The 288,358-nt window shown below is 46.3% G+C and overlaps 1 protein-coding gene across 2 annotated transcripts; it reads right to left on the bottom strand.

The window, feature by feature from the left end:
* Positions 1-59,590: 59,590 nt before the first annotated feature.
* On the bottom strand, positions 59,591-178,759 carry LOC144791543 (tumor necrosis factor receptor superfamily member 10B-like). 2 transcript variants are annotated; one of them, XM_078666259.1, is made up of 11 exons: positions 178,222-178,759; positions 126,010-126,133; positions 96,902-97,033; positions 94,533-94,647; positions 91,102-91,199; positions 89,507-89,596; positions 86,215-86,246; positions 81,224-81,367; positions 68,669-68,711; positions 61,985-64,887; positions 59,591-59,915 (listed from the first exon to the last, which is right to left on the bottom strand). In XM_078666259.1, exons 1-10 carry the CDS (start codon positions 178,264-178,266, stop codon positions 64,592-64,594), a joined length of 1,119 nt encoding a protein of 372 aa, XP_078522385.1. In that variant the 5' UTR covers positions 178,267-178,759; the 3' UTR covers positions 59,591-59,915; positions 61,985-64,591. The 2 variants fall into 2 exon arrangements, with proteins under 2 accessions (XP_078522385.1, XP_078522386.1); XM_078666260.1 differs by lacking the exon at positions 81,224-81,367 and having other exon boundaries at positions 178,222-178,757.
* Between the last annotated feature and the right edge of the window lie 109,599 nt (positions 178,760-288,358).

Raw genomic sequence — 288,358 nt, 5'->3', positions numbered from 1 at the left:
AAATCTTTCAGTGTCGTCCTTCTTCGATTCAGCCAGTTGAGCATAGAAATATCGGATGGAGCACCCCCCACTTTGCTCTATTGCCTCCATAATGTTATTTGTCTTAAATCCGCTTGCCCCTCCTTTCTTCTTTGAAAAAAAACTCCTAATCTGCAGATACTTAAAGAAACTATATCTTGCTAAATTAAATTTAGCCAACAAATCAGAAAATAAAAGTATATTTCCGTCTGGATCTAGCATATCTCCTATTTTCCTAATGCCTTTTCTGTCCCAATCTGCCATAATTGCATCAGAAAAAATTACAGGGGGTAGGGACTTATTCCTATACAATCTGGTATACCTATTAAATCTCCCTAAACCACAGTTTTTTGCAACAGCAGACCATACATTATACGCTGCGGCAACTGTCTTGAAACGTGTACGTTTATAGTATGATGAATCTGTACATTTAAAAAAAGCATTTACTGTATCTTCGCCCAAAACAATTGAATAAATCATAGTTGAAACAGCATTAACCTTCAAATCCCCTTCATTTGCACCAATTAAGCCTTGAATATATTGCAACACCGATGCCCAATAGTAGAACCTAAAATCAGGAACCCCCCAGCCTCCCCTATCCCTTGGCAAAGTCATAAACTTGTATGCCCGTCTTGTCTTCCCATACGACCAAATACATTTGTTAAGAATCGACTCCAACTTATTAAACCAAATTGACTCGAACAAAAGAGGGATTGTACGAAAAAAAAAAGAAATTTAGGAAGTATAAGCATTTTAATAATGTTAGTGCGTCCCACTAACGTCAGCCTAAGATTATTAATCCTCATTAAGTCCGAGCTAACTTTCCTCAATAAGGGCGAGATGTTACGTTCGACTACTGTACCTAAATTAGAAGAAATTTCAACCCCAAGGTATACCGCTGACGATGTCACCCGTGGATCGTTACATTGAGCTGCTATATTTTTAATAATCTGTGTTTTGGCACTGTTAAGTTTATAGCCAGAAATATTCCCAAAATTTAGGGCCTCTTGTTCTATCAGACCTATTGCCATTTCAGGATCAGGAGTAATTATTGCGACGTCGTCTGCGTATGCCAGCACTTTGACTGCCGTCTCATTTATACATATGGGGGGAATACTGGGATTGAGAACGAGATTGCGTAAGTACGGATCCATGTACAGTGCAAATAAAAGAGGAGAACTAGGACAGCCCTTTCTTGTTCCTCTTCTAATCTGCACTGCCGCTGTTAGCTCCCGATTGATTTTAATTCTAGCCGTTGGATCCCTATAAAGAACCTGGATTGCTTTGATAAAGTTAACGCCAAACCCAAAAGTTCTCATTAACTCCCACAGAAATTCCCAAGCGACCCTGTCGAAAGCCTTCTCGGCGTCTAAAAATAAAGCCGCGACAGGGCCGCCAGAAACCTCCATGGCATCGAAACAGGTGAACACTGTCCTAACATGTTCTGTAGTCCCTTTCCCCGGGATGAAACCATGTTGAACTGGGGTAAATAGTTTCCCTATGACGGAGGACAACCTTGTGGCCAAAATTTTCGAATAGAGCTTCACGTCAGCATTCATCAAAGCAATAGGTCTATATGACCCAGGAATCGTTGCGGGTTTTCCTTTTTTCAAGATAACTATAATTTCAGTCTCGCCCCAAGATTTTGGGACTGAAATTTCTCTCTGGGCTTGTATGAGCGTATCCAGAAGCTCTACTCTAAGAACTGATATAAAAGTCTTGTAAAATTCGATCGGTAACAGATCAGGACCTGCAGCCTTTGAAGATGGGAGATCTGAAAGAGCTAATGACAGTTCTTCTGATGTTATAGGGGCATCGAGGATGGTTTTCTCCTCTAATTCTAGTTTTTTAAGTTGAGTGTTTCCTAAATAGTCCCTAATTTTATCCATATCTACCTCAGACTCCCTATCATATAATCCAGAGTAGTACTTCCGGAATTCATTCCTTATTCCTGCAGAATCGGAAATCAAGTTGCCCGAGTCATCAGCAATGTTTTTAATATCCCCTGCATTAACTTTTTGCCTGGTCCTAACAGCAAGAATATGGCCGACCCGCTCACTAAATTTACAAGCCTGCTCCCTTTTTGTTAAATAACTAACTGCTGTCTTATTAGTGATTCTTCCCGCTATTTCTGCCTTTAGGACCATAATCTCCAATAGTTGTTGATCCACTGAAAGACCCCCCTAATTAACCTACTTAACTCAGCCTCAGCGTTTAGAAGGGAATTAACTTGTTGATCAAACATTTCTCTTTCTTTTTTCCGGCTGTATGTTGAAAAGCTAATTGACTCTCCTCTGACTCCTGCTTTGAAGGCATCCCAGACATAGCCACTACTTGTGCTCCCCACGTTATTAAGCAAAAACTCACTGATCCATTTTTCCATGTGCTTACAGTAACCCTCGTCTAGAAGCAAAGCACGCTCAAATGTCCATCTATATATTTTCCTGCCTATCCCATTTAAACTAAGTGACAGTAACAGAGGATTGTGGTCGGAAACTAGACGAGGTAGCTTCTTAATCTGCGTGTTAGAAATCAATACATTAGATACTAAAAAATAGTCCAACCTTACTGTAATATTGTGTGGAGCGGAAAAAAATGTGTCACCGTCTAACTGCGGGTGCAGATTGGCCCAAACATCTGAAAGCGCATTATGCGAGGCCATATCAACTATCGCCCTGTGCACTCTTTTCTTCCTCCCTGTATAGGAATGGCTTAGTTGCAGCTCAATATTTGCTGGTCGACTGATATTAAAATCCCCACAACAAACAATTGGCTCCACCCAGGTTGAAAGTTCATGATCCAGAAATTGGAATATATCAGGGTCGTCGCACGTTGAGCCATAGACTGAGACCAGAGTGAACCTAGTACCTCTGAAGTCTATTTCTATAATCGCCCACCTACCCCAAGTATCTTCTTTGCTCCTAAGTACTGTACAGTCTGCTCCTCTCCCCAGAATCGCTACCCCACGAGTTTTGGAGGCTTGTTTAGTGTATGCTAAGACTTTAAAGCCAAGCTGTTCTAGCAAGAAACCCTTTCCTCCCTCCACATGAGTTTCCTGTAAGCAAATCAGATCAGGAAACGTTGATTTACAAAATGCCGAGACACGCAGTCTTTTTTGGAGTTCATTAAGGCCACAGACATTAAATGACAGAATTCGACAAGACATCAGAAAACATCAAAGATCAACACCAGCTCACAAATCCTACTCTTAACCAATCCCAACACTTCCTTTTTCCCCCATTTAAGCAAAACTTGCCTCTGACTCAGCCTACGTTTCATTGTGCATGATGTGTGCCATTTTCTCCCCCCCTCTGCCCTCCCACCTCCCTGAACCCCCCCCCGCAGTGCCCCACCCCCCTCCCCCCCCTACAGGCAAATAGGTCACGGATGACCTATATGTGAACGCCAGGGAAGCAGCAGCCGCCACTCCTCCCCACTGCCAACCAGCATACCAAACATATCAAACTTAAATCCATTATTGGTTCTCCTTATAACCCAGAACTTCCACCATATAATCCTTCGCCTTAATCTCTGAAAGAAAAAATTTAAACTGGCCCTTGGTCACAATTTTCAATTTTGCAGGATATAGCAAGTAAGCTTCAGAGCCCAGAGCTTGAATCTGTGGTATCAGTTGCCTCAGCCTCCATCTGCGTTCAACAGTAGCATGGCAAAAGTCCGGTCTCGCAAAAAACGTGACATTATTATGGGTACGTCTTGCCTCAGGCTTCGCTTTGTCCAATATCAGCTGCCTAAGGAGGAAATTACCTACAAAAATTAGCAGGGCCCTTGGGCGCCCGCTCTGTGCTCCGGCCTGAGGCTGACCCCTTTTAATAAACAACGGGAAGCGGTGGGCTCTTTGAATTTCGATTTCCCACTGCCAGCTAGATAACTCCGGAAACGCCCCCTTTAACAAGTTCACCACAAACAACCTGGGGTCCTCCCCTTCAAGACCTTCCTCCACACCTAGCAGTCTGATGTTATTACGACGCTGCCTGTTTTCAAAATCTTCTAACTTCCAATTGACGTCCACTGCCACCTTCTGATGCTCCTCCTTATATGATCTCAGGTCCCGCAGGTCGTCCTCCACTTTACTGGTCCTTTCCTCCACTTGCACAAATCTCTCAACCATCTCGTCTTGCCTTTTGCTTATATTTCTAAGCTTATTCTGAATCTTCCTTGATTCCTGTCTCGCCCTCCTGCTCTCTCCTCTAGCCTCAGTTTGCATTAATTTCAGGGTGTTAAAGAGAAGATCGAGCGTGACTGGAGGCTGAGAGGGTTGAGCAGAGCCATATTCCCCAATCAATGTTGCTGGACTGTCTTGCTCCAGAAACGAAAAAGTAGTGGTGGAATAGTCCCAAGCTAACTTTTTGGTAGGATCAGTAGTACTACTTGCAGTGGAAGGTTTCCTTTTAGATAGGCGTTTTCTCTGTGAAGTTTTCCTAGCTGGGGAGCTACTGACCGAGTCAATACCCGTGGATTCATCAGAGCTTAGACCCACTGATGACTGTGACTGTGTATCTTCGTCGACAGAGTAAAATCTCTCCACAGAAGCTGAGCCATTAGTGATGCCGATTTCCACTGAGGTAGAGGATTCACCTCCTGATTTGATCCCCCCGTCTGTGGCTAAATCCATGGTTTCTGCCCAAGTTAGGGGGTTAACCAGCAAGGTTCCCGCGTCAGCAGTAGCAGCGGCCTCAATTTCTGCATCCAACTTCTGCCCGGGTAACTCAGCCCTCAACCCCACCTGCCTTGGTACCAGCTCAGAGGGGCTTTGATTTCCAGCTGGTGATTCATCTGGAAGCTGAGTATTCATTGCCCGATTGTCAATTGTGACTAAGAGTTCTTTATCTACTCCTTTACTTATGCTTGTGCTTGTTTTTACCGTTTTTACCATTTTTACTGTTTGCCCCGCTGCCTGCGCCTCTGCTTCCCGCATCATCCCGGCCCCGGCGTGTCTGCTTGACTCACCCTCGACAGCCATCGTTTCCGCGTCACTGATCCTTCCCAGGGTGACTGCAGGCACTGCAGCTGCCGGCTTTCCTGCTATCACAGCCGGTCTTACTGGTTGCCTAGCAACCCCAGCGCCGGCCACGAGACATGGATCTACACCGAAGACGCCAAATCCTCCAGCGCTGGCTGCAGCCTCTGCCTCCGCTCCTGCTCCTGGCCCCCCGCCTGCGCTAAGATCTGCAGAGATACCAGGTTTGGTCACGGGGGGTCTGTTACTTGCTGGAATATTGGCTGGGGTATTTGCGAAGCTTTCCGACACCGTGGGCTGCCGAAGCGCATTTTCCTTGGTTTTGGGCTTGGTACCGAGTCCTGCATCTCTAGCGGATGGGGTACTGTCTGCTCCATTTCTCTTCGTTACCGCTTTCTTTAAACTCAAGGCGGCTTTCTGTGCAATAGGTATGACGGGGCCAGATCCAGCAGCTTTCAGCTCCGCTTTATTTTTCTCCTTTTCTTTAGCCGTCTGACCCTTGATGGTATCCGCGTCTGCCGGTTTCTTGCCATCTTTGGCCTCGAGGCCGCGCTGCGGGCGAGGAGGCATCCTGAGCCAGAATTTTAGTACCAAGCTGGCAGCCTCTGAGATTCTCCTTTTTAAACGCAGGACTGTGCGTACTACAACCTTTCCTCGTTGCTCCCAGGGGGGGAATACCGCAGAACTACACGACAAAGGCATAAAGCGACCTCAGGCCATGTAAGTTAATTATCCTATTTTCTCCATTTGAGACAGCGCTTGGCAGTGGAGAAGAGGGGAGTGCGACTCACTCACTGCAACCCTCGGCGGCCATCTTGCCCCCTGTTCCAAGTCTCTCCCTAATTCTGTTCTGGTGATACTGGAGCATCTGAAGCATTTGTGACGGAGTATTTGCTTGCCAGGTACTTTCGACTTTCAGTACTCGATTTTTAACTTGCGGTAAAGAATTCTCAACTAGTTTGGTAACAAAAAGATGTGGATACGATTCACTACTTGTTTTCAGACCACTATTAATAATGAAACATTTCTCAAATCTAGAATAAAAATCACTAGTGTCTTCGTCCTGTTTCTGTTTACAGGCTGAGATGGCATCCCAGTCTTCCTTTTTCGTGGCTAGTAATCTTGGCAAGACTTGTATTAACAACTCGGGCAATGCTTTAGCTTTATCCCCAAGACCGGTACCTGGAACTGGTGTGTTATCTTCAGTCTCTAATGCGGTCCAATCTATCTTTTTCTCTCCCACCTCCCATTCTTTTTCTTTAAGTTTTTCATATATGCCCGCAGGCAACAGGACCTTTAACATTTTGATGATATCAGGATACGTGTATTCTCCCATACGGAGCATGTTCTTTAATTCACGGTGGAACCCTGCTGGATCTTTATCGTGACAGGGTATAAACTTTTTCATTTCTAGAAGTTCTATTTTCGTGATAGGGGTGTAAACAAATACTCGTTCGAGATTTCCTCCCTCTCCCTTAACTGGATGTACTTCTCGCAACGGATTCTGTCTGTCTATGTAGAATGATTTCCTTACTGGGGGTGGAACAGGAACAAAATGTGGATTCAGGAACGTTCTGTATTTGTGGCGCTGTTCTAGAATGACACTAATTAGATCGGTACCTAGACCTTTCCATCTGTTTAGGAGTAACTCGTTCAGTACATCATGTAAAGGACCTGGATCAGAATGCTGATCCTCATACAGTGTAATGAGGTGCTGGATCATATACATACCCACCAGTCGCTGCTCGGCTGGGGGCAGTTTCAGAAACATTTGGGCCACTACTTCGTCTGGAAAAGTGGCAGAATCGCTAACCCATCGGACTGCTGATCGGGCTAGTTCTTGTTCATACATGGTACTAAGCTCACTATAACCTATTCGTAGTTTCAGAATTGTATCGGTGGCCTGGAATACTTGTTCAAGAGAACACTGTTCTGGTACGGGAGGAGGAAAAACTTTCTTGTAATCTAGGCGTGAATGTCTGTCGGAAAATCTAGTTCTACCTACATACGCTATTCTAGCGGGATTCTCGCTGTCTACCTCTTCACTTGAAGAGTCATTTTCTTTCTCGGTTGCTCTTTTTGCTTCCTCCTTCTGGTGTATACTTATAATTTCCTTACGAATTTTCCTGTACATACTTTCTATACTACCTTGTGACTTGTGTTTTCCCTCGGCTATATTGTCACTCCACCTAGTCAGGGCTTTCATCTCGTCTTTGTCTTTATCAGGATAATCTTTTTCTCTTATTAAACAGTTAATCAAGAACTGAAAAATCATATTTTGAATCTCGGCTTTCCTGTGTGCCATAGCTTCATGAATACTTCCTGGATTTTCTCCTGTACGGACAAAATGATATATTCTGTCTAGATGTTCTTTCATGTCGGGCAGGGTGGCCAAAAAGTTGGCAACTCGCCTTAAACGTACTGAATATAATATCATGTGATCTTCGCCTGGAACTGGATCATATATGCAGTCAGTAAGATGTCGCTTGAGGTCTGCGTATGTAGCCACTTTTGGCGTACGCTGTAACGCTGCTTCTCGCGGCGTCAGTCGTCTTACTTGAGGCGGGGTGATAGGAGCACCTCCCCCCGCTCCTCCTGAACTGGAATCGTTAACTAATACTGAATGTGCTGGTAAAGTGACTGGCAAAACGGGCACACTTAATGTGGGCTGGTCCGGGGGTACTGGCACATTAACGTGGTCCCCGGGACCAGTGACTGAAGGAACAGGAATTATATTATTAACAGGGTGCTGCGGGTGAGCAGGCGGAATAGAATTTGCATATTCTGGGACTGTATCGTCCAAGTAGGACGAAAGAAAAATTTCAGCTGCAGTCGGTTTATGACGTAGCTTAATCGGGACCAATGGTGGCGGTAAATTACAGGGTGCTTCCGGGGTTGCCTTCGGCAAGCCCTCGGCAAGAAGAGGATACATACCTTTAATAAGGGCATTTCTCTGTCTGTCTGACTGTTCTGCTCTAACTCGTTCACCTTCTTCGATTAATTCCCTTTCTTGGGCTTTTTCTGAGGATTCTCTACTTAACTCTGCTTTTCTGAATTCTTTTACGGTTCTTCTATGAGATTCTTTGCGCCATAACTCGATGGCATCTTTCTGAGACTGTCTGGCTTTCTTTTTCCATAATGCCTCTTCTACTCGCATGATGCACTCGGCATCCCATGTACCTGATACAGGCCATCTATATTTCTCTTCAAGATTCTTTGTATAATCCACCCATAAGTCTAGATATAATATGGCATCTAAGCCATGCTTGTGATACATAAAATGTCCAGGACTGTCCCTAGGAGGGACAGGAACTGCTTCTTCGAGTAACCCTTTTCTGGTTTTTATCTGACATAACTTTGAAAACAGAGGCATATCTGAATCGTACTTGAATTAAACACAATACACAATAATCACAGTAATGAAATGGCAAACAAATCACTCATACCACGACATAAAAAAAAATACATTAATAACAGTTCGAACAGAATACTACCTGCTACATTGAAAACATAACACTTGGATTTCTCGAGAACGGATTTACTAGAATTACTGGATGCACTGCTAAAACAGTACAGAACATACCGGTCTCATAAAGAGACACGTCATACCGTGTCCACCTAGATGGACACGTCGGACTGGATCTGTGTACCCAAACCCATCGGACCGGAGACAAACTAATGACCCCGTCTAGATACTCCCCCAGCAACGGTACTCACCGGGAAGCAGAAACTGAAGGCCTCGGACTGGACTGGACTGCTACAACGTCTGGTTACTACGCATGCGCTTCGGACTTCGGGCTTCGGTTACAGGTGGGCCTCCGGATACCTCGGACCTTGCTCTCTCGGCTTGGGCTCTGGTCGGGACGAACCGCATTCCTCACCGCCTCGTCTGGATGCCGGACCGCAGTCTCCGTCTCCTCCGTGGGCCTGAGGGAGACTTGATGAAGCAGAAATATCTGCACGTGCACGGTAGAGTTCCGTCACGGCTGTAGAAGGGTCAGGGGGCCTGCGTTACATCGCCGGCGCGTGGGGAAGGGGCTCGTCCCTATTCGGGCGCCATTATGTGGTAAATAAATAATTAATTACCGGTACTATTTTTGAATACATTAATGAAAACAGATAGCTCAATAAATAAGAGGCAGGATCCGGGGTATCTGAGTCTAACAGGCTTTAATCAGGCACAAGGGAAGGGACTGGATCGGAACAGCCTGAAATAGAATGGCATGGACTGGCAGCTGCAACGTCTCATTAACAGTACATGGTATATATAGTAAAACATTATAATTGCATTACATACAGTAAGCGTAACAAGTGACAAACGTAAGATAAGAACACATGGGCGTGAAAAGAAGGCGTGCACAGGGCGTGCACGTAGACATGTGATGAGAACGTCACAGAAGTGTCATAAATGGGTGGATACATGGAGGGGGCTACCTGGGCAGCTGGAACCTTTAACCTAGTGGTGCGCGCAAACGGGCCATGACGTGTAACTAGGGAGAACTGGGGGCTATGACTTCTGCACTAGAAGAGGAGACTAAAGTCTGCGATGTCAGGACGACATGTACCTATATCATATCTGGTATCTGGTGTTTGGAGTACATGTTGATAGAATCTAAAAGTCATCAGGGCAAAGGCTACTTGACACTAAGACTGGTGCATGCATATATTCTCCGTATATTGCGTGTGCTATGAATCTTCTATGGATATTAATTCAGTAATTCTCTTGCATGGAGACAGAAAGACTAGACTATAGCTGGAGATGTTTATGCGGTTCGTTAGCTTAGGAATGTGAAGACGGAGAGCTGAACTGATAACTAGAGGCATAACATATTCTTGGCAGACAGGCAGGCAGAGCCAGGCCGGGCACCGCGCTGCGCGGCAGAAAGTAAGCGAAGGGTCAGGGATGCGGGAGGGGCTGCATCGCTCCTCGGAGTGGTTTCAGGAGACTGGAGCTTGAATCTGGTGTTCGGGCCCTTGAGGCCTAGTAACGGGGACAATTTGATGAATTAACGTACATAATGTAAAACGTGGGCAACATAGGCCTAATACTCGTTGCTTTCACGAGAACTGGAAACTGGCATGCTAAAGTTGGACACAACTATAATTGCGTCTTTAATCGATCATAGGGGGATATATGCATATCGATCATGCACATATAACATAGGATGGGGAACACGTAGGCACACATGACAAGGCAAAATTCAATTTTCCTCAGCATGCCCCCGTGTGCCCGGCTCGTCGTCCTGGCACGCTATGACAGCAGCCATGACCCCCGCTGAGGCCGCGCGCGTGCCCCTCGTGGCCCCCACCCACGCTTGCTCCAACACACCTGGCTGAAGTAAATTCTCGCGACCAGCCCGTGTCAGCAGCAAAAAGGCCGCCTGGACCTCCTCGGACGTCACGCCCGACATCGTGCCAAATCTCACGCTTCCGGCGCGTAAGGGAAACGGCTGCCGTGTGAAGCAGCACCCGACGAGGAAGTATAGTCCTCAAAAATCCACTAACACCGCCAGACTAGGTTTATGGAAGCCCTACACTGAAATCCCTTTCTTTCTACCCTCCCGATGGTGCCAGGCGCAGGAAGAGGAAGTTCCCTTCCTCCCCTGCGCCTATATGCCCACCCCCTAACTCCTCCCCTTCCCCTGCCTGTCCTATCCTGCGCCAAAGACCCCGGGGGAAGACTAATCTGCGACTGTGCTTCCCCCGGGGCCCGGCATTCTTCAATTCTATTTCCTAGATATTTGTTTTTAGGAATACAAAGTCAGATAAGACTTACACTTTGCCTACTACCTATGCCAGCTATGAAAACGGAGCCACCAAACCAGTCATATGTACAATGGCGCTCAAGACACTTTTGGCACGGCCACAATGGTAGCGCTGGCTTGCATGTCTAAGATTGCTGACACTGGTTCGAACAAGCGGCGAGGCTCACCCGCTGAATCTAAGAATAAGACAGCCCGAATATTCAACGGTGCTCCTGTTTCTGCCTTAAAGGATATGTACTCCAGTATACTTTTCAACATCTTGCCTTGAATGCACCTTTCATGATTTACCATTTTACAACGTCCCCACCAACCCCTGAAGGGTGTTTCTTTCCAGCCATCTTCATTACTATTTCAGAGACAACAGACACCGACAAATGACTGCCTTGTGACGTAATTCATGAACACTGAAAACATACCTTGTTATTTAAGAACATTACCTCTAGCAGCCGCCAGGATGACTATCCGTGGCCAGAATGGAGCCCACTGAAGGGAGGGGAATTCCAGACAGTGATTGGGTGATTTTCAGAATAGTATCTGGGCCACTTCTACATGGCAGAATGCCTTTAATTCTAGCAACGTGAAACTGGAAGAAAATGTTTAGTACCTTCAGCCCCTCTGTGCTTAAAACTTGACTTACATGCTGGTAATGAGTGACCTGCCAATCAATGAGGGCGTATTGCGTACAGGCCCACAAGGTGTTAACTACAACAACAGGGAAAGGAGAGGCAAACATATATGTACATGATATACCCTCCCAAGGTACAGTCATTCCCAGCTGATATCTGATAAACGACTGGAAAAGAATATATTACCAAGATAGCACAGGCATATCTTTTTATGTGTGGGGCTCTCCGCCTGACTGAGGAGTCTCTGCAGTCGTAAACTTACTACTAACTTGTAGTTTGTGAACAACAAAAAAAACAGTAACTACACAAAAGTCTAAGTTTACCTGTGTGAATCAGGCTCAGCGTGTGTAGGTTTCATAATTACGATATTAAAAGGCATTCTATTGTCATTGGAACCTGCGGATCATGGTTCTAATCTTGATTTTAGAACGTGACCAAAAAGTGTAGCCAAGTTTCTAAATCTCCATCTACCTTAAATTGTAAATATCTGCAATGCGAAACCATGTGCTATGTGAAAACGTACTGCACAGCAACACCATGTTGATATCCGCCTCTTCCTTGTTACATTACGTAAATTAAAATCTATTTTGATCCCAACTCGGACTTGGCACACGAAGAATACTGCAATGTGTGAAGCATCTTAAGTTGCTTCTCTTTGTAAAATGATCCTCAGCTCATGCCCCCGGACATGAGCTTGGCTTTATAAATTATATTTACATTACATTACACTAAATCAAATACCTACTTTTTAGAAAAGAGTGACCTTGAAGTTACAATGCTAATGTGTGCAGCAGGTGCAGTGGTCCACAAAGGGTTTTTGCAAATATTGGACCCTGTCACTTGGAGGTTACACAAAGATCATGGCAGCAGACTCTCAACCTTCTAATCTACTCCAATGGGAGCGCAGCCTCTACCATGCAGGTGACAGATTCCACTGCAGGCCCTTAAGACAGTAATCAATTGACTTTTTTCCTGAATTTCTTATACACATTACACATACACACCTTTGCATTTAGATGTAATTGAAAGATGTCAGAATGATGATATCTTTAAAAAAATGTTGCGCTGTCTCCTACTGCATCAGCTATCCCCCAACCCTTTAATACATACTGTGAGAGAGTGCCATTTTCTTGCATTGGTATGCCCCCACTTTTTGCTGAACTGCTGATGTGCTTTGACTGAGTGTGCCCTGGGCTCCTGCCAACCAGGTGTCCAGGGCCTGTGTCCCTTCCCTAAAGCTGTGTTGAAACAAAGCCCAATTGGCATCTCTGGCCACCTATCAGCCCCTAGAAAATAGTACCCTAGGTACCCAGGGCATGGTGACCAGAGAAGACCCCTAAGGTCTGCAGCACTCATTGTGCCACCCTTAGGGTGTGACACCCACACTCTGCCTTTGCAGGCTGAGTGTCCAAGTACAGAACTAAACAGAGAGTCGACATGGCACACATCCCTGTGTGCCATGCCCACAACCCCACTGCCCTGGCATACATCAGTCACCCCTCTAGCTGGGTGCCCTATGCCTGTGGTGTGGGCACAGGTGCATGGGCCCTGTGCCCCCACAGTACCCATGGCAATTCCTGGGCACTGTAAGTGCAGTGCTGCCATTTAAGAGTATATGGTGCTGGGAGGTCGTCATTACGAACTCCACAGCACCATGATGGCTTCACTGAAGACTGAGAAGTTTGGTATCAAACTGCTCAGCACATTAAACCCGCACTGATGCCAGTGTGAGGTTTAATGTAAAATGCACAAGAGGGCATCTTAGAGATGCCCCATGAAACCTAACCTACAATTCATGTCTGGACTGAGAAGCTGCCTAGGCTGCCACACAGCAGATATGTTGCTGGACCCCTGGGTGGAGAACCCCCTGCTCTCCTTGGCCTGCAACAATGCACATCCTGGGCGAGGTGCTAGGTCTCCTCCCCCAGGATGGGCAGGGAGAAGCGTCAAAGGCATGCCGTCTCTGTGAGCTTCTCCAGACCATTTGCTGTACCCAGCGACTGGCCCCCACCAGTTCTGACCTCCACTCTGGCGGAAAGACTGGCGGGAAAACCTATGTCAGGAAGGGGGGTGTGCCAGCCTGTGCCAACCCCACCCCTCAGGTGGGAGAGGCGAGGTGAAGCATGACCCCGGGCTCCGGCCATCTTGATGATGGGGCGCCCTGGCCAATCCCAGCTAGGTTCCTACCCCCCTCCCACAGGAGAGGAGCAGGCTAGGGGGTGAACCCACCCCAGGACAGGAACCTACAGGTCCCTGCCCTTGCCCTACCTGTAACGCCCCTAAATTCAGTTTTTAGGGGCTCCCTAAACCTTCCTTCCTCAGATCCTGTTTTGAAAAACAAGAAGGACGACTGTCGTGCAGCTAACAAAAGGACGACGACAACTGACTTGGCCCCAGCCCTACTGGCCTGTTGATCCTTGAACCTGCTCCTGCTTAACCCTGGCGTCTCCTGCGGGCAGCAACCTCGAGAACCCCAGAGGACCTGCATGCATTGACCCTCTTAGAGACTGGGACTCCCATGAGCAGAGGCTCTGTTCCAACAGTAACACCCCTTGTGCCAGTCAGGAACAGCGAATTCAGCCCACTATGCACCCGCCCAGCCCAGCCCGTGCCCGAGTGAACCCCAGCGACTGGGACCCGAAGTCCAGTGCCCAAAGACCCTACTCGATAAACCAGACGACGCCTGCAGCCTCAGAACCAGAGACCCCCCCAACCGCAACCAGCTGAGGGTAAGATTCCTGACACCAAAAGACCCCCCTGCACCCGGCACCCTGCAGCCCCTCTGCCTTACTTTGGGGGACCTACCTCTTCTCCAAGATCCCAACTTACCTCTCAAAGTGGTGGTCTCACCTGAAGAATCACCGTCCCCAAGTCTGCAGCCTTTTTTCCTTTTTCCCTTTTCTATTGAATAACATTGGGCGCCCGAAGGCTCAAAAGCACCCTGCACCCAGCTGCCCGAGTGCCGCTGGAAGTGCAACTACTATCCTACTCTACTTCCCCACTTGCCCTGAGTAAGTGACCAGGACCTCAGCTCCCACAGCTGCATGACCTGCTTGCTTGCTGCCATCAACTGAAGCCCCCCTCCCCTACATTGGATAACATTGGGCCTAACTACCTCTGCACCCGGCTGCCCCTGTGCCGCTGAGGGTGTACTAACTGTACCTACCTGACCCTGGGGGACCCCTGAGTCTATGCCCAGAACCTTAACTTCATCAGTCGAGTACTCACCTGGAAACCGATAACTCACTTTCCTGCCATAGGATAACATTGACTGGTTTAACTCGAAAAATCTTTTAAGTATGAAGTTTTGAAACTTTTAAATATTCCTAAAAAATCAGCCAAATACCGAATTCCGAAGTACTCACCTGTGATCAGGAGAGAAGCCAGAACTCTACCTTGTGGCCCAGTACTGAACCGCAAAAGTATTCCTAACCGGGTTTTCTAGTAACCTGTATTTTCTCCATAGAAATTTATTGTCTGCTTTTCTATGAAATTTCTTCTAAGTGTCTACTTTTGAAAACCTGAAAGATTCCTTAAAAAATGGTACCTACTACTGAAACTTAATTACTTACCTGTCTTACGTAGAGACCCCAGTGCCGAACCTAGGAGCCCAGTACTAGATTACAAAAGTAATGAGAACGTACTTTACCTGTAACCTGAATTTTCTCACATTGGATAACATTGTCAGATTTTCACTGAAAAGTTTCCAAGTGTGAACTTTTAAAATACCTTTATATTCCTTAAAAATCATTGCAATAACCAAAACGTGTTTACTGAACTGTTTTCAGCTTAGACCCCAGGACTGAATCTAGGATCCAGTCCTGGAATTACAAAAGTAACATTGAGCTCAATGTTAGATTGTGTTTAGAATTGTGTTGCCTACTGCAACCCCTGTACCTGTTGTGTTTACAAAGTTATTTCCTTTCTGCAAAGTAATTACTTGAGATCATTCATAATTGAGAAAAGTATATTTTTGATACCTGTTGGTTCTAAAAATAAATCAACTATATCTTTTGATATAAAAGCAATTGGCCTGGAGTTCAGTTCTTGAGTGGGTGAAACCTTTTGATGACTGAGTGTGTACAACAAATGCTTTACACTGTCCTCTGGTACTGCCTTACTGCTCGACCAAGCTACCACTTTTGAGAGTAAGGTCAGCCCTGACTTTAAACTCTGTTATACCTCTCGGGTGGGTAGTCTCTATACACACTGTAACTTACTTTGGTCCAGTATATATAGAGCCACTTTCTCACACATACTCTCTACCCCAAATCTAATGCCCAGCCCTGCCTCTGTACCAGCCTCTCGGGCCCCCACCCGTACCCTCTCCCCCCTCGGGGCTATGGCATTTCAATGGAGGAGTGTTCTGCAGAGGTAAACAGTGTAATCCCAACACCCAATCAATGGAGGAATGATGTCAGCAAATAAGCGGTGCCCACTGCAAACACACAGTCAAAGGAGGACTGTTGTGAATAGGGAAGCCGCCTAAACTTCAAACACCAAATCAATGGAGTAGCGTTTTGTAAAGTTTAACACTGTGAGCTACAATTACCCAATCAACTGAGGAGTGATGTGTACAGGTCGACTAGGAGTCTACTGCTGCCTCAGTCAATAAGTAAGCGTGCTGGAAAGAAATGGAAGGGTGGCCTGTAATAGTTACTTTATATTTCGTTTTGAAGAAAAACAAGTTGCATTATTCCGAATCCAACACTAGATGGCAGCAGAGTTTATAGCATATGGTCTACAACTTTCATCAACTCTTCAGTGCCTCTCCGAGGAACTGCTCAGGGCTCGAGTATACTTTCGTTAAAGCGGATAGGAATAAGGTGTGGACAACTTAGGCTGAAAGCAAGTCCTGAAGGATAATAAGGGGTCAGTAAGAAAGAGAAAAGACAAGGAAATAAAACAAAAACTCCGAAGTTCAAACAATAAAATATATTTGTTTTTTTAATCTTCAGCACTTCTAGATCGTCATAAATTACATATAAAAATGAAACAAATTCCAAACATTGTTTAAGGTTGGCATGTACAAAAAAGCAGAGCGTTGACCCCGGTCCTGCAGGGCTCAATTCACATCACTGGATAATTGAGAGACAGGCCCGCGCCTCTGACTGGCTGCCCCGGGACACCAAAGGTGGCCACCTCCGAGAGCGGCCACCCTTAGTGCCAGAGGATGGCACAGACCCATGAGCGGTCTAGTGTTGAGGGGACCAGATGGTCCCCCTGTGATGTCACTTCCTTCTTCCAGGGGGAGGGGCAAGATAGGCTATATGTTCCGGGGGAGAGGGTCAAGCGCCCTCTTTGTTCCTGGATACGGTGGCGAGCTGACCCTCCCCCCTTCCCTCGTGGAGTTCGGGCGGTCGCTGCCCGTGCGCTTTTTGAGGTATGGAGGCTCCTTGGTTGGGGTAGAGGGGTCGCTGCTGGTGAGGTTATTGTGCCTTGTGCTGGCGGGCGGGCGGAGTGCGGGGGGGTCCGTTCCGGGGGGGGGGGGTGCTCGTGACATGGTGTGTCCCTTGTTTTCGCCCTGCGTTGCTGCCTTTCTCTCTTGGTGCGGGGGGGAGGGCAGGGGTGAGGGAGGTGGGGGGTTCCTCTGTGCTGGGGCGCGCGTCCGCTGCCCTGGGCGCTCTGGTCTTCCCGGTATGCTGGCTTGGGTTGAGGAGTGGCAGGGTGGGGGTGCACGGGCAGAGGGGGGCCCGGCGGTCCATGTGCGATTGTCTGGGTTTGCGGGCGGGAGGGTGGCTCGGTGCCGGTGTTGCCCCTGGTTCGCTGTCTCTGTTGTTTGGTCGGGGATTGCTTTTGGGTGGGGGCGGGATGCTGCCGGAAGGCGGCGCAAGCCGGTAGGGGGGCTTACCTTGCTCCTGCGCGCTGTCGGCGCTGATCCAGGTCCGCCGGATGTTCAGGGATTTGCATGTTGGGTGGGGTGGGACGCCGGGGGGGCATGTGTTGGTGTCTCTGCCTCCTCTCTCGGCTTGCGGGCCGGCCGGGGGGCAGTGGCGGTCTTCCTTGGGCCTCACCGGAGCAGCATGCACCTCTTCCTGAGCCTGGCGCTCGCTGGTGGGGGCCGCCCTTCTGCTGTGCATGTCCTTGTGGTCTCGGGCCCACGCAGGACAGGATTTTGGCTCAATTTTGTTTTGTTGCGTGGGGGTGATCCATCTTTTGGGCTGTCCTTGTGAGGCCAGTCGAGGATCGGGCACTTTGCTCTTGCCCCGCTGTCGGTCCTCGTGGTCGGGGCCCACGTAGGAATTTGTATTGGGCGCGAAATGGCCGCCGTCTCCATCGCGGACTATGCGCATGCGCAGTCCTCGAGCCCGTGACCAAACCCCCCCCCCCCTCCCACCCCCCCAGCTCCCCCCGGGAATCGTCGGCAGCGCTAGTTGCTGCGGCAGGGAGGGGCTCCTCCTTGCCCTATCGCGGTGCAGGGGGTGGGCTTGTCTATGTATTTTGGGAATTTGGTCATTCTTTGCATTTTGTTGCCCTTCGCACGCTTAGGTTTTAGCTATAATTAGGAGGACATCAGTGTCACTTGTTGGGTACTAGGATCCCTCGTCGTGATAATGCAGGAAGCGCTTATTATGTTTTAACGATGTTGCGAGGGGGGGTTGCGGGCTTGGGGAATATTACGTCTTACTGCAGGACAGCAGCAAAGAGAAGGTAGCCAAACATGAAGTGAACGGGGCAGTGGTGGGTGGTGGGGGGGGGGGCGGGCATAAGGAATTGATTGCTTTCATGTTTTATCACTGCAGGACTTCAGCAAGAGGAGTTAGTAGGATCACACATCGTGGCGGAAATCGCATGGGTGAATTGGTTTGTCCCACTCTGGTCAGTGGGCCAGCAATAATGGAAACAGTTGCTGCATGATTGTTCGCCAGGAAGTTCTTTTGTCATTGTAAATTTTGTCATATTTATTCTTACTTTTGCTTGTACAGTCTGTGCTTGCTGTGCCTGAGATTGTGTAACTTCTGCCTGAGTTGCTTCGACTCTATGGCTTGCTAATTTTGTTTGTGCTATTCCTGTAACAGTTCTCTCATGTAACGTTACTGGTTATATTTGTACAGTGCCCTGACACTTATGAGTAAAATCCGTGATTTATAAAAGTACACTAAACGATAACAATAAATAAATTAAAATATTGGCAATATTATTGGTACAACTGCAAGTAGTAGTACATATTTAGTGTCAATTTGATGGATAGCTAATGCGGTACACCCACTGTATAGGTCAGGTAGCCTAGGTGTGCTACCCAGGGATGAGGTAGTTGATGGGTGAGTTGAACATACTTATTTTTCCTACTGCGACGTGGCTCTACAGGGATCAGGGAGTCGAGTAGGTCAGGAGTAAATTAGGGAGCATATCAAATAGGTTGAGTTGAAGTAAACATCTATGCTCCTGTTGAGTTTGTAATTTACATAACATATTTACGCATGGAGAGCTATTTTCATACAGTGGACAGTGCAGCCTATTATACTCAACAACTTTAATCTCCCTTTTGCTTCCCCAGTCTTCCTTTGTGTTTTTTCACCCAAACCAAGGTCAACACATACCCAGGGAGCTCTCAATCTAACTGTTGGTATGTGAGCAAGTGTAACATTTAGTTCAGTTATCAACCAGACCACGTTTGTTGGCGGACAATGTACAATTTTGAAAAACATTCCTTAATGGTGACATAGGAGAGAGGAAAAAATATTCCTTTCTACATGCGTCTGCCACAACACCTGTAGGACGTCAGGAGCCTCTAATTGTAGTGTTATTACATTTACATAGCGCTTCTGCCACTAGGTAGAGCTCTTTACATCGGACAACACACCTGTGCTGCACCCAATGTTAATTTTATTCCAGTGGTTATTGTTGCTCATTGTGATTAGTATTGCACTCTTAAGGAAACCATTAAATGCTTTTACTCTATTTCTAGTTGGTGTAGTGTATATTAAATAAATAGGCATTAGGCATGCCTTAAGAATCAATGCATGTGGGGAGATGTCATGTGGCAATTATACGGTTACAATGCCAAAGGTAAGACAACACCATGGGGTTTTATCCTATGCAATTTTCTCGAGCCCGTCCAGCCTCCCCCAGGGCCTTTTTGTTGAGGGGGAGGAGCAGGGTCGGGGCTTGGTTGACGTTTTGCTTTATATCCATGCAGGCAATCGGTCAGTGAGGACGTCGTGGCTCTCTTCATGGCAGGTCACCGAAGTGACCCGTGTTGTGGTATGGGATGCGTCCTAAGTGGTAAATCGATGGTGGTGCATGAATTTGTTATTGCAATTAATTTAGCTTGAAGGTTCTTCATGGCATTTAAGGTCCACACGAACGCTGTGTAGGTGGTTTGCCTATGGCCTAACTTATGAATTAGTCCGTTAATAACTGATGGTTATTATCATCGGTGAACAGTTTAAAAGCGTATCACTAGTGTGTCGGAAATAGTGGCCAGCATCCTCTTTTCTGCCAGGAAGTGCTGGGACTATGGTAACCACGCTAGGTATGAATAAAAGTTTAACCGAAAAATGCGGGCCTACTAGGATGTATTTTGCTTTGCATGAGGATATTAATGCAAGAACTCATAACCACTTGAGGCCGAAACTCTTTGGGGATCAAGCATAGATTAAAACCAATCAGTAAAGCGATGAATGACTGAACTAACCTTTCAAGTTTAGAGGCCCGCAGTTGATTACACTGTTTAGTTTAATATGCAGAGGTGAAAGGAACCTTGTTTGCAGGTCTCTGCAGCTCTTTGCTCCAGGCTTTAGATAGCACAGACTTTACCCGATGGGGTCAGTGCGCTTCACAGGGGGGACAGAACTGATACACAATAGTACGTTAGGTGTTCTCATTACAAAAGCAAACGTTAAGTTACATGAAGCAAAGTGACAAACATGAGGTTGTACATGGGCATTACAGGAGGAGAATGGGGCATGTGGGCAAGTTACTAAAGCGTATATAGTACAAGTGAGGTAAATTAGTACAATCATGGCAGACAGTCATACATAAGAACAATCGTTATGTATGCATTGGTGCAACTCGTGCATGTACCGGAACCAAACAGAATGTAAGAGGTAGCAAACTGTGCGTTGCCAGTGATTGGTGAAGGGTGCATGCTACAAAAGAGGACCAAACTCAGTTAGAGGGCTAATACTGCAATAATGGGCAGACTTTCAATCCACTTGAACACATTGGGAAGACTCTTCCTGAGTCAAGGAGAATAGTATTTCTTTAATGAGAGGTCTTCCTTCAAGACAATAGAGAGGACCCCTATTAGTTTTCGAAGTGTGCAGGTAATGCGGGCAAATTACTTCTCGTAACTCATAACAGGCCTGGCATGAGTAGCTTGTGGGGCATTGATAGCCCTGTCATATTGCAGGGAATGCAGATTGGTAGATAGGGGGGAGAGCTTTTAATGAATGTTTTCTGTATCATATGCAGGAACCGTGCTGGAGAACCGCCCTACCCACATGGGGGGCCACCCGAATAATCAACAGGTATAAGGATCATAGCACACTGGGGCCAGTGTACTAGGGTCTGGGATTCCAATGTTCTCCCCAGTTGTCATTACTATCCGCGGTGTAGGCCGCACGGTGGTTTCCCTCATGAAAGTAATACATATGTAGTTAACTAGGAGCAGGGGCATATTAGGAGGCCCCTGTGCAGTATTTGGAGGTTCTCTCTTACTTTTGAGTCTGTACAATTTGTTGTTTTACGGTGCAATAATTGGGGCGTTCTCTCTGGATGCAGTGGCAGAGCAAGGGCAAATCATGCATTTCCAGCGATAATTAATTGGAAATGTGTTTTCATTTATACAACTGGTTGATTTGGGCATATCATGCATCCCTAGTGCAATAAGGAATTGTGTTCATTAGTCCAGCAAAGGGTGCGCAACTAAGGGGCGCTGATCCTGGCGATCGAGGAGCAATGACTTACTGGTTGTAGCTGGTACGGGTTTTTTTTCATGGATTTGTTCTTTCTTCCAGAAACGCACAGGTTTCACGCTAGAATGGTCAGACCACGCCTAGCGGGCTGGCATGCCAGGACTTGGAGCTGATACAGGGGAAGAATACACTGGGGCCAGTGTGTGGGGGCCTGGGTCAGAACGTCCAGGATTGGAGTCTAACAATTTTCAAATTCAGGACAATCGGATCAAATACACAGGCACCACCTTGAGAAGGACAACAATGGCCTGACTTCTGGTAGGGGAGAATAGAAGCAGTGTTAAGTGCAGAGGTTTGCGCAAATTACCAGGACATCCATACAAGTCAGCCCCAGTTGTGCTCAATTACCTTATGCAACTACTGGCCTCAGCGCATGGGGATCCTCAAGGGTAAACAGACAGAAGACTGATTTGGTAATCATTAGGGGGGGGGGCACAGGTCCTTGGGTAAGCGCGCCCGCCCAAAGTCTAGACAACGTCCTTCTGCCCAGGGCATCATTTTAGCCTTATGGGGGCCGGGTTAGCTTCTTCTGACACACTGCGAGTTATATTCGGATAGGTCATTTATGTTGGGTAATGATCTGGATTTAGAGAGCTCTTTAGGGTAAGACGGGCGCAGCAGGGACCTGGGATAACCAGATCAGGCTTGCTCCAGGGTTTGGCAAGGTCTGTATCGGTCAATGGGCGCTGCACCATGAGTAAAGGCATAGTACAGCATCTATTTCACTGGTTCAGTAGGGAACCATCATTAGCTGCAGCGCTGCGCACAGGGGTAATAGTGTGGTTCTGTTTAGTTCGCCCTGGGATAGGGCGGGCAAGGTCAGCAGGCTTGGCGGCCGGAAACAGAGTGGAAGAAATTCATAGCTACGTAGGTGCAATGCACACTCAGCAGTCAAGCATGCACATTTTCTGCAGAACCCTGGTTAATGGAATATATGCCGGTTATGGGCTAAACATAACATCTGCCTTCCTGGAAAAAGGGGTGTGACTTAGTTATTTTCAGGATTGGGCGAATTTGCCTTTAAGGGCAGAAATGGAGGGGACAGGGTTCCATTTCAGACAACCCCAGAATGCAGTTTGCAGGCATAGTTGAGAGGTTCAGGGACTTTACTCATAGGTTCACTCCTTTTTGCCTGATCGAAATGGATTGAATGTTACCTGTCGCTTCAGTTAGGCAAAGCATTACGATGAGAGGTCAGCTAACAGTAGGGTCGGCTTTGTAGGAGTGAGCCGGCCGGCTGGCCCTTTATAGGTGGGATATTAACCCCGGTATGTCTAGAGGCCAACACAATACGTCACTGATTGGAGGGTGAAATATGAACCCCCCTTCATTTGTTCATTGGCTCTGGCCAGGTCCCTTTTCTACTTCTCTTGTGCTGTTTTGCTTTTGTGTCCCTTTTTCTGTGCAAAGAGTGGGAAGCAGAGGACCAAATCATCACACACGGCTGAGAGCAATATGAAGCTGGAGAGCTTTCAACTCTGCATCTTCCACCAGCATCAAATCTCTGCTCTAAATTCTCCCAAGCAAGCAACAACAGCAATGACGGGAATCTTACACTATACTGCGATTACACAGGGCTAAAGCTTCAGAGAAAGATCCCAGGATCACAGGAGGAGACTAGCATAAATCAGCTTGGGCACAGAACCCATCATAGCAGCATGTAGGAATCATTCAAACGCCAAACTTAAATAACTGAGGCCTAAAGTAAATAACTTACATATAAATAGGTAAGAAAAGGAAAAGAAAAACAAACAACCCCTTCAACTGGGATACTGTTGTGAACATAACGATCCAAGAAGTAACATCGACCACATAACTGAAAAAGCAATGGCAGTCATCTGTCTACTAAGGGCCCAGAAATTTTCCTGAGGGGCCACTTATTTTTATTTTATTTTAAAAGTTTTATATAGCGCTAGCTTGACCCGTAGGTATCAGAGCGCTTTACATATACAATGTGAAAAAAAACCAGAAGGACATTACATTGCATAGTAGGCTGGCAATAAGGAAGCAAACCAAAGATACAGAATACCGCATGAAAAATAAATAAACAGTGCACAGAGGGGGAGAGAACAATAAAATGAAAAAGGTGATTAGCATAGTCTGGTCACCAACTATCCTCAAATGGGAGTCAACTCGGATATTGAAGTCTAGGTCATTTGACGTTGGACAGGAAAGTATTTGTTAAGGAGATGGAGTTTCAGGTCCCTTTTGAACCGTAGAAGGAGGTGTTGCACCTGAGGACTCCAGGGAGAATGTTCCATATCATGGGAGCGTTGCCAGAAAATGATTGGTATTGGGTGGTTTTCTTTTTCATTTTCGGAGGAATAAGAAGGAGTGAGTTGGAGCTCCTCAGTGTTCTGGATTGACCTGCTCTTACCAGTTTGTTGTTCAGGTAGTTGGGGGCTGGAGAGTGAAGGGTTTTGTGTGTGATGCAGGCCAGCTTATAAATACACCTCCCTTCCATGGGAAGCCAATTGAGGGAGTTGAGAGCTGGAGTGATGTGTTCAAGTTTTTTTACTCCAGATACAAGTCGAGCGGCCATGTTCAGCACTGCCCTTAAAGGGGCAAGGTGAGTTTTTGGAGTCCCTGTAAGGATGGCGTTCCCGTAGTCGATTGTAGAGAGAACTAGGGATTGGACTACTGTCTTGAGGTCATCATGGGGAAGAAAAGGTTTCAATTTCTTGAGGTTTTTTAGAGAGAAAAGAGCAGTTTTTGCTGAGTTTTTGATGTGGGCCGCCATTGATAAGTTCTTGTCAAGGGTGATGCCTGGAGACTTAACTGAGTCGGATAGGACGAGGAGGCAGTTTAGGGAAACCAGATTCTTGAGTCACTCTTGGATAGGACAATGGTTGCTTTTTGGAGAGAATAGATTAGTTCCCTTTTATCTGGGTTGAGCTTTAAGTGGTTAACGTTGAACCAAGTGTGGATCTCGGTTAGAGTGGTATTGAGGTGTTGGATGTCACTGCAAGACTTGATTTTGAAATAGATTTGGGTGTCATCCGCGTAAAGGTGGTAATTCACTCCAGCTTTTTTCAAGATGATTGTGAGGGGCTCCATGAAGAGATTGAAGAGGGACGGGGAGAGGATCGAGCCTTGTGGGACCCCAAGGGTGACTTTTGCTTTGAGAGACAGGAGTTGATTTATTTATTTTTTTAATATCTTTTTATTAACAAACAAAAAGAAACACATCAGGTGACATTAGACGCTTCATGATTACCATAATTACAATTCCATGTCTTCAAAATAGTAAGCACAATATATAGATAGTGAATCAAGGGGACTCATGCATTTCTGCTTCTTCCACACGGATCGGGGGAGTACAGATATTGCCACGGTATTGATTCCAGTCCCCCCAAACCTTCCCCCACTTCTCGGGACAGCCCCTCGCCACATACACTGACCTTTCCCTAAACATACACCAGTCTAGATCTTCCACCCATTTCTCGACCCAGGGCGGCTGGCAGGCTCCCCACAATTGAGCGATATTACGCTTCGCTAACATGCATGCCAACGTTGCCCATTGTCTCCTATACGTGTTCAAATCCGTGGACTCTCAGACGTTCAAAAGACAACTGCGGGCTTCCGGCCGTAACTCCACCCCCAAGACCTCTCGCATCGTGTCATGGGTTCCCACCCAGTACTCCTGCACCATCGCGCAATGCCACAGTATATGCATGAAAGTGTCCATCTCTCCGTACCCCCTCTAACACTCCGCTTTCCGCTCAACCCATACGTACTAGACGAGGCCCTGTGACATATGTCCTGTGAAGAACCTTTAGTTGTACCAATCTAAGCCTCATCTGTACCGCCACCACCCATGGAGAGGTGACCGCCTCTTGCCAATCCTCATCATCCATCTCAACCCCATCAGCATTCCACTAAGCCCTGACAAGCACAAGCGGGTCCTCCATGCAATTTATAAGCTTTTTATATATTAATGAGATAGTCTTCTCCGGGAGGTGGCCATCCAGCACTCGGTCCTCAAGCGGGGAAGCCTCGGGAAGCATCATGTCTCTGGGAACATGCATGAGTAGAGCATGCCTAACCTGAAGGTAACGATATTGCTCGTTGTCGTGAAGGCGAAACTGTTCCTTAAGAGAACTAAAATCGTATATTGTGCCCTTTCCCCAAATATCCTTGATGTGCGTGATCCCAATAAGGTCCCATTTGTCAAAGCCCTTGATCTTCCATCAACTCCCCAGGTTCTCCAAGTTCCACAATGGGGTGGCGAGGGTAAGCTTCCCCACCCACTTGAGATGTCTATTAGCCACATGCCACACCTGCACAGCATGTGCCGTTGGTCCCACAAGGGGAAACCAGTGGGGTCTGGCATAAAGTGCCCTGTTGAAGTCACCCCCCGGCACCTGCCAGCCATCCATTCATATCCAGGATCCCCAGGGGGCCCATACACTGCATGGTTCACTGCCGCTAGGCGGGAGGCCCAGTAGAATTTCCCTAGATCTGGTAACCCTATCCCCCATCATACCAGGGGAGGGTGAGTTTAGAAAATGCTATACTGGGTGTACCGTCCCAGAGAAGCTGTCTCTGGAGGGCTTCTATTTCTCTGAAATAAGAAGCCGGCACTGGGTCCATTGCGTTCTGCAAGGCGTAGAGAAATCTGGAAAGGGCCATCATTTTAAACAGTACTGCTCTACCCAGGAACGAGAGTGGGAGCGCCCTCCACCGCGCCTCATCTCCTTTAAACCGGGTCAAAGGGGGGCCTAGATTGTTGGCGTATCTTAACTTCGGGTCAAGCGTGACATAGATACCGAGGTATCTAAATCCTATCGGTACGATTTGTATCAGGCAGGTCTTCAGGATGATCGGTGGGTCTCCCCTGAGAACAAAAAGCACTGATTTCAACCAGTTTATGGCAAAACCGGAGTACCTCCCAAATATGGGAAGCACATCCAGGAAACAAACGTGGTGATGACTTTGTCTAACCTCGTCGCTAACAGCTCCGCCAACACTTTAGGCTCTGCATTCAGCAACGTGATGGGCCTATACGGTGAACAGAGAGTCCTGGGGTTCCCCTTTTTGTGGATGACCACTATATTGGCCACTCGCTGATCGTAGGGGAGCTGACCCTTCTCCCTACTCTCTTCAAACATGGACCGTACAAATGGAGCTAGTTTATTGGCACTTAGTTTATACAACTCAATGGGAAGTCCGTTTGGGCCCGCGGCCTTCTCGGAATGCACACCGCGGGCATCTGAATGTCCTTGATCATTGCACTATTTTCCACCCCAGTGTACACCCCGGCCGAGGTATACACCTCACCGTAATATTTCGAGAATTCGTCCGCTACAGCTTGTGGGTCTATGATGGTACTGGAGTTTTCACCCTGCAATTCCGGCACCAGCCTCGAGGCCCATTCTCCCTTCTCAAGCCACGCTATCAGTTTACCGGCTTTATCGCCATGCTCGTACACTCTACTTTGAGTCTCCTCATGCTGTGCTCTAGCCTTGTCCCTCGCTAGACCTTTATCTTCATCCTGCCTCAATTTTAACCAATGTACACCCTCAGGGGTTGTTGCTCTGGACACCTCCTCCTCCAACCTCATCACTTCTGCCTCTGCCCTTTCTATGTCTGCCTGTTTTTGCCTTTTTTTCCCCGCAACCAGGGATAAAACTTCCCCTCGGATAACAGTTTTTTATGCCTCCAATAGAGTCTGAGCCAAATCCACTGTACCCCTATTTTCCTGGAAGTATCTCTCCGTGATTTTGACAATCTCTTTCTTGGTGGCGGGATCTTTCAAATGCCATGCGCTAATAGGGGCTACACCTACATCCATCGTCCCGACCTCCAACCAAAGCCAAATCGGAGAGTGATCAGAGATTCCTCTTCCCAGGGGGCGCACCTCCCGAACTGTAGTGGCCTGCGCCGCTGGTACCAGTACTTAATCTATTCTAGAGAGGCTGTGGTGAGCGGCCTATACATGTGTGTAGTGCACTCCATACGGGTTACGTACCCTCCACCCGTCCACCAACCCTGTCATTTCTAAAAATTTGGGAAGCCAAGTGTACGCCGACCGCAAAGCTCGGGCCGGGTACCTGTCCCCCTCTCTGTCCACCACCGCATTACAGTCTCCTCCTATTACCAGGTCCCTGAATGTGTCGGATTGAAGACCAGGCGGGACATATACCAAGATGAAAGTGACCGTTCTCCCTTCCCACTGCCCCAACACCCTAATGTATCGGCCTCGCTGGTCAGACCAAGTAGCTTGAATATGCAGGAGAAAGAGATTTTTCATCAATACACCGACCCCATAGTGAACCCAGCGTGTGCAACCAATTTATAACCCCCTTTGTGGAGGGCCATGCAACGATTACCAAGGAGATGAGTCTCTTGTAGCAGCTCTACATCTGGAGAATGACGTCTAATCAATTGGCTAACTATTCCTCTCTTAATTTTATCGCCAAGGCCATTCAGATTCCAGCTAAACACATTTATCCCCGATCCCCATCTAACATTCAACATTATATTGGTATGGAATCCACATTGTCATAACATTGTCTCCTGATGCGAAAAAAGAAACAAAAAAGAAAACACATTGTGCCAACAATTCTGCGTACAGTGATACCCCAAAACTAGGAACCCCTGTCGGTTCCTTCCCCAACCCCCCTCCCTGCACCCCTGCATACGGCTGATGCCCAACCCCAACTAGCAGTGTGCCTGTCACCCAATACCTAACCTATGAAGTAACTAAAGGTAGTAACGGAGAGAAGAAACAATGCCCCACCCCCCCAACCCCAAAAACACAATCCCCGAACCTGGGGCAGTCCACAAACATCCCACAGTCAGCATAGTATATCCAAATAACTGGCAGCGGATCCGCCTCACAACCCGACAATCCAAAACAGGTTGAATGTTCCGGCGGCCTCCATCATTCCTGCTTCTGCTGCTCCTGCTGCTCCTCTCCTCCACCTCGATCGTGCCCCTCCTGCTCATTTGAGTGTCTACTGTCAACCCAGTCCGATCCCACCTCCGGGTTATCGAAAAACCAGGCCTTCCCGTCGATTTCCCCCCGTAGGCGAGCCGGGTACATCATGGCGTATTTGAGTCCCTTATCTCTAAGTTTCTTCTTCTCCACCTGAAGAAAGCTCTGCCTTTGTTTCTGCACCATCTGGGTGAAGTCTGGGAAAAAGGAAAGTGTGGCATTCTCGTAGCGCAGGGGGGCCCCCCGCAAGTCGCCTGCATGATCGCATCTCTGTCGCGAAAATTCAGTACTCTCGCAATCATCGGACGAGGGGGTGCCCCAGGCCTGGGCCTCCCCCCCCGGCACTCTATGGGCCCGCTGAATCGTGAAAAGGTTGCTCAGCCCCTTAGGCTTGAGAGAGTTGAAGATAATATCTTCCACGAACAGGTCAGGCACTGGGACCTCTGACCTCTCGGGCACCCCAAGGATGCGTATATTGTTCCGCCTGGCCCTACCTTCGTATTCGTCAAGCTTCCGGTCTGTTATGTCTCAGGAAGCCTTAAGGTCACGCACTTCTTGCTGCAACAAAGCCACATCGTCGCGTAAGCTAGCAGTCTTATTATCGAGCGATTTAACTTTTTCACTTGCTTTTGTAAGATCCGCTCGTATCAAATTAACCTCAATCGTAACGGTGTCAAGTTTATTGTCCAACGCTTCCATTTTTTAACCCAACGATGATTGGACTCCGTTTATGGCAGCCATGACGTAGGTGAGTGTGGGCTCCGCAGGGGAGCCTGAGGAATTTCCTCCCTCCGATTGGGTCCAACTCAAGTCTGTGGGAGAACCCCTGGGCATCGTGTAATGATCCAGTTTGTTGTACTGGATATGTTTCGGGACTCTAGAGGAGCGGGGCAGGGCCTTATCCAGGTCGGGCTTAGTGGCCATCAAGGCGCCAGACAATCGCCGTCCAAGCACTCAATTTACGAGAGTTCCACCGGGGTCCAGAGTTCTGGTGCCCACCATGCGCTCCCCAGCTGTTCGTGACTGACGACAATTACGCAACAAAACTGATACCTGATATCGGTGGAGGCTTTCACACCCCAGGGGGGGCGGCAGACACACCTCCGGTCACTCCGGTGACTCCAGTGGCAAAGTGGATCTAGCAATAGGGCAGCCACCACCCCACCACCACATAGCCCCTCAGTCCCAGCCTCACACCTGCTCCGCACCTCCAACATTCAGTGGTGCAAGGGGTCAAAGTAGGCAATCAGTCGACCAGGTCACACAGCCACCGCCCTGTTCTTGTATTGCGCCTGGGGCGCCCCACCGGCCAGCTCCATGGTGCAGCGCAAGGGGTTCAGCAGACAGTCCAGCCAGCACCTTCAGACCACCTGCATAAGTGCTGCACTCCGTTACTGCCTCCACTCACAGGGCCCCAATACCAGAGTGTAACAAGGTGCCATGTATACAGGTGTACAACGAGGAAACGGACTGGTGGATTTGTAATGACGAGGAATCCCTTCCTCCTTCCTCACAGGATGAACAAAGTTCTTGGCGATCACTTCCCGAAGGTAATCAGATCGGCCCCTTTAACTGGCAGTATGCCCAGGAGGAAGATCCCACCCACCGTGACGTTTCTTTCGCCGCATTGGATAAGATCCCGGATATCCAGGAGATGGCGTGTGACATCACCGGAGTTGGAGAGAACCGGACGGAGGAGTACGCGGAGGTGAAACGGCGAGAAAGCGGAGAGGTGAACGACAAGCCAGGACGAGAAGCAGACGCATACGGAGAAGTAGACGCACTACATACCGAAGAAGACGAGCCAGGAGGCCAACGGGACTGCGCTGCGCCGTGCCACACTCCCGAGGGAGGAGTGTGGCTCCGACAGGTACGGGACAAGTTTACAAGCTGGGTGGGACGCAGGGGTGTGTTCCCGCGCTAATACGTACCTCTTCTTCTTAGTTGTCCCGCATCTACCCAATCCCTTTAAATACCCGTCCTCACCACACCTCACGTATTGCCGGCCATAGCTTGTCACTAAAGGTGTCCCTCACTTCCCCGGTACCCTGTGAACTAAGTACGAGGACGGAAAGTAATTGGTCCTTTCTTTATTTTGTTTCTTCCTGACCTATCGAGAGCAGTCCCTCCTGAGAAGCCCCAACCCCGACCAAGACGGACTTTGGTAAAGCAGCCACACCAGCCGGCAACACGGATCCCGCCAAATTCGCCAAGGAAAGACTGACCCTAAGTAAAAAGAAACTGTACATAAAAATAAAACCCGCTTTATCCAAACAGCGTGTCCAGCCCATTACTGACTCCCCTTTACAAGTGGTGTCAGAAGTGGGATTACCTGACCCCCACCAGCAAACCCTGATGGAACAAGTAATCCAGCACTTAATAGAGGGACAAGATAAGTTGGAATGGGCCATAAAGAATCAAATCACTATAGCGGATGCAGACAGAGAGCTTTTTAAAAATGCTATCAGTGCACAGATAGACAGCCTCCAGAAAGTTACCCAAACACCTGGACTTAGCACAGACCGCAGAGTGGGGGTTCCCCATCCCTCGGGGGTATCCCTACAAAAATATGTCGCCGGCGAAGACCCGGATGCGTTCCTCTCTAATTTTGAGAGAGCAGCACAGGCCTGCGGCTGGCCCATAGAAAAATTGCCATTTTTTTTAGCGCCGTTATTGTCTGGAGAATCTCAGGCAGCCTACCAAGTAGCTAATCATGCAGGAAACACTCCATATGCCGAAATTAAAGAAGTTATACTTGATCACCTAGGGTTAGACCCTGAAGCTTATCGTGTTCGGTTCCGAAAGGAAAGAGGCGTAACGGGTGAAAACCCCAAAACCTTATATTTGAGACTGAAGATGGCTGCTGAAAAATGGTTAAAACCCAATCAAAGAAGCCAAGAGGAGGTTATGGACAGCATAGTCTTAGAACAATTCATGGAAGCATTACCCTACGGAACGCAAAGATGGCTCCGCCAACACTCCGGATTGACAGTGGCACAAGCTATAGAAATGGCCACGAATTACTCACGAGCACAACCCAGAACATTTGCATGGGACTCTGAGAAGAGCACCAAGCCACATGTAGCACAAAAAATGGACAAAAAGAAACCAGATCCGCTTCCTCCCGCGAAACCACGACAAATGAGGGTGGATAGCGTGCAGTTTAAGGGACCCCAGTGTTTCGACTGTGGGGACTGGGGACATATTGCACGGCCATTTTCCTTTGTGATAAAACACCGTAAGGGACGAGACAATGGTAATGCAGACTTTTTGTCTAGATCACCTGTTCTCCCCGAACGGGAGAAACTAGGGGGGGAGGAGTGTAACAAGGTGCCATGTATACAGGTGCACAACGAGGAAACGGACTGGTGGATTTGTAATGACGAGGAATCCCTTCCTCCTTCCTCACAGGATGAACAGAGTTGTTGGCGATCACTTCCCGAAGGTAATCAGATCGGCCCCTTTAACTGGCAGTATGCCCAGGAGGAAGATCCCACCCATCGTGACGTTTCTTTCGCCGCATTGGATAAGATCCCGGATATCCAGGAGATGGCGTGTGACATCACCGGAGTTGGAGAGAACCGGACGGAGGAGTACGCGGAGGTGAAACGGCGAGAAAGCGGAGAGGTGAACGACAAGCCAGGACGAGAAGCAGACGCATACGGAGAAGTAGACGCACTACATACCAAAGAAGACGAGCCAGGAGGCCAACGGGACTGCGCTGCGCCGTGCCACACTCCCGAGGGAGGAGTGTGGCTCCGACAGGTACGGGACAAGTTTACAAGCTGGGTGGGACGCAGGGGTGTGTTCCCGCGCTAATACGTACCTCTTCTTTTTAGTTGTCCCGCATCTACCCAATCCCTTTAAATACCCGTCCTCACCACACCTCACGTATTGCCGGCCATAGCTTGTCACTAAAGGTGTCCCTCACTTCCCCGGTACCCTGTGAACTAAGTACGAGGACGGAAAGTAATTGGTCCTTTCTTTATTTTGTTTCTTCCTGACCTATCGAGAGCGGTCCCTCCTGAGAAGCCCCAACCCCGACCAAGACGGACTTTGGTAAAGCAGCCACACCAGCCGGCAACACGGATCCCGCCGAATTCGCCAAGGAAAGACTGACCCTAAGGAAAAAGAAACTGTACATAAAAATAAAACCCGCTTTACCCAAACAGCGTGTCCAGCCCATTACTGACTCCCCTTTACACAGGGACAAGCACCTCCGGGCCAGAGTCTTCTCTGGGCCCCTTAACTCAAATGCAGCACAGGCCCTCCCCCACGATCGGGCACCCCAGCCACTGCCAGCCACCTTCCACGCAAATCCGTTAATTACTTTCAGGGACTCCAACGCTCCAGCGCCTGCAGGCCACAGTTGTTATGAGCATGGGCCCCTTTACTGACGAGGAACCACGTAGCTCATTGTCCTCTGCCCCAGATGTCTCCCGCAGTCGGCTGCTCCCACCTCAGGCTCACTGTAGACAAGTGATCGGGCCCAGGCGCGGCTGCAGCCCACAATCGTTATGAGCACGGGTCCCTCTACCAACATGGACCACGTAGCTCATAGTCCTCTGCCCCTGATGTCTCCCGCAGCCGACTGCTCCCACTTCAGGTCCCACGCTGGCAAGGGATCGGGCCCAGGCATGGCCCCCCTGATGCAGGGGCCCACTGGTGCGCCTTCCCAACGCAGTGCAGGGCCGCTCCTCCGTACCTCTGCCAATCTTCTCGGCTCCGGTCACTCTGCGCCTGCACCGCAATTCCGGGGTTGGACTGGCGACTCCCGGTTTACGGCCCCGGTGTTGATCAAATCGGGAGCGGCTGCAGCTCCCACTCCAGTCCCCGGTTCGGGGGTAAACTGGCCCCAGGCTACCGGACGGCGTAGCTCCGGTTCTAGATTTCGCAGGGGGCCCAGGACCACCGCCAACAGCGTCGCTGAAATTCGGTCGTCAGGTGGTGGGGACTGGCACCAGGATCACTCTCAGGATATTTCAGTAGGAGATAGGGGTCGGCAGAGTCGAGCCCTCACGCGGCCATCTTGGTCTCATGCGTGGCTCCTCCCCAGGAGTTGATTTTAATTAGTTGCGAGCGGTGTTGAAGGAAGGAGGTGAACCATTTTAGTACTGTACCATTAATGCTGGAGCGCTTCGACAGGGTCTCCAGAAGAGCTGAATGATTTACTGTGTCAAATGCCGCAGATAGGTCAATAAGGATGAGTAGGCAGGCATCACCTTCATCTAAGGCCTTGTGAATGTCGTCAGAGACATTGAATATAGCTGTTTCCCTGCTACAGCCTTTCCTGAATCCAGATTGAAAGGCGTCAAGGAGGTTGAACTCATCAATGTGTTTATTGAGTTGGTGAAGAACACATTTCTCCAATGTTTTTGCAGGGAATGGGAGGTTCAAGATAGGTCTGAGGTTGTTAAGATCATTAGGGTCGGCCCCAGGTTTCTTGAGAATGGGTGTGATTTGTCCCAGTTGAAGGGAGTCTGGGACACAGCCTGAGGTGAGAGAGGCGTTGAAGATTTTTTGAAGACCTCGTTTTCCAGCATTAGCTCAAAGTCGTACCAATGCGCATTGTTTTTTAGCTGGAGGCAGGTCTGGTTGTCCTTATTAAGAACTCTTTCTGAGTGGTCAAGGGTGGTTAAGAGGGAAGGAGGGTTAGCGGTTTGTATGAAGGATTGATCAATTTTAGAGACTTTGTTATGGAAGAAGGTGGCAATTTCTTCACATCGCTCATTGGTGGCTTCGATTTCTTGAGAGGGAGTGCAGTTTGTTTGGCTTTTGACAATGTTGAAGAGTTCTCTAGGTCTGTTTTTCGCCAGATCTAATTGGCTGCGGAAAAAACCCACATTTTCACTGAAAATTTGTTTTTTGTATGCCCCCAGAGCAGATCTAAGTTGCGTTAGGTGTAATGTCGAGGGGTTTCGTCTCCAAGACCTTTCCGTTTGTCTGAGTTGACGCCTTTCATCATTCAGCTCCACGTTAAACCAGGGTTTAGATTTGGTTCGCCTCAGTTGTTTGAGTTTGAGTGGAGCTACTTGGTCTAAAACCTCTGTAATTTTTTAGTTAAAATGTGTAGTTAGATCATCAGCCGTCCATGGTGAGGGATGAAGTTGAAGATGGGTATGAATCTTGGATTCAAGTTCCAATAAAGCAGGGGTACTCATAGTACGGCCCGCGGGCCGCCAGCGGCCCGGCAAGCCTTCCCTGGCGGCCCGCGGACCTTGCAGACATCCTACCAGTGTTATTAAGAGAAATGTAAGAGTGTCCTGTGTCCGCAAACACTGCCAGATGCAGCAGCGCTCTATGGGGCCGGGCGATTCCAGCGAAGGTCAGAGTGGAGCTGCAGGGGCTCTAAAAAGGGGCTAAAGAACAACAAAGCCTCATTAACAAGTAAGTGGTCTTTTAAAGACCTGTTAAGTACTCGGGTGCGGTGGGAAGCTGTCTCAGCCCCGGCTGACACACACGCACGCCAAGCGAGGTGGCAGAGGGAGGGAGAGGGGGGGGGAGAGGGAAGGGGGGTGAGAGAAGCAGACAGGTGGGAGGGAGACAGAGAGTGACAGAGTGCTTTTCTCCAGTATTTCTGTAAACTATCGTTTTTTTTTTCTAACTCGGGGCTCCACTTCTACGCATTTTAATTACTGATTGTGTCCAGAAGGCAGGGTTAGAATGGAGGAAGCAGCCTATTAAGTAACAGTGAAGTCTGTGTTTGTGCAACGTCCTGGAAGCGTGGCCACAAAACTGTCACACAGAAGCAGGAATTATAAGTAGCTCGTGAAGTGGGGTGTTTGAAAGGTGTCGGGAGCAGCTAAGGAAGACATACATCTAGATTTAAATAAACATGAAAAAGCAGCAGCAGTCTCCTCATGAGGCCCAAAATCATGTGAGGCACTTGAATGATAGAGAGCTCTTTCACTGGAGGAGCCCGAGACCCTCACATGATGGACTGCGCCGAGAACATATCAAGAGGGGGAGAGATCTGAGGTGAAGACAGCCACCCGAGGTGAGCCGGAGAGACCACCCCCGTGGAGGGAGCAGGGTTCTCGTCACAACCTTAATGGTGAATAAAAGTGGGGGGGAGAGGGGGCGGTCTGCTGAACCCCTCCCTAGAAAAGCTCCGGGGAGAAACTTTTCCTTGGAGGGGTGGTTTCATCTTCTGAAGACCCTCACAGGAAGGGCAACAGCGAGAAAGAACTAAGTCCTGGATGGGGAGGGATTCTCGACAGCAAGAGACATTTCGCGGGAGAGTGAAGGCATCTGAGGGTGGGGAGATGTGAAAAAGCATCCGGCTAACACCTCACCGTGCCGGGAAGGGGAGTGATGGAAGGGGAGTGAGGGAGGGAGTGAGGGAGTGAGGGAAGGGGAGTGAGGCAGGGAGTGAGGGAAGGGGAGTGATGGAAGGGGAGTTAGGGAAGGGGAGTGAGGGAAGGGGAGTTAGGGAAGGGGAGTGAGGGAAGGGGAGTGAGGGAGGGAGTGAGGGAAGGGGAGTGATGGAAGGGGAGTGAGGGAATGGGAGTGAGGGAAGGGGAGGCAGGGAGTGAGGGAAGGGGCGTGAGGGAGTGAGGGAAGGGGAGTGAGGGAGGGAGTGAGGGAAGGGGAGTGAGGAAGGGAGAGGGGGTGAGGGGGAAGGGGAGTGAGGGGGAAGGGGAGTGAGGGTGAGGGAGGGAAGGAGATGAAAGGAGAGGGAAGGGAGAGGGAGGGAGAAGGTAGGAGAGGGAGGGAGAGGGAAGGAGAGGGAAGGAGAGAGAAGGAGATAGGGAGAGGGAGTGAGACAGTCAGAGTGAGGGAGAGATAGGGAGAGAGAGGGAGAGGGAGGGAGTGAGAGGTAGTGAGACAGTCAGAGTGAGGGAGAGATAGGGAGAGAGAGGGAGTGAGAGACAGTGAGACAGTCAGAGTGAGACAGAGGGAGACAGGGAGGGAGAGAGGGAGAGAGAGGGAGATAGAGGGATGGAGTGAGGGAGGCAGAGAGAGAGAGAGAGAGAGAGAGAGAGAGAGATATGTGTATGCTGGGTCTGGTGGCTCAGTGGATGAAGGCGTCCGCTGCAGGGACCTGTGTTCAACCTAAAGGTCACAGTTTTTTTGTTGCTCTAGCCCCGCCCCCTCCCCCACTGACCCGCCCCCACCGGTGCGGCCCTCGGACACAAACCACACTGTAAATTTGGCCCCCGAGAGAAAGTTTGTGAGTACCCATGGGATAAAGGGTCTTTTTTGATGTTTCTGGTCAAGAGTTTAGGTTTGACCTAACAAATAGGTTGGTGGCTGACAAGTTTGTCAATCCTGAACAGAATGAGGTGGTGGTCGACTAGTCAATGTGAGAAATCGCTTTCAGAGAGACCAGTTTGTTGTTGGTAATGATCGCATCTAGTGATGCACCTTTGATGTGAATTGGTTTATTGCAGAGTTGTTTGAGGTTATATATTTCCAGTAGGTTGGATAGGTTCAGGACAGTGGAGTCTTCTGGGTCATTCCAGGGGATATTGAGGTCACCCAGGAACACGTCTTTAGTGTCTGTCAAGGAGAACAGTGTTATTAGGTCTGTTAGTTCTTCGGGGGAAAGGGTACGCTCTCCAGGAGGATGGTAGATGGTGTGGAATTTGATGGGTGGGGTGCCCTTGGCAGTGAGTTCGACACCCAGGTATTCAAACGATAGGATTCTGCAGGTTTGAGTTTGGTAATCTGTATTCCACTTTGTGAATGATGGCTAGCCCCCCCCCCCCCCCCCCCCCCCCAGTTTTGATTAGCCTGTCTTGTCTGATGATGTTGTACCCTGGAGGGGTGAGAATGTCAAGAATGGGGGTGGAGTGGACATTGAGCAGGGTTTCTGTGAGGAAATCAATGTCAATTTTTTCAGCGAGTAGAGCTTCAGCAATGTCTGTGGCGCGTTGTACTGCTGATCTGCAGTTTAGGAGCATGCAAGAGAGAGGACTGGGAGCCTCAATGATGGAGGAAGTTAGGTGGATAGAGAAGTATTTAGCAGGAGGTCTAGGCGAGTGGATAGTATTAGGGATTCTGTTAGCGCCGATAAGAACAGGGATGTGGAAAGGGGCTGGCTTCTTGCTCGGAGCGAGGTAAGAGTAATTGATCTCATCTGGTTTCGGTTCAGAAAAGGGTTGGCTATCCCAGTTGGGACTAAGTGCCTGACTCGCTGACGGACTGGAGGGTCGAGGGGTGCTCTGTGGGGCCATGGGAGAAGTATTGAGTGGGGTAGGGGCAAAACTACCCAGGGGGAGGGAGCACTGTGGCTTGGTCTTGTTGAGGGGATCTTGTTGTAGGAAAAGGAAATCAGCAGCAAGGGAGTTAATTTTCAGCTCCATTCTGTTCAGTTGCTGTGCTATTGTGCTGAAAAAGTTTAAGGTTTTAGGCAGGGGATAAGAATGACTTGGGTCTATGGAGGGAGATTGAACAAGGGTCAGGGATTGGATGGAGTCCCTGGGATTAGGAGAGGGGAGAGGTTGTACGCAGGTAGCCAGATTTGTAATGTTTCCATTCGAGGAGTTCAGAAGAGGAGAAGTGGTACTAGTGGATCTTATTGCATCCTTTCTGGCTGACAGATCCCAGGCAGTCACCTTGGGCCCATATCAATCAGTTGAAATGTCACTTCCGTGTGGGGTTCCACAAGGCTCATCCCTAAATCCGACACTATTTAATATATATGTGTCGGACCTTGCTAATGTCATCAAAGCATACGGGATGAGCATAACCTCATACGCCGATGACACTCAACTAGTTTTAGCCATCAAAGACAATGGACCTGAGGTGGCAGAGCGCTTCCAACGCGGAATGCTAGCAATTGGAGAATGGATGGCAGCGAACTGCCTTAAGCTGAACTCCGGAAAAACGAAGGTGCTTATTTTTGGACCTCTTTCTCCTGACTGGTCAGTAACCTGGTGGCCTGCAGCTTTGGGTGACCCCCCCAGGCCTGCCTCTAAGGTTAGGAATCTGGGCATAATCTTCGATGGTGACCTCAACTTTCTAGCACATGCAAATAAGGTAGCGGCAACAGCCCACCACAAGCTAAGGCTGATCAGAAAAATTCTTCCATTTCTGCCGGATTCTGCCGCCAAAACCCTGGTTACCACCCTAGTGCTATCGTCTTTAGACTACTGCAATGGATTGTTTTTAAATGCTCAGGTAAGGGTCACCACCAAGCTCCAGACTATCCAGAATGCAGCTGCACGTCTGCTCTCGGGGACACCCAAGTTCTCTTCCATAGCAAACACCATCAGGAAATATCATTGGCTGACTATCTGCAACCGAATTAAATTCAAATCTTTGTGCATCGTATATAAAACATTGAATGATTCAGGCCCTCAGTATTTTAAGGACCAGTTTAGACCTTATAAACCAGCCAGACAACTTCGATCGGCCAATCTAAACCTACTAGTCACTCCACGATCAAAAACAGTCTCTTGGGGGGACCGTCGCTTTTCGGTTGCCGCATCCAAGCTATGGAATTCTTTACCTCAGCACATTAGGACGTGCTCCTCCTTGCTACAATTCCGTAGGGGACTGAAGACGTGGCTTTTCGATCAATAACTAGTTAGCACTCGGCCGAGCCATCGGGAGGATTTAGGGAACATTCCAGCGCCGAGACGCCTATGGGTATTCGCTGCGCTTAATAAATGGCAAAAATAAATAAATAAATAAATAAATAGTGTCCAAGTGAGAAGATAGGGAAATTCTAGGAAGGACGTCAGAGTTCCGGGCATTGTCAGAGAGGCTAGCAGTGGAGGCAGGTTGTGTATGTGGAAGTGCGACAGCGGAAGGGGAGTGTACAGTGGTAGAAGGGGGAGAGAGACCACTGGATTGGAAATTATGTTAGACAAGGGTTGGGGTAACATGGTCTGTGTAGGTGGTAGGGGAAGATTGTGAGGGAGGGTTCAGATTATCAGGGGTAAAGAGGGGAGGGTCTTTGGGGTCCCTGGGATTAGGAGAGGAGAGAGGTTAGACGCAGGGAGCCAGATTTGTAATGTTCCCATTTGAGGAGTTCAGAGGAGGAGAAGTGGGACTAGTGTCCAGGTGAGGAGGGAGAGAAATTCTAGGCAGGGCGTCAGAGTTCTGGTCTATGTAGCTGGTAGGGGAAGATTATGAGGGAGGGTTCAGATTATCAGAGGTAGAGAGGGGAGTGCCTGTGGGGATTTCAGTCGCAGGACCGCTAAGGTTCGAGACCCAGCTGTCAAGATCGGCCTTGAGGGGATTGTTAGTTGTGAGTTTGTAGCTCCTGGTGTGATCAGTTCATGTGATAGTGGTGGGTGTTTGGCGACGGAGAGTAATGATAGGGTTAATGTGATTGTAGTGAGTGATGGTAGGTTGTCCATGAGTTGAAGAGGCAGGGAGATTGGATCAGTTCCACGTTATTAGTGAGAGTGGTGGGGGATAGGCGAGATAGGGTTTAATGGCTCAGTTGAGTTAACAAGGAAAGAAGTGTGGGGAAGTGGCGATCAAAAATAGTGACGTGCGGGTCGGTGGCCTGCATGAGAATGGTTCCAGTTCTGTCGATGGAAATGGTGAGTTCCCAAGGTCGGGGAAATGGAAGTGGAGATTTTCTCACCATAGGGAATGATTACTAACTTGGCGACTTGAAGGTGAAGAGAGAAGGTGTTTTTCTATTTAGCCGGGCGATTAGTGTAAAAAATGAAGTTAGTTTTCGTGCTTCCGTTGGACGCTGAGTGGCAAATATCTACAATGAGTGTTTCTGGGTGTTGTTTTAGAGTAGTGTGTTTGGATTTCTTTTTTGCATTACTGGTTATTTTGTTAGGGTAGTTAATGGACCAGGAGTTGGGTCTGTAACGCACGAGATTAGAGTTTCGGGTGGGGTTAGGCGGGCTCATGATTGAATGGTAGAAATGTCGAGATGTAGTCAGCAATCAAGCAGTAGGCTGGGGTGGTGGATTATCCTCAGTTGAGATGGAAGACAGTGATTGGTGAGATTGTTTTGACCATACTACTTTGTGTAACTAGTTGAGAATTATTTATCTGGCAGATGTATAAGAAGGAGGCCTGAAGGTTGCTTTCTTCCATTTAACTTTGTGTAACTTCTTTGAGAATTGTTATCTGGCAGATGTATAAAAAAGGGCCAGAAGATGGCGATGAAGCCTTATTTGTCTTCTAATCTGGTTTTCCTGTTCTAACAGTGCGCACTATTTTTGGAGCGAAGGGAGACAGAGTTTATTTGATTTTGAAATTAACAAATGAAATTGCCACAGATGACTCTCACAATTGGCTGACCAGTTGATTTAGAGATTGCTTGGTGTAATGATTTTCTTTGAAGGAGGCTAGAAAATCTGTGTTATACTGTGCCGCTTTCACGTAATGCATCCATTTGGATAGGGTGTGTCACTATTAACTTTTATAGAGTTGCCTCAACATGGTTCAGGATGAAGGCAGCTCTAGTAATTAAGGTTCAGGTGAGGGGGTGGTCAGACGCCCTCACTAATTTAATCTAAGATGGCGGGCTCCCGTAGAAGACTGAGTGAGTAGAGGGGCAAAAAATGCTGGTGGAACCGACTGCCCTGCTATCAGCCTCCAGGCTGCGGAGCACAGAGAGAGACCCTGATCTCGATCAAGGAGCAGGCAGCGGAGGGGGGACAACAACCTGGGAGCCCTCTGTCGCACTCATACCCCGGGGAGTGCTGCAGGGGAATCCAACTCACCCAGCTGCTGCGGGGTCAGGATTCAAGCTCCGGATTCAGAGAATGGCCCAGGGGAGCGATTTCACCAATGGCGGCCAACAGGGGTCAGTTGTTAGTGGCCCGGGTGCAATCAGTCTCGGGGAGCCTAGGCTGCATCAATGCACCCAGCGGACTCACAGGTATCCGAGGTCATCCCGATCCGTTACAGGGAAGGTGGCAGCACACACGTCCATAAGCTTCATCGCGACGATGTAACCATCCACTCCCTGGTCCTGGTCCGCATCAGTACAGGGGGAGCTTCGTTGTCGTGGTCAGCTACAGGGCAGAGTGCCAGAAAAAAACAAGCATTTACAATGCAATAGGTCTCGCAGCATTAAAGTTTGAGCTATTGGCATTGTATATTACAATGTGTTACATTAATTTGTTATCAAACTCTGAATTGTTGTATAAAGATGATTTGCAAACTGTCAAATGTTGCTGAATAGTAAGCAACGTTGTGAATAATATTGTTTGCTAGTCATCCTTGGGTACCAGAGTACTTCACTTGAGGCAGCTCACTACTCTGCACTCACTACTCTGCACTCACTACTCTGCACTCACTACTCTGCACTCACTACTTTGCACCCACTACTCTGCACTCACTACTCTGCACCCACTACTCTGCACTCACTACTCACTACTCTGCACTCGCTACTCTACACTCACTACTCTGCACTCACTACTCACTACTCGGCACTCACTACTCTGCACTCACTATTCACTACTCTGCACTCACTACTCTGCACTCACTACTCTGCACTCACTACTCACTACTCGGCACTCACTACTCACTACTCACTACTCACTACTCTGCACTCACTACTCTGCACTCACTATTCACTACTCTGCACTCACTACTCTGCACTCACTACTCACTACTCTGCACACACTACTCTGCACTCACTACTCTGCACTCACTACTCCGCACTCACTACTCCGCACTCACTACTCTGCACTCACTACTCTGCACTCACTACTCACTACTCTGCACTCACTACTCTGCACTAACTACTCACTACTCTGCACACTCACTCTGCACTAACTACTCACTACTCTGCACAAACACTCTGCACTCACTACTCACTACTCTGCACTCACTACTCTGCACTCACTACTCTGCACTCACTACTCACTACTCTGCACTCACCACTCACTACTCTGCACTCACTACTCTGCACTCACTACTCTGCACTCACTACTCACTACTCTGCACCTACTACTCTGCACTCACTACTCACTACTCTGCACTCACTACTCTGCACTCACTACTCTGCACTCACTACTCACTACTCGGCACTCACTACTCACTACTCTGCACTCACTACTCACTACTCTGCACTCACTACTCACTACTCTGCACACTCACTCTGCACTCACTACTCACCACTCTGCACACTCACTCTGCACTCACTACTCTGCACTCACTACTCGGCACTCACTACTCACTACTCTGCATTCACTACTCTGCACTCACTACTCTGTACTCACTACTTTAGACAGCTCTCTCTCTCGCCATTCTTCTCGTTCTCTTTCACTGAGTGTTTAATGACCTTCACCAGAAATCGCTCTCCACCCTTACTTACGCCTCTTAGCCGACCTACCCCATTCACCCACCTGCAATGGCTTCTCACTACACCTCCACTAGTCAGCTCAACACTCTGTCGTGGGCGTGTGACTTCCCCAACGCCCCGTGTGTTCAGTTTTGCGCCGGGCTTCTTGTCTCTCAAACCTTAGTTCTCTCACTCACCCCTGCCTTGGTACCTACGCCCGATCAACATATGGAAACACACTGAGGTAATATATGCCCCCCTTTCAAGTGCCTTGGAGATAAGGTGATTGTAGGAGGAGCGATGGGAAAGCACAGCGATTGTTTTGAAGAAAAAAAACTAGAGCCTCCTGTCGCAATCGGGTGTATTCTCGTGAAACGTTCGCTCTCTCGGAGTTTTAATCACTTCCTTTTCGGAGCTCCCTTTTCTGAACAGTGCCTTTTAACCACTGCGCTTCTTGCATCCCTATGCGTAATACACCAGATTTTCCCCTACGCTGGACCTATCTCACCTCCAATGTGTGTGTGTATGTGTGCGACGGCGGGGGTGTCTCTGTATGTGTGCGTGTATGTGCGTGTCTCTGTCTGCGACGGCGGGGGGAGGGGGGAGTGTCTCTGTCTGCGCTCGGGTGTGTGTGGCCGCATGCGTGCAGGGGGAGGTGTGCCTGGGTATGTTTGCGCTTCCCAGGAGACAGCCAGGCCGAGCGCGGCGCGTGCCAGTTTCAAATCGCCTCCAAGGCGATGCGCGCGGCCAGGATTGTCTCCTGGGAAGCACACATGCCGACAAAAGGTTCTCGGCGGAGACGCACTTCGCTCGGCTAGCCGAGACCTAAAAACGACTGCCACCAAAGTAAACTCTTACTTGTGGGGAAGTGAAGTCGGTCGTAAAAAAGTGTAGACAGTCCTCTTTACGGCTGTGTCGAGCATACGGGTGGGCGTGCGGGCATTAACAGGGATTTTCACAAAAAAGTGTTCCCTCGCCCATGAGCAACTTTGCAGAGCTCCAGCCCAGCGGCCATCTTGACTTAAACCATGCTGCAGGCAGAGAAAAAACAGCGCATAAAATAAATACACTTAAAAAAAGCTCTACATTTATATTTCTAAAAAGGTGGAGGTTTTCAAAGAAAGTATAAAATATTGAGGAAAGTGTGGGAGAAACTTCATACAGCAAAAGGGAAGAAATGGGAAATAAACTCTGTGCACATCAGAATTGCCACAAAACGTGTAAACCCACATGGTCTTTACAATTGGCCCAAGTATAAGACATTTAGAACTGTAACTATTTGGCAGAAACATCAACGACCCTCTTGAACCTATGTTCAGCCTTGGAAATAAATACCCCTCATCTGTTCAGCTCACATACACCCATAAACTGCACGGTTAGCACCAGCTGCAACCTCATTCCTTCAGTGGGTCCTCATTGAAAATGATGCCAATTGGTTGAGGCAGCCAGTTATCGCAGGTGGTGCTATTATCTGAAAGAAACAGTTAGTTATAGATTCCTTACTTAAAATTGCCCTCAGGCGTCAGCCTGGATCCGCAAAGTTTTTCATCAGCAGTACTCCTGTGCATCGAAAGGTGGTGTTGGTCGGCTCCACGTTCATTGTTGGCGTCGTTGTCGCCGGGATGACGTTGTGGTAGCCACTCAGACGCCACGTCAATTCTTTCTTTTTCCGCGCCAGCCAGCACAGATCCAGAGAGAGCGGTACTGTCACAATGTGCCTGTCCGGGACCGGGAGGAAGAGGAGAACGAGGATACTTTGCCTCCTTACGTGTCTCCTATATTTTTCTTGCAGTCTCCCCTGGGGCAGTTTGCGGCCCCTTTAATCGTCCTTACTTCCTGGAGCCGGGACATGGACCAATGGAAGCCCTTGATGACGAGGGGGAGGGCCTCATAACAGGACACCCGGGGAATGCAGAGAAAGAAGAGTGAAGCCGGAGGAGACAGCGGGACAAGGAATGTCGGAAGGGAACCAAGGACGAAAGGAGCTACAGCCTCACGGACAGCGACGTGGAGATCCTTGCTGGCGCAGGACTGAGGATGTTGTATCTCACAGGAGGAGTGCGGTGCCAAGAACCGCACTCGGAACTACGGACGAGCCAGCCACTCTCCTGGAGGAGCGTGGCTCCCGGAGGTATGCAAGCACATCCGGGGGTGGTTTAGGAAAGGGTCCCCAGCCACAGCGACACCCATAGCCAAGGCAGGGGAGGGTTAAAAAGGCTAGCCAACATCTCAGATGCCTAAAGGCTGCGTATGCGCCTTGGTGATACCGGCGACACATGGTGGTGGAACTGGGTTTTGGTAAGAATCCCTCACTCCCTTCCCATAAATCAGGCCATAAGTCAGGCCACTTACCTTACACATACCTCCTTTTTGTTTTGTTCCATGCCCCATTGAACTCGGATGGCTGGATGATGCCGAGCGCCCGTGAGCCATGCCTCCCCTGAAGGAAAGACGGAGGGAAGACTGAGCATAGAGACATCTCTGAATGAAGAGACTATCAATAAACCTTCTTTGTACACGTCATCCCTGCCTTAGTGTTCATTGCCCATTCACAGGTACTCTGTCAATTTTTGAGTGACTTTTTCTCGACTTTTGTCAACACCATTTTTGCTGAGTCTTCGACTCTTGGTGCACTAGAGATGCCCGGGTTCAAGGCCTGTGGTCCCTGTAGCCATCTGATGTCAGTGACGGATCCCCACTGACTTTTCCTGTTTTGCCTGGAGCGCAACGATCCCAAGCCCTGCTCCCACTGCCGGACCATGAATCCGAAGTCTTTGCGGGAGGGGTCCCGAAAGCTTCTCAAGTCCCGGCAGTAGGCTCCACGCCATTCGAGGTCCCAGTCGAGTGGGAGGTCGTGGCTCCTCAGGTATGTCGCAGCACAAGTAGAAGTCGAAGAAGCATTGTCGCTCTTCGACTTCTCTCCGTCAGTCAGCCGACATGAAGAGGGATGCGGGTGGTGCACAAAGGTTGACTCCGAGTTTGCCTCCCTTTCCTGAGACCCGGAGTGACCCCTGCCCAGCTTCGCCAATTTTATGAAGCGATGCATGCCATCTTTGGGCAGCCCAACTCCGCCTGTGCGCCTTCAGGGCCCACGGACTCGGCTGGGGGCCCTGGGCCTTTGATGCCGGCGGCATCGGCCCCGGCACCGCAGGGTCCCCTTGGATCCAGTCCTGGATCCGGATCGGCGCCGGTCGACCTGATTACACCTCCCTCAGCGCCGATTCCACCAGCACCACATCCGCAGCCGGCACCAGCTGTGTCCCCAGCTGACGTCAACCCCAGCCTACCCCTCGATGCAGACACGGAGCCGGACCGGTACATTTGTGCTCTTGATCTATCCTTGCCCTTTTAGACCAGATTGGTAGCCAGAGGAAGGTGAGGAGGACTGGGAGGGGTCTGGAGACCCTTTTACTGACCAGTTGGGCTATGAACCGGACTGGAGAGAAGAACTGGGGGAAGCCAGTGGTCTGGATACCTCACCAGACCGTGGCATGTTGTCGCTTCCTACCGTGGCTACGGAGGAGGGAGTGTCTTACACCATGGTGTTGCGTAGGGCGGCCGAGGCTCTCCACCTTGAGCTAACTACAGTGACAGTCAGGACTAACCTCCTGACAGGTGCTTCAACCAGCCGGCAGCGAGCTCTTTGGAGCACCTGCTACCGTTTAATGAAGCCCTCACTGACATCCTTTTGGGCACCTGGTCCAGGCCCAACAGAGGAGTTCCTGTGGATAGGATGATTGCCTGACGTCACGGCCCAGCCCTCGGTGACCCCACTTTCCTCTCTCAACACCCCACCCCTGAGAGCTTGGTGGTCCAAGCCTCCACCTCTAAAGGTACATTCCCTAATGCACCACCTGATAAGGAATACAAAATGCTGGACCATCTTGGGAAGATGATGTTTTCTTCCTCCAGCTTGGAACTACAATTGGTAAACACTGCACGTCTGTTGGGCCAATACACCCACTCCGTGAGGGATACTGTGATGCAAGTGCTGCTCCAGTGCCCGAGGGAGGCTTGGGCTGTACTCTCCCGTGCAGTTGCCGAAGGGAGAGACGCAGCAAAGTTTACCATCCGCTGTGGCCTGGATACCGCCGACTCACCAGGAAGGATGATTTACACGTCGGTAGCCCTTCGACGCTACGCCTGGTTGAGATGGACTGTTTTTTCAGTGGTTGTCAAATCCACTCATATGGACATGCTCTTTGATGGCTGTTGCTTATTTGGCGACAAGGCAGACAACGCACTGGAGTGCTTTAAGGACTCTCAGGCTACGGCCAAGTCCTTGCGCCCCTCTACTACCCGCCCTGCGCAGTCTACTTTTCGCCCCTTTTGTGGCTACGGAAGGGGTGCCCCACCACAATCTGCCCGGAGCCACAGGCCAGCGCAAGCTGTTCAGCCACTGTGTGGCCGGGGATGTGGGAACCACCACCCTGATTCTGGGGGCCAGCGGGCGGGCCAGTCCACCATAGCCCCCTCTGCCGCAGCCTCCAAACCCTCCTAGTCTGAACTTTCATGGCCACCAACCGCCAGTGGCCGGCAGGATTCACCATCACCTCCTACACTGGTGCACCATCACGACAGACAGGTCCATTTTGCAAATAGTCCTAAGGGTCTACTCCCTCCCCTTCGAGACTACCCCTCCATCCATGCCACCTCAGTACCATTGCATGTCAGAGGATAATCTGGCCCTGATCCAACCGGAAGTTTCGGCACTCTTGGCCAAGGGAGCCATCAAGCGAGTTCCTGTCCCAGACGTAGGTCGTGGTTGCTATTCCCACTACTTTCTAGTGTCCACGAAGGACAAAGACCTGCATCCTGTCTTGGATCTCAGGAACGTCAACTGCTTCCTACAGAAGAAGAAGTTCAAAATGTTGACGCTAGCTCAGGAACTGTCTGCCCTCGACCCTGGAGACTGGATGGTAGCGTTGGACTTGCAGGACGCTTATTTTCACATCCCCGTCCAGCCGCCCCACCAGCGTTACCTACGGTTCACGGTAGGCCCTGAGCACTTACAGTTTACCGTGCTCCCCTTTGGCCTTACCAGTGCCCCTCTGGTGTTCCAGTCTTCCCCTATCTCAACGACTGGCTGTTGAAGGCGGGCTCGCCCCAGGCTGTTGTCTCCTACCTCTGGACTACGGCCGGCCTCCTGCATTCGCTGGGGTTCTCCATCAACGTGCCGAAGTCACACCTGGCTCCCTCTCAGAAGCTCCTTTTCATCTGAGCGGTTCTGGACACGACGCAGTTTCAGGTCTATCCTCCCGAACAGCGATATTTGGGCTATGATTCCGATCTTTCAGCCTCTATCCCTGGTTTCGGTCAGGATGACCCTCTGGTTACTTGCCCTGATGGCCTCCTGCATCCTGCTGGTGGACCACGCCAGATGGCATATTCGGTCTCTGCACTGGGACCTTAAGTTCCAGTGGGCACAACATCAGGGGAACCTGTCCGATTGCGTCCAGATCTCAGAGAGGGCTGCACACCAATTGCAGTGGTGGCTAAAGAACCAGGATTGGGTAGACGGCAGATCCCTCTCCCTTCCCCAACTAGAGTTAACAGTGGTGACCGATACATCACTTCTGGGATAGGACGGCCACATGGGGGAGGCAGAGATCCGAGGCCTCTGGTCTCTTGCAGAGTCCAGGCTCCACATCAACCTTCTGGAGCTCCGGGCGATTCGTCTTGCACTCATAGCATTCCTTCCCCCTGTCGGGGGAAGAGTAGTGCAGGTGTTCACGGACAACACCATTGCTATGTGGTACTACAACAAACAAGGCGGGGTGGGATCATGGACCCAATGTCAAGAGGCCATCTTCCTCTGGACATGGCTGGAACATCTGGGCATTTCCCGGGTGGTTCAACACTTGGCAGGTTCACTGAACGCCAGGGCAGAAGAACTCAACCTCAGGTGCATGATGGATCACGAATGGCGCCTTCACTCGGAGGAGGTGCAAAGTCTCTTTCAACAGTGGGGGGAGCCTTGGTTAGATCTATTCGCCACCGAAGAAGATTGCGCAATGTCAGCAATTCTGCACATTGGAATTTCCAAGGTGGCACTCGCTAGGCGACGCTTTTCGTCGCATGTTGAGTTGTGGTCTTCTTTCCGCCTTTCCGCATATACTATCAAGATCAAGCGCGATGGGGCCCAAGTCATTCTTGTGGCTCCAGATTGGACATGAAGAGTCTGGTATCCCGAGCTGCTACTCATGGCCATCGATCCTCTGATCAGGACGCCTCTTCGGGAGGATCTTCTGTCGAAGCAGCAGGGGGCGGTCCTCCACCCCAACCTGTCCAGCCTCCACTTTCTTGCACAGAGATTTAGGGGCAGCAGTTGACATCGTTTCACCTGCCTCCCAAAGTCTGTGATCTTATCTTGGCAGCCAGGCGTCCCTCCAGTAAGACGATATACTCCTGTAGATGGAACAAATTTGTGGCATGGTGCGCAGCAAAGGCTGTGGATCCCCTTTCTGCCCGTCTTTCTGAGGTTCTGTTGTTCCTTCTTTCTTTGGCTTAGCAGGGCTCTGCTCTGGACACTCTTAAGGGCTACCTCTCTGCCATTTCAGCCTTTCTAAGGCTTCCTGATCAGCTTTCTCTTTTCAAGTCCCTTGTTGTAAATCGCTTTCTTAGGGCCATTACTCATCTTTTTCCTCCTGTTCCATTCGTAATACCTCAGTGGGACTTGAACTTGGTTCTTACTTACCTTATGTGTGCTCCCTTTGAGCAGCTATATAACTGTCCTCTCAGGCTTCTGACTTTGAAAACTGCCTTTCTGGGTGCCATCACCTTTGTACGCAGGGTGAGTGAGCTCCAAGCTCTTTCTTCTAAACCTCCTTTTCTGACTGTTCATCCGGACAAGGTTATCCTTAGAACTCTTCCTTCCTTCCTTCCTTCCTTCCCAAAGTGGTTACTCCTTTCCATATTGGCAGACAATCACTTTGCCTACCTTCTTTCTGCCTCTGCATCCTTCCAAAGAAGAAGAGAGGCTCCACCGTCTGGATCCAAACTGTGCGCTTTCATTTTACTTGGATTGCACAAAACAATTCCCGGTGGATGACCACCTCTTTGTTGGCTACGTGGGCGCCAAAAAAAGGTTGGGCCGTGCACAAACGGACCATTTCAAGATGGGTCGTTTTGTGCATCAAAGCCTGTTATTCCTTGGCAAAGGAGCAGCCGCCATTGAGGTTGCGCACCCATTCCACCAGGGCGATGGTAGCTACCATTGCTTTGGGATGTGGAGTCCCCCTCAAAGACATCTGTCAGTCAGCTGCGTGGGCATCGCTGCACACATTAACAAGACATTACTGCCTGAACAGCCAAGTCCAGAGAGACGACTTCTTTGGCCATTCTGTTCTCCAGGACTTTCTGGTGTGAACTTGGTTTGCAGACCCACCTCTGGGGTTGGTATTGCTGGGGTATCTATTCTAAGGTAAGGAATCCATAACTAACTGTTTCTTTCAGATGAACAAGTTATTTCCCTTCTGTAACAATATATCTGTGAGAAAAATAGGTCAGTTATAGATTACTTACCCCCCACCCATCCTCCCTGTTCTGCGAACTGACTTCTATGGTAAAGGATTTCCTTTCAGGGCCCTAGTTTTGTGATCATTGTCTTCCATGGCTCTGGGCTTCTGGCGTGGAAAGTCGTATACAGAACTGATGTCAGCATGCGTCTAAGTAGCTACTGCGACGTCATCCCGGCGACCACGACGCCAACAACGAACATGGAGCCGACCGACGCCACCTTTCGACGCACAGGGGTACTGCTGACAAGAAACTTTCTGGATCCAGTCTGACGCCTGGAGGTAATTCAAAGGTAAGGAATCTATAACTAACCTATATTTCTTACAGATATTTCGTTACTGAAAGTAACTTGTTCTTTGTAGGTGTACTTATATCTTTAAGACCAGAATGTTGGTAGGGATGTAGTTAATGTACCCTGGGTGAATGTGGAGACACAGGTTACGTCAGAGGGTGGAAGGGGACAGCTGTTTGCCTATTAATGAGGGGAAGTCAAGCTGCAATCAGACTTTCTATTATATAAATGGTCCAAGGAACACTCTGAGGAGAATCAAAAAAACAACAATTGAGTCAGCAAAGGTGGCAGGCTGCCTCGAATCCCACCAACTTGTTGCAAACCAATCAGTGGGTGGATACTAAGCTCTTCCCTTAGGGCACACGTCGGATTATTAAAGAAAGGGAGAGTATGCACTGAAAAATTGTTTATCCATCTATCTGGAGAGCAGGGTTGGTCGACCATCAGGCCACAACAATTACCAACTCGCTAGAACTCCTGCACTAGATGTTTCGGAGAATCACATAATTTGCAATGGGAAGATGGAACTGTGAGGTGATATCTTCAACCCAGAAAAATCCTAGGGGCATGCCTCTACTAATAATGTTGCTACTCTATCATTAGTAAGCACAGCATTAAGGTGTACAGAGATCTTCGCATTGCCCTCTTGCAGCTACTGCAGATATCCTGCAACTGCAAACTGGCACACAGGGGCATGGTAGTTACTGTTCCGTGGAGTGAGTTATAATTAGGGCCACTGAGAGGTAGCACTCACCTAACATAGGTTTTTATCCCTGGAAGGGCAATCCAATCATTAAAGTACAGTGTCGGATCACCCTTACCAGTTTTATGCTTTAATCCAGACCCCAAGTCACAAGCCACCTCACTTGCACTCATTAGACGGCAGCCTCGTAAAAGATCTCTGCCAAAGTGACCCTTCGGGGGACCCGTTGGGCATTGCAGCGCCGTCCCAACGAGGAGCACCGCCCTATGATGAAGCATGACATCCTCTAGTCAGTCCCGCAGACTCTCCTGTTCCACTATTCTGGCCTAGGCAATCTACACGTTCTGAGAGATTGTGTTTCTCCCCTCCTTTCTTTCCTCTCAGGAACTGTAGCCCTATTTAGAATTTCCTGATTCTTGATAGGAGCATGGGCTTCTGGACATTTTGAACTAGCTCCCTGTCCCCCCGTATACCTTTTCCCTCTCACAAAAGGTCTCTTGTTTGATTCGTTAACTCTACAATAGGGAAAGTAGAGGCAAAAATATATGTACAACAATATACCCTCCCAAGGCATAGCCATTCCCAATGATATCAGGTAAACAATTGGCAAAGAATACATTGCCAAGATAGCACAGGCCTATCTTTTTATGAGTGGGCATCCCCGCCCGAATGGGGAGTGTCTGCAGTCGTAAACTTACTATTAACTTGTAGTTTGTGAACAGCAAAAAAATAGTAACTATATAAAAGACTAAGTTTACCTTTGTGTGTCTGCAGTCGTAAACTTACTATTAACTTGTAGTTTGTGAACAGCAAATAAATAGTAACTACAAAAAAAGACTAAGTTTATCTTTGTGAATCAGGCCCAGCATGTATAGGTTTCATAATTACAATATTGAAATGCATTCTATTTTCCTTGGATCTTGGGGACCATGGTTCTAAACTTGATTTTAGAACGTGACTGAAAAGTGTAGCCATGTTGGTAAATCTCCATCTGCCCTAAATTGTATATATATATGCCATGCGAAAACATGTGCCAAGTGAAAACTTGCTGCACAGCAACACCATGTTGATATCCAGCTCATCCTCATTACTTTACGGAAATTAAAATCTATTTTGATCTCCACTCGGGCTTGGCACACTCAGAATACTGCAATGTGTGAAGCATCTTAAGTTGCTCCTCTTTGTAAAATGATCCTCTGCTTGTTAATGTTAGCTTCACACTACATCAAATACCTACTTTTAAAATAATAGTGACCTTGAAGTTACAACACAAATGTGTGCAGCAGGTGCAGTAGCCCACCAAAGGATTTTTGCAAATATTAGATCCTGTCACCTGGAAGTTACACAAAGATCATGCAGCAGACACACAACCTTCTAAGCTACTGCAATGGAAGCGGAGCCTCTAACATGCAGGTGAAAGTAATCAATTGCACTTTTTTCTTTAATTTCTTATACACCATACACACCTCTGCGTTTAGATGTATTTGAAAGGTATCAGAATGATGATATCTTTAAAAAAAATGTAGCCCCGCCTCCTACTGCATCCGCTATCCCTCAGCCCTTCAATACATACCCTCCACCCTAAATCTAACGCCCCACCCACCACTTGGATGTAAACTAGGAGTGCCCCTCCCCTGCTCAGTGTTGTCCCCTCTTCCTAGGACTTGCTGTTTGGGGAGAATACCTCTGGCTCCTACATGATAACGCCACGAGCAGAGTCCCTGCAGTAAATCATAGCAGCAACAAACGGACAAGCATTTGTAACGTAACTCCAACATGGTGGGGTACTCAGATGCTGGGTAGCCAGTCAGAAATGTGCCTTGCCCCGCCCTGTTGGGCCTTTCAATGGAGGAGTGTTGTGCAGAGGTAAACAGTGTGTAATCCAAACACCCAATCAATTGAGGAATTATGTGAGCAAGTAAGCGGTGCCCACTGCAAACACACAGTCAATGGAAGACTGTTGTTAATAGGGAAGCCGCCTGAACTGCAAACGCCCAGTCAATGGAGTAGTGTTTAGTAGAGTTGAACACTGTATGTTACAAACACCCAATCAACTTAGAAGTGATGTGTTCAGGTCGACTAGGAGGCTACTGCTGCTACAGTCAATAAGGAAGCGTGCTGGGAAGAAATTGAAGGGTGGCCTTTCTGTACTGGTTACTTTATATTTTGTTTTGAAGAAAAACAAGTTGCATTATTCCGAAGCCAACAGTAGATGGCAGCAGAGTTTATAGCATATGGTCTACAGGCGTCTCCAACCAGTAGTTCGGGAGCTACCCGGTAGCTCTCCAGCACCCTTAAAGTAGCTCTCAGAGGTGAAGCCAAACCAATCCGATCTCAGGGATTCTGTGTATGTTAAAGAAGGCAGCACTGCTTGTCTCCTTAGCCGTGAGAGTTACAAACAGCCAAACCAATGGCAGGACCTCTTGATAACACTCAAACACACACTTTGTTGGCCTATCAGTCAATCAATCAGGGATTTATAGAGTGCACTACTCACCTGTCAGGGTCTCAAAGCGCTGGGGGGCATTTGGGCAAATCCGGTCATTCGAAAAGCCAGGTCTTGAGGCTCTTCCTGAATGCTTTAATTGTGGGGCTTCATCTGAAGCTGAGGGGGAGTTTGTTCCAAGTATTGGCCAAGGATCTGTAGGAGAAGGATCTGCCTCCTGTTCTGGCTCTGTGGATGCGGGTGGTTTTGGCCAAGGCCTGGTCAGTAGAGCTGAGGTTACTCCCGGAGGTGTAGAAGGAGATTCTTTCGTTGAGGTATTGGGGTTCGGTGAGTGTAAGCAGCTTGAAGGTCACTCTTTTTTTTAAGGGGAGCCAGTGGAGGTCTTGTAGGTGCTGGGTGTTGTGGTCTTGTCGTGGGATGCTGAGGACGAGTCTGACTGTGGCATTCTGGACGGTCTGGAGTTTGTGGAGCAGAGATTTGTTGATTTCGGCATGGAGGGCATTCCGGTAGTCCAGCCTGCTAGTTATGAGTGCATGGGTGATGGTCTTCCTGAATTCGGGGTGGGGAGGACCATTTAAAGGTCTTGCGAAGTATGCGGAGAATGTTGAAGCATGTGGAGGCTACGGTGTTGGCCTATGGTTCTGCCACATGAACTATCTTTATCCACTTTAAATCTACCTAAGAAGCAGATTTGCCATGTTATATGCCCTGCTCTATCAGTCACACTGTGTGTGACATCAAAGAATAGTAGCAGCAGTAACCAGGACTGACCCACCAAAGTGTGTGACTGCAAGAACTAGAGTGAAAATGTTAGTTGGGAGCATGATCAACCAAAGAGTTGAGGGAAGAGAGTATGCATCCAGGGCAGAGAAAATTAGAAGCATCACATTCATTTTTGTGTGGGTGTGTGACATTGTGTCCTTCCCTAATAAGCAGTGATGTTAATGTAAATTTATAAAGTGCATTATCACCCAGAGGTCTCTAAGCGTGGTCAGCGGACGCCCGGCAACCAGGTGAGATGAAAGTGGCCTGCTCAGAGCGGCCCCATGCCTCTGAGAAAAGCAGTCTTCAGTTTCTTTCTGAATGAAAGGAGATTTGTTTTTTTGCGTAGATTTGCGGGAAGGCTGTTCCATGCCTGAGGAATTGTGGTTGAGAAAGCTCCTCCACCCATGGACGAGAGATTAAACCGGGAGCAAACCAAACGACATGCATCAGCTGACCGAAGCATCCTGCTCAGAGTGTAGTTGGTTAGTCGGTCCTTGATGTAACTGGGGGCTAAGCCATGAATGGCTTTATGTGCAATACAGAGGCTTTTAAATTTGGTTCTCTGTGTGCTCGGGAGCCAGTGTAGGTCCCGAAGTAAGGGCGTGGCATGTGCATGTCTGGGTTTTTTGGAAATTAATCTGGCCGCGTCATTCATGACAACCTGGAGCCTGGCCAATAGTTTTTATGGTAGGCCATAGTACAAAGAGTTGCCATAATCGAGACGCGACAGAATCAATGCTGAAACCGCAAGTCTAAGGGTAGCAAAGGACAACAGCGGGAACAGTTTTCGCAGCTGTCGCATTAGACCAACACTGGTTTCGACCACAGCCGACACCTGTTGTGTCAGAGATGGCAAGGCATCAATTTTGATGCCAAGACTTTTTACAGCCGCAACAGGTTCAGGAAAGGGCCCAAGTTCTGAAGGCCAGAACAGATCGTTCCAGGGGTTTGAGGCTGTGGTAACCGCCAAAACCTCCGTTTTGTCAGGATTTATTTTTAACAAATTAACCGACATCCAGTTGATGGTGAACTTGAGAATATCCTGCATTCTCAAGTGAGTCATAGGTGAATGGTCAATCTGGACCAGAATTTGAGTGTCGTCGGCATAGTTATAAACCCTGCACTCCATCTGGTTCAGTGCTGCAAATAAGCATTGAAAAGCAGAGGTGATATTGCTGAACCCTGAGGCACTCCACATGCCAGAGTGGCTGGATGCGACACCCTATCTGCTAGTTGGACTCGCTGGGAGCGGTCCCTAAGGAAGGAGATCAGCCAGTCCAGGGCCTGAATCCCTAGATCCACTATCCGCGAAAGTAATTGGCCATGATTGACAGTGTCAAATCCCGCGAATAGGTCCAGTAATACCAGAGCACACAGCACTTTTCTGTCTGCCCGAGTCTCAAATCATCTAGCACGGAGAGCATAACCAATTCCGTGCTGTGATGGGCTTTGAACCCAGCCTGATTAAACTCGAGAAGATGGTTAGATTCCAAATGGCGGGAAAGGGATTGTAATACGTGCTGTTCTAGTATTTTTGCTAAAAAAGGCAACCGCGAAATAGGCCTAAAGTTCTTTAAATTCTTATCGTCAGCGCCCGGTGTCTTTAAGAGCGGAATCACCCGGGCCTCCTTAAAATTGGAGGGAACAAGCCCGGTTTCCAAGGAGCGATTCAGGAGGGAGAGCACCTTGTCCTCAATAGCCGGCAATGCCATCTTAAAAATTTTGGGAGGACAGGGGTCAGCTGGAGAACCCGATTTCACTCGCCCAGCTAAGATGGTCAAAAGCTCCTTGGTGAGTAAAGGCAAGGTGGTCAGGAAATTACCCAACCTGAGAGAGGGGTGAGAGGCTCAATTGAGCAGGGAAGGATTAGGGTATGATGGATTTCTGTCTTCAAATCCTTTATCTTACCCAGAAAGAAGGATTGATGGTTCCTTAAAGCTACTCCTAGTGTCAAGGGCTGCCAAATATGTATTCTGGTTCCCATCATAAGAATATTATCTCTGACGCAATTGTGCCCATTCATGGTATAATTGTGCCATTGCCATAATATTTTCATCCTTGACTATTTTGGGCATACAAGTCTAGTAATTACATACTTGCTGCCATCACTGACATATTAAGAGCAGGACTGGCTTGCTTTTAGCCATTCCTGACAGAGTGGCAACCGCTTCTCCCATAATAATGTCCATGGCTGATATATCTTGGGCATCCATCTGTGGCACAGTGGTAGCCCCGGTTTAATGGTGGGCATTATTAGCATAGCAGATGCATTAATAGTGTTATGGTGAGCAAGCATGCCCTATGATTCCAATTCCTGGGTATTTGAAGCAGAATTTGTCCATCAGAAGCATTTTTACATGGCGGTACTCAATGAAAACGAAAAACCTGATGTTTAGGGACTGTGTTTTTTCTAAAAATGAAAACTGATTTGATTTTTAAAGAAAAAAATCGCTTTTTCTGAAAAGGTATTTTCTTTTGGAAAATTGAGTTTAATTGCTCAAAGTGGAAAGTGGTTGTGATAGAAAAATATGTGCATTTTTAAAAACTAATATGCTAATGAAGACAAAATATTACAATTCTAAAATACATTTAAAGTTGTTAGCTGAATGTTAATTCCTTTGAGTTGGGGAGACTTACTTCTGTGGTAGTACCCTTTGTGGCACACAGCAGGTGATGATTTGAATTTTACTTGATTACAAGCATTTAATATTGATAAATGTTTTCTTAGCATTCTGCTGATAACTTCATCTGGATTGTTTGGGTGGTTAGCAGTGATAAATCGTTCTTAGGGTGGTCATAGTGTAATGTTAATACATATCATCAGCATTTTACAGTGATAAAATATGCCAGTAGCTCGGCAGGACTTTTCTTGAGCAGAATTAGCTCTCACTACAGAAAAGGTTGGAGAGCCAACTTTCATCAACTCTTTAGTGCCTCTTCGAGGAACTGCTCAGGGTTTGAGTATACTTTCATTAAAGCGGATAGGAATAAGGTGTGGAGAACTTAGGCTGAAAGCAAGGCCTGAAGGATAATAAGGGGTCAGTAAGAAAGAGAAAAGACAAGGAAATAAAACACAACTCCAAAGTCCAAACAATCAAATATATTTGTTTGTTTAATCTTCAGCACTTCTCGATCGTCATAAATTACATATAAAAATGAAACAAATCTCAAACATTGTTTCAGGATGGCATGTACAAAAAAGCAGAGCGTTGACCCCGGTCCTGCAGGGTTCAATTCACATCACTGGATAATTAAGAGACAGGCCCGCGCCTCTGAAAGAGGCCAACACAATACGTCACTGATTGGAGGGTGAAATATGAGCCCCCCCCTTCATTTGTTCATTGGCTCTGGCCAGGTCCCTTTTCTACTTCTCTTGTGCTGTTTTGCTTTTGTGTCCCTTTTTCTGTGCAAAGAGTGGGAATCAGAGGACCAAATTATCACACACGGCTGAGAGCAATATCAAGCTGGAGAGCTTTCAACTCTGCATCTTCCACCAGCATCAAATCTCTGCTCTACATTCTCCCAAGCAAGCAACAACAGCAATGACGGGAATCTTACACTATACTGCGATCCCGCAGGGCTAAAGCTCCAGAGAAAGATCCCAGGATCACAGGAGGAGACTAGCACAAATCAGCTTGGGTAGAGAACCCATCATAGCAGCATGTAAGGAATCATTCAAACGCCAAACTTAAATAACTGAGGCCTAAAGTAAATAAGTTACATATAAATAGGTAAGAAAAGGAGAAGGAAAACAAACAACCCCTTCAACTGGGATACTGTTGTGAACATAACGATCCGAGAAGTAACATTGGCCACATAACTGAAAAAGAAAAGGCAGTCATCTGTCTACTAAGGGCCCAGAAATGTCCCTGAGGTGCCACGCTGCAGCCAAACAAAAAACAGCGCTTAAAACAAATATTCTTTAAAAAGCACTACATTTTATATTTCTTTTAATGTGTGGGTTTTCAAAGAAAGTATGAAATATGGAGGAAAGCGTGGGAGAAATTTCATCCAGGAAAAGGGAAGAAATGGTAAATGAACTCTGCACAACAGAATTGCCACAATACGTGTTAACCCCACATGGTCTTTGGAATTGGCTCAAGTATTAGCCATTTAAAACAATAACTACTTGGCAGAAACATCAACGACCCTCTTGCGCGTAGGTTCAGCCTTGGAAATATAGACCCCTTATCCGCTCAGCCCACATCCACCTGTAAACTGCATGGTTAGCACCAGCTGAGACCTCTTTCCTTCAGTGGGACCCCATTGAAAATGATGCCAATTGGTTGTGGAAGCCATGTATCGCAGGTGGCGCTATTTTTAAGACCACAATATTGGTGGTGATGCTATTAATGTGCCCTGGGTGACTGTGGAGACACAGGTTATGTCAGAGGGTGGAGGGTGGTTCTAGCTGTTTGCCTATTAATGAGGGGAAGTCAAGCTGCATTCAGACTTTCTATTATATAAATGGTCCAAGGAACACTCTGAGGAGAAGCAAACTGAAACAACAATTGAGCCAGCTAAGGTAGCAGGCATCCTTGACCCCACCAACTCAATGCAAACACCCAGACACTTTTAAAACAAAGAATAAGTAGCAACAGGCCCCAAACACTGATATCTCTATCTTTAAAGGATTCACATCCTTCAGCATTTTCCTAGTTGTCAAACTGGGACTATTAAGGTGTGCAGAGATCTCCGCATTGCCATCTTGCAGATACTGCAGATATCCTGAAACTGCAAACTGGCAGGCAGGGACATGCTAGTTACTGTTGCATTTGTTTTAATTAAGGCTACTAGTATTATGCAATTTTGCAGCTACTGCGTTTCCGCATAGTTATGAATTTGCTGCATTTGCCCTATAATCCATCATCTGCTGCACAATCTGTAGGGTGTACCAAATAAAGTTGTTTCTAGCTCAAACTTGAGACATTTTAAGGCATGGGCAAAATGGGCAATTTCCCTGGGGCCCCCCACCTTCCAAGGGCCCCCCTGGGAACATGAACATTCTATCTCACTTCTGTGTAATACTGTATCTCAACCTCCAACATATAGTTCCATATTGTAGGCATAATAGGGCTTGAATTAGCGGAAAGTGGGTAATAAACTTCAAAGTTGACCCAAACAAAGGCTCCCAAAATATTTCTTGCCGGAGCCCTCAAAATCTGACACTAGCCTCAAACAGATTAAAAGGTACTAAAAACGCAGCAATTTGTGTTACTGTGTAGTAGAAGGCCCTTCACAAAGATTCACTGGTAATCCTCTGGTTGCTTGTTGCTGTATTTAGGTGTCAGACTAGTTCTAATTAGGTTGAACCTTTTCCCAGATAGCTTTAACATGTGTAAAATGACAAAATAATGAGGTAATACTATCCCAAAATAAGCAACATTTTGCCATATAATTTTCCTTTTTGTGTCACATACTTTAATCCTGCCTCATAATTTGGTCCGCCTCTTGTACATAATTCCAGTGGCTCTGTTTATAATTCTGTTGAGCAGTAGGGTATTATGCCTTCAGGTAATAGTCTTATACATGCACCGCCCCATCTTGCAATGTTTTGTCTCATCACGGTCCGGCGCACTGTGTAAAAGATGAACAATCTTCATTTTATATAAATAACAACTAATGGTTTCTTCACATCCTGTGAATGCAACACCCTCTTGTTTAAAGTTGAAAGATTTGGGATAAACACAGGAAGTAGCACAGCCTGGCATGCCTAGCATTGGTGTACCCTGGAATAATGGAAAGCAAAGTGTCTCAGGGAACTTTAGAAATAAACATCAGATGTGGTTTGAAGAGAAAGAATGATGCTTGTTTGCCCTGCTACCTACAAGGATGTCTTCTACAGGAAATGTTTAATGTTAGACTCGTCCATTAAGTCAAAGGCCAATGACATTAGCCTTGAAACAACTATGCGCACTGTGGACGCCACGTCTGCACACGGGAGTGAGTAGAAGATATAGTCAGTTCTCACAGTTAGTTTTTGATCATTAGAACTGTGGACAGAAAGGGGCCTGAAATATCATTCCACTGGTATCCCGCTATTATATTGCCTAAGTTCTATCGCATTACAAAAATACTGCATCCACTACATCAACCTAACTACTACATCGAAAGGTAAGTCTAGGTACGCAGATGTAGAGGTAAGAGTAGTAATTACATACTTCCCGCCACGATGCAGTGGGTGTGCTTTTTCTGTAGATCAGTATTATCGACCTTGATATAGTGTCATACAACTGATCCAATATGATAGGTCATGCAGGGGTTGAAAACGTTAGTCCACCCATCATAGGCAAAATATTTGCCATTTTCTGCCACAAGGCCCAGGGTCAAGATGGCTCTGGTTCGTCACAGAACAATCATACAACGAGCTGAACGCCCAGATGTCCACATTATAAGAACTCTGGAGTCAGGTTACTAAGTTCAGAGATCCTTCGTTCTTGGACAACAGATGAGGGTGCAACTGCATCTTGATACATGGATGAAGCCATTGCCAGAAGAACCAGATATCAGAGCTGCCGGGCCCTTGTCACTACTAAGTCAAATGACCAACAGATGGGCGTCTGAACTTTCTGAGAACTTGATCTGGTTGGAGGACATATGTAGCTATAGCAACTGGACCAGAGACTCGAAACAATGCTCCCCCAGAGGCTTTTGTCCTAAAAGCAGGGAGAAGGAAAGGGAATGTGTCACTTTTCCTCATTGAAATGCATATCATTGGTTTCCCCCATTACTAGAAGATTGTTGAAGTTGAAGTGGAAGGTTGCTATTCGTCGCATCGCTTTGTAGAAAAGAGCACCATCCACAATTCTTTTTATTCCAAGAAGATGCAGGGCGGACAGACTGTGTTAAAAAGCACTTATCTATATTTGCTGAGATACTCTGGAAAGCAAGGGAGAGCTCATCCCTTTTGCTTCCAAATATGGAATGATGGAAAGAATAACTCCAGGCTAACACGACAGATTTACTGGAGGATGTTACTATGTCATTACAGGAATAGATTTCCATCTAGAGAAGAAATCCTGCATGCATCCCAGTAGTTACTTGGGGTTTTAGTCGAGTAAAAGGATAACACGTCTGGAAAGTATAAAAACTCTGCCACCATCTCAAATTCTGTGTGAAAGCAGAGGTCAACTGGGTCATGCCATCTCAAAAACCTTTCTCATGGATCAATCGGTTGGCTATAACTTTATGAAAAGGGTTGGCTCCTCAATCTGCAATTCAGTCTTAAGAGAGGACGGAAAGGCTTTAGACCAGTAACGCTACGGAATTCATTACTTAGCTGGTGTAGTACAGTAGAAGTGCTACAACATCTGTAGGATGGAAGGGTTTCTGTCTGCGATGGCTCGGTCAACCCCTGATCTGCATCAAGGTCTGCTCCCAAGACATGAAGCTGTTTGAAAGGTCTGAGGACTGACTTGGGGTGCTTTTACATCTGCCGAAAATGCGTGGTTGGCTTTCTACAATAAGAGGCTCAAAGCTGACTGCTCTCCAGGTAGGAATCTACATAACGTCTGTCCCTTATCCGTTGTGGTGTCACAAGAACTTGATATGTTAAGAAGACTTTTGGAACTGACTAAAAAGAGCATGATAATATTCAGAAATGTATTGACAGTCTTGTTGGCTGTCTGCATTCTTCGTTGAGGGAAGAAGCCACTCTGTTTGCTTCTAGGCAGAATGCCTTCCTCTTCAACCACATTGGTATCGTGACACCATTACCACAGATTTGGCAACTCCTACCACGAAGAATGCTGAAGTATTAATAATTTCTCATATCATTCAGATTTGTTCCAAAAATAACACAAATTTGAGTGCTTCTTCCTAGCTGCTGTTGCAATGATGAAGACTGGCCCACTATGGATAATAAGTCATAAAAATTCATCTGCAGCAGGGTTGTGCTCACAATCTGAATTATCCACTAAAGCAGCTCCAATCAAAGAGGCATTTAAAACATTAGTACCAGCTTCGCCGATCTATTTCAGTAAGGTAAGACCAAAGCATTTTCCTCTGGTTCTTTCATGCACCCATATAGGAAGCAAGCCTTTGTACCTTTTCCCTGATCATTCAAGAGATCTTGGTCACCCTTTTCCTAAGAGCATGACATTTTTTAAATCATCTGCTGATGGTGTGTGAAGAACAGAACCCTTTATAGTCGTGGGAAAGTCCTGTCCCCTCCTAATTGTTGTCATCTCTCTCGTCATTCGGGACATTCAAAGTCAATTGCCCCACCCTCCGCAAAGTCGTTATGAGGATTAAGCGATGTAGGAGACAGTACTGATCTATTAATGGAAGCATAAAGCCTTGGAGCTAGATGAAAAGACGCAGATGATGCTTGGAGGAAGACTGGTGATATCAGTGCCCGCCTTTGTGGCCAGCATGGATTTGGAAGACCCTGCTCAAACAACCCAAACGCTTCTTGGTCAAAAGAGGTTGGACCTCTTCTACCCTATGATGATCATGTCATTCATCCAGTGTTGCACCTGTGCATCTGCCTCGTCAAAAACACTGTCAATGATAGTTTATTGGAGGCCGCGCATATAAAAGGAAGGCATTTGCATACACTCTGTCTGTGTTTGGGGAGTTTGACTACAAGGTCTCAGGAATGGAAAGGCTACCTTGTCTTCTCTGAGGTGGTCAATGTTGAAAAAAGAGTCGCTATTAAAAACGCAAGTCCAGTCCAGTTGAGAATTGTGGCTCAATGCAGAAGTCTGGCCCGGGACCAGGGTTCAATTCCCGCCTCGGTAGGTCTTGGGCTTAATTTCCTCGGACCTGATAATTCTCGCCTCGGTGCCTATTCTAATCATGAGTCCCACTCTGCAACTCTGGGCAATAGCTTGCTTAATCTCCACAATGGCCCCAACAACACTAGGATGCCTGGCTTCACCTTGGGGGTGCCCAGGAGTGGGCATTTCACAGGGAAAGGCCAGGAAGGGTTCCTCAGCGGTATTCATACAAGCGCCGAGATGCCTCCGGGTAGTCGTGTGCTATACAAGTACCTCTACATTTACATTTACATTGAGGGGATTACAGTAGTTGAGGTCAATGTTGAGGCCAATGACAAGAGGGCCCAAAGTCTGGCGAGGCAGATTAGCAGCTCCTAAGGCACTCAGATTCCATCTGTACAGACCTAATAGACTTGCTTGGGGAAGGGGTGGGGTTCCAGAAAAACATAATAAGAGCTGGTTCTTTCACAGTTTTAATCCTTCTGAGGGCTTATGCACCATGATAGGGTTATATGAGTGGCTGATTGATGAGGGTGAATCCTAAACTAGAGAAAGGAGAAAACATACCTTGTGCTTTCACACCTGTAGAAACCTAGATCAACTATGTAGAAGAGCAAAAGTTTGCATTTCGTGGTTCTGGCTGTAAGCCTCTCATTAACTTGACAGGTATGTTCTACAAGAGCTACTTATAATAGGTAATAGACGAAAACCTGCATCACTTTAAATTGCTTTATAGCAAAGGATATAAAAGGTTCTCACAGGCTCGTTGGCAGAGGAACTTAGGATCAATCACCCACTGGCTGTGAGCAATGTGGTCCAAGTGGGGTGGGTGGGCTGCTAAAGTGACTGTTTTATGTACTACTTTGAAATTTATTTGCTGAAGATTTTCAGCCTCACGATGGGGAAAATTGCAAAACATTTCATTCTGAATCAATAAGCAACTCAATGCTACAAAACAAACCATTTCCTGGCTCTTGAGAAATATGCACTTCCTGTACACAGTGCTAACGCAAGGTAGTTTTGGCTTGCACCATTGAAAATCTTTAAATAAAATAGCATAAAAATAAATCCTTTATGGCCACCACTGCTAACATCCCACAACCTGGCAAGAGTGGCTGCCTCTGGTAACATATGTATCTTCCCTAAATCTACCCCAAGGGGATAGCTTAAAGCTGGGCTGCGGAGATGAAGATGCAACTGAAGTCTGAAAGCAAGTGCCCATGTAAACAGAGGAGTAAACAATGTCATTATTGTGGTGCGGAAAAAAGTAATGTGGAAAAACAAAATATAATGTACATTCTCCATTTTCATCCAGGTTCACAGTATACAAACACTTCACACAGTGTCTGGGCCCAAAGTCCAGCAAAGCAATAAACACATCACATGATGAGGCCAATTCAGGACTTTGCTTCCCGTCTGGTATGCAGGCCAAGAGTTGCAGTAAATCCCAAATCTTGCCATTTGTACCTGATGCCCTCTATTTGCTCCAGTTGTAACTGGTGCTTGAATGTGCATTCTAGCAGTATACACCCTTGGCTGGTCCAAGTCTAATGTTTGTGTCTAGGTCACAGTACCCACGGCACAGTCGCTGTCTCATCCAAAAGGGTACGCTGGATGCTGGCAAAGAACCTTGTGCTTGGCTTCTGTTACATGTGGGCAGCCATGTCCTTGTGCAAGGTTCCCACTCAACTCTCAGACTCCACCGTGTACATGCTTGTCTTCAGTAGTAGATCCTGGATACGGTCGGCCTCCTTCCTGAGCTTTCCAGTGCGCATTGCCTTCAGGAGGGTGTTTACAGTCACGGAGTCCCCCATTCTGCGATGCCACGTGAGCAACATCTGGTAGTTCTGCTCCCGGATGCCAATGTAGTCACACCTGGCAGTTAGGATCTCGTTCTCCAGTAAGCATATTGTCCGCATTAAATATTCCCAGTCTTTGATATGTACCTCGTCTACAAAGACATCAAATGTTTTCCGGAGCACTAAGGGACAACAAAAAGAGATTTAATGGGTACAAAGAACTAGGAAAAATGGACATAGTACCAGAGAAAAAGAGAATCATGTTTAAGGAACATCTAAGAATCAGGCATGAGGGGCATAGAGAACCAGAATACTGAGGCATGGAGAACCAGGAATAAGGAATTTAGAGAACAGAAAGGGAAGAAACCCTCCAAGGGGAAGCAAATGGAGCCAGGAAGAAATAGAACGAAAGTAAGTGGCATAGAGGACCACGTTTGAAGGAAAACGGAGCAAAGGAGAAACAAGAGTCATGGAGTGAGTTACTCAAGTATTAAGAAATGTAGAACACAAATAACCACCTGAGAAGGGCAGAGAGCACTAGGATGAACTTCACACATAAACAGGCAAAAGGGACAGAGGGCTTTAGGGGCAGAGAGAGAGAAGGCACGAGGGGCTTGGTGAACGGAGCCTGAGAAGTAGAGCGAACCAGAAGTCATGGGTGCGAAGAACCACCGCGGAGGGGAAAACAGAGCCAAGAGAGAAGGATACTGAGAAGCACATGAGATACTCAGACATACAAGCATGAGCCACTTAGACCATTGTATGAGGTGTTAGAGGCAGTGGGCACCAGCTGTGAATGGCAGGGGGAGACCCTGGTGTTGCCTACGAGAAGCAGATGTTAGAAGCCGTGGGAATTAGGAACAGGGTGCTACAGAAGCAAGAAGGGCATAGAGGAATCTGCACGTTAGTCATAGAAGAAGCAGTGGAGAATGTACAAATATCCACATAATATGTACAACACACACAAAGAAGCACAGCTACCTTCAGTCGTCCGCGTGTACTGAATGGGTGATGTGTTAGATGGAAGCCTGTGTTGCTGCTGTTGGTGCTACACTCATCCTGTGTTATGAAAGTGTCTCTAGCTCCTGCCTGTGCTCAGAGCTGGCCTTTGCTCACCTAGTGCCCTGGGCGAAACTTAATCTGGCACCCCTCCTCCCACTTGCCTAAGGAGCAATGGAAAGGAAGAGGAATGTGGATTGATAGGAGTACTAAGTGTTAGAAAACACAATATTGTCAGCGAGTGTGTGTGTTTTTGTCTGTGTAAATGTAAACATTTCTGCTGATATCTCACAATACCCGACTGAAAGCACTTGTACCCAACTACTTATCAGAAAATACGTTTATTAGGGGGAGGTGCAACACCCCAAATAACCCCCCTTGAGGCAAAGCCCCTATGCACAGCTGCTGCCTGAGCATCATCTTGCAAGGTCTAGTAGCAGAGCCTGCACTTCTGTTGCCTGTCCAATCCCCATGCATTGCGTGTCTGGAGGACACAACGGTTCTTAGAACTGCAGTTGATCTCCTTGAACTTGATGAATCGGTTTTATTTACTTTATCCACACATCAGTTAAAATCCATCCTGAAGTCAGCTTCTTGGGAACTAAGCTTCAGGTTGGACAGGGAATCACGTACTTTGAAAAAAGGTCCCCATCGGTCTATAGATTCTTGCCAAATGAGAATAGCCCAACCATATGTCACCTGGAATTTACACCATGGGGTACGGCGATTCTTTCTTTTATTGAGGCAAGATCTACTTCCGCTGAATTCTTTGATGTCCAGATGGTACAGCTCTTCAGCTTTATGTGATCTTTGTAATAAATCTAATCAGGATATTAATCATGTCCTTTTTGTGTGTCCGGCTTTACTTGCGTTTAGGCGCAAGTGGCTGAGACCTATTTGTCTTCAAGTAGGTATTTCTTCTGCTATTTCCTTTCTTGATGCCATTCATAATCCCCCTGATGAAATTTTTTGCTATAAAATGTTTAACTTCTTCAAAACTTTTTTAGTCTTATATTAAAAGATCGGAAATGTATATTGCTATTATGTATTGGATTAATGATTGTATGTAAATGTATTTGATTGATTGATTGATTGATTGATTGATGCTTTATTTCGATATGCACATATCATAAAAGCAGTACAAAAGATAAAAGCAGCATGTCGAAAAAAAGTATGACTGTACATTTAGTATAAGAATAAAACACGTTAGGTCAGCATAAATTAATTAAAAAAAGAATTAAATTGATATGGACAGTCTTCTAAGTCTAATCAACCAAGCCCATTTTAAAAACTTAGCAACAGCACAAACGATAGGAGGGGCTGTGTTGGTTAAAAGAATCCGGAGTGCAACGGAGTGCTGACGGGTACCCAGTTCTCTGCAGATAGGACCAAGCCAACGTGATCTGGGGCGACCATAGTCCGGGCATTCAAAAAGAAAGTGTGGCACCGTCTCTGGTTTATCACGACAAAGAGCACAGAAGCATGATGTGGGCTGGGATTTATTCCACCTGGAGCAAAAGTCGGCCAAGGGTAGGGTTCCTAACCGAAATTTGATGTACAAGGACCTATCCATGGCAACTGATATTATGTCCATGTACGGCTCGTAGATGGCAACGTCTTTTAACAGCAGAAAAGCTGCGGTGGTTTTGCAGTGCTGCTGGCTTCTCAAGCGCTTCACACAAACCCACTCCCAAAAAAGTTTTTTTAAGGTCTCCTTCGGAGGAGCGGAGTGGCTATGCCAGCAGGAGTCCAGGCCTAAGTCCCCCAGAAGATGTTTAATGTCCTTCAGCCATTTGATGCTATGCCAACCGTCGGAGTGCATCACCTCAGCTAGACCATTGGCATAAGATTTTAGCTCCGGGACCCTCCACAAACGTGCCCAAAGCAAGAGGGGTCGAAGCCGAGCCTGGTCCCTTATGGCTTTGCAGCCAGTATCCATGAGCACTGGGATGGTCGGGCTACTCGATGGAATGGCAAGGAGATCTTTGATGAATTTATTTTCGGCCTTGCTCAGTGAGTCCACTTTGCCCAAGCCCCACAGTTCGGCTCCATAAAGTGACGCAGGGACCGCACGTGCTTTGTATATATCTAGTAGAGGGGCAACACAATGTTTTGATGAGTTGTTAAACTCCTTGAGAAGGGCCCCCCCCACCCTTTTGTGGGCCATTGTCATTTTATTGATGTGGGCAGTCCAACTCATCGCGTCGTTAAGTCGAATTCCCAGGTAATCGAATTCCGCCACTCTTTCTAGGGGTATGGAGTTCAGAATGGGAGGGCGGCCAAGTTTGCGTGGTGGATGCATAACTAGGTACTTAGTCTTATCCACGTTGATGACAAGGCCCTTAATGGTACAAAAGTCCTGAAAGCGGTTCAGAAGTGTCTGGAGACCTTGGGGGGTTTTAAATGTATTTAACTGTTTTCAACTTTTATGTGGATCTCATTCGAGTTCCAAATCATAAAATAAATAAACTTGAAACTTGACACAACGGTTCTCTCACATAGGAAAGGCTTAGCAAAGGCAGTAAAACTAAACAAAATAAGGCTTTTCCCTCGCAGAGCCAGCACAAGCACAGCACAGACCCCAGCAGAGCAAGATTTAAAGACACAGAATGGGAACTGAAGTGGAGCAGTGGTACAGTAAGTTCTATCCACAGAAGAGATACAGCACAGTTAGCTAATGCACAAACTTTCCTTACACAAGTGACAGGTGCAGTACAGTCTTCAGCAGTGTAAGATGTTTTAAGTGAGACAGAAAAAAAGGAGTACAACACAAACAGCAACATTGCACATGCCTACTGTACCCCAAGAGCAGATCCTGCAAGGGCACCAGCAATACAAGCGTTTGTCTCAACCACACAGCATAAAATACACCCACACACAACAACACTCAAAACAGGTAAAGCACAAGAAGCAGCAAATCAAGCTTCCCCCACACAGCAAGCATGTAGAGTACACAAATCTTACCTTCTCGATCATTTTGATCCACTGGAATCAAAGTCGGAAAAATCTGCAAAAAAAAGAAGAAAAGATTAAACTATGCTCAGATGTGCATGGTCACACAACAACTTGAAGAATTAAGACCCTCTTGGGAATAAGTCCATATTGTGTGTTCTGGAAGTGCTCTGTCAAATCAGAAAATAAATGGAGAATCAGAATCTTAGCACGTCCTGAAAATAGGGGGTTCAGTGGATCATGGGGATCCGTTTGCACAGTGACTGTTAACTTAGAAATGAAAAAAGTTACTTTACCTGTAACAATAGTTTTGGAGCTAGATATCAGTTATAGATTCACGTGCTGTGAATCATCGTGCAATGAAGAGAAACTACTAGGTAAATAGCACGGAATAGCTGAGAATAAGACATTAAAAAGTGGAAGTATAGACATCTTTATAAGTGCCACCCGATCCATAATAGTGAATGGCAGTGGATCCCATCTAGTAAATAAGGATTGCACCTTATGTAGAAGTGGGTCAAAATTCAACTTAACTAAATCGGATACCAAGTTAGAAAACATAACCCCTAAATACCGTTTTGGTCTTGAACTAATACATCCAACTAAGTCCGCATGTAAATCCACCTACCCCCCACCACACACTAATATTTCAGTTTTTTGTTTTGTTAATTCGGTAACCTCCTAAGGCCTCGAATTCTTCGAAAAGCTGTAGAACAGCAGTCTGAGATTGGATATCCGTCTTGATTATCAACACGATATCATCGGCGTAGAGTTTAATTTTGGCCATAGATAAGATCGGTGGTGGAATATTTACAGATTCACGAATTGCTGTTTACGGTTCAATAAAAAAAGCAAAAAGAATAGGGGATAAGGGGCAGCCCTGCCTAGTGCCCCGTTGGACCGAAACTGTGCCTACCATAACAGAATTAATAACTATATTAGCTCTGGCACCCGTGTATAAGTTTTGAATTAAACTAATAATTTGTGAAGGGATACCCAAGTGTTTTAAAATAGAAAATAAAGTTGTCCACACCACCAAATCAAAAGCTTTCTCAGCATCTAATAATAAAATTAAGGCCGGGATTTTTTTAACCTGAAAATAATCTAACGCTTCCGTGAGAAAATGGGTGTTGGTAGCTAGCTGCCGGCCTGCCACAAAACCATTCTGATCTAAATGAATAAGATCCGCTGCAATCGAATTAAAACGTATTGCAAGTAGTTTAGTAAGGATTTTATAATCGGTATTAAGTAGTGTGATAGGCCTGTACGAGTTAGGGTCTTTTAAATTTTTACCTTTCTTTGGAAAACTAACAACAATACCCTCCCCAAAAGAATCCGGAGCTTGACCTCCCCATTAACATATAATTAAATAATTGTAATAATTAATCAGAAAAGGTACTGAAGAAAATTTTAAAAAATTCCACCGGAAGCCCATCCGGGCCGCATGCTTTACCGATTGGTAAATTCTTAACCACAAATTCTAATTCTGATTTAGAAAATGTACGCCTTATTGAATCACTATCTACCGAAGTTAACGAGGGCATATTATATCTAGATAAAAAATTTGAAAGCCTGGAGTGATCTATTATTTGCTGTTGACTATAAAGTTGTTTATAATGGGACAGCATGATAGTGCCAATAGCGTCCGTCTGTGATACTTCAGCCTGAGTAACAGGGCACTTTAAAGAGTGAATTAAATTTGCGGCAGCCTGCTCTTTTGCCTGCCATGCGAGAAGTTTACCAGAAAAATTACTCTCCTCGTAGATCCTCTGAGATTTTATTGAAAATTGCTGTTCACTCTGTGTGAAGATGAACGTATTAAGTTCACGTTTAGCCTCATTTAATCTTTTTTGTACATCACTAGAAGGATTAACTTGGCGCAATAGTGTAAGTGAATGAATTTTTTGGTAGAGTGTGGTTTTAGTTTGTTTAATAGTGCGCCATTCCTCTGCATCTTTACTAATTATGATACCGCGGACAAAAGCTTTTAATGAGTCCCACACAATATGAAGTGGAGCTGTATCTAAATTACGTGTTATGAACTCGACAATTTCGATTTTTAAAAAAGAGACCCAATTATTATCCTGCAGGTACGTTTTATTAAAAATCCATTTTTTAGAAGACTTCATTTCTTCGCCTACTTCAAATTCGATTAACAACATTGCATGGTCTGAAAACCCATTATGAAAAGATTTTTGATAAGTAAAATTTAATAACCTTGAGGCAAAAAAAAAAATCTAGTCGAGACGAAGATCTATGTCTCCCACACCAACAAGTGAATTCTTTTTTCTGTGGAAATTTGGTACGCCATGGGTCACCTAGATCTAATAATGATATATACTGCATTTAGATTGTTTCCTTGGCATAGCGGTAGAGTCTAATTTCACATCCATAAGGATATTAAAGTCCCCCCCCTATCACTATATCCCCCCTAACTAATAACAAAGATTGAAATAACTCATCATAGATTGAGGCACGATCTTCCACTGGGGCATAAAAACTGACGAAAGTAATTGGTCTTCATCTATTTTTTATTAAGCACGTGACCCAGCACCACCTCCCTGTCCCTCCATTTTCATACTGAATAATTTCTGCATCGAAATTTTAATTTAGAAAAATGGCGACCCCACTTTTAGATTCTTGAGCGCATGAAAACCCTCTATATGACGACCAAGTTTTAAACATAGAAAAAGAATCAATTTTGGCAGTTGAGATATGAGTTTCTTGAAGTAATACGACAGCTGGTCGCTCAGACTTAGTCCAGAGTTCAATCGCTCTCATTTTTTTCCGATTATTCAACCCATTAAAATTGAAAGAGATCACTCTAAGCCCAACCATAGACATCTAAATACATCATTGATACTAAGAGACACATCTTGCCAGCTTCTTTTCCCATTAACATCAAACAAGAACTTCAAATTTTTTTTCCCCCACCCCACTCCCCTTATCAGGTGCTCCCCTCCAGCACCTAGCCCTGTGGCCCTGCACTACACCTTCACCTCCTCCCCACGCTGGCCACCTGACACTCACCCCCCTCATGAAGGCGCCTTGTTGTTGCGCCTATAACCCTGTGCCCCCCCTGTTCCTCACTTACCCTCCCCCCCACAATCATATCTACAATGTCTATTTAAAGCTTAATTCTGCGGCAACAGGTTAAGCATCTCGCGTGCTTCATCTACATCAGTGAATAAATGGAATTTGCCTTTTATCAAAACGTTTAACTTTGCCTGTTGGGCCATTGAAGCTTGAACACCCTTATCCTTAAACAGTTGCAGAATCTTTACAAATTCTTTTCTCCGTTTAGCAGCAGCAGCCGACATATTGGAGAAAATCCGACATTTAGTAGTCGGATTAGCATTAAATTGTCTTTTCTTGAAGGCCTGCAATAGAATTGTCTCTTTGACACGTACATCAGCAAAGTTAACAATGATTGTCCGAGGAAATGGAGAATTAAGAAATGGACGTGCTGGGACTCGGTGTGCACGTGTAATTGTTAGGTCTCCCTTAAACTCAGGGATTACCTCTTGAGAAAAAAAGGAAGTAATCCATTGCATCATATCCGAGCCTTCAATATTCTCAGGCACGCCCACCACTCGAAGGTTTGACCTTCTATTATAATTTTCTAAATCATCCAGTTTGATTTCAAAGGCTTTTGAAGATTTGCCAATCGTAGACACCTCCTTCTGCATAGCAGTCATATTGTCCTCCAACCCTGAAATTCTAGTCTCCGATTCATGGAATCGAGTTGTAAAGGAAGCCATTGAGTCTTCTATTTTATCCAACCGATTACTAATTACAGCCAATTCAGATTTTTGAAATTGCTTAATTTCTCGTATTTCCCCTAATATCATGTGTAGCATGTCATTCACTGAGATTTGAAAGTCTCCAGTGGTCTTAGTATCCATCTCCAGAATCGGGCTCTGTACCATTGCATGAGCCATAGCATTGTCATTCAAATCTAATTTTGATTGTGGTAAGATAGAAGATATAACAGGAGGAACAGCCATGGACGGAGAAGTTGAGACTTCATTTTCACTTGAAGTTGAAGTTTTTGTATCTAAAGATAAAGAGTCTACTAAATTGACTACGTTACTAGTTAACATTGACGCCATTGAGTCTATAGAATTTGAGGGGGCTGAGGCCACTGTCTCACACCGGTCTAATCCCAGCTCACATTCCCTTGACGAAGTTGCTCGGGTCCCAACTGCATTAGTAGTAACATGAGCTGTGCCCTTCCGCTCGAATCACGGAAATTGTTTAGACACTTTAGAAGTGGAAATTAACAGGGCATCTTTGGGTACCTGTGGATCATGTACCCCTGTAGAATTTACACCTTGTACCATTCCTGATGATTTTTCCGCTAAACTTGACAAGGCCATATCCAATCCTGCCACAGGTGACTCTAGTGCCTCCTTCCCCTTGCTAGTGGGGTTACCAAAATCTTGTTGATGAGCCATTATTATGTTATCACTCGGGGGATTATTTTCTCCCTCTTCAGAGCTCTCCGAATTTTCAACAGAAGAGTTTTCCTTCTCAGTAACAGATCCTGCCTGTTTAGCTTTTTCTGATTGATCTTTCAGCTGTTGTCGTCTTTTTATCGCTCTGGTCCTCGCCGTCAATTGCTTGCCCATAATCAGAAAACGAGCTGAAGTATTCTCACCTCGAAGTCTCTGACCTGCAATCTTCAACTAAAGCAGAATCAACCAATTTGATCAAAGTCTTGACCACACAGCGACACAATTTCACCACCTTTTGTAAAACGAAAGCAGCAGGCAGAGCAGAGCAATCAATTTCAGATTAGGGCAGAGCTTTCCCCCAATCACTGGGATGCTGGAACTTGTAGTTTTTTTTTTTTTTTCCCCGTCGGCGCCTAAATGCCTTACAGCTCCATATTGAGATTATTCTGTATTCCAAACCAGCCTCCAAACAAAACTTTAAGCTGTAGCAGCGCTAGAAAACATCTCCTCCCAGAGAAACCGCAGTTCACAGGTCTCACTGAAAAATATCAAGCTCAAGCTCAGCGCTAACTAACAACAAGTTCAGCAATTCTCAACAGTTCTCATTCCAATGACATGAAAGGCCACTATTCTCAAGTTTTATATGGGCTAAAAAACGTCCTAGGATTGCAATGAAGACACTCTACGGGGATATTGAATGGGGAGGCTTATCTGTTCCCAACCTTAGAGATTATTACAGTGGATATTTCGCCCAATATTTAGAACGATTTAAATTAGGAATGCAAAGTCCAAAATTATTTATTAATTTCTTTTTTGACCAAATCAGTCAAGAGGCTCAAACCCCAGTTCCTCTGCACATCCCTAAATCGCCAAAACTCACACGGTATAAAATGATGTATTGGTTTTTCAAACGTCGCGATGTTTTTCTAAAAAGGTATTCCCTTCCGCAGTTTAATTCTAGAACTCCTTTAAGGAATGCTCTTATTTTTATGGGAATTAAAGTCGGAGCAGATATTGTTTCTCATTGGGAACGGGCTGGGTTTCGTACTTTGTCAGACTTCTTAAGAGAAGGGGCCTGGCTGTCACCTGGAGAGATGCAGCGATTAATCTCAGGAAACTTTATGTTATTAAATTCTTATGTTTCAACTTTTAAAACCCTGGGACAAGTCGAGCCAAGAATGATTGACTCTCCCTCTCAGTTGAGGGACGATTTATTTTTGATTCATCAGAGTAAGAAGCCAGGAGAATGGAAACGTTGTTTAGCTCAACATATTGAAACAGATCTCAGTATAAGAGTCATTAAAAAATGGTACGATCAAGAAAATCATGCTCTTACTTTGAATACCTGGAAATGTATCAATAAGATGAATTTTAGTGTTCTTCGAGGTTCTAATTGGAGGAGAATGTTTTTTTTTAGCAAATGGCCCCTCTATTGAACTCCTGCCGTCATCTCCAAAATGTTTGTAAATGTTAGTGCCACATGTTTTAGATGTTTGCAATATAGTCCTGCTAATTGGTCTCACACTATAGCTCACTGTGTTAAAATTATACAATTCTGGAATGAAATTTTTGAATATTTACAAAAGTATTGTGGGATTCAGATTGTCTATAACGTTAAATTAATACTTTATGGATATGATTCGGATCTTGGATTGCTAGAACAGATGGTAAAATTATTATTTATTATGATGGCAGTAGCGAGATCTCTGGTGCTCCAGAATTGGAAATTAACACAAGCTCCTTCGTTTAATACCTGGCTTCAGAAAATGGGGAACGTTCGAATCAGTGAATTTCGTTATGCACAGCGAATTGGGGGGATAAGGAAATTTGATAAAATTTGGAAATCGTATTTTGAGTAATATTGGAAGATGCTTTCTGTAAACTATGATTTTGTACCCTTTGGTTGTTAATATTGATATTTGTATTACCTTTTTTTTTTTTTATATGATACAGGAACTTCAATAATAAAAAGTTTTAAAAGAAAAAAAAATCGTGCAATGAAGAGGCTGGGTCGGGAACTAAAGGTTGTTTTGTCACTGGTGAACACAGTGTATTGATCTGTGGTTCTCGAATACACTCTTCTTTGGCATCAAATGGTAAAGCAAAATGCTACATATTATTCTGCTATCTTCTTCTTGTTTATGTTCAATACTTAAGAATCAAGGGGGGATAATTTACAAGGAGTTAACGTCACCAGAACGTCGCTTTTTGCGGCCTTCTGGTGGCGTTAAGTCCTTCGCCTTATTTACAAGGTGGAGTTAAGCCACTTAACGTGGCTTAACGCCGCCTTGTAAATAATGCCCCTATTCACGCAGCACTTAGCGTGAAAGGGGCTTGCAATGCGTGATGCAGTGGATGTTCTGCCGTAACAACTATTGTTTTTTGACACTACCCCATATTTACAAGGTATGGGTTAGCACCAAAAATAAGACCATGAAATACCTGGTCTTAAACAGGCGATACGAGGAGAAATGTTTCATTACTCTTCATATATGACTCTTTCCAAGTGTGCTGAATTCTGCAGCACACATGGATAGAGCAAATCGCCTGTTAAGATTGTTTATGTGCAGGAAGGTGTCCCTTCCTGCATGTAAACAATCACCCCTGCAATACAGGTTTCCTTGCAAAATGGCGCAAGGGCTTCTGTACTGACGCTAAGCAGCTTTTTTAACACCAGCGCTAGGGGATGTGCAGGGGTGCGCCGTATTTTAGGACATAAGGCACATCCCTGCATTGTAAACCTATCGGAGCATGGCGTTACCAATTTTGGAGTAACACCGCGCTCTGCCAGTTGATTGTAAATATGCCCCAAGGTCTTTCTGTGCACTGTGTACCTCTTGAAACGTCTGCAAACCCATAGGGAGGAAAACAAATACATCAATACAGATAGCCAGCCACAAAACTATTGTTGGAGATTAAGTAATCTGCGTTGAGCTTTCAATAAACTACAAATGCCATACTTCATTAGGGTCATTCATCACAAAAAAAAAAAACTTGTGAACACCATGCTCAGTTGCTTTTCTAACACATGAACATTATGCTGACTATAACTTTAATGAAGCACCCAGCAATACTGAGCAAGCACAAACGCTTGTTCATCTGTTGTGGACATTCTTCAACTTTGAGACAAATAAGTGGATATATTCAAAACAAGGATGGGGTGGATACTTGACTGGATGTGTTACATTAGCTTGGTTATCATATAGAGGCTGTACGTTACAAATAGATACACAACAACTGCTCACACCAAGGATTAAGGAAGATACAGCAAAAGTGAACTACAACTGCTGGTAAACCCTTTTAACAGGTCAACAGGTAACGAACTTGTGTTTGCAGCATAAATCTGTCATAAATTCACACAATGTGGATTGCCTGAAAAGTACCACATTTTCCAACAATAAATGAACATTTCAGGTTGGAGCCACCCTAAATAAATTACATAAACTGTAAACCACAGCTAAAAATAGCCTTCTGGTTTTCTTCCTCTCTGTATACTGCTAATGCTGCTATTGGCATTGTGAATCTGGTCTATGTCAGTGTCTTGTTAGGAAAATGTAACAAAAACAATAGTATCTCCTTACTCTCATGAGTAGTGGTGAGAACCCTCTTCATGAACACCATGTAACAAATTGTTTTAACTTGGGAGAGGAACATACGATTTGTGGCTAGTAGACTTGCTTCACTTATAACCCTCGGAACTCGTGGATTCTGTTGGAAGTTGTATGTGATGGAACAGGAACAATACTTACCATCAGTAACAATTTTTCAGGTAGGTGGCAATCCACCCGCAGATTCCTTCCCTCTTAAATCACGACCAAGACACCAAATGAGAACCAGAAAATTGCAATAGCTATCCTGTGCCCACAGGTGGCTCCAAGCTGACTCCGCCACCTCCTCAGATGTGACGTAACGGAGCCATACGTGGCACCACCTGGTTCTCTGAAGTAAGTTCTCATTCTTTTTTCTCCTTTGCCTTTAGAGGTGAAGACGATCCTGCCGAATTCGAAGGAATGCAGTGCACAAAACTAGCTTGGTGTCTACAGTCAAACGTAGCAACCACTCATTAAAGTGGGGAGTTGTGTGTTAATATGGAATCTGGAGGTTTACAGAGTGTCCACCAGAAAGATTGTTACCAAAAGTAAGTGACCTTTCCTTCTGATGAATACTTCTACCGGCATATTCCTCAACTTTTGAATCAATACCAAAGCAATGCCCCAGGTCTGAGGCTCTTTGGAGAGGAAGTGGCTAATGGCCTGCAAGAGCAATCAGCCTAGACCAACCAACGCAAAGCCCAACAAAACAGAAAGCACGTCCTGAAGGACACAAACAAGGCTTAAGAGTAAAGTTGGTAGCCTCCATACAGCAGCAGTATCACCAAAACAGAGTGGTAGCCTGACCGGAGAGCCACAGTTCATCACACTAAATAGGCCTATTCCAATATAATAAGCACTATAAGTGCCTCTCTCCTTATATGCACTGATACAACCAAGAATCATATATACTTGGTATATATATCTTACCTCAAAGGGTCGTAATTTGAATCGTTTGTGTTTCTGACTAACTGTGAACCATGCGTTGCTCTTGCCACCGATACATCAGTATATGGAAGTAACCATCATACTGGTTTCCAAATGCCTTTCATATTTGGTACCAGGTAATATGTGCAGTAGCCAGCACTGCTCTGATTACCCACATTTGATACAAAGCTTCCTCTTGCAAGGGAATAAGTGTCTCTTTGATGCTTCTGTTCTTTGGCCGTATATCTTTTACAGTGTTGTCAAATTATGTGCCATAGCCAATGGATAGTGTCCTTGGCGTCTATATGATTCTCCAATGTTGGTGAAAGAACCCCATTGTGCAACCTAGTAGAGTTCGATAGTTGGGGGCTCTATCCCTGTAGCCACTGTATGGTGGCTATGTACTTCTTCCAATATCATTGTTTACCCTACTCTTTTTGAGGCGTGAAGGGAATCTCTTTGAGGAGTCTTACACTGATGTTCTTGGCTAATGATTGAATTGTATTTTGTAAGTGGTATACATGAAAGAATTGTCTTTGCTTCTCGGTTGAGTAGCTTCCCTATGAAATGCCATTCATAATTACATGGCGCTCCTAAATGTGGCCTCAGAAGACTTATTTTAAACCTTCAGAGTGCCCGTTCTCCCAGCTTCCCAAATAATATTTGTCCGAGGAAGAGTGACGTGATGTTTAAGACTCCACTGAATAAACTGAGTTAGAGGCAGGGAATGATAGCCTACTGCGGGGAGTGATAGCCTACTGGTAAGAGCTGAAGGATGATGATCAGATGATGACACTGCATTTTGAGCTTTGCAAGTGGCCTTAACTTCTCTGTAACAAGTAGATGAAGCTCAGATCTGCAGACCTCCTCATCAAGAACACCAAGCAGTTCTCCCTAAACCTGTTAAAAGAGCTATAAAGAGCAGATCCTGTGGACTCTTATAGTGCAGTGATGCAACCCATTTAATTTCTCCAGAACACAGCAGAGTGGCCCAATGAAGCGCAAAACAGGGAGCAAGAGTAAGGCTGAAGCTGATTTCTTGAAGTCCAGACCTGAAACATGCAGAGGATGCATAAGGAAGACATTCGTGGAACACCCCAAATGGAGGATAAACAGGGAAAAGACTTTTGTACAGTCAACAAAAGTTCTCTACACTGCTTTTAATACCAGAACAGATGGCATTGAGATCAGTCAAGAGGGTGCAGAAGAAACTTTAAAGTTATTACACCAATAAATACCAAGAAAGAGAAAACTATTACCAAAACAGAAAAGAGAAAAGACCTTTACAAATGCTTCAATGAGACTGCTGAATCACCCTGACTACATAATTCCTGATATGTGGCTTTACATTAATAATAAAATTAGAGTTTGGAGTAGCATTGTTGGGGAAATTATGGGAAAGGAGGCGCATCTGCAAAAACCTGGGATGGCGATCTGAAGCAGGCCAAGGAAAAAATGCAAGATGACTTTAATGGAATGGAGCAATCGCGCCAAAGTCTAATAATGAAGGCATATGGACCACCAACAACAGGCACAAGGGCAAGTGCTACCAACAGAGGCAGTTGAACAACTATACCAGTGCTGCAAACATTGCAGCAGTCAGAGAACATTTTGATGGCCATTCACACAGAGGAGAGGTAATGGTCGATGGAGGCTGGTAGTACAAACATTTGTTGTGCCCAGATGTGCGCAATGAGACTCTGATGCGATGGAAGGCCTTGGTGATATTAAGAAAAGAGATGCTGGCCCTTAAACTATTCTATTACCCCTTTAAACGGAATGTGGTACAAAATGGATCGAAATGTTTTTATCTGTGCCTAGGATGTGGCTTCACATGCTTTTCTGCTGAGCATCCCCCAACAAATAGTGGAAGAGCTAGACGCAAAGAGACTTACTGCTGAGGCTGAAATTGTTTGAGTTGTTAGGGTGATACTGGGCCAGAGGCAGATGCAACTGGGTGAATTCTCTTAAAGGGGAGAAGAGAACAAGTAACAACATAGTGAGTGCAGGTGTACACCCACAAGATGTATGTATGCTTTAAAGTCTGCTCCTCTGTCCTACTTCATCCTGACTTCTAGATTTGAGGAAACAAAGGCATGGCTAGAGGCAACAAGTGAAACCATTCATTCTATGACAACTGATGGTTCATGCAAAGGATTTTACAAGTGTATAGAAGAGGATTGGAGGGTCTATTACTGCAATTTGATTTCATACTTTTGTATGGTGTCCCACGGGTGTTGATAATAATGAAAACGAACTAAATATATTCAACTAAATACTGATGAATTATACAAGGAAACAGTACAAAAGAAGCTAGAGGCCACTATTACTTGAAAAATAAGTTCAATATTTCCCTACTTTGAAAACGGTTGTATGCACTCTGTGGTGTCCGGTTACACATACTCATTGTATGTTACACTGAAATAACATCATCAGACTGTTATCTCACACCCCAGTGAAAGCACAGCTAATTATAATTTATAATTTAAATTCAGCTTCTGTAAAGCTTGGTGACCTTGTCAATCACAGCTGCAAAGGGGCAGCAGCTGTGACATTACAAGGCATTGTGTCTGAAAGATGCCCTGTCATGCGTTAACAGCTGAAAGTAACATGAAAGTTCAAAATACAGAGAGAGCCTTAGACGATGGGAGTGAACAACAAGCAGGCATGCACAATGAAGAGCATTTCCTGATACTCTGGACAATAAATGCTATTGGCACCTGGAACGTCCGGCTGAGTGCTGGACAGCCAATCAGAATGGATGGCTGAGTGCTTGACAGCCAATCAGAATGGACGGCTGAGTGCTGGACAGCCAATCAGAATGGACGGCTGAGTGCTTGACAGCCAATCAGAGTACTCCTTGGACTATAATTACCATTCTAGGCCTGCGCAAATCCCATTCTGTGGCTACAACCTCTCTGTCTCTAAAGTGTGTATTTAGGCTCAAGCTCGACTCGCCTTTACTCTTACTTTACCGAGGTGAAGAAAGGTCCATTAAAATTGGATTTTCTATTCAGCTGTGATCCTCTGGATGTCTTTCTCAGGTGCCAGAGCTAATCTAAAAGCTGCTCTCTAACCCAAGCTCCACCCCCGAGAAAACACGCCAGGTGAGCGATGCTGAATAGAAAAGCTGCTCTCTACTGTGTAATTAGAACTTTGGACTAATGAATACGTCACTAAAGACACTAGAGAGCCAGAGGGCCATTAATGGCTGATAGATGTCACATATTAACAGCAGAAGCTGTGTTAAGTGGGAGGCGGTGTCGAGAGGCACTTTTTTCTAAACCTCTGTGTCTCCCAGATAGCTCCCAGTTACTACATTTCAGCTTCCTTATGACTGCTCTTCGCCTTGAGTCAATAATGCTGGAGTGGGCTTTTAATTAATGGTGTTACCAGCTGCGGTGGGCTATAAGGCTATTTTAATTGCTCGTTCACATATGAATAGCCTAAATAAAAGTTGTGAGGATATTATGAGAGGGGCGGATCTAAAAGGTCACTTCTGTCTAGTTTCTTTCAAACATTTGCATGTGACCTTGTCAATTCAACAGTCCCTTTTTGGAATTCAACTTCTTGGTTGTGAATTGTGGACTCACCATGGTTGTGCTGCTTGGCCTGGTGAGGTTACTTTCTTCCTGGGGCAGGATGGGCTCGTCTGCTGAGTCAATTCTGCTGTTGCGTTTATTTTCTCTAACCTCCTGGGTGCTGGAGTGGAAGGAGCATTTCAAAACTTGTCTCACCTTTGACACAAAAGAAACGTATATTACACCTCTGGTCAACGCACAACATTCTAGCCCTGGTTAGCTCACTTGCCTGCTAGGAACCCTTATATAAAAATGTCATTGATTTGGTTAGTGGCTTTTAACCTTTTTATTTCAGCCACCCCTTTTTACGTCAGCTCAATACGTGAGACTTCGGAGACATGCTGCCCACGTAAATGTAAATTCAGCCCTTTTAGGATGAGGTGAGCTCAGGTCAGTCTATCTATATTCTGCATCCTCCCATTATTCTGTAAATACCCTGTATAGCATCGCTCCAGAAGAATAATGTAACTTGTGAACTGAGAGGTGGGTGAATACATGTAGATTTGTGGGGCTGAATTTAGGTTTTGAAGGTCATGACTAGAGTGACACAGGGCAATTGTATGGGTACTTGCCGTGGCAAATGCAAAGGGGTGTAACTTTTGGATTTCCTGAATCCTAAATCCTTTACTATGCCTTAAATCTACCCTTCCCCGAATCTAAAAACTCTTTCATCTTCTCTGCACCCAATGAACCCTTACAACCCTTTAACGTTACCTTTCCTATGATCCCTAAAAGCCTTTTACGCCATTGGTCCCCAAACACCAAAATCCCTGAAGCATCCCTTAATGCTACCCTTCCATAAACCTTAAAAACCCTTATTACACAAATGCCCTGTGTTACTGACACAGCTATCCTTCCAGCACCAACTACGCCCACAGATAAACCAACATGATCCCCTCTGGCTCCTCAGACCGAGCCAGAAGAAATGACTCTATTATTGTCCAAATACAGTACAAAATCCTGGAACTGGACCACAGAAGTCAAGGAAACAATATGGTAAGGAGGGTATGTTGATATTTTCCGCAGAAACACACGGATGAAAATAAAGATTAATATAAGGTGGGAAAAGTTAGATATCAAGCCAAAAAAAGATGGGCGGATAAGAATTTTCCAAACTGCATTCAAGGATTACACAGTTCAAGTCTATGTGCCAGTGTTGTCGCCCGGAAAGCACTCCAAACTAGGGGTAGATGTTTCTCTTGCTTAAATATGACGTCCGTACTTAGTCAAGATTACGCCACCTCTGAATGTTTAAAACATGTAGCTCAGTTCACGCAGACGAATTCAAGCAGGAAAGAGACGAAGTTACGGGATATGGCACTGCAAAAAGAGAGTGTAGACAGAGAGCATCCTTGCTTGCCTCAACCAGATCAGAGGACACAAAAGGATCAGGTAGAATATTTAATAGCATGTCCTGGGCGAAAGAGACGTCCTGCAAATTTGCAAGTGTGCTGCTACTGAACTTTTCATCACACACTGAGTTCAAATAACATGTAACCCTCTAGCATGTCCCTAAGGTGTGGGCTAGTGTGGGTACTGAATAGAGTTTGTGTTCCTGATCCAGTGTCAAATTTTTAACAGTGGCTCCAAGGCATGTTTCCAAGTCACATCTACAGAAGATGAAAAGAGGGTGACAGCTAGGACACAAAAACATCTTTATCGAAGCTGAAAAATTAAATTAATTCATGGAATACACTTGAAAGAAAGCACTGATCCCCTACAGGAGAGCCCTGGCCCGAGTAGTACAATAATGGTGACCAGTGTTAAAGGGAGCTGGAAAAAGCCATGTTCTGAGAATTTTATGAAAATCCCTATAATTAAGCCATGAGCAGGTGGAAGGACGAATGTCTTTTCAATGTTTTGCCGCTAAAAAAGAAAAAGAATGGGTCCCCATGGGTGCACAGGATGACCAATGTTTTTAGCAGAAGCATAAAGAACAGCTTGTTGCTGGATGAAGACGGGACACTTTTTTAGGAGGACACGCTAAGAGTGCTTTAAATATTGAGTGTGTAGCCGGCCAATGGAAGTCAGTGCAATTACGCCAAACGGCAAAGAGACATAAGCGAAGGTAGTAATCCTCAAAGCAGCCATACCACAGTGCTGCATGAGGTGTAGTCTTTGAAGTAAGAAGTTAGGGAGTCCCAAATATTATAAAATGCCATTATCAATCTGGGACAAGATCAAAGTATAGATCACAGATTTACACCAGTCTAACAGAAAAGGAATTTATTCTAGATAGGAATCGGGCTCCTACTAAAAAATAACCCCTGCCAATGAGTATGCTCGCTGCTGGACCTGTACCTGATCAGTGAATATGGTAATTGACCTAGCATTATGAATGGTAAAATATACATGATTAAATCATGTGATAAAGAGAGTCCTACCCTTAGCAAACATTCAGTGAGTCTTCACCCTTGAACACGTGCCTTAAATAGGGTCACTTTCTAATTTAAAAGGCCATTTTAGTGTTACACGTATTCTGCCTATAGTTATTCAGTCAAAAGACCTGGGCTGATCATTGTGATGTAAAAAGACAAGCCCTCACCATAGCAATCTTTGACAAAATTACACACCCCCTACATTGGGACCCACTATTTGACAGAGCCATGATACATTCATACAAACTTTGAAAGGACTTTGGCCCAGATGTAGGTAAATCTAATTTACCGACTCATAAATACCGAATTTTACCGATTCGGTATTTATGAATCGGTAAATTAGAAGGAGGCAGATGTAGGTAATTCTTAATTTACAATTACCGAATCTGTAAGATTCGGTAATGACCGATTCTGTAATTACAGAATCGGTATTTGCGATTGATTCCTATGGGCCTTGAAGCCCATAGGATTCAATAGCAAATACCGATTCTGTAATTACAGAATCGGTAAAATTACCGAATTTACAAGGGGGACAGGGTGTCACTTTGACACCCTGTTGCACCCCTGTTTCGGGCTTGTGTGCCATGTGACACACAGACATGCCCTTAGGGCATGTCTGTGTGCCACATGGCACAGGTGTACATGCACAGATGTGCATGTACACTAGAATTCGTTATTTACCATGGAATAGTATTCCATGGTAAATAACGCTTCGGTAAGGGCCTGTGGCACTGATTACAGTGCCACCTACATCTTGATTTACAGAATCGGTAAATTTACCGATTCGGTATTTAACCGAATCTGTAAATTTACCGAATCGGTAAATATACCGATTCTGTAAATGAAATGCCCCCTACATGCCAAATCCCAAATACCGGTCGGTAACGGCCGAAATCGGCCGTTACCGACCGGTAATTGGCGACCTACATCTGGCCCCTTATGCCTTTTTTATACTTCTGCATTAACCATAGTGATGTCAGGGATCACAATCATGCTCAATACGTCTTGGTGACTTTTATGGATGTACAATTCCCGTATGTTCCCAGAGTACAGGTAAGAGGTCCTTCCGGGATCAAGACTATTCAGGTGCAGTGAGTGAGAGAACAATCTTGACTTGATCCACTAGAAGTGAGATTGGGGGCCCGATGTAGGTAAAATAGATTTACCGATTTTTAATTACCGAATCATACCGATTCGGTAATTAAAAATCGGTAAATCTAAGGGGTTGAGATGTAGGAACATCCAGATGTTCCTGCTACCGAATCGGTAAAAATCTGTATTTACCGATTCGGTAAATACCGACCGGTAATGGCCCATTCATTCCTATGGGCTTTGAAGCCCATAGGAATGAATGGGGCATTACCGGTCGGTATTTACCGAATCGGTAAATACAGATTTTGACAAGGGTGCAGGGGGTGTCACTTTGACACCCTCTAGCACCCCCAAAAAAGATTCGGGGGCCATGTGGCAGGCATACCTGCCCTAAGGGCAGGTCTGCCTGTCAAATGGCACAGGTGTGCATGCATTTTACCATCAAATATATTTGATGGTAAAATACAGAATCGGTAAGGGTTGTGGGACTCAGAAGAGTCCCACCTACATATCAAAAATACCGAATAGGTATAAATACCGATTCAGTATTTTACAGATTCGGTAAATTTACCGATCGGTATATTTACCGAATCTGTAAAATTCTGGGCCCTACATACCAAATCTGATTTTCCGGTCGGTAACGGCCGAAAATACCGATTTTCGGCCGTTACCGACCGACCTACATCTGGCCCTGGGTCTCTCGCTCATACTTTTGAAATGTTCAGAGTAGGAAATAAGAAGGCTGGATCTGTTTTGGAAAATCATACTGGTGAGCCAAGTGGAGGAAGCAAACTGCTTCCGGTTAATCTCCGTCGAGAGGAGGCATATGCACGAAGTTCACAGAAATAATGAACTTTGTTAATTCGTTATCAAATGGAACAGCTGTTTTCAACTGAGCTTTTGGGTTTTGTATTAAGTTGAGCTGTAGCTAGCTCTCGGTCTCTTCTTAGGTACAGGAAAAATGTCGACCAATTTCGTTCATGTGGGCTGAAAACAACTCTCTAAAAAGCGATGGACTTCCTGTTGCACTGGAGATGAGTGAGGGAATGAGACAATGAGGCAAGGAGCAAGCCGCTTACTATGTTTTGAGCTAGGGGAATCCAGGTTGGATTTCCTCATCTTAGCTAGCAGGGCAAAATACTAGCACATGGACAAGTGAGAAGAACAGAAAATGAGACGACTGTATGTTGTTTGCCTGAAGATCAAAGTTGGATGCTCTTAGGGGCCTAGTCTAGTGGCACAAGCTATTGCCCTGTAACATTCTGTGTGCCAAGACATTGAGTGCCATGGAGACCTTTGGCGCAACAATATGCAGTCCTGCACTCTTCAATCCCAAGGCTCTCTATTATTAGGCGGAGGCGAGGTGGCTTGAGCTTTTCTTCCTTGCGTTTGCATAATTTCTTCACTGCTGAGCGCAGAAACAAATAGTAGACACACAAGAAAATCTTCACTTCACTTTACCCAAAGGCATGCACATATTCCATTTTAAATGCACACTCCCAATATGTCCCTCGGGCTCCCTTACATCCTTACCAGAGCCTTTGACGTGGAGCCCGAACTTCTTTCTGTAAGAAAAGAGAAAACTAGAGATAATACATGTGACCAATAGAATAACATATGAGGCACTAAGTATACATGGGAAAAAAGCAACGATTAAGCGACAAAATGTGCCTATGCCGTTAGAACAATGCATAATATACGAACTATATGCATGACCAATCAAAACAAAGCATTCAATATGAACTACAAGGGTGAACAATCAGAACAATGCACTACGCTTATGATCGATGCTTAAAATGAAATCAGTTATTTTAGAGCAGGTTTTGGGGTCCAGCAACAAGATGGAGGAATAATGCACAGCACGCGATTCCAGAATGGCTCATTTTGTAAAAATAAGAAGTATACCCAATTATGTCCTATCCGAGCAATGGGGACCGGAGAAGGGCAATTGCAGAGACTTTCCACCCAGGTTGGGGTATACTGGAGCAGCCATCTCAGACCGCAAATTTTATAATGTCTCAATGCTTCGGATGTGAGCGGGTGGGCGCTAAAGAGGGTGTATGGCATGACAAGCATTTTCATTGGAGTTTTGACCAAGAGGAGTGGGCACACGCAGGGTGTTGTGTGTGAAGGTTTCGATGGGCATCGCTGACACTAGCAGACCAGTCAGAGGGGGTTCCTCGGCCTTAGGGGGTGCATGCAGAGCAGCATATTGTGAGATGTGATACAGGTTGATGGTGGAGCAGTAAGAAAGCCAGGTATCTGCCATGGGAGGGAACTGGTAAGGGAGAAGATGATGGCTGTGAGTGAGGATAAGGAAGCAGCCTTCTTCAGCTACATGAGGTCAGCTGAACCTAGGTAACTCACAAAGGGCAGTTCAGAGAGGCCCACATCTGCACCTTTTCTTTTTCATGGATAAAGAGCAGAGGTGATGTTGAGGAGCTCAGGGAAAGCATTTGTGGGAATGGGAAGTGGCAAGGCTGCTGGGAAGGCACTAACCCCGCAGCGGACTAGCTGCAGAGGAATGCATGAAGTTAAAGGTAAAAGCCTTGTTTTGGGCAACGAAATGTTTAAGGAGGTGGCATGGCTGGACGAAGGAAACAGTGGTAGTGATGAAGTACGGCCGCTAAAGGAGAAAGACAGTGAGGGGGCGGCAAATCAAGGGTTGCAGACAGGAAGCAGGGCCCACCTGGAGACCAGTATCTGAGACGAGCTGAAAGTGGCAGCGGTAGATGGGGATGGTTTGAGGAGTGTTCCGCCACAGGGATGGTGTGCCCTTGATAGCCTATCAGAGATGTGATAGTGCTCAAAAAACGCTTAGGTCAGTGCTTGTTAACGTGGTCTATAGAGCCCTAAGAGTCCGCGACTTTACAGAAAATTGAATAATATGAGCAGGTTAATTAAAGTGTCCATAGAGACACAAAATGTAAAATAGAAACATTTTAAATGTTTTGCCTAATGTGAAGGAATTTGAAACTGGGGGAAAAAATTAAGTTGGTATCCTTAGCTTGATTCGTTGGAGCAGAAAAAGTACAGAAACGACACAGTATGGCATGGATGATGAATGGCCTCAATTGAAGCATCAACAAAAAAGCACTGATTGCGAGCACAATTGACTAGAGTTTAGCATATTGCTCTTCTTTTAGAATTACAAAACAAATTAGAAAAGCTTCTACCTTCCCATTAGAACTTAAATCTCTGTTTTTTAATATTTGTGAATTAAATACAATATGTCATCATTTGTGTATTTGTTGATGTATACTTGTTTCCATATTCTTGTATATTGTTTTAAAGTTGAACTGGTGGAAATTTATCATGCTGAGCCCCCTAGCTTCTAATAAAGACTCAGTGGGGCTCCCCGAATTCCTGTAATAATTCAGTGGGGGCCCTACGTTTCCATTTATTTTTCAGTGAGAGTCCACAGAAGTCAAAAGGTTGATAATCACTGGTTTAGGTTTTTTTCAATTTACCTGACAGAAATATAGGGCCCATGCTCTGAAGACAGGTGCAGCGATGGAGGTGGTGAGGCAGGGACTTGGCTCTGGGAGACTAAAGGAATTATGCAGCTGGAACTAAGACTGATCCAAGGGTGAAGTGGGCACAAAGCACACAGGAGAGGCAGAATACTGATCTCTAACAAAATCAGTTTTAATTTTTTTCTTTTTACCCTACTGGAGGAAGATATTGAAAGACAGTGTACTGGTATGTTTGGGTGTGCACTCGCTTGCTGAATAACAAGTTGAACATTTGACAGTGTTGGATTTGAGATAGATGCAGGGGAGATGTTACGGAAGGGGAAAAGCAGAATGTAGAAGAGGCACCTGATACCATAGCTTTCCGTCTGGAGGATGCTTGAAGGTGTGGGGCTCAACTACAGTATACTTGATTGAATTGCTGAAGGATAAGAATAGGGGTTTCGAAGGAGTAAAGTCATCCTGTGGGTGATCTGGTGGTTCTCAATTTTCTGAGTGCAAATTTTTCCAACTACTATTTCTTTGTCAAGTGTTTGTTGTTATGGGTCTGCGCAGATGATGTTAAATGATTGAGTTAATGGGCAGCATTTATTGCAATTGCTGGGATGATTAAGCCAGGTCTGAATCTACCAGAGAATAAGAGGTTTTTGTTCACTGAGATGAAAAGCGGGTGCATTAGCTGAGGATCAGTTTATCGGATAGCAGAGGTTTAAGTATCCCGGCCTGGGCAATGTGTGGAACAAATTTTCTTGACCTGAAGAAACACTGACAACCTGGTTCTGGAGAACCAGGAAGGCTATGAGGAGAATTGGGATGATGGGAAGATTGAAGCTGCACACTTATGTCCAGGAAAACTTTCAGGTAGACTGAATGGAATGGCTGAGAGTTACATGAACTGGTGAATGACCTTTACGTCAACTAAAAGGAGTCAAGAATAAGAAGGGCTTTCGAGGCTAGGTTCTTCAAAGTCAGCAATGGAGGACTAATAGGTACGTGGGGTAGAAGAGAGGTCGAAGTAGATGGACCACAGGATCCCGGATAATCAGGGCAGGTAGATTTTTGAAGTTTGTATCAGTGGGCACCCTATAAGCTGATGGAGCCAGGTCCAACAGCTATGTAAGAGCAACCCTGGTCATTAGTGGCCTTTTCCACACAATAATAGTGTCTGTTGTTGAATGTGTCTTTTGATCTGGTGCACGGCATTTGATTTGCAAAATATTCTGTGTAGAATGTTCCCCAGATCTCACATCAGAGATGAAGTCTTAGCACTAAAGGTTCACCCACATCAAGGATTGGATAAACTGACTTTTCAACATGATACCCCTCTCTGCCAAGAAGTTTGCTCTGCTCACCTAGTGAACCTCGTATCTTTTTCTTCCGTAGAACACAGATACCAATGGCAATAATGATGACCAAGAGGATCACAGCAGCAACGAGCCACCCTAGGGAAAGAGAGAGAGAAAGAGTGCATTAAACTACACATGCTGTTCATATGTGGACACATGGATCTTTTTTCACACTGGCTATCACAATTCACTTATGGGTTAGCTGGGACCTCTGACCCAGTCCCACTATACGTATACAAAATATTCTCGCCTAAAACACAGGAGCAGCTTCCACTTGTTTCATCGTTCCTATTCCTGAATCAAGATCTCCCGCGCCAGGGCAGTTCCCAATACTGTATCCCACCTCACTACTCACTCAGAATACTGAATACTACCCATAAGGATGGCTCTAAGTGTCTTGTATGATACTCACATGAAATACCCAAACATGAACGGGGTTGCTCCCAGAATACCCTGACATCACACTCATGAGCAGCTGGACTAACACAGAACAGCACACCCTATCGGCAGGCCTGAAAGAACCCCTGACAGGGTTTGCCCACATTAGTTTCAAATCTCACGTACTCACAGAACACTTAGGGGCATACTTACAAGGCCCCTGTGCCACCGACGCGTCACTCTTTTTGGCCCTCCGGTGGCGCACAATGCTGAGCCATATTTACAAGGCCACACAAAGCCACACTGCATTGCTTTTCATGGCCCTATAAATATGGTCCCCTTTCATGCATGGCATTCAGTGGGTGTTGCTGTGGGTGTTCTCAAGCAACACCCATGGTTTTGTAAACCTGGGACTGTGTCAGATTCTAATGCCTCCCCAAGGGAAGTATTCAAGTGGCGCACCGAGGAGAAATACCTATACTTTCCTTGTTTTAGCTGTTTGTATGTGTTCTGCACTCTGCAGCACACATTGAAGCAGGAAAATGCCATCAATTATTACTTTTGTGCAGGAAGGTTTCCCTTCCTACACAAAAACAATCATCCCTGAAACACAGGCACCCTTGCACCATGATGCAAGGGTGCCTCCAATTGCGCTAGGCAGCCAATTGTGCATCAACGCAGAGGAAAGCACAGGGATGTGTTGTATTGCTGTAAATCGGATGCATCCCTGCACTTTCCACTTGCCGCAGCTCGGCACAGTAAGATGGCTTGCAGCACCGCTCTGTCTTTTTCTAGTAAATATGCCCCTTGGTTTTATCTAGAGGCTTGGACACTAATCTGATTCATTCCATTTGGGATATCCTACACCCTTTTACAGGGGCAGTGCTTATTTCTCTTCTTGCTCCTTTACACACACAAGACTCCCTACTCCCCAGAACCATTTAGAAGAACCATCAGCTAGCCCGATGCCATGAGCGTGACTTTTAGCCAATCCTATTTTTTCAGCCAGCAGCACTAAGTCTGCTGGAAGTTGTAGGCCCATACTTAAAATGGGGAAAATGCAAATACAACTCTCAGCATGTTTAGTGTAGATGGCTAGAAACAGGTTGGAATTTACCTTCAAAACATTGGGCTATTTATTAGTTATACTTCAATTGTGAATCCCCAAACACAGGTAGGCTTCAGCTCATCTGAAAGATATATCATGGCCTGGGAAGACTTACCAACATAGTTCTGCGTGGCAGGGGGTCCAGTGGGGCTTATGCAGAGGTTATCAGAAGTGGCATTGCAGGAGCTGATTAGTTCTTCCCCTTCTGGGCAACTGGGGAGAGAACAGATTGGAGAAAAGCAATGAGGAAACACTATGAGCACGCAAAACAGAACCAAGTAAAGCACTAATCAGACCCATTACTGCAAAACCAGGCTGGTGCCTCTTTCTCTGCAAGGCAGAATTTAATTTGAGCCAGGGGTTACAAGTGGGACCCGGCTGTACACATTTTTGAAGACCAGCATTTATTTTTCCTCAACAGACTTTGACCCAGAGCAAGAGAGACAGGAGGAAGAAGAAGACAGAAAAACAGTGACAAAAGAAGAAAGCAGGGAGGAAAAAGAAACTGCTAGAGCGAGATAAGTGGTGGTGGATTAAAGAGGCATTAGGGGAAATCAAGACTAAGTAGCCTTGATATTTGTCACACCAACATTCGGTTATGCTGGACATGACTTCTGAACAAACTTGTGGGCCCCAGCACTTATTCTTTTACAAATGATGCACTGTTGCAAGGCCACTAGGGTAGGGAAAGAAATGCTCACTGGTCTATCTGGTGCCTGTGACTGGCCATTAAAGCTGTAGTGGAGTCAGACAAGCTCATCTCCTGGAGCTACAATACTTAGGAAATTGCCAACCAAAATAAGCTTAAAGGACCGTCTTTTAATATGTGGGTATGGATTATTAATGCTAGCATGTAAACATGCACTATTTGGGTTATTCCTAAAGTGTGAAAGGGGCACAAGAAATCTATATATGGCAAATGAGTAGCACAAGCAAGTCAGGTTTGTATATAAAAAATATTTTATATCTATCTATCTATCTATCTATCTATCTATGTGTGTGTGTGTGCGTGCGTGCGTGTGTGTTTGTGTGTGTACTAAAAATGGGGTAATTAGCAGTGAATGCAAGGGCGTGAGTCATTGTTACCTCAGGGCACGAGCTATAGTTGCTTGAGATAACTATAGCTGCTGATTTTCTATGGTTTTATGTGTGAAAAATCTGAACCCAACTATAACGTCCCAGAACCCTTTGTTTTTCTTTGGTGAATTTCTTAGGTTTTTTAGTTCTATTGCTAACAATAATGCCCTCTGTAACCTTTTTTTTTTCCAGTGCTTTTTTATGTACCGTTTTGAATGCCATTTTCTGCTTATAACGTCCCTTTAACAACAAATTCTTGCCCATGAGGGGTCCCTCACAGACACTTCCATCAGTGCCCATTGCCCCCCACTATCCGGGAAACCATGTACTGATTGACTTAATGGCACCCACAACTTTTCTCTCAGGTTGCGGCCAGCCAATCATAGCATTGCTGTTGGCTCGTTGATCCGCGTCTCTAGATATACATAAATCTTTTTTCTTTCATAACTCCAAAACTACTGAACAGATTTACACCAAATTGCCCAATTTCTTGACCAAGATCTAGCTTGCTGCCGAATTTGGTGGTATTTCTTTCAGTGTTTGGTGGTATTCCTTTCATACTAATGTCTAAAATCCTTATGAGAAATTGCATGGGGAAGACGCGTTTTGGGACCCACTTTTTCTCTGCACCCATTTGACGAATCACCCCGAAACTTTCCAGACAGCAGCTGAAGTGACAACTGCCACACTAGTTTTGAAAAATTTGTGAAGATTCATCAAACAGCACCAAAGTTATTAGCAAAAGAAACAATGCTTTTCCTACAGAAACTAGGTCCTAACTATAACTACCTACTGGTGACTGCCAGTAGGTAATGTATATATATATATATATATATATATATATATATATATAGACAATTCACTGAAAAATACACAGGTAAAATGTAAGTTATGGTTCTAGCAAAACAACTGTAATTTGCCAGTTATGCTTATCAACACACTCCATACATGCGCCGCCCACCATGTTGTTATCTTCATATCTGCTTCAGCAGTGCGCAGCTGGAGTTGGGTGTAAACTTCTCTCCCAACAGCCACTGTGCATTGAGAAATGCAAATTGAAATGTTCCGGTGCTGCTAAAAAGAGTAAACTATATGGAAGAAAAGGTGAGGCCTTGTGGTGAGATGATCTTGATGAAGAAGTGTGATATGGGGTGCTCATGAAGTTTACAAGGTGATTGATGACTAAGGTGTAGAATGAGTGCTTGGAAGAAATGTGATAGGGCTGTAATGTTGGCTCACTTGTTAGTAAAGCCTCTGATACTGATCTGAGCGTAGTATTGATTTATATTTGTGATTACAATGTTGAATGAAGGATTGAGGAAGTTGTGAGAGGGTTAATAGTACATGTCAGGCTTGGAGAGAGCCTTGCAATCCTAGTTAACTTGTGCAATGATGTTTTGGAAGATGTTTATGTTTGAACTTGGTGAAGGAACATTTGCCAGTCTTGCAGACTATTTTTAGTGTGGCAAGAGTTTCGAATGATTCTGTTTTGCGTCATTATTTTCCAATCAAAGAATTCTCTTGTTTGTGTTCTGTTCCTTGTGTTAAGTGATAGATTTGTATTAGGGAATCCCTGTTGTGTAATGACGAGGCTTTGAGTCACATGGGTGTGATGTGGGTGGACTGGTAAGATTGTGAAAGATGTCGTTTTCATCTGGCCACTGTGTGAAGCGGGGTGGTGTGAGGTGCTGAAAGGGACTGAGTGCCTGACCAAACCAATCTCCTCTGGATGTTGTGTTGCCATATGAAAGGTGAGCTACACCCAGGGTGTAATGTCATAAGGGCTTGGTGGTGGAGTTATGTGGTTGGGTGATTTCTCTGATGTTAATGTGCATGTTTGACTTGAAATCTTGCTCGAAGCTGTGGGGGTCTGCAAATGAGGTTGGTCTGAGCAAACTGTGGGAACTTTTTGAGGCTTTTGAAGAAGGAAGTTGGTGTGGCAAGGGCGCTGTGACTGGTTGGGTTGAAGTGGGTTGAAGATGTTATGTGAGTGATCATTTAATTTATTGTAGTCATCGGGTATCACTTTATCGAAGACTGTTGATGAGCTGAAAGTTATCAATATTTCTCTGTGGAACAAATCATTATTTGAAGTGGTAAGGACTGTTCTGTTGGTGTCTTCATTAACAGCAGAACATGCACTCTTAGCCTATATCTTGAGTGATGTAGAGGCAGTGCTAGTAATTGGTGCTGTAGCATTGTTCACTAAGATGTGGGGTAGATGTTCGCTTGTTCCTTTTTTTTGTGACTATATGAACTAGACGATGGGTATTGAGTTTGTTGACAATGATAGGGTGCTCAGTGGATTACATGGGGTGTTATGTATAGGGTTATGTGCAAGTACTTAGTACTTATGTGCTTGTATGCTTTTTTATGTTTTTGTCTATATAAATGGGTATGTTTGTTTATGACCATGTGTGTGTTTGTACATGTGTGAGTATGTCTGTGATAATACATAGGCACACTTACCCAGTCTTGCATCGGACACATACTTCACAGGGATGATCCGGTGCGCAAAATGTACCAGCTTTACAGCGACACTTTGTATTCTGGGTTGGGCTGCACCTGCTCACCACTTCCTGACCTAGAAAGTAAGAGGTGGTTAACAGCCTGGGCAAAAGCTACTCAGTCAAACATGTACATTTAAAGTATTGGTAAAACAGATAATCCCAAAAGAGCTTTTTCCTGGACTGCCTCCTATTATCACTTTAGGATTTTTTTTTAAAGAGGGCACATATACTGATCTGATTAGCATTTTTGACATCTAGCAACTCATCATCCCCACCCAGAGTCCTCCCAAACACAATTGAAAACCAACACAAAGAGGTTTACCAGCTGTAGGATATCCATGGCCAAAATGGGCTTAAGCTCCTAACTTCAATGTAGAGGCTGGGCCCAGAAGTTACGCTGTGAACTTTGAGGGGTCTTTCCGGGGGGAGAGGCTGTGCTGACATACTTCATCAGGCAGCTGCCAAGAAACCTCTAGGGTGCATAGGGTGGACAGGCCCTCTCAGGGATTGTGGAGGCATATCTGCCATAGGACTCTCTTCTCCCGGAAAGTTCCCTTCAGGTATACTCCATGCTATCTGAACATGTTGTCTTGGTCGTGTACCTTGCTTCCTGCTGTTGATTGGTAGAGAAACTGTAACAGCCTGTGCTTTCCATCATCTGTACCAGCAAGGACTCTAAGTTGAACCGTCTCGTTCAATGCGACCAGGAAAGACCATCCACCTGGAGGGACCCCAATGCTGGGTTCAACTGATGCTCAGAATTATGTTTATTAGGAGGGTTGGCTGCACCTATACTACCGCTTTTACTTCTTTGCTTTTCCCCAACTCCTGCTGACTTGGCCAGCACACTCTCGCCACAGACAGACCAGTGCCCAGCCTGCCCATATTACAGATTCTTGGTCAGACAACACTCCCTATTGAAATGTCACTCTGAGAAGAAGCAGCTCAGAAACCTTCATCTATCACCCACAACCACAGTTTAGTACAACCACAAATACTGTTTGCGCCACACTGGATCTCAGGCCCTAAAGCCCAGCACAGCACCTCCCCCAGCCATGTCCAGATGCCAACTCAATGACAGGCCGCTATTATGCATTTCAACAAGCCCACTGGGAGAATGAGATCCCAGAAGTGCTGGACTGAAACATGGATGTTTACGGGGCCTAGGTGACAGTGTACCTAGTTCTGCTAGCCTATTATCCAGTCTACCCAGACAATGGGAATGAACACAGTTTCAGTGTAGTTCCCTGACTGAGACTGTTTACGGTGAAACATATTTTTCATGATACTGTGAGTAGGCCAGCATCATGTGTTTTATTTCATCAGCTACTGCGTAACAATCGCATTGCGCCTACTTGTGCATTCCAGTGAAGGACAGTCACCCATACTCACCCTGACTTCAGGGTGCGGACCTCTATACAAACTGTATGAGACAAGCTTAACCAGCTAGATTCAGGAGGCCTAACTGTCTCTGACCCTGTCGCCAACAGTGAAGGGCATAAACAGGGCACTTTTGGTGCCACTCAGCTTTCTCAAACAGGACAAACTACCCACTACACCCTGATTGGTTGATTCGAACGGTAACCAGTGAGAGCGGTGCTCGTTTTCAAATCGTAACTGCTGCTTGCTCCATAAAACGATTGATGATATCCCCTTAAAGACTGAATAAACAATGGTCTTGGAACTTTAAATTAGAAAGCCCCCATTTCCGAAAGTTGTAAGCTAGGGTGGAGGGCTGATCCGTGATGCTTTGCTCGTGTTGTTCTCATTCTGTTTATGGTCTCAGGCTGGAGTTTGTAAGTACTACAGTTCTTTGAGGGAAGAAAGCTAGACTGAAACTGCAGTCACCACGTGTAGATCTTTTACTAATGTATGCAGCCACCTTCCAATGTGTAAATGGCCCACTTCGATGCTAATTCAATTATTCATTATATTAACTAAATAGGCAGTGTTTGCTGAATGCTGGCATCAACCTGTGTTGTTTGGGGCTCAGTTGCTGGGACATGAAGGCAAGAGTTTGTGGATATGTGTATTTTCCAGTGTTGGGTAAGTTCAGACTGCTACTAGCTTTACTGCCCTCATGCCAATGACCATTAACAGCTATCAGTTGAAATTCTCCTTATCCTATCCCATCTTTTCTTACACCCCCGTCGCCCGGCCCCAGTCTATTATTGCAAGATGGGCAATTATCAGCAGTTAACACTTTCTGCTTAGGGCGTCACCTACTGTTAACACTCTAGCTGACAGCAATAACTATTGAGCCAATTCTTCACAAATGCAAGCCTGCTGTTCCTATGTTTGGCTTCTGTGTACAGGGGGAGAGCATACCTTCTTTACATCTTGTGCAGGGCAAGCAGAAAGTCAGGTCGTTCTTGTGCTCTGTGTAATCCTTGCCATCAGTACAGGGGGTGCACATGTACCTGGTACCCAGGGTCTCATCTGGATTCTCCCGGTGTGTGCCTGTGATGAAAACAAGGGGAGGAGAAGAAAGAGAAGGTAAGATAACATAACAAGAGCATTTATTGCAGAAAAGGTCTGTCTGTATATCAAGACCACAAGTGAAAGACTGAGGCCCTCCTTATATCAACAGGGAGGGGTTCTGAGAGTGCAGCGGTGAATATCTCAAGCACCAGGGAGGCCTACAGTGGGCTCCATTGCTCAATATACATCATTTACAAGGAGACACACAGGGGGCTGCATACTGCAGCTCTCTATATGTCCTGGGCATGAAGAGAGGGAGTAGTAATGGGGACCTTAGTTCTCTATCCTCTTCCATGCTCATGACGGCTCTCGGCCGTCATGAGTCACGGTGGGAGTGTGCTGATGACGGCCGGGAGCCGTCATGACCATTCCCGCGATCGGAATGATCAGCACTGCGGCGGAATTCGCACCGCAGTGATGAGGTTAAACATCTCCCACACAAGGAGATTCTTGGTTGAAGGTCTTCTACTCCAAACAAGGAGACATCGGCAAGGCCAGAGGCTGCATCTCGCCTGCACCGTCAGCACAAGTACAGGATTGCACTTCTGGAGGCTCCAGGGTACTCAGTGGGTCTCTCCCACAAACACAGACTGCGGCCTCATTTAGAGTTTGGTCTCCCAGTTTCTGAAGAAGATGCTAAATGTAAAGGTTAATGCATAGACTACGGGGATAAGGCGGAGGAAATTTTGCTGATTGTTTTCACTCCACATTTAACACCACCTCCAGAAATCTGAGGACTTTGTGTCATCACCCTGACCAATTACTTCTCAAGAAAGACTTGAAGACTTTCCTCATCAGAATACACCTCCAAGACTAGCGGACTCAGATCCTTCATCTCTGCTGTCACCTTTCGTCGCACACAATCTAAGGTATTTGTTGATGTTGAAATAGTTACTTTTAACGCACTCTGTTGGCCATGTGGTTGGTTTTGTGCTACAGAAATACCATTAATAAATACCTTAATACCTCTAGATCAGGACCTTGCAGTGCTATGGACAGCAGCTCACCCATATCCTCTGCGCAAGGATGGTCGGTGGCTAGAGCTCTCCATATATACACCCTCCCATCACCCCGCCAAGAAAGATTTACAGTGTTGGCAATCTCAGAGCTCATAAACCCCCACAAAGTGGAGGCGTGACTGGGCTGGAAAGGGAAGGCCTGTGTTTATACCCGGAGGGATCAAAGTACTGGGGCTTGAAAACAGTGAACTTCATTAACATCAGGCGAGTATGTGAAGAGCGCCTTGAGACCCTCACAGGTGAGTAGTCACGCTATACAAGAAACTTGATTGATTGAGGTAATACAGTACATTGCAAATTTGGATATCCCCAGGCGCAGTATTTAGAAGGTGTGGTATTACCACCTCATTTATTTATTCTGAATGATGGATCATGTAGTAATACCATGATCTAAAACAATCTGATTGTCAGGTGTTCCTTTCAGCAGGTTTGACCTGGTGAAATTTGTTTGGAAACAAATGTGCTATTACCTCATATGTTGTCATTTCGATTTATACACAAACTTCCATTTGCATCTGAATCTAGGCCTCGGTATACTAATCATTAGACAGGAATAGAGGAAAGGGAGCTTTTATTAGGAAATTATGCTCACTGTAGTTTTCTAATGGAGGCACACGTTCTGCTAGAACCCTTGGTATATCCCCGTGAGGGGGACGGACAACGATGGAGACTGAAACCTTCAGGATCTCACCAACCAAGGAACTGAGAGACCAAAACAAAAGGAAATTCTAGAGGCAAGGATCAGATGTCAGAACTATAGCATTGCAACCTACTGACATGAAGAAGTGGTCTCACTTTACGTGGGGAAATGATTTGTGATTGGTTTGTTCCTCCTGTTTTTATGTGCTGAAAGCACCGACTTTGGGCTGGATGGATTGGTTGAGATTAACGGAAGATGTAGTATAACTTTTAATGTATAGAAAAACCAGATAGATAGTCATCAAGAAGAAACTAAGAACTTTTGGGGGATTATAAAGTGGAATTATATACTGAATATCAAACAGTGAAAGAGTTACAGAAAACATAGCTTGAAGAATATCCTAGCCAGCCTACAAGATTTGTCAGCTGAACCACCCTGCAACGTAAGGGTAGTTACTATAAATCTACTCAGTAAGAAGGCTGCTGTGCAAGATGGAATATCACCTGAATTTCATAGGAAAATTGAAATATATTTTTTTTTAGTTTGTGGCAGTTCAAACAAAATATTCTTCATTATTATGCAAAAAAAAGTGGGATCTTCCAGAAGAGTAATTAAACCCAGAAATAAAACCTTTGACCTTGTAATGAGTGATTCAGCAACTTACATCATATCTAAAAGTTACATTTATAAATTGCTTTTTTTCGATCTACAGAGTAACTTCAGACTGCTCCTATGAAAATGTTTCAACTACATACAACTGCATAGTGTACATATTCACAAGATTTTACTTCATTTGAGTAAAAGAGATCGCTCCTTAAAATAAAAATATAATCTCATTTTCCGGCATAGTCTGAGCATTTCCAGGTAGCAAATCAAATAAAAAAATAAAGGAATCTGAAAATAGGATGTGTAATCGATGAATCCTCAGACAATTGATGTATACTATCCATTCCATGGTAATGTCGGTGGGCAGGCAACACCTCCATGCAGTCCTCCAAACTTTAATTTATAATCTCAGTCGTTCCTCACAGACAAGCCTTTGGAGAGGTGATGGGAAGGCAATCCTCACAGTGTGCAGACTGCTTGCAGTAAAGGCCCTTTGTTCGCCGGGGGAATGCTGGTGTTTTCGTATACGAAACTGCCTCGTATAGATTCCACCTCATGCCTCTTTCCACCACCACGCTACACTTTCTTTCTCATTACCTCACTCTTGTTCGTTCTTTTTCATCCCTGCTTTCTCCCTTTATCACTGTCTTGCTAGATTCCTTCTTCTTTCTACTTTTTCTGCCTCTTTTCTCTAGGTCAAAGTCGGATAATGAAAAAGAAGTCCTGGACCCCCAAAAAAGTGCTGATCCCAACTATCTGCAATCACCAGCACATATTAAGCACGGCACAACCCTTCTATTTTTGGAGGGTTTACTATCAGTCATTGTCAGGCATGCGGCCTGCTGGAAAATACAGGACTGACATAAACTGGCTGTGTTGTTTGGCAGCTTTGCCTTCAGATCCCTGTGGAGGTAAGGTTAATCTTGCTTGGGATGGCAGGGCTGTCTCACCTCTGATAAGCTGCCAGTCAACTGAAGAGACAGCCACCAGGAAGTGTACATCATCTTCAATGGAGTGTACGGGTGCTTGTCCCTGCCTCGCTTTGGGGCGAAAGCTCAGGCAGGTGTGTCCAGTGGTGACTGGGCAGAATGAAAGATTCAGATCTATGCATGTCCTTCAGTCCATCTCATTCCCCTCGTAAACCATAAAGGAAGATGGCCGCCCGGTAGGAGCTCTCATCCGGAGCTCCTAGTGCTCGGGATCCCTTGGTGGGATTTATCCCGGATAGCACTCATCTTACTGCGTGAAAAATAAATACGAGTAACTGGATTCTTAACGAGTAACTGGATTGGCTTTTAAAAGTAACTGGATTGGACAGCAACATCGAAAAAGATACCTACCTTTGTCACTGGCGGCTGGGACCCTTGCGACTAACATCGGAGCATCGGCAGAGCACGAGATAGCGGGGGAGTGCCACGGTGAATGCTGCGGTTGCTGGAGGCTGGTGGCAGCTGGGGACCGGGAGGCTGTGGGCGTCGGAGAGGCACTACTGTCTGGTGCCCCGGCGCGGCCGTGGCTGCCGGGGCTGTCTGCTGCGATCGCCGATCACTGGCGGGCACAGGATCGGTCATCTCATCCGCTCCGGTTCCCCCTGCTGACGGTTTGAGGACTGTCGGGACCGTCTGCCGGGACGCCAGCCACTGACGGGCACTGTGGAGATGCTGTAGGTGAGGCGGGCAGTCTGTGGTGGTTGAGGAGGTGCCCCAGCACAGTGGGGCGGAGCGGGACGACGGGGCCGACCCTCCTGCTGTGAGAGCCTGTGTGGAAGACGACGAGCGCGACGGAGGCACTGGAGGATTGGTCTCCGCACTAGAGCCCCGGTCTGCGCGGCTCACGACGGAGGTGTGTCTGGCCTCTCTCGACTGCACTCCGGGAGCTGTGGAGGTGAGGGGCAGCTGGCGGGAGAGTTGGGTGGTGAGTCGGCTGAACGTCACGAAGCCTGCACACAGAGAAGACGCCTAATAGCCCGCCCCCCCCCCAGGAAATGCCCAGGAAATGCGTCGAACTACTGAAAAGATCTATGTTTAGCACTAACATCGGCTACCTCTATGTAACCCTCATCTGCACAAATATACCTTCTGCATTCTGACGTGAACAGCTTCAGTGCAGCTCGTCTCACTCGTTTTTTTCCGATATGTAAACGCTGAAGATCGTATCTGCCCCTGAGTCTGGGTCTGCAGATCGCATGCCGAAGTGAAGGCTGATAAAGGTATTTACTGTGCCCCACTCGTTTTTTTGCTAGATAAGTTACATATTTTGCCCCATTCGTTTTCGTTTTGAAAAGAAATAAAAAAAACCTCTTTTGTTCAAAATGGCCGGGGCCATAAACTGAGCTTTTAATCCCCTCCTGCACTGCCTGAACCCACGAGGCCCCTCAGCAGCTCCACTTTAGATAACAAAACTGAGATAAGACTCCCCATGGCATGCAAGATCCTGAGCCTGCCGAAATAGAATCTGAAACTGCTCTTCCCTCCTATGAAAACAGCAACAACGAGGACTAATGATTCTATCCTCCCTATTTGGCGGCCATTTTTAGACTACTCTTTCTCTCATTGGCGGCCATCATGGACTAGTCTTTCTGGCTATCATTTACTATCGGTACCACAGACTTTACATAGCTCTGTATTTAAATCTTTGTGTGCTTAAGTGTCTGCCTTTTATTGCAGTGTTATATTACTATTGGTATTTTGCACTTTATGTAACCTGGTGTTCTTGATGTGCTTAAGTGTCAGCCTTTTACTGCAGTATTATATTACTATTGATATTCTACACCTTATGTAACCTACACCCATTTTCACTTTTCCTCACCGACAGCGCACTGATTGCTACCTCATATTCTACCGGCTGCTTACTAGTGCCATACTTGTCATTGCAGTAATTTGTTTGCACCTATATTGGATCTAGTAATTCATTAGTAGTTTAGTCCTATTTGTATACTGTATATGTGGTAAGCTGCACCTATCTCACTTTTATCCCTATCATTCACTGTGCAGTAATTTGTTTGCACCTATATTGGATCTAGTAATTCATTAGTAGTTTAGCCCTATTTGTATACTGTATATGTGGTAAGCTGCACCTATCTCATTCACTGATCGCTACCTCAATTATTTGGTTCATTATTGTACACTACATCCAACTCACTTTACCACTATGATGCATTGACTACTACCTCATTTACTTCGTTTAGTCATGTAAGCTGCACCCAGCCACTTTCTACACTTGGATTACACCGTTGCTACCTCTTACGTTATGATGTGTCAATCTGGCTCCACCTAACTGGTTGCTACCTCTCATATATTGTACTTGGTGTAAGCTGATTGCTTCCTCTCATATATTGTACATTGTATAAGCTGCACCTACGCACTGTTTGTTTCCTGGATTGCATCGACTGCTACCTCTTATACTTTTGGCTACTTTTGGCCACTCACTAGTTGTCACTCCTGTGCCCTGTAACCAACGGCTGACAGCTTTATTGTCATCTTTTCTCCCACACCCAACGTTACAGCCATCCTAACATGGATCTCATCGGTAAGCACACATATAGAATCAACTACCCTTCCACTCTCACCAAAAAAACCGCTAAACGCTTTAAACATAACTTCTTGAGGTCGCACCCTGAAACACCCTTTGCCGACACCTACTTTTCACCGGGCAATGGAGCCCTGAACATTGACATCATCTTCCACACCTCACGCACAGCCCAAAGGAGAAAAGCGTTTCTAACCCTACTCACCGTCTCCACCACCAGGAAAACAGCTCATGGCATAACTCTCTCTATCACACCTTCCCAACTCTTCCCTGGCAGAACCACCATTACTATCTACAATAACGGGACTGTCCTAATTCAATCCACGGACAAGAATCTGGAACTACTAGATAACCTGTTCCCCAAGTTCAAAGAGCACCTTTCCAAGCTGCGGACATCCACCCAGAACTCTGTAGTGTAGTTCCTATCATCCCAATAGGCTCTGCGCATTGGAATAATACCTACAGCAGTAAAGGTCTAGGCCAGACGTTAACTAGGTCTACTACTGTCGATACTAGACTTAAAGTTTTGGGTTTTTGCCAGCTAGCTCAGAGTTCACTAGAAACTTTCTCGAATGTTCAGGAAGGACTTAACTTCCCTGATTAGACAAGAAGGGATTTAGTTTCTGACAACCATAGAACATGACAACTTTGCTCTCCCCTAATCAAGAGTATATCTCGAGAGTCGTGTGAACAAAAGGCAATTTATTTTACTCAGTCAGTACGTGCATTCTTAGTCTCATCAGATTGTAGAGAAAAGGAAGAGACGGGCGTGGTCAATAAAAAGGTGTTATTTATTGATCAGTCTCTTTTCTCATACAAGAGAAATGGATCGATATTATTGCAATACTTATAGCTAAGTAAAGTGCATACATTAAAAGCAATAGTATAAAATAATACTGTAAAAACATTGATATGGTTTCTAAGCCATAAGATGTTTTAAAATGAATAAAATATATTACATACACATATACATTTGACTAAACGTACTCAACTGGTGTTTCTAAATACGCCTACCCCGTGTACCTGACCTAAGTCTAATACGTGGGCGGGAATAGAAAGTTACAGTTTAAGTTAAGTTTGTTTTTGCCAAGTGAATAACTAAAGAATTCTCTGTGAGGGGTTATTCAGTTCTGTACCTGGAATCTAGGTTGAATGAGGGATGGTATCTCTCTCTCTGGTCTCGATATTCCAGGCTGCCTGCGAGGGCTACCCGGAAGCGCCGGTGCTGGATCTCTCGGCAGGAGAAATCAGCGCGTCTCGTTCTCAGCGCGTCAGGAAGGCGGGGCTGTGCCAGCAGGGTCTGCTCTGCTCTGGGCTTCGGCAAGTATGGCTGCTCCGTCTCGTCACCACCGCGTGTGTTTGCATAGGGCAATATCGGTAATATTTATACCTTTAAGGTGCCGAGATTGACGTAAGGATGGACATAGATACGTCAATAAGGATGTCATACGACTTGCTCGTTAGCACATTCTTTTGCTGAAGTTCTCGGTGAAATCAAAACAATGGCCGCAGGGTTTTGCCCAGGTTGTCATAGGTTTGATTTGTTATGAGAACTCCGTATGCCTTATCAGGGGCTGGAGGAATATCGCTTGTCTAATTAGATCGCAAGCGTTATGACCTAATCAGATAACACGTTCCTGTGCCGTAGTGTGACTGCGTCAGATAACGGTATCTGCATCATGGGGGTTTTCTGCCTCATGGGCTGACTGTTAGTTAACTTGTTGGTTTGTTTAACCAGAATAGGGTCAGGAATAGGGGGATCGATTCAGAACCTATAGGAATACATCACACCCACTCCACGCTAACTATGGTCATATTTACTAATCTATGCATAGTAAAACATAGTACAACATACTATAGAGTATTGTGTATACCTTACCACCCCAAAATACATAAATGCATTTTGAAATTTTCAAATATACGGAAAAGTTGCAATCATATGTATTGTATGCACTCAAGCTGTATAATAATGCTAAGGTAATCACGCATTTGTATACATTATTGCTTATTTGGTATATGAGAATATACACATGAAATGGCTCTTAATACAGAAAAAAAGTTCGAGACCATTCCATCACAGAATAAAATATTTAAAATATTTATGAACATACCAGCGGGCAGCTAATGTCTATAAGCTATGTCTATAAGCTATCTAAAATTTAGAAACCTTAGTTCTTTAAGAATAGTTCTTACTTTAAGCAGAAGATAGTGTCCCGAAAAATATGAAAAAATATTTTGGGGCTGCTGAAAAATTGCTGTCCGTGAACTGGAGGGAAAATTGTTCATGTGACTTTATTTTTAAAGTTGAAGGCCGAATTCAAGGAACGCCGTGTGCGAGCTTGTTCAAAAGTCTCTATTTCTGCTCTGGTGAGAACATCATATCATTTAGGCTTTCGAAAAAACTGTCAACAGCTTCCTGGGAAAGTTCCACTAACTCGGAAATAGGTGTAATCATGCATTCGTGCGCATGATTGTTTCCATTGACATTCTGATTTGCATTGCTGACGGAAGGTCGTACCTGATCGATGCTGCTTTCATCTTGAACTTCACTACCCATCAATCGTAGTGGTGAAGCTTCCACGAATGCCGTCATCAGGATTGGTAGCCTTTGAGGGCAGCACAAAGCATGAACCTTGATCGGGCTCAACAATGTTTCTGCATCCATTGGCGCATCCGATTGTAGCGTCAGACAGGTGTCTAACACGCATTCTTCTCCGCATAGCAGACACCTTAATACAGGTAAAACACATCTTTGCCACATTGGTCGAAATGATAGAAACCAAGTCATGTTCAGGTCTCTAAGCCGGGAGAGTCCCAGGATTTTTGATATCCGGTCCCGGTATCCAATGGCTAGGATTGTTTCTTCCCTTGTCGCAAGAGTTTTGTCTGTGACATGGGTTGCCATACCGAAAAATAAGGACCAAAAATAGGATTCCTGCAATTAGTCCCAAGATCAGGGGAAGTCCGCCAAAAATCGAATGGACGAAATCTGGAAAAATACCCAGTATGGCTTTGAATGGTGTTAATGCCATCGAAAATACTGTCTTAAATACCTTTGAGACCCCATTGGTATCAGAAATATTTAAGATTTCGTTTAGTATTTCTGCGAAATGTATGGGGGAATTAGTTGATAACAATGAATGTATCTCTGCAGTCGTCCTTGCGACTTGTAGATCATACGTTTCTTTTGATGACGTGAGCCTTGTAGGCGTCTGAAGAAGCACTGTTTTCATTCTGCTTAAAGTATCTATTCGAATAGAAGTAATTTTCAAATTGGGCCATGCCCTTGCCTTCCTGTCTGGAAAGGAGCTGGGGAACAATGAGCGTCCACAGCACTTGACCTTCGCAGTCGTAGTTACTAGATAAGGAGTCCCGGGCTTAAGACTACAACATCTGCGGTCTACAATTAGAATGTAACTCCCATTATAGAGTCTTTGAAAGAATGGTTCTATTTCTGTTGCAGGTGCGCCTTGCTGGTGACATGAAAGGTTGTATGAATTCCCTTCACAGGCTCCATGCAAACTAATTCCGTTACACAGAAGCGTGCCGCTTAGTGACATCGCACAATTATTGCCACTAAGAAACACTTTCTGTCCTTTATTACTGACACATGCATGTGAATAGGGCAGGTTCCATGATGTTTTAATGTACCCCTTTCCCAATTTCTCGTACATGCCAGCCTGTATATATTTTTGGCAGTATTGAAACCTGAAGGTTGAGATTGGAATATTTATTATCCCATGTATTATCCATTCACTGACAGGTCGTTCTGACATTGTCACTGGTAATCTTTCGAGTTTTTCAATGCTCAAAATTGTATAATCAGCACCCTTTTGTGCCATACTGATTTCTCTATCAGTAAGGTTAAAGATTTGGAATAGTGACGTTGTGTTGATTAAACGCCAAGGCACATAGCCTGAACGCAGATTTTGTAACGTCCAGCCAAGCTGTACAATAGAGCGCAATTGTGACTGACCGTGTTGTAATAACAGTAAGTCTTGCGACAATATGTCGATTGCTGAAGACACAATGCTGTCCAAAGAAAAAATTCTGGAGGACAGAGTCATTAACCCATTGTCCACTACAGAAAGTGATTTTTCCAAATTAATACGGTCAATTTCCCGTATTCTCTCTGCTGTTTCAATTTGAGTAACCTTCCAGGCCTCATTGTATGCTGCATATACAGAGGCTGCTATGAAACGTTTTTGACGCTGTTTGCGCGGTCCCATAATGAAATCACGCAAGTCAGCACCATCAGTAAGTAAAGTTAGGTGTTGTTTAATTTCTGCCAGTGTGGAAGTTTGTAGCCATTGAAGGCATAATTTGCCCACACTGTAGGTGGTTATTATCCCTGGGTGATGTCTTTGGGGATATCTAGGGTCTGGCCTGGTCATTTTGAACCCCTGTGTTTTGTTCAGGAATCTATCTTGACAGTTATTTGTATCTGTGGGCCAGATCAACCACTGTTTCCAATCAGGATGTGTTCTGTTTTGGTTTAATACATAATTTACGTCTATCTCTTCATCTGTAGAGCTATTGCTGAACATTGTTGGCTTTGGAATAGACGGTTTATTTAAGTCTTTGATTTTGGCTAGGCCAAGACAGGTGGATTGTTGAACAGTGTCATTTAAAAATATCATTTGTTCTGGGATCATGCAGGCTCTAAACATAGATTCTATACCCTGTACTTGCCATTCTTTTGTACCCCAAACACTTTTCAATTCAACATTCTTGTCCCAATAATCAAAACCAAAAGTATTCATTTTTTCAAAGAATGAGTCTGAATATATCAATTTTGTGTTGGTTATCATGGTCTTTGTCCCTGTCTTGTTTGACAATTTAAAATAGAATGCTTCAGCATTACTTGTGTTAAAACCTGAAAAGTATGAATATTTGTCATAGAAGGTCCTTGAGCTTCCTTTTGGAGGGGTTGCACAATGTTCCCATTAATTATAATTTAAAACATTTCTAGGTTGTGCAGATCTATGTAAAAAATGGTTACCATAGTGGTTATAACAGTACATACTATCATAATTTGTAGAACCCTGCAAATAATCATGTTTGGTAAATTTAGCAGACATTACTAAGTCAGACATCATATTATTAATGCTTTCGAAGTCCCAATCATCAGCAAATGAGCTTGGTTTTGCAAAGTCACTCAATGAGATCTTAATTTGGTGTGGATATTTCAGGATTTCGACCGGACCATAAATTTCATAGTCAGTGTTGTCCCAGGCTACCCCACCAGGTATCGGATTGGCTGTGAAGTTGACTGAAGAAAGTTCTCTTTTCTCGATGTGTGAAGATGTGTGTGGTTTGAGGATCAAGTTGATTTTCTGACTTGCTGTGTCCATTTTTGCATATTTTCCCTCAATGAAGCGTCCCAAAGTTAGTATCATGATGAGCCAAAGTATGAGGATAAATGCACCAAAACCCACCCAAAATTCAATCCATGGAGAAATCAGATATGTTTCTTTCAGTTGTTTCAAAAGTTCTTTAGCTTTATCTTTAAAGGTTTTTGATGATGGTTGTGTCTTTGATTCACTGAAGCCTTCAGAGGAATCATCGAAGTTTATGAAGTAGCCGGATGCAGTTCTGTCAATTGTTCCAATTGGTTCAGGATTTCTGTTTCTTGCATTTTCACTTGGTACTTCATTATAGATTGGTGTGTCTCTGCTAAATGTTTTTATTTGGGTTTTCAGAGGTCTGAGTTCTATTGCATTGTTGCATAGTCCTTGTTGTTTTTCTGTAGGCCTTTCGAATGTGATGAGCCTCTTCGTTAGGACCTCTGTACTGGTAGCAAACCTTGGTGTTCTGCTACTTATTGGGAGTCCACTTGGCCTACTGTTTGTTATCGGCCACATGTTGTGGTTTTACCAGGTCGATGGATACAACTCGGTTCTCCTTTTTACCAGCAAGTGGCGGTAGTACAACTGATCTTGTCCCGTTGACAGACAAGACAGGAACTGCTTTTCTGTAAGAAGGCCCAAATTCCTTCTTTACCGCGATCTTTTCCCTGACTAGATCCCCGACTTTTGGAATCCAGACAGGTCTTGCTGGGACAGGTGGTGGTTCTTCAGTGGTTGTTGGCTGTTGTTTCAATTTTATGTTGCTCAGGTCTTTTCTTGTTTTGTTTAAGTCCTGCAAAATAGCCAAACGGTCTTTGATATCAAAGCTTTTTTCTTTCACCACTGAAGTCTGACTATCAATGTCAGAGATCAACATCCTAGTTCCAAATAATAATTTGTACGCACTGAATCCCTTCAGAGAATTTCTTGGCAAGTTATTTAGACTACGTTGGACACTTATTAGATGTTTGACCCACCCAGCTCCCGAACCTAATATCCTTTCCATTATAGATTGCTTTATGCCTTGGTTTTTTCTTTACACCATCCCGTATCCCTCAGGAAGGAAGTGAGAAGATTCCCGCTGTGCTATGCTCATTTGGCAATGTTTCCCATCAGGCTGGAGGGCTAGAGTGAAAACAATGGTCAAACGTAGCATGCTCTTAGCGTATATGCCATTTAGACTCGCAAATCTTTGTATAACAGTCCAGACGTCAGCCGAGTGCTGGTGATCTACATTATAAGTGTAAACTAGCCTGTATATGTTAATCGCAAGCCTTCTTTTTTACTCTTGATCTTTTCTGGAGTAAACCGACGAGGTATTAAACTGTTTCTCTCCCCACTGCGATCTCTGTTGCAGTTTGGGCAGTTTTTTACAAACATGGTGTGACGCAGGCTCATGCCTGGCCACCAGTACCGTGATTGTAATTCTTCCAGAGAATCTTTTAGTTTTAGGTGTCTGAGACCCTCGCCCATATGTGCGTCTGCGATTAACAAGTTTCTCCTGTCCATGTTTGGAATCACCCTATCCCCCACTCCAGGGATTCGAGCAAAAGGGACGGAGTTTGCATCGATTATGTATGTATAATTGAGTGGATAGTTGATCGGTAACGCTGAGCAGTCACCTTTTGATGACGTTTTCACTGCCAGTACTGTTTCACCGTCAATGTATTTTAATGTACGCTTTTTTCGAACTACGGGAGCCGATTTAGTGGCTGCCGCTGTGGCTGTCTCAGCCAATGAATTCCCTGCAACGTGAACGCCATCACGCTGATGACTCAGTGAGTGTGTCACGTGAGTCTTTGGTAGCTCTTTTTGTAAAAGAGCTATTTGTTCCCAAAGCATTTTCTGCTTTATTGTTGCATCTGTGTCATCTTTGTAACCGTTTTGAATCCATGTCTGCAAATCCTTGTTATATGTTTTGACGCAGTAATAGGAATCTGACACTATAAGTGTCGGGAATTCGCGATCTGCATTATCTAGCGCCATTTTCAATGCTAGTATTTCAGTTTGTTGTTCTGAATTAGTTTCTACTGAGTGTATTTTTGTTAATAGAGGTTTTAGTTTACCTCCGCGCCACACTTCTTTTGTAATCCCACATGTGGGGTTGTATGCCTGTTCTCCCCAAACGGGGGGTTGAGCATGTCCGTCTGTATAAATTACACAGGCGTAATGTCGTAAAGGCAGAATGTCGATTGGCAGAGGGAATGTTCTTTCATATTCTAGATTTTTTAATTCTTCTAGTTCTGGATCAAAGTAATAGTATACTTTGTCCGTTGTGGTTGAATTCACCCATTGTATCCATTCCGGATTCAATGTTGTTGTTGGTAAATTACACGGTGTTGTTAGTGCCTCAAAGGCTGATTCAGCTGTTCTGACTGTGATATGTCTACCGTCAGCTTGATCTTTTTCTCTAGCTATTGCGGTTTGAACTGCGTGAACAATTATTTCTTTGTTGCTGAAATTTTGTTCAGCTTCTGTGTACAAGTGTGATTTGAATGCAATTGGTACCTTTTCTCCCTCATTAGAGGTCAGGTATGTGAATCCGCATCTCCCTGGGATGACTCGAATCACAAGATTGCGTGTGTTATCACGTGTTTCTAATTTTGTTTTAATTAGCATGTCTGTTTGTAGGGATCTCAAAATTTCTGTGTGTATTTGAGTCCAATTGGATCTTTTAAAATCGGGTTTTATCAGATCATAAAGGGGTTTGACCCTTTCTGCGTAATTTGCAATGTATGTTCTTCCGAAATTTAGGAAGCCTAGAATTGACTGTAAGTTTTTTAGTGTTCTAGGTGCTTGGAGTACGGCACATTTCTCTAGGAAATTGTCAGCCAGGCTTTTGCCTTCGCTTGATAATTCATATCCTAAGAACAGAACTGTCAGATGGGCAGGGCAATTCTGGATTTTTTAAAGTTGAATTTGTAACCCTCTGCTGCGAACCCAAGTATTATGGTGTTCACTCTTTTCAAGTGAGTCTCCAAGTCATCATCTGTTAAGTAAATGTCGTCGACATAAAATAATGCTTCATCATCATATAGTTGTAGTAATTCTGTTACTCTCGCTGAGAATACCCCCGGGCTGTTCTTGTACCCCTGGGCTAACCGACAGAATTGTTTTTGAGTGCCATTTATTGAGAATGCAGTTAAATATCTGCTCTCTGGTGCTATGTTTTGACAAAAGAATCCATTAGAGATGTCTAATGTTGTTTTGTATTTTTTGCGCACTATGTTATTCATTAGTGCAGCACTATGTGAGTTTTGCACTGCAAAGGTTTTGCAACATGTGTTAAGGTGTCGGTAATCCAAAACTAGACGGTATGAATTGTCTGGTTTGGAGACCGGAAACAAAGGGTTGTTCATTTGTGAGGTGCAAGTTTCAATCACCCCCTGGTATTCTAGCTGATCTAGTATTTCATTTACCTGTTTTTTAGCTTCTTGCTTAATTGGGTACTGCCTTTGTGCAGTTGGTTGTGATTTTAACTGGATTTTGTGAGGAGGGGAGTCCTCATCCCATCCCACGTGATTTTTATATAAAGCAGGAGCTAGAGCCACTGCCCACTTTCTAGCAAGTGTGTATTTTTTATGAATAGGAATTTGATTTGAGAAGGCAGGCATAATTATTTCTTCGCCATGAGGGCACTCCCTGACAAACTCTGGTGGCCAGTCTTTTTCAGCTAGAAGGATATCATAGCCCTTGGAGAGATTATCCCAAAATGGTCCCCTTATTTTTCTAGTCTTATCCCCCTCTATACGCAATGTTATTTCGTATATTTTGTGAGGTTTGCTAACTCTGGTGTCCGCAGTTTCCACTTGAAGATATTCATTCGTGTCCACTGTCTCCAGATGATTCATAAGGACTTTGCGAGCTATGCTCACTTCTGCTGCGCTGTCTAGCATTGTCTGAGCCCATTCTCCGTTTTTCAGTTGTGTCCTCAGTATTCTCGGCATTGTTAACTATTTTAATGCTGGCTACCTTCTTTTTTGGAAATTGTAATTTCTTTTTTAGCTGAGCAGGTTCCTTGTCTTTGGACTTGGCGTGCTCTTCTCTTTGTTCTGATCGTCCTCTTCTTTCCGATTTCTGCGAGGAAGTCTGAAAAGATTGAGAGGGACGTGTATCAATGTCTTGATATCTATCAGGCTTTTTTATATTATCCCTATTTCTAAGGTTATATCTTTTCCCAGAGGGGTCACTCTGAGGTGACCTGTGTCTTTGGTTCGGAGATTTTTCTCTTCGCCTAGGAGACCTTCCTCTGGACTGGAATTTCTTTTCTTTAGAATTGGATTGTTTGTTTCCATCCCAGTTCTTTTTTGGTGATGTAGAATTATTATTAAAAAATATTTTTTCAGGACTTTCAATTAGTTGCGGTTTTACTGGTATTCCACCTAAACTATCTCTACCTAGTTCCTCATAGGATTTTTCTATGATTCTGGCAATTTCAGCTGGTTGGTCTGCTATATCTGTCTCTTTTAACCTCTGGCGGATCGCCACGTTTGCTGCTTCACCTTTTATGTTAGCTAATAATATAGCCGAGACCTGCTTGAAGTCTTTCAGTAATTTCATACCAAGAGTTAAAGCGGGTTCTGGACCATATTCATCTTGAATTTGTTTTAGCACATCTGGTATTACCGAAATGGATGGAACACCGTGCGTTTTTGTGTAGATGGAAGCAAAGACTGTACCCCAAGTGTCACAGTCCTCAATGTGTGGTGCGATTCCCATTGGAAGACAGATAGTCAGAATCCTGTGCTTTTCTAGCGGGGTAGTGTCTGCAAACACCGCCTCTATTTGGGTTATTTTCTGCGCTAGCCAGAATGGTATTTGTTCCCGTTTAGCCGGTACTTTACCTAGGCAGGACTGGATGTTCTGTGGTGTAATTTTATTTGTGTTCCCCTGGTGAGGGGTCAGCTGTGGGAGTTTAATCGCTGGCTGAATTGTTGAAGTCCGCATCACATACTGGACTAATTGTCTATGTATTTTTATTAATTGTTTTAGCTGTGTTAGCAAGTTAGCTGCAGACATCCCGTCGATGTCTGGATGTGGTGTGTATCCGGCTAGGACCGGCCACGTTGCTCCTGGTCTACCTAAAGGACCGAGCCTGGTGATGTGATTATTATGTTTTAGGGCGCCATCAAATAAGAGCAAATGCTCTTGAAATTTGAGTGGTACTTCCACCTCCTCGAAAGGAGTGTAATTTTCAGGAGGTTCCTCTATTTTGTAATAGTGGAAGTACTTTGTTACAGGATTTGCTGCTGGAAAATTTATCCATGAATAGTATACCTCTGTCTGCCGATATTCGTGTGCCTCAATTACGAATATGACTGTGCCACCTCTAGGTGTCAGTCCGTTTTCTATAAGTTTTAAGGTTATAGATTTCCTTTTGATGACCGGGATGAGTATTATATCCGGGTCTGCTTCTTGCATGGTAGCATCAGCTGCCGCGAGTTCAGTTGCTAATCTAACTGCCTCTCTTTCTTCATCACTGTCTCCCATTTTACTGACAGGATGGTTATTTTTTTGTTTGTTTGCAGATCAGGTTTCTTATGGAAACAAAGATTAGATGCACAATATTTTGGAACAGTGTATCCTTCAACGTTGACTTATACCAAGAACCATACATAGGAGTTCCCTCCTGCGAGGTCTGGCGGATATAACCTTCCACCCACTCCAGACGTCTTTGGAGTATTATGGGAAAAGGGGTCTGAGTGAGAAAGCACAACTGAGTTACTCTAAATGTCTTACGTTAGTTTTATCGCCCTTTCCAAACGCGTTGGGCGCCATGTAGTGTAGTTCCTATCATCCCAATAGGCTCTGCGCATTGGAATAATACCTACAGCAGTAAAGGCCTAGGCCAGACGTTAACTAGGTCTACTACTGTCGATACTAGACTTAAAGTTTTGGGGTTTTGCCAGCTAGCTCAGAGTTCACTAGAAACTTTCTCGAATGTTCAGGAAGGACTTAACTTCCCTGATTAGACAAGAAGGGATTTAGTTTCTGACAACCATAGAACATGACAACTTTGCTCTCCCCTAATCAAGAGTATATCTCGAGAGTCGTGTGAACAAAAGGCAATTTATTTTACTCAGTCAGTACGTGCATTCTTAGTCTCATCAGATTGTAGAGAAAAGGAAGAGACGGGCGTGTTCAATAAAAAGGTGTTATTTATTGATCAGTCTCTTTTCTCATACAAGAGAAATGGATCGATATTATTGCAATACTTATAGCTAAGTAAAGTGCATACATTAAAAGCAATAGTATAAAATAATACTGTAAAAACATTGATATGGTTTCTAAGCCATAAGATGTTTTAAAATGAATAAAATATATTACATACACATATACATTTGACTAAACGTACTCAACTGGTGTTTCTAAATACGCCTACCCCGTGTACCTGACCTAAGTCTAATACGTGGGCGGGAATAGAAAGTTACAGTTTAAGTTAAGTTTGTTTTTGCCAAGTGAATAACTAAAGAATTCTCTGTGAGGGGTTATTCAGTTCTGTACCTGGAATCTAGGTTGAATGAGGGATGGTATCTCTCTCTCTGGTCTCGATATTCCAGGCTGCCTGCGAGGGCTACCCGGAAGCGCCGGTGCTGGATCTCTCGGCAGGAGAAATCAGCGCGTCTCGTTCTCAGCGCGTCAGGAAGGCGGGGCTGTGCCAGCGGGGTCTGCTCTGCTCTGGGCTTCGGCAAGTATGGCTGCTCCGTCTCGTCACCACCGCGTGTGTTTGCATAGGGCAATATCGGTAATATTTATACCTTTAAGGTGCCGAGATTGACGTAAGGATGGACATAGATACGTCAATAAGGATGTCATACGACTTGCTCGTTAGCACATTCTTTTGCTGAAGTTCTCGGTGAAATCAAAACAATGGCCGCAGGGTTTTGCCCAGGTTGTCATAGGTTTGATTTGTTATGAGAACTCCGTATGCCTTATCAGGGGCTGGAGGAATATCGCTTGTCTAATTAGATCGCAAGCGTTATGACCTAATCAGATAACACGTTCCTGTGCCGTAGTGTGACTGCGTCAGATAACGGTATCTGCATCATGGGGGTTTTCTGCCTCATGGGCTGACTGTTAGTTAACTTGTTGGTTTGTTTAACCAGAATAGGGTCAGGAATAGGGGGATCGATTCAGAACCTATAGGAATACATCACAACTCCACCAGCACTATCACCCCTGACGTCGCTGCCCCCACCCACAACATTTCTAGCATAGCTCAGCGTCGGATCCACACGCACCTCACCTTTACCCCCAGCACCCTAGTCAATAGCCCACCTGCTGTTACCGCCCCACACTCCCCAAGCGCAGTCACCAATCTCTCCCCCCATACACTAGCCGCCCCTCTAACAATACCCCTTTGATCCCCACTCATACCTCCCCCATCCCTCTCTCCCCTGACACAACAACCCCCACCCACAACACCTCCTACCTAGATCAGCACCAGAACAGCACGCACAATGACAAATCCCGCCCTTTGTTCCCCCCCACTCTCAGTCCCCACGTAAGTACACCCCCCCCATACATCCTCGATACACCCTCAACCCCGATACCCCCACACCCCCTTCCCAACACGCTTCACCCCCCCTTGAACGCTTCTGAACACACCACCGTCCGGAGTTTATCTCCCCCCCCTTCCCTCCCCCCCACGGCAGATCCATCTCCCTCCCCAGTTCCCTCCCCACTCTCACTCACGACACCCACACCCTCCCAACCAGTCCCACAGAACACACCGCCTTCCTTACCTTAGCATCCCCCCCTCTCTCCCCTCCCATTCTCAGCCCCCATTACCTTCCGGCCACCCCCACTGTCTTCAGCCTTCACTCACTCTTCAACTCACAGGCACCGTCTCCCACTGACGACACTTCCTATGCCTCCCACCCTCCCCCTACTTCACCCACACCCCGCGCCCACAAACCCGCCCATGCTCCGAATGCCATCCCACTCATTATCACCGTAGAACCTTCCAACAACGCTAGCATATCCCCCTCCTCGATACCCTGCCCGCTTTCCAGCTCACTACTCAACCATTCACCAATGGCTCTCGCCACCAACGCCATCTCCAATCCTCCTCTTGACCTGACTTTATCCACCCTCCAACAAGTCAAAGGGGATATCCTACAAGTCAAAAAAGATCTCCGCGCAATCAAAGACCTTCTCTTCTCACAGCCCAGTCTACCTCCCACCATCCCATTACCCTACAAACGACGCACCCTCCCTACATACCCTCGCCTCCAACGACCCCCGTGATGGCCGACTAGCCCCGTTCGCAATAACTCCCACCGCCCCCGCCGTGTCCCCAACTCACTGTCTGACCGCGACCTATGCTCTCTCCTACGCTCTTATAGCCCAGGTCCGGTAAAACACATATCCAACACGCACATCCCCATACCCACAATTCTCTCAAACCCTCTGAGGCTCCCAACCCATAGCAACAGAAGTTCCATCCCTAACAACCTCAGAAAAGTCCCCCTCTCTCTAGAAGGCTCAACCACCCTTCTCACTCCCAAACTCAAATGCATCCTACTCAATTGCAGATCGGCCCAGAAACACTCCTCCGACATCGCTGATCTCGTCTCAGCAATGGATCTGGACCTAGCCATTCTGACTGAAACGTGGCTTACTGAAGCCTCTACTCCGATAATGGACATATTAGTCCCCCCCAATTATCACATCATTAGACTGGACAGGCCTGGCAAGACGGGCGGGGGAATTGCATGCATTTTTAGGAGCAACCTCTCCGTTACTAAAGCCACCTCCCCCTCCCTTACTTCCTGTGAACTCCTCTGCCTCGATATCACCAGCGAGGGCAAACAAGTTTGTGCTTTGCATCTCATCTATCATCCGCCTGGCGACAACCTCATATTCACCCAACAACTCATGGACACGATCACATCCAATGCCGGACGGCAGATCACCCAAGTCTACCTGGGTGACTTTAATCTCCACTGGAATGATCAGAAAGACACAGCGGTGAATAGTCTCAAAACTTTCCTTAATGCGTTTGACCTCACCCAAATATGTGATAGACCAACTCACGACAAAGGCTCGATACTCGATCTCATCATTGCCAAAAGAGGACTCTACCCAACTGGAGGCGATCCAACCCTGCGACTGGTCAGATCACCACATTATCACCTTCTTTATCAATGAAAAAGTTAAACCTAACCCGGCTCAACCCACCAAATCCAAAACCTGGAAAAGGGACATGAAGAATCTTAACCTCACTACCCTCCCTCCCCACATCGGCAGTCTCCTCCTTCCTCCTTCAGGTGCTTCGGATGTTCAATCACTGACCGACCACTACCTTGACTCTATGAATTCAATAGTCAATGAAGTCGCCCCATTGCAACTGAAGAGAGTCTCCACCAAAATTTCTAACCCCTGGTATGACGGCAGACTCAATGACGACAGGCGTACTATGCGAATGGCAGAACGTACCTGGAGATCTGACCCCTCACCACTGCATCTAAAAACGCTTAAAAACAAGAGAAATGCCTACTTTAGGAAAATAAAGCGCACAAAGTCGGACTTCTTTAGCCGCCAGCTGGACCAAGCAAAAAACAGGCCAAGAAAACTGTTCGAACTAATCAAGACTCAAACAAAGACACAACCCTTACAATCAAACAGCGCAACAAGCGACACCCCACACTGTGAAGCCTTCTCTGCCTTCTTTAAGCTTAAGACCGACAACATAAGAAATGACCTCATCATGGATGTAAGCCGATTCCCCAACCACACCAGAATGTCTAACATTCAACCTAAAAACAAGGCATCCTGGCTGTACTTCGACACCTACTCGGAAGAAGCAATACACAAACTGCTCTGCACCTTGAAGCCCTCTAATCATCTCACAGACCCCCTACCTGCTAATGCAGTAAAAGACTTCATCCCCTTGCTCCTCCCTCTTTGGACCAAATTCATCAACAGCTCCCTTCAACAAGGTCTCATTCCAGACTCCCTCAAGGTGGGGCAAGTCACGCCTATACTCAAGAAACCCACAGCTGACCCATCTGACCTGAACAATTACCGGCCTATCACCAATATCCCCACCCTGGCCAAACTGCTGGAGAAATGTGTCCAACTCCAACTAACAAAACACATTGACCAATTTGACCTCCTCAACCCTCACCAATCAGGCTTCCGAGCGAAACATAGCACGGAAACAGCTATGACACACATAATTGATGACGCCCTCCAAATCCTTGATCGCAATGAGTCCTGCCTCCTCATCCTTCTTGACCTCTCTTCAGCATTTGACACGGTCAAACATGAGAACTTACTGGAGCTGCTAAGCACTAGAATGGGTCTATCGGGAACTGTTCTCAGATGGTTTTCTTCCTTCCTTCATAACAGGTCTCAGAAGTTCAAGATCGACAATGTACTATCTACATCGGTGCCTGCAGATCTAGGTGTTCCACAAGGATCCTCCCTCTCCCCCACACTGTTCAACCTCGTCATGGAACCGCTCGCCACCTTGCTCCAAGCATCCAATGTTCAATTCCATATGTACGCCGATGACACACAACTTTACCTAAAGCTACAATCCCCGGAAGACATCAAACTTCTGAATTCGACACTTAGTAACACTCAATCTTGGTTGGCTGATAATCACCTCAAACTAAATGCGCTGAAAACTGAGTTCCTACTCATCTCACCCCCGGCGAAAATTTCCACCACCCAAACTTGGCTCAATAACCTAACAGCACTCAATGTCCAACCTACCATCGTGGACTCGGCGAAATCCCTAGGCATCACACTCGACGCCAAGCTCAACATGCAACAGCACATTAGCAAAGCCACAAAAGGAGCTAATTTCCAAATCAACACACTGAGGAAACTTAAGCCCTTCCTCCCTGCCAAAGACTTCCAAACTGCTGTACAAGCTTTAGTCATCCCTCGCATAGACTACGGAATTGTGGCCCTCAGCGGACTCCCTCTATCCACAACAGCACCCCTAAGAGCCTCCCTGAATGCTGCCGCGAGACTCATTACTGGCTCAAGAAAACATTCGCATATATCCCCAGATTTAAAATCTCTAAAATGGCTGCCTTTTGAAGCCAGAATACAGCTAAAAATTGCAGTTATGACACACTCGGTGGTGCACCACAATGCACCCAACTACCTCGCTCAAAAGTTGTCTATATCAGGAGGGTCGAGATCCAATAGAAGTACAAAAAATCTACTCCTGAAACCTCGTAGATTCCGGAAAGAGAAAACATACAAGCGCTCCTTCTCAGGAATGGCACCCAGGATCTGGAATGCGCTCCCTCCGGAAGTCAGGCTTATCTCCTCCACTGCACTCTTCAAGAAAGAGGTGAAAACAATCCTTCTGGCCAAGATCTCCTGAACTTTATAGGTACTGGATCTGAGACTCTGCATCGCTTTGTATCACTGATCACCTTGCTCTTTGGCACTATACTCCTACTTGATGGTACACTACCCAATATATGATACACTTTGGTTCATTGAATCACCCTCCCCGATGCCCCCACCCAGTGCCTTCTTTATCCTAAGAAATTGGTATAAGCCATCCACACATCCAAGGTTTTACCTGAACCCTCTGTAGTGGGATCAATGACTTGTGCCGTCTTATATTACTTGTTTACCTGATTGTAATTGATATGTTTCTGTACATTACTGTTATCCTATTATGTTAGTGATTATTATACTGCTCCCATTATCTTGTTCATTCCTGCTGCCCCTACCCCTGTCTCTGTGAAGCGCTCTGATATCTGTAAGGATCTTGTTCGCGCTATATAAAACTTTGAATAAATTGGAGAAGAACTAACTTCCAAGGACAAGTTGCCTCTTTCTGACAGTACTTCAAAAGATTTTTACAGCACCACCTTGGGAAGATCTCTGACCACGAAGAAGAAATCCACGTTGCTCTCACTCCCCTAAAGATTAGACCATTGGAAGAGTCATGTTGCATCATCATGCAGGGAAGAGTCTGCTCTTGAGATCCCTCAATCAAGACCCAGGTATCTGAGTAGAAACGGAGGTCAACCTGATAAACTGAAGCTGACCGGGACTGAACGCAAAGCCTGTGCTTCAGCTGGAAGTCAAGATTGTCCACTGAATGGGATCACATAACAGTTTCTCGCTTGAAAGGACAGGAGGCACTCTAGCATTCTTGTTATTTTAGTTTATTGGAGAGACAAGGATCATTCTATCTGTTTATCTGTCTAGAGCTACTGGTCTTGCTCACAACTGACTATAAAGAACTACAACCGGTGTGTGTTTGAATTTTCCGTTGATTACCGCCTTCCCTGAATATTGTGGAAACACATATCAAACTGGTCCCAGAGCGATACAGAGTTTTAAAAAAAATGTTACTGTAGGTCTGAGAGTAGTTTTTCATTGGCTGATTACAGGAATATTTGAACCATCTCTAAATGCTTTACGAGTTTAGGAACAGCATGGTTTAATGATGCAGTAAGATCATGGTCCCTAACCCCAGATTCCTGATCCTCAGTTGCTAGTGCTGATGGTTTTGGTGGGTGCTGAAGGCCCTACCATCAATAAGTTCAACTGCAACCTGCTGTTTAGGAGATGTAAGGGGATACGTCAAACACATGGTGGACGTAATGCTGAATAAATCATACATTCACCACCAGTCAAGAGATCTGGGTTAAATCCATCGTTCTTTTGCTCACCATGCCACATCAGTTTAGATCCAGCCATATGAAAATCCGTCTTGACCCTGTTCCTTATGGGAACAGTCCAGTCCGAACTGCCAAGCCATGGGAACAGGATCAAGACTGATTTGCATATGGCTGGGTCTGAACTGGAATGGCATGGCATGCAAAAATATGGATTTAACCCAGATCTGTGACTGGGGGTGAATGTTAGATTGATTCAGAATTCCATCCATCATCTGTTCCTTTTTGTGTTTAGGAGATGTAAGTCCTAAAATGTGATGCTGAGTGGATTTAATGCGGGTGCCAAGTGCTTTCTGACAGCCAGTAGGGACCCTTTGTGAACAATGATTTTGGGGACCAGTTGGACTCCAGAATTGGCCCCTGGATCCCCGCTGTTCCCAGTAACTGCATCTTGGCACTTTTACTATGAAGTCAATTCGTTGGTCATTTCTAAACCCAACACTTTTTTGGGTTTGGTTATCCCAATTTACTTTTGGGTGGCAGTTTCTTGGTTGTTTAAAACCTTTCGGGGGGACTAAAAACTGTTCACATATTCTTAGCAAGCTGTAATCAAATTTACTGAGTTGTCGCTCCTTGCTCCATGCTGTTTGTTTGTAAAAAATTAAAAGTTTCTGCAAAACTGTTGGAGTGCCGTGCCAGACTTGGCACTAGAAGATGACAAACTTCGAATCTGTGCATGGGTGTTATGGCCCGCCACGAGAACGCTGTAAACGCTGCTATTGTCTTCCCCCAGGGACAGCGAGTGGAGCGTTCTGCTATACAACAATTGCTTTCACTATTTCAGGATTTAAAAATGTGGTGGATCTAAATCAGGAGATAACGTAGAAGTAAGACTACAATTCCCAGAATCCCTAGCTAGGGATTTCGGGAGAGGCCGGCTTCGGTGGCTGCATCTGTGAGAAGAGTATTTCTGTCGGAAACGTGCGTAAAGCTGTGCAGATTATTCCGAGGAGTACAGCGACGGAGCCGCTCGCACAGAAGTCTCTACATAGAAGTTGGGGCCATATTATCAAGAAAGGGCGATACATTATCGTTGCTTTTATCGTCAGGAAACTGCCGCAAAATCGGTGATAATGGGCTTGATAATATTCCCTTGTGAATTCCCATAGAAGCCCATGTTCTGGTGTGAACATGGGCTTCTATGGGAATTCACAAGGGCATATTATCAAGCCGATTATCGCCGCTTTAGCGGCAGTTTCCCGATAAAAGCGGTGATAATGTATCGCCCTTTCTTGATAATAGGGCCCTTAGTGCGGTAAGTGGTTCGGTTTTGATTGGAACCGAGTGCGTTTACAAGCAATGGAGAATTGAGGAAATTCAGAATGGCTGTTGTAAATGCTGAGAAGTGACAGCATTTTTCCGCGAGTTGTCCAAGCGTCTTTGTGACTCATTTATAACTTTTGGATACTTGGTAGTTTGTCTGTAAAGAAACAGGAAACATTGTAACCGTGTGAGGATACAATGCTTGTGTGAAAGCTCGGTTGGAGGAAACATAATTTCTGCCAGTGCCAGCTTTCCTGGAACCAGTTACAAGCGACGTTTATTAGTTAACCCTTTTGATGTCATGTTTGGATGAGATTACAGAAGCCTCATTTACGGAGTCTATAAAGTGATAATACACGGATGGGTATTGCAAAAACCATGTGATATCAAGGAATCAAAGTGTACTTGTTTTTTTTTTTTTTTTTTTTTTTTTCTAAAAACCTTTATTCGAGTAAGCATAGAAAAGTACAGGAATGGGCCCACAACCTCACGGGCTGGCCGCTAATAATAATGCACCAGACAGGAATTAAAAATATACACCCGTGGTCAGGCACAAATCGAGCTCAAGGCATTACTTCCCACATATCACAGAACATTTTGAATTTTATTTTATATATAAAGAGAAACAAACACTAAAAAGGCGAATGCACGGTAAAGAAGGTCAGCCCAAAGGACGGAGGGGGTGGTCTACGACCAGGAGAACATACTCAGAGCCCAGAGGCTCCAACGAGGTCGGGGGGGGGAGGGGAGCAGAGGGGAGAACCGGAAATGCAACAAAAAGAGTATGAAAGGGTTCCGGGAACGCCCGCCTAGGGAGACAGGACAACCTCGGCAGTGCCCACAGGGGGAGGAGTACAGATATCCCCACGATATTCATTCCACTGACCCCAAATCTTCGTCCACGCCCTGGGTCTGCCCCTGGCCACATAAACAGTCTTCTCACGAAACATGGACCAGTCCATGTTGTCCTCCCACTTCGAGACCTCAGGGGGCCTGGAGGCGCCCCAGAGTTGCGCAACATCCCGTTTCGCAATCATGTAACCCAGGGTAGCCCATCTGGTCTGGGCCACAGAGTAGTCAGTGGGTTCCCACACATTCAGCAGACATCGTCGAGGCTCCGGCTGCAGGGCCACACCAGTCACAGCAGTCATCAACTCAAGCACAGCAGTCCAGTACGCCGCCACAGCCGGGCACTCCCAAAGAATATGTAAAAAGGTAGCACTCAACCCACAACCACGCTTACATAACCCATCCAAGGAAAAGCCCATCGCCACCAGACGCGGACCCGTGACATACACTCGATGAAGGATCTTAAGTTGAACCAAACGGAGACGGGCCGGAATGGCAACCTCTTTGGGAGAAGAGAGTGCCGATTGCCAATCCTCGTCGTCCAGTACCAACCCATCGCCGACCCAAGCCTCCCGAAGTCGGACCAATAAGTCCGCACGATTATTAATCAGCTTTTTATAGATCAGGGAAATAGTGCTATCAGGAAGATGCCCATCAAGGACACGGTCTTCGAGGGGGGAAGACTCAGGCGGGGCCTCACCAGGAGCAAAAACCGAGGCGAGGGCGTGCCGGACCTGCAGATAACGAAAGAATTCCCTACCATTCAAACCATATTCCGCCTGGAGGGATTGGAAGGACTTCACACTACCCTTCGAGCACATATCACCCACCTTACAAATCCCAATCATATCCCAGCGGTCGAAACCCTTGGTAGACCAGAGACAGCCCAAACGTTCCGAGGCATAAAGCGGCGTCGCCAGCGTTAGGCGATCCTCCCATCCCAAACTCACATTCGAGGCTCGCCACACAGTCACTGCAGTCCTGGACGGGCCCACAAGATGGCGCCCGGCCGAGCGAGAATAAAGCGCTCTATTAAAGTCCCCGCCCGGAAGCTGGAGTCTATCCATCTCGAATGCAGGATTCCGACCCGGTGAAAACATAACGTGATTAATAGCCGCCAACTGGGAAGCCCAGTAATATCGCTTGATATCTGGGAGCGCCATGCCCCCGTCATACCAAGGGATGGTGAGTTTCGCGAGTGCAATACGCGGACGCCCATCCCAAATCAATTGCCTTTGAAGACTCTCGACCTCTCGGAAATAGGTCTTGGGGATAGCGTCATAGGAGTTCTGCAGCGCGTAAAGGAACCGCGGTAAGGACATCATTTTAAACAGGGGCGCCCTTCCCAGAGGAGACAAAGGAAGCTTACGCCAACGGGCCACGTCCAATCGCAATCTAAGCAACGGGGGGAAGATATTACGCTCAAAGCGGAGCGACGAGTCCAACGTAATAAAAATCCCTAAGTATTTGAAGCCAGACTGGACCACCTGGATAGGAAGTCTGCTCGGCAATGGGGGCAGTACACCCGAAAGAACATACACACAGGACTTGGCCCAGTTAATAACAAGACCTGAGTTGGCACCAAAGGACGCAAGAACGTCAAATAAGACAGACAGAGATTTACGCGGGGAGGTGAGATATAAAAGAATGTCGTCCGCGTAAAGCGAGACGCGGTCCTCAAAGTCCGGAGACCAGCGAATCCCCTTGAGCGAAGGTTCCCACCGAAGCCAAGCAGCCAACGGTTCCAGGGCGAGTGCAAACAGCAACGGAGACAAGGGGCATCCCTGACGTGTACCTCTACCAAGGGTGAAAGGAGCCGAAACCCTACCATTCACCACTACTTGTGCCAGAGGTTCCGTGTATAGTAACTTGATCCAACCAATAAACTCAGGCCCGAAACCAAATTTCTCAAGAACCGCCCAGAGCAAAGTGTACTTGTTGATGGGGTTCATTTCATGCCAAAGAAAAGATTACTAAGCATATCGCAACTCAACACCGGTGTTTATTTTGTGTTCTTCTTTCTCATTGCCATTTAACAGGGGAACCAGTAGTGTGGGAGAAAGAGAGTCGAGGAAATAACCTCTCATCTCTCCAATTCCCCTGTGAAGCCTTGGCTTATATAAGCGTGGTGGGTAAAGGTGTATATGTAAATATATATATATATATATATATATATATAATATATATATATATATATATATATATATATATATATATATATATATATATGTATGTATGTGTGTGGGTGGGTGGGTGTGTGTGTGTGTGTGTATATATATATATATATATATATATATATATATATATATATATATATATATATATATATATTATTTCCAAGAGGTTTATTGTGAAAAGGTGACAATCTCTCTTTTAAAGTATGTGTGATGTGGGGAATGTTCTATAGGCCTGCCTTCTTCCTTGTTACTGCAGTGTCGGAATCACCCGGTAGAACAGAGGCTTTGTTCTTCCTTCTCAGGAGAGTTCAAAAGGATAAAATCCATCTTATTTTTGGTACAGGTATATTAGTTTAACAAGATTCTAACTAGCACACTGTTGGTAATCATTAGATTTATGTGGGGTAAGTATTTATGATTTTTGTCTTGTTCTTTAGGTCTCCCTCCCTGCTGTTCCCTTCCTATCCTTCCCTCACTTGATCTGATCACCATTCTGTGCTATATTGGCAGTTCAGAATTGAGACGATCATGAGGTGGACATGTTTTAGCATCGCTTCAATCCCGAGGTACCTCCAGGCTGTTACAATGGGTTTGGTGAGTGACACTGTTTAGCTGTGCACATGCTGCACTTGGATGTCTTGCTGTAGGTTGCTATTTCTCGTGAATTGTAAACCCATACTTTCCCCTTGATCTCTCTGTACCGTTATCATTTATCACAACTATGTTTAAGTACCTTTTATTGTGTTCACACCATGTTCTGTTATCATAAGATGCACAGTGCTCTGCAATCCGCTTGCACCATGCTAACAATTTTAAAACAATGCAAAATAAAAATAAATTAAGGATATAATTGGTATTACCTGCAGGGCACATGCCTCGTGAACCCTGGTCATGGTAGTCAAGAGAGTCTTGGCGAATAACGTTATCACTTCTTGCGCTTCGAGGTCGGTTCTCAGGAATGAAGCGGCCTTGGCTCACCTGGACCTGCACAAAGAAGGGACAAACGTAAGAACTTTCTTTCCAGATGGCATTCAGTTTCAAACAGACAGGGGGATATATGTGTGTGTATATATATACCAAAACTATTTTTCGCGCTGAACCCCTGCCACTCACAACGGAGGGCCCAGACGGGATAGCGAGTCCCAAAGTCTTTTCAAACTTGAATCCACAATTTAGATAAATAAATGGAATGTCCAGGCCAACTTCGTGCAGAATTACGAGCTTTTATTTCAGCTCCACTCGACGCGTTTCGAGAAAAACTTTCTCTTGGTCGTGACCAAGAGAAAGTTTTTCTCGAAACGCGTCAAGTGGAGCTGAAATAAAAGCTCGTAATTCTGCACGAAGTTGGCCTGGACATTCCATTTATTTATCTAAATTGTGGATTCAAGTTTGAAAAAAAAAAAAAAAAAAATATATATATATATATATATATATATATATATATATATATATATAAATATATATATATATATATATATATATATTAAGCATACCAAAGAAAACACATAATGACAACCATGGATAACAATAGAACCCATAGACAGAGGGAGGCACCACACATGAAGTACACAGCTACATCACATACAACATACACCGTATTAGACCTGGAGAAGGCCTTTGATTTGCTAGAGTGGCCTTATCTTGCAGCAGTCCTAGGTAAATACGAACTGGGAGAAGATTTTTTGCAGCTGGTGCAATTGTTGTATCAGCACCCCCCCAGTTTGGCCTCGCACAGGCAAGCTCACGTCTGACGAAATCAGGGTGCGACGAGGAACCAGACAAGGGTGCACCCTGTCCCTGTTAATCTTTTCCCTTGCCATGGAGCCATTAGCAGCGCTCCTCCGGAAAGGTGGCGCTGATTGGGACATCCCCTTGAGCGATGGCCTACACACAGTGTCCCTATATGCTGATGACCTGCTGTTGTATATGCGAGACCTGCACGCAGTGCCGCCGGAGATATCAGAGCTGTTTTGTAGATTTGAGGCGATATCGGGCCTCCGGGTAAACTGGGCGAAGTCAGGCGCTTACTCCTTTCGCGAGGACGTAGTTGCGACAGACATAGTAATAGATGGAACCACACTTAACTGGTATCCGACCACGTTCAGATACCTAGGTATATACATTTACAGGTCCCCAACAGATATATTGGAGGTTAATCTAGTTCACGCCATCTCCTCAATAAGGGCACAAGTGCAATTCTGGAAGACCTTACCGCTTAATGTGATGAGCTGTGTCACCTTAACCAAAATGATAGTGTTACCCAGATTGCTGTATTATTTTGCGAACCCTTCCGGTGTATGTCCCAGTGAGGCTCTTTAGAGAATTAGAGATATTAGTTTGTGGCCTGATTTGGAATGCGGGCGGCAAGAGTAGTACTGCAGAAATTGTATGCCCCTCCGGAAAGTGGTGGCTTAGCAGTTCCGCATCTGGAACTATATCACTTAGCGGCGCAGCTACATTGGGTCGCGCGGTGGCTTAGTGGCAGCAACCGGCATGACAACTTGGATACAACCCCAGATATGTGGCCTATTTCACCCGCTAGCGAAACTCCCTCGCCCATCACAAATACGAGTTGAGCTAGCGCATAGGTGTTATAAGAGAAGCCTTCACCTCACGAAGGACACAATCCCGTATGCCCCGGTACTGCTGCTTCTCGGGACACCCAGAGGCAGGGACCATATAACGGACATGGCGTTGACATCCTGGGCCGCGGCAGGGGTGGAGACAGTGGGGGACTTATACGCAGACGGTGTCTTACTACCATTTGCGACACTAACGGCTGATAGTGGATTGCTGGTGGGACAGTTCATTTTACACGCAGCCATTATGCGGACGTTCACACTAGCATGGGGTGATTTGACTAGTGAACCGCCGACACATTAGTTGTTGCAATATCTGCATGTTATGGGGGAAGGGTCACATGTGATACATTGGCTGGTGCAGGCCTTGCTCGTCCATGTATTGAAGCCACTGTAAAAACTCCGCACATATTGGACTGAGGAAAGAGGCCGTCCCTGGACTGATAAAGAATGGGAACGCATTTTGACTGGTGCCACACACATACCGCGAAATGCACGATTCAAGCTCATACATATTACACAGGGTGTATCTATCACCAGATAAGATAAATAAATATTTTAACATCAACAATTCCGAATGCCCAAGGGGCTGCCTCCTAGACGCGGATCTATTACACATGCTATGGTCTTGTCCCTTGCTTTTACACTATTGGTGTGCAATATTGGAAATATTTGCCGACTGAACTAGCACTTAGATACCTACTACGTGGGAGGTCTGCATCTTGGGCTTGTAAAGAGAACTAAGGCTAACAAGGTGAGCTCCAGATTCTGGGACTTGGGCTTCATAACAGCGAAGCGCCTTATAACTAGGAGGTGGAAACACAAGGACCCACCGGAGGTATCGCATTGGGTGAAATCCCTTGAAGTCTGGGCACGAGTGGAGGGCACCACCCTTCGTAGTGAAGCGACAACGAGGCTGCGCAAGTATCCTATCGCACAGACCTGGGACGATATGCTTAGAACACTCACAAGCTCTGACGTCACGCTGCAGCCACTCCCTGCGCAACGGGCAGGACCCAACACCTAGCGCGCCACTCGGAGATGGATGGTACACTGTCTTTACATGCCACTCTATCTGTTACCGCTAGTCCGGGCGAGGCCCCCACATTCCTTGTTTATACTATACGGAATTAGCACCTATCAAACGTCACTTTGTAACTAAAAATAACATGTTATTGCATAGGCAGCAGAAGTAGCAGCCTACGCCTTATACCTGAATGATAGCCTGGTTGTGACTACGCTCAGATGACACACTGAACGCTAGACACGTACACACTCGGTCATTTGATGTCCCCCTTTGTTTTGATTCATTAATTGTTGTTGTCAGATGCAGTTAAATTGTTATAAAAATTAATATCAATAAGCAGGCTCGGCATCTGCATATATATCGCTTTACTTCCTTATGAATCGTTGTCTGATGCTATTCAAGAGCTGAGTCCAACCATGTATAGCCTTGATCTGTATACAGTGCTGTTTTCATGTATTGCTATTCACAGCTATGAGAAGGTGCACTACACACCCCTACTCCAGCTCTCCATTGGAGATGACAGAATGTGCGGGCTATAGGAGCCCAAGGCGATCCATAAGCGTGTGAGTGATATCATACCACAAACAAGGAAGACACTGAAATTATGAGACGGAAATGCCCTGATTTGTATGTACGATGCTGTCGAGTAAGTGATATTATAGCTTAGGAGTAATATATGTGGATGCTTGTATAATACTGTATCGAAAAAGTTAAAAAAATGCAATAAAGATATATTTTTTTAAAAATCACATGCAACATACACCAACGACAACACAGGGGGAAAAGATACCATATACACAGTACACGCGTACACTACACCCATATACAAGTGCAGACAGTACAATCATCCAGCAGAAACGTACACAGCACCTACAGCATAAGCACACTCAACATCCCGCCCAACAAACACAGGAACAGATAACCCCCAGACAGAAACAGACAGCAAACTCACTTAGGGCAGTATTACAGAAAAAAACATAAGTAAAAATAATCCAAAAAGAATACTAATTGATTGTATCAAAATTACTTTTTCTCTCTTGGTCGATGAGTTTAAAACTTTGTTTTTCCTTCTTTCTTACTGGGTATTAATGGGGGTACCTCAGCCTCCCATACCCCAGCCAAGACCTCTACTCGCAAACTACCACCTCACTGTGTCGTCTTTGAATCTAGAAAAGGTACCCTGGGGTTCTTTTTCCTTGCATTTATTTCTGGTGATAAAATGACCGAATACTGTGCTAGATACTTAAAAACAGCTCACTCGATACGTCAAATAGTATACATCAATTTAAAATCGACATTGAAAGTTAAAAATGTTAAGTTTGAAAGCAAGAAATTCTAAACCGACAAAACATAGTTCGAAAATGAATGTAACTTATTGAGCTGTGAATTATTTTTACGTTTAATTTAAATAAAATGATGTTTCAGAGGTATTCACTTATGCTGTAAGTAACCCTAACCTGACACCAACAATCCTAGCACTCAATTGGTGTATTAAGGTTAATTCGTCATTTTAAGCAAAATGGCGCTTGTACTGCTGCTATTAACCCCTTCTGCAAACAGAATCTTTCCTTGACCTGTGTCATACCATTTACCCCACCATAGCCCTACACTTTCTATGTAAAACTAAACATACTTTCAAGTTAAAATGTAAATGTCCAATAATTACATTTTTTGTGTGTGTTTACACTAATGGTTTTTCAAGCTTTACACTTCAAAATATTTATCTACCCACTTATGCGATTAAAGGTGTGTTTCAACACCTGATGCCACTATTCGGATTACATTAGGGGAGTGTTACTCCTTTACCAAGCCTGTGCCTGTGCAGGGGGCAGTTTTACTGTTGGGCGAGTGTCTTATGTACACAACTTATTGGCTGGGAGATGTACTTGTGCTGCTAGCTGTCTATTTGCCCAGTGAACTGCCTCTGCGTAGGGAGACAGCCTGCCCTGAGCAGGCCTTGGACATGGGAGAGCTGGGCCCAGGCCTGGGGCGCCAATATTCCAAGGGGCGGAGCAGGGAGGCGCCTTACTTACTGTTATGCAAACAGCAGCTCGTTCATCCCACTTGGTCTCAATCAGGTCCCATTAAAGACTTTGTAATCAGCCCTTAATGTATCTTAGACAGGGCCGGACTGCCCGTTGCGGGCACCGGGCATTCCCCCGGTGCGCAGCAAGGGTGGGGGCCGGTTTTGGGCCCCTGGGGGCCGTTTTTGTTACAGGGCCGTTTATGCAGCATAGCTGCAAAATCTGCCCTGAAACATAATCGGCCAAAAACCGGCCCGGCAAAGAGCTCGGTCGCACCCCCAACCTCCCAGGGGGGGGGGGGGGCGCTGAGCACTTTGCCGGGGCCGGTTTCGGTTCCCAGTCCGGCCCTGATCTTAGAGTAACTGTTAGTACCCCATCAAACTCCTGCCCTCCTCCCATCTTCCTCACACCTCCTACCGTCACACCACAACGACCCCCTCCCGACAACAAACATCAAATTGTCTTTCCGCTCAGGGCGCAGTCCAGGTCAATCTGATTTAGGGTCGGCCCTGATCCGGAGAACTCTTTCTCTTCCAAGCAACCTTGGTAGGAAGAGGTAGCCTGTGTTTGGAACAGGGCAGTTCCTGGTCTGTGTTTAAAGGATACTCTTTGTACTCTCTGTTCAAGGTGCAGGAGGTGTGGGGGAGGGGCAGTAATAGGCCCTGTCGGCAGTGACGGCACTGTGCCAGAACGCAACACCATGTTCAGACAGCAATTCCTTGCTGCAGTCACCGATTCGCTAATATGGGGAGGTGTCCTGGCATGGTGTATCTCTGTGGTCTGTAGGGACAGGGCTTTAAGTGGGCCGGGTCTCACCAGGTCTGAGCACCGGCAGTTTTTTTAAGGGGGCCTCGAAACGGGTCCCTATCGGGCTCTGTTTTGAGCCCTGGACCTGGTACAGACAATCTGTTTTTTTCTGGCCTGCAGTGACAGCGGGCACATGGATGTGTGTGCTCACACTGCTCACTTCTCACTAGTGGAGTAGTTACGTCATGACGTCATGGCAGGGGAGCGTTGTAGGGGAAGGGAAATCATTTAAACGGTCTTTTTCTCTCTGGATTTCCCTTCGCTTTTTGAAACTCAGGAGCAGCAACATCGTTGGGGTGTCACCAGGACTTTAAGTGGAAGCTTTTTCAATATTATATACAAGCCATAGGTGCTGCTTATTTACCTTATGCAACAAACAACCATTGACAAAGCCAATAGTCCTGACCTGTAGGTATGATGTTACTTGTTGTATCATATCTGGATGCAATGACAGAAGCAGCAAAATACAAGTCAGGCAGCACACTATGCTAAGCACAGATTTTTAGCTATGTGTTTTTAAGCCTCGTCCTTAATTACATTGGCCACGCTCCTTTGAGAGACCCCCAGTTTTTTCACCCCACTTAAAGCCCTGTGTAGGGATTATTTATTTATTTATTTATAATGTTTTTATGCAGACAATAGCATCTAGACATTTTAAGGCATGGGCAAAGTGAGCAAATTGCCCACCTTCCAAGGGCCCCCCTAGGAAAGTAACCTTTCTCTCCGACTAAATTCTGTGTATTTCTGTATCTCAGTCTTCAACATATAATTCAATATTGTTAGGCAACATAAGGCTTGAATTAGCAGAAAAAGGGTAATAAAATTCAAAGTTGCCCCAAAATGGGGGCCCCAAAATATTTCTTGTCCAGGCCCTTAAAATCCTTTAGATGACCCTGACAATACTGGGTTGACACTTTTAGAGCAGCGGTCATGCCTCTTCGGACACACTGAGGGAACTGCTCCATGCACAGAGGTACTGAATGCCGTTGAAAAATGATGTGTCACGCCTCTTTATCATAGAGGATTACTCATGTTCTCCTTTCAAACTTCATGTTTCACAGAAGGGTCCCGATGTGGCCTTCTGTGAATCTGCAACTATGGGGGCACTACCCAGTGGGGTTCCTGGGGCTTAAAAGCACTTCAGGCATTTATAGGCATGGTTTTTAAGTACATTTTTAGGGTTAGCCCACAGCTAGCATTAGTTTTATAACCAGCCTCATGTAATCAACCTAATTCATAAATAATATAAATTACATATTTTTGGACATATATAGATATACTAGCGCCCCGTCCCGACGTTGTCCGGGTATAAAAACGAATGTCTGAAATGGTTGTAATAGGTATGCACAGTGCGCAAAAACCCCCGAACCGTCCTGCTTCTACGAAGGCTGAGCGTGTGTTTCCCCTCTCCGAAAGCGACAGTGTGCAAATGCCCCTGAGCCGTCCCGGCTTGGTCGCTTGACGTACTCTCCACAGACGGCGTGGTGCACAGATACGCCACACACGGCGGCAATGTCCGACGGCAAACCTTACCGTACTCTACCCCCCCCCCCGCTTTACAATGCAGCATGCGTCTCGGAATGCACACGCCCACAACAACGCTGAACGGCACACACACCTCACGACGTGCACGAACGCTAATCTCACTGTGATAGGACGCTGTTCTCAGGCTGCAGGCGTCTCCTTGGGTTACAATGCTGAATGGTTAACGCACACGCCCACCCTCGCAGAACACACCTGACGATGTGCTCGAACGCTTTTCTCATGGTGATACAATGCTATTCTCATGCTGCAGGCGTCTCAGACGTTACAATGGTGAATGCTGAATGCACACGCCCACCTCAGAGCTGGTGCTACTTCCAAGGGACTACTTTGACAAACAACGTACTTTGCCCTTCTAAAGTATATGTTTTGCTGGTATATAGCCTATGTCCATCTGCCTTGCCTCACCTTTCCAATGCTGCATGGGGCGCTCCGGTTGGCGCTGTGGTTCCGGAGCTTACCCGCCTCAAAGGTTTGGTCTCTCTCTTTATTATATTAGTATGGATATAGGGTCTTTGGACCACTCCTCTTCATTCAATGTTCTGTTCAATTGTCAATTATATGTTTGCCTTTGGCCTACCAAACCATACAGCAGGGGGCAATTGCTCGGTACCTTTCAGCACTGACTGCTTTTGCTCTGAATAACAGCACTTTGCCAGATCCTATGTGCACATCCACCTAAAAAGAAGTGCACTCTAGTGCAAGGTCTGGTGGGTCAATTCTTTACTTTGCAGATGCTTTTTGTATTCTGTATTTTATAAACATTTTTGTTTTTAGTCATCCGTGTGTATTTAAACAATGTCTTCAGGTTAGAGTAATTCAAAACTAACAGTACCCTTTTGAGCAAATAAAAACTAGATTTTCCTGTGGTATGCATTAAAACTAAGTTTTAGAAAAACATAACAGACATAAGCATACCTGCCTTTAAATGAAGCACATGCACTGTTCTACTAAAATTAAATACAATGGTTAATTTATTTTAAAACGTAACATTTCTGTTACAAGCATATGGTTGCTACGTTTGGAGGGCACCACACTTTTATTTTTGTGACATTTGCAGGCAATACAAACAAAAAACATCTGTTTCACCAGCTTACCAAGGCAGGTTTATTGGCTTAGCCATTGCTGGTTTAATTTAAGAGTTGTTTTATATAGCGCAATCTCCACTCAGCCGGGTTTCGATCACCTACATTATGTCATAAGGCAGTCAGTCAAAAGAGACTGACTCAGTGTAATTTGGGAAACTAGAGTTTTAAAGGTAATACAGCAGTTAATTTTGTCTGGCAATTGTTAATACATAGGTGGGTCCTGAACAGAGACTTTTTAAGGCATGGGCAAAGTGGGCTCTGGCCCAGGGCCAAGCCTTTAAAATGGGCCGCCTGATAGATCCGGCTCTATTCTCCACACAGCATTGCCCTGATCAAGCTAAATGATTCTAAAACACTACGTTACTACAGAGCCGCCAGGACGCCAGCAATTCTCATCCTCCGAATACCTCTTTTTTTGTCCTATCTGCAGATGGAGTAGATAGACACACACTTGTGTCTAACTTATACGTACGTGCGCACCATCTTCCGTTTTGAGGCTTATTAGCGACATTATCTTTTAACTTGTGTCTATACTGGCGGGATTTGTTCACCTACACACAAAATAAAGATTGACTCAATCTCTCCAATCACGTTATTGAACCGAGCACAGTGGTGCTGGGTTGGAAGTGTCACCAGCATCACGATCACACCAATCGTTGACTCAACCAACAGTCATCTAGCTACACCACCACCAAGTTTCAACAGGCCAACTTGTACCCTACCGGGTTGGAATTAATACCGGTATAGGGAGCCTTGGTATTTCCATACAGCCCTGAAGAGTCGGGGTACTACCTGTTTCCCTGACGAAACACGTGTCGACTGGCTGCGCTATACAACTTGTATTAAAGAACGCAAGACATCAACAAAGAATACTGTTCAATTTTGTTCTAACTAACGCTTACACGTCATGTTGTATTAATGTATGTGTGCACTGGAAATAGGTACATAGATTGTTTACCACTTTCTTTTGGTTTATTTTAATAGGGGTGAGGTGTGGGAGTATTTTACAGACATTATTCAGAGAAATGTTGCCTTTGTGTTTTCCAACACCATGCCTCATCCATAAAACAAATTCCTTGAAGTTCGAAACAGGATCTCACAGAAATGTCAGTAGCTCACAGAGATTATTTGCAGCAATATTAGTGCGGTGCTGCTATATTAAAATATTGAAAACACACATCACTATCCCTGAATATTAGAAGGAAAAACATGTTGGATTTAGAATAGTGTGTCAGAGACCTAGCCAAAGACAACATGAAAAAGCTGCAATTGGATCATGAACGCAAAGCTGTTCCAAACAGGGCCCCCCAAAATACGTTTGGCCCATGGTCCCCAAAATCTTTAAGATGTCCCTGGTCCTGAATTACTGGGGCTTGTTTTGTTGGGCGCAATCAAACAGAGGTTCCCGGAACAGTTCTCACTGGCTCACAGCAGGTGCGTAATGTGTGCAATATAAAGAGATCAAACTTGGGAATTTCAGGCAGAAACAGACCGGGTAATTTTAAGCGCCTGATTCCCCTTCTGGAGTCTTGAACTCATGATGCCTGGACTTTGGGGTGGAGATATTGGCCGAAATCACAATCTGTGACGTCTTAATCTGGGAATCTCTGAATAAGGCCTCCACAGGGGGGTGGCTGCAATTGGTGCAGTGGCAACAGGTCCCAGAGCACTGATAGGCCCACGGAACCCTGGTTAATGCTGTATTTTAACCCCTCCGCTGCGCCGAACGGGAAACATCCTTTACAACGGAACCGCTACAACGCGGTACCGTTAAGACATAGTTGTAACAACGAAAGTCATTACAACGACTTTCGCTGGAGGGCGTTCTAGAATAGGGGATAGTTTAATTTACTATCCAACACCTTCCCTACTATCCACGGGGACTGGTGTTGGAATAGTAAATGAAACTATTCACTATCAGCGCCCCCCCAACGCAAGTCGTTGTAACGACTTGCGTTGTTAAAACTGCTTCGTAAAGGTACGCGTTGTAATGGTACGCGTTGTACCGTCATACATCCGCACCGAACGTTCCGAGCTGGTGCGGAACGTTCTATTGCGCGGGCGGGGCCGGAACGTTCAGCGGACGTGCGCAGCACTACCGAGGTAGTGCACGCGACGTCCGCTGAACGTGCGCCGCACGGAAGGGGTTAATACCCCAAGAGGAGCCAATGGGGCATTTTCTTTGCTTGCATCAGGACCCATCATGCTAGCGGGACTCCGCAGAGATTTTGCCAAAGAAAAAACCTGGAGAAATCGGGACAGGAAAAATACCCCATAATGAAAGAAAAGCCTGAAGGAGACAGTTCCGAGCCATAGATTCACCCAGTAATTCACAAGTCCTGAGTAAAAAAATTTGGAATGGGCCTTTAAACGCACAACTTACAAATACCATTCACTACAGTATTGGTAACTCATAATGTGGGATTACTTATGCACTGCTATGAAGACAATTTATAGCAAGGGCCACTGGAATAATTCCGTTTTGCGGCTGCGGCATTTTTCGCATAATTATGGATTTGGAGCATCTGCCGCAGAATCCATCATCTGCTGCAGATTTTACAAAAAAAAATTGCCTATAGCTCAAACGCATCAAAAGTTACTAGAAGCATGGAAACACATGATCCTGCACAGTGAAAGACCCTTCACAAAGGCTAGCTGTTCATATTTCAGTAGTGTATTGCTGCATTTGGGTATTACACTGGCATTAATAAGCTGAAATATTTTCTCAGACTGTGCTGCCATATGTAAAAATGACAAAATAATGAAGTACTGCTAACACAAGATGTGCCACATTAAGCCACACAATTTGCCTTTTCTTGCTGCATAAATTAGTGAACCATGTCACATAATTTGGTTCTCCCCTGCCGCATAATTCCAGTAGCCCTGCTTATAACGAGGGCCCCGGGGTCACCACAGGCTGCTTTCACTGATGAGAGAGTATTAGGAACCTTCGCTCCTCCAACTATTGTCTTCTTCATGTCCCCCGCACTCGGAAAGCCAGATGGGGTGGCAGGGCCTTTTCCATCTTGGCTCCTAACTGGTGGAACGATCTCCCATTAGAGCTCAGGTCCCTCCCCTCTCTGCAAACTTTTAGAGCTGCTCTTAAAACCCGTCTCTTTGCTCAAGCATATAATTTAAGCGCATGAGTGCTGGCTTTCTGATCTTTATTGTTAGGCGCCTTGACACCTTCGGGTTTTAGTTTGCGCGGTACAAGATGCATAAATAAATAAATAAATAAATATTAGCGGCTTGACATTTCATTGAAGGGAAAGGATGCAAATTTCTAGTAGCAAAAAAAAGGGGGGGACAAGATTAAAGCACAAAAAACCTGCTTCCTGCAAAATAATAATGGCACTTACCCATTAAAAATGCAACTGGCCTGAGTTGTTAACTCACCCAGTAAATGTAACATGTAATAAAAAAATATATATGGCAGCCATTGTGAGAGATGCCAGCAGTTAAGGTAATGGTGACCTGACAGTTCCGAAACAGGCTATTACGTCTCAGACATAATGACCGTTTTACCCAGTCAAAAAACACCTGTTAGCCCTGAAATGACGCTGCCCCCTCTCTTACCCCAACACGACAGTGAGTAAAATGATTCATATTTCCAAAACTGCTACTCGGAAAATTTCGCAATATTGTTAAGGAGCGGCCCATCTCCTCATACAAGCTATAAATAGCGCTCACTGACTCACCACGGCTGGAAAACATGACATCGCCTCTAGCCAATCAGGAGCCTTGCACTGTGCACACGCAATAACCTCAACAACAGCAGCACACTTCTGATAAACTGCATGCGGGAGGAAGTTCACACATCGAGCTGTCACAGAGAAGCATGGCGTGCAAGAAAGCATGTTACAGACAGTGTACAATACATGACAAGTGGAGAAGACGTGAACTCGGCTCAAATTCCTGTAAATTTGGGCAAATAATCTAATCTAAAAATAGAACCAAAGTTGTAAATAATGTCGTTCTCTTGAAAGGTGCTCTAATACCCTCGCGCCAAGTTTCACCGATACAAACAGCAAATATATAAATAAAACGCATCATTCATGTTAAGGGAGGGCAGATATATTTTTTTTTTGTAGAGATTTATATAGCGCGAACTAGACCCGAGAAATCGGGTATCAGAGCGCTTTACATGAGCACCAGTTTCAATACAGATGGGCACATTCATTTTTGTTATCACAGGATGTTGAGCGTCGTTGTCGAGACTCGAACCCAGTTCCCCACCTTCGAGGTCGACTGCTCTTGCCGCAAGGCTGAATGTATGATGTTACAACGCATACATTTACAACGCATGCCTTTACAACACAGTTTTTACACCGCAACATCCCTTACAACACATACATTTACAACGCATGCCATTACAACTAATTTTTTAAAACTACATTTACAACGCATTCCATTTCATCGCATTATACCTTTACAACACATACCATTACATTGCATTTAAGGTAAGTGTTGGATAGTGTAGGGGTAAAAATTACTATTCTCACTCCAGGGGGTGCAACAGTAGGGTAAGTGTTGGCTAGTGTAGGGGTAAAAATTACTATTCTAACTCCAGGGGGTGCACCAGTAGGGTAAGTGATGGATAGTGTAGGGGTATAAATTACAATTCTAACTCCAGGGGGTGCAACAGTGGTAAGTGTTGGATAGTGTAGGGGTACTATGTATTGTAATGGTATGCGTTGTAATAACATGCGATGTAATGCCTGCGTTGTAGTGTCATGCGTTGTAGTGACATTCAATGTAATAGCTGCATTGTAGTGACATGCGTTGTAAAGGATGTTGCGATGTAATGACTGCGTTGTAAATGTAGTGCGATGTGTTGACTGCATTGTAAAGGTTGTTTCCCGTAAGGCTACATCCTCTAACACCTGCATGGAGCATAGTATACACAAAACAAATGGGGCATAATTCACAAAGGTAAACTTACGGTTTTGATTAAGTTTACGATTGTTTGCCATTCACAATGTATTTTACTAGTAGTATCTTTATGACTGCGGCGTTCCCAGTAAATAATGCCAAACAAAGCCCAAAACACTACAAAATTAAATCGAGAGTCCGTGTGAAATAAGGAAACGCCAAACACCCTTCAGGTAAAATCCCAATGAAACCCTACTAAGCATCACAGATGCTTAGTAGTGGAAGGAACCAATGTAAAATAGTAAGCAACTGCAGGCACTTAAAATATACAGTAGAAAATGAACGATACATGTAACACACACAAACAACTGGCCCTCATTCTGACTGGGCGGTAATTCCTTTTTAGATAGAAACATAAGTTTGTGACCCATTGGATTACAATTTGTGCATGATTTACAGAATCTGGTGTTCTTAGCCCCCACAAAGTCACCACACAAATTAAACATAGTAAAATCATTTTGATTCTAAGGATGATACAGTGCTCCACCACAATCATAAACAAAGGTTTCGGTAATGCAAGGTGTCGGATATTACCTCATCAGTGTTACCATGGTTATCATAATAAGGGCCAATGTGTGAAACACATTGCAAGCATATAACTGCATGTAAAACACACTAAGCCAAGGGTGTTTATAAAAAGACACAGATGGATATATTTAAAACAAAATACACACAAAATGTGCAAAGCATTCTGTTCAGTGAGCAATGTTCCTAAATGTATGTGTGTATGTTTGTAGTGGTACACAGCTGTGGGTGGGAGGCAAACAGGCACATAATATATAGCAACCTGTTTAGTAAACAATGTGCTGAAATATATGTATGTAGTGGTATTTGTATAACTCAAACCTAGCTGTGGCAGGAGGCAGACAGACAAGTAATTTTTAGGTCATGCCTGAGTCAGCGTATGTGCGTTTCATTGTGAGGTATTTTGTTGACTTACGGAGGGCTTAAAGCCCGCCCATTGCTTGCCATTTGTTGGCTTCATCGTCACCCTCATTGCCTTGCTTCTCCTTGGTCAGTGTATGCCGGCTTCACTTCCTCACTTCCTCTTCATGTTTGTCTCTCCTCAGGAGCACGACCCAAGTACTGCTTCCTTGCCTAGTGTGTGTCCTTTCATTGCTTGTCAGACTTCAGTGGTACTATAGCAGTGCATGCATTTGCAGACTGTCTATGTTTTTGCTTTCCCCGCTCTTGTTGCTTGCCCAGTTGTTGTTGTGTCGGTGTTGCCCTGTCATTGTTGTGTTGTTGCCTGCCCTATCATTGTTTGGCCCATTCCTCCCGTGCTTTTGCTTTGCTTCATCCTCCCGCCCCTGTTGTTGCTGTTGTATCGCCGGTCATATAGTGCTTTTTTCTGTCAGCCATGCTGCACAGCAGCCACGTAACTGTGCAAAATGTCTAAAACACATTGACGAAGCCAACAGCTGAAGGTAGGTGAGACATATTGGATTTGCCAATGCTTGTTATATGTTGGGATGTAATGTTCCTTGAAGACACGAGTTTTCAGTTTCATCCTGAACTGCAGAAGGGTTGCAACATTTCTGATATTAAACTCCAAGTCCATGCAGTGTACCCATTTTGTACACATATCACATGCAACACACCATGCCAAAATAACACAGAAAACACATAATTACAACAGGTAATAGACACCACATGCAAGACTTGACAGACGTAAGCAATCCACATGCAATACCAAATGTTGAAAACACAAAACTCACCAATATAATTCCCAGCAAGTGAAAGGCTGTTTAAGAAAAGTCAACTTTCAGGGCTGTGAAACAATACTCTCAACTTTCCAACATCTTTTAAGCCAAACAAGCTCTGGCAAGGCAAATTGGTCCAGACTATTTTAGTAGATCAGGCTTATTATTGTACGGCTGTACAGTATGCGATATATGGATGCACAAATATGGCACACACGAAAACACAAGTGGATGTTACAACAGAGATCTCGAAATACAGCAGATTATTTCTAAGACATCTTGACCAACAGGCAGCGGTCCTAGATGGCAGACCTATCCCTCATGGGTTAATTTAATTTGAATCTAGACTCAGTCCTCACACAGCAAACCAATCTTCAGGTAATGCAGAGGTCGACCCCTGCCTCACCCACAGAGAGTAGAGATAACACCTTGTTGGTGATGCAGTGTCGGTGTGGGGCAAACACTGTTGCACATGTGGGCTTAATATTTCATGTAGAAAGTGTCTGAGTTATGACACTGGTGGTTTTTTTTAAAAATGTTTTTATGAAATGAACAGGTAGGGCGATAAAGCATACATTTGTGACATCTTGAAGCATATACATTGCAGGTATAATCAAGCTGATCAAGTATTTCAGTTACACAGTATTAGGACGCAATCTGAAGCAGGCACAACAGTACAGTATCTCCCTGACACTGGTGTTTTTAATGAGGGTTGATAAAAGATGGTGGATGAAATGTGTGACCAGTTAGTTTGGTTTTGGCCTCATGCTGTATGTGTGCCCTTCCCTGGCCGTTTTGTTTCCTCTAGGCCTCACTGACTCGTATCAGGTCCCACTCCCTGGCACCTTGTTTACTCCATGCCTCTCGTGCCCCATTGGGTACCTCCACGAATCTGTCTGCTTCCCCATGAGCTATCACGCTGGCTGTTGGTCCCCCACCAATGGGAAACATCCTTTACAACGCAACTTTTACCACGCAGTGCCTTTACGACGCAACTTTTACAACGCAAACCATTACAACGCATTGCGCTGGGGGGCGCTCTAGGATAGGGAATAGATTTAATTTACTATCCAACACCTTCCCTACTATCCACGGAGACTGGAGTTGGAATAGTACATTAAACTATTCACTATCCAGCGCCCCAAAGCACTATGCGTTGTAAAGGTATTCGTTGTAAATACCGCGTTGTAAAGGCATGCGTGGTAAAAGCATGCGTTGTAATGTCATACATCCCCCACCAATATGCATTGCATCCCCGGGCCCTCTTGAGTGTTACATAAGCTCCTGCAGTACAGGAGAGCCCTCGACCCTTCAGGGTCTCCCCAAACCTACAGGTGTCACATATTTGTCCCAAGGTCAATGAGTATCTGTGAGATATAGGAAACTCAGGAGCCCCTTCTCACATTCTGGAGAGGGCTCCATTATTTAGCGTCACACCACTGGGGGTCCTCAAGCAAGTGTGCGTATGGAGTCCAATTTGGCAGATAAGTACTCTGTTGAGCACCCTGTCACCAAAACTCAAGGCCCGCCTGCTCAATTTTGGGCAGACCGCAAGTTTTACATTGATGGAGAAAAATGTACTCTTTCAGTGCAAAACTTCTTTTAACGACCCAACACGTATTAGGTGCACTTGGAAGTAAGCTATCCGTCCTTCAGCCCTATTTAGACTGACAGGTCAGATGGCTTTTTTTTTTTTTTACGGTCCATCACTGCCAGGTATATTGTGATGGTGAAAGACAGTAAAAACAAAATGACCCAAGGCCATGGGAGAAAACTGATGTGGGGTTCATTATTTGTCTTTCTTTTTCAAAAACAAACACAAGCTTTGGGTGTTTGATTGCCACTGGTATCCCTGGAAACCTGGGACTGGCTTAGCTTCCCAAGCCTACTGCTGCCAATGTTTGTGAATTCTAAAAAGTATCCATCCAAAGAAAACTGCTTTGGGTGCAGGTTTGCTACTTTTTTGGTAAACCAGTCACTAAGGGGTATATTTACATAGCAGTGGCTAAATGCAGCACAGCAAGAAAAGTTTTTGCACTGCCTTGTGTCACCTGAAGGGAGGAGAACTGTGCCATATCTTCAAGGAAATGTCACAGTTCTGCTCTCTCCTTACCCTTGGCATTTTGGGTTGCTTATCATCAAAACAGGCATCCTTGCACCACAGAGCAATTGTGTCTTTGTTGTGGTCAGGATAGTTTTTGTGAGGAAGCGTATACATACCTCTTTGTATGTGTGTTGCAGAGTGCAGTACATGAAAAGAGGAAATAATGAGGAGAAATAAAGTTATTTCTCCTCGTTACACAAGCCTCAGGCATGCACACCATTTTGTTGAAACACAAGAAGATGATGGACGGAGAGCTGAAACCTTTCAGACACTCACCCCCAGTCATTATTAGATCTGGGTTACATCCATCATTGTTATTTAGCTCACTTTGCTACCCCAGTTCAGACTCAGCCATATGCAAATCAGTCTTGACCCTGCTCCTCTTGGGAAGAGTCCAGCCTAAACTGCCAAACCAGGTCTTCCCTGGACCGGAAACAAGCATCTTGGGACCGTTTTTGGGGTAAAACCCCTCATCAGCAAGGCTATTTTGCAGGCTAGCTTGAATTCAGTGGCCAAGTTAGCAAGGGACCCATGTCTGGGCATACCATGCCAACTTAGGGCAAACAATGCAAACACAATAAGATGATGGACAGAGCGATGAAACTGGTGATGAGTGTCTGAAAAGTTTTAGCGATTTCCCCCTCACGCCGCCCCACCTGCACAGCAGCTCCTGTCTAGACGTTTGGGTCAGCACTTCACACAAGTGGCCTCGCCCACACATTGGCTCCGAACACATACTTTTGGTGTCACTTCGCTCTGAGCCCAGTGAGCGCCTGGCCTGTGCATCAGGCCCAGCCGGTGTTATCGACCCGGGCCCAAGAGCATGAGTTCCTGCACAGCTTCCGGCAACATCACAGGCCCTGCATCTTGCCTCTCAGGGCCCCACATACCTGCTGCTGCATCAGGGTCCCTGTGCACCTTACTGGAACTTTTTCACCTGGTCCTACAGTTAGGAGGACTGGGTCTCCTGCGTCCGCCTGCGGGGCCTTCACGCTCTATTGTACCGCGCCATAGTTACCTCAGGTCTCAACTTATGGTTTCCACTGGGTCTCTGTGTAACCCCCCACCATGACATCCCTGGCTCCCTGAAACCTCTCAGCCATCAAAAGCTCTCTGTGTAACCCCTCTCCAATATAAATCTCCTTCTGTTACACCCCTCTGAATGTCTCCTACTGTGGCTGGTGTTGTCAGACATGTGAGGGCAGGGATGACTTATGTACATGTGTTAGGTTGTGCTGGAATCATGTTATGGACTTTTACTGACAGTCACTTCCTGTCAGCCTCCCAATGTTCAGTAGACAGGCTGCAGCCCTGTCCCTGCGGTTTCAATGGATTTGGTTGATGGAACGCCCACGAGGGTTTACAACGCACTAACCCCATAATAGGGTTATGATCAGTACTCAGAAGTTGAGAACCAGTACAATCACCATGTATTAATTCCACTGTGAAGGTAGATGCAAGGCTTACTGTACGCTCTCCCCCCACGCCCCTCCAGATATTTTCTGTAAGGAAACAGGCTTTTTGCAGGTTTCTCCTCTACATGTTGCCCCCATTTAGACTACTAGCTGCTGTGTTTTTTTTACCCTGAGAGTGCACTGAGGCCTGCTAACTAGACCTCAGTGCCAGGGTTCTCACCCATTACAAAGTATATGTCGAATTGGCTCTCCCCAATTGGCAAGCATATTTATTTATTTAGGTACCCAGGGTACCAGGGACATGTAAGGTAAGGTAGGTGTCCACCCAGAACAGCAGCACTGTTTGTACCACCCCTGTTTGACCTAGTACAAAATGGTTCCCAGCCTGCCACTGCAGACTGGAAGGGCAGTTGTCACACTGCCAGTTTGGGTTTGCCACTCAAACCAATGGCAAAGCCCCCACTTCGCTTAACAATATATGTAAGTCTCCTCAAAGGAAGGCCTATAGAGCCCTAAGACAAGGAGCTGGATATTATTAAGTGGGACATGTCTGTTCATTTATGTCCTTGCAGCAAAACTCCTCAAGTTTTTGTTTTGCTGTGGAAAAGTTATTTGCCCCATTAACTAACACAGGGTTACCGCCTGGCACCTCAGCCTGGCTAACTTCTGAATGGGACTACCTAGCAGGGTACAGTAAAGTCACAAATGAATCATGGCATTAAACCCAAGCTGATGCCCAAGTTGAATTTAATGTAACTATTAAAGTAAAGCAACTTTTAGAAAGTTGCCACTCTGTGAGCCTGCTGGTCCAGGTGAGCTTCAAAGGAGAAACTGCTTTTGGTGGGCAAATGGCGTTAACACTCCAGAGGAGATGCCCTTAGTTAGGTAGGCAAGCTAGAGACAAGGCCAGAGAAGGAAGATCAGAGCCCAAACTGGTTTTCCAGTGGGCGTGTAGCCCCCAGATAACCATACCTCTAGGGTGGGTGACCAAGCGCCTTCACAGTCGAGGTTCAGACATCCTGAGAATGGCCAGAATAGATTATTCTGGGACTGCCAGATGCCACACATTGCCAGAAAGTCATCACTAAGAGGAAGGGGACCTGGTAACCCATTGGCTAATTACCATGTGGCCCCCTCCGAGCACTTTCCTAGGTTAAGTATGGCACCTCTGGCACGCTGAACCTCAGATCACATCGGATTTGGAACAACGACTGAAGAAGGACTGCACTGCTGCAGCTGGACTGCACAAAGAGAATACACTGTCTGATAGTCTACACCTGCCGCATTTCCGGGCTAGCTAAGTTAGGACTGTATCTGGGGCTCATAGAAAAGTCGTGCCCCAAACCGAAGCAGTGACTCCAAGGGTCAGTTAGCTTGCCCCTTGGAACAGCATCAGGGGTATTAAAGCTGAAGAAGCCTGAACTGGCAAGTTGGTAGACACTTCGGAGGAATCGCAGCTGACTGCCACTGGGTGCCCTAAGAGACTGATCCTCACCGGCCAAAAGTTGCACAGAGTCCACTGGACCTGGGAGTGCTGTCAGAGTATAGATTGGTCACCCAAGAGGGACACTAGCCCCCACTAAAGGATTTTGCTGCAACCACTATGCTCTGGTACCAGTAGCCCAGCAGAAGGAAGCCTTCTACTGTCCTGAAGAGGAGTTTGTGGGGCTCAGACCTCTGTGGCCAAAGTCACCAGTGGACCGAGGAATCACAACAAAGCCACCCTTGTCGACCACATATCAACTGAAGCATCTTTGAGCATCTTTTCATACTGTCTCACCAGCATCAGGACCACTACATTAAAGTGTATGACGGTTGTGCTGTAACATTTGGAACTGAACTGGAAAATGCTCAGGTGGCCAGGTAACTGTCCAAATCTACCCCACTGGCCCCCCCAGACCTTCATCCTGTCCAATTTGGTTGCCCAGGCTGGGCTGGAGTACCCAAACAAAATGTTGCTAACTTTTCAAAAGTTTACAAACTTTTTGTTGACCAATGCTTGTATGTGGTTGGATTAAAAAGTGATAAAGTCTTTGAAAATCTGCATCTCCGGAACCCACTAGTTGATTTTGCTCATCAAGGACTTCAAAACTTCATACAAATATAACCTATTTTTATACATTTGTGCCATGTTTCTTTCGTATTGTGTGGCTTTCTTATTTTGTTGTTTGGTACTGTTGAATACTTTACACAAAGTTCCTTTGTGCAAGCGTTGCTGCTTGAAACCATAGCTATCCAGGATTGAATTTAAGGTTGTTCAAACAAGCCTGTCTGGAGACCCAAGACAGTTTTTGCGAGTGTAGTCCACAGTAAGGCTACACAGCCATACCATATAATATACCCAAATCCTCACACTTCCTCATCTCACTCTCTTCTCCTGTAAATGTCCTAATATCTCAACTCTTCCCCATCTCTCTCTCTCTCTCTCTCTCTCTCTCTCTACTCTAATTTTCTTGACCACAGCCCTTCAGTTCTATCTTTGATCTGCCACTGGTTTCTTAACCTACCCACACCATCACTCTTCCTCCACGCCACACTCCCACCCAACTTTTGAGATTTTCTTCTGGGACACTGGAATACACAGCATGTCTGCACAGCACAATCTGAAACCAATTCCCCTGCCCCAGTGTATGTCTAATCTCCCTAGTGTTGCCACCCAGAACCTCAAAATGCTGCAAATATCCTCCAGGCCAAGCCTCAACCGCAGCTGCGGAGATGGGTAAGTGTTTGACAACACGGTGATCCTACTCAAACCCTTTTTCATCAGGCCTCACTAGTTGTTCACCAGTCACCTTTCTTGTGCTTCTTCGAGGGCTCCAGCTTAGCTGAATTATTTCAAGTGATGCCATTGTTGGTCATCCCAGTTCTTGGAAGCTGATCCGTACAGGTTACGCAGGCAGTGTTTGTTGCGACGAAACTACACGATGCGCACAAGATCTGACTCATTTCTTTAACAGTAATTGTAAGGAAAAAAAGGGGACAGGCCTGTGTTCCCGTGAAACTGGGTGTGTCTATACCTGAACAAGAAAAGGAAGGGGGATTCCATAGTTTGCTTTTGTTAGTTCAAACAGGTGCCTCAGGAGAGCTCTTCTATGTTGTGATACACTCAGGAACTAAATCCATCGAGTCACTAACACAAACATGTGCTTGTTTTCAAGGTCATGGCAAAGAGAAAAGTAATTATGCCTTACAATGGATTACATTGTAAATTGATACTTGTATAGCGCACTACTCACCCGCAAGGGTCTCAAGGCGCTTGTACGAATACCGCTGTGGAACCCATCCTGGCTTTCCCTGTGAGGTGTCCACTCCTGGGCACCCCCAAGGTGGAAGCCAGGCATCCTTAGCGTTGTGGGGGCCGTTGTGGAGATTAAGCAAGCTATTGCCCAGGGTTGCAGAGTGGGACTCCATGATTGGAATAGGCACCGAGGCGAGAATTAGCAGGTCCGTGGAATTTTTTAGCCCAAGACCCGCTGAGGCGGGAAGTGAACCCTGGTCCCGGGCTAGACCTCTGCATCAGGGTCTGACGCTCTAACCATTGAGCCACACTTCTCCACTACATTGATTTAAACAGTTCAGCAAGTAAATATTAAGGTTTACAACAAACAAATGTATCACCTACAGTGTATGAAATAAGATTGCCTCTCATAACCAAGGTTAGATGTGTGACACATGCAAGAGTTGACACCATATAGCAGAGGACATTTAAGGCTATCAATGTGCCCTCCATTGCAATGCATGGATGCTTTACTGCCCATGCAGTGCAATGGAAGCACTCCTTAGGCGGGCAGATTTCACTGCTCCACTTATGAAATGTCCATACATTTTGTAGGAGCAAAAAGTTCAAGGCTGTTGTCTCAACCAATGGCTGCTGACTATAAGCTGAAAACAGTCAGCCTCACTTTTGACCCTCAATTGTCTCTCAGCCCAAACCTAACGCAGAGTGGCGGCAACAAACACACAAACACATGTACACGCAAATCCCAGTACAGATCATAGCATGAAGGTGAGAGGTAAATCACAATGTATGTAATCTGTATGATCACATAGCTTAATAAATGATAGGCTATATGGACTTAGTGCCTGCTTAGGAAATGTATTTCAAACAAAACAAGGGAAACCCTGAAATGCCTAAGGACCAAGGGTAGTCAGAGGTTATAAAGAACAGCAGTCCCTAAGTGCTATACAAAAAAATTCATACTCTGGGTATACAATTAATGCCCAGGAAGAATAGTACTCAATCAGTAATTTATTCAAACAGAAGATAAAAAGAAGTTTGAGGGGTGACAACCCCCTTTTTTGTGGGTATGGCAACAGCGGGCTTTTTTTTTTAATAAAGGGAACAAATTTGTGACAAAAGAGATTACATAAAATAACAGTGTCACACTTAATATTGCAACATTGCTACTGCACCCAAGGAACCGATTAAACATAGACATGCGGGTCAGAGTGATTCAGTCGGCGAAGTTTCGGTCCACTATCAATGTGGAATCATCATCAGGACAATTAATAGTTTCCCTGAACTCATATTACATATACATCAAAGATTAAAAACCTCAATGTAACCTGGAAATAAATTCTGGGCAAGAATTGGTTCAATGAAGGGAACATAGTAGGTGTCCACCTACCAGTGAAGCGCGCTGATAATAAACAATATTTCTAAGTGAAAATGACGATGCCCCGATTGTGAGTATGATTGTACACTTTATAGCGTAATTTGCACATAATGTACAATGTTAGCACATGTCACTTTTGGTAAAATCTGTATGACATGAACGCAAATTATAGTAGGTATTTCATTGTGTAATTTATACTTTAGGCAACATTTAAAATTCCTGGGTAACCATTGTCTGTTATGTATATTGTAAGCACTAGCCACTTTATCGCGAAATTTGCACATATTGCATAAGATCCTTTAGACATATATGATACTTTATGCAATTTGTACAGTTTTGGACATCTTTTTGCGTTTTTGCACCTATGTATAATGCCTTTATTGCACAAACAGTTGCCCATGCTAAGTATTAACTATTCTGAGAATGTTATGGAGGCTGTTATTATGCATTTTTATGTTTGCTTATATGGTTGTTATTACAAACCGAATAAAGCTTTTGAACTGAACTGAGTATGAACCAACACTGCTTCCAGAGCCCAGAATAGGAACCTGTCTCAAAGGACACGGAGTGCAGACACGTGTGTGTTGCTAGAACGGCTTAGGAAATGTGCACAGCCTGACACATTCCAGAGGCCTGGCTCACCCTCTCGGTGGCAAAACAATGAGTGCCTTTCTGCTGGGTAACAAAGCCTGTTCGTTACAGCATTAGGAATCAAAGGCCAAAGCTGGAAGTCTAAGACACTATTACATAAAGGCCTAATTAGTATGTAGGTATGTGAGCGTAAGCAGCAAACATAACAGGCCAACCTTCTGTGTCCTAATTGTATGTGAGTCACCCTATTTATTGTTGTTTATTTCTTTCAAACTGTATGGGTCCACTTGATAAAATTGTCCTTCTACAGTCCACACCATTAGGCAGTGAATGCATCTTTTGGTACCTTGAGGATTTTCCCAACAAGGGGTCTGTTATGATCTGAGAGCCTGTCCCAAGGACTGCACTCGACAACAAGCAGCTCTGCAGGCCCATGGTGCACTCAAGCAGCACATAAGCCTTGGTGGCCTGGTTCAGCCTACAAGCAGCCGAGAAGACTTGACTAGCCAGGGCGGCCTCCTAGCACGACAGAAGCCTTACACAGTTAAGTGTAGCCTACAAGCAGCACTCAGGACAGCCTCCAAGCAGCACTGAAGCCTTCCAGGGCCCAGGCTCTATGTCACAACCCATCAGCAGCACAGAAGCTTTCAATCCCCAGAGAGACTTACAAGCACCACAAGTACCCCAGAGGCAGCAAAGTAGCTTTCTGGGTAAGACACTGGTTAAGGACTTGCAGTGTGCAGACACAAAGAGAATCAGCACATGACTGACTACTCTCTCTCAGTGATACGCAAGTTCAGGAATAAGAGGTTTCTATACACTATTTGGCAGTTAGGAGGTGTGCGTTAGGATTAGCATGAGATGCATTTCTGTCTTGGGGGAAGAAAATGTATCTAGGAAGAAAATGGGCTTAGGTTTGTTCTTAACAACGGTGATCATTCCAAAGAGGGCAAACATTGGATGGGCATGTATCGTGAAGTAGTTCATTACTCACTAAAAGTGTTTTTCCCCCAAAGAGAGGCCAAAGATTAAATGGGCACATTGCTTTCGCTCACTTGAACAAAATTTCCTACGCCTATGGGCGCAAGATTATGCCTGCATCTCATCAGAAATAGTGATGCCTCTATCCGGGTGTCTATTGGGAACAAAAGGGGTTAGGTCCTTTATGTGGTGAGGGCTAGACCTAATAACATTAGTAAACAACACAAAATGCCCAAACCACTTAGTAAACAACACAAAATGCCCAAACCACCAGTGGTTTGGGCATTTTGTGTTGTTTACTAATTCTATCCGGGTGTCTGGCATCCACCAGTTCCTCTGTACACCCCTTAGTTCATTTATGAGACCCTTCCAGAGTCCTGCATGTTTGTTGGTCTGCATACGTGCTTTTATGTATGATGGCCTGGGCTGCATGGATAGCTATACGTCTGTGGACATGACTGCGTACTTGGCTTGTGTGTTTCTGTCGGCCTGTGCATACAGTGGCTGTATGCCTGTTGGTTGGTATGTGTGTACGGGTGATGCCTCCGCGTCTGTTGATCTGTGTGCATCGGTATCCTTTAAATCTGAGGACATGGCTACCTACTGGTTTGTGCGTCAGAGTCAAAAAGTGTGTCTGCACAATCTATATGTGAATGTATTCACGCAAGTTGCGTGTGTCTCCTTGTGTATGTCCTAAAACCCAGATTGAGCAAGAGGGAAGGACATCTGTAAACTCAGCAGAGGGCAGGACAGTGCATAATGGACTTCTTTGAAAAGCATGCGGGGCAGACTGAAGCTAAGCCATCATTAGATCAAATGGATATGTTATTTTACTGGAAACCAATGAATGAACCTCCTGGCACCAGTGACATGGCCGTGACTCATGTTTACAAAGGGCTGGACCCAGGCGCGCTGCACCCCTCTTATGAATGAAAGCAGCGAAATGGCCAGTTAGGCTGAGTCACTTCTCGGATAACTACACTTGCATAAAAGAACGTAAAAGCAGCGGACACGGGGCGACACCTAGTGGTGGCACAACATTTCTGAAAAATGCCATAACATGCCCGACTTTTTAAGGCGAATTTCTGTTGTGCCCCTTGCACTGTTCCTAGAAAAAAGAGGCACAACTTTTCTCAGCTTAGATACCTGCAAGATACTTTATTTAGCGATTGGCCTGAAGAACAGCACTGGTTTTGTAATAAAAAAAATGCCAAATTTGTACTTCGTCAATTCTTCTTTGAAATGGTGAGGTGGTAAATAGCTCTTTGCCGGGACCGGTTTTCTGCCGATTTTGTTACAGGGACGATTTTGCAGCTATGCTGCAAAAACGGCCCTGTAACAAAAACGGCCCCCAGGGGCCCCAAAACCGGGCCCCACCCATGCAACGCACCGGGGGATTGCGGGCCTGCATGTGGAATAGATTATATTTCAATTTGATCAGTACAAAAGAAACAAACCAGCCGACATGTGTTTCGTCACACAGTGTAACAGATGTGGCTCTTCAGGGCTGTCGGTTTGAAAAATCGCGGAAACGGTGTTAATTTCAACCCGGTCATGGTCTGGTGGAGTGTTCTAAAGATTATGTAGGGAAACGGAATCAGGAATCCCTGGTGTCTCTGGTATGGAGACACAGAGGCAAAATGGACGGGTACGTCCAAGCGCTGAAGGAGACCTGAGCTCCCGTAGCGGTGTGTGGAGAAAGCGTCACGTAATCCAGGGGATCGACACGAGGAAACTAAATGATGGGTGTGCTGATGACAATGAATAGGGTCTATGGGTAGATTACTGTGCTACTGCGGAGAACCCAAAACAAGAGTTTAGGAAGGAATCAGTAATGTTAAGGATATACAGCAGATAGTTTATCCAATTTATCTCTGAGTATAAGGGTTTTAAATGGTAATGAAATGGAGAAATTGGTTATATATCATGTTTAATTAAACGTAAACTGTTCCTGATCAGCAGGTTCTATCAAAAGGGAAAACAATCCCAATAGGGCAGTTGAAATATCGACCTTACCATATACTGTGACCATAATACAACTGTCAAACCACCCCCAAGGCAGGCGAAGATTCGTTGATGTTAATTTCCGTCTGACAATATTTGGGGAGCTGCTGCGGTGAGCATTGTATATCCACTGGTCAGTATTTTGACTGGATGTTGTAGCATAACCCCCAAGAAATGATGGCCTAGTCTTGAATGTTTGGGGCGGTGGAGCGCAGGCGGGGAGAGGTGCTGACATGACAGCCACAATAAGAGAGACAGAGACACTTTAAAGTCCTGCTACATGTTGAGGCCTAAGAGTGACTAAAGCACAAGGCTGTGATGAGGAAGAAACTGGTGCTGATACCGCCTAGAAATGGAGAACTGCACTCTCCGGAAAAGAGAATATATGCAACATTTTTTAAGGAGAAACCTTAGAATAGCTGGCTCAAAATGGGCTTATTTTAACCAGCCTTATGGTAGAAGGATTGGAGCCCCCGCCCCTGAAGTATTCAGTTATCTGCAAGTCACGAGATGAAGGTCGAATCTGAGACTGGAGAATAGAGCACCATTGAACTTGGTAACTGTAACAGCTGTTAATTATAGCCATTAACAATGGGAAAGTGACGTATAACATACACGCTATTATTGCCTTGGGTACAGGCAGCACAGCTCTGCGCTGACATTTTATCACACCGCACGTGCTCAGTTTACTACTTAATGATCACCAAACAGCACTCTACAGCCCTCATTAAGAGATAGGAGTAAACATATGTAGAGATGCTGGGTGCCTGAAATTACATTTTCTGGCCGGGATCGCCACACATATTTACTTCTATTACGAGTTAAACCCCTCGGAATGGGGAATAACTATTCAGGCATGGATTTACAGTGCAGCATTCTGTAAGGTATACTAAAGGTTCAACTAATACCTTTACCAGCAGCTTTGAGCAGGTGGTAAATAAAGTGTGACTGCTTCTGCCTGGGGCGGGGTAGAGTAGGGTTGGTAGAGAAGAGGAGGGAATGGGGAAGATTCATTCTGGCAAGGGCAATCACAAGCTACCCTGGCAGTCAAAGCCTCCTGCGACTTTAACAGCTAGAACTACCAGCTGGTAAGATTGGGTCTGGCGTGGGACACGGGGCCAGCTGTGATTACTCGTAATTAGGGCCTAAATGGTGTCAAAGTGCAGTGAAAGTGTTTCGTGAATTAGGCTTGTGATAATATTACAGCAGGACATTCTGAAGAGCAATTTAAGATGCATGGTTGCCATACATTCTCATCATTAAAACACATGAGTTATGTTGTAAGTATGTTAGGTAGGCAGCAGGACACGTCTTCAGGTTATTAAGATATATTTATTAAGTTAGACAGCAGAGCAGTAAACCTCACAGCTGACCAGACCATCAACTGCCAATGCTGGAATCTTCACATACCAGATAGAACACTCTTAAGTAACATGGGAGGTTGGGAAGATAGAAACACTAAGGAAGGACTACAGACACCAAGTAGTCCTTTGTTTGTACAGCAGTGAACACGTATATGATTTTTCAAACGATAGTACAAACAATAACAAGAAGTCTGAAGTTTCAAGGTATGTATTGAATTACAGGGCCATATCCAAAACCCTTATGTGAATTACGTTCGAGGACTGTCTGTATCCGATGAGAGACAGGCTTTTCTACCGAGGAAAAGCTGGTTTGATTGTATCTAATAAGAAAAATCTTTGGGAGGTATTTTTCTCAACTCCGTGGAGCGACAGTATTTTTCATTTTAACATTTGTGCGCTGATACATTTGCGCAACTTCTGGAGCCTCAAAGCAAGAATTTATGATTTGTTGCGGGCTGTTGAAGGGTTTCTACGCCAGTCCCTGTCTGTTCTCCAGGGTATCTCCTGAGAATGTATTTAAAAACTGAGCCTATTTACTGCTAGAAGGATTATTACATGGCCGGCGCTTAAATAATACAAGCTCTTGGAAGAGGTGTCTGCGACTGACGCTCGAGCAACCTAAATATAGTCATATGCAGTTGGGGCACTAAACCGGTAGTGGGAGCTCTCTGGAAGGAAGTGACGTAATAACAATGCTAGGACCTTTGACTGAAAGAGTACATTTTTAGAAAACAGACATATAAGCCAAGGTCAGACACCTGAAGCATTATATAAAGGCAGTTTCAAAACAATACAAAAATGCAAGGTAATAAGCATGCTGACATGGGACCAATTGGAAGCCGTCGGATAGGTCGCTTGCTCACCCCTCCTCAAGCCCTTAACATAACATGTTGACCTGTTTGAGTTATAGGACACGCCAATGGAAAAATGACATCTATTTATTTAATATAACTTGTTTTCTATATGGATGGGGATGGATTTCAACAAAAAATATCACATATTAAAATAGTGTTTTCCAATTAATTACTCCTAAAGGCAAACACTTTAGCTACTGGGCAAATGCAATTACAAAAACAACATACTTAACACCTTCGATGCTGATGACGGAACCGCTCCGTCATCAGCTGCGGTGGCGCTGTGCTGATGACGGAGCGGTTCCGTCATGGCTCGCTCGCCACGCCTGCGCGGCGCGGTTTCCGCGCCTGCGCTGGGCGTTCCATTGAGCGGGTGGGGCCATGACGGAACCGCTCCGTCATGAGCACAGCTCAACCGCGGCTGATGACGGAGCGGTTCCGTCACCAGCATGCGGCCGCCGCGCCGCCGCCCCGACCCCTTAGCGCTGCGGCGGAATAGCCGACGCAGTGAAGGAGTTAATAAAATGTTACAAATACATAAGAATACCATGTCCTAGTTTGCCCTCAGGACTTCACTTTAACAAAACTGGGCTTATGTATTGAATTGGCTGTGCTATTTCTTTCGGAAATTCTCAATTCAGCAAACTGTACTGTTGTGTAGTTCCTAGGAGTCCCACAGGACCTGCCTGTTTTGGATGACCTAAACTGAGGCTTCGTGTCCAAATCGACTCTGGACACTCCCACAGGATATGTCACCTGTTAAACCAGCTAGCTCTACAGTGCCACTATCAACCCTCTGTATTCTACTGTGGTGTAGGTAGTTTCTGGCAACCACTGAACATGACAACCCTGAATCCTCAGGGATCATGGAAAACAGTACAGTGCGGTTCGCTCAGACACTCATGCTCTCTTGTTCTCAGAAAATACACAAGATGGCAGTTAGGATGTTCAAGCATCAATCTTGTGTAAAACATATGTGGTGCAACAATCAGGAGACAGAAGCATATAAACGATATGGCAAGTATCCCAATAGTAAATAGTAGATACATTCCTACCATAGTGCTAATAAAATGAAAATAAGCAGCTCAGATAAAAACAGTAGCACTTGCATATTCCTAAAATGCGCAACCTGAAATAGTTTGCCTAAATGTACCTATCCTAGACCTGTGAGTGTAGCATGTATGTGCAAATGTGTAGGTATATACAGTCAAGAAATCCCCAGGGATGAACCAGCCCCCTTCTCCTGATGGTTGAGAACAAAAGACTCCGTCTCTGTCTCGAGGTTGACAGCCCGCAAGGGATGGCCTCTGCGTGTCGGTGATCCAGCATGCAGGACCCCTGTCTTAAGCTTGTAAGGAATTATCCTCTAATTTGTCAGGGAGTGAGGGTCTTTTATACTAAAGTGGTCACTCCTGTTTTTTTTATAGAATCTATATGTTTTTAAAACAACCATGGATGTTTTGAAAACAATCATAAATGCTTTGAAAACAATCACTGCTGGTTTTCTAAACAAGTGTGATCATTCACAGCTGGCTGTTGGCGAAAGGATGAAAAAAAGTGGTGACCCTTATACAGAATAAATCTGCTGTGCCTGGGGACATGTATATGTACATCAGGTACAGGGATTATGATAGAATACTTAGAGCCTGGCGTCAAAGCGACAGAAGCAAGCTACTAGGTAAAAGTTCACCTGTTTAGAATCGTTATTGTCATGTGGATGGGACAATGTATGTAAAATGGGGTATACATGATGGGACTATCCTAGAAGACATGACAGTAAAATGACTTATCGAAACACTCCCAAAGGTTAAACATGAGCAGATGATGTTGCTGGGATTTCTGCTGGGTTGCAGTTGGGAAGGACCTTGCTAGTTTGGCGGAGTTGGGAGAGATCAGGACCTCCATGAGCAGGGCTAAATGTGGGAGCATGCACTGTGCTCCCATATATGTTATTGGGGATACCATTAAACACTGGAAATATATGTATCATATGATCGAACTTTAAGGCCATTACACACAGGTCTACAGTAAAGATAGGCTGTTTCAGAGCCATGTTAAGACCCGGAAAGTGCTAGACAATTTATGTTTTTGAAGGAGGGGTGAAATAAAATGTAAAGGCGTGTTAGTGTGGTTTTTACATCTTCTAAAATAATGTTCATTTTACTGGTGGAAGAGAGAGGGCAATAGGCGATGTCAAATGGAGGGTTCTGTGAACGCTCATATCAGGCAGTTTCAGTATTTTATTTAATTGAAGGGGTGATCAAAGGAGGGCAGTTTGATTATTAAATAAATATAGGAGGATTAGTTAACTGTAAATAGATTTCCTTTGCACTTGATACGTATAGAGTGCGAGTGTTAGCGTACCTAAGGAGCAGAGCAATGGGTGATAATAGGTCTTGAAAAACAGCAGGACTAGTATGCTGGATGAAAAAGTGTGACTGGTAAGTCCATGATGATGTGGAGCATCTGATCTAGAAGAAGTGGACTGATGATGATGGAAGAGGCCCATCTGATCCAGGAGACGAGTACTGGTAGGGAACAGCCATTACAACTCAACTTTTACCATGCGTTGCTATTGCATAGCATGCAACGCGTATCGTTTACTACGCATACCATTACATTGCATGCGCTTTTTTAACGCATGCGATGTAATGGCTATCCAAGTCGTTGTAAGGAAACTGAGGCTGTTTCCACACCACGACGTGCACTGCCGCTCGAAGCAGGAATCTGGAGCAGAGACGGCGACGCTGGAGAGGAACCACGAGGAAAGAGAGGTAAGGGGGTTTGCGCTTGGGATGGGGGTTACTTTTGTAGGGTTTAGGGTAGTGTCAAAGTAGTGTTGTAATATTTGTGTTGTGTGGGGTTGTGTTTTACGTTTTAGGGTATTTTTAGGGTCTTTGTATAGTGTAGTGTTTTAGGGTTGTGTCAGTGTTTTAGGGTTTAGTGTAGTGTTGTAGTCTTTGTGTAGTGTAGTGTTTTAGGGTAGTGTTTTAGGGATTAGAGTAGTGTTGTAGTGTTTGTGTAGTGTAGTGTTTTAGGGTAGTGTCAGTGTTTTAGGGTTTAGTGTAGTGTATTAGGGTAGTGTCAGTGTGTTGGGGTTTAGTGTAGTATTTATTTAGTGTAGTATTTTAGGGTAGTGTCAGTGTTTTAGGGTTTGTGTAGTGTTGTAGTGTTTGTGTAGTGCTTTAGGGTAGTGTCTTAGTGTTTGTGTAATGTAGGGTTTTAGAGTAGTGTTGTAGTGTTTGTGTAGTATAGTGTTTTAGGGCAGTGTTGTAGTGTTTGTGTAGTGTAGTGTTTTAGGGTTTATGGTAGTGTTGTAGTGTTTGTGTAGTGTTTTTGGGTTTAGGGTAGTGTTGTAGTGTTTGTGTAGTGTTTGAGGGTTTAGGGTAGTGTTGTAGTGTTTGTGTAGTGTAGTATTTTAGGGTTTAGGGTAGTGTTGTAGTGTGTGTTTAGTGTTTTAGGGTTTAGGGTAGTGTTGTTGTGTTTGAGTAGTGTAATGCATTAGGGTTAAGGGTAGTGTTGTAGTGTTTTAGGGTAGTGTTATAGTGTTTGTGAAGTGTAGTGTTTTAGGGTTAAGGGTAGTGTTGTAGTGTTTGTGTAGTGTAGTGTTTTAGGGTAGTGTTGTAGTGTTTGTGTAGTCTTTTTGGGGTTTAGGGTAGTGTTGTAGTGTTTGTGTAGTGTAGTGTTTTAGGGTACTATTGTAGTGTTTGTGTACTGTAGTGCATTAGGGTAGTGTTGTAGTGTGTGTGTGTAGTCTTTTGGGGTTTAGGGTAGTGTTGTAGTGTTTATGTAGTGTAGTGTTTTAGGGTAGTGTCGTAGTGTCTGTGTAGTGTTTAAGGGTTTAGTGTGGTGTTGTAGGGTTTGTGTAGTGTTTTAGGGTTAATGGTAGTGTTGTAGTGTTTGTGTAGTGTAATGTTTTAGGGTTTAGGGTAGTGTTGTAGTGTTTGTGTAGTCTTTTTGGGTTTAGGGTAGTGTTGTAGTGTTTGTGTAGTGTAGTGTTTTAGGGTACTATTGTAGTATTTGTGTACTGTAGTGCATTAGGGTTAAGGGTAGTGTTGTAGTGTTTGTGTAGTCTTTTGGGGTTTAGGGTAGTGTTGTAGAGTTTGTGTTGTGTAGTGTTTTAGGGTACAATTTTATTGTAGTGTTTGTGTAGTGTTTAAGGGTTTAGGGTAGTGTTGTAGTGTCTGTGTAGTGCAGTGTTTTAGGGAATAGGGTACTATTGTAGTGTCTGTGTACTGTAGTGCATTAGGGTTTAGGGTAGTGTTGTAGTGCGTGTGTAGTGTAGTGTTTTAGGGTAGTTTCGGGGGTCGTGCAGGGTAGTGTAGTGTTATTGTAGGGAGAGGACTGGGGGTCGGGGGAGGGTTGTGTAGATTATACATGTATTTACAAACAAAGACAATTTTACACAATAAATATAAATGACAGGCGCAGTGGGTGTAGTTGAAAAAGGTGTTTGGTGCTCTTTCAAGGGTGTTACGTGACAACAGTGATCAGAGTGCATATCTAAAAACAAGAATAACACGGGCCGTTAGTCAAACTTTAATCAATATAGAAAGTTTTGGCAGTTAAAGTTTCGATATCAAAACCAATACCGGGAACTTCATCAGGGCTCTAGACATATAACTGAGCCCAAAATAATAAGTGGTTCTAAGCGCCTGGACAAAACTCTGTGTCGATTACCGCGGGTTTGAATGGACAATTTAGTCTTCAAATGAGTATGTACTTGCAAGGATACACAATCAGCATGGGCTGTTACGTGGGCATGAAACAGAGTCCAGGAGTAAGAAAACGGTGGCCGCACTGGGCACGGCTGCAGTGGCCTAGCGAATGTTGTCAGTAGTGTGACCTACAGGAAAAGGAGCGCGTTCAGGGTATGTGTGGAGAGTCCAAATGGTATCTCTCAGTAAGTACTTGTGTCACCCCCTGCAGCTGGAGGGGTACCTTTTTGTCTTGGTAAGTAGATGTGGAGTTAAGAATAGTAACTCTATACTTACCTATATATTTACCTTCATGATAATATGGTTGTTGATATTCTGTCAACAATATCTTTGTAGGACAGTATTTGTGCACATGATATTTTGATATCCAACCTATTTTCCTTCTGAGAATGTTCAGAAAGCACTGAGTTACTGTACATTCCTATTGGTATGCCATGTATAACAATTGCTGCAGTGTAACTAGTCAGAAAACCAAGGGATGCGACTTACTGTGACTTCGTGAAAAAATTAGAGAGGGTACCCATACGCAGAAAGAGATGGGAATGAGGACGAGAAACTGCCCCTCCGCCCCACACATTGAGGCAGAATTGTATATTCACCATGTGTGAAATTCCCCTTTATGGGTTTAACTGTCTCGTCTAGAGATGTTGAACGTTCATCACTGAAGAGTCCTCAACAGCTTTGCAGCCAATAAACAGCGGTTGGTATTTCACATTCAGGAGCTTAATATTCTCTAGGTGACTCACATCTAACTTGTGACTGCAAGCTAGGGTGATTATTTATGAAAGCATCACTTTTGCACCACGGTAAGTGGTACACGCGTGATGCAGGGCTTGCAAAAAGATGTATGAAGGCACGCAAAGCTTGCCCTGCGTGGTTTTGAGTGGGCTCATACAACATGAGTAAGGCGACGCATCGCAAATTCCTGCGTCGCCATACTCTGCGCCTGGGGGGCATTCCATGGGCATTACAATGGGTTTCCCCATGTAACACCCATGGAATATGACGCTGCCCAGATTTACAACGTGATGTAAACCTGGGGAAGCATAAAATCTATAAACCTACCGAGGTGAGGCATAATCAGGAGAAATATGTTCATTTCTCCATCTTTTCTCCTCTTTCCATGTGGGCTGCATTCTGCAGCGCACAGAGGAGGAAGAAAACACCTCATAGGATTTTTTGTGTGCTTGAAGGTACCCCTTCCTGCACAAAAACAATCCTGCTTGCAACGGAAGCACCTGCAAGGGTGCCTATGTTGGCGTTAAGCTGCAAAAATGGTGGCAGCAGAGGCAGAAAATAGAGGAATGCACTTTATTTCTTAAATATGGCACATCCTCGCCCTTTCACTTTGGTGCAGGGCAGCACAGCAAGGTGCCTTGCTGCGCTGCCCTACGCCAAAATGCAGTAAATGAGGTCGTAGGTGTGGCAACACATAATGCATGCTTGGGCTACAGAAGCAGCAGAAACCAGTACTACCACTCTTCGTTTCTGTCACCTCGTGGACATGTTAGAGTCAGGCACAGCCCGCAGAATTCCCACTGTCCGGAAAAACAAATCGATAGAAGTCTTGGGCAGACAGTAAGGCAAATAGTTGGAAACTGAAGGGCTTATTTACAAGCCCAATACACCACCAGAATATCACTTTAAAAAAAAAATATTTTTGTTAACAAAGCTCGAGAGACCACATTGTTCAACAAGCATTGGAAATGCAATAGGTCTCGCAATAGAATAGTTAGACATTTTTCTTTTTGCAAATGGAAGAGTGGCGTTGCGTGGATGAGTGGCGTTGCGTGGATGAGTGGCGTTGCGTGGATGAGTGGCGTTGCGTGGATGAGTGGCGTTGCGTGGATGAGTGGCGTGTGTGAGTGGCGTTGCGTGTGTGAGTGGCGTTGCGTGTGTGAGTGGCGTAGCGTGTGTGAGTGGCGTAGCGAGTGTGAGTGGCGTTGCGTGTGTGAGTGGCGTTGCGTGTGTGAGTGGCGTTGCGTGTGTGAGTGGCGTTGCGTGTGTGAGTGGCGTTGCGTGGATGAGTGGGGTTGGAATGCAATAAGTATCGCATTAGAAAAGTTGTAGTTATTGGTGAGGGTGAGGGTGATTGAGGGTAAGGGGGTGAGGGTGATTGAGGGTAAGGGGGTGAGGGTGAGGGGTTTAGGGTGAGTGAGGGTGAGGTGTTGAGTGGGGGTGAGTGAGGGTGAGTGAGTGTGAGGGAGGGTGAGTGAGGGAGAGGGGTTGAGGGTGGGTGAGGGGTTGAGGGTGAGAGGGTGAGTGAGGGTGAGGGTGAGGAGTTGAGTGTGAGTGAGGGTGATTGAGTGTGAGGTGTTGAGGGAGGGTGAGGGTGAGTGAGGGTGAGGGTGAGGTGTTGAGGGTGAGTGAGGGTGAGGAGTTGAGGGTGAGGGTTAGTGAGTGTGAGGGGTTGAGTGTGAGTGTGGGTGAGGGTGAGTGAGGGTGAGGGGTTGAGGGTGAGTGAGGGTGAGGCTGAGAGGTTGAGGGTAAGTGAGGGTGAGTGATGGTGAGGCAGAGGGGGTGAGGGTAAGTGAGGGTGAGTGAGAGTGAGGGTGAGTGAGGGGTTGAGGGTGAACGATTGAGGGTGAGTGAGGGTGAGGGTGAAGTGTTGAGGGTGAGTGAGGGTGAGGGGTTGAGAGTGAGTGAGGGTGAGGCGTTGAGGGTGAGTGAGGGTGAGGGTGAGTGTGGGTGAGGGTGAGTGAGGGTGGGTGAGGGTGAGTGAGGGTGAGTGAGGGTGAGGGTGAGTGAGGGTGAGTGAGGGTGAGGGGTTGAGGGTGAGTGAGGGTGAAGGGTTGAGAGTGATTGAGGATGAGGATTTGAGGGTGAGTGAGGGGTTGAGGCTGAGTGAGGGTGAGGGTGATTGAGGGTAAGGGTTTGAGGCTGAGTGAGGGTGAGGGTGAGGGGTTTAGTGTGAGTGAGGGTGAGGGTGATTGAGGGTGAGGTGTTGAGGGTGAGTGAGGGTGAGTGAGAGTGAGTGAGGGTGAGTGAGGGTGAGGGCTTGAGGGTGAGTGAGGGTGAGGGTGAGTGAGGGTGAGTGAGTGTGAATGAGGGTGAGTGAGGGTGAGTGAGGGTGAGTGAGGGTGATTGAGGGTGAGTGAGGGTGAGGGTGATTGAGGGTGAGTGAGGGTGAGTGAGGGTGAGGGTGAGTGAGGGTAAGTGAGGGTGAGGGTGAGTGAGGGTGATTGAGGGTGAGTGAGGGTGAGTGAGTGTGAGGGAGGGTGAGTGAGGGAGAGGGGTTGAGGGTGGGTGAGGGGTTGAGGGTGAGAGGGTGAGTGAGGGTGAGGGTGAGGAGTTGAGTGTGAGTGAGGGTGAGGGTGATTGAGTGTGAGGTGTTGAGGGAGGGTGAGGGTGAGTGAGGGTGAGGGTGAGGTGTTGAGGGTGAGTGAGGGTGAGGAGTTGAGGGTGAGGGTTAGTGAGTGTGAGGGGTTGAGTGTGAGTGTGGGTGAGGGTGAGTGAGGGTGAGGGGTTGAGGGTGAGTGAGGGTGAGGGTGAGGCTGAGAGGTTGAGGGTAAGTGAGGGTGAGTGATGGTGAGGCAGAGGGGGTGAGGGTAAGTGAGGGTGAGTGAGAGTGAGGGTGAGTGAGGGGTTGAGGGTGAACGGTTGAGGGTGAGTGAGGGTGAGGGTGAAGTGTTGAGGGTGAGTGAGGGTGAGGGGTTGAGAGTGAGTGAGGGTGAGGCGTTGAGGGTGAGTGAGGGTGAGGGTGAGTGTGGGTGAGGGTGAGTGAGGGTGGGTGAGGGTGAGTGAGGGTGAGTGAGGGTGAGTGAGGGTGAGTGAGGGTGAGGGGTTGAGGGTGAGTGAGGGTGAAGGGTTGAGAGTGATTGAGGATGAGAATTTGAGGGTGAGTGAGGGGTTGAGGCTGAGTGAGGGTGAGGGTGATTGAGGGTAAGGGTTTGAGGCTGAGTGAGGGTGAGGGTGAGGGGTTGAGTGTGAGTGAGGGTGAGGGTGATTGAGGGTGAGGTGTTGAGGGTGAGTGAGGGTGAGTGAGAGTGAGTGAGGGTGAGTGGGGGTGAGGGCTTGAGGGTGAGTGAGGGTGAGGGTGAGTGAGGGTGAGTGAGTGTGAATGAGGGTGAGTGAGGGTGAGTGAGGGTGAGTGAGGGTGATTGAGGGTGAGTGAGGGTGAGGGTGATTGAGGGTGATTGAGGGTGAGGGTGAGTGAGGGTAAGTGAGGGTGAGGGAGGGTGATTGAGGGTGAGTGATGGTGATGTGTTGAGGGTGATAGAGAGTTATAGAGGGTGAGGGGTTGATGTTGAAAAAATTTTTTGTTATTAAAATGTCTGACGCAAATCGGCACCTTAACGCTACCTACATTTACCAGGTTAGCGTTCTAGTTTATTTTTTTCTTTTCCCTACCGTTACGTATTTTTTTTGATGGACATTTTTTTAGCCAATCGGAGCGCGACGTTTTTGACGTCGCGTTCCGATTTGCATACGTAATCGGTGGAATTCTCCAGAACATGGAGAATAGCCGGATGCGGAAGGCGTGTTCCTGTACGTGTGCTGTTGGTGCGTCGTATGATAGGTAAGAGATTCCCTCGACGTGTTTTTTTAATATAATGTAAAGTAGTATTGATAGTATGCATAAAATAGTTAATAATTACGAGTGTATTTATATAAATAGTGACATATTTTGTTAGCGATTGTAATTATTTTAGTTATTTATGTAATTTATATGTAATTAAGTGTTTTATTTACTACATATAGTTTATTTAAGTTAACGAATGAATAGGAGTGTATTTTTAATAATGTTGACATTGTATTTTTTTGTTTGTAATATTTCGAAATGATTATTATGTCGTGTAATTAAAGTCTTGTTTTTATTATTCGATATGTAATGTATTTATTTTCTTAAAGTGTTATGTAATGTATTATTAGCAGTTGTTTGTTATTTGACGTACAAGAGCTGTTCATTGAGTTTCTAAGTACTCTTTTCGCCATGAATATTGTACGCTTAAAATGTATTAATTGTATTACGAGTTCTTTTGTGAAGCTAAGAGACATATGTAATGTTTATTGATGATGTTTGCGCTGAATCCAAGTTGCGTAATATGTTTTTAATATTTGATGTAATTCCGTGTGATGAACTGCTATTGTTATATGCCTACGGCTTTTTGTGTAACTCATGACAATTGTGTTTAATCCGTCCGATTTACGGGATGAATAGTGCTTGTTTATTACCAAAGTTAAAAATAGGCTGTTTTACTTTTGTGTTTGTACATCCTAGTCCTCGCATCCTGACTGATATTTCTTCGTTCTTTTGTTGGTGTTATTTTGTCCTAATAATTGTTGGTTTGGTGACCTGAAGCTTGATAAACATCATTGCGCGTATTTTTACTTTGGTTGTTATTTTCTAGGATGTCTTTCTGTTGCGTATCTTGAGTGTGTATTTGTAGGGTGAATTAGGCTGTTAGTTTATTAGGGTGAATTAGGACTCAGGATTTCTATCTTGGAGTTAGAGTGTGGATTAGGATAGTTTATTTCTATTATTCCTTTTGTTGTTGTATGTGTGTGTGTGTGAGGGTGAGTGAGGGTGTGTGAAGCTGAGGGTGTGTGACGGTGTATGAGGGAAGCTTGCACTGCTGCTGTCGGTGCTGTACCTGTTCCATGTGTAAGGGAAGCTTGCACTGCTGTTGCCTGTGCTGTACCTGCTCCGTGTGTGAGGGAAGCTTGCACTGCTGCCGCCTGTGCTGTACCTGATCTATGTGTGAGGGAAGCTTGCACTGCTGCCGCCTGTGCTGTACCTGATCTATGTGTGAGGGAAGCTTGCACTGCTGCCGCCTGTGCTGTACCTGATCTATGTCTGAGGGAAGCTTGCACTGCTGCTGTCGGTGCTGTACCTGTTCCATGTGTAAGGGAAGCTTGCACTGCTGCCGCCTGTGCTGTAGCTGATGTATGTGTGAGGGAAGCTTGCACTGCTGCCGCCTGTGCTGTACCTGATCTATGTGTGAGGGAAGCTTGCACTGCTGCCGCCTGTGCTGTACCTGATCTATGTGTGAGGGAAGCTTGCACTGCTGCTGTCGGTGCTGTACCTGTTCCATGTGTAAGGGAAGCTTGCACTGCTGCCGCCTGTGCTGTACCTGATGTATGTGTGAGGGAAGCTTGCACTGCTGCCGCCTGTGCTGTACCTGATCTATGTGTGAGGGAAGCTTGCACTGCTGCTGCCTGTGCTGTACCTGGTATGTGTGTGAGGGAAGCTTGCACTGCTGCTGTCGGTGCTGTACCTGTTCCATGTGTAAGGGAAGCTTGCACTGCTGCCGCCTGTGCTGTACCTGATGTATGTGTGAGGGAAGCTTGCACTGCTGCCGCCTGTGCTGTACCTGCTCCGTGTTTGAGAGAAGCTTGCATTGCTGTTGCCTGTGCTGTACATGTTCCGTGTGTGATGGAAGCTTGCACTGCTGCCGCCTGTGCTGTACCTGCTCTATGTGTGAGGGAAGGTTGCACTGCTGCTGTCGGTGCTGTTCCTGTTCCATGTGTAAGGGAAGCTTGCACTGCTGTTGCCTGTGCTGTACCTGCTCCGTGTTAGAGGGAAGCTTGCATTGCTGTTGCCTGTGCTGTACCTGCTCCGTGTGTGATGGAAGCTTGCACTGTTGTTGCCTGTGCTGTACCTGCTCTGTGTGTAAGGGAAGCTTGCACTGTTGCTGCCTGTGCTGTACCTGTTCCGTGTGTGAGGGAAGCTTGCAATGCTGCTGCCTGTGCTGTACCTGCTCCATGTGTAAGGGAAGCTTGCACTGCTGTTGCCTGTGCTGTACCTGCTCCGTGTTTGAGAGAAGCTTGCATTGCTGTTGCCTGTGCTGTACATGTTCCGTGTGTGATGGAAGCTTGCACTGCTGCCGCCTGTGCTGTACCTGCTCTATGTGTGAGGGAAGGTTGCACTGCTGCTGTGGGTGCTGTACCTGTTCCATGTGTAAGGGAAGCTTGCACTGCTGTTGCCTGTGCTGTACCTGCTCCGTGTTTGAGGGAAGCTTGCATTGCTGTTGCCTGTGCTGTACCTGCTCCGTGTGTGATGGAAGCTTGCACTGTTGCTGCCTGTGCTGTACCTGCTCTGTGTGTGAGGGAAGGTTGCACTGTTGCTGCCTGTGCTGTACCTGCTCCGTGTTTGAGGGAAGCTTGCACTGTTGCTGCCTGTGCTGTACCTGCTCCGTGTGTGATGGAAGCTTGCACTGTTGCTGCCTGTGCTGTACCTGCTCTGTGTGTGAGGGAAGGTTGCACTGTTGCTGCCTGTGCTGTACCTGCTCTGTGTGTGAGGGAAGCTTGCACTGTTGCTGCCTGTGCTGTACCTGCTCCGTGTTTGAGGGAAGCTTGCATTGCTGTTGCCTGTGCTGTACCTGCTCCGTGTGTGATGGAAGCTTGCACTGTTGCTGCCTGTGCTGTACCTGCTCTGTGTGTGAGGGAAGCTTGGACTGTTGCTGCCTGTGCCTCACCAAGATTTGTCTAAGTAAATGGAGAGGGGAGAGAGAGTTGGAAGAGAGAGTGAAAGAGGCAGAAACGTGTAGAGGAATAGAAAGAGAGAAGGGATCTGTAACCTGAGAGATGTGGCATAACAGAACGCTCGCTAGTGCGGGCACTGCTGCTCGGGGTATCGGCGCGATTTGTGTAAGTGGGTGACTGAAGCAGAGTGGGTGAATATATATGTCTGATGATAGTGGATGTCTGATGATTGCATGTCTGCTGGGGTGCAGGGTCAGTACAAGTCAAGCTGTAAGTTGGTGTGTGTCAGAACTGGTTGCCTCGGGGCCAACGAAGTCTGTTGCGAGGCGTGGGGGGCAGCCTTTGATGTGCGAGAGAGCTGCCGTGAAAGGCATGTAATTAGGGGGGAGGAGAAGTGGCGCTGGGGTGAATGGAGGGAAGGCAGAGAAGGGGAGGGGGGATGAATGTGACCCGGCGGGCAGGTGAGGGGGTGAGCGGGGAGAGCGGCATGAAGGTGTGAAAGCAGCAGGGGCCTGGAGTGGGGCTAAGATAACTGAGACGGCGGGCAGGGGAGGGGGTGAGCGGGGAGAGCGGCATGAGGGTGTGAAAGCAGCAGGGGCCTGGAGTGGGGCTAAGATAACTGAGACGGCGGGCAGGGGAGGGGGTGAGCTGGGAGAGCGGCATGAGGGTGTGAAAGCAGCAGGGGCCTGGAGTGGGGCTAATATACCTGAAGCAACGCGACACGGCAGGCAGGGGAGGGGGCGTAGCGGGGGTGTGGGAGGAGTGCGGCTGAGGGATGTTAGCGCTGAATCCAACTTGCGTAATATGTTTTCTATATTTGATGTAAATCCGTGTGATGAACTGCTATTGTTATATGCCTACGGCTTTGTGTGTAACTCGTGACAATTGTGTTTAATCCGTTCCATTTACCGGATGAATAGTGCTTGTTTATTACCCAAGTTAAAAATAGGCTGTTTTACTTTTGTGTTTGTACATCCTCGTCCTCGCATCCTGACCGAGATTTCTTCGTTCTTTTGTTGGTGTTCTGTTGTCCTAATAATTGTTAGTTTGGTGACCTGAAGCTTGAAAAACATCATTGCGCGTATTTTTACTTTGGTTGTTATTTTCTAGGATGTCTTTCTGTTGCGTATCTTGAGGGTGTATTTGTAGGGTGAATTAGGCTGTTAGTTTATTAGGGTGAATTAGGACTCAGGATTTCAATCTAGGAGTTAGAGTGTGGATTAGGATAGTTTATTTCTATTCTTCTTTTTGTTGTTGTATGTGTGTGTGTGTGTGTGTGTGAGGGTGAGTGAGGGTGTGTGAAGCTGAGGGTGTGTGACGGTGTGTGAGGGAAGCTTGCACTGCTGCTGTCGGTGGTGTACCTGTTCCATGTGTAAGGGAAGCTTGCACTGCTGCCGCCTGTGCTGTACCTGATCTATGTGTGAGGGAAGCTTGCACTGCTGTTGGCTGTGCTGTACCTGCTCCATGTTTGAGTGAAGCTTGCATTGCCGTTGCCTGTGCTGTACCTGCTCCGTGTGTGATGGAAGCTTGCACTGCTGCCGCCTGTGCTGTACCTGATCTATGTGTGAGGGAAGCTTGCACTGCTGCTGTCGGTGCTGTACCTGTTCCATGTGTAAGGGAAGCTTGCACTGCTGTTGCCTGTGCTGTACCTGCTCCGTGTTTGAGTGAAGCTTGCATTGCCGTTGCCTGTGCTATACCTGCTCCGTGTGTGATGAAAGCTTGCACTGCTGCTGTCGGTGCTGTACCTGTTCCATGTGTAAGGGAAGCTTGCACTGCTGCCGCCTGTGCTGTACCTGATCTATGTGTGAGGGAAGCTTGCACTGCTGCTGCCTGTGCTGTACCTGCTCTGTGTGTGAGGGAAGCTTGCACTGCTGCCGCCTGTGCTGTACCTGATCTATGTGTGAGGGAAGCTTGCACTGCTGCCGCCTGTGCTGTACCTGATCTATGTGTGAGGGAAGCTTGCACTGCTGCTGTCGGTGCTGTACCTGTTCCATGTGTAAGGGAAGCTTGCACTGCTGTTGGCTATGCTGTACCTGCTCCGTGTGTGAGGGAAGCTTGCACTGCTGCCGCCTGTGCTGTACCTGATCTATGTGTGAGGGAAGCTTGCACTGCTGCTGTCGGTGCTGTACCTGTTCCATGTGTAAGGGAAGCTTGCACTGCTGTTGGCTGTGCTGTACCTGCTCCGTGTTTGAGTGAAGCTTGCATTGCCGTTGCCTGTGCTGTACCTGCTCCGTGTGTGATGGAAGCTTGCACTGCTGCCGCCTGTGCTGTACCTGATCTATGTGTGAGGGAAGCTTGCACTGCTGCTGTCGGTGCTGTACCTGTTCCATGTGTAAGGGAAGCTTGCACTGCTGTTGCCTGTGCTGTACCTGCTCCGTGTTTGAGTGAAGCTTGCATTGCCGTTGCCTGTGCTATACCTGCTCCATGTGTGATGGAAGCTTGCACTGCTGCTGTCGGTGCTGTACCTGTTCCATGTGTAAGGGAAGCTTGCACTGCTGCCGCCTGTGCTGTACCTGATCTATGTGTGAGGGAAGCTTGCACTGCTGCTGCCTGTGCTGTACCTGCTCTGTGTGTGAGGGAAGCTTGCACTGCTGCCGCCTGTGCTGTACCTGATCTATGTGTGAGGGAAGCTTGCACTGCTGCCGCCTGTGCTGTACCTGATCTATGTGTGAGGGAAGCTTGCACTGCTGCTGTCGGTGCTGTACCTGTTCCATGTGTAAGGGAAGCTTGCACTGCTGTTGGCTGTGCTGTACCTGCTCCGTGTGTGAGGGAAGCTTGCACTGCTGCCGCCTGTGCTGTACCTGATCTATGTGTGAGGGAAGCTTGCACTGCTGCTGTCGGTGCTGTACCTGTTCCATGTGTAAGGGAAGCTTGCACTGCTGTTGGCTGTGCTGTACCTGCTCCGTGTTTGAGTGAAGCTTGCATTGCCGTTGCCTGTGCTGTACCTGCTCCGTGTGTGATGGAAGCTTGCACTGCTGCCGCCTGTGCTGTACCTGATCTATGTGTGAGGGAAGCTTGCACTGCTGCTGTCGGTGCTGTACCTGTTCCATGTGTAAGGGAAGCTTGCACTGCTGTTGCCTGTGCTGTACCTGCTCCGTGTTTGAGTGAAGCTTGCATTGCCGTTGCCTGTGCTATACCTGCTCCGTGTGTGATGGAAGCTTGCACTGCTGCTGTCGGTGCTGTACCTGTTCCATGTGTAAGGGAAGCTTGCACTGCTGCCGCCTGTGCTGTACCTGATCTATGTGTGAGGGAAGCTTGCACTGCTGCTGCCTGTGCTGTACCTGCTCTGTGTGTGAGGGAAGCTTGCACTGCTGCCGCCTGTGCTGTACCTGATCTATGTGTGAGGGAAGCTTCCACTGCTGCCGCCTGTGCTGTACCTGATCTATGTGTGAGGGAAGCTTGCACTGCTGCTGTCGGTGCTGTACCTGTTCCATGTGTAAGGGAAGCTTGCACTGCTGTTGGCTGTGCTGTACCTGCTCCGTGTGTGAGGGAAGCTTGCACTGCTGCCGCCTGTGCTGTACCTGATCTATGTGTGAGGGAAGCTTGCACTGCTGCTGTCGGTGCTGTACCTGTTCCATGTGTAAGGGAAGCTTGCACTGCTGTTGGCTGTGCTGTACCTGCTCCGTGTTTGAGTGAAGCTTGCATTGCCGTTGCCTGTGCTGTACCTGCTCCGTGTGTGATGGAAGCTTGCACTGCTGCCGCCTGTGCTGTACCTGATCTATGTGTGAGGGAAGCTTGCACTGCTGCTGTCGGTGCTGTACCTGTTCCATGTGTAAGGGAAGCTTGCACTGCTGTTGCCTGTGCTGTACCTGCTCCGTGTTTGAGTGAAGCTTGCATTGCCGTTGCCTGTGCTATACCTGCTCCGTGTGTGATGGAAGCTTGCACTGCTGCTGTCGGTGCTGTACCTGTTCCATGTGTAAGGGAAGCTTGCACTGCTGCCGCCTGTGCTGTACCTGATCTATGTGTGAGGGAAGCTTGCACTGCTGCTGCCTGTGCTGTACCTGCTCTGTGTGTGAGGGAAGCTTGCACTGCTGCCGCCTGTGCTGTACCTGATCTATGTGTGAGGGAAGATTGCACTGCTGCTGTCGGTGCTGTACCTGTTCCATGTGTAAGGGAAGCTTGCACTGCTGTTGCCTGTGCTGTACCTGCTCCGTGTTTGAGTGAAGCTTGCATTGCCGTTGCCTGTGTTGTACCAGCTCCGTGTGTGATGGAAGATTGCGAGATGTGGCATAACAGAAGGATTGGTAGTGCGTGCACCGCTGCTTGGGGTATCTGCGAGATTTGTGTAAGTAAATGGAGAGGGGGGTGAGAGTTGGAAGAGAGAGTGAAACAGGCAGAAACGTGGAGAGTTAAAAGAAAGAGGGAATGAATCTAAGCTGCGAGATGTGGCATAACAGAAGGATTGGTAGTGCGTGCACCGCTGCTTGGGGTATCTGCGAGATTTGTGTAAGTAAATGGAGAGGGGGGTGAGAGTTGGAAGAGAGAGTGAAACAGGCAGAAACGTGGAGAGTTAAAAGAAAGAGCGAAGGAATCTAAGCTGCGAGATGTGGCATAACAGAAGGATTGGTAGTGCGGGCACAGCTGCTTGGGGTATATGCGAGATTTGTGTAAGTAAATGGAGAGGGGGGAGAGAGTTGGAAGAGAGAGTGAAAGAGGCAGAAACGTTGATAGGAAAAGAAAAGAAAGAGGGAATGAATCTAAGCTGCGAGATGTGGCATAACAGAAGGATTGGTAGTGCGTGCACCGCTGCTTGGGGTATCTGCGAGATTTGTGTAAGTAAATGGAGAGGGGGGTGAGAGTTGGAAGAGAGAGTGAAACAGGCAGAAACGTGGAGAGTTAAAAGAAAGAGGGAATGAATCTAAGCTGCGAGATGTGGCATAACAGAAGGATTGGTAGTGCGTGCACCGCTGCTTGGGGTATCTGCGAGATTTGTGTAAGTAAATGGAGAGGGGGGTGAGAGTTGGAAGAGAGAGTGAAACAGGCAGAAACGTGGAGAGTTAAAAGAAAGAGCGAAGGAATCTAAGCTGCGAGATGTGGCATAACAGAAGGATTGGTAGTGCGGGCACAGCTGCTTGGGGTATATGCGAGATTTGTGTAAGTAAATGGAGAGGGGGGAGAGAGTTGGAAGAGAGAGTGAAAGAGGCAGAAACGTTGATAGGAAAAGAAAAGAAAGAGGGAATGAATCTAAGCTGCGAGATGTGGCATAACAGAAGGATTGGTAGTGCGTGCACCGCTGCTTGGGGTATCTGCGAGATTTGTGTAAGTAAATGGAGAGGGGGGTGAGAGTTGGAAGAGAGAGTGAAACAGGCAGAAACGTGGAGAGTTAAAAGAAAGAGCGAAGGAATCTAAGCTGCGAGATGTGGCATAACAGAAGGATTGGTAGTGCGGGCACAGCTGCTTGGGGTATATGCGAGATTTGTGTAAGTAAATGGAGAGGGGGGAGAGAGTTGGAAGAGAGAGTGAAAGAGGCAAAAACGTGGAGAGTAAAAGAAAGAGCGAAGGAATCTAAGCTGCGAGATGTGGCATAACAGAAGGATTGGTAGTGCGGGCACAGCTGCTCGGGGTATCTGCGAGATTTGTGTAAGTAAATGTAGAGGGGGAGAGAGTTGGAAGAGAGAGTGAAAGAGGCAGAAACGTTGATAGGAAAAGAAAAGAAAGAGGGAATGAATCTAAGCTGCGAGATGTGGCATAACAGAAGGATTGGTAGTGCGGGGACAGCTGCTTGGGGTATATGCGAGATTTGTGTAAGTAAATGGAGAGGGAGGGAGAGAGTTGGAAGAGAAAGTGAAAGAGGCAGAAACGTGGAGAGGAATAGAAAGAGAGAAGGAATGTAAGCTGCGAGATGTGGCATAACAGAAGGATTGGTAGTGCGTGCACCGCTGCTTGGGGTACGACAAACAGGAGATGGTGACTAAAGTTTCAACCATGAGGTTGGAAGGCAGTGAAGTGAAATGTGAGGAGGCACCTCTTCAAATTGTAAAACAGACGGAGGGCATTGCTGTGGGGAGGGGGTGTAGGAGAAATGCACATGGCGGGCAGGGGAGGGGGCGGAGCGGGGAGAGCGGCATGTGGGTGTGAAGAAGCCGGGGCCTTTGAAGTGAAGCTAAGCTTCACTTCAAAAGGTGTCGGAGGAATGCGGCTGAGGGAACAGACGGCGATTGCGGCTGAGGGAACTGATGTGCACGCGCTTTTAAGCTCAATGCACATGCGCATTGAGCTTAAAAGTCACGGGCACTGCAAGGAATCGCCAGGATTCCTTGCTTCTTAGTTAAAGGTTGTTTAAGCCGCAATAGGCTCGCAAGCTCGATGCGCATCGACAGGCGAGACCTAAACAGTATCATAAGTACATCAGTTGTCTTGTACAGAGAATCAATGATGTTTTATTCATGGACAGAGCAGCCCCCCTATTCCCTCCATTTTGTCTCTATTCCGCCGTCCCCAGTCCTCTATACCTTCTGCATGGCATCCACACTCTCTCCCATTTCTTTGCGCACCCTCTACTTTTGTACACAATCTCCTCGGCCCTCTGGCACCAATCAACAGTATTTTTTTACATTCTGGCAGTGCAGAGCCATATCTACGAGGCCGCAAAAAGGCACCCTGCGTGGCTTTTTATGGCCTTGTGATATGGTGTAAGTCAACGCATTTGCGCTGCGTTGCCACACACTATGTCGGGGAAGCATGCCATGGGTGCTGCGTGGGTATTCCCACTCAACGCCTATGATATTTGGCCCATTCCCAGATTTACAGCTCAGCGTCAATCTGGGAATGCGTCAAACCCTTGTGCCTCCCCGTTTTTTCCTCTAGTAGCACACATAGAAAGAGGAAAACACCTCCATTGCAACTCCCTCCGCGGGCCGCGGCTGGCAGGAAGGTGTCCCTCCCTGCAGAAAAACAATAATTCCTATAACACCCTTGCACAATAGAGCGGAGGAGCCTGCATTGGCACAAGGCAGCCATTTGTGCGCCCGCGCTGTGGAAGAGGACAGAAATGTGCCGTATCTCATAGATACCGCGTATTCCTGCCCTTTTCTTTCGCTGCAGAGCAGCACAGCAAAGGAACTTCCTGTGCTGCCCTGAGTCAAAATCTGGTAAACGAGGCTCTAAATCTGTTTCTCATTCTCCAGGTGCGCTCACACCGTAAGAGGTGTGCATTGAGAACATGTGATCCGAAAGTGAGGTGTCTACTTTCAACACGTGAGAGAACATATCGTGTGTACTGGGCACGCGAAGGAGCGTCGTACTTGGCGCCCTCTGAGCCGGCTGACGTATTGACGTATTGGACGCACGCTCCCATTGGATCTGCCAGCGGCGCCGCTGCCGAAGACATGCCCGGACATGTCTGCGGGGCACGCACCTGCCGCGCGCCCGCCGGTGTCCCGAGGACAGTCACCAGCGACCAGGGCTTGACATGGACAAATAACAGGGCAGCTTCCTACTGAGAAGTGCCGGGACTCTCCCGGGAGAAATACTGCAGCCGTGCCCAGGAATGCACGTACTCCCCATTGAAATGAAAGTGCAGGAAATCAGAACTTCCCCCATTTAAAGCGCCGCCAGAACCGTAGTCTAAAGTTTTCACTCTATGTCCAGGGAGTGTAAAGGCCAGGATATTGGTGGCCTTAGACTGAACTCGCTCGCTGTCCCCGGGGAATGTCGAGTGGTCTCAGGTAACTGATAACCCCGGGTGGAGGGATGGTCCGAAGTCCACGACTAACACCCACATCAGGCCAGACATTTTCTACGTACGATTAAAGGCTTCTGCGTGCTGCCCTGTGCTTCTCGCCTTGAGCCACTGTACCTAGGACCGCCCCTTTTCTGCGCCATCCACCCCTTTCCTCCCTCAACCCGACCCATCTCTTCTTACATCATTCCTACTGTCCATACCATACATCCACTTTCGAGAGTTCATACGTTTTCCTAAATCCAAGCGTAATTAGCATACCAAGTCACGTTTTTATTTGCATTCTGGGACTTGTAGTCCGGGTCATAAAATGTGAAAAATAGGAATATAAAGCTAATAAAACAATGCAAAAATATAACCCTGGAGGGAATGAGCTACTCAGTCATGGACCTAGGAAAGTTGGGAGCTCTTCTTTCATACCCCCCTGGCCTCTTCAGTCCTGTCTTTTCCTCTCACCCGGTCCCTACACCTTCTTCTTCCCCACACTTCATCCATTATTGTTAATTTGTATCTGATTTTTTAGCAAGACTTCCAAAATACCTTTCTGCTCATTACATATGACAAAAGAAACCTAAGGAGACAGGCCTCGAAGCCACCTGCCTGGTTTGTTTGGAATTACTACCACCCAGAGGCACCAGAACCAAGTCCACCCTCCGGCAATTGTATCACAGGGGGGCACGGACACCACAACCCATCAAACAGACCCTGTCCTGTGGGTGCATGGTCCCAAATGAGAGCCCAGGCCTAGAAAACCCACAGAGTTAGAAGATTACCTCGAAAGGAGTGGATACATATAAAATAAATAACACAACGGCTTCCCTTCTCTCTGCTCCCATGGATTCACTCAGGGACACCACAGTCGACATTTACGCTGTTCCAATCAAAATTAATTTAAACGCCCCCAAGCAAACACAAGAAACAACATATTTTTCAAACCAGCCACCTTAAGTCTCACGTTATGCATAGAAACCCGCTGGCATTCAGATTGTTTTTCTGTGTAAACGCTTGAATACCTGTCAGTGATCTAGCTCCAGTTAAGGCTAGTAAGTAAATAAATATCACCTAGGAGCCAAGCATAAATAAAGTGAAATCATATAGTCTGGGCTGATAACCAAAAAGAGGAACTGCAGTCACAGATGGTTATTTCCACTCTTTGAAATGGAGGAAACCACAGAAACATTGATTTTCAGTTAAATGTGAAGACAATACTTTGCAGCATTTTTAGATCTGGCCTTCATGCAACTTTAGCCGTACCCCTAATTTTGTCTAATAAAAAAACCATAAATCAAAAACGACATACGCAGATGATCTTTGGATCAGCCCTCACTTCAGCTCTTATTCACATTTTTCTTCAGCCAATCACAGCATGGAGCCATAGGTCACCCCGCTTCAGTCATTGGGTCTCATTCACTGTGAGTGACAGTATTTTCCTGATCATAAGTGCGAACCCACCTGCCAGGGCTAGTGAACAGCACCTACAAACTAAAAAGGATTTACCTTTTATAAGCACACTGGTTAGTTTGTAAAATAATAAATGCCAGGGCCAAAGTTTTACTCAGAAGCTCATGGCAGGCGCTTTTGAATGTCAGCATGCAGAAAGCCAAGACAGCATAGTCTTGATTCAATTACATGCTTTTTAAATCCACCACCACACACCACTACACTCCCTGCCCCTTTCGCTCACTTTTACAGGTTATTTTTCATCTCAGCTTTTTCCCTTTGTCACAGTCCTTCCATTTTGTTCTCTTTCTCCTTTTCCTGCATGTTTTTTCTCTCCTGATCAGGGTCAAAATCTTATGAGGAAATTGAAGAAGCTGTCTCAAAAAATGACAATGGGTGGGCCCCACCTGAACACACCAGCTCAAATTAAGGACTGCACCCCACTCCTCGGAATCATCCATACTATTCTATTCAAATTATAAGCAATACTTACTGCAACGAACCACGTTGCAGTCCACACAGTCTCTCTTTACTCTCCACCACCGCAACATAACAAAACTAGTCCTAAGCGGTTGCGCGTATGCCGAAGATTCAGTGTCAGAACAAGTCCTATGAACAGCAACACCGCAACAGGTCTGCTGAACTGGCCGTATCCATCGATGCCGCCAAAAAACTCTGAACTCAGATACAACTGATCTACCTTCAAAAACATTAAGGTGGTGAGTACATCACTTTTTCACTTAAGAGTCAATATATACTCTTATCACCTGGTCCTGACGAAAGCCTCTAGAGATGCCAGGAGGCTGAAACATGTTGACCGCTTTCACTAGTGCGAAAGGCTGTAACTAGGCCTCAACACGGACTTCTTTGTTTTTAGCTTCCTATACCAGAATTCGACAGAATAAAAATCCTTGAGACTGGATATAAGGAATTTTATACCACCCCCACTTGAGCACCAACACGCCCTCTATTTTTATTCCTGGACAAAACTGTCATTCCAGTTGGTCTTCCTCCATGTGGAGGTCAGCATAACATACAAAGGAAAAGACCCAATGACGGAGAATCATGATATACCGCCTGACGCTTGTGTTCGCATATGAGGGTTTTTACTAGTATGACCCCATGCACGTTACCATAGACCCTGGGAACACAGGACAAGTGGTTCATTCCCCCCCCACCTGATTTTGTTACTCTAGCCTAAGGAAGCTGAATGAACTACAATTTCTTCGTCCCCCCCCCCCACCCCCCCAATGATTTTTTGAGTAATTACTTTCTTGCCAGGGTGTCTGTTTATTAAAGACCAAGTGAAAATAGTCACCAGCCTGTGGGCTCCTATTAAGATGTGCATAAAGCTTCACCCTCATACATGAACGAGTAAGGCAATGTATGGTACCGCTATAATTTTATTAGCGGTTTGACTCTTTCTCCCAGGTGTGTTGTTCTTCTTGCATGTTTGTCTGTTGACGAAAATCATACAACAGCTCCTTAAACTCCTCTCACCCTCCCCTTTTTTAGTGTTTGCTACCCGTGGTGTAACTGTTGGTATGAGTGAGATATATCTGTGTGCCACCCTTCCTTTATTTATTCTTTTTTAGGGAATGCTGAGCAGCTACTGTTTGTGTTGTGCTTAATTTGATTCAGGTGGGGTCCTCGGGCACTTATTTCTGTACACCGGCACTTACTTTTCCACATCCAACTCAAATACAGGGCAAGAGAGAAAAAAACAAAAAAAAAGGTGAAAATAAATAGGAAGCGAAATACAGAGAAACGTCGATAAAAGGCGAAAGTAGGGGTGAAAAATAACCTTCAATTTTTAGAAAAACGAGCAGAAAGTGGCAGGTGGTGGATGAACGAGGCAGGCGTGAAGTGTTATTGGCTCTACACACAGCGCTGGAATTTGGCACCCACGTCATTGCGTAGTGCCGATCGCTGGCCTCTCAGACAAACTTTGGGCCCCGCCGATTATTATGGTACAAATTAAGCTCCGTTGTAACTTTGTTTAGCGAACTCCGAAATAAAACATCCACGTCGAATGAACTTTCATTCCTTCACCACAATCTCCATTCGCCAGCCCAACACACTGCAGCCCTCAAAACCGCACTCTTTCCGAATATCCGCCACTGAGTTTCCAACCGCATCTGGAGTGTGATATCATTAGTAAGTGTAAAACCACCCACCGTCACCACCAGCAGGAGGAGCGCCGCCTGCACCCCGGACATCATGGGGGGGGGAGAGTGTGGTCCCGCAGGTCCGCCGGTGTCGGGGGGGGGGGGGCGCCCGGGCCTGGCCGCCCCTCCGGCGATCGTCGCTGACTCGGTACCCTCCTGGCCCAGCCTCCGGGCCAGTGCCCCCGCTGGTGCCCTATGGACGTGATGCCCGGCCTCCTGGGACCCACGACTGCTCGGTGCCCTTCCTGGCTCGCTCCCGGTGTCAATGCCCCGCCTGGCGGCGTTAGTCTGCCTGAGACCGGTGCCCACGTCTCCGAGGCCTCGGTGCCCACTTGCAGGTGTTTCTCGGGTTCGGTGCCCTCCCGAGGTCTCTTACGGGAACGAAGACCCTCTTGAAGTTATCGCCCCTTCTAGTCCTTTACTTCACACCCACTGCTGGTGTAAAGTTCGCTCTGTCCCGTTCCCACTGTGATTGAACTGCCCGCTTCAGTGCGCTGTGCCCTCCTCGGACCCGATGCGCTCTGGTCGGCTGCCGGCTTCAGACTGAGTCCGGGTTTCCCCAGGCTCGCCTTCCTGCCCCCGGATCCACACCCTCTGCCCCCGCCCCCGCCCCTGCTCCAAAGTGCGAGGCTGCCAGTGATGCAATGTCCCTGGAATGCCCCGCAGCCGGTTTGTCCAGGGCTCTATCGAGCCAGGCAGAGAAATGGATGGCGATGATGAAATACCACTGTGAAAAGTACATTTATTTAGTTGAAAGCGGGCGCAAACAGGTTTAATTTTGAGAACGAGATGTGTCTTTTAAATCCGGCCTTCAAGGAGGGTTGTGATGATGTATAAAACATTTAACAAAATCAATAGAATTACTCAGGTAGAAAAAATAAATGTTCAATTTACAAAATAGGATTATTTTGTTACATAATATGGACCAAACAAAAAAAAACATGATGCAACACGACGCTTGAGAAATGTAAACGGCAAAGCAAAAGACACAGCCTTCAATTATGAAAGTTTTAGCGGGTGCTGGAGAAATACAAAGGAGTTCAGTTCTGCGCCTACAGGCCTCTAAAATGAAAACTTATTTGCGCGTTGCGCGGTCGCCCCAGTGGCTACCTTTCGGTGAGGTCCTGCAAGGTTACAGTAGGGGTCCCTCTAAATACAATCGCCCTGTCGCCCACCTCAAGCCTGCAATCCACACAATGTCAGTAACAATTTTAGTAACACAAATTAACTTTAAAATGTAATTTACAATGCATGCCACGTAAGAACATAATTCAATGCAGCTATTAAGATTAGGTCTTCACTTTGTGAGGGTTATTCAGATGCAAAACAAATCCAATTAAAAACATAATTGACAACTAAACTGTCGCCGTCACTGCCTTTGCCTTTTCATTTCAAATCTGTTTCCTTCCTTCGGGCTGAGTGCAGTTATGAATTTTACTTTTTTAGGGCACAATATTCTACCTTCTGTGTACCACATGTGTGTTAGAGCACTTCCAATAAACGTGCTTTCACATGCTGCTTCAATATTTTCAAGTGTTGCTAAAAACAGACTAAGCAATGTGCAAAACAGCCTGTTTGGGGAGCTGCTTAATTAAGAAGGGAACACTGAATGTGGTACTGAAATCTACCTATGGTTCCAGAATCTGCTGAGGATGCCATGGCAAGGGGCTGTAACATATTAAGATTATATTACAGATCTTAAGGGATCAGTCAGTAGTTCTATCCCTCAATTACACCTATTGCCACTGTAGTAGCTTGCATATTACCTGTCCTCAGTACAGCTAAATGCCATCAAAATACTTCACTCCCACAGTGTGAAGCGAATCCCTACATGCTGACAACAGCAAATAGATTCACCAATATGCTGATCAGTCACAACTCTGCCTGAAAATCAAAACAGCTGATGATATGAAACAGCCAAATACATACCTTCAAAGCAACGCAACTGGATGTCAGAAACCTAACTAAATCTGAACCCAAGTAGCATAGAATTCCTATCTTTCGACAACAACACTACACAACCACAGATTCAAGCCTAGCCATTCCAAATCAGCCTCAGAAGCCTACCTTATGATCACCCTCCGTTGACATCCTTTACAAAACGTGGATTCTCCCTGAACACTGTCCTCTCTGAAGACCTCATAGCCAAGAAAACCAAGTCATCTGGTTACCCAGTGACCGTCCTGAAAGAAATGAGACATTTCTTACCCGAAGCCTGCTTCAGAGCAGCAGTCCAAGCTTTAATCTTGTCTCCCCTGGATGGTGGCAACTTAACTCAACATTCTGCCAACACCACACTGGCCACCTGAAAGGCATCCTGCAGACTTCTGCTTGTCTCATAGAATGCATGAAATATAGTCTAGGAATTACACTGGCACGGCTATTGAAATATGCATCATCTTCAAGGCCAGCAGACTCATTTATAAAGCCACCTGAAATGCAAAGCCTGCATATCTAGCCAGGAAATGAACTCCCTCCGATGGAAAACTTCACACCTTGAGCCAGGACACCACCTACCTGCGAGCTGAGACATGCAAGAAGAGGAAGCCTGAAGGCTGGCCTTCTCAATCTATGAACCCATGATCTAGAATGACATCCGCATTACCATCAGAACTGCTTCTACTGTATTGAATGTCGGAAAGGAACTTGTGACTGACCTATTCAGAAAACCCTACTGCCGAGCCACCATATCAATATTCTTATTTGTTGTAAATGATCATGAATCGTCATGAGCAGGGAATAAATCCTAAAAAAAGAAGTGGGTGGACTAACCAAGTTAGCCAATATGTAAGTGACATCATGTCGCATGCCACCACAGCGCATGACATTACAACGCGTGACATCACAGGAAGTAACATCCTTGGAAGTGGCATCACAAGAAGTGACACCAGATATTAAGACCTTCCTTTATACAGGGTCAGTTTAACACGGACAGTGTATGGAGAATGATGCCTTACCCTCCTAACCTAGTGACTGGACAGGGGAACGCCTCATGAAACGTTAGGAGAGCGCGTTTGGTCGGCTCAGATTGGGGAGGGCAAATAAGGACGAGGAGGTTAGGGTTGGAAATTAAGTTGGGGTTATTTCCGTGTTGCTACCAATATATGCTGAATCTGTAAACAATCTGGGTATAATAGCATTGATTTAAACATGCCTATTCTTTGTGGCAAAAGCTCTGTTGATTGCTTTGTATTCTCGTACTAAAAAACAATGACTTACACCTGTAAACGAATCTGCCATTGGCAGTACTCCTTCAGTCCCAAAAGACAAACATGGTGCAGCCTCAAACGGTGTGCAGGTTATAATCATATCAGAGACTATTTACCCCTAGCAGTTCCACTATATAACCAGCACCCATTCACTATGTATTTTAAGGAGATCTCACACCTTACAACAAATCAAGCTGACACTAAAGTGTATACCACAGAAGAGGCAGAGTCCATACATTCACTTATACAGGATACTAGGGCCTTCCAGGCGAAACCTGGATCCGCAAATCAAGTTTTAAAACAGTTAGAGTACACACTGAAAAGAGAGGTTAACCAAAGGCGGCATGCCACCACACTTATCCAATACCACAAGGTAAAACGCATAACATATTCAAGGCTACATTTGAGGATGAATATATACCGCAGCAACAAGACTGGTCTGATCATTTAGAGCTGTACCTCCGGTACATCAATGACATTTTACTAGTATGGAAGAGACAAAAAGAACATCTGGAAGAATGCATCAGGGTTTTAAACACACATCATTCTCAAATCAAGTTCACTCATTCTATCAATAAATCACGCATTAACTATTTAGACATTGACATTGAATTACATCACAGGAGTGTCAGGTCATACAGATAATAAGATGCCACAGTGCTCACCCATCACGGGTGGTCGGTTACCAGTATTATCCAGTTTCCGCTTTTAACTCCCCTAACTTCCAACTTCCCTTGCATCACCTACCACAAAACAACTTACGGAGTCAGTATCAGTGTGTAGTCCCTATTGCTGTATGATCCTATTATATCTGTTAGTAACGGATCACTAGGTAAGAAGCTATTCACGCCTCCTGGGTCTCGCCTAAAACTTCGGGGCCCTTGCACTGCTGTTTCCCAGTAGTACTATCTCTCCGCCCTCTCTACAATTGGATCAGTGTGCGAAACTACCCCTATGCGACCCTCCCTCCCCCTCCCCTCCTTCCCCAACTGCTGCTGATGCGGGTGTACATATGATGTAGTAGATTCGGTTAACACCACTAATCGGGGGTAACTACTGCTCAGTTGTGCCTCCTGGAGTCCTGGACAGTCATTGCCCCTCACCTTCATCCTCATCCTCCACCAAGTAATCACGCAGAGCTTGGACTATCATTTCTCATGCCCTCGCCATTTCCAAACTTTTGTCATTATCAGTCTTGGCAGCCTGTCGCATCCTAATAGTACTTTCACAACCGGCCCATTTCAACAGCTCAGTGTAGGAAGGTGGCTACCTGACTATGGTTACCCCAGATTTTTTGCCTGTGTTTAGCTGGTTTTTTGACTTAGTTGACCTGGTTCCCTGCTAATCAGGGCCCCAGGCCATCTGCTCTCTCTGTAAAATGGATTCCATGTACCCTAGGTACATACCCCAATTGGAAATGGACCCCTTGTCAGCCCCTGTATAATGCACTATAGGTGCCCAGGGCATAGGGGCCACCAAGGCCTACCAGGGGCTGCAGCATATCTTTTGCCACCCCTGGCTGGTTCTTAAATTGACACAACTGACTGATCACTCAGCTGGGGTAAGGTGGTGTAATCACCCCTTGCTTAGGTATAGTATACCTATATCTAAACCTATATCTGGACACATGTAAACCTGTGAGCCACTCCTATGGAAGGCCTCATCAATCCTGGAGGCAGGGTGCGTGGTTTTATGTGAGATGGAGCTCTAGCATGAGCTGAGCCTGTCTGCAGCTGTCGGGAACAACTCCCTAAGCTGTTTCAGGATAATGCCATACCATATACTCTTAAGTGCCTTATAATCCTCGCGGTTATATAGCAACTTTGGTTTGGCTTTATCAAAACATGTCGTGTAAGGTGTCATACGATTTGGAATACCATCCCCTCGCCAGTTCTGGCGACGGGGATGGCATTCCACCCCTCTAGAGGGGTAAGACATGTTCCTTTACTAAATGCGGTTAATTTCTCCAAAGACCTTAAGATCCACAAAATGGATGCCTCTGCCACAGACAAATGTCTGGACCCCTGCAGTTGACCGAAACTCAGCAGATGGGGCCTGGACAAAGGGTTTCCTGTCACAGGAGGGTGTCACCACCCTCCAGACAGGAGATAGTGGATTGTAGCAGGGAGGTTTGAAAGAAACCAGACACTGCCTGGGGCGCACAAGGCTGCCCCTTGCATAATCCGGCCAAACCGGTTCTGGGGCACTCCAGCCCTCGTGCCAGGGCGGCCTGGATCAAAGGAAAGGGGTGTATCCACCCCCTTCCTGGGTCCCACCCATAGGGAGGGACCTAGCAGGTAATCACGCCCCCCAGATTGGAATAAGAGTGGGAGCAGTGCCAATGCACATCAGATTTCCTGGAAGAAACATTAGAAATGAAACTCTGGACCCTTGGACCTCCATCTCAACGTGGAAGCCCGAAGAATCTCCCTTGTGGTCAAGGAGTGACCACCCTGCAGCAGCAGGCACCATCCAGCCCTCGACGTCTACTTAGTTGCAGTTCCCGCCGGAACTCGAGCGACTGAGATCGACGAGATCAAGCTTGCCTGCCTTCCAACAGCCCGATCCACAGTCCCTGCAGAGCTGAGACCCGTGGAGGCGACCGGAAGCGTGGGGCACGCCATCTTGAATTGACCACGAGACGCTGACCGTGCAGCCCACGAGTGATCCTCGAAGCTGTGCACCGGGGTTTGAGAAGCCCCCACCCTGAGCTGCTCCTGAGCCGAAGTTCAGCCCTCCACACTCGACGAGTGCTGCGTGGGGCCCTTTGGCTCTATTTGGCTCAACGCGTTGGCCCGGTCACTTGCCAGCTGGCTAGTGGTCCCTGTGCCGACGAACTAACTAAGAAGACTCGTGAATCTGGTTGCTCCAGATCCACACCAGCTCCCCTGAAAAGGAGCCCCGACTCTGACCTTCCTGGTCCGAGTGAGAAGCAATCTTCCGATCCCGCGTGGATTGCTCTTGCCAAGGCTTGTTTGCTCCAAACTTGAAGCCGACTGCACCGACGGTGAGAGCCTGCGTGGGACAGATCGTGACCTTCTCCTGGACGTCGCAGATGCCCCAGAGCCCACGTGACAGCGGAGAGAAGCTCCTCGACGACCACCTGATTGCGCCCGACGTTGCCTGGTTCCGTCCTGGTTCCACCCTGGTCACTGCTGAGTGACCCAGACTCTGTCCCCTCTGCTTTCAGGTACTCTACAACTTGAGTCCACCCTTGGACTCCACCGGACACTTCATCTTTAACCCGCCTGCAGCCCTTTCAGCTTCAAGCACCGTGTCAAAACCCGACGCCACTTCGACCCTGTGCACCCACTTCCTGTGGGTGAGGTAACTTTGCTCCGCCGGTGTTCCCACACTGGTGCACACCTCTAGGGTCTGTGTGTTAAGTTTTGTTCCTCTAGGTTCAGCGGAAGTGTCCTTAAACTTTAACTCTATGACTTTTACGCACCATTGGTTAACATTGGTGCATGCGTGCGCTTTCCGCACATCTCCCGAATCCCGAGGGCCATTCCCGACTTCAGCATTGCTTGTCCTGACTGCTCCCAGCGATTCCCTAGGCCCTAGGCCTAACCACTGTTCGAGTGGCCTCTCTTATACCACTTGTTTAGTATATGGTTTGAGTGGCCACCCGCCCTCATCCATAATTGTGCAACTTGTATGTTTAAACAGTGCTTTTGATTTAACGCTTGTGCCCCTTTATTCATAAAGAATACTGGGGATTGTTTTTAGTAATAAACACATATATTTTTATAATATATACTTGTGTGGTGTCCTTTCATTTGGTATTACAGGATTGTATGTGGTAAAACAGCTCGCTTAACACGACCTCTTAAGTTAAGCCTTTAGGCTGCTTAGTCCATGCTACCCCTAGGATAGCTTGTCTAATAAGGTTGACTTACAACCAGACACCATAAGGGATTGTTTGGTCAGGTAGTAGGTGGTTCCAGAATTGGATACATCCCCTACCAGGCCAACTTCTCACATTGGTGAGCAGCGGTGCGGATTTGAGCTTGCTGTTGTTTTACCATTGCAATCTTTATATCAAATTGAAAGATCACATCAAGTACCTCTAGGTACATATAAATCAAAAGCTTAGCATATTAAATTCTACTGAACTTAGTAGTTGTAGATAAAAGGGATTAGCACACCCTGACTACAACTCACTAGCAAGGTACAGTAGGAAAACACTTAGTGTAGGTAAGTGCACCACTTACACCTCACTAGTAACCATGTCTGACACAGGAAAAGCCTCAGGGTCTAATCCTGTGACAGTTGACCCTACCCAGGCAACTTTTGGATATGACAAGTTAACCCGCAGAGACTTGATTGCCTTGTGCAAAGCAAGAGGGTTAAAAAGGGGCAGAAGCCCCACCTGCCAAATCCTGGTAGAAATCCTAGAACAGGATGACTTAGAGAAGGCAAAGGAAGCTTCCTTAGAAACAGGAAATGGAGAGAACCCCCCTGTAACTGATCCCCCTGAGGAGGAGGATGATGATGACTTAGATGAGGACTCAGATGTTGAGGACTTCGAAGTTCAGGATCAGGGTAGCCAGGTTCCAGTTGCCAGGCTTAGCCAGGCCAACTTGGACCTACTGGGGAATGGAGAGGGCCAGCACCTCCCCAGAACCCAACATGTTATTCTCCCAGGCAACAGAAGAGTGAGATCTCCCTCAGGGGACTCTCATGTTTCTAGTGCCTCCAGAGAATCACAGAGAGGCATGAGTGCTTCTCAAAAGCTAGAGCATAGGGCCAGAATGAGGGCTGTCAAACTCCAGATAGAGAGGGAGGAGGTAGCCTTGGCTCAAGCTAAACTTGCCTTGGCAAGAGAGCAAAAATTGTGTGGCTTAGATGCCACTGGTGGCAGCAATATTCCTAAAGAGAAACCCAGGTCCTATGATAGTAGAAACCTGACAAAGATTGTGCCCCCCTACAAGGAAGGGGATGACATCCACAAGTGGATAACTGCTCTTGAGAGAGCCTGCATGGTACAGCAGGTTCCTGAGGAACAGTGGGCAGCAATCTTATGGTACTCCTTTTCAGAGAAAGGGAGAGATAAGCTCCTCACTGTTAGACATGAGGATGCAAACAATTACAAAGTCCTGAAGAGTGTTCTGATAGATGGGTTTGGCTTAACCACTGAACAGTACAGGTTGAAGTTCAGAGACACCCAGAAGACACAGACTCAGGACTGGACTGATTTTGTTGATTGTGCAACTAAGGCTCTGGAGGGTTGGCTACATGGCAGCAAAGTACATGACTTTACAGGATTGTATAATTTGATTATGAGGGAGCAGATCCTAAGTAATTGTCAGAACCAGCTCTTACACCAGCACCTGGTGGACTCTGATCTGACCTCTCCCCAAGAATTGGGAAAGAAGGCAGACAAATGGGTCAGAACCAGGATTAGGCCTAAGAATCAGGACAGTAACCAGAAGAAGGAGTCTACCAAGCCTCAAGATAAGGGTGGGGATAAAAATAAAGAAAAGACTTCCCCAGGGCCCCAAAACTCCAAGGATGGGGGTGGGTCCCAAGACACTTCTTCAACTGAGAAAAAGCCTTATTGTTATGCCTGTAAACAGGTGGGGCATTACAAAACAGACAACTGTTGTCCCAAGAATAACAATAAAGAAAATATACCTCCAAAGCCAGCTTCAACACCTCCTGTTACTGTCAGCAGTAATCCCCCAGGAAGTGGAAGCACACCCAGGAATCTGGGTGGGTTTACTGTTGGAGCTCAGGTGGACCCTGGCCTATCCAGGTCCCCATCACCCAATGATCTTGTATATGAGACTGGCATGGGGTTAGCCAACTTCTCTGCTTGCCCAAATACTTTGAGCAAGTATAGACAAGAACCCATCATCAATGGTTTGAAAGTTGAAGCTTTTAGAGACACAGGGGCTAGCATCACCATGGTGGCTGATGGCATTGTCCCCTCTAAGCAACTTTTACCTGGTGCCACATACCAGGTTACAAACATTGATGGAATCCAAACAAAGCATCCCATGGCAGTAGTAAGTCTCAGCTGGGGAGGTGTCATTGGCCCAAAGAGAGTGGCAGTGTCACCAAACTTGCCTGTAGACTGCCTACTTGGTAATGATTTGGAGATCTCAGCCTGGGCTGAGGTTGAACAGGAAACCCATTCTAGAATGGTAAATTCCAATGGAAAGGTTAGTGGGGCTGTAATGGCTACAGCCCCAATGCAAGATGTCCTTCCTGAAAAGGTTGGTAGGGCTGAGAAACTCTCTGCCCCATCTTTAGCAAAAGCTCTTCCTGAACAGAATAGCAAAGCTGTTATGATAACAGCAGAAACCCAAACTGAGTCTCCTCCTGAAAAGGTTGGTGGGGCTGTGATGGCCACAGCCCAAACTCAAACTGATATGTGTGTTGTGAAACCTGAAATGATGGATAACTCCACACAAACTGAGAGCATGGAGGAGGAAGAGAAATCTCCCCCTCACCAGACTTTAGGACAGGATCAGCCTCCTCAGGGAACTGATCTTACCCCTGATGAAGGAACTGCCCCAGAGGTTGTTAGGCCTGGCCTGACAGAGCCTCTGATGGCGGTGGACCCTTCTCAGGTGGAACCCAGTCTGGAGCAGGTAACCTGCCCCTCTCTCCCTTGCCTTAGCCAGCCCAGGGCTGCAGAGGACAAGAAGGACAGTGAGACCCAGAGGGCCCCCTGTCAAATAAAGCACCCCCATCAAAAGATTAGGTGCACCAAAACTAGTAGCCCTAGTAAGGTGAAAACTTTAAAAACTCCTGAGGGAGCCCCCTTAAAAACAGTTAGGGACCTCCCACAGGTGGATTCTGTTGGGCACAGCCAAACCTGGGACCCAAAGGGCCCAAACCTGAACTGTCCCTCCAGCAAGCCAAACAGAGGGACCCAGCCTCCAGCTTTAGGTAGCCAGAGGTTGACCCTGAGAGCACAGTGCAACTCAGTTAAAGAAAGAAAGGCACACATGGTGGAAGATAATTGGAGGAAGCCAAGCCCTAACTTAGTAGAGCCTCACTTCAATACTCCATATCCAAACCAGCCTTCAACTTTGCATAAACACACCCAAGGTAGTGATTCCCTATGGTGGAGACCCTCTAATACCCAAAGGGTGAGGGACTGCTTAGTGGACCATGAGACAGGGGGTACCCATGCTAGTGCAGGTACTTCCTTATATGGCCACTCAGGCAATATAGGCTTACCTGGCCAAGGATAGCCTTATCTCCTTTCGTTTGGGGGGGGGTTATGTAGGAAGGTGGCTACCTGACTATGGTTACCCCAGATTTTTTGCCTGTGTTTAGCTGGTTTTTTGACTTAGTTGACCTGGTTCCCTGCTAATCAGGGCCCCAGGCCATCTGCTCTCTCTGTAAAATGGATTCCATGTACCCTAGGTACATACCCCAATTGGAAATGGACCCCTTGTCAGCCCCTGTATAATGCACTATAGGTGCCCAGGGCATAGGGGCCACCAAGGCCTACCAGGGGCTGCAGCATATCTTTTGCCACCCCTGGCTGGTTCTTAAATTGACACAACTGACTGATCACTCAGCTGGGGTAAGGTGGTGTAATCACCCCTTGCTTAGGTATAGTATACCTATATCTAAACCTATATCTGGACACATGTAAACCTGTGAGCCACTCCTATGGAAGGCCTCATCAATCCTGGAGGCAGGGTGCGTGGTTTTATGTGAGATGGAGCTCTAGCATGAGCTGAGCCTGTCTGCAGCTGTCGGGAACAACTCCCTAAGCTGTTTCAGGATAATGCCATACCATATACTCTTAAGTGCCTTATAATCCTCGCGGTTATATAGCAACTTTGGTTTGGCTTTATCAAAACATGTCGTGTAAGGTGTCATACGATTTGGAATACCATCCCCTCGCCAGTTCTGGCGACGGGGATGGCATTCCACCCCTCTAGAGGGGTAAGACATGTTCCTTTACTAAATGCGGTTAATTTCTCCAAAGACCTTAAGATCCACAAAATGGATGCCTCTGCCACAGACAAATGTCTGGACCCCTGCAGTTGACCGAAACTCAGCAGATGGGCCCTGGACAAAGGGTTTCCTGTCACAGGAGGGTGTCACCACCCTCCAGACAGGAGATAGTGGATTGTAGCAGGGAGGTTTGAAAGAAACCAGACACTGCCTGGGGCGCACAAGGCTGCCCCTTGCATAATCCGGCCAAACCGGTTCTGGGGCACTCCAGCCCTCGTGCCAGGGTGGCCTGGATCAAAGGAAAGGGGTGTATCCACCCCCTTCCTGGGTCCCACCCATAGGGAGGGACCTAGCAGGTAATCACGCCCCCCAGATTGGAATAAGAGTGGGAGCAGTGCCAATGCACATCAGATTTCCTGGAAGAAACATTAGAAACGAAACTCTGGACCCTTGGACCTCCATCTCAACGTGGAAGCCCGAAGAATCTCCCTTGTGGTCAAGGAGTGACCACCCTGCAGCAGCAGGCACCATCCAGCCCTCGACGTCTACTTAGTTGCAGTTCCCGCCGGAACTCGAGCGACTGAGATCGACGAGATCAAGCTTGCCTGCCTTCCAACAGCCCGATCCACAGTCCCTGCAGAGCTGAGACCCGTGGAGGCGACCGGAAGCGTGGGGCACGCCATCTTGAATTGACCACGAGACGCTGACCGTGCAGCCCACGAGTGATCCTCGAAGCTGTGCACCGGGGTTTGAGAAGCCCCCACCCTGAGCTGCTCCTGAGCCGAAGTTCAGCCCTCCACACTCGACGAGTGCTGCGTGGGGCCCTTTGGCTCTATTTGGCTCAACGCGTTGGCCCGGTCACTTGCCAGCTGGCTAGTGGTCCCTGTGCCGACGAACTAACTAAGAAGACTCGTGAATCTGGTTGCTCCAGATCCACACCAGCTCCCCTGAAAAGGAGCCCCGACTCTGACCTTCCTGGTCCGAGTGAGAAGCAATCTTCCGATCCCGCGTGGATTGCTCTTGCCAAGGCTTGTTTGCTCCAAACTTGAAGCCGACTGCACCGACGGTGAGAGCCTGCGTGGGACAGATCGTGACCTGCTCCTGGACGTCGCAGATGCCCCAGAGCCCACGTGACAGCGGAGAGAAGCTCCTCGACGACCACCTGATTGCGCCCGACATTGCCTGGTTCCGTCCTGGTTCCACCCTGGTCACTGCTGAGTGACCCAGACTCTGTCCCCTCTGCTTTCAGGTACTCTACAACTTGAGTCCACCCTTGGACTCCACCGGACACTTCATCTTTAACCCGCCTGCAGCCCTTTCAGCTTCAAGCACCAAGAGCCTGCGTGTCAAAACCCGACGCCACTTCGACCCTGTGCACCCACTTCCTGTGGGTGAGGTAACTTTGCTCCGCCGGTGTTCCCACACTGGTGCACACCTCTAGGGTCTGTGTGTTAAGTTTTGTTCCTCTAGGTTCAGCGGAAGTGTCCTTAAACTTTAACTCTATGACTTTTACGCACCATTGGTTAACATTGGTGCATGCGTGCGCTTTCCGCACATCTCCCGAATCCCGAGGGCCATTCCCGACTTCAGCATTGCTTGTCCTGACTGCTCCCAGCGATTCCCTAGGCCCTAGGCCTAACCACTGTTCGAGTGGCCTCTCTTATACCACTTGTTTAGTATATGGTTTGAGTGGCCACCCGCCCTCATCCATAATTGTGCAACTTGTATGTTTAAACAGTGCTTTTGATTTAACGCTTGTGCCCCTTTATTCATAAAGAATACTGGGGATTGTTTTTAGTAATAAACACATATATTTTTATAATATATACTTGTGTGGTGTCCTTTCATTTGGTATTACAGGATTGTATGTGGTAAAACAGCTCGCTTAACACGACCTCTTAAGTTAAGCCTTTAGGCTGCTTAGTCCATGCTACCCCTAGGATAGCTTGTCTAATAAGGTTGACTTACAACCAGACACCATAAGGGATTGTTTGGTCAGGTAGTAGGTGGTTCCAGAATTGGAAACATCCCCTACCAGGCCAACTTCTCACACTCAGACATCCACCTTTTCAATGATGGGCCTTCCCTAGACTTCCAGTGCCAGGTAATCTCCCTCTGAGCCAGCATTAGTCCCAGATCGATAAATTTGCTTGTGATTTTCGTCCTCTTTGTGTGAGGGAACCATAGCAGCAAGCAAGCCGCCATGTCAAAGTCTACCTCCCTGTCTGTCACCATGTTCAGGAGATCCCCTACCTCAGGCCAGTACGACCCCAGTTTCGGGCATCCCCACAGCAGATGATCCAGATCCACCGCGGGTGTCAAGCACCTCGGGCACACAGCGTCTTGGGCCCCGAAGTGTCGCATAATCCTCTCCGGTGTCAGGTAAGCTCTATGTATAATGAATAAGTGTACCTGCTGGAATCGGGCATTCCTCGTTCCCTTCCACGTGCGCCCCAGAATATGACCCCAGACCGTGTCCGGTATGGGCTTGCCTATACTATCCTCCCATCTCGCCTTCAGCGCCACCAGCGGTTCTAATCCCTCGCGTTGCATTCTAACATGGAGGCAGGTCACCGCCTTGGTATTGCCCGCAGCCATAACCACGTATTGGCACGCCAAGGTCGTCTCCGGTTCAGCTAGCCCACCCATCCTGTGCTTTTGTATCGCTGCAACCACCGCTGCGTGCAGCAGAAAATGTCCATCCGGTAATCCAAACTGTTCTTGCAACGCCCGGAAGGGGGCCAGCGTCCCCTCAAGGTATAAGTCTCCCACCATTTGCAATCCCAAGTCCTCCCAGTCAGACAACGGAGACCAGTCGCCCCCATGCGGCAGCGCAGTCAGCATCCCCAACGGGATCTCTGGTGCATACGCTCGGGCGCTGTTCGCTCGCTTCAGACTCCTGTTCCAGCAGAGTCTGAGTGTCCTTTCCTCCATCGTAAGGTCCCTCATATCCAATTTCTGTTGCATGATTACGTAGGATAAGATATGCCTTTGAATACCGAGGCCCCAATCAATGTCCGGTCCCCTGAATTCCCTGGCCACATGCTGCGTCAATATCTGCAATTGAGCTGCCAGATAATATAACTCGAAATCGGGGACTGCCATCCCCCCCTCGGGCTTGGGCCTAGTCAGGGTTCTCAACGCCACCCTGCGACGACCATGGCCCCACAGGAAGCCAGTCACCAGCATCTGTATGTCTTTGAACACGCTCTGCGGGATCCATACCGGTAAAGTCCTGAAATAATAAAGTAGCCTCGGAAGAGCTACCATCTTCAATAGCGCCACTCGGCCCAGCACAGATAAGGGGAGGGACGCCCAAAAGGACATGCAACCTCTCAGCGCGCGCACGCATTGCCCCACATTACCTTCCAATAGGTTCGCAATCTCATGATATATCCGAACGCCCAGGTATGTAAAGCTGGAAGGTTCCCAAACCACGTCCAACCCAAGGGGGGGGCATAATATGCCCTCTTTTAACGGGAAAACACAGGTCTTAGTCCAGTTCACCTTAAGGCCCGACATCTTACCAAATCTGGACAACATTCCCACAGCTCCCTCCAGTGCTCGGTCGGGATCGGCTAGGTACAGTAACAGGTCGTCCGCATACAGTGATATGAAATGCGACTTCGCTCCCTGCGTCACTCCCTGAAATTCCGCTCCTAATCTTGCCAGTGCTGCTAAAGGTTCCACGGCCAGCGCGAATAGCAAAGGAGAGAGCGAGCATCCCTGTCTCGTCCCCCTACGCACAGGGTAAGCCAAAGATATTATCGGTCCCAGTCGCACCCTCGCCGTTGCTGAGGAGTACAGAACCCTTGTCCATCTCCTAAAACCCTCACCAATGCCGAATTTCGCCAATACCACATCCAGATATTGCCACTCAAGACTATCGAAAGCCTTCTCGATGTCGACTGACAATACCACCGGAATATGTGGTGAGTCCCTGGCATTATCCAGTATCTGGATCAGGCGGCGTACATTCATGGATGTGTTCCTGGTGGGGATAAACCCCGCTTGATCCCCATGAACTAGTCTGGTCATAAATGGTAACAGTCTGGTGGCCAGTATACGGCTTAGGATCTTATAATCCACCGTCAGCATGGATAGGGGCCGATAGGACGTCACATCCAATGCTTCCCTGCCCGGTTTCAGTAATGGGACCACCAGTGCTTCCCTCATCGTTTCGGGCAAATATCCCTTCTGTCTCGATTCCGAATACACTATCAATAGCCTGGGTGCCAATATGTCGATATATCTCACGTAAAATTCAATAGGCAGGCCATCCACCCCCGGCGTCTTGTTTCTGGCCATTTGTTTAATGGCCAGTTTGATCTCTGACAGCGTTATGGGTCCCCCTATATCCTCCGCATCCTCAACGGCAAGTACCGGTAAAGGGACAGATTCCAAATAGGTATCTATCTCGGCAGCCTCTACCTCTAGCTGACACTCATAGAGAGCCGCGTAATAGGTCTTGAAGTGCTCCAATACCGCTGACTGCGAGTAAACTATGTCACCTGTTTCCGTTCTTATGCTCATTATCGGGCACCCTCTAGGTTCTGGGTTGGCAAGCCTGGCAAGGAGCGTACCCACCTTATCTCTTTCTGCATGCACCTTGATAGTGTACAGCTTATAATCATAGCACCGCAGTCGCTCAGTTTCCCTCGCCACAATCTCCTTAGCCTCAAGCAACCGCTCCTGCATTTCAGGCCGTTCAGGTCTACGCTGCTCTAATCCCCTTAGCACATCCTCAGCCTTCATCAGATCATTCAGAAGTGACGACCTCACAGTCGAGAATCTGCCCATGCACACGCCTCTCACCACCACTTTCATCGCATCCCATTCCACCGATCTCGTGGCTGTCGAGCCCTCATTTTCCCTAAAATATTGTTCAACGCCCTGTTGGACTGCCTCGCCAAACACCGGATCTTCTAGTGTGCAGGGCTGCAACCTCCAAGTGGGGATCACTGATCTCACCTGCTGCCACTGCACGGAGGCCAGTAACGGTTTATGATCTGAAATTGTCCTAGTTAAATATTCTGTGTGGCTAACCAGGGCAGCCAGGGGACCACTACAGAGGATCGAATCTATCCTTACATGTAATGCGTGTAGTGCTGAGAAAAACGAATAATCTCTCGTATCAGGATGCTGTTCTCTCCACACATCTATTAATCCCCATCTCTCCTGCCATTCCTTCCTCTGAGTGGCTAACCTGCGCACCGTCGATGCGGCTAATGGTGGATGCGATCTATCAAGGTCCACATCAAGTATCGAGTTAAAATCCCCCCCCAGAATGATGGGGCCCGCCAAGAAATGGGCCAGCGAGCCCGAAAGTTTATCAAAGAAAAGGGCCTGATCAGCATTTGGGGCGTACACACTACAGAGTGTTACCTCCCTACCGTAGAGCCTCCCTTCTATCACCACATATCTACCCTCCGGATCTATCCGCTGGGTCAGGACCTGAAACTGTATTCCGGCTCTTACCCATATCAATACCCCTCTGGCAAACGCTGAGTACGTGGTTCCAAACACCTGCCCACGCCACCTCCTCTGCAATGCGGTGCATTCTTTTGCAGTCAAATGAGTTTCTTGCAATAGTGCAATCTGAACGCCACGTCTCACCAAGTGGGCATGCACCCTGTGTCGCCGTACCAGCGTTCGAAGTCCACGGACATTCCATGAGATGCATTTCAGATTAGGTAACGTCCCCATAGTAGTCATCCCCGTATAGAATCAGTACCAATCCATCGCCCCATGCAGCGCAGCAGTTGCTTCCCCCAACCCAAATTCCCAAAAAAACTCCCCAACCCCCTCTCCCCAGGACAGGACGTACCACCCCAGCTTCAGCCCCGTTCCAAACTTGTAACACAACACACATTACACTACTCCGCGGTGACTACCGCAGAAGGCCTTAAGGGCCACTAGGGGGTGTATCAGCACCGACCCAAAGCCAGCCGAGCTCCCACCCCACGCCCTCAATCCCATCTTGTAGTCTCAGCCCCATACCTGAGTATTCGTGCAGCATTCAGATAAACCGCCCTGTACAAAAGGCAGAACTGGGTACAGTCCAAATATATCACTCATTGAACAGTCCATCCGAAGTCTGTGGGGTGACCGTTGGGCCTTTCGAACTCTCCGCTTCCGACTCATCTCCTCCCGTTTTCGTTCCTTCTTCGTCAGAGTCCGACCCCTCAGACGCCCTCTCTCGCTGCGATCCCGTGATGATTGCCGTCGCTGCTAGCGCGCCCTTCCTGTCCGCGGCCATTTGGGCCTCCTGCAACGCTTTTTTAAGTTTATTCCGTTTACGTATGCGTTGAGATTTTCTGACCCGGAGCTGTGGTTGCGTGTCCCTACTACTTTTACCAGCACGGTCCGTCCCAGCACGATAAAGTTCAAGCCACGACCAGGCCTCATCCGGGGTCGGAAAGAATTGTGTCTTCCCATCCAGGACCACTCTCAACTTAGCCGGGAAAAGCAGGGAGTACTGAATCCCCTCGTCCCTTAATTCTTTCTTCAAGGACAGGAAGGACGCCCTATATCTCTGGACTTCCTGAGTATAATCCGGAAAGACCGTTACCTTGCAATTGTCCACTTGAAACGGGCCTTGTGAGCGCGCTCGCTGTATCAGGAGGTCCCGGTCCTTATAATGTAAAAGTTTAATCACCATCGGTCTAGGCGGTCGGCCCAACTGAGGCGGTCGAGCCGGAACCCTGTGTGCTCGCTCAAGGGAGAAGAAGGGAGAGAGGCCCTCCGGCGCCACCACCGTTTTAAACCAGTCCTCGATGTAGGCCACAGCGTCATCTCCCTCAATTTTTTCCGGAAGGCCCACGACCCTCACGTTGTTCCTCCGGTTGCGGCTTTCGGCATCTTCCGCACGTCTCTCCAGGGTCGCCAACCGGTTCTGGATATCGCTCAGTTTATGTTCCACAGTGACCACCGCCGGTTTCAGTTCCTGCAACAGTTGTGCGTTGTTCTTCACCTTGTCAGAAAGCTTTGCATGATCCGCCTTTAGGAGCCCCAGCCCTGTAGCGACCTGCGCAATGTCGTGGTGTAGCGAGTCTTTTGTCGCAGTTATCGCTTCCAATATGCTGTCCAGCCGCCGATTCAGCCGTTGTTCCTGTGATGTCGCTTCCAAGGGGGCCGGGGCCCCGCCATCTTGGGCCATGGAAATCACGTCGGTCTGGCCTCGTTCCACATCGGGCGCGCCACCAGTAGCGGCCATCCCAGGGTCCTCCAGCACCCCCTCGGGGCCACCCCAACGAGCGACCCCGTTTACCTGCCGTGGGGAAACCGGTTTCTAGCGTTACCCAGCAGGGCCCAGCCTAGGGCGGCGTCAGAGCCAATCGCCCGTGTCCAATGAACGTCTGTAGGGTGCTACTTCCTCGTGCACCTCCAGCACACCCGACCCCAGGGCGCTTCCCACAATACCGGAGCGTGGTAGCTCCACTTCAATAGCCAAAGAACATGCAGGGCGGATACGTGTTCATCAGCAGAAGGGCTCGGACGGTTAGAGCCGTGCACCCGCCCGCTCAGCGCCGGGATGTTTCTTCGGAGGGTCCCGCTCCACTCGTTGTGGTCAGGCAAGCGCGCCACTCCAGCTCCGCCCGGCTCCTCACTTTTGAGCGATCTCCGTCTCCTCAGCGTTTCGGCTCCGCCATCTTTCTTTTGCGAACGCTCAGCTCCGCCGAGGTTCGGGAGTCGTCCACCGCGTCGCGCCCAGGCACCAGCAGATCCTCCGCCGAGCACCCTCGGTCCCTCTACACTTTGGGCGGTAGATAAACGCCACTCAGGGGTGCTCAATCAGGTCAATATCAGGATTTATGGTGGGATCCGGCGTGGAGCCGATCGCTCACACCGCTTCCTCGGTCGGCATCCAAGCCACGCCCCTCGGCGAGCTGACTGTTGACGGCTTTCTCAATGACTTTGGCAGGGAAAGGGAGGAGCGAGATGGGGCGGTAGTTCTTAAGCTCGGTGGGGTCTGCTGTGGGTTTCTTCAGAAGGGCGCTGAGTTCGGCATGTTTCCAGATTTCCGGGAAGGAAGCGGAGTTGAAGGAACAGTTGATGACATCGCGGAGATGGGGTGCGATGAGGGAGTCTGCTTTGTTGAAAATGTGGTGGGGACATGGGTCGGTTGGCGATCCTGAGTGGATGGAGTTCATCAGGCGGATGGTGTCTTCGGTGGTGATTGGGTTCCAGGCGCAAAGGTTGTTAGGGTGTGGTTTTGGTTCAGAGGTGGGTGGAGTGGACTGGTCTTCGGACTGGTTTTCAAAGCTGTTATGTATTTCGGCGATTTTGTTGTGGAATAAAGAGGATAGAGAGTTGCAGAGGTTTTGGGAGGGAGTGATGTCGTTGGTGTCGGCGGTGGGATTGGTAAAATCTTTGACGATGTTGAATAGTTCCTTGCTGTTTTGGGCATTGTTGTCAAGTCGATCCTTGAAAGCTGATTTCTTGGTGAATCGAATCAGTTGGTGGTGTTTGCGGGAGGCGTTCTTGAAGGTGGCTAGGTTGTCAGTGGTTGGGTTTTTTCTCCAGGTTTTCTCGAGCGTACGGCAGAGCTTTTTGGATTTCTTAAGGTCCTCGTTGAACCATGGGGCTTTTTTGCTACCTTGCTTGATTAGATGGTTTTTCAAGGGTGCTAGTTTGTCGGCGCTGTGGGTGATCCATTGTGTGAGGTTAGTGGCTGCTTGGTTTGGGTCCGATGACATGGCAGGGGGGTTTTGTCGAAGCGATGTGAAGAGCTGGTCGGTGGTGCTTTTGTTCCAATTTCTTCAAGGGATAGGTTGTGGGGGGTTGTGGGTTGTGGACTTTTTGTAGTGAAGTGAACGCAGCTGTGGTCCGTCCAATGGAGCACTGTGGTGTGATCGAAGGAGATGTGCTTGCTGGAGGTGAAGATAGGGTCGAGCGTGTGTCCGGCAACGTGAGTGGGGGTGTCAACAAGTTGTTTGAGTCCGAGATTGGCCAGGTTGTCCAGAAGGGTGGTGGTGTTACTGTCGTTTTTCTTTTCCAGGTGGAAGTTGAGGTCTCCCAGTAGAATGTAGTTCTCGGAGGGGAGGGCATGTGGGCTGATGAAGTCAGTGATGTCTTCGCTGAATTGTGTGCGGGGTCCTGGTGGTCTGTAGATGAGGGTGCCTCTGAGTGTGGTTTTGGGGTCGGTGTGAATTTGGAAGTGGAGGTGTTCGGCGGTAGTGAGGTTATCGTCGGAACTGGTCGTGATGCGGATGGTGTTCTTATGGACGATGGTGATGCCTCCTCCTGTTTGGTTGGTGCGATCTTTTCGGATGATCTTGTAGGCGTCCGGGATGGCTATGGCGATGTCGGGCGCTGATGAGGCGTTCGTCCATGTTTCTGTAAGGAAGGCGACGTCCGGCGATGTAGTGTCGAGTAGGTTCCAGAGTTCAATGGAGTGTCTGTGGACCGAGCGGGTGTTGAGCAGGATGCACTTTAGGTGGTTAGTGTCGGAGCTCTGTTTGGGGTTTGTGGATTCCGTGTGGGTCCTGATGCAGTCGAACTTGCAGGAGTGGCAGGTGAAGGGTCCATGTGTGAGTCCTGGAGCGGCTTGGTAGCAGGCTGGGAGACGGCCAGAGTTGAGAGCAGAGAGGGTAGCGGAATCGTACGTTATGCAGGCGGAGTGGATTTTGCGGGGGCCAGGGGGTTTGGCGCTGGGCGCGGTCCAGGCGCGGACGGGCGTAGACGGGCTTACCTTTGGCGCACCTTCGGCGCGCATGGGGCGCAACCGCTGCGCGTGAACGCTGCGCGCAAAAGCATCTGTCATAAGTGGATGGTGGAGGGGGGAGGGGCGAGGGAGGAGCAGCTGGGAGGCGGGAGCAGGGTGGAGGGCCGGGCAGGAGGCACAACAACAAACAACAAGATGGCTGCAAGCCAAAAGCGAAACAGGATTGGGGCACAATGTAATTAAACGCAATCAAAACGGCAGTGGCACCGGCACAGTCATGCACAAATGATTGATTCAGGCAAAGGCAATATCAGTGACAATGGAAATATCGTCAAAGCGCACTTACGCGATATAGCGCTACTATGCAAATATACTAAGCGATCAGGCACTTATAATAGTGGAAGCAATGCGAGCAAGCACACAGCAATTTGGCAGTATAGCGCTACGATACCACGAGCGCTGAGCAGATCAGGGAGCAGAGAGGAGCGACCGCTTCTGAAGGAATCAGGGCGGTCACAGTGCTACAGTTGGAGAGCGGAGCCTCAACTATCAGTGGGAGGGAGGAGCAGCTGGGAGGCGGGAGCAGGGTGGAGGGCCGGGCAGGAAGGCACAACAACAAACAACAAAATGGCTGCAAGCCAAAAGCGAAACAGGATTGGGGCACAATGTAATTAAACGCAATCAAAACGGCAGTGGCACCGGCACAGTCATGCACAAATGATTGATTCAGGCAAAGGAAATATCAGTGACAATGGAAATATCGTCAAAGCGCACTTACGCGATATAGCGCTACTATGCAAATATACTAAGCGATCAGGCACTTATAATAGTGGATGCAATGCGAGCAAGCACACAGCAATTTGTTAGTATAGCGCTACGATACCACGAGCGCTGAGCAGATCAGGGAGCAGAGAGGAGTGACCGCTTCTGAAGGAATCAGGGCGGTCACCAAAGAAAAATCCAAAATTCACTGACACAGAGTTGAAGGTCATGGTGGATGAAATCATCCGTGTGGAACCACACCTTTTCGGGACACAAGTCCAGCAGACCAGCGTGGCAACCAAAAACCACATGTGGGACAGAATAGTCACCCGAGTCAATGCGTCAGGGACCGTGCCACGAACAAAGCACGATATCCAGAGGCAGTGGCACGACCTCAAGACAAGGGTCAAAGGCATCCGGGCAAAAAACCACCTGCGGGCACACCACACTGGCGGCGGCACACCCCCGGAGCCCATTCCGTATGCAGATTGGGAGGAGAAGGTGCTGGGCATACTGCACCCGGAGAGCCTAGAAGGCATCGAAGAGGGAGAAGAGGCTGGTAAGTACAAACCAAGCACCACTATCACACCGACATGGTCTGCCTTACACAACTGAGAAGACACATCTCCCAGGCCACAATCCATGCATGTGGGGCACATACACACCAAAATGTGATGGCCTGTGCCCAAGTGCACCCACCATGATCAAACACAAATGTTGCCTCACACCTTCCCAGCCATGCATGTTGCCAGAGCACCCAGCACTACGACTCCCATCAGGCCCCCATGTCCACAGGGAGGGTGGTTGTGCGTGGGGTGTGTGAGAGACCAGCCCTACGACTCCCATCAGGCCCCCATGTCCACAGGGAGGGTGGTGGTGGGTGGGGTGTGTGAGAGACCAGCCCTACGACTCCCATCAGGCCCCCATGCCCACAGGGAGGGTGGTGGTGGGTGGGGTGTGTGAGAGACCAGCCCTACGACTCCCATCAGGCCCCCATGTCCACAGGGAGGGTGGTGGTGGGTGGGGTGTGTGTGAGGATAGTACTACGACTCCCATCAGGCCCCCATGTCTACAGGGAGGGTGGTGGTGTGTGGGGTGTGTGAGAGACCAGCCCTACGACTCCGATCAGGCCCCCATGTCCACACGGAGGGTGGTGGTGGGTGGGGTGTGTGTGAGGATAGTACTACAACTCCCATCAGGCCCCATGTCCACAGGGAGGGTGGTGGTGGGTGGGGTGTGTGTGAGGATAGTACTATGACTCCCATCAGGCCCCCATGTCTACAGGGAGGGTGGTGGTGGCTGGGGTGTGTGAGAGACCAGCCCTACAACTCCCATCAGGCCCCCATGTCCACAGGGAGGGTGGTGGTGGGTGGGGTGTGTGAGAGACCAGCCCTACGACTCCCATCAGGCCCCCATGTTCACAGGGAGGGTGGTGGTGAGTCGGGTGTGTGAGAGACCAACCCTACGACTCCCATCAGGCCCCCATGTCCACAGGGAGGGTGGTGGTGGGTGGGGTGTGTGTGAGGATAGTACTAAGACTCCCATCAGGCCCCCATGTCTACAGGGAGGGTGGTGGTGGGTGGGGTGTGTGAGAGACCAGCCCTATGACTCCCATCAGGCCCCCATGTCCACAGGGAGGGTGGTTGTGGGTGGGGTGTGTGTGAGGATAGTACTACGACTCCCATCAGGCCCCCATGTCTACAGGGAGGGTGGTGGTGGGTGGGGTGTGTGAGAGACCAGCCCTACGACTCCCATCAGGCCCCCATGTCCACAGGGAGGGTGGTGGTGGGTGGGGTGTGTGAGAGACCAGCCCTACGACTCCCATCAGGCCCCCATGTCCACAGGGAGGGTGGTGGTGGGTGGGGTGTGTGAGAGACCAGCCCTACGACTCCCATCAGGCCCCCATGTCCACAGGTAGGGTGGTGGTGGGTGGGGTGTGTGAGAGGTTATTGAAATGTAATGTTGGCACAAATAGCATGTCATGTCCACAGCAAGGATCATGAAAATCTTGTCCCTCAGGTGATCACTACTTGACTGGCGAAACCAGCAACCGCAGCAACGGTCGCCCCACTCACAGCACGGACTCTCAGGGGACGATCCCATTGCCAGCTCCGGTGCAGAGGACGAAGCGGGCCCAAGCAGACTCCAAAGGCTATCAGGCTCACAGGACATCCCTGCCTCCACAACCTTGGCCTGTGTTACTCCAGCAACACCTGCCATAGTGAGCTGTGCAGCCACCACCACCACCACCTCCACCACCACCACCAGCACCACCACTCCTGCCTGTGCCACCCTGCCTGACCCACCGCACGTCGCTGGGCCATCTACATCCCAGCCAAGCAGGGAGAGTGGACGGGATAGGACAGAGGTGAGGGACATCTCACATCCAGGAGTGCTTCTCACCGGCGAGGTGGGGAAGGACACCCACCCCATCCTGCTGCAGAAACACTGGAAGCCCTACCCAGAGTCCAGGCCACCTATGAGCGGGGGCAGGCACAGGCTGATCGTGCCCACCTAGACTCAGTAGTCAACAGCAATCGTTTTGTGGTCCATTGACAGCCGCATAGGGCAAATAGTGGACCTCGTGGGCCAGCAAACGGCACTGTGGAGGGACTGGTTATCCCGCAACCCCCCCCCCCCTCACCCAAGTGCCCAGCGGCCACGGTCACCAACACCACCGCCACCGCCACCTGAGCCCATGGACACGGATGTGGCCCCTGACCAACCTGCCCCCCCAGCTGTGTCCGCTCGGGCTCCAAGACGGAGGGGCCGTCCCAGGCTGGAACCAGGTGAGAGCAGTGGGGATGCACCATCTACCCGCTCCGAGAGTGGCCGCCAATGACTGTAACCTTGCCTGAGCCTGCCATTCACCCGCCAACTATCCTGTCCCACAACGCCAAGTATTGGCACACGTCTGTTGGACTAGCTGGACATCACACAATGTGGTGTCCCCACGGACTTTACATCTGCCATGACCTTCAACACACACTCCCCCACCCAACACTTACTTGTAAATATCCACCCACATCAATTCACAACGTGTAAATAAATTCCACCTAAACACTCAATGATGTGTTGTCTCCATGTTTTAATCACATGATTGTCTTAGAATCAGATGTTACCAGGTGCAGGGATCTATGTCGGTGAGAATCATGCCTCTGTGGGAGTGACCTAGGGAGAATGTGAGACAACAAAGACACGTCAGGAAACTGAATCACACCCATCACAACACACTGTACTGCAACATCCCACAAACCACACTCATCACCAATTGTGTGGATCAGAGGACACACATCATGGAGCCATGCATGTGCACAATATACCACACACATAGGCAAACATAACATACCAGTACAGGCAGCATAGAAACACCACATCCACACTCCACCTGCAAACATACATCACGCATTGTCAACCTGCACAAGAGGTAGTAACTCACATTCACGGGAAATAGCGATCAATGTGCTGACGCCTCTGGTCCACACCTTCTTCCTCACCACTATCCTCATCAGTCGACATGGGTGGGATGGGAGGCCGAGCAACTTGTTGGTCTTCAGGGTCCATGATCAGTTCAATGTTATTGCGCAAGGCCAGGTTGTGGAGCATGCAGCAGGCAATCACGATCCTGCATACTTTGCCTGGTGAGTAAGGCAGGGCCCCTCCGGTTTTATCCAGGCAGCGAAACCTAGACTTTAGCAGTCCAAAAGTACGTTCCACCACTCGACGTGTCCTTCCATGGGCATCATTGTATCGCATTTCACCAGCTGTAGTTGGATTACGCATGGGACTCAGGAGCCAGGGCCGGATTGGGTACGCAGAGTCGCCTATGTGGGGGGATGACAGACACAAATATCACAACCAGGATTGGTGGGTACACCATGCCACACATAAAAGACAACTGTTCCCACAGCATACTCACCAACAAGCCACGCACATTCTGGACGCAGATTAGCCATCAGTTGGGGGACAATGCTGCTCCGCAGGATGTGGGAGTCATGTGCGGAGCCGGGAAATCTGGCACACACATGGGATATGATGTTGTCAGCCAGGCACACCACCTGCACGTTGATCGAGTGAAAGTGCTTCCGATTGCGATATACAGGCTCACGTGCCTGGGGTGGAATGAGACCGATATGGGTGCCATCAATGGAACCCACTACGTGTGGTATCTGTGCCAGTGCATAGAAATCTGCTTTGACTGCTGCCAACTCTTCCGCCCGTGGAAAATGGATGTAATCATCCTTGTAAAGCATCATGGCTTTCAGAACATCCCGCAGTACCATGCTGAACATGGATTGTGACATCCCCCGGCATGTCCAACTGTGTACTGGAAGGTGCCAGTTGCAAAGAAGTAAAGTGCCGCCATCACCTTTGCTGTGGGTGTAATGGAACCAGGATATGTTCTTCGTGGCTGCAGATGAGGAGACAATTGGTCTACAAGCTCCAGCAATCTACGTCGATCAAGCCTGAATTTCCTGATCACCTCCTCGTCAACCATGTCCTCCAGCACAGTGTATGGGCGATGCACATTCGGAGCCCTCCTGTGTGGGAGTAGATGGCAGTAGATGTCAATGTAACAACAAGGTATAGCTGTGCAACTCTATCACATGTAGGCCAACACAAGTGAAATGAGATTTGTTTCCGAAAATTATCATATGTGTGACATGTCTGGAATTGCATACAATACAGTTTAGCATGACAACAATGTGCAGCCACTGACAACAAAATTGTGCAAACATGTACAATGTAACGTACACACATGTAAAATGAACTGCCAACAAGACATGCCTAAGGACCCAAATGTGGACAAGCGTCATCACAGACACACATGCACCTGCACACACAATACGAGAATGGAAAACACACTCCTTGTCTACACGCACCAATGTCGATACCTACAATGGTGAGCATCCTCACATGATATGCATGGTCACACAAGAGGCAACACACATACGCATACACAGAATGTATGTGTCCCCCCAACATTGTTACTTGCACACACAAACCACACACTGACAACAGATTATGAATGTGGCCAGACAGCCTTGATGTACTGTGTAGATGTGTATGAGTTGAAACGTGTGTATGGAAAAACTAGAGGTCCACATGCACATGTGTAGCAAATTGGGTGCACATCAATGGCCATAGTATGAACACACATGATATAGTGCATGACATATGCTGTTTGGCCATCACGGTCAGACCCCTCATAACGCATGTGCGGACTACCGTGATGGTGCTGCATTCGAAAATATACAATCAGTGGCGTCGCCATGGCGGTGCACGGCTTCCGCCATTTTCGATTGCGCATACACGCACCGCGGTACCTCTTCCCATTGGCTGCATGTGCACGGGCCGTCACGGTCACACATCGGCAACCGCAAGTGCGCACTTCCACCACGGTTGCATCTTTTGCAACAATGTTCAATCAGTGGCACCACCATGGCGGTGCACGCATTCCGCGGGGGAGGTGCAGGCCAACACATACTTGTGATCACGTTATTCGCAATGGCAGTTCATGACCCCCCTTACAGTCACATTGCATCATCCACCGTAGACCGGCCGGCCCAGCCCGGTCACCCACCGCCGTGCCAGCCCGGTCACCAACCGCCGTGCCAGCCCGGTCACCAATACCGGGTGTTGACTGGCCTGGCATGGCGGTGGGTGACCGGGCTGGGCCGGCGGTTGGTGACTGGCCTGGCACGGCAGTGGGTGACCGGGCTGGGCCGGCGGTTGGTGACCGGGCTGGGCCGGCAGTTGGTGACTGGCCTGGCACGGCGGTGGGTGACCGGGCTGGGCCGGCGGTTGGTGACTGGCCTGGCACGGCAGTGGTTGATCGTGTAGTTCCAAAAATTCTGGACTCGAGAATTAAACTTCATCATAGCATGACGATTTTCATATCAAAATACCGAGAATGGCTAGTACACTATGTACAAGCATTTTCTTCATATTCAAGTGACGATTTCACCTCGAAATCGTCATTTTCGTCTTGAACCCTTGGCTTCCATTTTGTATACGGCAGCCATTTTGTGAGTTGCCCTTTACATAGGCTTATGATACAGCTAAATTCGATTCCAAAGGACACATACACCTTAATTGACTTTCCTGTGACCTGGGCAAGTTGGAACCATTGCCCCAGGCCGAACCTGTTTGGTCAGTTCCTCTCCCAGTGGCCGAATGAGATAGCATCAAGGCACAACAGGCCATAAACCCATTTCATCGCACACACCCTGCCAAATCTTGCTCACACCTGTCCCTGCTCTTTTTTTTCTCACTTGCTTTATGATGGGGAGGTGCCCATTTTTATTGGGGGTCCACCGATATCTGATGAAATGTTGGGCCTTGCCGGGTGATTTGTTACGAACTGAAATGTGGGCTGTCATCATGACTCTGCTTTTCCTTTGTAGCGAAAATATTTGAATGGTATACTAAAATTCGAAGAATGTTTGCCTAAAGCACAATATTTTGTATAAAAAGAGCAGCCTGACTTTGTAAGTTTGAGCAGTCTCCTGAGAATATACATCCCGTGTGTTGTACTTCTAGGACGCTTGTTTCTTGGTTGCAGCCAATAAAATCGATCCTTGACTTCACCTAGAAGACTCTGAGTTTCTGTGGTCTGAATCAGGAAAGTACCCGAGGTCTTTGGGTGTACCCTGGCACCGCTGGGTTACCGGTTCGGTACCGGTTCTGAAAAACCCAGTACCTCAGTTGGCGCCCAACGTGGGGCGATACCAGCGGTACCGGTCCAGCCAGAGGTTCGTGAGGAGCTTTGTGTGAAAATTCTGGAGGAAGGCCATCCACTTCATCGACCCCTGCATGTCGACGTGGTCCGAAAGTCTTTGCTGCGAGGTTCCCCGCTTCCCGAAGGCTACAAAGGACTGCTGCCCTGGCTATCGCCCTGATTTGGACCCTTGAAGTTTGGTAGAGCGAAACGATAAGACGAGTCTTCTGATGACGTCATCGATATCTCAGTTAAGTATAAGTGGAGCGTCTCCCAGTCCTTAGTTGGTTCTTAGTTTTAGGTATCCCTTTGGGATCATTTTTGGAACTTGCAAGTGCCAAAGCCGAAGGACTCGTGTATTCACGAGCAATATCGTAATCGATAATCCTTTGAAGTTTGAAGCTAGACTAGTGAGCGAAGATGCCTGGTCTTAGGAGACTTGGAAATTTGTTTTGTCTTGGTTGTAGTAAAAGGGACTCCCGATTGGAGGACTCGTGTCCGGTTCCTCCGATTGGAACTCCAACTTATGAATTATATGTAAAACATGGAGTAGGCCCCATCACATACAATGAAGTGTGGATCAAATACAACAGAAAAGATGGTGTTTTAAAATGGCCCCAATATGGTAGCTTTGATACTGAAATCTTAGATAACCTCGAAGTTAAACTTTTTAAGAAGAAAGCCCGGCCGGCAATGTTTGACTCTTTCCGCCTATGGTGTAAGGAAGCCAAACAGAAGGAAATTAAATTAGCGAAGAAAAATAAGAGAGAAAGGGGAATTTCGATAATGCAAGCTGCTATGCAGTTTAAATACAATGAAGAAGAACAGATGAGTGAGCAGTTGCACAGGCAACGTAAAATGGTGATAGATAAATGCTATCCAGTTTTGCCGCCTCTTCAGCAAGATGCAGCAAAAGAGCGTGAAAAAGATCCGTTAATGTCGCATTTATTAAGTTCGCCACCCCCCTATGCGCAAAATGCCACGGCACCTCCGCAATCTTTAGTTGCGCAACCTGTGATTGCATTGCCTCCTGCACCTCCACAGCGCCAACCAGCTGTTCTTCAGCTGGCTCCTGCTCCTTCGGTGCAGCCTCCTCAAGGCCCACCGATCACATCTGCTTCACCTGTGCTTTCTACGACTTTGCCTAGTGCACCTTCTATTTCTCCTAATGATCCCTCTGCTATTGCCTCTGCTCCTGCCTTATCTCACCCTGTTTTTCCACCCGTTCTTCCGTCAGTTTCTCCTTCCGTTCGACAGAGAATGGCCAACACTGTTACTAATCTTTTCTCACCTTTCTTCGGGTCGCCTAATACGACCCCTAACACAGAACGAAGACAGTTGCGGAGTCAACTGCCTGACTATCGAGAGAGAGATTTACTGAATCGTTTAGCGCATAAATGGGTTATCGACGCTGTAAGGTATGATGTAGAGTCTGTCATGGAAGTCTTCCATCAATGGGAAGCACCGAAGCAGAGATATGTTTTTGAACAAATGTGTGTTTTTCTCTGTGAGGATTTGGAAGACAATGATCTGGAATACAACCCGCCCAAGTTGTGTCGTGTGCGGTTCGAGTTCGCAGAGGGCATGATCGTAGGTCCCGATGTCGAGAGAGCGGTTGAGACATTGTTGTCATATCGGAGTAAGGGGGGCACTTCTCAATCACTATTTGAGCATGACGCATGCGGTAGGAAAAAGGCGCGACAGTACCCCATGAGGGAAGTCCTTCCAGTATGGAAGGAAGAAGTAGCAGCTGGTCCTGATAATGTTCCACCACTTGTGCCAGCACATTTTCAGCGTGTGTGGGTACATGTACCTTGGAAGCGAGCTGACGTTTTGGCCCTTAAACAGACATTGCCTGATCCCCATAAAAATCCCACAGGGTATTACAAAGAGTTGTCACAGACTGCTGGGTCATGTATCATGAATTTAGCAGACATAGACATGTTGTTTGGGAACGTTGTTCCACAGCCTCTATGGGGAAAGATTCGTCATGCAGATCATGATCAGGAGTTAGGTGACTCATGGGCTAATATTACTGCTGCAGATGGCCGACAAGTTGGTGGTGCTAAGCCTGAGCCTTTAGTAGCTGAACTTCCTGGTAAAATAATTGATTACATGAAAACGATAATGCCTGTGATGCGTGTAAACTGGGATAAGTTATCTGCATGTAAGCAGAAGAAAGATGAAACGGTGTCTGATTTCTTCACCAGGTTTGAAGAAACGTTTGCCGACCACAGTGGTCAAGGTATGAGCACAGAATGTGGTCAGCGTTTGTTCGTCGATAAATTCGTGCACAATCTGCTTCCGGAGTTGTGTAAGAAGTTAAAGGATTCAGAGAGCTCTTGGGCAGTTTCCTCTTCAGCACAGATATTGGCTACTGCACAGTATTACGAAAATCGAGACAAAGACGAGAAAGATAGAGCAGAAAAGAAAACTAAGGAGCTGAAAACTAAGGTTTTGTTACAGCAAGCATATCCGCCACGTGTTGGTGGTGGCCAGAATAATGGTGGTCAAAATAATGGTGGTCAGAGTAACTATCAGAATAATTATCAGCAGCCTCAACAGTATCAGAGGAACTCGCAAAGAGTCGAGTATACTCAACCACGTGTCCCTGTAGGCCCCAATCAGTGTTCATATTGTAAGGAAGAGGGTCATTTCAAGTATAGTTGTCCTATTTTATTACAGCGTGCAAATGGTGCTTCTGGTGTAAGAGGTCGAGGTGTTCAGCAAGCGTCTAGAGGTAGAGGACGTGGAAACGTCCCCCAGAACGCACGTCCCCTTCCACCTCAAAATTCGATTAATAGGTTCGATCAGCAGAATAACGCATCTGGTAGGACAGCTCAGTACTATGCTGATGATTACTATACAGAAGATGAGCATTGGGAAGGTAGTGATTACTAGGACAGCCATAGACAAAGAGAGGGAGTTGTTTCAGTTCCAGTAGATCAGAGTGGGCCTTACGTTGAGGTGATTACATCAGGTGTGTCAGAGCCTTTTCTGTTGGATACTGGTGCTACAAAGAGTTCTATTATGCACTCCAAACTCCCTGGCGCACCTTTGTCTGGCGAAACGAATGTATCAGTAGGTTTTTCTGGCGCCCCAGTTAGAAATCCGATTTCTGACCCTTTGTCCCTTTCTGTTGGACCTTGTGAATTCGAAGCACCCCTTATTCTAACAACAGGTTGTGGTGAAAACTTGCTAGGATTAGATTTGCTAAAAAGATTGTATGCGACTTTGTACTGTTCTCCTTCTGGAGTACAACTTACACTGGGTAAGAAAGTGGTTTCTCCAATGTATTTGTCAAGAGACAAACTTCCAACAGAATTGTCATCTCTCCCTGATATTCTTTGGGTTACTGGTCCTAATGATGTGGGTCTTTTAGAAATACCACCATATGTTGTAACATTGAAAGCCAATGTTAAAATACCACGAATTCCCCAATATAGAATTTCTAGTGAAGGTGAAAAAGCTTTGCTAGCGATCGTTTACGATCTAATTGAAAAAGATGTCATTGAAGAGACAAGAGGCAATGTTTGCAATAGCCCTGTTCTGCCTGTTTTAAAACGAACTGATCCTTCCCAGCCACCTATTTACAGATTTGTGATTGATCTTAGAGAGGTCAATAAAATAGTTGTACCACAATTTCCAGTTGTTCCTGACATTACTGCCCTATTGACTATGATTCCAGCTTCTGCAACATGGTTTTCGGTGATTGACTTGAAAAATGCTTTCTTCAGCATCCCGATTGCTGAGGAGAGTAGGGATATTTTTGGTTTCAGTTTAGGAGGTCGCAGCTTCCGCTTTAAACGAGCTCCCCAGGGCTACTGTGAAAGTCCATCAATATATAGTCAAGCTCTAAAGACACAGCTTGATACAATTGCTTTACCTAAAGGTGCTACCCTCATTCAGTATGTTGATGATTTGCTTGTTGCTGCAGATACTGAGGAAATCTGTAAAGAAGCCACATTGTCATTGTTGCGTCATTTGTGTGATTTGCACCACAAAGTGTCTCTCTCAAAATTGCAATATTGTCGACAAGAAGTGACCTACTTAGCTCATCTCTTATCGAAGGAGGGAAGGAAACTGACCCCAGAAAGAATTCAGGCAATAGCGAAATTGAGTGTGCCAAGAACACAGAGAGAAGTGCGTGCTTTCTTGGGTATTACATCATATTGCAGACAGTGGATACCAAATTTTTCGTTATTAGCCAAACCTTTGGTGGCATTAACGTGTAAAGATACACCCAATCCCATTCCTTGGTCTGAAGAGTGTCAGGAAAGTTTTTCTGAATTGCGCACAGCATTATGTTCGGCTCCTGTGTTGGGTACCCCCAACTACAGTAAGCCCTTTACATTGTATGTCCATGAGAAACAAGGTTGTGCATTGTCAGTTTTGACTCAGAAGCAGCGTCCATGTGCATATTTTTCGTCGACTTTGGATCCGGTAGCTAAAGCATTACCGAGTTGTTTAAGAGCAACAGCAGCAGCAGCTGTTTCTATTCGACAGTCTGCTGGTCTAGTGATGAATAATATGTTAGTCGTGATGGTTCCACATGCAGTGGACACGTTGTTGAACAGAACCAAGACACAGCACTTAACTAGTGCTCGATTGTCAGGTTACGAATTGACATTGTTAGCGAGTCATGTGCATATAAAAAGATGCAACACTCTAAACCCAGCTACTTTGTTGCCTATTGTAGAGGAACTAGATGTTTCTGAACAGCATGACTGTTATCTTAGAACAGAAGAAGAAACGAAAGGGAGAATAGATCTCTTAGACACTCCTCTTGCTGAATGTGATGGTACCTTATGGGTGGATGGTTCATGCTTCAAGCTTCCGAATGGTGACACGACTGCAGCATATGCTGTCACGACTTTGCATACAAATATTGAAGCTGCACGTATTCCACATAATTCAGCTCAAGCAGCAGAATTGATTGCACTTACTAGAGCATGTGTGTTGTCAAAACAAGGAATGAAAGTGACTGTCTACACCGACAGCCAGTATGCATTTGGTGTGGCTCATAGTTTTGGACGACTGTGGAAAGAACGTGGGTTCCTGACTTCGCATGGAGCTAAGATTCAGCATGGTCAGTTGGTGAATGAGCTTCTTGAATCACTGACCTTGCCTCTGCAAGTGGCGATTGTGAAATGTAGTGCTCACAAGAAGGTGACTGATGATGTTGGTCGTGGAAATGCATTTGCTGACGAAATCGCGAAAGAAACTACAAGGAATGTGATGAGCCGAATGTATGTTGCAGGCCCTGCAAGATGGGTTGGTGATGTTGGAATGTGTGAAGACACTATAGAGAGTGTGAAGTCTATTCAAGCTGAGGCTACAGAGAAAGAGTTGAACATGTCGAGAAAAAGTACGGGTAGAATGGATACAAATGGTTGTTGGGTTGAATTGTCAGAGCATCAGAGATGGTTGTTACCCGATGCATATGTGCTTGCAGTGGTTACAATGGCTCATGGAATGGCTCATATCAGCGTGAAAGGGATTTGCAAGTTGTTGGCTCCAGTATGGCAAAATTCAGGAATTCCCAAGTGTGCAGAGAATGTCGTCAAGAATTGCATGGTGTGTCTGAAACACAATCCTGGTAGGGGAACCCCAACTCCAGCTGGTCATTTTGCACCTCCTACGTATCCGTTCGAGGTTTTGCAGCTGGATTTCATCCACATGGAGAGGTGCAACAATTTAAAATACGTACTCGTTGTTGTTTGTGCCTTTTCAAGATGGGTGGAAGCCTACCCCCTAAAAGACAACACTGCCTTATCCACAGCTAAAGCCCTTGTGAAAGAGTACTTCCCCAGATTCGGAATGCCTAGAATGGTCTGGAGTGACAATGGAAGTGAGTTTGTGGGTCGTGTGATGAAGAAAGTATGTGAAGGGCTAGACATTCAGCAAAAGTTCCACGCTGCAAATCACCCCCAATCAGCTGGATTAGTAGAATGTTACAATGGCACGCTTAAGTTAAAACTGGCCAAAATCCAAGCGAGCACAGGTCTTAAATGGCCTGATGCTCTACCCTTAGCACTCCTATCCACCAGAATGACTGTGCATTCGCGAGTGAAACTTAGTCCCTATGAAATAGTTTTCAGCCGCCCGGCCAACATATGGGGAGTGCCAAGGCCCACTAGGTTCAGTGACATTGAACACCCTGTTTTGCTTGATTACTTTTACGAATTGACGGCTAAATTGCGTGTTTTACACCAACAGGTGCATGATACACTGCCTCAAGTCTCTGAGGCTCCAGGACATCAGATCAACCCTGGATCCTGGGTGCTGGTCAAGAATTTCCAGCGAACCAAGAACGACCAGCCCAGGTGGACCGGACCGCACCTCGTCCTTCTTTCCACAAGATCAGCTGTTCGAGTGGAGGGGAAGAAATCCTGGATCCACGGGATCCACTGCAAGCGGATCCCTCAGCCTCTGCCATATGACCGGTGGGTCCAGGAGGGTATTGCCGACTCAGAGACTGAAACCGTGCCACGTTTCCTGCCTTTCAGTGATGCACGTGTAAAAGGAACACTCACTGAACAGGAGAGCGATGATATTTTGCAACCAACTGTATCACCGTCAGTCCGATTGGACACTACAGAACCTGAACTCCTTTTCAAAGACCAAACAGTACCTGGGAAAAAGCGCTATAATTTGAGGCCGAGACCTATGGACAAATAAATAAAATTCTTTTTATCCTGCTATTTTTTGAAAGTGCAGCTCTCCCATCTGAGAAACTTGCTTATTTTTGTTTTTCGAACCGCCATCCGGGTTCCGCTGCTAGGGCCGCGACTGCCCAAAGTCTTTGGGGTGCAGCTGACGACGTTAGGTCGGCAGTTCTGGTTGGTCTAAGGGAGTTGCCCTGGACTGACAGAGTGGTAGGGTAGGAATACCTTCAAGGGGTTTTGTTATTATACAATTCACATAGAATTTCAACAATATTTGAGGTCCTTATATGTATAAGACCAATAGTGCAAAGCAACAATCTCAAATTTTTATGCAATTTATATAGGTCACTACAAGTGATCCAAAAGAGAAGAGAGGGAGAAGGTGTGTATGAAAAAGTTAGTATTTAATACTCCAAAAATAAATTGTTTTTTGTTTTTTTAAAAAGGGTACAGAAATATAACAATGTTATAGGAGAAAATGATTCAAGAATGACAATCAAACAAAAACTCTCTATAACAATTGTAAGCGCTTGTCCGCTTCTTCACAGTTGATCAATTATTTGAACAGACAAAGCGTATATGTCGACGTATAGAAGAGTAGTTAAAATTATTTTTATCCCAGTATAGGCGATTGAGATTGTTTTTTAATTACAACTCTGTCTTTTCAGGGTTATTCCAGATATGATTTATATGTCCTGAGGATGGTCTCTTCAACTCAAGACTAGAGACCGAAACGTCGACATATACGCTTTGTCTGTTCAAATAATTGATCAACTGTGAAGAAGCGGACAAGCGCTTACAATTGTTATAGAGAGTTTTTGTTTGATTGTCATTCTTGAATCATTTTCTCCTATAACATTGTTATATTTCTGTACCCTTTTTAAAAAAACAAAAAACAATTTATTTTTGGAGTATTAAATACGAACTTTTTCATACACACCTTCTCCCTCTCTTCTCTTTTGGATCACTTGTAGTGACCTATATAAATTGCATACAAATTTGAGATTGTTGCTTTGCACTATTGGTCTTATACATATAAGGACCTCAAATATTGTTGAAATTCTATGTGAATTGTATAATAACAAAACCCCTTGAAGGTATTCCTACCCTACCATATCTTTTGCCCAAACCCTCAAGGGTATATTGGGTTGCTCATTTACCGTTACTACTGGACTGACAGAAGCATTCCTTAGCAGAAACAACCTCCCATCGCGGGCAGAACTTTAGAGAGGATGGAGTTTTCCGAGATGGAGAGACCTGCCAAAACCATGAACTTTAAAACCAAGATATGTAAAATAATGACAAAGAAAAGCTTTTTGATATTGTGCATTTTTATGTTATTCAGTGTGATGATATTTTTAATAAGTTATGTTTTATTCTCTTTTCGAGTAACGTTTTCACCCACTACATCGCCCATACCTCCTCCTTCTACTGTTTCCCCACACTCTTTTCAACCCCTTCCTGAACACGAATCAGCTAGGAGATTAGAGTTTATTAATAACTCCTTTGTTCAGCTTTTGCACCAACACCAACTTGTAATGAACACGACTAACTGTTGGGTGTGTGGTCTTATGCCTCACACAACGGATAAAGGTATTCCTTATCTGGTCCTGCCATTCAGTCACAATGGTTCTGTGTGGGCATACAGAACAATGTTCATATATGCACATGAAATCTACCCCCTACGTTCTGTAACAGACAATCCTAAAAATAGTGCTCTAGTTAAGGGTATAGTAGATATGATAAAGGAAGACATTTCTTATGAGACTATCCCGAGAGATGAGACACTAGTATACATAGGATGGAACGTAACCGGATATGGAGCTACTCTGAGTGAGAAACAGCAAGCTAAGAGATCTTCCCCGATTTGGATTGTACCCCATCAGGGTCATCTGTGTCTGCAAGATAAATGCACGAATCCCAGAGCTCAGTTAGGGAAGAGTATCTGCACTGAAACGTATGTTTTTGCAGCCCAGACTTCCCCTTAGTTTTTAGCAGCTAAGGGTACCTATTTCATCTGCCATGATAGAGCCTATACATGGTTGCCCCCTGACTTTTCGGGCTCATGTTTTGTTTCGTTCCTGTTGCCTCCCACCTACACAGCAGCGGCAGATTACCACAAGACGAGGATAGTTAGAGGTGTCTTGAGCAAAGAAGACACTGCAGGACAAGAATTTGGGGACTTCGTAAAGGGTTTTCTGCCGTTCTGGGGACCGATGGCGAACAGCAGGAACCTAAGGCAATTGACAAGGGTGGTTGAATCCACCGTGGTTGAAACTGCTGGTGCCCTTAGTAACTTGACTGCTAAGCTCCAGTCGGATCGACTTATGACCCTTCAGAACAGGGTCGCATTAGATGTCATACTTGCAGACCGAGGTGGGGTATGTAGATTGATCCAATCGAGTTGCTGTGTTTTTATTCCAGATAACGCTCCAACAGTGTACCAGGCCATCTCTAAACTGCATAAGATTTCCAAATCTATTCATGTGGATAAAGGAGATTGGTCGTTTATGGAATGGTTCTCGGAACTGATATCCTGCTGGGGATGGAAAATTCTGATGGTCATTGGGATGGTCTTAGCCATTCTTTTCCTGTTCTGTCTGTGCGTGCAGTATGCTCCTGCAATATGTGGCCTCTGTGTTACATCATGTGTAAGGAAACCTGTATCAAGAGACGAGCTAAGTACTAGAATGATGTTACAGCAACATCTCAATGACTTTAGGAATATAGACCTGGACTCAGATTAGCATGAGATTAGGTTAAATTGCCTATGTAAGGGCAAAAGGAGGGTTTGTAGTTCCGAAAATTCTGGACTCGAGAATTAAACTTCATCATAGCATGACGATTTTCATATCAAAATACCGAGAATGGCTAGTACACTATGTACAAGCATTTTCGTCATATTCGAGTGACGATTTCACCTCGAAATCGTCATTTTCGTCTTGAACCCTTGGTTTCCATTTTGTATACGGCAGCCATTTTGTGAGTTGCCCTTTACATAGGCTTATGATACAGCTAAATTCGATTCCAAAGGACACATACACCTTAATTGACTTTCCTGTGACCTGGGCAAGTTGGAACCATTGCCCCAGGCCGAACCTGTTTGGTCAGTTCCTCTCCCAGTGGCCGAATGAGATAGCATCAAGGCACAACAGGCCATAAACCCATTTCATCGCACACACCCTGCCGAATCTTGCTCACACCTGTCCCTGCTCTTTTTTTTCTCACTTGCTTTATGATGGGGAGGTGCCCATTTTTATTGGGGGTCCACCGATATCTGATGAAATGTTGGGCCTTGCCGGGTGATTTGTTACGAACTGAAATGTGGGCTGTCATCATGACTCTGCTTTTCCTTTGTAGCGAAAATATTTGAATGGTATACTAAAATTCGAAGAATGTTTGCCTAAAGCACACTATTTTGTATAAAAAGAGAAGCCTGACTTTGTAAGTTTGAGCAGTCTCCTGAGAATATACATCCCGTGTGTTGTACTTCTAGGACGCTTGTTTCTTGGTTGCAGCCAATAAAATCGATCCTTGACTTCACCTAGAAGACTCTGAGTTTCTGTGGTCTGAATCAGGAAAGTACCCGAGGTCTTTGGGTGTACCCTGGCACCGCTGGGTTACCGGTTCGGTACCGGTTCTGAAAAACCCAGTACCTCAATCGGGCTGGGCCGGCGGTTGGTGACCGGGCTGGGCCGGCGGTTGGTGACTGGCCGGGCACAGCAGTGGGTGACCGGGCTGGGCCGGCGGTTGGTGACCGGGCTGGCCCGGCGGTTGGTGACTGGCCTGGCACAGCGGTGGGAAGAGGTACCGCGGTGCGCGTATGCGCAATCGAAAATGGCGGAAACAGTGCACCGCCACACCAGGGCCAGTCATTGGCCCTTTTCGAATGAGGCATCCAGGGGGAACCAATTGCTGCCGACGTGTGCCACTGACATTGGCTCAGGGCCCTATATATGTGTGACTTTCACAAGCACACATTCACTGCTTTGATCCAGTGCTGCCTGTGACCATCACCTCGACCTGCTGCTGCTGAGCTGACCAACGACTGCTGCCTGCGACCATCACCTCGACCTGCTGCTGCTGAGCTGACCAACGACTGCTGCCTGTGACCATCACCTCGACCTGCTGCTGCTGAGCTGACCAACGACTGCTGCCTGCGACCATCACCTCGACCTGCTGCTGCTGAGCTGACCAACGACTGCTGCCTGTGACCATCACCTCGACCTGCTGCTGCTGAGCTGACCAACGACTGCTGCCTGCGACCATCACCTCGACCTGCTGCTGCTGAGCTGACCAACGGCTGCTGCCTGTGACCATCACCTCGACCTGCTGCTGCTGAGCTGCCCAACGGCTGCTGCTGTAGTGCCACAGTCCAGGACCTTGCCATGCAGAGAGTGCGAGAGATCCGGTCTTGTCTCTTCACCGCAGCGGAACTAGATGTTCTTGTGGACAGTGTGCTCAGACACTACGAACGGCTCTACGGTGCACCCGGACAGGTGGTAAGTTCAGTGGTGTACATGTTGTTGGCCATGAGGTGGTCAGTGGCTCCTGTCTACTGCAAGCCTGGCGGTGTGCTGTGGGACCTTCACATGTGTAGTGCAGAGCATGGCTGCATGTAGAAACGTCTTACTAAGAAGTATGTACATGTCATACTGTCCACTTACGTTACCCTCTTGTCTCCCATCATGGTAGGTAAAGCTGCACCTTCGCAAGGCCGTGTGGAGGACCATAGCACGTGATGTACGGGCAGTGGGGGTGTGCAATAGATGACACACACACTGCCACAAGCGCTGGGACGACATATCCAGGCTTAGCAAGAATGTTGCGGAGATGACACTGGGGATGATTCCAAGATCTACACGTCTGGCCCGCCGCACCATGACCCCTCTTATGCACCGTATCATTGCTGTGACGCATCCTGACCTGTCCTCCCGGCTGAGTGGGGATCAACAGCAAACTAGCGGTAAGCAGAATGTATGTGTATGTTACTTGGGACTGCAATGCATGTATTGGTGCTCAGACACAGTAGTGACTTCCGTGGTGCGTATGTTCAGCTGAAATACCATGTTGGTGCCATTAGCGGAGTGAGCGATGGCATCCATGTCCGCCAGGTGGACAGGCCACTAGCTTAGTATTTGAGGGTTCCAGGACATGCCGTTGAGGTCTGTGGGCCCATGGCATGACATGTGTGCAGATCTACAGGCACTTGCCCTGTTCGTATGATGTACATGTTTGACAGCCACCACCGGTTCTTTGATGTGAGGATGACTAGTAGGGGTGGGACGTGTGCAGGATGTGTGCTACATGTACTATGTATGTAATGGAATTCGAGATCTGTTGTCCCTCAGTACGTGAGTGTGGCACTTACTCACACCTCTTCTCTCTCTATTTCAGCTTTGGCAGAGGGCACTGACCCACAGACGACGGAGATGAGTGGTGGCAATGCTTCAGGATCAGAGGTCACACACACGCAGACTGACACTGAAGAGGGCAGCCCCGGAGAGGGGGACAGGACCGTCCCTGAGGACTCACATGTGGAAACACCATCGTCCTCATCTTTCGACAGTGTGGGTGAGTCGGCACTGTTGTCACAGACAGGAAGTGGGCAATCAACACCTTCAGTCGGGACACAGCAACACAGGTCCCACACTGCCGCCGACTGCACCAAGTACTGCTCGTGCACGCAGAAGTAGGGGGAGCAGAGTGACCTTCGGGGCAGGCACCGCTACCCCTGCCCTGGTGACAGAAAGTGCACTTTGTGCAGAGGCTGTTGATCTGCTGCGACAGCTGTGTGTAGGGCAGACCAACATGATCAATGCATTCCAAGACCACGACAGGAAGTTGGGACAGGTGGTGGCATTCATGGAGGGGATGCATGGCGATGTTGCTGGTCTCCACAGAACAGTTCAGTCATTGGCAAACACTGTGTCTTCTGCCATTGTACAGTTGCATAGACAGGGTGCTGCTTCTGTTCCCCCATCCACACCACTTGATGTCTCAGGGGTGAGTGACTTCTCAGAGCAGGACTCTTTTACAGGTTATTGCACTAGGAGCAGCCACAGGCAGCAGAGCAGGGCACGGAGAGCACAGACCCCATCCCCTAGGACTGGTAAATCTGGCACCAAAGACGACGCGAGCTACACTGGAGTTGACACACAGGATACTCAAGGGGTGTGGATGAAAATGGCTTCACATGCTACACAGGCATCCCCCACAAAAGGTACTCCCAAGGGAAGGGCAACTCCCAAGTCCAGGGACACTACCAAGGACACCACGAAGGAAGGTCCAACTCCTAAGAGCAGGGACACTCCCAGGGACAAGAACACTACAAAGGCAAGACCGCCTCAAAAGAGCAGGGACACTCCCAAGGACAAGGACACTACAAAGGAAGGGGCAACTCCCAAGAGCAGGGACACTCCCAAGGACAAGGACACTACAAAGGAAGGGCCAACTCCCAAGAGCAGGGACACTCCCAAGGACAAGGACACTACAAAGGAAGGGGCAACTCCCAAGAGAAGGGACACTCCCAAGGACAAGGACACTACAAAGGGAGGGGCAACTCCCAAGAGCAGGGACACTCCCAAGGACAAGGACACTACAAAGGAAGGGGCAACTCCCAAGAGAAGGGACACTCCCAAGGACAAGGACACTACAAAGGTAGGGGCAACTCCCAAGAGCAGGGACACTCCCAGGGACAAGGTTGCTACTAGAGAGAGGTACACTACAAGGGACAGGGCACCGCCCAGGGATCAGGGAACTTCCAGAGACAGGACACCACCTACGGCCAAGGCACATCCAAGGGACAAGGCTTCTCCCATAGACACTAGCTCCATCAAGGACAGGCATACATCACCCCTGGCTGCACTGAGGCTGATGTTGTTGAAGGAACGTAGTAAAGATGTCTCCGCCGTGGAGTCCCCCCATACCTCTACTCACATCCACGCCCGTCAGAAGCAGAGGAAGGAGTACCCTGTTGTTGCATCCCCCATTACACATGATTTAGAGGGCAGAAGGCAGGCCCACAGCAAACGACAAGCAGGGTCCAGCACGTCCCCAGAGAGCAGACCCCCACCAGCAGATGATCCACCTTCGATGGGTGATGTTTCTGATGTGGCCACACCACTTACCAGTCCAGTCATGTCCAGGGTGCACTCACATATCCCTAAGAAACATAGACACACACCATTGACACCTGAACACCCCGATGTCGCTCATGTACAGCTATCCCCAGCTCCCAGGGCCACCCTGCCTCCTGGCCCATACAGCCCTGTGGCTCATCATTTCACTGGTCCCAGTGGCGCAGCTGCAGTTGACTCTCATGTGTCAGATAGTGGCACTGTCTCAGTTGTGCCCTCTCCTGTTTCTGGTGCTGGCAGTGTGTCAGGGTCTATGGCTCATGTGTCAGTCAGTAGATCTGTGGCTGTGTCTCACACTCCTGTTTCTGGTGCTGGCAGTGTGTCAGGGTCTGTGGCTCATGTGTCAGTCAGTAGATCTTTGGCTGTGTCTCACACTCCTGTTTCTGGTGCTGGCAGTGTGTCAGGGTATGTGGCTCATGTGTCAGTCAGTAGATCTGTGGCTGTGTCTCACACTCCTGTTTCTGGTGGTGGCAGTGTGTCTGGGTCTGTGGCTCACTTGTCAATCACTACATCTGTGGCTGTGTCTCAAACTCCTGTTTCTGGTGCTGGCAGTGTGTCTGGGTCTGTGGCTCATGTGTCAGTCACTCGAGCTGTGGCTGTGTCTCACACTCCTGTTTCTGGTGCTGGCAGTGTGTCTGGGTCTGTGGCTCACGTGTCAGTCACTCGAGCTGTGGCTGTGTCTCACACTCCTGTTTCTGGTGCTGGCAGTGTGTCCGAGGCAGGTATTTCAAGCAGTCCACCTGATTCTGTGATGTGAGGTGCTGTTCACTTCACTCCCATGTAATTTGACTTGGTGTGTACATTGTCCATTGTAACCAGCCTTGCACTGTTGTTGTCGTTGGGACGGGTAGCTTGAACCACGTACTGGTGTTGCTAGTGATGTGCCTGCTCTGTTGTCCACAATACCCTGTTGCTGTTCTGATACTGCATTATACCCTCTGATGTGCTGACTCTGATGTACCTGCTCTGTTGTCCACAATGCCCTGTTGCTGTTCTGATACTGCATTTGCCCCTCTGATGTGCTGCCTCTGATGTACCTGCTCTGTTGTCCACAATGCCCTGTTGCTGTTCTGATACTGCATTTGCCCCTCTGATGTGCTGCCTCTGATGTACCTGCTCTGTTGTCCACAATGCCCTGTTGCTGTTCTGATACTGCATTTGCCCCACTGATGTGCTGCCTCTGATGTACCTGCTCTGTTGTCCACAATGCCCTGTTGCTGTTCTGATACTGCATTTGCCCCTCTGATGTGCTGCCTCTGATGTACCTGCTCTGTTGTCCACAATGCCCTGTTGCTGTTCTGATACTGCATTATGTCCTCTGATGTGCTGCCTCTGATGTACCTGCTCTGTTGTCCCCAATGCCCTGTTGCTGTTCTGATACTGCATTTGCCCCTCTGATGTGCTGCCTCTGATGTACCTGCGCTGTTGTACACAATGCCCTGTTGCTGTTCTGATACTGCATTTGCCCCTCTGATGTGCTGCCTCTGATGTACCTGCTCTGTTGTCCACAATGCCCTGTTGCTGTTCTGATACTGCATTTGCCCCTCTGATGTGCTGACTCTGATGTACCTGCTCTGTTGTCCACAATGTCCTGTTGCTGTTCTGATACTGCATTTGCCCCTCTGATGTGCTGCCTCTGATGTACCTGCTCTGTTGTCCACAATGCCCTGTTGCTGTTCTGATACTGCATTATGCCCTCTGATGTGCTGCCACTGATGTACCTGCTCTGTTGTCCACAATGCCCTGTTGCTGTTCTGATACTGCATTTGCCCCTCTGGTGTGCTGCCTCTGATGTACCTGCTCTGTTGTCCACAATGCCCTGTTGCTGTTCTGATACTGCATTTGCCCCTCTGATGTGCTGCCTCTGATGGACCTGTTCTGTGCAATGGACTGTTGATGCACTTAGCCCCTCTCATGTGCTGCCTCTGATGTACCTGTTCTGTGCAATGGACTGTTGATGCACTTAGCCCCTCTCATGTGCTGCCTCTGATGGACCTGTTCTGTGCAATGGACTGTTGATGCACTTAGCCCCTCTCATGTGCTGCCTCTGATGTACCTGTTCTGTGCAATGGACTGTTGATGCACTTAGCCCCTCTCATGTGCTGCCTCTGATGTACCTGTTCTGTGCAATGGACTGTTGATGCACTTAGCCCCTCTCATGTGCTGCCTCTGATGGACCTGTTCTGTGCAATGGACTGTTGATGCACTTAGCCCCTCTCATGTGCTGCCTCTGATGTACCTTTTCGGTGCAATGGACTGTTGATGCACCTAGCCCCTCTGATGTACTGCCTCAGATGTACCTGCTCTCTGCCATGGACTGTTGATGCACTTAGCCCCTCTCATGTGCTGCCTCTGATGTACCTGTTCTGTGCAATGGACTGTTGATGCACTTAGCCCCTCTGATGTACTGCCTCAGATGTACCTGCTCTCTGCCATGGACTGTTGATGCACTTAGCCCCTCTCATGTGCTGCCTCTGATGTACCTGTTCTGTGCAATGGACTGTTGATGCACTTAGCCCCTCTCATGTGCTGCCTCTGACGTACCTGTTCTGTGCAATGGACTGTTGATGCACTTAGCCCCTCTCATGTGCTGCCTCTGATGTACCTGCTCTGTTGGCCACAATGCCCTGTTGCTGTTCTGATACTGATTCTGCCCTCTCATGTGCTGCCTCTGATGGACCTGTTCTGTGCAATGGACTGTTGATGCACTTAGCCCCTCTCATGTGCTGCCTCTGATGTACCTGTTCTGTGCAATGGACTGTTGATGCACTTAGCCCCTCTCATGTGCTGCCTCTGATGGACCTGTTCTGTGCAATGGTCTGTTGATGCACTTAGCCCCTCTCATGTGCTGCCTCTGATGTACCTGTTCTGTGCAATGGACTGTTGATGCACTTAGCCCCTCTGATGTGCTGCCTCTGATGTACCTGCTCTGTTGTCCACAATGCCCTGTTGCTGTTCTGATTCTGCATTATGCCCTCTGATGTGCTGCCTCTGATGTACCTGCTCTGTTGTCCACAATGCCCTGTTGCTGTTCTGATACTGCATTATGCCCTCTGATGTGCTGCCTCTGATGTACCTGCTCTGTTACGAACACTGCCCTGTTGCTGTTCTGATACTGCATTCTGCCCTCTCATGTGCTGCCTCTGATGTACCTGCTCTGTTGTACCCAGTGCCCATGCTCTTGCATATTCATAGATTGTACCCCGATTATGTTTAATAAAGCAAGTCAATCATGTGTACTGGTTTGTCGTTGTCATTCCTGCTTGTGTACTTCCTTTTTGGATATCTTTGTGCGATCTGATGTGGTTTCTCGTACATGACACTCCCCCTCCCAACGTCACGGCCCTGCCAGGTACTCCCCTTCCAACAGCAAATGGTGTGTGGCGTACCTGCGTCGTCGTAGATGATGGTCCATGACTTGCTGGTGGAGGATCGCGAAGAGTATCGGAAATGCGTGTAGCGCTGGGTCCATGTGGGCGAGCTGCTTGTGGTGGGTATCTTTGCAATGTGTGGTATCTTCGCTGTGGGGAATCCGCCGTGTTCAGGCAGGTTGTTTTTCCGCAGCGGTTTTATGTGTGTTTTCCGCCATTGTGATTTGGGGCACGGTCGTTGGCGTCAGTCCGTACGGCGGTGTCTCTGGATTGGTTACGTCCGCCGCGGGGTCGGGCGTAATTCCGCGGCGGCGCGTTCTCTTCCGCCGCGTACCGAGTTTTGACAGTGTTTCCCATCCTAATATGGCGGACGGACTGTCCGCGGCAGGCGGACATGGAAAAGGCATTTTCCGCCTACTCTAGGGCGGCGGTCGCACTTCCGTCCGCCATCCTAATGATCCCCTTAGTATCGAAGAGATACAGCCTCCAGTTGGTCGCCCATCGGGTGGCCTCCTGATATGGGTCAAAAATACATTGATCTGTAAAGTAAAGGTCCTGCATCTTGATTGTCCCAAGCTACTTGGTTTAGAACTGTCCCTATATAAGGGGTCCGAAAAAATTATACTCTTCAATATATACAATCGGTTCCACAGCCCACATAGACTCTCAGGGACAATAACATTGTTGGCTAACTACCTTGATTCGATCACAGGAAATCACCGGTTGATTGTCGCCGGTGATCTTAATACAACTTTTGAACCAGTGAATTACATACAGGAATTCATCCTTGAGGGGAATGAGGCTAGGGGGATTGCAAAACTTCAGATTTCACCCATTAAGAAAACTACAAGGGTGGGGCAACAAGTACTATTGTTTACTATCGCCTATGGTGTTAGAGCCTGTAATGGCAGGACAGACTCTGATAGAGTAGCAGGTCATACCTTTAAGAGGGGGGCATCAAAATCTCGGATTGATTATATCCTTGTTGACTTAGATCTGTGGTCACTAGTCAAAGATATGGTCATTATCCCTAGGGAAGATAGTGATCATAACGCTTTGGTGCTTACAATGTCGGGACTAGTTACACAGTGTAGGCACTCTATGTCTGAGTCTGCACAGGTCATTACAAATAACAACAATAGGAAAGTCAAATGGCCAAGGATCTTAGCCGACTCAAACTCTCTCCCCCAAATATATTCTGTGGTGGAGCGGTCTCTTAAAGATCTAAGTATCCCCACAATTGTGTTAGGAGCAGTCATGAGGATTTTGCATGAATTAACTACAAGTTTAAAACCTTTTTTTTATAAACAAAGTAACAGAGTTAAGCGGCAAATAACACCCTGGTTCAATGATGCATGTAAAATGGCTAGGAACAAGCTACTGGTGATGATAAAAACAAAATCCCATGCAGAAATCGTTAATGGAAGAAGGTTATATAAACTAGCCCAAAACAAAGCGAAACGAGACTGGGAGTATGAAAATCGGAAACTGCTTTTAGAAGCTGCTAAAAACAAGAATAGTCAATATTTTTGGCACCTATTGGCAAAGGTATCATCAAATCTGGTAGCACAAACAGACTTTCATATTCAGCCCCACATATGGGAAGATTACTTTGGGGCATTGTTTGCAGATCAAGGGCCGTTGTATGCTCCAGCTTTAAGTTTTAATCCTTGTGAACAGGTAGTAGCTGATGTTGAAAATATCACTCTTGCGGAAACAATTATGGCCATCAAGTTCCCGCAGAGTGGTAAAGCACCGGGTCTGGACAAGCTTCCAGGAGACCTGTTTAGGGCTGAACCGTCTGTCTGGGTTCCATTGCTCCAAAGGGTTTACAATACTATTTTGAAGGGGGGTGCAATTCTGGAGACCTGGCGGGGTGCTGAAATTATCCCTACCCACAAAAAGGGCGATAAAGGGTCGCCGGGGAATTACAGGCCCATCAGTCTTATTGATGTAACGTAAAGTAAAACATTTCAGTAAAATCATCTTGAATAGAATCCAAAACTGGTTAGACAACAATGTTCTGTCAAATCTACAGGCAGGATTCAGGGCCACAACCAGTACCACAGACCAAGTCTTTAGGTTTCTCCTGTTAATCTGGAAAGAAGTCACAATTAGAGGAGGTCATCTATATGTAGTGTTCGTGGACTTAAAGACCGCCTTCGATACCATCGACCGGTCCCAACTTTGGCTAGCACTGAGCTCATTGGGTTTACCAGCTTATTTGCTCAGACTTTTGGTTAGGTTACACCAAGATACCTTCGCCAGGGTCAGGTGGAATACTGAAGGCTCCCTCACTAACGCCATAGCTATTCAGAAGGGCGTTCGTCAGGGATGCGTTCTTGCTCCTACATTGTTTATCCTCTACATAAATGGCCTAATAGGAGAACTTTTTAATTGCGGTGGCAACCCCCCTAAATTGTCTGGAAAGGTAGTGCCCTGTCTGCTTTTTGCAGATGACACACTGCTTATTGCCAGAACACCCTGTGGCATTCAAAACCTTTTAAATAAATTTGCCCTAGTTTGCAAAGACAAGGGTCTAGAGATAAATGGGCTGAAGACCAAATATATGGTATTTAATCCATATAAGTCTAATAAGAGGAAACTTACCCTGGGCACGCATAGTTTGGAGCAGGTTGGTTCATTTGACTATTTGGGTATCCGTATCAACGATAGGCTGGCACGGACACCGCAGATAGAAAAAAGCATTGCAACCCTTCAGCATGTTAATTGTGCTATAGTTCAATGGGCTAGAGCTTCCCCGTTTCAGCCAATATCGCCCATTATTGAAATTCATAGGGCTAAGGGACTAGGTGCGGCCCTCTATGGGGCCAAATTGTGGGGGTTGGAAAACCTGACAGAACTAACACGTGCTGAAAATAAATTCATGAGAGCCATTATAAACCTCCCAGTGAATACACCACTCCTGCCACTTAGATTAGATCTTGGCCTAAAACCTATTGACCATTATGCCATTTTGAGGTCAATCCTGTTCTGGATCAGGGTGTGGATAAGCAAAACACAGGTGCCCCTGGGGGAGGCATTGGTAGAGTTGACTTCTCTGCATAATCAAACAGGCTGCATTAAGTGGTTTAGTAAGATCAAGGTCTGGTTTACAAAAATTGGGATGGTGCAACTCTGGGAAGACCCAGGGTCTATGACTAAACTTACAATCCCTTTAGTCAAAAAAAGGTTCTGGGAACTAATGGTCTCAGAAAGGGTTGACCGGTTTGCACATGGCACTTTGACAGTGGGGTTTTTAAATGCTAAAGGAGTATTTGCGTTTGAAGGGTTTCTGGATGATATCGAACCGCCTCAGGCTCGAGCTTTGTATGTTCCGTTTAGATACGGAACCCATCCTTGGAATGCCTTGAAGAGTTCATGGGGAAACCTGTCTGTTAATCCATTGTGTCCTTTATGCCATATTTCACCTGAAACCACTGAGCACATTTTCTTCTGCTGTTCCTTTTACGCAGAACTTAGGAAAACTTGGCTGGCCTCTGTATGTTGTATTCTATCTTTTAATTGTCCTTTGACAGCCATGCGTATATTTAAGTCAGATACCACAAGCTGGTTGGTATTTGCTGTTTCGAGGTTTTTAATGTTTGCATGGTGGAAAAGGTAAAAAATGGGCAAACTTGTTTCTGTTTTGTAGCACTGTTCATATAATTCCAACCAGATTCAGTGGTATTCTTGTTCAGATTCAGGCTTATATGTATGGAAAACGCAGAAGATTGTTTTATTGTATTATATAAATCACTTTTAATGGTTTTTATACTGCCGCATTTTTTTAATGATATATTGATTTTGTACTGTACCTTAAGCTGTGAATGATCATATTTTTGATCGACCGAATAAATAATAAATAAAACATTTACCTTTGTCACAGTTCATCAGAATTAAGCGCATAACATCTGATGCAACCACCAGTACACACAAAATTGAAGAAATGGCACAGCAATTTGAACGGAGGGGATATCCGGGTGAAATTTTGACAGCTGCCAAACAGAAAGTGTCTCATCTACAACAGGACGACTTATTGAAGAAAAGCGTAGTTACCAAGACACAAAGAGAAGTTTGCGTTCTTAAGTATTCCACAGCAGCAGCAACCATTAAAAAAGCACCATGACAAGATGGGAAATTATAGAACAAGATCTGGATCTCAAGGAAGTATTTATGCCAAAGCCACTGTTTGCATACTCCAGGTCAAGAAATTTACGAGAGTTAGTAAAGACACACAGGGTTGATCAACCACAGATAAACCATCTTTGAATGCGCAAATGTCACAATTGTGGACATTGTGGCAACGTGCTCATGAGTAACACGTTCACGCATCCACACTCGGGAAGAACAATAAAACTCGGGCACACTTGTGATTGCAATTCAGAGATGGTGCTTTATGCCATTAAATGCCCTTGCGGGTTGGTCTATGTAGGGCACACTTCCCGTAAAATCAAGATTAGGGTCACTGAACATAAGAGTACCATTAGAACTGCTAGTACTAAATCTTGCTTTGCCAGGCACTGGACAGAGCAGAAACATACTATACCTCAATTACAATTTACGGTATTGAAGAAAATAGTAGCTAAACCACACACAGACCAGCACAAATATCTAGCACAAAGAGAAACATACTGGATTAAGACCTTACATACACTTACACCATATGGACTAAATGACAAACTGGAAATGGCATGCTTTTTGTGAATCTGATTTACTTTTTGGATGATTGTATTCAATAATGTATAGATGATCCTCTCATGTATATAACTAATTTTTGTATCATATTTTTATTCATTTTTGATTTCAGTATGTAATAGAATAATGTATTTGTAACATTCAAGCTCAGCTAGGGTGCTAGGTGTTTACACTACTTTCCACATCTAATGTTGGGTATTTTTACAGGTATATGATAGCTATCATGGTAATTCGAGTATCCGACTCTGTAAGGAGGGGGACTCCCTCATTCTCTGTTTAAATACGGCATCCATGATATGAGAGGTATGCTCGCAACTCTACCTATACCACAACAGCGAGATAGCACCGAGGGGCAGATTCAGTTTTGAACCACAAGGGTTCGAATCTGGACTACTGTTTGCAACATTTGGAATTACTTAGTGATAGGTCGTTTTTAAACACAGATTTGAAACTTGGACACCATTATTCTTATTTTTCTTGTTTCTTTGTGTTATGGGCAGGACACAGGAATGAGATGTTGTTTACCTTTTTTCTTACATTTTAACCTGTGTCAGAGTTCGGAAGTAGACTAACTATTGACAGCCGTTATTTCTATCTTTATGAATCAACGCACACACACACGTTATATGTAGGCACGTAATTGCACTTCCGCGTTTGGCGGTTTGGACGAAGGTAGAAGCACTTAGCCTAGACAAGGAAGGCACAGAAGTAAGTTAGAGCCTATTTGTATAAGCAGGATGACGGCGTTTTAAACATGCACGTTTTCATTCGGACGGGCACGTTCAGGTCTCAATAGGCTTTCACCTGTTTTATAGCCGGCAACTATCTAGCAAGTCACGGTGCATGCAGCGTACTACATCACATAAGGTAATTTGGGAAGGATGGGGGGGGGGGGGGGAGCAGACCACAAAACAGCTTTTGTGTGAAAAAGGCCGCTTTATTGAAACAGGTGCACATTAACAATTATTCAAACCTCGGCCAACGCCTTACAAAACTAAACCTCACTAAATAGTGAAACTTCCTTACACCCTATCACCGCCCCCCGCCCCCCGCCCCTAACATTTCCTTGACCCCGCACCCCACTAATACATTATGATTACAACATACAAACAATGCAAATTCCTGCCTACCCGACTAAACCCAACAATTTAAACAATCCGATAGACCAAATCCCTTGCCAGCCCCCAAACAACTTTTGATCCCCCACCCTGTGGAAACCACCCCAGCAGCTTAGCCTGTCCAAAATATCCTATCCATGACCCAACTATTCAACTGAACAACCACAATTCTGCAAATCCTGTCAAAACACCACTAACCCCCGCACAGCACCTGTTCCAAGCCACAATACAAAAACACAACCGCTGTCCACCTCTTCCAACCAAAACCGCCAGGAAAAAAGAAATACCCACAAAGAGAAGGATTAATTAAGGAAAAAACTTCTATCCAAAAAAGAGAGGGAGGTAGGGAGGGACAAAATTAACAAAAGCCTACCCTACTCCCAGCCACAGGTCACCAAACCTAAAATGGTGGCTGGGAGGTGGAGCCCCAAGCATTTATGCTTGGGCTCCTTTTGGGCTATAAAACCAGCCCAAATCAGAACAAACCCGCCTTGCCGCTGCAAACCCCTACCCCCTGCCCCTCCCAAACTGCCCGGGGGGAGACCTCCCTGCGGTCGTCTGCCCCCCCAAGCCCCCCTTGGGAAGGAGGGGTGGGGGGGAGCAGACCACAAACCAGCTTTTGTGTGAAAAAGGCCGCTTTATTGAAACAGGTGCGCATTAACAATTATTCAAACCTCCGCCAACTCCTTACAAAACTAAACCTCACTAAATAGTGAAACTTCCTTACCCCCTATCACCGCCCCGCGCCTAACATTTCCTTGACCCCACCCCCCACCCATACATTACGATTACAACATACAAACAATGCAAATTCCTGCCTGACTAAACCCAACAATTTAAACAATCAGATAGACCAAATCCCTTGCCTCCCCCCAACAACTTTTGATCCCCCACCCTGTGGCAACCACCCCAGCAGCTTAGCATGTCCAAAATATCCTATCCACGACCCAACTATTCAACTGAACAACCACAATTCTGCAAATCCTGTCAAAACACCAATAACCCCCGCCACCCAGAAAGCCGGGAAGGGGGGGAAGAAACTACCCAGCCCCCTTTCTGCCCCCCAACCAGGCGCAACTTTTCCATGTCCTGTCCATTGCGTGGCCTAACTGGCATATTCTTGGACCTTTAAACACCTAGACAACACTTCTCTCAGCTCCAAAAGATTCAGATCCATCCCTAACCTGGACAAGTGCACACCATCACATCTGAAAAATTAAACCGTGTCAAAACGAATATCTCCATGCGTCACTCTCCCAAAACCCACACTCCTACAAAACCTCGAAACCTCTAGATTTACCTTCTTGCGTGCCCTGTCAATCACCTTAGGCTTGTTCGCACCTCTCCAATTCCTGCTCGGCATCAATTCCGTCCATAAGACATGGCATCCTGCCACCTGTTCCTTAATTAGTGCCTGATCCCTTTTCATTGCCCTCAGTAAAACCACTCCCTTGACCCCACACAAATCGTTTCCCCCCAAATGGATTAAGAGCACATCCGGGCATTGGCCCCCGACTAACCACAAATTCAATGCTGGAATCCACTCCCTCCAAAGCATACCCCCTTTTCCCTTCCACACCACCCTGAAAACACGCTCGTTTAAACCCAACAGGTCCCCAAAATAACTGTGACATGCTTGAACATGAGCCCATTTGATGAAGGAATGCCCCACAATCCATATAGTCAGTTCAGTCGAGCGGGGACCAGCCACAGAACCTGTAACGAGAAAAGCAATATGAGACTTATGGCAATGAGGATGACGCATGCGCCTCTCCAGCAGTGTTTCTCACGTAACGCTGAAAGCAGTTGGAAGACTATCGTCCCAATCGCATAATATCCTCCCTAGACCAGCCCCTATTGTGAGCCTCTGTGGCTGCCCCGATTCTGAAAGAATGAGTCCCATATTGTGCCCCATCCAACCCGATGGCCCGCAAAGCTTTACGAAGCACAATGCGCAACTGGTATTCAGAAACCCTGCTCCCATCTGCATGTGTAAACACCACCTCCTCAGCTTTCCCACAAGAAATATCTCTCAATCGTCGGGCCCACTGCAGAGGGCACGTCACGGCCGGGGAAGGGGCTTCCAACCATATCCCTTTCCCCGACTCCTTTGGTCTGTTTTAGAATTCAGCAGCCAAATGTGTACTCCTGTCTCTGACTATCCTACATCCTGCTACCCTATGCCCTTTCGAGACTTAGAACCCAACAACTCCGACACCCTAAAAGCCCCAAAAAACATCCACACCATAAGCGTAGAAAACAGCCAAGTCTCCCAGCCATCCTTGCAAACAGACGGAAACACCTCCAGCAACCGGGCTAAATTCTGCCAAGACAAGGGATTCCGAACCGACCGCTCTGCTCCCTGCTCCCTCGCCCATCCTTCCAACATTCTCCTCCCAACCTCCCCTGCAGACGGAGAGTAGCCCCAAAGTAGTGTCCCCATGAATGAAATACCTGCCAACTTGCCCGCTATGGTAACCCTAGACAGGCCTTTGTCCATTAAATCAAGGATAAACGGTATCACATCCTCAGCACGATGCCATCCAACATCACGCCTACACGCCCCTGACTCCAAAAATTCCTTCCAAGCCAGCGCATAAGCTGCCCGGGTTGATGCGTACAAGGATCCTAACACCAATTGTATGACCCTGCGTTGCCTACATACCACAAGTGATCCTGCGTGGGGGTCGGTGTCCTGTCCGCCTCCTTGGAATCTCTCCGACTGTGAACGAGACAAAGAATCGAAATGTCATTGTCCACACCAGGAATGTGTAAGGCCCTAAAAGCGATATCATACCTAAGGCAACCTAACACAAAGACTCGCAGCAGTTTGAAAATCTGTTCTTCCTTTGCTGATTGTCTGTTGAGAATGTCCACCACCGCCATGTTGTCAATCCTGAAAAGAACCTTCTTATGTGCCAGCTCTTGTCCCCACAATGTCAAGGCTACCAGAACGGGAAACAGTTCCAAAAACGCAATGCTTCTCCCGCCATCCTTCCATTGAGTGGGCCACTTCTCAGCACACCACCTACCCTGCCAGTAAAGACCAAAACCATCACTGCCAGCTGCAGCTGAGAAAATTTGAACATCCCATTGGAAATCTTCGTCCCTGACTAAAGGAACTCCATTGAAAGAATGTAGAAAGACCGCCCACATACGCAGATCCTCCTTAACTCCAACTGACAAGCGGACATGATGATGAGGCAAGTGCTGACTTGACAGGGCCCGACCCAAACGCCTACAAAAAGTCCTCCCTGCCCTGACCACCCAACAAGCAAAATTGAGATGGCCCAGCATAACTTGAATATCCTTCACTGTCACTTTCTGTATGGCTAACATTGTTTCAAGGAGCTCCAACATCTTCACTTTCTTGTCAACAGGCAATCGAGCCTGCATTGCTCTGGAATCAATCTCAATCCCCAGAAAAGACATGGTCGCACAAGGACCCATCGTCTTCTCCGGAGCTAACGGCACCCCCAACTTGTCCATGAGCTCTTGGAATGTGTCCAGGACTGCCTGGCACTCCGTGGAGCCCGGTGATCCAATGGAAAAGAAATCGTCCAGATAGTGTGTTACCAACTCATGGGCAGTGCTATGCGTAAAGTACCATAGCAAGAAAGTGCTGAAACATTCAAAAAGGGCACAGGACATCGAACAACCCATTGGCAATGCTTTGTCCACGTACCATTGACCAGCAAAATGGATCCCCAGAAGATTCCAATCATCTGGATGGACTGGAAGCAATCTAAATGCAGATTTTATATCGCATTTTGCCATCTCTCACAGTTGCGCCCGCGGTCATTACTAGTGACATAGCCACATCAACTGAGAAATAAGACATGGAGGCCGCCTCCTCATCAATAAAATCGTTGACGGAAGACCCCTCCGGCCATGACAGGTGTTGAATTAGCCTGTACTGCCCTGCCTCCTTCTTGGGGACTACCCCAATCGGGGAAATGATCAAATCCTCCATTGGCCAATCATCGAAAGGCCCAGCCATCCTCCCTTCTCGCACTTCCTTGTTCAGTTTCTCCTGCACCACCGCCTTAGGTTCATCTGCAGATTTCAAATTCTTAGACCATCAACGCAGCCGCGGCCCCTTTAGCCTAGTAGGAACCCTTCCTGAAAACCTTCCAATAAGACCCTCTTTGCCCTCACATCCCCGTACTCTCTCAAACCCTCTGACTACTGCAAAATCTTAACCGGCGTATGAGCCTTTGGGCCCAGCCCCCTGTGGTCCTTTACCTCCTCTAGTCCCCTGAGATTGCTGAGCGGAGCCCGAAGTACTGGGGCCCGGCTGCTGCCATTGTTGGCTGTTTGTGTTTCTGATTCCCCAGCACTTGACTAAGGGTTGCTTCCTACCGCATTGTGAACACTCATGCCTGAACCTGCAGTATTCCCTTGTGCACATGCCTTTGTTAAAATCCCGGTACAAAAGGGTAACCCCAGCATGCCCCAGATCCTGTTTGTGCTGCAGTTGAATTCCCACACCTCCCCGGGTGGGCTTCCCCTGAAAGGGCCGGTAAACTAGCGGTAGCCCACTAGCAGTAAATATGGTCTTGCCCCCTGCTGAGGCACCCATGGTGTGTTGCCACAAATCAGTATCTAACTCACCCCACTTCGCCTCTGGGTCCCAAGCCGTACGAGCCCTAAACTATTCATCATATTGGGCCCATGCAAAACCATTACCAGTGATCTGCGCCCTTCTGATAACGTCCTTATATTTAAAAATGGCAGCACAGCGCTCTGGGAACTTCTCACAGTAACAGGGCCGGACTGAGAACCAAAACCGGCCCTGGCAAAGTGCTCCGCCGCCCCCCTAGGGGTGCGACGGAACTCTTTGCAGGGCCGGTTTTCGTCCGATTTTGTTACATGGCCGATTTGCTGCAAAAACGGCCCTGTAACAAAAACATCCCCCAGGGCCCAAACCCGGCCCCCACCCTTGCGGCGCACCGGGGGATTGCCCGGTGCCCGCAACGGCCAGTCCGGGCCTGCACAGTAAACACTAGCATAGATTAAGAACGCTGCCGTCCAATTTTCGATCGTTAAAGGCACCTTTGGGCGCTTAGCCAACTCGTACTCTTCCTCCTTAGATCCTTCTTTGAAACGTACGTCCCTGTGCAGAAGTTTAAGAATTTAACATAACGACCTTTGTACAGCTTCCCCTCATCACTCCCCCCAACTGCCTCACCCCCAGTCCCCACAGACACCATTTTAGGTCTGGCCAGTGGTTCACCACTCTCACCTGGTTCTAACAAGGGCGCCGACCTCCATGCCACAGTCTTTGCGTTGTCCACCGTCCGAGGAGCCCTCACCGAGGGGCCGCGCTCTCTTCTGGGTCCAAACGCCACTGCTTTCTTGGGATGCACCACATCCGGTGCCTGTAAAAAACTACGATAAACATGAGAAGGACCCCCCTACCTCATGGTCCCTCACTTCACCTTCCTCTGGACTGTCCTCATCATAGTCCAATACCACTGGCTCCTCTATCAATAGAGGATCTGACACCAGTACCACACCACGGGCCTTACCGGATCCTTCACCACTTGTACTGGCCCTACCGGCCCTACCCTGTACAACTGGGGGGGGAGCCGACTGTACGCGCCGGTACTCCCCAGAACGTTGACCACACCTAGCCTCTCCGTCCATTGACCAATCCAGAGTCGTCGATTCCTGTCCGCAGTTGGGGCCAGCGAGGTCGCGCTTGACTTTCTTGTGCTGGCCGCGCCGGGATCCCCAGACGGTATGGAATGTGCCACGCGAGGCTCCACCCTCCCTTCTCCTCGGCGCAATTGGGCCGCACTTCGCCCTACCAAGTCTGCCATTCCAGCGCGCTCCCTGACCTGTGGAGACAAAGTGATGTGTGCTGGGACCCATATTGCCGCTAGCCTCCCGTCCGCTTAGACCTCCGAATGCTGCCTCCCCAACCCACCTTGACCTACTCTGCTCTACCTGCCCTGACTGCACCACACATGCCCATGCATTTACTGCGGCAGTGTGTCTGTCTTCACCCTCCTCCTCACTGCTCCAATCCAGCTTTGCTTGTAATACAGCCTCCGACGACCCCTTCCCCAGGCCCCTCACCCCTCCACTATCTGTACCTGAGAAACTACCCCTGACAAGTCCGCCTTCTACCGCGTCCACCAAAACCTCCCCTGATGGCCTGCTATGGGGGGCGGGGGGTGGGAAGACCAGCCCCATCCCTCGCACCCAATCCCCGAACCCCTTCTGACCATGCCGGATAAATATCCAAGCCCTCCCAGGACCCCACCCCCCGCAACCTGAGACATCTCACTGGCACCCCCTTCCACCAGACCCCCTATGCACCGGACTCATATATCCCAGCAGGGGGCTGTAGGCTGTGTCCTGGAAAATGTATGGCCCATCTGAGGAGTAAAACTGCCCCAGCCTCCCACCGGTGCCCATTCCCCCTCCCCCAAAGAGCTGCCCACCACAGAACCTGCCTCGAACCTAGGTGAATAAGGGGAGGGGGGAAAGGAGGGGGCTGTAAAGGTCCCTACTCCCCCCTCCCCCCTCCCTGCTCTGCCAGCCTCGGAGACACCCCTGCTCGTAAACCTAGGGGGGCTGGCCACCACCTGGACCCCAACTGGGGAGACAACACCAGCATCCCTTCCACCTTGCACTGGCCCGCTATTTTGTGCTTCCAGACTTATACTGCGTGCCGCTGTGCCCCCATGCTCACCCCCTCTCGGCTGCACTGTATCACCCAGGGCCGCGTTCGCCGCTGAAATCTCTCGCTCCCCCTCCCGGCAGGAGGTCGCTGACGCCTCACCAGACGGGGCGCGGAAACGGATACTGAGCGCCTTTTCGCGCCCCGCCCGACGCCTGCGCTTCACAGCCAGTGTGGGGGCCGACTGCGTCCGCACTTGTGCCGCCGGAGCAACAGGCAGCTCCAGCGGATCAGCTGGCTCCGCCACAAAGCCCGACCCGCTTTCGCGCTCTGTCGCGTCTACCTCACAAGGCCCGCTCACAACCTTCCAGCCAGCTTTGATCACCGTGGCCACCTTCTTACAGCGCGGGCGACCCCTTTCACTTACCGGGTCCAGTCGCTGCCGCTTGGGGGACATACACGCCGCAACGACGGCGGCTACCCCGGCCGAGGCCTGCCGCGTGGGGCGGGATGGCCCCCCCACGTCACCCAGCACCAGGTCCAGTATTCCTGCTTCGCTGAGAAGCCAAATGGCTTCAAGCACCCGAATATCCTCCGCAGCCATATCACTCCTTAAGGAAAACCACGCCTAACTCCTGACAAACAAATAACAAAAGCCTAGCCTACTCCCAGCCACCAGGTCACCGAACCTAAAATGGTGGCTGGGAGGTGGAGCCCCAAGCATTTATGCTTGGGCTCCTTTTGGGCTATAAAACCAGTCCAAATCAGAAAAATCCCACCTTGCCGCTGCAAACCCCCACACCGCCCGGCCCTCCCAAACTGCCCGGGGGGAGACCTCTATACGGTCGTCTGCCCCCCCAAGCCCCACTTCGGAGCAAAATTATGCTTATCGTTCTTTAAACAGGCTTTTAATAGAAGCAAACCACTTGTAGTTTCGATACCGATCTTCACAGTAATTTTTATCCCTACAGCGGATGTTCACAATTAGGCGCCATATTTGTGTCGACACTAGACTGTTCATGGTGCACTTTACATCACTTCCAGGATTTCGGTCGAGGCATAGTAAAGGGAGAGCTTTCAGGCCACGTGAGTTTTACCTTTTAGCATATTCTTGCAACACTTGTTGGATGTTTACCTATCAGGGACATCGTTGATTTACATTTTTTATTCATGTTTGCTTTTTGTTTACAGTTCCATACTTTGCACGCTCAGTCCATGGATAGGTGAGATGTTTAGGTTTATTTGTTTACACTGCGTATCATTGGAGTTATAAGGGGCACTGAAACTTGCACTTTTGAGTAGTCCAGGGTTCAGACTGTGGTTCAACCTGCTCACTTTTTTTTACGGGTTTTGTCTTTACGGGTGCTCTTGCCTCTATTCACTTACTGCGAAAATCTTGAATCTTATCATACATTTTTCTTGTCAAGTTTGGATGTATTTATTTGCGGATCGAGGCATATTCCTAAAAGACCAGAATGAATGAATTATAGAATATAATAATGAATTTGTTAATATTACAGTGATGGCAAGTAATCTAATTGATTGATAATATTTACAGTGTTCCCCTGACGAAGGGTCATCCCGAAATGCATTGGGACTGATAAACACTACACGGGAATTGTAACACTACGATGTATTGGAAATTGATGAATATAAGTGCAGATTAAAGTATTGCACAATAAAAGAAGAATAAGCATAAAAACTACACAATAAATGTTGTTCATTTGACATGTCCTTCAAAGAATTATCTAATACATGTTTTTTTGCAGAACATTTCTTGTAAATGATTGAAATAATTGGGGATTGCGACTTTAATCGTAGATCTTTTCACTACTTTTGCATATTTGCTCAAAATTGAAGAAAGAGTGCCATGATTGGCTTGTGAAAAGTGCTCTTTGTATTATTGCGACACTGTTGCGTCTCAATCGTCAGTGATTCTACAACTGACAGGAACCGGTCAGTAAACAAGGTAGCACCTACATTCATGTTATGTAAATTTATGTTAAAAAAATAAATAAATAAAAGAGGAGAATTCAGGTGTGCAGGTTGCAATAATATCAGCAGCCTCAAACTTGCCATTAAAACTATCCACTAATGAGTGGACAAAGCATATGCACCACACCTTGTGACTGGCTGTCAGAGACATTGAACCTTATGCTCAGAATGTACTGGATGAAATATTAGTACGCGTACAACGAAGGGCACATGATGCCAATGGAGTGCAGCCCCATGGCAACCAGGTTCCACATCCAATGATGCTCATGAGAGACAACCACAGACTCTGTACTCCAGAAATGTTCGTATTGAAGCAGATGCTGTTAACGTGCATACCAGCCCAAAAATTCCTGTGCACTTGGGAATGAGTAAAGAACACTCCAACAATTGATGGGGATGTAAGAGAAGGCTTTATATATGGGAAATTATTTCACAGTGGGGAAATAAAAAAATGCACACTTCCGCTAAATTTACACAGGCAAAATTGCTCAACTTTTACAGTTCTGCATGAAAAAATATTTCCTTACACATTTGAATGCTCATTGAGTTTAACAACTATTGTAGATTCCCTTGATTACTCCTGAAATTCTTTTTAAATGAAAACATGGAGATTTGCTGTAAACATATGAGTATCCCTAGTGGAGTAGCACCTGTCTGAATTTGTGCTACCATTAGAGAATGAGGCCCTGCACGTCAATGTTTTGGTACACAGGAGCTGATTGGTCACCCTACAATGAAAGTCAGAGTCTTCCACGGAAATAATGTCTGGAAAGTCTCTTCTCCAGGATGTTGGTTCAAAGACTCCCTCTAGGGCTATCCTTGAAAAGTCAAGATAAAAGATTTACTAATTTACCCAGAAAACAATTACACCCCATAAACTATATTTTTTCCTTAATAGAGTACCCACAGTGTGCCTGGATAAAGTTGTGAATCTAAATTTCCCTCATGGCACTTTCGATCCGGAGCAGTAAAAACTTTCATGCTCTTATGTATGGCTGCACACAGTTTTAGCAGTCTCCATAAACTGCTCTTATACATGGGGGCTTTTGAGTAGTATTTTTCCACCTAATAGGGGGTACTTCCGTTGCAATACATAATGAGTGTTTTTTTTAGAAGCAGCAACAGCTCTTCAGACTGTTTGGTGAATGGAAAACCCATCTTGAAAAGGCAGCTTCTTCCCCTTGAAATGCTGCAATAATCATACCACAAATTTATTTTATGAAGATTCCGCCTAAACATGATATCCCTGATGATAGGATATGCAGGGAAGAAATTTAAGCACTCTGAACTTTCTTTTTTAAAAAAAAAAAATTTTTTATTGAACAGACAGCAGGAAGACATTGGTACATTAATTCTTCGACATTAGACAAAATTTTCATACAATATATAAGAGACAATCCAAGAGTATACATTACTACGATAAAAAAAGAAAAAAAATTTTGAAAGAAAGAACACAGTAGCGTACGACTTAGTAAACCAATCTTAAAGTGCTAATGCTAGTGCAAAATAGTGCAAGGAAAGCAGGAAAGCAATTAATCCAATACATCAAGATTCCTGTTATGTTTTATACAGACAACAAAACAAATTAACACAGCGAGGATATCTTTACCCTTCTTTAAAGTGCTAATGCAAAGACATAGAAGGTTGATATCTTTACCCTTCTTTAAAGTGCTGATGCAAAGACATAAGAGGTAAACCAACATAAAAACCACTAATAAAAAATTGATAAACAGCAACGAAATTGCTATATAATTCATCAAATACAAGTGCAGTAATGTGCGATAGGCTGCTAATTTGAAACTGCAAAATACTTTAGCAATACTAAAGTGCTAGTGCAAAATCGTGAGAAATTGGCTATATACAAGGAAGGCTAAGATAAAACAATCAGATTTCTATTATAGTTCCTATAGCCCTACTAGGTTAAAGTACATAAGCATCAAATATAGTAGAGATACGATTCTAAAGTGCCGGTGCAAAAACATACATCGGTAATACAAGATGGTTCATAAGATGCTGGTATAATAAAATACAAAACCCGCCAATTAAATCAGCAAACACTATTATTACAATTATTAAAGTGCTGCTGCAGTAAAGTGCAGTGCAGTGCAAAGTAGCAGAATAAAGTGCAAAAGAGTACAATAGCAGCTAGAGTAAAACAGTAGTAAAATATCAATTTCCTTTTATAGATTCCAACTTCTCTAAATATTTCCAATTCCTTTCAAATCTTGTGATCGCACTCACCCTGCCTGCATAAGCTCTCTCGAAATTATATGTTCTTTTCATTTTAATTGACATGGGATTACCTCAGATTTCCAATTTTGTAAAATCATAGACCGTGCTACAATAGTAGAAATAAAAATAAATCCTTCTTCTGAGTTATTAAACCTATTCCTATCTTTACAAATACCAAAAAGAGCCACTTCTGCTTCAGGTAATAATATTTTCCCAGTTGCCAGTTCCATGTCAGCGAAAATCCCTTTCCAAAAAGATTCTAGCTTTGGGCAGGAGAAAAAAATGTGATGCCAACCGCCCTGACCACTGGTTTTACATCTAAAGCATTTATTCTCATATTCAGGGAATATTCTCTGCATGGCCTCCGGGGTATAATACGCCATCCAGCGGGAGAGAAAGGACATTCGTTTATAATTAGCTGCCCGGAGTGCTTTATTTCCTAGCTGACATATTACTTCCCAGTCTTTATCTGACAAAACGCACTGTGTCTTGAGGCTTATTTTATCTAGATGATTAAAAATTACCTGAGAAGGTCCTGAAGGGAGTAGCCTTTTATACCAGAATCCTATACCCTTATGTTTTCCCCGTATAAGGCTGATAACAAGGCATTAGGTGAAGTGTCAGAACCACCTATCTCTTTTCTTATCAAATAAACCAGTTGTAAGTAATCAAAAAACATAAGCCGCCTAGGATATGCTCTATCTACAACCGTTTGCCAGCTAATTACCTTACGTTGAGTAAATAAGTGTCTTATTTCACAAAATCCGACTGATTCCCATTGTAGCAGGTGATTCAGAGATATCTTAAGTCCCATTTTACCACATTCTAGTAATTTCAAATAACTAGAACCATCGGAGCCACATTTTTTATATAAAAGCCGTAATCTTGAAGAGTACACAAGCAATGTCTTATATCTTGTTTTCTTAGGCAGCTTTGCAGTTTTTAAAAAGAAAAAAATTGAGAGCCTGCTTCCTCTAGCATTTTATCTAAAAAGAAATTGTCTCTTGACTGTCTGGTTCTTAATAGTCCTGCCACTATATCGAAAAGGGCTGCTTCATAGTATGTTTTAAAATGGGGGAGAGCCAGCCCACCTTGGTTGACAGAAAGTTGTACAACCGAGAGCTTGACTCTTGGGGCCTTTTTGTTCCAAATAAATCTTCTCATCATAGATTCAAGTTCATTGAAGAAAACCATATTGACTTTAATTGGAATATTACTAAATAAGAATAAAACCAAAGGGAGTTTGTTCATCTTTATCAATGCGACTCTACCAATCAAAGTCAGGGGCAATAAATCCCATTGTTCCAGCATGCTCTTTATTTTGTTCTTCATCTTAATATAATTCAGCCGAAAAAGTTCTTGATACTCTATAGTCACGTAAATCCCTAGATATCTTATTGGATCCCGTTTTTTGGCTTGAGACTGAAGATGTGGTGGAAGAAAATCTAAATTAGAATTTAAAATAAGGACTTCAGTTTTTTTCTCATTGATCTTGTACCCCCCAATCTTCTCGTATTCCTTAAGCTCTTTCATGAGATGTAAAATATTTTCTTTTTCGGGGGCTAAGTACAGAACAATATCGTCGGCGAACAATTTTAACTTTGACATTCCGACAATAGGGGGTATTATTGCATCATTGTTCCTTATTTTTATAACCAACGGCTCAATAAAAAAGGTAAAAAGCAGGGGAGATAAAGGGCAGCCTTGCCTAGTCCCGCGATTTATTTTAATCTTCCCTGCTTGTCTGGAGTTAACTATAACCTGAGCTGATGCCCCTTCATAAATGTTCTGTAGCATACTAATAATCGGGGCCGGAAATCCAAAATAATCCAAGGAAAAAAATAACGCTGACCAGTTAACTAAATCGAATGCTTTTTCTGCATCAATCATTAAGATGCATGCAGAAGTTGAATTAGTGGTAAAAAAATCTAAAGCCTGTATCAAATATTCTGTGTTTGCTGCCATAAATCTACCGGCTATAAAACCAGTCTGGTCTTGATGTATTACTTCCTGTGCTGCAGACACAAATCTTTGGGCCCAGATTTTCATAAAAACCTTGTAGTCCGAATTCAATAGACTGATTGGTCTATAAGAATTTACCTCCTCTGGATTCTTGTCTTTCTTAACAAAGCTGATAATTGTAGATTCTTTAAACTCAGAGGGAACCTTGCCACCTCTTCTGATACAGTTAAATAAATTTTTCAATGGATCCTCCAGTTCCTTTAAAAATACCTTATAGAATTCAATCGGGAACCCGTCGACACCTGATGCTTTTGCTCCTGCTGTTGCTTTTATACTATTTTGAATTTCCAGTGTCTTATTTCGCAGCTTAATTGATTTCTCCTAGAATCGGGAATTTTGGGAATATCCAAATTATCGAAATATTCCTTAATCAATATTCCCTCCACCTGGATATCTGTGGAGTAGATTCTCTCGTAATGATCAAGGAACACTTTCGCAATTCCCTCACTCCGAGTCTCTGTTCCACCCAGAGGATCTAAAATTTTCAAGATGATGGAAGATTCTTGTCTTTTTCTAATTGAATTAGCCAGGAGTTTCCCCATCAATTGACTATCCTCATAAAGCCTTTGCTGAAAGGCCTTCGAGCTATTTATCTCTTCGAGAGTGAAGAAATCCCTGAGCAATACTTTCGCTTGTTCCCATTTATTAGGTAATCGATTAAGTTTTAGCGCATACTCTTTCTCGGCGGCACACTGAAGGACAGCAATTTGTTCCTTGCGAACATTTGCCTTATTACAGGAAAATGCTATCATTTGCCCCAGGGCTGCTGCTTTAAATGCTCCCCATATAGAAAAAGGCTCCGCTGAATCTTTATTTACTAAAAAAAATTCTTTCATCCAATCTTTGAATCCCTCCACCCACTCCGTATTCTGTAAAAGGGTACGATCCATCTGCCACCTGGAGCGTTCCCCTTTTGTACCTTCCAGCATCAGTTCAACTTCAATCCTCCCATGATCTGAAAAAGGGTTGCAACCTATCAATGCGCTGACAATTTGAAGTGACCTGGAAGTTAAAAAAAAATCTATTCTAGAGGCAGTGTGAAATCTATTAGAATAACAAGTGTAGGACTCTGTATTGGGATTTAGGGAGCGCCAGGAGTCCCGCAGTTGGTATTCTGTCGTAAAAGCTTCCAACACCCCTTTCGTCTTTGGTTTTAATTGTTTCTTATTCTTGTTAGTGGTATCCCTTTTTAAATCTTGGATATAGTTAAAATCACCTCCTATTATGATTTGTCCTGGAGTGCCCCTCAAGATTTCACTAATTTCTATCAAGGCCGAGATGTCATCGAATATTGGGCCATAATAATTTACAAAATGTAATACCTTCCCAAATAGTTTTACTACCACCCAGAGCCATCTGCCTTTAGAATCTCTTCGCATCTGCATGACTTCCCAAGGAAGATTCCTTGCGAAATAAATAGCCACTCCCCTCTGGGCAACCCCAGCTGAGGAAAAAAAAACATACGAGAAGTATCTTGGCAAAAACAACTTTGGAGAGTTAGTCTTCAGGTGTGTCTCCTGTAGGAAGACCACCTGGGGGTTTAGGGTAATTGCCCATTTCAAAAGCGAGCCGTACTTCTGTTTATTAAGCAACCCATTCGCATTAATGGACAGGATATTACATGAATCAAATCTCATCTCTACGTCTATAAAAATTTATACCTAATCTGTACCAATCAAAATTAAAAATCAAAATAACAACCCTACTGTACTTGTATTTTTTTACTGCTTCCCCCCCCCACCCTAACCACCCCCAGGGATGCGGGAGTCCCCTCCCTGTCCACGCAGCCCCCATCCCTCCCTCCACTTCTTCTTCGGGTGTCCTCTTGTTACACCCTGGTGTGACTCAGTGACCCAGAGCGCCCACCTCTGTTATTCCTTTTAGCTAATGAAGAGAAGAAAATAAGATAAAAATAATTCATACCTATCACAGCAACTTCAGGTTATAAATCCAAATTCTTTTCATTTTTTCTTTCCCCTTCTTTTCTCCCCCACCTTCAAAGCTAGGCCCTTGCAGATATCTCATTAAGAAGAGTTTGAGCCTCATCTAAATTAGTAAACAGAAAGAATTTTCCTTTGACAAGAACCTTCAATTTTGATGGCTGCGCAATCGAAGCCTGGGCGCCATTAGCTTTAAATAGCTGCAACAGTTTTACAAATTATTTTCTTCTTCTGGCAGCTGCCGCTGTCATATCCGTAAATATTCTACATTTTGCCGTCTCGGAGACATTGAACTGACGTTGTTGATATGCCCTAGAGAGGATTCGTTCTTTTATCCTGAAGTCAGCAAAATTTAGTAAGATAGTTCTTGGGAATGGAGAGTTCGCAAAACGCTGTGCTGGTACTCTATGGGCCCTTGTTATCGTCAAGTCCCCTTCAAACTCTGGAAGGACTACCTTTTGGATAAAGGAGTTAGCCCATTGTACTGTGTCAGAGCCTTCTGTCCCTTCCGGGACCCCCACAATTCTCAGATTCGATCTACGAGAGTGGTTTTCCAACTCCTCGAGTTTGTTTTCCATGGAAATCCGCTTCTTAGTGGCCTCTTTAGTTGCTCCTGAAACCAGACCCATTTGATCTTCCAGAGCTGAGATCCTAGACTCTGCCTCCACTCCTCTATTAGGGAGTGATTCTGTTAACTTCTCGAGCTTGTCCATTCTAGCATGGAGGGCAGCTAGCTCCACTTGCTGGTTGTTTTTAATTTCGCGGATCTCGTCGAGAATTAAGTTCAGCATTTCGCGAATATCTAACTGATATCTCGCTTCAGATCTCTTTTCAGAACCAGATGGGCTAGCATCAAATCCCGCCGTTCCTTCAGGTCCGGAAGTTATATCTTGCAAGAATTCTCCCTCATTTACTGTCGCATCTACTATGGGAAGCGAAGTTTGAGGTAATGTTTCAATTGTGCCGGGATCCGTAATTGATATACTCAAGGATGATGCCACAGAAGTAATGGAGACTTGAGGTGGTTGTATCGGAAGAGGGGGAAGTGTTTTTGGAGTTGGTTTTTTTGCAAAAAGTGGAAAGTCTTTCACTTCCTTCCCCCCAGTACCACTCCCCCCGGCACCACTCTTTCTCTTCTCCTCCACTGCCTGGGGCACTGCCGAGACAGGAATCGATGGAGTTTTAGGGGTTTGAAGTTGAGCATCCGCCTCAGAATGGGGCAGAGAGTCTGCGATATTAATGTCCTACATATTACCCCCCTCTACTACTGCCTTTCGCTGATCTTCCTGCTGCAGAGCAACAGAGGGGGGGAGCGATTCATCATCTGATGACTCAGGTGTAGAATCTTCCATTACGGTGTTCTCCACCCTATTACCATCTCTATTTCTATCTTTGGCAGCCTTACGCTCAGCCTTCTTAGCTAAGGCAAGGCGAGTTTTAGCTTTCTGTCGTGCAGCTGCTTCCACTCTACTGAGCTTAACTGCATCATCACCCTCCTTCTGTGGTTTGCCCATTTAGATTTCCAAAAGAGCTTTTCCTCTGGCTTTTCAAATCAGGCCAGATCTTGAGACCCTGTTATCCCCGCTGTTACCCCTGCTGTGCCTTATTTCCTGAGAAAGAGGTTCAGTTCAGTACTGGTCCAGTAATTACCGAGAAAGAGGTTACCGGCGGTAATAGCAACATGAAAAGCCTGCCACCAGCTAAATTCCCCCGCTGCAGTCTTTTTTCAGAGCCTCGCGACTTCACATGCAACACTAGCGTCCTTCCTCCTTTAAACCAGCCAGCACCGGAATGTCCTGCCGCCTCCCTGACCGCCGCCAGCTCCAGAAAGACTCGCGGACCCCCCGCCAGCAGCACTCCGAAAAGAGAAACCGCTAGTGTGATGAGCCTACCTTGGAGAACAGTCCGGTTGAGCAACGTCGGCGTAGGCAGTTCTTCTGCGGGCAGGTTCGGAAATAAAAAGAAAGCGGGATTCGGAGCGTTATCTCATAAAGCCGCTTTTCCTGCTCCTGGTGCGGCTACGGCTCCAATAGTTGCCCGTACTTTTCTTCCTCCCAGCTCGCGATGCAGCAGCCTGCTAGCGCTTGCAAGACGCCATCACAGAGGCGGGGTCACAGGTCACGAGTCACAGGAGACTACGCAGAGGCGTGGAACTCTGCAGCCTCCATCCGCCCAAGCACTCTGAACTTTCCTTGTGTCCCTGCGATATGCAATCACCACAAAATGTTCTTCACGTCCTATTCTTTTGTGGTTTCTATCGACAGGAAGGACAGAATCTTATTGTTCCGATCTGTAAACGATATAATCTTAAATCTTGTCGCGTAGCATTGTATTTTTTAAAATCCCTTCCGAATCCTTTAGTCTGCTTCTCAGTGCATCATTTCAATGGGCATGTATGAAAAAAGGAAACAAGCGGGTCCATAATCAGTAGAGGGATTGTCTGTAACATTATTATTTTCCTAATATTTAATGTTCTTCAACTGTCGTTAAGTAGACAATGTACATACAGAAGAAATTGAATTTATGACAAACTGAGTAGGAGCATCTTTTTAATTATTGGGACTTATGCTTTATGTAATTACGTTTTTAAAGTTATTGAAATCTTATGTACTTTTATGATCTTACCTGTAAGACCGAATAGAGAATTGAACGAACAAATGGATAACCCATCTTGAAAAGGAAGCTTCTTCCCACTGAAATGCTGCAATAATCATGACTTAAATATTCAATTAAACCCTCTCTAGTATTTGTCAGTTGTGAGAAATTGGGTAACTGGTTGAAACCCTACTCAAGCAGGGTGAGGCACAAGCAAACCCCAAATTAACCTGTGCTCAACCCTATGGTAGCTTGGCACAGAGCAGTCAGGCTTAATTTAGAGACAATGTTTAAAGTATTTATGCAGTACTTCAAATAGTAGTAAAGTAAAAACATAACACAGGAAAAATCCCACCCCCACTTTAGAAAAATAGAGCAAAGTGTGAGAAATAAGATCAATACCAAAATGACAAAAATACAATAAGTAGAACTCGAGATATACACTTTAAAAAAATTGAGAGAAAATAGCTAAAAAAAGTCCAAAGCGCCACTCGCAGTTATTTGATCATGTGCAACCGGGCTAAAGTCACAAGTTAAGGCCAACCACGATGGAGCGTGGGTCGGATATAGGGAATGGGTTAGTGCCTCAATAAAGTGACCTTCTTAGTTAAGCACAAAGAGTTCCGGTGGAGGCGGCCGCAAGGAGCAGGGAAGTGTTATGAGCGGTCTTGGATGTAGCACGAAGAGCAGGCCTGGCGATGTGGATGGTCATCGATGTAACGTAAAGATCCTGTTGTAGTTGCAAACAGTCGGACCGAGCTTTGCGGTGGCACTGTCCCTGAGTGGTCGATGTTGTAGCGTAAAGGGTCAGGTGGACGGAACATCACGTTGGCAGGTAGTGGAGCAACAAGGTTTTAGGACCAATGGGCCTGTTTGCAGTGGCAAGGAGCCCAAAAACATTAAATTCCGCTCCACTGAGGCCACACCAAGGGTCCAGGACCTAAGGGGCACCACCTGGGGGTCAAGGATGGCTCCGACTGGATCTGGGTACTGGTGCAGGTGGTTGGGAGTCTGATATGTCCCTATGGTTCCGAACAGGAGGCCAGCAGACTAACCCTTGAATTCACTCTAGGAGTCCTGGGTTCAGGTGCAGATCCAATACATCTGTCTCAGGGAGTAGGGCAGCAGGCTAGCAATATAGCGAGGCAGCAGTCCAGTAGAGTGACAGACCTTTGAGCAGCAAGGCAATGCTTCTTCCTAGCAGAGTCTCCACAGGTCCAGAAGTGTACTGAAGAGTTGGTGTCTCAGGTCCAATATTTATACCAGGTGATTCCTTTGAGGTGGGAGAAGCTTCTAAAGGTTTCCCTTTGAAGTGCACATGTTTCCTGCCTCCAGACTAACTCCAAGGGGTATGCAGCCCTTTGGGTGGTGGCAGAACACAGCCTATTGAATTGTAAGTAGGGCTGTGCCAGCTACACCCTCCCATCCTGCCAGTGATGGCCCATCCAGGCACACCTAAGCTTTGGATTGTGTATGGCTGTCTAGGAGGAATACACAAAGCCCAACTGTCAACTTTCTAAAAGTGGCATTTTCAAAATTGTAAGTTACCATTTTACTTTACCATAAGAGAGGATTTTTAATTACAATTCCAAAAACACCAAACATGAGCTGGGTACCTGTTCCCATTTGGAAGTTATATCTTATTAAATGTATTAAGATCAATTCAATGTTATACTATGGGAGAAGCAGGCCTTGTAGTAGTGAAACACGAATGTAAGAGTTTTTCACTACCAGGACATGTAAAACTTAAAAGTACTTGCCTAGCTTTTTAAATACACTGCACCCTGCCCTCTGGGCTGTCCAGATCCTACCCTAGGGATGGGCTATATGTATTAAAAAGGTTTGGGTCTGGCAACAGTTTCTTTTGTCAGGTTGAAATGGCAGTATAGGACTGCACAGACAGGCTGCAACGACAGACCTAAGACATGTTTAAAGGCCTACTAGTGGGTGGCACAATCAATTTTGTAGGCCCACTGGCAGCATTTAATTTACAGGCCCTGGGAACAGGTGGTGCTACTTTACCTGGGACTTACAAGTAAATTTAATATGCCAATTGGGTATAAGCCAATTGTACCATGTTTTAAGAAGAGAGCACAACCACCGGTGAGCAGTAGGTGAAGTGTGCAGAGTCCTAAGGCCAGCAAGAACGAAGCCAGCAAAAGCTAGTGGGAAAACCATGCCAAGGATGCGAGGACTAACACCAGTGTTATTTTCTAATACATTATTCGCGCAAAAAAGTACACAAAAATAAAAAAAGATTTAATGTAAAAATTAGATCTGCCAATTTTTATAGTGTATTTACATTTTTATTTATATGAAACTTATACTTTATAAGGTTTGTTTTGTGTGTTTTGTATAAACTGCATTTCCAACATGGATTCTCTGATCAAGGCATGGTTTTAAGAGCAGGGCATTGTTTTAATATAGCCTTCTACTACAAAGGGTTCAGCTATCTTGAAATGACAAACAATCTTTGAGAGAACAATGAATTATTAACAGAAAAGTGCAATTTTTATCTAAATGAGTCTATGTATATATATATATATATATATATATATATCTATATATATATATATATATATATACATACATGTATATATATATAAACGCTCCAGTTTTCCTCTCGTTTGAAGAAAATACAGCACTTGCGGGTTTACTAGGCAGTCAGCAAAAGGTTTTATTGCAAAACAAAACGCGTTTCGGGACCAAATCCCTTCGTCAGTGTTCATGTTTTGAGAGCGCGATGCAACTCTTTTTACTACATTTGTGGGGTCATTGTAACAAACAAAGGACTAAAGCAAGTGTGTATTTTTGCGCGCCATCTTTGAGTGTTTACCACATTACAATTCGATGCTACAAAGTAACAAAGAGGCTACTCAACAATTGAGGCCGTGTATCGGCACATGCAAAGGGAAAGAAAATGAAACGATATTTACAATTATAATTCATCTTGTGGAAACTTTATCGCTTCGTACCTTTGCAAACTGGTTTCCTGAGACAAAAAACGCTATGAAACCACAGCGCCACTGAGCATACGTGTATCGTATGTTCATCATTTTCTGCATAATCTTGCCGTGTATCGGCATGGGCAGCCACCGGCTGCCATACAGTCTCAGCAAAAACAGATATGGGAAGCCTCAAATATATCTAATGCCCAACAAAATTACAAATATATGCATCAACAAAGTTAATTGAGACCTTTTAAACTCATATTTCCAGTGATCTAACATTCTATACACAGAACATATCAGCATTACCAATACAATCATTTCTCACATCAGCCCAAATGGGATGCCAATTCCTCTCCCATATTGAGGCCTCCTGGAGTTCTACTCTCCAGATCTATAATATATCTGGACTCTAACCTCCTAAGTGTCTGTAATTTGTTTCCGCCTCTAGGGTTGTCCACTACACAGTCCAAACAGAAATATCTCAACAGGTCCCTGTTGCTGTTGTGTTTAATCGCAAAATGTCGGGCAACCGGATAAGAAAAATCTTTATTCGCGATTGCCCGCATATGCTCCAACACCCTCAGCTTGACTGGATTTATGGTGCTGCCAATGTATCTCAGTTGGCAAGGACACACTAAGCAATAAACCGCATGATCTGTATGGCAGGACATAAATTTGTTAATTCTCCTGCCTCCCTTACATCCTGGCACATCAAATGTCAAAGTTCTCTTACTGGCAGGGCATGCTTTGCATTTCCCACAGGGGAAAAAACCCTTTGCCTCTGAGGGTGTTGGATCATATGCGGGCAATCGCGAATAAAGATTTTTCTTATCTGGTTGCCCGACATTTTGCGATTAAACACAACAGCAACAGGGACCTGTTGAGATATTTCTGTTTGGACTGTGTAGTGGGCAACCCTAGAGGCGGAAACAAATTACAGACACTTAGGAGGTTAGAGTCCAGATATATTATAGATCTGGAGAGTAGAACTCCAGGAGGCCTCAATATGGGAGAGGAATTGGCATCCCATTTGGGCTGATGTGAGAAATGATTGTATTGGTAATGCTGATATGTTCTGTGTATAGAATGTTAGATCACTGGAAATATGAGTTTAAAAGGTCTCAATTAACTTTGTTGATGCATATATTTGTAATTTTGTTGGGCATTACATATATTTGAGGCTTCCCATATCTGTTTTTGCTGAGACTGTATGGCAGCCGGTGGCTGCCCATGCCGATACATGGCAAGATTATGCCGAAAATGATGAACATACGATACACGTATGCTCAGTGGCGCTGTGGTTTCATAGCGTTTTTTGTCTCAGTAAACCAGTTTGCAAAGGTACGAAGCGATAAAGTTTCCACAAGATGAATTATAATTGTAAATATCGTTTCATTTTGTTTCCCTTTGCATGTGCCGATACACGGCCTCAATTGTTGAGTAGCCTCTTTGTTACTTTGTAGCATAGAATTGTAATGTGGTAAACACTCAAAGATGGCGCGCAAAAATACACACTTGCTTTAGTCCTTTGTTTGTTACAATGACCCAACAAATGTAGTAAAAAGAGTTGCATCGCGCTCTCAAAACATGAACACTGACAAAGGGATTTGGTCCCGAAACGCGTTTGTTTTGCAATAAAACCTTTTGCTGACTGCCTAGTAAACTGCCTAGTAAACCCGCGAGTGCTGTATTTTCTTCAAACGAGAGGAAAATTGGAGCGTTTATTTATCACGCGGGACACCACCGCGTTACAGCACCCACTGTAAAGAGTGACCCGTTTCATTGGTGTACAGGAGCTTGGATATATGTGATCAAGTCCGGTTTTCCGGACGAAACGCGTCATGCCGCCATCCCCATTGATGGAATAAAGCACACTATTTCTTTGAAAAACCTTGATTTGTGGTCTGTACCTGGCTGCGTCCGTTGCTGTTGGTGTTCGGCGCTTCAGGACTGTGGATTTCTATATATATATATATATATATATATATATATATATATATATATATATATATATATACCACGAACCTTCACCACTTCCGTAACACGGCGAAATGAAGACACGGACCCCAGGCTGTCGGCAAGGTAGATTTATTAACCTCTCAGGCAAATATATATATATATATATATACTATAATATTTCCAGTGTTATTTTCCAAATAAAAGTATTAATCTTTTACGCAAAAAGCTACATTAAAAGGACACCAAATTATTTTATTAAAAAATAATATTTGTCAATCATTATATAAGACCTAGGAAGTGCACTGGCAAGCACTGCTAAAGCGGAAAATTGCTGGAAGCAGTTTACCTGCTAATAGCAAATCTAATCATGCACCTACGAATAGAAATAATGTAATTCTCTCCATGCAATACCAATTATAATTTCGGCAATTACTAAACGAAAGTTATTCTTCCCGTGATGCTGCCTAATCTTATCTACTGCTTGCACTGGGTCCAGCGGCTTGACTTAGTGCGCTGGCACCCTTGGAACCGTAATGCCCCCCTCTACTGTACGCGTGCAGTTTCTTAATAATTACATCCATTACATATTCTTGGCACAGTGGTGCCAAGTCCTGGCGTAATTCCTACACTGGATTCAGGCTAGCCTGGTTGATTAACCAGAAACCGGTCCCAGGAGGCTTGTTTCCGGTCCAGGGAAGACATGGCTTGGCAGTTCGGGCTGGACTGTTCCCACGAGGCACAGGGTCAAGACTGATTTGCATATGGCCATGTCTGAACAAGGGAGGTGGAGTGAGCTAAAGAATGATGATGGATTAAACCCTGATCAGTTGACTGGGGTTGAGTGCTTGCAATGTTAAACACTCCGTCCATCATCCCCTTTGGTTTTGCACAATTCCTGCACTCACATAACATTGATGATTATTGTCATTTTATTACATTTTCACTTCTGCTGTTTGAGAAAGTTTAGGGTAGCCTGCCTCCACAAAACTATACGCTCATTCACTGATCAATTCAATCCCTTACACAACTATCCTGCAATTCGTTAACCCATTCATACATTCATTACACTCCCTCGTCCATCGAGCCATTGACTCATAGTTACGTTCAGGGATGTAGCTACCATTGGCACAGCAGGTGCAGTGGCACCGTGGTCCAGACCCCTGAAGGTCCCATTAAACTCTGACAATTGCTATATTTTACTACCCCAACAGCAGTCAAACCAGTCATTTTCCATGCCTCCACCAGGGCCCACAGCATTCTTGCAATGCTACTGTCACGTTCACTCATTAACCGAGTTCTCAATCAACGCGAAACCACCTATACATTTAAAGTTGCATTTGCCAGTGTTTTTTTGTATAGTGTCAGGGACAGTCAGGGTGTTCCCGGACCTGGGCACTAATACTCCAGTAAACCTGGAGCCAAGTGCTCAAAATTAGACTGGAAGGCTAAGGAACTCTGGGTACTTCATGACACTTTATGACACAAGCAACAGCACATGATAAAAGTCTAAAGTACAGACCAAGTACAACGTCTGGAAATGGTAATGACAAGGAACTGGTGTTGAGGTAAAGGTAATTGGCTAGGTTAAATTATTGAAGTAATAGCGTCAGTTGGAAGTCATGCATACAAGATAATGGGGCACCAAATACCACTTTGTTCTATGCTTCTCATTGCACAGTACTTTTTCTCCACATATGTTACTCTTTCAAAACTGAGCCTCAGTTAGCCGACCTTCATCTCTTGCTATTCCTTAGTTAGTGGTCAGCTTCTCTCGACAGAAGGGGAGGGCCATTTCTACTTTCCCTGCAGCAAGGCACAACAGCTTTACTTTCTCCTCAGGTCGTTTTGACTTAGAGCCAATCAGCAGGAGTCTAACAGGGGATCCAAAATGGACGCAAGGATGCATTTTGAGCTAAGAAATAGTGCTAAATGCAACAGAACATGAACTCACTCATGCTAAATGTGCTCCTGGGGTAGGATTTCCCTTCCACTTACTACCAGCATTTAGTGCTATTTTCTCGGCACAAAATGCACCATTGTATCCAAAATGGACGTGCAGGTGCGTCTCGTGCTGAGAAACAGAGCTAAATGCAGCAGAACACAAACAGTAATTTAAAGCTGCTGCTCTCGCTTCCTGAATGTGCTCTCACTGTAGGATATTGTTCCCCATATTACTGTTAATTACGCAAGCAGGAGTAATCACGTAGTTATTGGTAATTCCACATCAAAGAGTGGTAGGATTACTGAAATTACTCGGATTACTCTGGCATAATCAAATTTCTGCCCAAACTTAGTTGGTAGGCAATGAGATGTGTCGTTAATTTCCCTTTATACTACTTGAGTTGGAAATACTAATGAGGATCAGCGTCTTAACTCTGAGCAGTAGACACACTTTGAATCCAATGTATGTAAAATTCATAGGCAAAGTTGTTCAACCCACACTGGCAGGGTCAGGCATTTTCTTGAGGTCTTGGGTCTTTCTTGGGCAGTTCTCAAGTGAATATTCATTAGACTCATTAACTAATGGTGTTCCCGGACTTGGTTACTATAGCACTGCTTGAAAGTCTTCTGTCTTGGGTTTGCACCCTCTTGGGCTAGCCGGGTCGGGAATTCAGTGCATAATCTAGGATGAGGTTCTGGGTTTGGGACTCAGATACAGTATAATATGACAATCAAATGAAACTCATTAAAGTGCATTGTCCAGCCATTTGCCACTGTCTGCACTCTCCGCGTGTGCTATGTAATTTGTAGATTTCAACGTAAACATTCTTTTTCTAGCTCATACGTTTTGGTAGATGTTAGAAAAGCTGCATTGGGCCTGATTACGAGTTGAAGCATTATTTATCGTCCCTGCTAAATAGCAATACCACAGGGTACGTAATTTATCAGGTACGATATTTAACACCTATTATAAATTTATGGGGAATAACATGCGGATTTTGGTGTTTAACGCAGCAAAATCTGTATGATTCAGTAATTACCTCATGTTTTCCCCTGTTAAATTCCGACAGGTTTGCCTGCTGAAATTGAACAAATGTTGGGTTATTTAACACATTGATGCATTAAATCACACCAACCTCATAATTCAACAAGATTTTGCTAACACGATGGAGTTGAACAAGCTACTCATATTTAGGCCCATAGTAGCAAACTATTTGTAAAAGGTAACTGGTCACCCTTTAGTTGCTGACTGCTGTAGTCAGGTGTTCAACTGTTTAAAAGTTTGCCTAGACACCATTAGTACTGTCTGGGCAAGGTCCCCATCATTAGTACCATTTGAACACCTGAATATATCAATATGAAACTGAAAGGTCATCGGCTGATCTTTGCTAAGGGTCTGCCATTGCACTTTACTACATTTTGCTGCTTCTTTTTGTAACTTTTGATCTGTTTCAATTTGAAACAAATTTCTTCTGGTGAAATCTGCAAATTATGCAGCAGATATAGAATTATGTAGAAAATGTGGCAAGTCCAAAATCACGTGTACAAACACTACAACTACTGTATCAAGTAATTCCAGTGATCCTGAATGTAGACTATTAGAATAATAAAGCAAACCAGAACATTCTAGTACCTTTTAAGGCTGAGCTGCAACTCCAAATGTTATTATTGCCTCACCGCTTACGACTCTACAAATGCGCCACCTTTACTTAGCCTTAAGGGGATTCTTTTACTGCAGAAAAATGCCGACAAGTAACATTCTGTCAACATTTTTGCACTCGTCGGACAGCACTTACATTTAGTAACAAAGGGCCATATGCATGAACGCATTTTCCCATAGACACAGAATGGGCAAAACCCTTTGATGCATCTGGACCATAGTGTCTTACTTGCAGCGTTTCCATAGGCGACAAGAGAGAACCTGATCTTTAAACCATAGCTCAGGGTTCTTAGCAATCATCAAGTCAAAGAGTATGCCTTATTTTCCACGTCAGTTTCCAGTCAAATCATAACTGGGTAGTTCATCAGTCACTGTCAGTACTGGAAAGTTTGATGTTTGCAATCAACCCATATCCTGCCAACAGACCCACCACCCAAGTGAATCAAAGGACCCTCTTCTTTCATGGTTGCGGAAGCTCCATAACACATTGGACCAAAACTAATCGAATACTAAAGGTTATGATGAAATGGGACTTTCCCAATGCCAACCAAGCGTTTGTCTGGGATAGGTAGACAAGGCATACAGGTACCCAGTGGTGGTGTCATGCATCTCCAATTTATGGTGGATGGGACAGAGGCTTAAGAGGTTAGCTTGCATCTGCAGACATAGTAGGCCCACTGGCCCACCAAGCAGCTGTTGTTCACTGGGGACTCCAGATTTCTGTCCCTAAAGTTAGTGCAACTGTGTTCGTGCTTCTGGGTCACACTAGGCTGATGATCCTTCAATCTTGGCAGGCTTTTTCCCCTCACAGCAATTTGCTGTGAGTTGCCCTTCTGGTTCCTGACCTGGTCCCTGATCCACAAAGTCAAGGCAGGCTTTCCCTGATCAGGGTCTCCACCTTCTTTTCTTCCTCATAGGGGACAGAAGATGGTGCGATCAATGGTTCTAGACCTGGACCTGACCTTGGAAGGTGCAACAACAGAGTGTCCTGCAACTGATACACACCTGCCCTAATGAAAGTGCACAGAGTCTCTTCAGAAGTCAAGGGGACAGTGAACACTGGCTCAGGGGTGCCCAAGCACTCGAAGGAAAACCAGTGACCAACTACGGGACTGTCATCCTTGGAATCCAGGGGCCTGCTCAATCAATTCAAACAGAATCTTCCAAGGCTTACCACACAGAAAACAGGGAGGTGGGATGAGAATACCAAATAGTTTGAGATGTTTTTCGGTCCACATTTCTCAGAAAACCCTTTGCCAGGCTCCTATTGCCAGAGGGTGCTTCCTGACTCTGATCACATCCACAGGAAGCTGGTAAGTGGGGTAGATACAGAGCGCTGCTCGCACACCATGTGTTTTATTGCTTGGCAGCCTTTGGACATTATAAGAATAAAACTAAACCGAGAAAAGCAATCCTAGAAGGGAAAACTAGGACTGTCAGGTTACAAGCATGAACAGCACCCAGGCAACGAAAAATACACCAGCAGTACTGTTACCACATAACACTCTCTACACCCACCAGAAAACAAAAGCATTCAGAGGAAAGAGAAGGAGGTTTTGAGAGACTGATCAGATGTGATGGCCTGTAGGTTCCTCCTTTAAGAGTATAGGGAAAAGACATGTACCCCTGTATTCAAATACCAGCTGCCAGCCACCAACATTTTGCCATAGCCTAGTGAGGGTGCAGGGTTCAGCAAGAGATTATGGGGGATATTACCTAGCAATAGCGATATTTATCGCTAAGCAGGGTTAGCGGGAATAATTTTATCGCCGCGCTACGACGATTTTTATCGCTGAGATACCTTGCTATCATCAAGGTTTATCTCAGAAACGATAAAAATCATTCGAAATGCGTGAATATCGCTGGAAATACAGCGATATTCACACATTATCGTGACAATGCTCTTAGCCATGTTATCCACCTCCCATTGGATAACATGGCTAAGAACTGCTCTGGGCAGGTGTTAGCTTTTGGAGATATTCGCGCTTAGCGCGAATATTTCCAAAACTACGCCTTTGTAGGTAATAGGAGATAGCAATGTTAGCGACTGTTTTCAGTCGCTAACATCTTGGCACACCCACTTTGCATGTCATTAGCGATAAATATCGCTGACATGCAAAGAGGGCCCCAAGATGCTCGCTATCGCCTATTAGCTGTCGCTAACTGGTGTTAGCGACAGCTTGGTAATAGGGCAATCAAATTATTGCCGCTGTAGCGGGAAAAAGTCCCGCTAAAGCGGCGATAAGGGCCCTTGGTAATATGCCCCTATGAGTTATTCATGACATGGCTTAGAACCTAAATGATCTCTAGTGCCAAGAAGTCCCCCATGGGGTGAAAGTGGGGTCAATAAGAATAAATCAGATCAAATCCGTAAGAGGTACCTTCTGTCGGTCAGTTCCTTGAGACTTCCTGCATGTAGGCCCTTCAGTCAGCGTGGTCTTGCCAGAACTTCCTCTTGACAAGGCAGCTACTCTTCTTGCAGGGAGGTGCCGCTACTCTTCTTCCACTGGTCACAGCACCAGAGTCTACAAGAATCCAGGCTTGCGTCCACCCTGATGGGAAGACACAGACCAAGCAGGGATTTTGTCTCTGGCAACGTGTCTGCTCAGGACTGATTCATTGAGTCTCCTTGAAGTCCAGAAGATGTACACGTTTCTAACTTGAAGTGACCAGAATGAGATGCCGAAGCCAACGAAAGGGGTGCCTTGTTCAATATCTTCGACCAATCATATAAAAGGGCACTTTGTCCTTTGAATTCTCTTTTTTTTTTAAATGTATTTTTATTGGTTTTAATACACAAAACAGAAAGACAATATGCATGTGTAAATTTCAAGGTAACAATCATCAAATAGTATTTGCACAGTTGATTCTTTTCTCTCCTAGCTCCCACTTCTATTACCATAATATCTATTCTGTAAAACCCTCCCCCCCCTGATTCTTCAACCCTCTTCAGAGTCGTCATCGGGGCTTTCATCGTCTGACTCGGGAATAGGGTCACAGATATCCCCTCTATATGAATTCCAATTGGTCCAGATGTTGGTCCATTTGCGAGGGCATTTCCTATTGACATATACAGCTCTTTCCGTAATCCTTGTCATGTCCATGTCTCTACACCAAGTACCCAATGATGGTAATTCAGCTGCTCCCCACTTCTGAGCCACAGTCCTCTTGGCTACCATAAGGCCTAAAGTCGCCCAGATTTGCCCATAGCGGGATAACTCATTCGGTTCCCAGATATTGAGTATGCACCTTCGCGGCTCAGGCAACAGGGAAACATGTAGTGTTTGGGATATTGTACGTAAGACCTGGCGCCAGTAATCCGTCAGTAGAGGACAGTCCCAGATTGTGTGGAAAAAGGCGCCCTCATTTCCACAGCCTCTTAGGCAATATGGATGTTGAGCCCTACCGATCTTATGAAGCGTAGGCCTAGTGAGATAGGCTCTATGTAAGATTTTAAATTGTACAAGTCTGAGCCTGGCCGAAACTCCCACCTCCCTAGGAGAGGCGAGTGCCATCTGCCATTCTGTCTCATCCATGGCATCAATTTCTGTTGTCCATCTTCCTTTCAGTGTTGCTGTGGGGTCTGACATATTGTTTATTAGTTTGCAGTATGTGAAGGAGGTGGCCCGTTTAGGCATAAAGTCCGTGAGGAGCCTATCTTCCAGTGGGGAGGCCTCAGGAATATTTTCGGCCTGGGGAAAAGCTGTTTGGAGTGCGTGTCTGATTTGCATGTAACGGTATGACTCAGTTGGTGCAAGTTCGTACTGTTGTCTAAGCTGGACAAACGGGATGACCGCCCCTCTGCTCCATAGGTCCCCCACTGTGGAGATACCAATGCTATCCCAGTGTTCGAATCCCTTGCTGTTTCTGTGGGTCCCCAGCTGTTTCGTGTCCCACAGGGGGGTTAGTTTGGTTATGACCTCCTTCCATCCCAGCTGCGCCTGCGCTGTGTACCATAACATGACAGTGTGTTTAGTTGGGCCCGCTAGTTAGGGAGTGCTATGCCGCCATCGTACCAACTGCGATGTAGTTTGACTTGTGCTATGCGGGCTGGTTTGTTGCCCCATAGGAGTGTGGACACTTGTGTTGTTATTTTTCTAAAATACTGTATGGGTACCTGATATGGCGTATTCTCCAGCGCGTACAGGAATCTGGGCAGGGCCATCATTTTAAATAGTGCCGCTTTCCCTAACAGTCTGAGGGGTAGCGACTCCCAGTGAGTGACGTCCCTACGCAGTCGTTCCAACGGGGGAGCCGTGAAGAAGGTTACGGGGTCTCCTGTTATGTGTATACCCAGATATTTAAACGTGTCTTGGGAAATTGGCAGTGGGCAGTGAGCGGGGTGCCGTGGTGTCAAGCCCTTTAACGGGAATAAGACTGACTTATCCCAGTTTATGGTGTAACCCGAGAGTTTCCCGAATGTGTCGCATAGCTCGAATAATCTCGGCAGAGTATTTTCGGGGTCTGTTATGTACACTAGAATGTCATCTGCGTAGAGGGATATAAGGTCTTCCCATCCCTCCGCCCAGGCAATACCACGTATAAGAGGAGTGTTGCGGATCTGCGCTGCTAGGGGCTCCAATACCATTGCAAAAAGAAGTGGTGATAGCGGGCACCCCTGTCGAGTCCCTCTCGTCAATGTGATGATGTCTGATAGCCTTCCATTCACTGCCACTTGAGCCATTGGATCTGCGTACAGGAGTCGGATCCATGCGCAAAATTTAGGGCTAAAGCCCAAGCGTGGAAGAACTGCAAAAAGGTATGGCCATTCCACCATATCGAAGGCCATCTTAGCGTCTAGAGAGAGGACCGCTGCTGTCTCCGACAGACTATTTTCCCTCGCCAGTACACTATGTAATCGCCTGAGATTAAGAGCAGTGTTTCTGTTTGGCATAAAACACGACTGCTCCGGGTGAATTATGTTGGGAAGGTGTGTTTGTAGCCTATTTGCAATTAACTTAGCTAGGATTTTGAACTCTGCATTGATTAGAGATATTGGGCGATATGAGAGGCATTCCGCTGGGGGCTTTCCCGGTTTTAGGATAGCTACAATAGTAGCCATTCTCTGGTCTAAGGGTAGTGTTCCCTGCTCTAGGCTGTTATTGTACATTGCTAGTAAGTGTGGGCTGAGGGTGTGTGTTTGTAATTTGTAAAGCTCCAGTGGGATTCCGTTTGGACCCGACGCCTTACCGGATTGAAGGGACTTAATTGCCTCTCTGATTTCCTCCACAGTGAGGTCAGCCTCGAGCTCCTCGGAGGCCTCGGAGTCAAGTCTAGGCAGTTCCACCTCCTGCAAAAAAGTCGCTGCCTCCACTTCCGTTGCTAATGATGAAGAAGCATACACCTTACTGAAATGTTCCGCTAGCATTTTCACAATTTACCCTGAGTCTGATGTGAGACGTCCCTCTGCCGTGTGTAGCTGTGCTATAGTACGGTTCCCCCGCTCCCTCCTGTCCAGCCATGCCACTAGCTTCCCCGCTTTATCACCTATATCGTAAATTCTATGTCTGGTTGCTGTGAGAGCTGTTATCATTTCTAGTCTAAGGTGCTCCTTATGTTGTTGTTGCTTTAGCAAAAGTGTATGGGCTGAATCTGGCGTTGGGTTGGCTGAGTGGGTAATGTTAGCCACTTGGAGCTCTTGTTCAAGGGTCGTGAGATCTCGATGTTTTGTGCGTTTGTGTTCTGTTATGGAGGAAATAGCCCGACCTCTGAGGACCGTCTTATAGGCCTCCCATAACATGGTTGGAGAGCTTACTTTGGCTTCGTTTTCGGTAAAGAAATGTTTTGTCGTGTTACAGAGTTCCTTCCATATTTGTGGTACTTGCAGATAGCCTGGATATATTGGATATAATCGCTTGTGAGAGGTATGTGAGGAGGAAAGCGTCAAAGACACTGGGGAATGGTCGGAGATACCTCTTGGTCCAATCGTGATGTTTTCTACAGAGGAAAGGGTGGACTCAGGGGTCAGGAAATAATCTAGTCTGGATAGACTGTTGTGGACTGCTGAGTGGAAGGTATATTGTCTATCTAACGGATGTTTATGTCTCCAGACGTCTGTTGGTCCGAGTGCCTCCACAAAGCTCCACAGGCGGGAGACCCCAGGTGTTGACGCTCGTTCCGGGTGTCTGTCTAAGCTAACGTCCATTGTGGCATTGAAATCCCCACCGATAAGGAGGCAGAGACAGTAGAAAAATCGCTGAGGGCCGGGAGTGCCATCATCTGTAATGCTGGGGGGATATATACTGATACCACGTTAACTCAGTCTGCCCTCCCATTGCCCGTGTACTGCTGCAAATCTGCCCTGATCGTCCTATTTTGTTTGTTTGACGATGAAGAGTGAGTTTTTCCCCACCGATCCATTGCTTTACATACCGCTCCCGTGAGGTGAGTCTTCTGTAGGAGTACCAAAGTAGGGGCTTGTCGTTTCAGGGCTCGCTGCAATAACCCTCGTTTAATTCTATCTCCTAACCCGTGGACATTCCAAGTGATCACTGTGAGCGGGGCCACGAGGGCTACCAGGCTCTCCGCCCGTGCACTAGCGCAGAGTGTGTCTGTCATCGTGTCGAAGTGGGATGTGAAATGAATAGTGTAACCTTGTTATGCCCTGTAAGGAGGTACTATGTAGTAAGTGCCATGCTTTGATGTCTTGTCCATGAATAATTACAACAAAAAATCCAGAACTTCGAACTTCCCCACCCCACAATGCCTCCCCCCTCCCTGCCTCCCTGCCCGACGGACTTAGAACTGACCGCCTCCCCAACTCAGCAGAGTGCGCTATCCCAACCCACAACAGAGTACTTGCGTGTAGGGGTTACGAAGTCCGGAGTGAGCGTGACCCCTCCTTCCCAACTGGGCCCGTTGCAGCCCCATGTCCAGAGCCGGCTTGTAAGAAATGTCCATGTACGCCTGTGATGGCCTACGTATAGTTCTTTTTAGTCGGTCCTTTTTTTTTCAAACAAGAGTCTTCCAGTTCCGTTCTTTGTGAGTTGTCATCATTAGGTGTGAAGAGTTCCGGGCTGCCCATCTCTGCTTCGTCGGTGCGTCGACTGTGGTCTCTACCTCCACGACGGGATCCATCTTTTTTTCTCCAACCTTCAAGCCAGTCATACGCCTCCTCCGGAGTATCGAAGAACCAAGTCTTCCCTTCTGCTACTGCTTTGCTGGGAATAACATAGAGTAGGGTATTTCACGTGCTCGTAAAGCTTTTTTGACCTCCAGAAAGCTGCAACGCCGTTTAGACAACGCTGCCGTGTAATCAGGGAAGAAAGAAATCGAAGAGTTCTGCAGGCGGATTTGCGGGGAGATTCGCGCCGTTTGAAGAATGACATCTCTGTCTCTGAAGTTGAATAGGCGTGCGAGCACCAGTCTTGGGGGCGCCCCTGGTTTGGCTTTTCCGTCTGGCACTCTGTGGGCCCGTTCTACTGAGAAGAATGTGGAGAGTCCCTTGGGCTGCAGTCTAGTTTTTATCAGATCTTCTACGAATAGGTCCATAGCCTGGGTGCCTTCATTCTCCGGAATGCCTAAAATTCGAACATTATTTCTGCGAGAGCGCCCTTCCTGATCATCCAGCTTATCGGCCAGAATCTTGTTTTCTGTCTCAAGCCGCAAGACCGTTTTCTCCAGCACTGCTGTGTCGCTTACTAGGGACTTTGTGGTAAGCTCCACCTCCGCTACCCTGGTGGTAATTTTCTGGAAATCTGCACGGAGTAATGCTACGTCCGTGGAAATGGAGCCCACCGTAGTCTGTACATTAGCCAACGCCTCCATTATGTCCTCCAAAGTCACTTTTTTGGCAGCGCTCTCTCCCTGCGCTCCACTCGATGAGGTTCTCCCCTCCTGCAATGGGGGAAAGTCCTTATTATACGCATATTTATCCAGTTTGGCTTGCGTCGTAAGGTTTCTGGGGCCTCTACCCGACATGATAGTGCTCAGAATCTTCTGCGGGGACTGTGCTTCTATCTGCGAGGTTGACTAGCGGATCTCGAACCCTCTTCGGTGTTTTGTTACCTCTGCCTCTCTTTGCTGTGTTCCGGGATTTCCAGTTGAGTCTCCACCTATGGGGGGAGGGGAAGCGTGTACAGATACTCGTGGTCCTCTGTGCCTGGTTTACCGTGCGTTTGTAGGCTTTTTTCCCAGGGAATTGATGTTCTACAACAACGGCAAAGTTCTACACTGCTGGATTACATGTGGGGCGCAGTGGGGCGTCTGTAGCAGGCAGGGGCCATCTGTGTAACACTGTGTTGTGTATCGACTCTTCCACCGAGTCTCCACCGGTAGGTTTATTTTTATGCGCTTAGTTGTTGCTGTGTGGGAGGTCCCTCTGGGTTGGGGCACCTCAGTTATCTCCTTGGCTGCCTGTGCGTTCCTATGCGAACGTTTTGCGGCATGCGCCGTTACCCCAGGCCTGATCTTGGCCTTTTATGGCGCTGGGCCTTTCACTTCGACGTACCCAGCACCTCTGCCGTACCCCCTCCGCGGTGTTATTTGCGGAGTTTAAGGATTGGTGTAGTCCCACTGGCCTCTGAACACAAAGGAGCCTTAGGGGGATAGGACAGGGATTTATACAGGCAGCCCCCCACTCACTACAACACAAACTGCTATGTGCCTGTCCCTATACAGTCTGGGGGTAAAGACCCAGGGTCCTTAAATAAATCTGTTTAGTTAGGCAAAGGGTACGTTACAGCCTTCTGTCTACTGGTGCTAATAATAGTCACTCTTTGAAACAATTACTAATGATTTAAAAACTAGGTATGTGTGCGCATACTCTCCATGTGTTAATCTTACCCCTACCTCAACCTTCTCTAGTGAAAAAAGGGGTGGGAAGGTTGGCAGTGCCTTATGGGAGCAACACCCGGGGGAGGATATGGCAGACTGGTACTCGCCTGGATCCTCACTTTCTCATCATCAGCAACTGCCAACCTGAGAAATAAAAGGGGATAAAGGCTGTGCAAAAAAGAAAACCCTATGTGTTTGTGTGAGTGACCCCGTGGCCGTGGAGCCTACCTCCTGTGTATGAGGTCTGGTTCCCGCCACCTTAAAAAGAGCTAAGCTCTACTAGCAAGAGTCTTCAGCACTCTTCTTGTTGTTGCAAAAGACGCAATCCTGCTCATATACACCACCCGCTTGTTACTCCCTCCCAACTGTGCTCTACTTCCAAGCGCAAATCTAAACCTCTCCCTGTGCACACCATCAGGCTTGGTCATCTCAATGTAAGATCCATGTACAAACACTCTTCAGAAATACATGACCTTTTAACGGACCATGCTCTAGACGCCCTGTTCGTGACTGAGACATGGCTCCTTGATGAGATGGACTCGGTCTGTAACCTGGCAACACCCACAGGCTACTCTATCTATACGGTGAACAGGGGCACGAGAGGGGGCGGGCTAGCGCTCATAACTAAGTCCCACTTTCATTGTCAACTTGATAAAGTGGACATCAAGGGTAGCGAAAGTGCTCGCTTCTCGATTAAAGTCAATCCCCAGTTCTGTGCTACTGGCCTCCTGGTTTATAGACCTCCTGGTGCTGACGTTCCCTTCACTAATTCCCTCCTACAATATCTAAATACCAATGTTATTAACTCTGCCAACTTTACGATCATGGGCGACCTCAACTTACATCTTGACAAGGATTCCGAGTCGAAGGCGGCAATTTTTTTAGCGGATCTTGCGGCTTTCGAACTCGAGCAACTTGTCCGTGGCCCTACCCATAGAGCAGGACACCTCCTTGACCCCATTTTCACCAACATCACTGGAGGGACCTCAGGCATACCTATTCCCATGACCTGGACTGACCACTATCTAGTGACGTTAACCATCCCCTGCAACTTAAGTGCTGTTATAGCACCTACCCCTTCAGTCCAGAAGCGGCCATGGAGAAAACTCCATCCTGATGAACTCCACGACATTCTGGCATTACATCCCCTACCCCCGAGTGAAGACCTGGACACAGGATATGACCAGTTCTGCCTTTGGATCACCCAGGCGCTCGACACTCTAATCCCTGCCAGATGGACCAAGGCCCGCACCCATACGGCGAGTCCTTGGTACAACTCAGAACTTGCCGCCTTGAAAAAGGAATGTAAGAAGGCAGAGAGACGCTGGAGGAAAAGTTATGCTGCCAGCCTTAAACAAGACTATGTCCTGCATCAAAAATCTTACCACCGTAAAGTCTGCAGAGTGAGAGCGGCATATTATGCCAGTGAAATTAACAACAGCTCTAACACCTCAAAATCGGTCTTTAAAATTTTGAAAGACCTCACGGCCAAACAAACGGTCAATACCATTACTACCTCGCCTGACCTCTGTAACAACATGGCTAATTTCTTCACAGACAAAATCAAGAAGATATACGACACCTTCCCCAGAGACCCACAGGCGCCGGTCACCTTTGATCCTTCCAGGCATTCCCTCATCTCTTTTCCCACACTTGACCGTGATACTTTCTCTAAGATCTGTAGAAAGATTAAATCCGGGTCTCCGGCAGACCCCTTAAAGCCTGACCTCTTCTGTGACGCTCATGCACTCATCACAGACCACATTCGTGATTTCATCAATCGGTCACTCTCCACTGCCAGGGTCCCTATCAAATGGAAGCAGGCGTGGGTATCCCCCATTTTGAAGAAACCTACCTTGGACCCCTCACTCCCGGAAAACTTTAGGCCGATCTCCCTGCTCCCTTGGCCCGCTAAAGTGGCCGAGGCACACGTTAATAACATCTTGTCCAACTTCCTCCGGACCAATAACATCCTGGACGACTCCCAACACGGGTTTAGAGCTGGTCATAGCACCGAGACAGCCTTGCTTAGTGTTTCTGAGGACCTCCGTTCCATTCTTGACGCTGGCGGCACTGCAGCACTGGTCCTATTGGACCTCAGTGCTGCCTTTGATACGGTGTCACATGAGGTCCTCTTGATGAGACTGGAAGAAATTGGAGTCACAGGGGCAGCCCTGGGGTGGTTTAGAGACTTCCTGGCTAACAGGTCCTTTAGAGTCTCCACCCCCCCTTACATCTCGAAGGAGCACAGCATTGGACAGGGAGTGCCGCAGGGCTCGTCCCTAAGCCCTACCCTGTTCAATGTCTATGTCCGCCCGTTGGCGGAGGTGGCCAGAAGGAATGGAATGGCTTTAGTATCATATGCAGATGATACCCAGTTGGTGGTGGCTTTGAATAACAACAGTGGTCTGGAAGCCCGTCATTTCAAACAGACACTCATCGACATCACCAACTGGATGACGGCGAACTTTCTCCAACTAAATGCCGGTAAAACCGAGATTCTCCTCTTGGGAAAAAACACCGCCTCCTGGGGAGACAACTGGTGGCCTGATATTTTGGGCTCCCCCCCTAAGCCTAAAGACTGTGTTAAGAATCTAGGCGTCTGGATGGACTCGGCTCTAAAATACACCGTCCACACCAAGAAAGTGGCCGCCACGTGCTTCGGCATTTTACGCAACATCAGGCCTATTCTGAAGTTTTTTGACTGCAGCACCCGCCAGCTCATCGTCCAGGCGACGATCCTTTCAAGACTGGACTATGCCAGCTCTCTCCTTTTGGGAGCAAACCTGGCCGAAATCATTAGACTGCAGAGAGTCCAGAATGCGGCTGCCAGAGCTCTGGTCGGCCTACCCCGCCACTCTTCTGTTTCTGGAACTTTAAGGAAACTACATTGGCTCCCGGTGGGAAGAAGGATCCAGTTTAAGGCTTTGTGTTTGGCCTTCAAGATCCTTAAAACCGCCTCCCCCCCACTGCTGAGCCCCCTCCTGTCTGAGTATACACCCAGCAGACCTCTCCGCTCAGAGGGACAACATCTAGTGAACATCCCACGCACCAGACTTGCTAGAGTTGGGGGACGTTCTTTCAGCCTCCTTGTTGCCAAACTATGGAACAGCCTGCCTGTTACCATACGGGGGATGCATGACCTTTTAGCCTTTAGGAAAGCCATTAAAACTCATCTTTTCCAATAATCCGTTCTTTTGTGCACCTTCATTTTGCACTCTGGTCAGTTCGCAGCGCCGGGACGCCCCTTGGCTGGGGCAGCCGCGCGCTATACAAATCCATATAACATAACATAACATAACTCCAACTTTATTCTGTGCTGTATGACCGTTCTAATTAAAAACAACCAACATGTTTCATCGCCATGAATTACTTTACCGGCGATTTCATCAGGGTTATGTTGGGTCAGAGTGATTCCTGCACGTCTTACTTCTCCCTTTAATGTACCTGTAGAAACACATGGAACACAAAAACACACACATACATGTACTCACTGTGTCTCCCGTAAAAAGAATGCCCATACTGCTCTCGGTCATATTTTTACCAAGCATACATTACCAGGTAGCCTTGTGTGGTAAAGCCTACCAGGCTCCCGTAGAAGAATTTGCAATTGACGGACCCCTTTGACCATTAGTGGGTTCCTTAAACTGCCCTTCGGTCGGTATCTAAAAAAATGAATGCACATTGAGTCAACAAGCATATAAGTTGATAATACTGCTGGTCTATAACATACGGTTAAATTTCTGACTCAATCTATACTCGTGTCAGTTTCCCCGACTGAGTATCTGTCCCAGACGTGTATGTTTTGTTGCTTATCACGCCCCTCAGATCATGCGGTATCGTAGTAGCTAACATTGGCGCTGTTCGTCTCTTACTCAAAACAGTGCCCACAGAAAAACCCAGCAATATAATTACCAGATATTCAGCAATGCGGTACCGGGTTTTTACAAGATGGTCTAATAGTAGCACACCACCTCAAGCACCCGGTCCGCCTATTTCAAAACGATATTTTGAAACGATATCTTGACCGTATCTTAGACGACTTGCCGTCCGAGTCTACGCCCTTAGTCAATATCACGGAAGGGCTCCTTACCGTTTGTACGTGCAGCTGTGGCCTCCGCTCACCCTACTGCTTCGTAATGATTATCAGATCGTCTACTTTGAAGAAACGTACCTCGGCCCGCCCTAGTCACGTGTGTCAGGCTATAGCGGGGGACGTCTATGGTGTGCAGGTCGTGCGTGGCAGCCATCTTAGAGCGGAGCAAAACCTTCGTCGCAGCATTATACTAAAGCTAGTTTATGATTGAAATCATTATTTATGTGAGCCCCAGGTCAATTTAGATGTTGTCTTTGTAACTACCCCTATTTTGATGATTTAAACAAAACGTCGTGGGCTGTCTAGCAGGTAGTTTTACCATAATTCTCTTGAGATTAAGATATTAACAAAGGGGTTACTATATGTCACTGCCCTCAACGGGGACTGTTCCCTCATTATTCACAACCGTGAGGGCCAAGACTCACCATAAATGCCGTCAAGTTGGTTTGTCAACCGTATCTTTTTTACCAAACTATGGTGAAAACTGTTATACACAAGTGGCTTTATCAGGAGGTTCACCCCCAAGAATCCTCATGATTATTAGCTAGGGTGTATCATGCATCAGTGTATCCCTTGCTATTTATATATGTTTTAATATCAAAGCTAGGTAGCTGAGAGTCTGTTCCATTCAATGGTATCATTCAGGCCATATTGGTCCGTAGCCTTTTCAAAAATCCAACGTGCCTCCTTTTTGTGTAGTGTGATGTATTCCTATAGGTTCTGTATCGATCCCCCTGTTCCTGACCCTGTTCTGGTTAACAAATTAACTAGCAGCCATCCCATGATGCAGAAACCGTTATCTGATTAAGCCGCACCACGGCACAGGAACGCGTTATCTGATTAGGTCATAACGCTTGCCATCTAATTAGGCAAGCAATATTCCTCCAGCCCCTGATAAGGCATACGGAGTTCTCAAAACAAATCAAACCTATGACAACCTGGGAAAATCCCTGCGGCCATTGTTTTGATTTCACCGAGAACTTCAGTAAAAGAATGTGCTAACGACCAGTTCGTATGACATCCTTATTGACGTATCTATGTCCATCCTTACGTCAATCTCGGCACCTTACAGGTATAAATATTACCGATATTGCCTTAAGCAAACACACGCGGTGGTGACGAGATCGGAGCAGCGAGACTTGCCGAAGAGGCCAGCACAGAGCGGACCCCGCTGGCGCTGCCCCGCCTTCCTGACGCGCTGAGAACGAGACGCTGCTTTCTCCTGCCGAGAAATCCAGCTCCGGCGCTTCCAAGCAGCCCTTGCAGGCAGCCTGGAATATCGAGACCAAAGACGAGAGATACCATCCCTCAAACATCCTAGATCTCAGGTACAGAACTGAATAACCCCTTGCAGAGAATTCTTGAGTCAGTCACTTGGCAAAACAAACTTAACTTAAACTGCTATTTTCTATTCCCGCCCACGTATTAGGCTTAGGTCAGGTACACCGGGGTAGGCGTAGTTAGAAGCACCAGTTGAGTACGATTAGTCAAATGTATATATGTATGTATCTATTTTATCCATTTTAACTAGCATATGGCTTAGAAACCATATCAATGCTTTTACAGTATTATTTCATAATTCTGCTTTTATTGTATGCACTTTACTTAACCATAAGTATTGCGATAATATCGATCCATTTCTCTTGTACGAGAAAAAAGACTGATCAATAAATAACATCTTTTATTGAACACGCCCGTCTCTTCCTTTTCTCTACAATCTGGTGAAACTAAGAATGCACGTACTGACTGAGTAAAATAAGTTGTCTTTTGTTTTCACACGACTCTAGAGATACACTCTTGATTAGGGGAGAGCAAAGTTGTCATGTTCTATGGTTGTCAGAAACGAAATCCCTTCTTGTCTATCCAGGGAGGTTCAACTCCTCCTTGCCTATTCGAGAAAGTTTCTAGTGAACTCTGAGCTAGCTGGCAAACCCAAAACTTTAAGTCTAATATCGACAATAGAAGACCTAGTTAACGTCTGGTCTAGGCCTATACTATTGAAGGTATTATTCCAATGCGCAGAGCCTATTGGGATAATAGGAACTACACTACATGGCGCCCAAACGTTTGGAAAGGCGATAAAACTAACGCAAGACATTAGAGTAACTCAGTCGTGCTTTTTCACTCAGACCCCTTTTTTTCCCATAATACTCCAAAGACGTCTGGAGTGGGTGAAAGGTAATATCCACCAAACCTCGCAGGAGGAAACTCCTATGTATGGTTCTTGGTTCAATCAACGTTGAAGGATACACTGTTCCAAAATATTGTGCATCTAATCTTTGTTTCAATAAGAAACCTGATCTGCAAACAAACGGAATAACCTTCTGGACAGTACAATGTCAGACAGTGAAGGAGAAAGAGAGGCAGCTAGAATAGCAGCTGAACTCGTAGCAGCTGATAATACTATGCAAGAAGCAGACCCGGATATACTACTCATCCCGGTCAACATAAGAAAATCTGTAACTTTAAAACTTATAGAAAATGGACTGACACCTAGAGGTGGCACAGTCATATTCGTAATAGAGGCACACGAATATCGGCAGACAGAGGTATTCTATTCATGGATACACTTTCCAGCAGCAAACGCTGTAACAAAGCACTTCCACTATTACAAAACAGAGGAACCTCCTAATGAGTACACTCCTTTCGAGGAGGTGGAAGTACCACTTAAATTCCAAGAGCACCTGCTCTTGTTTAATGGCGCCCTAAAACATAATAATCACATCACCAGGCTCGGTCCATTAGGTAGACCAGGAGCAACGTGGCCGGTCCTAGCCGGATACACACCACATCCAGACATCGAAAGAATGTCTGCAGCAGATCTTTTAATACAACTAAAACAATTAATAAAAGTACATAGACAATTAGTCCAATATGTAATGCGGACTTCAACAATCCAACCAGCAATTAAAATTCCACAGCTGACCCCTCATCAGGGGAACACAAATAAAATTACACCACAGAACATACAGTCCTGCCTAGGTAAAGTACCAGCTAAACGGGAACAAATACCATTATGGTTAGCACAAAAAATCACCCAAATAGAGGCGGTGTTTCCAGACACCACCCCGTTAGAAAAACACAGGATTCTGACTATCTGTCTTCCAATGGGAATCGCACCACACGTGGAGGACTGTGACACTTGGGGTACAGTCTTTGCTTCCATTTACACAAAAACGCATGGTGTTCCATCCATCTCGGTAATACCAGATGTGCTAAAACAAATTCAAGATGAATACGGTCCAGAACCCGCTTTAACTCTCGGTATGAAATTACTAAAAGACTTCAAGCAGGTCTCGGCAATACTATTAGCCAACATAAAGGGAGAAGCAGCAAACGTGGCGATCCGCCAAAGGTTAAAAGAGACAGATATAGCAGACCAACCAGCTGAAATTGCCAGAATTATAGAAAAATCCTATGAGGAACTAGGTAGAGATAGTTTAGGTGGAATACCAGTAAAACCCCAACTGATTGAAAGTCCTGAAAAAGTATTTTTTTTAAATAATTTAACAACACAAAAAAAGAGCTGGGATGGAAACAAACAATCCAATCCTAAAGAAAAGAAATTCCAGTCCAGAGGAAGGTCTCCTCGGCAGAGAGAAAGATCTCCGAACCAAGGACGCAGGTCTCCCCAAAGTGAGCCCTCTGGGAAAAAATACAATCTTGGAAATAGGGATAATATAAAGAAGCCTGATAGATATCAAGAAATTGATACACGTCCCTCTCAATCTTTTCAGACTTCCTCGCAGAAATCGGAAAGAAGAGGACGATCAGAACACAGGGAAGAGCACGTCAAGTCCAAAGACAAGGAACCTACTCATCTAAATAAGAAATTACAATTTCCAAAAAAGAAGGTAGCCAGTATTAAAGTAATCAACAATGCCGAGAATACTGAGGACACAACTGAAAAACGGAGAATGGGCTCAGACAATGCTAGACAGCGCAGCAGAAGTGAGCATAGCTCGCAAAGTCCTTATGAATCATCTGGAGACAGTGGACACAAATGAATACCTTCAAGTGGAAACTGCAGACACCAGAGTTAGCAAACCTCACAAAATATATGAAATAACTTTACGTATAGAAGGGGATAAGACTAGAAAAATAAGGGGCCTATTTTGGGATAATCTCTCCAAGGGCTATGACATCCTTCTAGCTGAAAAAGACTGGCCACCAGAGTTTGTCAGGGAGTGCCCACATGGCAAAGAAATAATTATGCCTGCCTTCTCAAATAATATTCCAATTCATAAAAAACACACACTTGCTAGAAAATGGGCAGTAACTCAAGCTCCTGCTTTATATAAAAATCATGTAGGATGGGATGAGGACTCTCCTCCTCACAAAATCCAGTTAAAATCACAACCTACTGCACAGAGACAGTATCCAATCAAGCAAGAAGCTAAAAACCAGGTAAAAGAAATCCTAGATCAACTAGAATACCAGGGGGTGATTGAAACTTGCACCTCACAAATGAACAACCCTTTGTTTCCGGTCTCCAAACCAGACAATTCATATCGTCTAGTTTTGGATTACAGACACCTTAACTCATGTTGCAAAACTTTTGCAGTGCAAAACTCGCATAGTGCTGCACTAATGAATAACATAGTGCGCAAAAAATAGAAAACAACATTAGACATCTCTAATGGATTATTTTGTCAAAATATAGCACCAGAGAGCAGATACTTGTCCGCGTTCTCAATAAATGGCGCTCAAAAACAATTCTGTCGGTTACCCCAGGGGTACAAGAACAGCCCAGGATTATTCTCAGCGAGAGTAACAGAGTTACTACAAACCTATGATGACGAAGCATTATCTTATGTCGACGACATATACCTAACAGATGATGACTTGGATACTCACTTGAAGAGAGTGAACACCATAATACTTGGGTTCACAGCAGAGGGTTACAAATTCAACTTTAAAAAATCTAGAATTGCCCATCTAACAGTCCTGTTCTTAGGATATGAATTATCAAGTGAAGGCAAAAGCCTGGCTGACAATTTCCTAGAGGATTGTGCCGTACTCCAAGCACCAAGAACACTAAAAAACCTACAGTCAATTCTAGGCTTCCTAAATTTCGGAAGAACATACATTGCAAATTACGCAGAAAGGGTCAAACCCCTTTATGATCTAATAAAACCAGATTTTAGAAAAACCAATTGGACTCAAATACACACAGAAATTCTGAGATCCTTACAAACAGACATGTTAATTAAAACAAAATTAGAAACACGTGATAACACACGCAATCTTGTGATTCGAGTCATCCCAGGAAGATGCGGATTCACATACCTGACCTCTAATGAGGGAGAAAAGGTACAGATTGCATTCAAAACACACTTGTACACAGAAGCTGAAAAGAAGTTCAGCATTAAAGAAAACATTGTTCATGCAGTTCAAACGGCAATAGCTAGAGAAAAAGATAAAGCTGACGGTAGACGTATCACAGTCAGAACAGCAGAATCAGCCTTTACAGGCATTAACAACACCGTGTAATTTACCAACAACAGCATTGAATCCTGAATGGATACAATGGGTGAATTCAATTACAACGGACAGAGTAAAATACTACTTTGATCCAGAATTAAAAGAATTAAAAAATCTAGAATATGAAAGAACATTCCCTCTGCCAATCGACATTCTGCCATTACGACAGTACGCTTGTGTAATCTATACAGACGGACATGCTCAACCCTCCGTTTGGGGAGAACAAGCATACAACCCCACATGTGAGATTACAAAAGAAGTGTGGCGCGGAGGTAAACTAAGACCTCTATTAACAAAAACACACTCAGTAGAAACTAATTCAGAACAACAGACTGAAATAATAGCATTGAAAATGGCGCTAGATAATGCAGATCGCGAATTCCCGACACTTATAGTGTCCGATTCATATTACTGCGTCAAATCATATAACAACGATTTGCAGAAATGGATTCAAAACGGTTACAAAGATGACACAGGTGCAACAATAAAGCAAAAACTGCTTTGGGAACAAATAGTTCTGTTACAGAAAGAACTACCAAAGACTCACGTGACACACTCACTGAGTCATCAGCGTGATGGCGTTCACGTTGCAGGGAATTCATTGGCTGAGACAGCCACAGCGGTAGCAACTAAATCGGCTTCCGTAGCTAGAAAAAAGCGTACAGTGAAATACATTGACGGTGAAACAGTGCTGGCGGTGAAAACGTCATCAAAAGGCGACTGCTCAGCGCTACCGATCAACTATCCACTCAATTATACATACATAATCGATGCAAACTCCGTCCCTTTTGCTCGAATCCCTGGAGTGGGGGATAGAGTAATTCCAAACATGGACAGGAGAACTTTGTTAATTGTAGACGCACATATAGGTGAGGGTCTTAGTCATCTCAAACTAAAAGATTCTCTGGAAGAACTACAATCAGTGTACTGGTGGCCAGGCATGAGCCTGCAGCATTACATTTTTGTAAAAAAATGCCCGGACTGCAACAGAGATCGCAGCGGCGAGAGAAACGGTGTAATACCATGGCGTTTCACTCAAGAAGGGCTAAACAATAATCAATAAGACCAGTGTAAATAATGCGTCCAATTAACAAACAAAGACTAGTTTCCACTTATAATGTAAACCTCAGCGCTCGGCTGACGTCGGAACTGTTATACAAAGATTTGCGAGTCTAAATGGCATATACGCTAGGAGCATGCTACGTTTGACCAATGTTTTCACTTTAGCCCTCAAGCCTGTGGGGAAGCATGGCCAAATGAGCATAGCGAAGCGGGTTTCTTCTCACTTCCTTCCTGAGGGATACGGGATGGTGTAAAGAAAAAACCAAGGCATAAAGCAATCTATAACAGAAAGGATATTAGGTTCGGGAGCTGGGTGGGTCAAACATCTAATAAGTGTCCAACGTAGTCTAAACAACCTGCCAAGAAATTTTCTGAAGGGATTCAGTCCGTACGAATTGTTGTTTGGGACTAGGATGATGGTCTTAGATCTTGACAGTCAGACTTCAGTGGTGAAAGAAAAAAGCTTTGATATCAAAGATCGTTTGGCTATTTTGCAGGACTTAAACGAAACAAGAAAAGACCTGAGCAACATAAAGTTGAAACAGCAGCCAACAACCACTGAAGAAACACCACCTGTCCCAGCAAGTCCTGTCTGGATTCCAAAAGTCGGGGATCTAGTCAGAGAAAAGATCGCGGTAAAGAAGGAATTTGGGCCTTCTTACAGAAAAGCAGTTCCTGTCTTGTCTATCAACGGGACAAGATCAGTAGTACTACCGCCGCTTGCTGGTAAAAAGGAGAACCGAGTTGTATCCATCGACCTGGTAAAACCACAATCATGTGGCCGATAACAAACAGTAGGCCAAGTGGACTCCCGATAAGTAGTAGAACACCAAGGTTTGCTACAAATACAGAGGTCCTAACTAAGAGGCTAATCACATTTGAAACGCCTACAGAACAACAACAAGGACTATGCAACAATGCATTGGAACTCAGACCTCTAAAAACCCAAATAAAAACATTTAGTAGAGACACACCAACCTACAATGAAGTAACAAATGAATATGCTGAAGCCGCAAGAAACAGTAATCCTGAAGCAATTGGAACAATTGACAGAACAGCATCCGGCTACTTCATAAACTTCAATGATTCCTCTGAAGACCTCAGTGAATCAAAGACACAGGCATCAACAAAAACCTTTAAAGATAAAGCTAAGGAACTTTTGAAACAACTGAAAGAAACCTATCTGATTTCTCCATGGATTGAATTTTGGGTGGCCTTTGGTGTATTTATCCTCATACTTTGGCTCATCATGGTACTATGCTTGGGACGCTTCATTGAGGGAAAATATGCTAAAATGGACACAGCAAGCCAGAAAATCAACTTGATCCTCACACGTCGCGAAAAGAGAACTTTCTTCAGTCAACTTCACAGCCAATCCTATACCGGGTGGGGTAGCATGGGACAATACTGACTATGAAATTTATGGTCCGGTTGAAATCCTGAAATATCCACACCAAATCAAGATCTCGTTGAGTGACTTTGTAAAACCAAGCTCATTTGCTGATGATTGGGACTTTGAAAGTATTAATGATATGATGTCTGACCTAGTGATGTCTGCTAAATTTACCAAACATGATTATTTGCAGGGTTCGTCTAATTATGATAGTATGTACTGTTACAACCACTATGGTAACCATTTTCTACATAAATCGGCACAACCTAGAAATGTTTTAAATTATAATCAATGGGAACATTGTGCAACCCCTCCAAAAGGAAGCTCAAGAACCTTTTATGACAAATATTCATATTTTTCAGGGTTCAACACAAGTAATGCTGAAACATTTTATTTCAAATTGTCAAATAAGACAGGAACAAAAACCATGCTTACAAACACAAAATTGATATATTCGGACTCGTTTTTTGAACAAATGAATACATTTGGTTTTGATTATTGGGACAAAAATGTTGAAGTAAAAAGTGTTTGGGGTACAAAAGAATGGCAAGTACAAGGTATAGAATCATTGTTTAGAGCCTGCATGATCCCAGAACAAATTATATTTTTGAATGACACTGTTAAACAAACTACCTGTCTTGGCCTTGCCAAAATCAAAGACTTAAACAAACCGTCTATTCCAAAGCCAACAATGAACAGCAATAGCTCTACAGATGAAGAGGTAGACGTAAACTATGTATTAAACCAAAACAGAACACATCCTGATTGGAAAGAATGGTTAATCTGGCCCACAGATACTAATAACTGTCAAGACAGATTCCTGAACAAAACACAGGGGTTAACATTGACCAGGCCAGACCCTAGATATTCCCAAAGACAACACCCAGGGATCATTACCACCTACAGTGTGGGCAAACTCTGCCTTCAATGGCTACAAACTTCCACACTGACAGAAATTAAGCAACACCTAACTTTACTTACTGATGGTGCTGACTTGCGTGATTTCATTATGGGACCACGCAAACAGCGTCAAAAACGCTTCATAGCAGCCTCTATATATGCAGCTTACAACGAGGCCTGGAAGATAACTCAAATTGAGACAGCAGAAAGTACACGGGAAATTGACCGTATTAATTTGGAAAAATCACTTTCTGTAGTGGACAATGGGTTAATGACTCTGTCCTCCAGAATCTTTTCATTGGACAGCATTGTGTCTTCAGCAATCAACATAATATCGCAAGACTTACTGTTGTTACAACATGGTCAGTCTCAATTGCGTTCTATTATACAGCTTGGCTGGACGTTACAAAATCTGCGTTCAGGCTATGTGCCTTGGCGTTTAATCAACACAACGTCACTATTCAATATCTTTAACCTTACTGATAAACAAATCAGTATGGCACAGAAGGGTGCTGATTATACAATCCTGAGCATTGGGAAACTCAAGAGATTACCATTGACAATGTCAGAACGACCTGTCATTGAATGGATAATACATGGGATAATTAATATTCCAATATCTACTTTCAGGTTTCAATACTGCCAAAAATATATACAGGCTGGCATGTACGAAAAATTGGGAAAAGGGTACATTAAGTCAACATGGAACTTGCCCTATTCACATGCATGTGTCAGTAATAAAGGACAGAAAGTGTTTCTTAGTGGCAATAATTGTGCAATGTCACTAAGCGGTACACTTCTGTGTAATGGAATTAGTTTGCATGGAGCCTGTGAAGGGAACTCAAATAACCTTTCATGTCACCAGCTAGGCACACCTGCAACACAGATAGAACCATTCTTTAAAAGACTCTATAACGGGAGTTACATTCTAATTGTGGATCGCAGATGTTGTAGTTTACTGCCCGGGGTTCCTTATCTCATAAGTACGACTGCGAAGGTCATGTGCTGTGGACGCTTATTGTTCCCCAGCTCCTTTCCAGACAGGGAGGCAAGGACATGGCCCAACTTGAAAATTACTTCTATTCGAATTGATACTTTAAGCAGAATGAAAACAGTGCTTCTTCAGACGCCGACCAGGCTCACGTCATCAAAAGAAACGTATGATCTCCTAGTCGCAAGGACGACTGCAGAGATTCACTCATTGTTATCAACTAATTCCCCCATACATTTCGCAGAAATCCTGAATGAAATCTTAAATATTTCTGATACCAGTGGAGTCTCAAATGTATTTAAGACATTGTTTTCAGGGGCATTAACACCATTCAAAGCCATACTGGGTATTTTTCCAGACTTTGTCCATTCGATTTTTGGCGGACTTCCCCTCATTTTGGGACTAATTGTAGGAATCCTATTCTTGGTCCTTATATTTCGTTATGGCAAACCATGTCACAGACAAAACACCTGCGACAAGGGAAGAAACAATCCGAGCCATTAGATACCGGGACCGGATATCAAAAATCCTGGGACTATCCCGGCTTAGAGACCTAAACATGACTTGGTTTCTTTCATTTCGACCAATGTGGCATCGATGTGTTTTACCTGTATTAAGGTGCATGCTGTGCGGAGAAGAATGCGTGTTGGACACCTGTCTGACGCTACAATCGGATGCCCCAATGGATGCAGAAACATTGTTGGGTCCGGTAACGGCTCATGCATTGTGCTGCCCTCAACGGCTACCAATCCTGATGACGGCATTCGTGGAAACTTCACCACTACGATTGAGGGGTAGTGAGGTTCAAGATGAAAGCAGCATCGATCAGGTACGACCTTCTGTCAGCAATACTAATCAAAACGTCAATGGAGACAATCATGCACATGAATGCATGGTTACATCTTTTTCCGAGTTAGTGGAACTTTCACAGGAAGCTGTTGACAGCTTTTTCGACAGTCTCAATGATATGATGTTCTCTCCAGAGCAGAAATAACGACTTTTGAGCAAGCTAGCACACGGCGTTCCCAACACCCTGAATTTGGCCTTCAACTTTAATAATAAAGTAGAATGAACAATTTTCCCTCCAGTTCACGGACAGCAATTTTTCAGCAGCCCCAAAATATTTTTACAATTTTTCGGGACACTTATCTTCTGCTTAAAGTAGAAACTATTCTTAGAGAACTAAATTTCTATTTTTAGTAAATTCATAGACATTAGCTGCTCGCTGGTATGTTCATAAATATTTTGATCTGTGATGAAGTGGTCTCGAACTTTTTCTTCTGTATTAAGAGCCATTTCATGTGTAATTCTCATATTCGATTAATAATAATGTATACATATGCGTGATTAATTTAGCATTGTTCTACAGCTTGAGTGCATATAGTACATGTGACTATTGTTTTTTCCGTATATTACATAATTTCGAAATGCATTATATGTATTTTGGGGTGGTAAGGTATACACAATACTCTGCAGTATGTTTTACTATGCCTAGATTCGTAAATATGGCCATAGTTAGCGTGGAGTGGGTGTGATGTATTCCTATAGGTTCTGTATCGATCCCCCTGTTCCTGACCCTGTTCTGGTTAACAAATTAACTAGCAGCCATCCCATGATGCAGAAACCGTTATCTGATTAAGCCACGGCACAGGAACGCGTTATCTGATTAGGTCATAACGCTTGCCATCTAATTAGCCAAGCAATATTCCTCCAGCCCCTGATAAGGCATACGGAGTTCTCAAAACAAATCAAACCTATGACAACCTGGGAAAATCCCTGCGGCCATTGTTTTGATTTCACCGAGAACTTCAGTAAAAGAATGTGCTAACGACCAGTTCGTATGACATCCTTATTGACGTATCTATGTCCATCCTTACGTCAATCTCGGCACCTTACAGGTATAAATATTACCGATATTGCCTTAAGCAAACACACGCGGTGGTGACGAGATCGGAGCAGCGAGACTTGCCGAAGAGGCCAGCACAGAGCGGACCCCGCTGGCGCTGCCCCGCCTTCCTGACGCGCTGAGAACGAGACGCTGCTTTCTCCTGCCGAGAAATCCAGCTCCGGCGCTTCCAAGCAGCCCTTGCAGGCAGCCTGGAATATCGAGACCAAAGACGAGAGATACCATCCCTCAAACATCCTAGATCTCAGGTACAGAACTGAATAACCCCTTGCAGAGAATTCTTGAGTCAGTCACTTGGCAAAACAAACTTAACTTAAACTGCTACTTTCTATTCCCGCCCACGTATTAGGCTTAGGTCAGGTACACCGGGGTAGGCGTAGTTAGAAGCACCAGTTGAGTACGATTAGTCAAATGTATATATGTATGTATCTATTTTATCCATTTTAACTAGCATATGCCTTAGAAACCATATCAATGCTTTTACAGTATTATTTCATAATTCTGCTTTTATTGTATGCACTTTACTTAACCATAAGTATTGCGATAATATCGATCCATTTCTCTTGTACGAGAAAAGAGACTGATCAATAAATAACATCTTTTATTGAACACGCCCGTCTCTTCCTTTTCTCTACAATCTGGTGAAACTAAGAATGCACGTACTGACTGAGTAAAATAAGTTGTCTTTTGTTTTCACACGACTCTAGAGATACACTCTTGATTAGGGGAGAGCAAAGTTGTCATGTTCTATGGTTGTCAGAAACTAAATCCCTTCTTGTCTATCTAGGGAGGTTCAACTCCTCCTTGCCTATTCGAGAAAGTTTCTAGTGAACTCTGAGCTAGCTGGCAAACCCAAAACTTTAAGTCTAATATCGACAATAGAAGACCTAGTTAACGTCTGGTCTAGGCCTATACTATTGAAGGTATTATTCCAATGCGCAGAGCCTATTGGGATAATAGGAACTACACTACAGTAGTATATTTTCCATATTATACTGGTCCCCCCTCACTATTTCAATCACCATCCAACGCAGATCCCTGGGTTGGTGTTTCTGATTGACGAAGTGCTGTACCAGTTTGGTCGAGAGTTTACCAGCTTTCAAGGTACTAAGATGTTCCTGGATCCTGACTTTTATCCTCCTTGACGTAAGCCCAATATAATGTAATTCACAAGGGCATGTAAGTCTGTAGATCACATTAGTAGTATTACAATTACTAAAGGAGTTCAAGTGCCAGATCTTACCACTGGATCTAGTAATTGTTTTCGATGTACTAGTTAGTCCACATACTGTGCAGCTCCCACATGGGTAGTGTCCCGGAGGGATATTAGATTCCTTTACCACTGGTGTTGAGCGGGAGTGGACCAGACGGTCCTTCAGGCTGGATGACCGTTTAAAGGCAAATCTCGGTTGCGGCATCTGCATAGAGTTGGTACTTAGCAAATGCCAGTGCTTCCTGATTATCTGACGAATCTTTGTTGAGTTGTTTAAGGAAACGACAAATTAGAATAGCCCTTCATGGAGCTCTAATGACGGAGAACCTACGGGCAGGGGCAGCACCAGCCAGCCTCCTGGTAAGGTTGGAACCCAAAATATTCCTGGAGGACAAGCAGTTCCGGCTGGATTGGAGCTACATAGCTAACAAGTGCACCCGGGACTGGCTCATCCTAATAATTAACACGACTAAGCGACTCAGTGAGGAGTTACTCACTTAGATACTGGATTTGGAAACCAGTATAAAAAACGATACTACAATCTTAGATACTAAAGAGCAACTAACTAAGATTCAAACTGATCTAGGGGAATACCAAGCCTACATGGTGAATCAGAAAATAAAGGGTTTGAGACGCATCCTTGATAGATTCAGCCATGAGTGGGCATTCCCATATACAGAGGATGAGTATTATCAGCAGGCACCCAACCAAAATACAGGACCCCAACGTGGCAGGGGAGGGAGACATCAAGATAAGAGAACCCCAAATAACTGGGTGTTTGACAACACGAGTAGTGAGGAGGAGGAACAAACCGCACAACCCCCACAGAGCAACACTCGAGTTAGATTCAACCCCGAAGCCAACACAGATCAAGACTTGGGGGCTCTCTTTAGGGCTTTTTTAGATCATCATCCACCAAACCAGAGAGGTTCAAACAAGAGAGGCAGGGGAAGGGGGCGAGCACGCCATATACCCAATCCAACTCGACAAATGTACTCCCCCAGAATTACCCGCAGCAGGGGACGAACACCAATATAAACACCCTTGCTAACATTGTGGTTAATCTTTCGGATTACCCACTTACATCAGATGAGAGTGCGGTTTTAAATAAAGGTCTGGGGTTCGTCCCCACACCTAGACATGATAGCTTCCAACTAAGAGGTGAGCTGAATGGTGTCTTGCGTAAGATCAAACTCCATAAGTTCTTTGAAGGCAAGGAACTTACACCGTTGACCGGGTCCTTTAGTACAGACCTACGACGACCATCGACCTTCACGCCCCTCAACCACCAAGTAGGGCCTGAAGTGACGGTGTTCGAACAGAAAGTCCTTAAAGACATCATTGACTTGGAACAAAAACAACATACAACGTCACACAGTAATATGTCGAAGTCGGATTGGATGGCCATCAAATCCCTACAGAATAATACCTCCATCACCATCAAACCCGCCGATAAGGGCGGGGCGGTGGTGGTGATAAATACTACGGACTATGAGAATGAAATCAGTAGGCTGTTAGGGGTAAGAGAACATTATCAACCGCTCCCCCGTGATCCAACTGAGGAGTTGCAAATGATCATACATTCATAGGTAGCAACTGCCAAAGAGAAAAAATGGGTAACTGCCAAGGAGGCTGAGTTTTTGATCAATCCATCTCCCAGGGTTCCGGCATTTTATATCGTGCCTAAATTTCATAAAGCACAGCGGCCGCCCCCTGGACGGCCGATAGTTTCAGGCATCAATTCAATACTCGAGCCCCTATCGCAGTTCTCAGATTTTTTCCTGCGCGAATGTGTGGTGACACAACCATCCTACGTACAGGATACAACGGATATTCTTAGGCACCTGGAGACAATAGTATATGACCCTGAAGAACAATTTTTAGTGACGATTGACATCGAGTCACTATACACGAACATACCCCAGGAGGCGACGCTGGTGGCAGCAGCACGCTCCCTGGGTCAATGCGAGTGGTTTTACGACACTGCACCAACTTTTGTGTTGCAATGCATAGAGGTTGCACTCACCCGCAATTTCTTTGCCCACAAAGACCAGCTGTACCTCCAAACATCGGGGACCTCGATGGGGGCAACTTTTGCCCCAAGCCTGGCATTTATTTATGTTGGGCAGTTCGAGATGAACTATATCTATCATGCATCTAATCTCTTCCAGAGGAACATTGTCCTCTGGAAGAGATATATAGATGATATCTTGTGCATCTGGAGGGGTCCAGCTGAGGTGTTGGATCAGTTCTTGGCATGGCTCAACAATCTTGACAAGTGTCTAAGATTTACATGGAGTGTGGACCGTCACAAGGCAACATATCTAGATTTAGATATACAAGACTCAGATAATAAACTGGTCACAACAGTCCACCAAAAACCAACGGACAAGAACTCCTTGTTGCACTACAGGTCTTTCCACCCCAGGGCCCTATGGGACAACCTCCTGGTATGGCAGTTTATGAGATACCGCAGAAACTGCACTACAACAGCGAGTTATCTCGAACAAACCGAGGAATTAGCCGTTAAACTTACATCCCGTGCCTACCCTGAAAAGGTAGTGAGACAAGCACGCAAGCGGGCACTGAACACCCCAAGGGAAGCCCTGCTCACCAAACAAACAAAAGAGCAGAAGAAATGTATCCCAGTGGTCACTACTTTTGGGCCCCACTCAACAAAGATTCGTCAGATAATCAGGAAGCACTGGCATTTGCTAAGTACCAACTCTATGCAGATGCCGCAACCGAGATTTGCCTTTAAACGGTCATCCAACCTGAAGGACCGTCTGGTCCACTCCCGCTCAACACCAGTGGTAAAGGAATCTAATATCCGTCTGGGACACTACCCATGTGGGAGCTGCACAGTCTGTGGACTAACTAGTAAATCGAAAACAATTACTAGAACCAGTGGTAAGATCTGGCACTTGAACTCCTTTAGTAATTGTAATACTACTAATGTGATCTACAGACTTACATGCCCTTGTGAATTACATTATATTGGGCTTACGTCGAGGAGGATAAAAGTCAGGATCCAGGAACATCTTAGTACCTTGAAAGCTGGTAAACTCACGACCAAACTGGTACAGCACTTCGTCAATCAGAAACACCAACCCAGGGATCTGCGTTGGATGGTGATTGAAAGAGTGAGGGGGGACCAGTATAATATGGAAAATATACTACACAAAAAGGAGGCACGTTGGATTTTTGAAGAGGCTACGGACCAACATGGCCTGAATGATACCATTGAATGGAACAGACTCTCAGTTACCTAGCTTTGATATTAAAACATATATACATAGCAAGGGATACACTGATGCATGATACACCCTAGCTAATAATCATGAGGATTCTTGGGGGTGAACCTCCTGATTAAGCCACTTGTGTATAACAGTTTTCACCATAGTTTGGTAAAAAAGATACGGTTGACAAACCAACTTGACGGCATTTATGGTGAGTCTTGGCCCTCACGGTTGTGAATAATGAGGGAACAGTCCCCGTTGAGGGCAGTGACACATAGTAACCCCTTTGTTAATATCTTAATCTCAAGAGAATTATGGTAAAACTACCTGCTAAACAGCCCACGACGTTTTGTTTAAATCATCAATATAGGGGTAGTTACATAGACAACATCTAAATTGACCTGAGGCTCACATAAATAATGATTTCAATCATAAACTAGCTTTAGTATAATGCTGCGACGAAGGTTTTGCTCCGCTCTAAGATGGCCGCCACGCACGACCTGCACACCATAGACGTCCCCCGCTATAGCCTGACAGACGTGACTAGGGCGGGCCGAGGTACGTTTCTTCAAAGTAGACGATCTGATAATCATTACGAAGCAGTAGGGTGAGCGGAGGCCACAGCTGCACGTACAAACGGTAAGGAGCTCTTCCATGATATTGACTAAGGGCGTAGACTCGGACGGCAAGTCGTCTAAGATGCGGTCAAGATATCGTTTCAAAATATCGTTTTGAAATAGGCGGACCGGGTGCTTGAGGTGGTGTGCTACTATTAGACCATCTTGTAAAAACGCGGTACCGCATTGCTGAATATCTGGTAATTATATTGCTGGGTTTTTCTGTGGGCACTGTTTTGAGTAAGAGACGAACAGCGCCAATGTTAGCTACTACGATACTGCATGATCTGAGGGGCATGATAAGCAACAAATATAGACGTCTGGGACAGATACTCAGTCGGGGAAACTGACACGAGTATAGATTGAGTCAGAAATGTAACCGTATGTTATAGACCAGCAGTATTATCAACTTATATGCTTGTTGACTCAATGTGCATTCATTTTTTTAGATACCGACCGAAGGGCAGTTTAAGGAACCCACTAATGGTCAAAGGGGTCCGTCAATTGCAAATTCTTCTACGGGAGCCTGGTAGGCTTTACCACACAAGGCTACCTGGTAATGTATGCTTGGTAAAAATATGACCGAGAGCAGTATGGGCATTCTTTTTACTCGAGACACAGTGAGTACATGTATGTGTGTGTTTTTGTGTTCCATGTCTTTCTACAGGTACAATAAAGGGAGAAGTAAGACGTTCAGGAATCACGCTGACCCAACATAACCCTGATGAAATCGCCGGTAAAGTAATTCATGGCGATGAAACATGTTGGTTGTTTTTAATTAGAACGGGCATACAGCACAGAATAAAGTTGGAGTTGCTAGTAGAGCTTAGTTCTTTTTAAGGTGGCGGGGACCAGACCTCCTACACAGGAGGTAGGCTTCACGGCCACGGGGTCACTCACACAAACACATAGGGTTTTCTTTTTTGCACAGCCTTTATCCCCTTTTATTTCTCAGGTTGGCAGTTGCTGATGATGAGAAAGTGAGGATCCAGGCGAGTACCAGTCTGCCATATCCTCCCCCGGGTGTTGCTCCCGTAAGGCACTGCCAACCTTCCCTCCCCTTTTTTCATTAGAGAAGGGTAGAGGTATGGGTAAGATTAACACATGGAGAGTATGCGCACACATACCTTGTTTTTAAATCATTAGTAATTGTTTCAAAGAGTGACTATTATTAGCACCAGTAGACAGAAGGCTGTAACGTACTCTTTGCCTAACTAAACAGATTTATTTAATGACCCAGGGTCTTTACCCCCAGACTGTATAGGGACAGGCACATAGCAGTTTGTGTAGTCCCACTGGCCCCCAATTAGAAATGGGCCTCTGTTGCAATGGCGGTCGCGGCGCCTGTCCGGGTCACTAATTCACTCGAGGCCCCGGCTTCTGCCAACTGCTCAGGCCGCCTGTCGAATGCTGCACTCGGTAGTGTCTGCACACGGACGGGCCTCGGAGCTCGTCCCTCCAATGTTGCTCCGGTCGCTGTTTTGCTGCGTCCCCCGGCCTCTCAGTCCCGCACCTCGGGCCCTCTGGTTGCGCTCCCACCTCGATGTCGTGCCGCTTCCTCGTGTGGGGAACAGGCTCACCGTCTTTCAGCTTTTCAGTCGCTGACCTCCCGTCGTTCCTCCGAGTCCGCCTCCGCCGCACTTTTCTCAGGGTATCTCCGGGCAGGCAAATCACTCGAGGCCCCGGCTTCCGTCGTGGAAGCAGGCCGCTTTTCTTCGTTCTCGGACTCCTTCGGTTAACAGGTGCGGATTTTCGCCGGAACCATGGCATTCAACGCCGCTCGGTCACGGACATGCATGGGTGTTCCAGCCTCCCGTTATTAAATAGGATAATTAGACGGATGCATCGGGAAGGGCACCTCGACTCCGGCGCTCCCTCGGCAAGCGGCAATCTTCGCCGGCTGCTAACCATGCCCCCTTGAGTTCTCTTTTCCTGCAGTTCTCAAAGAGGAAATCCAAGAACAGATATGTTTGAACTGGTCAAACTACGCATGTTGATCTGAGCCAAGCCAAGATATGCACAAAAGCAGGCTTCTAGTGCTAGAACATATCAGCATCATGTGGGGTGGCTGGGTTATACTCTAGCAGGCAAAATACACACAGGAATAGGATGGGAATCCTAAACCCCCTAGAATGGCCCTGGAGACAGGATACTGAGCAGCTCTCATGTCCACTATCGACAAAGGACAGGCTGTAGGGAAAACCCCTTTAAGTGCATACATGCATGCTGATTCTCAAATAGTAATAATAAAGCCATTTGTAAGGTGCATGGCTACTTCTAATGAAGCGTCCCAGCACTAGGAAGCATGTTACAGATACCCGGATTGCACATTGAAGGGTTCTAGCTAGATCCAAACAACAAGGTTTTCAGTTTTTCCCTAAAGATCCCCTCGGAGGGGGCAACCCGGGGTTCTAGCAGTAACATGTTCCAGATTTTAGGGGCCAAGTAGCTAAAAGCATCACCACTAATTCTAGCTTTTTTTTAACTTGGAACCATGGCCTATTTAGCAGCAGCAGACGTAAGATTTTTTGTTGGAAAGTAGGAGGCAATCATATTCAGCAGATAGGCCGGTGTTGACTGGACAATTCTTTATAGCAATAAAAGAGAGCCTTGAAAGTGATTCTCTGTTTCGCCAGCAGCACGTGGAGCTTCTTCAGTGCAGTGCTGATAGAAGCTCTTCTTGGAATGCCAAGCAGTGTCTGAACAGTTGCATTTTGCGTCCGTTGAAGCCTGTTCAATCAAGTTTGAGTGACATCCAAATGAAAAACATTGCAGTAGTCCAATTGCGATATAACCAGAGCCTGAATCAATGTTTTCTGAGTAGACTCTGGGAGAAGATGGAGAACCTTTTTCAAAGATCTCAACATCCCAATGCACTTTCCTGCAAGGGCAGTAATTTAGGCATCACAAGAGAGGTTCTCATCAAATCAGATGCATAAGTTCTTCACCTTGGTTTGGGAGATGGTAGAGGGCCAAAGTTATCAGGCCACAAGACACTGAACCAGATCTTAAGGTGCTTACTTAATACCAGAACCTCAGTTTTTCCAGTGTTCAACTCTAGACAATTGTGGTCCATCCATGCAGCAACATCTGATAGACACGCCTATAGTGAGGAAGCCACTTGTTTGCTGCTGTGAGACAAGGTGATGACAAGCTGAGTGTCATCAGCATATGCAATGATGGTAAAACCATGCTGCTCAATAACCTCGGCCAGGCTGACGTCGATATTAAAAGGTGTCGGACTCCGTGGTTAACCACGAGACAC

The sequence above is a fragment of the Lissotriton helveticus genome, chromosome 11 (genome assembly GCF_964261635.1).
Source record: "Lissotriton helveticus chromosome 11, aLisHel1.1, whole genome shotgun sequence".
Classification (NCBI taxonomy): domain Eukaryota; kingdom Metazoa; phylum Chordata; class Amphibia; order Caudata; family Salamandridae; genus Lissotriton; species Lissotriton helveticus.
The sequence above is the reverse complement of the archived record's forward strand: the minus strand, read 5'-3'. Positions and strand labels throughout refer to the sequence as shown.

Excerpts from the sequence above, each read along its gene's own strand:
- LOC144791543 (XM_078666259.1), bottom strand. The coding sequence starts at position 178,266 with ATGATGTCCGGGGTGCAGGCGGCGCTCCTCCTGCTGGTGGTGACG. Across the intron at positions 86,247-89,506 it reads AAAGATACGAGGTTCACTAG|AAAGAAGTTCGGGCTCCACG; the intron begins GTGAGCAGAGCA and ends CTTTTCTTACAG. Across the intron at positions 81,368-86,214 it reads GCTCCACGTCAAAGGCTCTG|GTGAGACAAGTTTTGAAATG; the intron begins GTAAGGATGTAA and ends TTTGTGTCAAAG.